At 37.5% G+C, this 280,087-nt stretch overlaps 5 protein-coding genes across 6 annotated transcripts; 1 reads left to right on the top strand and 4 right to left on the bottom strand.

The window, feature by feature from the left end:
* The first annotated feature begins 26,061 nt into the window (after nt 1-26,061).
* Nucleotides 26,062-29,969, top strand: ptger4b (prostaglandin E receptor 4 (subtype EP4) b). The gene is made up of 2 exons (XM_041970868.1): nt 26,062-27,163; nt 28,495-29,969. The coding sequence occupies exons 1-2, from the start codon at nt 26,393-26,395 to the stop codon at nt 29,056-29,058; spliced, it is 1,335 nt and encodes a 444-aa protein (XP_041826802.1). The 5' UTR covers nt 26,062-26,392; the 3' UTR covers nt 29,059-29,969.
* A 7,254-nt stretch (nt 29,970-37,223) lies between these two features.
* On the bottom strand, nt 37,224-48,025 carry ttc33 (tetratricopeptide repeat domain 33). 2 transcript variants are annotated; one of them, XM_041970950.1, is made up of 5 exons: nt 47,914-48,025; nt 47,284-47,511; nt 43,564-43,645; nt 39,809-39,940; nt 37,224-37,893 (listed from the first exon to the last, which is right to left on the bottom strand). In XM_041970950.1, coding segments are annotated over exons 1-5 (822 nt in total). In that variant the 5' UTR covers nt 47,916-48,025; the 3' UTR covers nt 37,224-37,515. The 2 variants fall into 2 exon arrangements, with proteins under 2 accessions (XP_041826884.1, XP_041826885.1); XM_041970951.1 differs by having other exon boundaries at nt 47,924-47,994.
* Nucleotides 48,026-48,795: 770 nt separating this feature from the next.
* Nucleotides 48,796-61,978, bottom strand: prkaa1 (protein kinase, AMP-activated, alpha 1 catalytic subunit). Its single transcript, XM_041969697.1, has 9 exons — nt 61,785-61,978; nt 59,893-60,034; nt 56,949-57,042; nt 56,526-56,670; nt 55,767-55,854; nt 55,386-55,610; nt 54,691-55,210; nt 54,469-54,595; nt 48,796-51,496 (listed from the first exon to the last, which is right to left on the bottom strand). The coding sequence occupies exons 1-9, from the start codon at nt 61,879-61,881 to the stop codon at nt 51,216-51,218; spliced, it is 1,719 nt and encodes a 572-aa protein (XP_041825631.1). The 5' UTR covers nt 61,882-61,978; the 3' UTR covers nt 48,796-51,215.
* Nucleotides 61,979-67,236: 5,258 nt separating this feature from the next.
* Nucleotides 67,237-79,464, bottom strand: aif1l (allograft inflammatory factor 1-like). Its single transcript, XM_041969698.1, has 6 exons — nt 79,327-79,464; nt 79,081-79,142; nt 77,260-77,326; nt 73,689-73,730; nt 71,856-72,018; nt 67,237-68,808 (listed from the first exon to the last, which is right to left on the bottom strand). Exons 1-6 carry the CDS (start codon nt 79,349-79,351, stop codon nt 68,721-68,723), a joined length of 447 nt encoding a protein of 148 aa, XP_041825632.1. The 5' UTR covers nt 79,352-79,464; the 3' UTR covers nt 67,237-68,720.
* Nucleotides 79,465-112,310: 32,846 nt separating this feature from the next.
* On the bottom strand, nt 112,311-247,574 carry lamc3 (laminin, gamma 3). Its single transcript, XM_041970435.1, has 28 exons — nt 246,957-247,574; nt 239,561-239,865; nt 216,971-217,101; nt 210,440-210,606; nt 192,800-192,988; nt 191,669-191,786; nt 186,156-186,254; nt 185,076-185,212; nt 183,242-183,361; nt 168,950-169,148; nt 154,757-154,866; nt 148,527-148,754; nt 135,013-135,201; nt 134,449-134,694; nt 133,358-133,511; nt 133,107-133,249; nt 132,770-132,948; nt 129,741-129,921; nt 128,473-128,717; nt 125,066-125,142; nt 124,554-124,688; nt 122,090-122,294; nt 121,098-121,244; nt 119,748-119,850; nt 118,685-118,887; nt 115,178-115,318; nt 114,238-114,337; nt 112,311-113,687 (listed from the first exon to the last, which is right to left on the bottom strand). Exons 1-28 carry the CDS (start codon nt 247,342-247,344, stop codon nt 113,425-113,427), a joined length of 4,902 nt encoding a protein of 1,633 aa, XP_041826369.1. The 5' UTR covers nt 247,345-247,574; the 3' UTR covers nt 112,311-113,424.
* Nucleotides 247,575-280,087: the final 32,513 nt, after the last annotated feature.

Here is a 280,087-nt window from a genome sequence, read left to right as displayed (position 1 = left end):
AGGTTCCTACCTCATGCCACCCTATATAAACAGAAAATGGATGAATAGACTGCAGTCAGGTGATAAACAGGATGACATCAACTGGAGGTGGGAGATAATTATGTGGTGTGTCTTGGTTATGTTGCATTTATTTGTTTGTTTACCCAAATAATCTAATATGATAGATGTAATAAAAGATTTTTGGATACATTTGAATGATTGAATTTCTGCTCATCTAAAGATATTAAGAGGAAGGGCTGAAAGACTTTAGGATTGTTCAATTGTTCTTATTTCTATTTTTAAAACATAGTTAATCATCAGTATTGGTCCAGAATTTTGCTGCAAATTTGTTGTCATTTCAAGTGTCCAATTTATTTTTGAACATGAAACATTTTAGTGCTTTATTAGGAAGTAAAAAGTAGTTTGTAGTGATAAAAGTTGCTTGATTAATTAGGCCACATCATGTGTTAAACTGGGCTTATTGAAATTAGATTTCTGATCCCACAGGATAGTTCAGTTTCTTTTATTAGTTATGAATAAAAAAAACATGGAAACTTTACTAATTAAAGTGTTTTCTTGTTTGAATTGAATTTGCAACAGCGATGAGAGAGCAGCAAAGCAGCGATAAACTGTAAAAGTGCCACATTGTTGATCTCTCTTGAGGACTTTCAAGCGTTTTCATCTAACATCTTCAGGCCTGGGTTAGTTATTGCCCCTAACACAAATTAAATAACATTATGTAGATTAATAAATGTGCAAATAAATCATTATATTAACATGTTTGTAGCTTTTGAAATTTCAGGCTTATCAATTAATCTCTTTAAAGCCACATTGGGGAGCAGTTCTTTCCATTGTGCTCTTGTTAATAAACAAGAACATTCCTCCAAATTATTCACTGGAAGGGATAACAGTGGGTGGTCATAAAAACAAAGATGCTGAAGTGTGTCAAGAAGAAGATGACTGTCATTCACCTGCCTTTTTACAGATCTGTGACAGATCTTGTCCATCTGTGGAGAAAGCACATTGTAAAATTACTGCCAAGTGTCCTGATGACTGCAAATTTTCATTTATTTCTTGCTTTCCATCACTTTCTTGCTAAGAATTAGATGAAATGACTAAAACTATGTTAATTGAGATTAATGTTATGTGTGGTTAGTTTAACACAAAATGTAAAGGCATGAAAAATATTTGCTTTCTTTTAAACCACCAACACCCATAAAAATTAATTAGTTAACACACTGTATCTGATTTGATATCACATGCACTGCACTGTACATTGTTTATGTTGTAATGTTATCTACTGGAAAATATTCATTAAAGATTGTAAAAATTTACTTTAAATGACTTATGTCACTTAATTGTTACACATGACCTGCTCTTTAACAGGTGCTAGTTAACTGAACCATTTGATAGGAAAAATAAAGAATAAGTGGGGCATATCAGAAACCAAACAGCACAAGCATATCTACATTTTGATCTCTGACCTGAAGACAAATTTTATGTTGTTTTTGACATGCGTTTAGTTCCATTGCAAATTATTAATGAACACTGGATGGGACTTCCAGGTAGTGTCTACTGTGGGAGGAGGACTGGGTGTCATGCACTGTTGCACAAGGTAATGACTTTAAACGTGTTTAGTCAGTCATAATGAACAAACGGTGCACATGCTAGACTTAGGGTCAGGATGTTCTTCATCTCTATACAATTAAAAATAATGATTTCAAGTCCAGGGATTGATTATCATTCAACAAGGTCATCAAGCAGTTGTGACGCTGTGAATTTTCTGTAGTTGCACATTAACCATTAATAGAATGACATTATTTATGTGATGGGTTTTTCTTTTCTATTTTTTAATTTTTTTTTTTTTTTAAGAAAAACAAGTTAGGTCAAAATCTATTCCCACATTAATCTTGCCACACAAAAATACGTCTTGCTGCCCTGGAATTTACCACATCTTTAAACTGCCAGGAAACAAAGTCGACTGTGCTCTTTTAGTGTAGGATTTAGTGGTGAGAAGAAAAGCAGAGCATGGGAAAGTTTGCACAATGGTATCTACCTTATGATGGTCAGGAAGTATCTTGACAGTACGATCACTGTTTAAACTGCAAATGCAGGTAATATATAGTTTAACGATAACCGAAGGCACTGCACAGATAACTAAAAGTGACAGGGCTGGAATATCAAAACTAACAGACAAACAAATACAGCAGCAGACAAATACAAACAAAAACCGCAACTTTGACACTGAAAAAACAGCAATCCCACAGCGAACAAATAAAACCAAGGGGTATATATACACTGAGGTTAACTAAGTAAACGAGGAGCAGGTGAAGCAAATGAAACCAGGTGTGTCGAGAACAGGAAGTAAAACAGACTGTAATACACAAGAGGATGGACTACAAAATAAAACAGGAAACAAGACTCAAAGACCAAGGATAGATACGCAGGAACAGACTAGAACAGGGACTAGAGCAGCCTACATAATAATAATAATAATAATAATAATAATAATAATAATAATAATAATAATAATAATAATAATAATAAATCAGGAGACCAGGTCTGCAACTTAGGGACAGACAGAAATCCAACAAAAACCCAAACCAAAACCCAGATAGCCTGCAGCCTTCATGCAAACTTTAATAAAACATGTGTCTCTAGATTTTTTTTCTACATGTGAGATTCAATATTAATGACTATTAAAGCTTGTTATTCACATATTGGGCAAATTGTGGGTTACACTTGCTTACCCATCATTTAGCCATTCAGTGAAATGAGAGCGCCATATGATTAGCACAAGATTCAACACTGAGCAAAGCGGAGTTTTAATATAACATTCAATATTGCTATAATAATTTATAAATGTATGCCAAACTGACACGGGCCGTGGGAAGCACAGCAGCAGTTTCTGGAAGCAGCTATAAAAAATAGCTTTACAACATGTCAAAGCTTGTTGAGGGTTTAATCACACTACAGTAATAGCATAGCTGTTATGAACGTAGGGAAAACTAGTGTTTATTGCAAGGACACCGTCTCACTGAGAAAAGGGGGCTGGTTAAGGATAAGATGGTTTGAGGAAAAATGACTCAACCATAGTTACCTTTATAAAGTAAACATGAGTCATTTTAATCTCTTTAAGCAATCAAACAATATTTGTTTTTCTTTGGATAATTAATGAGAAAAATGCAGCACTAACATGGAAAACCATCATAAACTGGAACCACTTAATACACTGAATTAAATGATAAATTGGTCATGCACAATTTTTGGCCCAAAACAAAAATTACTCATTGCCCACCTAAACATGCTAAGTTGAAATCAGTCTCAGTTCACACAGCTGCCTTCCATCCCCACATTCAGCTGTCCAACTTACCTGAAAATACAATCTTATCTGTGTTTGACAGTTGTCATGACAAGGACAGGTAATGTTACTGAGTTAAAAAAAATTAAAAGATAAAAGCCTACAATAAATTAATATTTTTTTCCCTTAAAAAAAACAAACAAGAAAAGCCACAAGCATTAATGAAGTATTTGCTACAGTCATGTAAAAGCTACCAGCTGTGTAGAAACTCTAAACAAACTTGACTCATGGGCTTGTCTCAAACTGTTGGATTTAACTACAGTATGATAGGAGTATAAGAACAAGCCGGTGGGCTCTTCGTATATTTACTCCATCAGGATGTTCTTGGAGTTCAGCCAAGTGCCAACGGACCCAGTCTGCTATAAACTGCACAGCTGAAGGATTTGCATGTATGGTTAAATATTTCACAATGTTGCAATGCTTGATATACCATGACAGCACACCGCTCAGATGCCACTCGTGGACACAGATGGATGCCCATCACATAACTGACTTCTTGTAAAACAACAACAACAAAAAAAAAAAAGAAAAAAAACCTGAAAATGAGTTGTTTTTCATTTTCTATCCTTTTCCATGTGTGTTTCTTTCTAATCCTTTTATAGTTCTGTGAAACTATTCAAAGAGCTTTCATTACATTTTGAGTTCATGTCAGTTTTGCGACCAACCTGGCCAACCTGGTTCAGTACTCAGGAAGCTGCCTGTGCAAGCAGCCTGCCTCAATCAGGAAGTGCAAAGTTTTTCTCTGCAAATATTTCATCACTCTGCCTGCATGCCCCAACGGCCGCTTGGCATTCTGCAACGGACAAATGAAAATAGACTTGTACATCTGTTTTGAACAATGAAGCAATCCATCTTTCATCGTCCACAGGTGCTCTGCAATCTCTCATTCTCACACTGTGTAAGAATTATCATTTGGTCTTATATGAAAGTAAATAGCTTATCATTGTGAAGATTAAGTTTGTTTTCTCAAGCTAATGGATTATTCAAATGCAGGGTCACGCTGGAACTGTTCCTAGTCCCCCACTTAACTATGGTTACTACCAAAAAAAACAACCTCTACCACTACTGTATGCAGCTTGTTTAATCAGAAACTGGAATGGGAAACAAAACCAGAAAAAGTGGTCGTTGTATGGACGCTCACAGCACACAGCAAACAATGCTGCTGTCCACGGTGCTGAAGGAAACAGAATGATCACTTGTGTCGTTTGGAAGATTTAATTATTTAAATTAAATAAATGAATAAACACATGCTGACAAACAGGACGGGGCCCACACCACAGCCATTTGGGTTGTGCTGCAGGGCCCTTAGCCATCCAGACCATAGCCATCCCCATGGCAACAATCCTGCAGACCAAGCAGGCAATTGTCCCAGGATGGAGGATCTCCATGAGGAATACACTGGAGCTAAAAATGTTAAAAGTAGAAAAATAAACCTAAAAAAATAAGAACAAATAGGAACGACAAGTATGAAAGTTCAAGTCATAAGAAACAGAATGAAGAAAATTACAAAAATAGGTGGTTTTTAAATAAATAAGTATATGAATAAGTAAAATAAAATAAAAATAATAATAGTCTAAACCGGCCTCTCGGCTTCCATAGATACCAACTTCCATATGTAAGGTACTTTTTTTTGTTTTTTATTTTCTTTTCTTGCAGCATAAACCTGTATGACTGCACAGTCACTGTTGTGTCCTTTTGGTTGATCAAACACCAGTTGCGCTGCCAATTCCTGATAATCATGGCCTGTTCCAGGAGCTGGCAGGCATTTCTAGTCAGACAAGGCCCATTTAAGCTATGCAAGATTTCTCCCTCCTCTCTGACTTTTACTTGTTCTTTTCACTTTTCACTGATAATAGGCACAGGTTTGATGAACTATGCAATAAATTTGAATAACCCCACGTGGATCAGCCTTGTGATAAGTGATGTTAAGAGTTTAATTGGATCAATATTTCAGGGTAGAGAGAGTAAAAAAAAAAAAGGTTTTAAAAGTTGTTTAACCTCTGGTGACTGAAACAACAGTAATTGGCTGATAGAGTGGGTACCCACCTGGCAGCTTTCATAACACAATGTCCTACATGATTTGAACACATCCTTTTCCTGTCAGTTGACAGGGTATAAAAGATGAATGTCTTTCCAGGGAAACATAGTTTGGAAAGATGGACAGGAATCATACATGGCTGTCAGGATGTGAGATCAGAAAGTCGTAGAAAGAAGCCAAACTTTCCCTTTCTTTCCAAAACTCACTATTCAGGCATATCCGGTCCTACTTTTGTAAAAAAAAAAAAAATGTTGATAAAATCTATAAAAACATCACCATGAATACATTTATTTTTGTTTCATGAAAGTAAGTTTGGTGTTATGTAAATTGAATTTAATTAAATAAAATGGTTAAGTTCAATATTTGGTAAAAAACATGTCATCTAATTTTTTTCTGAACTCTGAACTTAAGTAACTTGTAATGCATCAGACATTAGCTCATACCACTTTATTATTTCTCTACTCTCTAAAAGGTATCTATGGCTTCATCAATAGAAATGTAAAAACATGTGGGCATAAAACATGAAAGCTGTTTTTCAGAGTGATTAACAAACACAGAATTATAGTGTTTGATTATATTCTCCAGCCCCGAATGGCACAGAAAGATGGTGGAAGTAAAACCAGAGCTGAAAGAAAAGCACATATTGGAATTATAGATTCCTCTGTTTGAATGTCAATGCTGCTCTGTGTTCTCTAAAGTTTAAATTAGCAACATCTCCCAAATAAGCTTCCTAAATGTATTTAACAATAAACTGAAAAGATTTGTGCCTAAGGAAACACTGATATCATTTTGAGCTTGATTAGTTTGTTCAAATAAAGTTTCCTTTATGTCCCTGCAGGTAGAACCATAGCTTCTTTAGAAACCTGCAAGATGGCCCCAGGAAAAAGAGGTGGCAACAATCATTAACATTGTCATGTGTTAGCAGGTGCTAAACACAGGGACCCCGGGTGCACGTTTCAATCTGCATGTGTGAACACCTGTAGAAGTCAGTATTTATCTTACCTCTTTAAATGAATCTCAACTGTTCGAGAATTAAATAAAAAAACAAACAAACAAACAAAAAAAAGAGACATGCCCAGACATTCACAGATTTAAACAGTCTGCTTTGCATGTTCTGTGCAGTTGGGAAAGCAATCATTACCGTCAGAGCATATTTAATTAGAGGGAATGCAGAAGACAGGTGAGGCAGTGTATTATCAAAACAAATTATCAAGACTAATGATCCATTTTCTTGTTAAATTCTGACAAGACAGAAGCAAGTAAACTGTGCATCTGAAGAAAAACTCTTAGGAATTCACCCTAAAGTTTAACTGTATACTTGTATTCAGATAAATAAGCTGAGAACAGGCTGCATGGCATGAACACTTTTTAAGGAAAGAAATTAAACTGCAGATTCAGAACTGTTGGAGATCACGAAATGAATGGATTCATAAAAAAACAAAAACATTGTGAAGAACTAAATTCTTAAATCCTGTTTCCCAGTCTTCCAGCTTCCTCCCAGTACAGACTGTCAGTTACCTGCAGATAAAGAACACCTTTGGGCTAGTTTTTAAAGTGCTTTCAGTTCAGATCTTATATAAGCGTTAATTGACCAAGTCTAAATGGTTATTAATTCAAACCAAAATAATCGTTACTCTGACAGGAAAATTATCTTGTCTTGAAGCAAGGCGTTAATTTGATTTACTGACTTTGCTGGATATGCAGGGTACTGCAGCTTACCTAATAGCTCCATATGAGGAATGACTACCATGTGCCAACCACCAGGCACAAGTTGGAATCATTTCCTTTTATTTTGATAGCTGTTTCTCTCTGCCCTTCCCAGTTCATTGCAGAGGTGGCCAACTTCATCAACCCACTATTTAGTTCAGCCAGTAATACATGTAATCTGCTTTTACTTTCCTCCACCACTGTTGTGATCTTATACTGCTCATTGGGTCTATGAGCTGCAATAAGCTGCTTAACAGTTGGATTGGTAACAGTATGAATTAGCATATATAGCAAGTTTACTTGAATAAGATCTGTACATTTCAGTTGTTCAATCAATAATTTTATAACTGACATAAACTAAGAAGCTTCTTAACACTAAGAGTTGGAAAAAACAGACTAAGAAATTACTGGCTTTGAAGCTTTTCAGTGCCCTTATGTCATGTCTGTACTAAAAATAAAAACTCATTTGTCCAGTAGAGTTGAGGGTTATTAAAGATAGTCACAGAATAAAGGACACTGATAGGAAAAGTATTTAAACTTAAATAACTTCTTTTCATAACTAGAGAGGTTTTTAGAACTGAACTGAACTGTTTAATTTGTTCAATTTCCTTTACAATAGAAAGAAGTGAGTCAATCAGGGCACAAAATTGATCCCACTCCGGCCCCGTTTGGACATGTCTGACTAAAACATACTTTGCAAACACATTTCTGGTCACTGGAAATTAATATTTAAAAAAAAAATCTTTCCTTTCTCTGATGGATATATTAAATTCCAAAAGAGAGTAAACTGAGATTTTGGGTTTTAATGTCAGCTTTTTCTACAAAGTATGACATGTGTGTCTAAGATAATGCTGATTGATAGATTTTTTTTTTTTTTGGAAAAATTATACAATTAGTTATGTTTGATAATGGAGGGGAACTCCATTTTTATGCCTGTATACATGCAAACTTGCTATTAAATATCCAACAATATTGCAACCACTGGGTGTTACCCTAGAGCAACATAAACAGAACTAAAACTGAAAAAAAAACTTATCTGAAACATTTGCAGCAGCTTGTAGAACTAGTTATTTAAAAAATTACAGAGCAATATGGACAATAGTTTAATCCCTCTCCTTGTGGGAGGCATTGTATTACCAGAGGAATGTAAGTTATTTAACATAGTGTCGAAAAAAACCAAGAAGCTGGCTCATCGTCGAGACTCACATGTGCAAACATGGATGTATGGACTGACTGCCTCAACAAATATCAGTACGGGTTAGATTCCATGTAACAAACTGCTGCTTTGTTACAAATTAAAATAAAAATGATAATACGCACAAAAAACAGATTTTATACTGTTGTGATCACAGTTGCATGTCATGATTAAAATATAGTACTAGTTAAATCAATTTCTGCTGCCTGTGTGGTGCATAAACAGTGTTTTTATGTTGTTTTTTCTTTTGTTTTGTTTTTACAGCAGCACTGTAGAATCTTTGAGTTTCTCTTACATGTGAAGTGTTGCATTTTGCACACTTATCTCAGTTCCAAATTTTAAAAACAAAATTAATAATTAAACTGGTTAACTTGTGCCCTGTCTTGTCTGCTAATGTTTTCTTTTACCGTCAAATAAAAAAAATGTGTATACCACAAACATACAACTCTCCGCATCTGAATTTGCTAAAATCAAATTCTGCTTGGGGCTTTGTAAAAGTTCGGGTTGGCCCTGAACATGACATGACACCAACAAAGGGGATAAAATCAAGCAATTTCTTCCATTTCACACTGCAAAAAAAGGTTTACATCACTTTAATAGCATGAGTTAAGTCAGTTCATTTCTTCATTTCATCACTCATGTGCTTGCCATATGCCATATAATGACTGCACGTTTCAGCAGAGTAAACAACTGGGTCACACAAGGTCAGCTGTTCATGTAGGGAAAGTCTGCTGAGGCTTGTTGGATTGTGGGTAAAGCTGGGTAAGGTAAAAGCTGTTGTGGCCTTGCTTGTCTGTTAAAGGTGCATGAGAGGTTTTGGCATTAATTTAGTAATTGTACAATTTATCTCGGTCTCTCACTCTGTCTCACACACAAATACTTTGAAAGTTGCAGGACATGAAGTACTTGATGTTTGCTCTGCAAGCTGCCAGAGGGAAATACTTTGCTACTGTTGAGACTTGTTCTTGTAAAGCTTATGTTAAACCACACCTAAGAGTAGAACTGATGAAGAGCCATAAGTGTCTGAGATGTTTTACGAACGCACTGATTGAGAGGGAAAACTGGGACTGATTAAAAAAAAAAAACAATGTGTACAAGCAAGCATAGGCAATAAAGTGCACACACAGGAGCAGATGCTGCACAAAACTCAGTAATTCTGTCATAATGTAGGAGGTCAGGAAAGATCCACCATGCTGAAGAAATAAAGTGATGAGAAGATATTTGACAGCTCAGTTTACCTCATGTTTTTTGGGGGAGGGTCTAATCTTTGAACACGCAGTCTCACACAGACACACAAACTATGCTATACTACAGCAGGCAAAGATAAAACACTGCTCTCTCTGTTCTTAGTGTGTGCTATTAGAGTGGTTCAGAGCAGAGGCTGATCTAGAAAATTTCACATGGGAGGCAAAAGAGGGGCAAGAGGTCTAGACAGGGTGGCATTAGTTATGTTTACATGGAGCATTGATCTGACTGAATGTTCAAACAGCATAAAATGTGTCATGTAAATGCCCCAGTTTATCTGATCAGCCTATATCTGAGTTTTTTTTTTTCTTGTTTCAAATTAGCTCATTGTGTCTGAAATGTTATGATCATATTAAATCTTTCCATCATGTAAACACACAGCTGATCGGCTCACTATCCAGCGTCCATGTAAACACGTCAGCTGGAATCTCTGATCAGATTTATTTATATCTGGTAGAAGAAATATTTGTGCATGTAAACGTAGCTATTGATCATTCTGAGTGTAATATGGGAAAAACTCAATTTGTAAATTAAATTAAAAGAAGATCCACCAAAATTGCTTTAAACTAATTTGCTCTATCATCATCCTAAAAAAAAAAAAAAGCCAATATTTATGCTTACATTTAAAAATTCCTCAAAATAAATACAGAAAAATAACTTAAAGTACAGGACAGATATCAGCCAAATCTTTTAGGAGAGATGAAGATGACAGTTATGGTGCTGTGCAACAAAACATCTAAACCTAGCGCTTCTGCACTACAGAGGATAAGTAAATTGTTCAGTTGATCATCTTTGTACATCTAAGAGAAGTGTGGTGAGAATTTCAAAGATCTAATAGAGTTTCGCTGTTTCTCTGTTTTGAGACTTGCATCATATCTAGTTGTTATCATAATCACCAATTAAATAAATAGGTTACGTTAGTACAGATTGCATTTTTAACCTTATAACACACCTGTAGGTTTTTACTGAAAACATGTTATTTCATTGTTAGCTAGTTTGGTTAGCTTGTTTGATTATTGTAAACACAAGAGCAAATAATGAAGAATTTACATGTGAAAAACATTTGGAAAAATGCTGTTTCAGGGGGTGAAGCTTCAGTGACAGTTTTGTGTGATCAATATCAGCAGTGAGGTTACATAAACCAGGTTATAAACCAGGTTACATCCTGACTGAGATGGAAAAAAAATAAAAAAACAGGTTTTGATATTAAGTAGTTTGATCCCTCCTTTATTTCAGCTGGACCACATGGCATGTTTTTATTCTTTGTATAAATTCCAGACCAGTGCAGAGACTTTAGATGTCTCAGTTAACTTGTGTGTGTTTTTAATAAATTAGTTGTACATGTGCATGCTGCAGTTCAGTCTTCAACCTACTGGGCTTTTGTTACAGAAAGGTTGCATTATGTAAAAGAAACACTAAAAGCCGACAGGACAGTTGGCATAATGATTTGTTTTAACTGGTCAGCAGATGTCAATTTATGGTTGTTTTTTAGCCCAGAGCAAACATTTTTATTTGCTCAGTTGATCCCAGCTGCTGGATATATAGCCAGACTGATATCAAGAAAAAATAGTCAGTTTTTTATCCATAGTATCTTCAACATTAATGCCTTCCTTTTCCACTTTAGCTGGCATTAGAATCTTATTCTCTAGTGTCTAGATTCTGCTCTAAGTATAAACCCTAGTGAGAATAGGTTGAGCTATTTTAGGTTAAAATAGACTAGTCAAAGGAAGATTTGGGGCTTTTTGACTGGCGTTTCTTAAATTATTATTTTTATTACAGAAGAAGGCAAAGAATGAGGGAAAAGCAAAGCAGAAAACTTGAAAGGTTGCAGGTTTACTTTTTCTGTTAAAGCAGGTTCATATTAAAAATGGTTGTTTTTATCCGCACAACTGTGGGTAAATTACTAAAAATACTCTTCTGTCCTAAAACAGTTTAAACAAAAGGAATTAAATCCAGACCATATTGTATAGGCTGTACTTTACAGTATATCTTGTAAATTAGTGCTCATAAATACTAAATAGGGAAAAGAGCCACTGTATGTTTTATGGCTCATTGTGTAAACACAAACTGTATTTTTTAAAGGTTATCCATGAACAGGATCTTTCAGGGTAACTGTGTTTCAGCATTCTGTTAAATACGTCGGCAGCAGCTGATTGGCTTTAGATGACTACTCTCAGTTCTTTCTGTGTTTATTGATTTACTTTTGATCGCTGTGAAGCCACTAATCCCACTGCTGATATAAATTTTGGATTGTTTATTGGGGTTAAATGCAGAATACATTCCCGTCTCAAGAACTTAACTTCTAACCCTAGTTGCTTCACAGAACTGGGGGAGTAACCTGACTTCCTGGGTTTTTTTTTTCCTTTCTAACATGGGAAGTTTGTTGGGGGTGTGATTAGCTGGCCTTTCACTGGAGGAAACACATGAACTGACAAAGCCATCTATGGTGCCTGTCTTTGTTGCAGAATTGTACTGTCTTAATAACAAAATGAATTTGATTTAAAGGGTGCAGGAATTGACATGCAAGAACAGACAAATCAGGACTTGCTGTTCTGTGATTTGTTCTCTTATTTACAACAACGAGGATCTTAAAGGTTTAATAAGACTTCTTCTTTTTTGGCACTCTGCTCCATGTTTAAGCAAAACACACATAGTTAAAAACTGCAACAGTAATATAAACAACAAAAGGCAGATCTGCACTTGTAGGAGAAATGGAGAGTGTGATCCACACTGGCACTCACATCAAAAGCAAAGAATGTGCAAACTTCAAGCAATATTTTTACTATTTGGTCTCTAAACATTACTCATGGAATCTAGTTTTACAGGGCTATGGTGCAAGCACACTTCATAAGCCAATATTTTATGGTAATTGTATTTCACTAAGCTCCCTAGGGAAGTCTGCACTTCCAGAGAATCTGAGGTTTGCTTACATGACCTAACGTATATATAATCCTACTCCCCCAAACTGGACCTGTGATGAGATGGGAGGATGGTTGAGTGTGGGGAGTGGTGGTAAGCTTGGTGCTTAAACATCCTCAGGGAGAGAAGACATTTCTCTGTTTTTCCCAGGCTGGGACTGGGTGTGTTTCCTTCTTGGGGACAGGGACCCACGCTAGTTTTGTTTTAAAGTTCAGTGACATTGTTGGGGTTCTACTATACTACTGCTTCTACACTATACTTCACACCGCCTTAATTGCCATGTTTTTTCAGGAAGGTGCAAAGTATTACAGTATTACACCATTTTAGTCATTACAGTAATGAATAAAGAGATCGTAGTAAGAAATTGTAATATGAAGTAGTTCATAAAAGCAAAGAAAAATCTAACTTTGACAAAAAGACTGAATGCAGCAACTCCCTACAATTAACTACCAGTAACTGCATACCAGTAGATAGCAGGTCTCCAGAGAAGCCACGTCCATTAACAGGGATTCTACCAAAAAAAACAAAAAAAAAAAAACAGGAAAAATAATTAGATATTTAGACTGAGCCAGCTCATGAATTAGTGGAGAAAATATTTATAGGTTGCTGTCATTATCATAGTTAAGATAAACATGAAAACTCCTTAACACCATTCAGTCATAACTTATCTAACTGACTGCATGCGTGGACAGGATGGGATTAGATTTGTGCCAAAAAGATTAAGAAAGACGGAGAATCTAACAAAAATTAAGAATTTGAAAGAAAAAATATTAGTAAAAAAAAAAAAAAAGAAAAAAGTTGTTTTAAAAGTAAAACCTACTATCTGCAATCAAATTCTTAGAGCAGTTGTGTAAAATTTTGGTCTTTTCTTTGTTTGACAGTATTTATTTCGTTATAAGTTTCCACTGTTTCATTCTTTCTGATCGGATATTTGCTGTCACCGCCATCTTTGCAGTTAGGCTGGATTTATACTCATGCAGCGTATGCGTAAAGTTGGTTAGGTTGCCAATGCCGTAGGCTCCGCGTAGGTCCACCTGACGTGCACTCCTGCTACGCACCGCAGAAATACACCATTGTAATTGGTCAGTTTCTAATTACATGTTTCTGGATTTTCTCGCCTCATTTGTGTGCCAACCTCCATTTCTTAAAAACATCACACAAAGTATTTATTTCTTCGTTTGCATCTACGAGCTTGTGAGGACACTCCACCACAGCTACCACTGTTCTTAAACAGAAAATGCCTGCCGAGTTTACCAGTTGATACCACCCCTACTGCCACCTTCAGATTCAGAAGAGAAACTGGAACATGACGCTGTCACTATGATCGAGTGCGAGAGCACATTTTACTAGCGTCCACTACTCCGACCATAAGCAGTTCTCTTACACTTCTCTCTCCTTTAGCTCCCTGACTTTTTGTTTGCACTTCTGGCATAAATCAGTGATATTTTTGATTGACAGTTCAGTTACCCAGAACTCAACTTATTGTTGTCATTTCACGCAATTAAAAGGACATGGGTGGGACGAAATTACTCCGATACCAAAATAGGCCCCCAATAATACACCTAAAAGTTAAAATATAACATAACAATAACTAGTATACCATTAAACACTAATATACCATTAAACACTAATATACCATTAAAAACAGACACAACAAATGACGCAATGAAAAGAAATTAACACATTGAGTGTCAATATAGTTAAATAAAATTACATTTTACCATATAGCTTACATATTAGCTTTTACCTGATTGCATTAGCTAACTTTCTATACATATTTATAGCTAAAGTAGCCATACTTTTAGCCTACATGGAGTGTTTTGAGTTAACGGACTGATGCAGAGACCATGTCAGACTCATCCTAGTGGATCATGCTCATTAATGGTTAGATATGCATGTATATCTTGTCATGTTAAATAGACTGAATCAAATTGTGTACACAGCAAAGAAATGCATCTTTACTAATTAGCCTGAGTGGAGTCTGAATAAGCCATTACTTAGCCAACCCATATTTAACCATTATTTCTCTGTAGAGCAATAATACTCAGAGGGATATTAGCAGGTCTCAAACAAACCTAAGATCTTACATTTCCATCAGATAGCCACTGAGTTGCAAACATTGTCATATTAAAAGTTTTATTTAGCCTTGTGATATAAGACACTTTTTTTTATTTGAATTACAAGATGTTAAATACACTTACTTGGCGACTGTAGCTCTCACATTATAAAATAAAAGTTTCATGAAAAATAAATATCTTAATGAGACAGTTGATGGGTTCTTTAAATCTACTAAAATCTGTATACTTGCAGGACAATGGGGTCATATTCATATTTCAAATATAACTGATCTTGTAAGGGGTTGCCAAGACCAGGATGAAGAAATGCTGTCTGAATATAATGCATCGTGTTAAATTATGTTCTATCTGGTGTCTCTTGGAGGAAATCTTGCAGATGACTCAAGCAAGTTTGACCTTGTCTTTAAAAAAATAAAACTCTTGGATTGGACTATCTTTTGGAAGTTTCTCATCTCATCTCATCTAACCAGATCTCACTCACTCTTCCACCAGGGACTGTCTCACCTGGAAGTTGATACTGGTGTTTCTCAGTGTATTTCAATATAATTTACATAATTAATTTACTTGCATTTAACATCTAATGAAAAAACAACAAAAATGAAAAACACATGTTTTATTATTTATTTATTTTTCACATTTAGTGTACATAAAGATAATCTGTAACACATGCAGCATTGGAGATATTCAGATTGAGTGTACTTCTGGGAAATTTGATGGTGTGTACATGTAAACCTTTTGGTTTGGCATCGGTTCTACACACATGGACACCAGAAGGCTGTCACTACTTTCAGGTGCTGCCTGAAAAGTAATAACAGTAATCTAAACAGTAATCTTAAAAAGTCTCTCTCTGAAAGAAGTATGTGTTTGTGTGACTGTCCAGCTGACTCCTGCATCACATCTGGGATGTCCTCATCCTCAGCTCCATCTGGAGAAAATCAAAATGAGACCATGTATAAAAGCTGAAAGTAGTTGCAGAAAATACTATGAAATACTAAAACACATAATCCTGTTAACATTTACAGTTGAAAATTAGAAATGTTATTACTGAAATAAATGTGTGTGCATATATTTAAACATTAATTCATTAGAACGTCTTCAAAATGTTTCAGTCTTTGTTATTTGAAATTAAAAAGAAACATCATTTGGTTTTAGCAGTAGTACTAGTAACAGACTGTGTTTTAATCTAACTTTAGACGGGGACTTCCAGACCATGATTCAGAACATTCAGATGGGGAACAGAAACAGCAAATGTGTTGATAAAACAGTAGAAGGCCCAGTTGGGGAGATGGTTAACACCCAGACTGGGTGAAACTTTTGCAAATATAGACAGATATTTTTTTCTCTCTCTTTTTGTAGCTCTTCTTTCTTTTGCACATTGTTGTAATACTTTAAAATTTTTATGTAAAGCACTTTGAATTGTCTTGTATATGAAATGTGCTATACAAAGAAACCTGCCTAATGTGAAACATTTATAAAAAAGTAAAATTCTTCAGGTACAAGCTGTATACCATGGGAAGTACTTAAAAAAAATCTATAAAAGATAACATAGGAGTGTTTTGGCACAGCACACCATTATCTCTGGACCAAAGTTAAGGTATTGTGTGTCTTTCACTGACTTGTCTTCCTCCAAATTATTATGCAAGCCTCTGAAAAGATATTTTTCAGTTTTGCTGAAGTGTTTTAACATTTACCTTCAAGCTCTTGTAGAAAGTCATGGAAGTTGTGGATTAATGTTTCTGCTGCATGCCTTTATGTACCACTTTCACTCCCTCATTGTTTGGACAAAGTGCCACACAACATGTCCACCTTAAGAAAACACCCAGGAAAAAGAAAATATTTGTCAGTTTATATAACAAAGAATAAAAAATGTTACATGTATGAATGCATTAATCTGCATTTTCTCCATTAATTTAAAATTATATTGTGGTGATAAACTAACTCTTACGTATCAGCTATAGCAGACATTAAACTAGCATGAGTCTTACATTTATTTTGCCAACTGTTACAACACAACAAGTGGTGTTGTAACTTGTTTGACTCCATACTGTCAGATGCTACTTTTTTCTTTTGTTAACATTATTTAGGCTCTAGTTGCCTTTTTTTAACAGTAGCTGGACAGGAAAAGGGTTTAGAGATAGCTGGGAATTACCTGCAGCAAAGGGTTCCAGGCCAGGACCAGCTACACTGAGGAGCTGTAGCCTCTGTACATGGGTCCGCCGCTCAACCGAGCAAAATGCTGCCCCATCTGCTAATATTATAAATTTGTAAATATTTTATATCTGTTGTTGATGCATCATCATTTGCCCATTGTTACTTTCACAAATTTTGTCCATGTTTTGAAAGCAGTGCAAAATCTATATGATTTATTTAGCCTTGCTGCGCCCACCCTGTCATAAAGTCATAACCCTGTCAGAACCCCACTACTAGGGGGCCTCCCCCCCCAGTTTGGGAACCACTGGTCTCAACAGAGATTTGAAAGTTTAAAACACAGACTTCACTGATTCCCATGAGTAATTAGCATACATGTTGATGACAACTGTTAGAACCTGTCAACAGCAGATAAGGTTGGAAAACAAAGGAGAAATAACAGCATGGGAGATCTGGTCTGTGCTTTTCCAATCTCTCTTAGCTTATATTAAACAAATCAATAGCTGACACTCTGAGAGCAAACACGCATGAAGGGAGATGGTGTTGAAAGTGATTTGCGTCTCACCACTGCAACCCAGGCCATCCTCGCCTCAGTTACATCCTCAACCTGCTGTCCAAAGCCTCTTTTAAAAGTGGGAAACTGAAAACAATCTAATGTTGTGGCCTACTTTTCTACCTTTTATCTTGTGTGACTTGGTATGACAGTCTTTCACACAACACGAGACTCCCATTTCATCAAAGATCATAACGCAGCAAAGACGATGCACAGTTGTTTACAACGATGCAACCAGCATGGCGATCGACTGCGGCTATCCCAAGTGTGACATCAGCTGACACAAACCGATTGCAAGTTCATTAGCACTTTGGCCTCCTGGTTTGACAACAGCTTATTAGACCTGAATGTTGCTAATACCAAGGAGGTGTGTTTGAAAGGTAGTAGGAGAGAAGGGGGTACAGGGTCCATCGTCACCTTCATACCAGTCAGCATTAAGGGCCAGGGCATAGAGCAAGTCAGTCATTTCAAATATCTTGGAACGATTATAGATGATCAGCTCTCCTTCCAGGAAAATGTCAGCTATATCCACAAAAAGGGGAGACAGTGCTTCGTTCTTCTCGGGAAACTGAGGAGCTTTAACAGCAGCCAGCACACTCTGACCATGGTTTACAAATCATTAATCGAGAGTGTTTTAACATGTAATTTTGCATCCTGGTTTGGAAACCTTTCAGTTAAACAAAAGAAGAAACAAATCATTAATCAACAAGATCATTGAACAGAAACATCTGTCCCTTTAAGAGCTACATCAACAAACACTAACCAAAAAAGCAAAGCAGACTCATCAAGACCCCACCCATCCTCGACATTCTGCATTTCGTCTACTGCCATCAGGGCGCAGACTGATGGCAGTCCACTGGCCAAGAAAAAGGGTTACAAAACATCCTTTTTTCTGTCAGCCGCGGCCATGTTAAATAAAGAATGTTTTGGGGGGTTTAACGGGATCTGCCACTTTTGGCATAGTTTGGAGAGCTCTGTTATCACAAACTGAATCAAAATGTCTGCAAACAAAGACAGCATGCATAAAACGATTAAACTTACAGAATTTATAATGTTACCTATCATGATTAATTATTAACTAAATTTATCAGCAGTTATAACCATCTATAGAAGTATTAATGATGTTTCTTAAGTATAGCCCATATTTTATTGACTCTTTTTCTTTCATAATAGAAAACTTTTGCATTAAACCTTTAACATTTTTTCAAAAATAATGTCCTGTAACATTTCTTGTATTTTCTCTGCAATATTGTTATTGGCTTTTTTTTTTATTTTTGCATTTCATGGCTCCTCTAATGTAGCACATGTTGCACATTTTGCAGTTTACAATATATTTAAAAAAAAAAAAAGTTTATTGATTTTGCTGTTGGCATCTTTCTACATATTTTTATTTTCTTGCATGGAACTTTACATTTTATTGTGAAATACTCACCTTTAACTTTGCTTTGGATGTTTCTTTAATAAGAAGTTATAAAATTATTACATTCTAAATTTGTGATGAAAGACATTTGCTCTTTAAATGTGATATAAATCGGAATTTTCACTGATGGTAACAGGGAGAAACTAGCAGTAAATTAAAATACATTAACATCCTTGTGAATTCCAAGAACCCTTCTAATTCATGATGATGACCATTTAGTGGAAATGGACCAGAAAGGTGAGTCATGTGACATTTAACAACTCTTCCTCTGTTCCATGTTTAAAGATTATATTTGCCTCTCCAGAAGCCAATTTGTATTCAGCAGGCAGGAAAGGTAAATAGATTAGGCAGGTTATGCATGGACATATAACAGACTCTTCATGAGTTTCACTCATTTACTTTGGTGAAACATCATGCACTTTTCGGGGTTAATTGGTTCACTTAATCTGTCTTCTGACCTCACAGGTGCCAGGTTGTGTTAACAATATGTTTTGTGTTGCGTCAACCTGCTTAACTGGCCAGAACACATCCCCTGTGACCTTTTTCCTTTCCCATTTTTCCTTTCGAAGAAACCTGCTCTGTAGCCGCCCACAGCCACCCACAAGATGCTCTAAATCTTTCCACAAGCTAGGGAATCAACGTCAGAATTTTTATCAAGCAAACACATTTACAAGCTAGTAAATATTAGATTTAAAGTTGGCAGAAAAATCAACTAAATTAACTGATTTGTATGTGTAAAGAAGACTTAATTTCACTTTAAGTGATTATTGTAGTTTTGAAAGTAAAATATTTTTCAGCTTTGCTTGATTTTCTGCGGTTCTGAATCCCTTTATCATACTTTTAGGGTTAAATCTGATGCATGCAGGCCAGTTTAGCATCCAGAATCTCAAGCCTTGATGTTGTGATGCATGAATAATGTGGTTTGACTTTAAAGTAAAACAGTGAAACAATGACTGAAGACATGTTGGATGTGTATGTATCGGTAGTTGTGCAACAGCGTGTTGTTGCATACACCCCATACCATTACAGATGATGGCATAAGAAATGGACTCTGATAACAAGTGAGACAGAGACTTTTCTCATTAGGATTTGATGCGCACTGGTTTAAAAAAGATCAATTTTCAATTGACCGTTCACCTCAGTCCATCTTGAATTAAAATATTATTCATCTGTTCCCAATTAACCTAATTTGCTGAGAGTTTTTCCACCAGACGTTCTTCTGAGCATTACAGAACCTTAACATCCTTTTTTCACTATTTCATTATTAAATGTCTTACATGTATTTCCAGCAAAAACCTGTTTATGGTTTAAAAGATTTGTACTTCATTGCATTCCCAACTATATTGGAAATGCAGTTGCAAAAATATTCTATGAAAAAGTAAAAAAATGGCTTCCTGAGCCAAACTCTTTTTAATATGTCCTGACATTCATTAGATTTCTGAAGCATTGCAAAGTTGTGATGAAAACAAAGACTATGTCATTTATGTGTCTGGAAGATTTTAAATATCCTCCATCTTGTGTTTGGAGCAATAGTCAGAGAGCCAATGATTAATACAGTCCACATGTGCACTGAAAATGATATCTTATTTTTATTTACAGGATCAACGCAGGTACCATGCTTTTGTCATCGTGAGTCATTTGTTGTGATCAGGACGCCTTTGTCATCATAAGAACACCAACAGAAATACAGTTTAAAGAGAACTGTTGACTTGTGGTTGGAAACAGGAAACAAACTGGAAGACTTAACGAGGTCTTTGTGGTTTCAAGGCTTTCCATAGAGCAGTGATGCTAAAATGTGTTTACAGGTGGAGAAAGAACATGTTATTGAGTTGATAACATATTTGCTGTTACTGAAATGCGGTCATGTATATAACACTGGCAGCTCAATAAGCCTAAATATGTAGAAAATTTGTGTATCCCACAATCAAGGTTGGTTTCATATGCTAAAATGAATTGTTATGGAGATGCTGTGAGAAAGCTGTGACTCTAAGATGACAGTAATATATGTCTTTATGTAATTTATGTCAGTTTTGTGCTTTTCTGTCACAGGTTTAACTAAATGAAACTATGAGGTGTAAAAAATTACTAATGTGTAAGTGACTCAATGGCATCCCTTTAATAGACCAATCAAGCCAAAAATAGTGACTTATTTGTAAGAAATAACTACAGATATCACTGTAAGTGTAAATACAGCCCAGACTGCAGCATTGATTACTCACTGATCATTGATCAGGCTGTCACACTACACTCATGCAGTGGTTCTTCTGTATTAAACACCACCTCCTAACTTAAAGCCACCTTCACACACATTTTGCTCATTTACCCCCTCAGTGACTTTATACTACTTTACAACCTGATGGGCTAAAGCAAAAGAATGGAAAAAAGACAAGAAAAGAACAAGTGCACTAAGTAAAACACACAAAACTCAGCACCAAACAGAAAGACCACACCATGACTTGTAAGTCCTCCTTGATTGTCCTGGACTCTAACCACCTGCTTTTGAGCTAGCCTAAATCATCTGGTGATCTCGAGAAAACTACGTATATTTTCTCAAAATAACTTACATCCCATTATGATGAGTCCTTATAATCTTGAGTTAATGACAAAAATCTATCCATGTAATTTGTTTTTATCTGACTTTTCAGCTTCTGCTTAACTGAATCTAAGATGTAGAGCAACGTTACCCTCTATTCTGTGCTATAAATGATGGAACTCACTTCTTCAAAGATACAAAGTTTACCTCACGGTCAGAGGAAGTGTTAAAACTGTGCTGGTTTCGCAAGTGTTTGGGTGGCGTTCATGACACATTCCAGTACACTACGGTTCAGATCAGTGCTTTGTAATGGTGTACAAATGCTAACATCCTGTCTTAGTCTCTTGTTTTTCACTCTCAACAAATTTTCTTCTGACTTTCTAATGAACTTCCTAAGAAACACTTAGATTTTTATCTCCTGCAGCTGGTTTTGGAGATCTGAGTCAAACTGCCTCAGTGTAAAAATAATAGCTTACAAAAAATGATCTTTGATTAAATATAACATAACAATATCACTTCACTAATAGCACTCATGGTATATATTTATGTTACTTTAAATTATCCATATTTGAAAGGTGATCATGTGCTGACTCTGTTTATAAAGTTGTCTTATTTTTTATTGAGGTTTTGTTCTACAGCAAAATCTTAAAGTGACTCAAGGGAAAGTTCAAAGTTAGTGGGCTTCATACCACAAGGTATGAAAATGCAGACAGATGACGCCGGTGCTCACAGGTTTTGCACTTGATGAGCTAAGAGTGAAAATATCACACATGCAAAAAATTGTTTAAAAAGTGATTTTTATCTACTTAGATATTTATAACAGTCCATATGCAGCAAAGCAATCATTTCTTGGAAAAAAAAATAAACCCAAACGTCATCACCTGTTAAAACAATGCATTAGAAAATGAAGGTTTTGTCTTTACTCATGCACATGCTAAATGCTCTGCAAGTTGCAGACTCATGTTTTTTAAATGTCTACCCTTTCTCTCATTAATTATTTATCTTTTATGCATTTCAGTCAGTGGGATGAAAATTGGCCGTGAGTGGGCATCTTGTCTAATTTAAAGAACGGGGGCCATATTCCTAAAGATTCTCAGTGGAAAGAGTTGTTCCTAGTGGCCAAATCCTAAGAAAATTCTAAGATGTTTTCTTAGAATTTCCTCTAAAAGTGAAGAGAAGATCCTAGTAAAGATAAAAGCTATTCCTAAGGAATCCTAGCCCTTAAGAGAGCTCCTAAGGTGAGATCTGTTAAGAGCAGGGAAGAGGACTTTTAAGATGCTTAGGAGTTCAGTACAAAATGGAGTTGAAATGTTCAAAGTTGAAAGTGCAAAAATTACCAGCATGGTAATACATGTAAGAAAATAGAACTATCAGCATGTGAATATTGTGCAAGTTGGTCTGAGTTTCTACCTTTTTTTGTAGGATCATTACCATTTATATAACAGATTTTCTTTTTATGTAAAATATTATTTATACTTACACAGTTTTCGTATAGATCAGATTCTGTGATTAAGTTATTGATTTGAGGGTCCATTCTATGCGCATTCTCACCAAAGGTGTGTCTAGCTTTTAGGCTCAACCAGCTTTTGAAATGATGACTCATACCTAGCAATGGAGGTCAACCACACGTCCTCACTAAGATAGGAGTTTCTGTCCATTCCTTGCTCAGAGTTCTCTGAGAATGTTCTGGGATCACTCTTAAGCTAAGACTCTTTGCTAGGAATTTTATAGGTTAAAGTAGGAGCTCTCTGAGAGGATTCTCAGAATCTTTAGGAGTATGGGCCCTGATCTGTACAACTTACTCTACTTGAAGAAGTAGATGAAGTATCAATAGATTTTAATTCACATAGGTCACATTAAATCATAAGTTGTTGAAGAAGAAAAAAAACTCTGGGCTTCTTTTTTGTTTCTTGATTTTGTTTTTTCTATTCTTCACATCTGTTCCAGTGGCTTCATCATTATTAACTGTGAACTTTCCGACAGTTGAACTAAATGAGGTCATATGTATGTCACTGACTCAACAAACACTTAAATTAAACCACAAATGCCTGGAATGATGAAAAGTAAAACCTCTTCAGAAAGGAAAAGTAAGGTCAGTTGAGTTGTGGGAGGAATAAAGAAGAATAAATTGGAATTCAGAAGAGCCAGCTCATTAGACTTGAAAATGTTACAAAGCTACTTTTGTAGATTTAGGACTGTGTTGATCAACAATAAATCAATAAAGGAGGTACTAAAAAAGCATTGTTTCTTAGTGGTACTGTAGCCAGGGGCAGGGCTATAGGGTGGCCAGGTTGGCACTATCCCCCTATGAAAACAAACTGAACACCCGTGTTACCATTTAACAGCTCAGTGTAGGATGTTTTAATTGTCTTTCCAAACACATATGGATCACGAGTGCCCTACACCAGTTCGGAGTAAATTTAGCAATTCCCTAATTAATAATCCTTTGAACATATTCACATTTGGCTGCACATTTCTAAGACAAGATATTTTGGTACAACTACTAGCTTTATGTAAGACTTTTAACCTGGTGTTAGCATGAAGCCACACATCGGTGCTAATCTATTTATATTACAGCACTAGATTAGTTTTAAAATAATGTGGAGAATCCACGTTATAGTTACTTAGTTTTCAGTTAGTGTATTAAAGGACTTCACATCAACTCAGATAATCAATAGTTTAACATCAGAGCTAAAAAGAAACAACAACAACAACAAAAAAAAAACAATAACATAAAAAACTATAAAGAATGCACAGATCCAACTTACTTAACGCTGATTTAAAGCTACCAATTTCATTTCAACAGGGGGCTAGCAAAGTTGATTTCAAAGTAAGCTATGGCATGTAAATGTGGAGAAATATAAGAAGATAAGAAGATATAAGAATGAAGAGAAATATTTCCAACATTTTTGTAGAGGAGAGACACAACTCAGGCAGACAAATACTGATAAAAGCAAGAAGATCGCTGTTTACTTTGTCACCATGGCAACCAGAAAATTAGCATCCACTAAGGTTATATTGTAAAAAAATTAATGTAATAAGTAAAAAAATATATATATATACATATATATATATATATATATATATATATATATATATATATATAGTCATTAACCAAATAACTCAGCAGTGATAAAATAATAATAAAATGAATAGTGGATGTCAAATAAGGAAATACAAGAGTTGTCCCTTTCCCCTGCAACCTAAGGGAAATCCCTTTACATCACATTTAAGAGTGAATAACAAAGAGAAATTTGGTCATTTTGATTCTTGTTGTCAGTTTGCTGAAATCATGGGAGAAGCCAAAAAACTGTTGGATAAATGTCTTGGGGATGAATGAGACCAAAGTAGATTACTTTTTCATAAAAAAAACAAAACAAAAAAAAAACAAAACAAAAACAAAACAAAACATGTCACTGCAGTATAAAAAAAATTACAATCCCATCTCTGAAACAATGTGATTGTATCACGATTTGGAACTTTTTTGTTCAAATAGACAGAAGAATATTAAATTAAATGGAAAATATCAGGCCTTCTGTCTGACATATGGAGCCCAACAAAAAGGGGTCAGGCAGTTAGACAACAACTCCAATAGATGACAAAGAATGACCACAAACAAAGTGAGTGTTATTGAAGTCCAGTCAAATGTTGTGGAAGGACAGAAGTGAGCAGTTCATGTGAGGACACCCGACAAAATCCCAGAGTTCAAATTACTCAGAGGAATGGGGTTGAAATTACTTTTGAGCTAATCTGCAGGACTGATTAAGTTGATGGAATCAGGTTGTCGTTCTTAATACATTAATTACCTAATATAATAATATGCAAGTCTTCAGGCTGTGAATGGTTTGGTGAAGTATCTGATGACGTCACATTTATAGAGAAATAAATAAGCTGTTCACAAACTTTCAAGTATCATGTAAGCATAATTTCTCTGAAAGCACATAATTACAATGCCGAATTTAATGTAGTTAAAAGTAAGCTTGACTACTGTGGGGCCTATTTAATAATTATTTAGTCTGATATTGTTCTACAAATGACTGAATAATCAAAACGAATATAGGTTCATATTTAAATTCACTTTATTTGAATTATTTTACTACTTAATTTTGTTTTTAATAGCCTTTTATTATTTATGTTTTATTTGTCAGACATATAGTGAGGATGATATTCTTTGATTTCTCACATGCCTTTAATACAATTCAACCTGCACAGTTATATGAGAAGCTCCATCTGAATTAATGTACCAAACAACCAGACCACCGTTTGCTAAACTGAAAGGTTGTGTGTCTGAGAAGCAGCACAGGACACTCATTCATGTATTTGATAACTAAACAAAGTGTCTCCCTTTTGGCTGATTGGGCGCATCTTTTAAGAGAGTAATTTTCGGTCTTGTGCTTTAAAAGAAAAAGCAAGACTTCCCTGTAATACAAAATAATATTCATTGTGTATTCAAAATGTTTTATTTTCATGTTAAAAAAGAAATAGAAGCCCTTCATTCAAAGTCTCATGGGCTCTGCAGGATTCACCATGCAGGCTTTGCAGACAATAACTAGACCTGTTGTTAGATGAAGATTTTGACAACTAGGAAAAAAATGGCTGAAATTCTCCAATCATCACATGGTTTCAGAGAATAACTAAGGACCTGTTGACTACACTATAAACTAAAATGACTAGGCAGTGAGGCGTGACGTCTTTCTTTCCCCCTTTCTTTTTTATAGATTAACTGATCCGGTTTAAGCCGTTGTTAACCTGTTCAGACTTTGCTGATGTCAAGCAACCGATTACGCGAATCATTAAAAAGCTCTAGTCCTTCTAGGGGTGCATCCTGAAATATACACTGATAAAGAAGATCCGAGAGTGTGACCTCAAACGTCTATCAGGCGCGTGTTCGACTGCACAGCTTCTCTAAGCGCACACTAGATAAATGAAAGCAGAGGAGGAGCAACCGCTCGTGGCATAAACTTCCCAGTCAGTTGTGGGTGTGATGACAACGTGAAGAGCAGCCTCGAAGCATCTTTTGGCAAACAAAATGTTTCACCTGCGAATTTGTCTTTTCGTGAAGACTGTGGAGTTTTAACGCTGTGCGTAAAGAGGGAGCATGTGGATGCGATGGATATATTTACTACTGAAGAGGAACGCACATCAATAGGACGCGTTTCTTCAGACCTGAGAGGAAAATCGTTCTTTTGTGTGGGGGAGTGAAGGAATCCCGCGCAGGTATGAACAGTACGGCACCATCCCAGCCACCCACCATCCCGGTTATTATGTTTATTTTCGGGGTGGTGGGAAATGTCATTGCCATTGTGGTTCTGCGAATATCACGAAAGGAACAAAAAGAGACTACTTTTTACACACTTGTCTGCGGCCTGGCCGTGACGGACCTCCTGGGCACCTTGCTGGCCAGTCCTGTCACCATCGCTACCTACATGAAGGGCGCGTGGCCCGGAGGTGAGCCACTGTGCCAGTACTCCGGCTTCATCCTGCTCTTCTTTTTCTTGGTGCAGCTCAGTATTGTATTTGCAATGTCAGTGGAGAGATATTTGGCAATAAACCACGCATATTTTTACAACCAACACATCAACCAAAGACTCGCTGCCTTGACTCTTTTGGCCGTATACTTGACCAACATGTTGTTTTGCGCGCTGCCCAGCGCGGGGATCGGCCAGGTGAAGCTCCAGAAGCCGCCGACCTGGTGCTTCATAGACTGGCAGAGCAATGACACAACAGTAAAAACTTTCAATTTAATGTACGCAGGCGTGAACTCGGCCATCGTGCTGGCTACTGTCATATTCAACTTGATGGTGTGCGGAGCTCTGATCCTGATGCACCGGCGGTTTGTCCGCCGCACGTCTCTGGGCACAGACCAGCGGCGGGTCTCGGAGCTCCGGCGCAGACGGAATTTTGGACGATTAGCTGGAGCGGAGATCCGAATGGTGATATTGCTTATAGCTACCTCCATTGTGGTTCTCATCTGCTCTATACCTTTGCTGGTGAGTAAATGATTGTGTCCTATTTGCTCTGGGCACACCACATAATGTCACCGAGTTATTACAAACAAGTGGAGAAAGGAAATAGCCTACAGCAAATGAATCACTCCAGTAGGAGAGGAAACAGCAGGATAGGTTTTACCTAAGAAATTGTATGAAAACAAACGAGTTAACCCTTTATTGGGCATTCATTAAAACCCTTGGAAAGACACTTGGAAATTTAAAATTTTAACCGTATGAAAGTGCACTATTATAAAACTGGAGGATATTACAAGAGTTAAACTTTTATTTATTTATTTAACCAGGAAAGTCCCATTGAAGTTAAAAACCTTTTTGGAAGGTAGTAATGACCAAGAAGCAGCAAAAAGTATCAATTACAACAAATAACAATTAAAATTGCTAAAAGATGAGGAAATAAAAGTTATATAGTAGTAAGTGGCCAGTACTAACAGTTATTTTAAAAAATTAAGCTGAAGACAGATCTCAGTGTAGCTGGGAGCTGCGATGTAGCCTGACCTTTGATGATTAGTGTGGGAAACTGAGGTTCTTTTTGGACTAGCAGGTACTTTGTATGTCCAATAAAGTGTACAAACATGGTCCTTGGCACAACGAAAGAGTAATGATTAAAATGATAGGCTCCCTGAACTCCGTGTTCTAGTTTAAGATCCATGTGGTCGGGTGGATGACGCATTTCTCTGAGGCACAAATGCGGTTGTTCACACTTTGTTCAGTCAGTACTACTGTTCCCAGTTGGGTAGTTTCCTGTTTGTAGTGCAGGAGAAAAAATGTGGTTTAAGATCTATTGAGCGCCTTAAGCCCTCAGCAAAACTTACTGTATTACTCATTGATTACACACATCCATTTTTTTTTTTTTTTTTTGTCATGCATCGTTTCATCTAGGATCTTTTAATAGCTAAAATGATCTATAGAGCCCATAGAGAAGTTTAAACGTGCACATGGACAGACACTGGAGTGATCATGGAAGAGTTTATGCCTCTGTCTTCCAAAGTATAATTGTTTGGCAAGCAATAGCCAAAAACTCCCTTGTGATAACAGTGAGAACTGTTTTCATCTCTACCCTGCTGTGGTTGCACAAAAGTTTTGAGTAAAGTGTCAATCTAGATTTGACCAATTCCTGGCAATCCTGCAAGACAATGTAAAATACACAAATATTTTATTTTTGCCTTTAAATTAGCTGTAGACAAGCTTGGACTCTCTATTTTAAAAAAATGAAGTCATTTCTGATGTTTTGAATGTTGATCTTTGTTCTTTTCTTTTATGTGATGCTTTTTTTATTTAATCTGTCATTCCTGTTTTCTTTCCTGTGTTGTTAGTTGAGGATCTTTGTCAATCAGCTGTCCCAGAAAGAAAACCAGAAAGAACCTTTTGGGCAAGACCTGCTGGCCATCCGCATGGCTGCAGTCAACCCCATCTTAGACCCCTGGATATACATCCTCATCAGCAAAACGGTGGTTCTCAAGCTAATGGAGAAAATCAAGTGTCTGTTCTGCAAAATGGGTGATCGAGGACGAACAGGTGGTGGCCAGTTTCGCTGTACCGAAGGCTACCTTTCATCCTCTATTATCTCAAGGGACGCACCATCAGTTGTGTACCGTGAGCCACAGCAGACAGTAAGCGCCTCACAGACCATTTTGTACACAAGTGAAGGGAACACAGAGGGGAGGAGGTCTTTTCAATCTGGGTCACGGGGCAGCTCCACGCTACCTGCAGCACAGACGTTACAAGGCATCCAAGAGGTGGAGCAGCTCACTCAGAAGGATTTAGAGGATCAAACACTATGTAAGATGATGAATGAGCTTCCACAGTGTAACAAGGACCCGACTCTAAATGTTACCTTCACTGATGAGTCTGCAAACATGCAGGAGAAATGCATATAGCACTGCATGATCACTGTAAAAAGACTGTCTCAGGACAGGAGATAAGCACTAGTGAGATGACTGCAACAAGACTGAATTGTCATCTGTCAGTCTGATTTCTTGTGAATGCCAAATAACATGACATTTAACAGATTTATTACATAATTAAACATAATATCCATTATCAACATATGACTCCACCACACATTTCAGTAAAATCACAAGTTATCATTACACACAAAGAAATAAAGAAAAACTCCTCTGCTGCACTTTTTTTAAATACGAAACCACTGCCAAGCTTTCAGTGATGCTCATTTTGCAGCATCCTACAACCTGCACAGTGACTGTAAAGAATGTTAAAATGTGAACATGGTGTTAACTTATATCAAGTATGAAAATGTATGGCATTGTCTTCTCTGTGAGAAGGTTTTTCATAGTTTGGTGCCATTTTAAATCACCCCAGCATGAATACGCTTGTAGTGTTATTTTGTATGTAAGGACATTTGTAAAGACTTTGCCCATATATGGTTGGGCGAGCAGCTCCAACATCCAAGCTAGTGTTATATCATTCCCTGGATTTCAAAATGAAAAGGCAGCTATACCGTCATCCCCCACCCCTAACACGGATACTAAATAATAAAAAAATTCCATTAACTTGTTCATTTAGTACTTTTAGCCCATTTAGCTCTTAAGAATCAATCCAGATTTTTCTAATTTTGTCTTAATGTGCAATGCCTCCCATCTAATTAGACTATATGTTAAGACAGAAAATGAATAAAAATGACATTAATTGCCCTAATCATTTAAATCTTTTGTTGTTTTAACTTTGTTTTGACTTAATTCTGCTACATAAAGAATCTTATTATTCAGTCACTTTCTTGTGAACAAACAAATGTACAAAACTCATAAACTGAGAATAAAAGATTCATATAAATCAAGCATATGTCTTTATTATTATAATTATTAATTGCAAGATTGCAAAATATTACTTTAATCAGTCTTTGCTGAGGTTGAACAATTGATCACCCCCTGAATAGAATTACCTAAAATCAATCCTGGTCACACCAGGCTGATGTCAATCAAATCAATTTAACCTGGTGTTCCAAGAATTTATGTAAAGCTTGTTATAAAACTGGAACTTAATGTACAGTGAATTCAGACTCAGACTCAAACAGATCCTCAGAGATTCAACCATGTCCTTTCATAAATGTTCCACAGTAACATTTTCTATAGTCTGTTTCATTTTTTAAATTTCCAGCGCGTTATCCTTCTTACCTACTCTGCCATGGGGTTGATGACTAAAAACTTTATTAATAACAGATTCAGGTGGCATAACCCCGATCACCTGCAGACAGATGGTTTCTTCACCCCTAAGGTTTCCAGGTTCAAAATGGCTGCAGTCCAGTGTCTTCTGAGAGCACTGAAATGTCCCTCTGGGGACATTAAGCCATCAAACAGAGCTCTGACCTCAGACTAAGAAATCTATAAAGGCTGTAGAGTTTCCTTGGAGACAGGAAATTGTGATTGACAAACAGTTGAGAGGGGATTTTTTGCAGTGGAAAAACTATTCTTCTTGGAAACTTGCACCCTTTTCCCCAGTAATACACTACTGTGTGTGACAGGCTGGTTAAGTCATTGAAACCCTTGAAATACAAAGCCTGTGTAAAATAACTGCCATTGAGAAGATGAAACTCAAAAAGCAGTGGCTGAGTCTTTTAGCATTGCAGTGGAGTGAAATTCAGGAAATGAAAAGCTCTGCATCGTCGGGGGTTGGAAACCTCAACATCCCATTTTTCATCTCACTAAATGTAGTCATTTTAATCTACGGCCCTTAAGATAAAAATACAGTCCTCAACTTGAATCACTTGAAGCAACTTAGGTGTGGAAACTACACGTATGTCTGCAAGGAATCATTTTTTAATCTTTCAGAATTTGAATTTATTCAGATTCTACTGAAGCTCTTAGTTAAAAGGGAGAATTAAATAAGTTTCCAGCAGTCACACAAAAGGTTATCTTGGAAAGTTTCATGATCTTTCCATCTGTTCTATTACACTGAAATACTCTCCTCTAAGCCTGGTAACTGCTATATTTGTCACAATGCAAACTGAGGAAATAGCTGTTTAAAATGCTTTGCTCTTTCTTATAATATTCCTCTGCTTAGTGCATCAGTTAGTTTAGTTTTTTAGAGTCCCTGGTGGCTGTTTACTGGAGTCCATAAGGCTTGAGGAGGAATTTATTTTGTGGCACTTACCAGATATGGCAGACCGTAACCCTTACAAGCCAGTCAGAGTAAGACATGAAGCTAGATCAGACATAGCTTTTGTACAAGTCATCTCAGAGCTCAGATCTCATGGGATGCTTAATTTTTTTTAATATTACAAAAATAACCAAACAGATAAAAAAAAAAAAAGAAAATATGAAAATAATCTTACATTTTTTGGCCTTTGGAGATCAGTTCCTCTTCTTCTCTCTACTGCTCACTTTGGATCCTCATGTTTAAAACTAATCTATTGTTCAAAGCATTTTACAGTTAAAGCCACATTAACCCACACATTCACTCAGCGTTAATAAAACATCTGGGGCAACACAGCTACAATTTGACACATGAACTGGAGGAGCTAAGGTTTTCTGCACCAATCTTCTGTTTGCAACCAGCACCTTCTGAGCTAACTTGTACTAAAATATGAACGTTGTTATGCCATATAGCCTAGATCAGAGCAACTTTAAAGAAGATAAGTAGGTTTGGTTGTTTTAGTGTTAAAGACATTTGACATTTGCAAAATCAAGACAACAAAGCATGCAGATAGAAACCACTCCCTGATTATACACCATTATTATTTAAGTTCTTAAAACAATAGCTTCTCTGGTTCAGGGAAGTCAGAAGCAAGAGTGTGTGTACTTGCATAATTCTGTTTTAAGAATTGATTTGTGCAATTCTTTGCTATTTTCATTTATCCTTGTCTTACAGAGACTATTCCTGTGTGTTTCCTGTTTACAGTATTAGACACAAGGTTCAGATAATCCTGACATTTAACTTAATTCACACAAACATTTGGAATTTGCACTCATTGCCGTCTGTTTTACTGCCTGCGCAATGTAGATGCAGTTCCAATTCATCACGCAGAACATGCTGGATCTCAGGATCTTTTATAGAAACTCGATTATTTCTATAATTATACTGCTTCTTTTCCATTAGAATGAATGTCATCTATCACAATACTTGTCTTTAAGTGCATACAAAACCCTGGTTGCCACAGCAGCTTCCCCTTTCCCCTTTTTATCAGTCACTGTACCATGTAAAGTACCAACAAAAGACAACAAAAAACATTAAAGTTGAACACAAAAGGCTGCAACTAAAAAGACACACTTCGTGTTACTATACTAACTACTGTATATACAAATTCAATTACATTTTATCATACTGCATAAAAAAAAGAAAAGCAATGCTGTAAATGTATTAACAAAAAAGTGAGAAAGTTTAATAACCTTTAAGCCATCCATCCATTTTTCAAATGTGCTTTCATCCAGCCCGGGGTCATGGGAGGTCAGAGTCCACCTGACATCTTTGTGATCAATCATGAGCAAATGGAAAGAAAAACACAACCACGCGGTGGATGTCATATCTCTAAACACTGTTATCACTATTAAGTTATCATGCATGTGACTCAAAAACACAGAGGAAAACCCATGCTTTCACAGATAGACATATAACCTCCACACAGAAAAACCTCAGTAGCAGCTGCATAAACCACAACTTTTTTTTAATTGAACAAGATGTCTGTAGCTTCACTGTATCATTTCCATTAAATGAACTTGCATCTTCCTTTGGTACAAATACAACATAAGAAATATAAGCCAACAAATGAAATCAGTAAGCTAAATATATGCATGAGACTAAATATAAGAAATAAAGATGGCAGGAGATTGTCTAGATGAGATTGTTCTGCCAATCTGTCAAAGCTTTTTCAAAGATAATCAATAAGTTTGACCTCTGGAAAAGTAGGAATTTTCTCAAGAAAGATAAAAAGCAGAGCAATCACAGACGTTTTCAGATATCAGTAGTCTATATCACCTCCAGGGAAACCCTTTGGACTGTTCTGCTCGGGGTAAATTCTCCTGCAGAGGATAAATTTCTCTGTGGACAGATAACAGTTTCTCAGCTTATTGCTCAACTTAATTATCCTCATCCAAGTGTTGCATCTACATCAACATGCTCTGGATAGCAGCTTGTATGGTAGACTGTAAAACCCCTGATAACAGGAAGATGAAACTAAAGTTGGACAAAAACCATCTGCAGTGGACTGAGGATTCCTGGGACAGAGTAAATACTGTATGAATCCAAAGTGTGAAAGCCTCATTAAGAAGTATAAAGAAATTTTTATATGTGACATGAATATTACTCCATCCTGCATTCTACTTGTTCGGTAGGCTTAACTTTGTCATCCAGGAAGAAAATGACCCCAAGCATACCTCTTGGATCTGCAAAAACAACATGGAGCACAAACATAAAGATGGCAAGCCATTAGTTATGACATGTTGACCTCACCTGAACTCAACCCCATACATCCTATGTGTGCTAATCTTGACTCATGCATTCCTCTAACATTTGTGTTGTTTCAGTCCCTCCTGACTGCCAGTGGCAGTAAGCAAAGTGGATGTTTCCTCAGATTTACACTGGTCATCCTGATAGGGTTCCTTTAAAAACCAAACAACAATAAAACATTTCTTTGAAGCAGTTCAGTCAGACACCAAAGTTCATGTTTTTGTACACATTCGTCATTCCTACAAAACCCTTCATGTCACAAATGACAAGTTTTGGTTAGCTGCACTTGCAAGCGTCCTTTAAAATGAATATAAATATTCCTCCAAGACCATAGAGTATCTTTACCATTTAGTTCGCTGCAGTTTAAAACTGAGACATAGTGCTGTACATCTAAGAGTAAGAAAATAAAAATAAAAATTTGGGGGCCTATATAATAAAACAGACCTCAGTCTGGTTTAAAAGCAAAAGAGTAAAAATAAGTCTTTAAATGAGATTTAAAAATGTCCACAGTTGGTGAGATCCTAACATGAATGAGGATGCTGTTCCACAATTTGGGGGCGATAACAGAAAAAGCTTTGTCTCCTCTAAATTTCAGCCTGGACTTCGGGACAAGAAGAAGTGACTGGTTAGCAGACCTCAGCAACCTAGAGGAAGATCGGGGAGATAAAAAGGGGACAGCCCATTTAAATACTTACAAACTCTTAAACTCAACTCTAAAACTAACAGGTAGCGAGCGCAAAGAAGCTAAAATTGGTGTGATGTGGTCTCTCTTCCGAGTGCCAGTTAACATGCGGGCAGCTGCATTTTGGACCAGCTGCGAACAACGCATGATGGACTGGCCCAGACCTGAATAGAGGCTGTTGGAATAACCAAGTCTAGATGAAATAAAAGCATGAATGACTTTTGCAAGAATTCTGAGTTGATATAAACTGGCTCAGACCATGGCACATACATGTTTGTCAAATAATAAAGCACTATCAAAAATGACTCCCAGGTGTTTTTATGGAGGTTTTGCTATATTGGTGCTAGGGACCAAGATCATCTTAGATGTCCGACCTGATGGTCCCCACCCGCCGGGGGGCAGATTTTCACTGCAGCAACAGGACTACTGGGCAGCCCACTTAACAGCCGGCCCCCATTGGCCTCAGGGGTCAAATCGACCTCGGTCACAGATCTGTGAAGGCTCAGATTTGACACAGGAGATAAACACATTCTTGAACAAAAGCACCATCTTAGTGGTTCCCCCTTCTTCACAGAGTGATGGGTTTTATTCCACATACTTTCTAAAACCAAAAAAGGGCAGTCCTCCCAGGCCTGTCCTGGATTTAAAAGGACTGAACAGGTTTCAGAAGGTCTCGTCGTTCCAAATGCTTCGTACAAGAGATGTATTTCTGGCCATCTCTCCAGGGGAGTGGTTCACTTCGACAGACCTAAAGGATGCTTACATCCATGTTCTGATTCACCTGGAATACAGAAAGTACTTCTGCTGTGCTTTTCAGGGCCAGATCTACTAGATCACTGTCATTCCATAGGGACTGTCATTGGCCCCTCATGTGTTCACAAGGTGCATGAGGGCATCTCTGACACCACTGTGCTTGGTGGGACCAAGTGACTGGCTCATCTGTGCCCCTCTCCCCTGGGAGGCAGGGGCAGTGATGGCCAGGGTTCTCAAGCACGTTGCGGGGCTGGGCATAAGGGTAAACTGGGGGAAAAGCTCTTTGCTTCCCACACAGCAGGCCTCCTTCATAGGCCTGACCCTGGACTCCTTGGATGCCTACATGTGTCGATGTAGGTGTTACTGAAGCTGGACAGGGTGAACAGGATCCAGCACCTGCTCTGGTCATTCCGCCTTAAAGAAAGTCCGACGGTCAAGACGTGGCTCCAATTGCTAGACATGCTGACGGCAGCTTCTGCCATAACACCTCTTTGGTTGTTACACCTGATGCCTCTTCAGAGCTGGTTCAACAGTCTACACAATGACTCGCAGCTCCACAGGTGAGTCAGGGCCAGGGATACCCAGTACTGCCTCACTCTTCTCTGGCAGTGAGAGAGATCACATTCCTGTTGCATGGGGTTCCACTAGGTTTGCTTCCAGCAAGACGAGAGGTGGTGACCCTGAACACCTCCTCCCATGATTGCTGACGGGGGCAGACCAGTCCAGGGGATCTAGACCCCCTCAGTAGTGTAGGCAGCATCAGTGTGTTGGAGCTTCAGATGATTTTCTTTGCACTGATGCACTTCTCGCCCTTTCTCGAGGGTGGCCCAGAAGCTGTGGATGTGGGCTCATCCCTAACTTTACCAGTACGTGGAACAGCATAGCACATGGTCTCTCACCGTCAGCTGAACCTGGGGGAATGGTGCCTGCACCACAGGTGATCCAGATTATTTCGGACCGGGTTGGGAGAGCCTAGGTAAATCTTTTCACCTTGAGGCACATGACTCAGTGTCCCTACTTCCCTCGACATGGACGCCCTTGCTTACCCCTGGCCGAGGGAACTGCTCTATGCATTACCTCCATTCCCCTTACTGATGCCCATCCTACACAGGGTGAGGTCGAGAGAGAGGGTGTGGTTGTCTCTGACAGGCCTGGAGACCTCGGTGTAGGACACCTTGCGGAGGGTAAGGGCATTCTCTACACAGGGGGTGTATCAGAACTGTTGGGCTGCCTTTTCTTCCCCCCAAGACACACCACCATACTTGCAGCATCTGTTAGATGCTGAACATAATGTTCCTTCCCAAGGTTCTGTCCAAAGCTGCTATCACTCTGGAGCCATTCCATCCTCCCCCATTTTGATCTAGGGAGGAGGAGAGGGCCAACATGTTTCATCTGGGTGTCTCAGCCACAACACATTGCTGTTTGTGTGCTATGGGGGCAGAAACAGGGAGCTTGCACTATCCAAACACAAACCAGTGGGTCACTGAGGTAATCAGACTGCAGGCCACACCCCAGTTCGAATGGCAGACTACACTGGAAGAGGGAGGTGCGCCTGCAGTGTTGTAGGCACATTTGATCACCTCAGCGACCCAGTGGGAAAGCCTGTGTTTGGACAGTGCAAGCCGGCAGGTGGCCTACACATCAGTAACTTTGTTATCATAAGAGCTTGACATGCACGGAGCGCAAGGAGACATATCCCCTTTGTTTACTGCCACTGGTTACAGTTAAATGTACTCAAACTAAAGCTGTTCTGCAAAACTCAGTTTTCTCTTTTAAAAATGTTTTTCAGCATTTGGTTTTGTCTTTACACCACTTTCAACACAATTCAAATGCATCTCGCCCGAAATGTTTGTTTTCTAACATTCTTGGATCAAGGTTGTAAGTCACTACACATAAAACACCTCTCATAAGGTCGCTGAGGAGAGAAAACTGTGAAACTTCATTATCAGAGCATGACTCCTCTGTTTATTCGCTTGTTGACATACTGGTGAGTGTGATGGCTCTTCTTTAAACAACAACCTATTTCACACATTAATGCACAACAACTAACAGCTCATTATGAGCAAGAAACTGTTCATATGTATTTATTATACTAAATACACAAGAGATATTTTCAACCAGCCATTGTTTGATGTCCTGCTGTAAACAAAATGAAAACTAAATTAATTTGAAAGCATCCTTAAGTAGATAGTAAACTAACCACATAGCTGTTATCTGAAAGTTTTATTCCAAGGAAACGGTTGGGTAAATTTACACAAGTATCCAGGTGGATTGTCACTAAATAGGAGATGTAGCCTCTTTCTGAGCAAAGAACAGACTTTACTGAATGGCTACTTTCTGAACAGATATAGAAGTATAACATGCAGATTAACAACCAATGTTAAAAGATGGAAAACATACATGACTTCAGGAGAATGATTCAGTTCTCATCTTTTTTTTTATATGAAGGATTTATGCTAAAGCTTTGTACATTCAGTTTTATAAATAATACCATTAATTCCTAAAAAAGTCCTCTTGCTTTGACAAATTGCTCTTTTGAGGGTGTTGCTGTGTCCTCTGATTCATTTTCCCCGGTCACCACATTTTTTATATTCCCCTCAGCATCTATGACCACAGTTGTCCTCTTCAGCTCCTCATAGTGTGTCTGTCGCTTGGCAACAGCCTCACAGGCTGCTAGCACCTCATCCGACTCAAAATCATAGTCCTGCTGGAGCTCAGGAGCATTTAGGATCTGTTCTTTGGTCTCCTCCTCTTGTCTTATCTTCTCCTTGGTTGCTAGATGCTGCTTCTGTAACGTCCACGCCCAGTTCAGGTCCTCCTGCCACAAGACGCGCTCTGATGGACACAGGTGGACAGCAATTTGGAAGGACCTTACAGCCTGCAGGGACAGTTAATGACATGACTTTACATATAAACAGGTAGAGACTTTACTCTTTTTGTGCTGTAATGCAAGCAGATGTGTGTTTTCATTAAGAGGAAAACGATATTTCCTTGCTTACTGTGGACATGCAGATGGGTTTTAAAATTATAATCACCTGGACAATAACACAAATGGCCTTTGGTTGTTTATGCAACCAGCTGTCAGACCTGACACGAGACTATTTTGAGGCCTGTGGAACAGTGAAATTCAGTTGGACAACTATTGATCTAAGAAATCACTTCTGTTAAAAGTCTGAAACCCGTCACACAACTTCAAAAGTTAAGGGACTGGAAAATAAGGTGCAGCTTTATTGTATGGCCGAGGACAGATCAGGCTGTAAAATCAACTGTGTGATGTGAAATGGGGCTCTGTAGATATCTCGTGTTTTCTAAGCTCAATCCTAAGAAATTAACCAAATGCTGTGGCTCTTGGCAGCATATAAACTATCTGTGGCTGAGTGAAGACAGATAACAGACGTTTTATAGGCCACAGCTAAAAATAAGAAGGTGTAACCTAAAAGTTATGCAAACCTCTGTTTTCTAAGGTGGTGAATGTTTTAACTTACACTGGTGAGCATGAATAATCTGTCATACTTCACTCAGAAGAAAACTGTACAAAGCAGGACAGCAGAGTAAAGAGTACTGGGGTGTGGTGAATCATTACAAAGTCAGTGTAATCTCATACTTGTTCAAGGTTCTTTAAAAGACACTACAGACAGATGATCTTTGGTGAAAATCTGAGCATAGCTTAAAATCCTGATGGAAATCACATATTGCTAACAACCTGAAGTTAAACATTCCCCACCTGTTATATAAATAACCTGCGATGTCTATGATAGCTTAACTCACAGATTCCTGACTAATTACACTGCCTGTGCCCAAACACCACATCAAGTTTAATCTTGACAAAAGTAAAGCTTTAAAAACCCGACTGAACAAGTAATGCTAAAAATAGAGTTTTGTTTCTTTCATTTCCAACAACTTGCTTGTCTAATTAGGCGTGTCTGTATTTGAATTAGTTTACAGCTCAGGTATCTTTCAACGCTTCCCATTGTTGGATTTGGCTCTGTTGGACAGGTCTCCATCTCTAGGGCATGCATGAGCGACATTAGCCGGAAGGGTTTCTGACTTAAGGTTGTTTGGCTTCTCAGGGGGGGTGAACAATGTAACCGAGAACTGCAAGTTTCGCACATCCACAAGTCCCAGCATGTTCTGGTGTAATTTAAGCAATCGGCTGAGTCTCAGGCACCTGGATGTACTTTGAAAGAAGCGCTTTATCTTAGAGGCCGGGAGCTCAAAAGCTGTGGTAAAGACTTACGTAAAGTATCCCAAGGGCTTTTTAAAAACTGATAACTTATTTACAGGGAAAAATATAAAAATATGTGGTAAATATAACATACCAGTAGTATGTGATCATCAGTAGGTGTCTGTAAGCATATCGACTGTGCCAATAAGCTAGCTTGAGTGTTAGCTCCAACATAATGACTTCATCCAATGCCTATGTTTTAATTCACTTAAATAAACACATTCATCTTCTGCTGTGACTTAAAAAAAATCTCCAATTACTGGAACCATCAGCGGCCTTGAACCTCTCTAAACTGGACGTGGATTTGTGGATCAAGCAGATCCTTCTCACTCAATTTATTGACCGGCTCCACGTCTAATGCTTTGTTGATTTCTTTGGTTGAATTTAACTTTTAACGAGGATCAATTATTCATCCAAGTATCTTTAGAACTTCATTCTTGTTCCAAACTGTGTCTATAGACAACTTACTAGAAAGTGCATTAAATTAACCACTGCTGCCAGTTTCCCCAACCCTTGCGGACATTCTCTATTTGCTTTTATTTGCAATGGTTTTGCTGATCATACTCACCAGGTCCACTTCTCCTAAGTTGAGCTGTGCCCGTCCCAGAGTCCGCCAGCCTTCCCACCAGGAAGACCGGAACTTCACCGCCATCTCTGCTGCCTTCACAGCAGGAAACACTTCGTGCAGAATACTCAGCACCTGCACACACAAAAACATGCTGACAATGTAAATAAGGGTGTTCATATGTGTGTATGTCATACATAAATCAGGAGACCACTTATAACAGAAAATGTTCTAACAAAACCTTTTATAAAATGTTAGATTTATGCATGATAAGCATTGTAGGTGACTAAAATCGAAAACTAAACTACTGAGATATATGTTTTTGTTATTTCTCTTTGACTTTTTTAAGTCTTGAGCTGCTGGTAGATTGCCAGATTCCTGGAACTGATGATCAACCAGCAGCTCCAGTTTGGTGACCTATATTTCATTAGAACATCAAGTACACCATGTCAAACAGTAGTAACGGGCTTTAGATTTCTCACTGTAATTAATTAACTGAACATTGACCTGCTTTCATGATCAAGTGTTATTCTGAATTTGTTCGCCTCCTCAACCTTGCAGATTATTAGTCGATTCTGTGGTTATCGGCTTTGTTACCATCCCAGAAACATACTGTCAAAAGCTGATTTCATTAATATATTTGCATAACAAAGTGTAAAAAGGTTTCAAAAGGGTTTACTAATCACTGGCAGGTTTTACTTGTCCACCACAGTGTAGCTTTGTGCAGCTGACAAGTCTGTTGTATTTGAATAAATGTGCACCTTAACCTCTTCTTCACAAGACCTATTTGTCTCTGCCTCCTGTCTGAAATAGCATACCCCAAAATAAAAGTATATCTACATATAGCTACAAGGGCTGTATGTATAATCTTGGTTTCAAAGAAAAGTTGAGATAAGTAAGATTACGACAGACGTGTCAGAATGAAAGTAAGTGTCACTGTGTCAAGAGTAAATTCACCTGAAATGCAGTAGAAAATTTTAATGGCCATTACTTTCAGTAAAAACCAGAGGATAGCAGCCCAATTCATCTAGGAATTTGTAAAGTAAATGTCTGATGAGGAGCTGTGAAAAATAGGTTTAAAAATGAACCAGAGCAGTTTTACCGATGTTTTAATCGAGGTGTTCCGCATGTTAATATCTCAAGAACCCACCCGCCGATGTTGTTGATAGACGCCTCTATTAATCGTTATACTTGAGGGACAGCCCCCAAATTCACCTTAGAAAAACCATGAAGATCAAGAAAGCCCCCAAGACAGTATAACATAGGAATGGGGAATACTTCAGTATAAAAATCAATTTATCTTTTATGGAAAGTACCAGAACCTTCAAGAATAATTTTAAACCAAGGCAGTCATAGCAGAACACATTAAACTTTTAACCACAAAACAGCAAAAGTGATGAGACAATTAGCAGGAGAAATGAGCAGAACTCTCTGTGTGGATGGGGTTGTTTTCATGTTACATTTACATATAACTACTTAGGGTTTGAAATTGGTTTTCTTTGGATGCTAATGCTTGGTAGAGTCTATTAGCTGAGTTTCTCTTTATGAAGAGGTTAAAAGAGTAACTCTGACTACAACTGTTAGCCCGTGTTTCAACCCATGTCGCAATTCTAAAGCATCTTGGAAGTAACTGTATTAATATGATCATAATTCTGGCAGAAACCGGAGCACATCTTCTAATAAGTCACCAGCAAGATTTCCTGAACACTGAATTCATTAATGAGGATGTAGTAAAAGCTGAACAAATCATGCCAGTGTCAGACATGCACTGAGCCGGATGTGTTCGGCACAATACTGATTGAATTAAATAGGAAGAAAGCACTGAGATGGAGCAAATGACCAGTATCAGCTTAACCACAGTCGTCATCTGAGCCAGTAATGCAGATCAGATGAATGCTGGCTTATTTTCAGTCTAATGATTGTGAAAATATTAAGACTGATAATTGGAAGTAACCACTGAGATGGGACAAACACTTGAGACTTAGATCTAAGCATAAACTTAGATGTATAGTGCTCATGTTGGTCATTGCATAAGAAATGAAAAATAAACAAACAAAAAAACAATTATTATGTAGTTGAGTTTCTCTGGGTCTGGTCTTCTAACGATTTCCTTCTCAAATATCCTGCTATGGACAATATTATATTAGGCATATGATACTCGGTGTTATGAGAATGACTTTGGCTACAGACACAGAAAGATACAAAAACAAAGAAAAAAAGAAAAGCCGAAACACAGACTGATGCTGCAGACTGTGTAAAAATGCACCATAGTGGCTGCAGGGGGGGAAAAAAAAGACAAACTGCACGCCACCTTCACAACTGATACATAATCTTGAACATTTATTACTGCTTCCAATTGCACATGGAATACAAAACAGAGGTGCACTGTGCAAACACACATCAACATATCCAAAACCAAACTATTTACCTGAACACAAAACCCAAGTCAGATTCCCTGCATCACCCACATGCAAAAGTCTACACTCGTAAGGGATCAGCTTCCAGACACACTTTACCCGAACCAGAAAAACAATTAATCATTACCTTTCTTACAGCAAAGACCCACATTCCTTCAACTCTTTTTCTTACTACAACTCTGGTGGTTTGATACGTTACCACTCCATGAATAAAAGTGTCCTGGCACAAGATGCTGAACCCTACCTTCACCTCGATGTGCTCATGTCATTGTAGAGCCAAAAATCAGTCAAACCACCACATTATGAAAACCTATCTGCACTGCCCACCTACCACACCTCTAATTGAATAGCCTTAATGGGTACCTTAATAAATTATGCTAAATAGACCTTTGCAATCTCAGATTTTGATGGCTTTTAGTTATATATAAGATATACATCATCTGCTTGCTACACTCTTCGGGCTTATAATTCACAATAATCAATAAATCTGTTTCTACTTCAAGCACAAAACCAGAGGAACTTGAACTATGATGTTGGAAAACACCAGATAGTTGTTGGAAAACACCAGACAGTTCAGTTAAGAGGGAAAAGGAGGAGATATCAGGTACAGCAATCCATCCACCTGGCACTCACTGAGTGAAGTACGTCTGTAGATAACGCTTCATTTCATTTGGCTCAATTATGTCTGTGGTGTCATAAACTAATGGGGAGTTTTATCTGACTATAGCAATGCAGAATGAGTGAAAGCCAGGGTCGGCTCTGGTGCAAGCCTGAGACTGTGCTTTTGAAAAAGAAGGAAAGAGAAAAGGGGAGAAGTGAAAGTGGGAAGTATGCTGCTTCCCATAATGTTTATTGAGGCTAATTTAGGGGTCAGTCCACACCTCACTAGTATGAGTGAGAAACATATTTCAAAATGTTTATGAATCTAGAAAATGTAAGCGATTACCACTGTATTTAAGTGTTTATAATTCCTTTTTTTATTAATCTTCATAAAAAATGTGAATACATTAACATTTATGTAAACATAGAATCATTAAGGTGCAGTTTAGAAGGAATAATAAAAACACTGGAGCTGCATGTTGAATGCTGAATCTCCAACTGTTCCAGATGCATGGTCACTCGAGTTTAATGGCAAAGTGTGCAAGGAATTAAGGGGGAAAAAAAGGTTAATATTTCTGCTCCTTGTGCATCAGTTTTGATTCCATTTATTCAAACTTTTCTATCTTGTTTCTGATTCAGTTTTACGATATTTTATTACAGCATGTTTAGTTTTTGTCTCAAGGGGAATAAAGGTAAGTCTATGAAGAAAATAATTATGATAGAATGTCATTTGTAATATACCTGAGACTTCATTTCATACAGTAGTGGGTTGTCTGGAGTCAGCTGAATGGCCTCGTCCCACTTCTTAATGGCCTCCCAGTGCCTAAAGAAAACACACACTGTAATTCAGATCTGGTTGGGAAAACTGAGATACTTCTCACATGTTACTTAGTTACTCTGGATTCTACAGGTGCACTGTATATCAGAAAATTTGCACAGTGCAATGCACCACTAAACCGCTGTCTTAATGATAAAGCATGAATAGGTGTAATCTCAGTCTAATCAGATCTATTCCTTCCCTACACTGAGAAGGTGCTCTACATGAACATAAACATGGCTTTATGTTCTCTTTGGCTAATGCAGTGCTAAAACACAACCAAGTCAAACAGTAAATCACACAGAGCAGCTGTGAAACTGGACACCTCGTTTCCATGTCTCCACCTCAAGATTTGATGCATGTTATGTAAGCTAAAGGCTTTGCTCACTGATTATCATGTGGCCATTTTTCCTAATCACTTCTGCAAATAGACTTTTGTGAAATATGTCTGAGTCATACTTTAAAGTAATCTTTGCCCTACTGAAGGTTTTGTTTGCCTCGGTTTTGTTTTATTTCAGTGCCAGATCTAACAGTTTATCTGGCTTTTAAATAAAAAGGCCAAAGGTTCCTAGAACAATGTGTAACGTGGCCTTTTTTAAACTAAAAAGCCACAAGTGCACTCCACAGCACCTGTCTGACAGAATGGCTGTACAAACAAAAGGAGCAATATGTTGAATAAACACAGGCAGGTGCACATAGTTGAATAAACCAGTTGGAAATCCAACTCCCTTCTCCTCCCAGAGCTTATGAGGCACTGGGATTTTCCACTGATTCCCTCACAGATAAAGAAACACGATTTGCATAGGTTCACTATTTTGCATACAATTATCTCTAATAGTAGATTATTCACTTTTTGGCCACACTAGGTTGATAAATTAGTTTATTCCATCTCAAGTCACTATTTAATAAAGTATGGTTTTCTGACCAGGACAAAGACCGAAAGGAGGAATCTTGTTGACAGTATCTCCGCCACCTTTTATTTGACTTTATGGAGACGGATATCCTGGACGATTTTAAAGCAATTACAACCACACAAGGAGGCAATTTACACGGACCACTTTTACAAAATGAGTTTGGATTATAGTCAGAAAATTTGCCGGCGCTACTTAGCAGGAAGAAAGAAGACAGGAAATGGAACTAGAGCAATGTGGAAATCATACCATCACATGAAGCAAAGGACACTGCAAAATCATAGGAGGAAATTGAGCAATAGGCCATGTGAGCTCTAGGAGCTAAAAAAAAGTTTCTTCTGGTATCTGGCAAACTGAAACATTAGGACCATTTATCAAACTCAACTGCAACAAGAAGGCAAAGCAAACATTGTGCTTATCATATCAGAGGGAAACCAGTAACCAAAATATTGAATTTACACATGAAAATATTAGGAGAACAACAGCTGTGTAATAAGGGATTACATCTGATTATCTCTGCCTCAGTGGGAAAAAACTGACTCAGGATCTCAGAATGACAGCTGCAGGCCGCACAAATCAGTAAACTATGTAAAATATTTGGATGATGCTGTGACTCAGAAAACCCCCAAAGCCAAAACACCAGCATTTGACTAAAATAAATAATCCTACCATAAGTTTTTCCTCCTCAGTCTTCTTGAGGAGATTTAAATTCCCATTTATGCTAAAACTGATTATTCTCTGCATGGAAGAAATTGCTGAATTCGCAGAAAATGATTTGGTGTGCTGAGTCAGCAAAAAGTTTGTGGAGTAAGATTATACATTTACACCAAATCAAACTAGATATTAACTATGTTATGTAAAACATTGGTGATGAATATAGGATAAAATAATCACAGGTAGGAAAAAAGAAAACAAAAGTTACAAACATCCACCTTCTCAGTCGTCCTAATCTACACCGACTGTTAGTGAACAGGAAGCTCTGGTCACAAACAGCTACTAAAGGAGCAGCTCGATCACCTCAGAAACATCTAAACCAGGGCTACTCAATTCGGTCCTACAATGCTTCAAACCACCTGAATGAAATTAAATGGATCTAACATCCTATCAAGCTCTGCACAATGACCCCTTAATTTGAGTCAGGTGTGTTGGGGCAGCAAAACATGAAAACCTGTTCAACTGCACCCTTCGTAGGACCGAAGTGAGTAGCCCTGATCTAAACCTCGGCAATGAGACTAACATAAGAGATCAATGATAAAAGAAAGCCTCCTCACTAACATCTTTCACCAGACGTCACCTCAAACCTCCAAACAACTGTTATGGAGTACTAGGACATCATTTCCCGTCTTACAAATTAAATTACAGGCAGGCAGTCCAGGCAACAGCACTGCATCCATTGCACAAAGAGGTTTTCATATTGTTATTTAGGTAAAAATGATTATTGGCCATGAAAGTGCTAGATTTTGTTTTCTTGTGTGTTAAAGTAAAAAAACAAAAACATAAAAAAAACACAAAGAATACTAATAATTAAAAAAAAACTACCTCTGTTATATAAAGCATCACACTGCCAGATGTTTGGTTAAGATCAGAAAGCAGCAAATTATTCCTTAAATAATAAAACCAATTAAAGTGATGCAGTCTAGCCAAAACTTACTGCTGTTTACTTCTAAGAAAATTCAAAAATCATTTTCAGTTTAATTTCCATTAGACTGAAATACACATCATCAGAGCAAATGTTTATCAAAGTGATAGATCTTAAATTATAGACAATAACACGATTCCTCCATATGTCTTTGTACAGAAATATTTAAAGTCCATCCCACCCCAGTAACGGGAGAAGAAATCTTTGTGCAATGGCGCCTTCATGTGGAGGATTTGTAAAACTACATTTGCAGATTTTCATATAGGGACAAAATCTTTGACAAGATAATCAATGAAATATGTCAAGAGATTTTTTTTTTTACCCCCAGCAAATTCATGTTTTCTAATCCCTGATTTTTAATATGTTGGTTTACTACACCTTGTATGTGGGTGTAGGTCAGACATCTTTTTGTCTGCAGCTGGTCAGAAAAAAGAAAATACAATCATGTAACACCTGTGCTGGCCTTTCACTTTGGTTTCCTGTTCACTTCTGAATTAATTTAAAGGATATGCTGCTGTTTTTATGTTCTTAAGGGTTTGGCGGCACCTTATCTAAAGGTAGTTCTGCATCATTACACTCAAGCTAAAACACTGAGGACCAAAATTCTGACATTTTTACATATTCCAAGATCAAAATACAAAAACAGGTGACTGTGCCATTGCAATGACTGTAATAACTTATCTTTCTATATAAGAATTGCTCAGACCTTACACATTTTTAAGATGTGCTTCTTCTCTTCAGCTCTACTTCAAGTGAAGCTTGACACCTTGTTTCTATCCTTTTTTTTTACTGTATTTTTTAATGGACCTTTTTTATTTTTAGTCTTTTATTGATCATTTAACTTTGTTTATGTGGATGCTTTATGTTATTGTTCTGAGCTTTTGTTTAAAAATGCTTTAGCATGCTTAGACTGATTTATTAGAGCATTTATTTAAATAAAACATTGTGAGAAAATAAAAGGGAGAAAAAGTCCCGAATTTGGAGTTACAGAAAAATAGAAGCACTTTGATAGTTAAGTAAAAAAAAGCCCCCCTCTCTCTTCTATCACTTTTTCTTTTTAATGCTGTCAACGTGCATGCAGAAAGTGGTCTTACCTGCCCTGCTCAGCCAGCATTGCACCCTCATCCTTCAGCATCTTGCTTTTTGCAGCACAATCCTCCAAAAGAATCTCCCGGCGTCTTTTAATGGCGTGCAGCCAATCCACCTCCTCACCCGGACTGTGCCCATCATCTTCAGCTTTCTCAGCCGCAGCCTCAAACTGCTGCACCGATGACTTTGACACCCTCTCACCAATTTTCCTCTTCCACCCAAATGATGCCATCCTGTAGAAAGAAAAAAAGCGAGGAAAAGAAACAGGTGTTACACGTGTTGGTTACATATAAACTAAAAAACAATAGTTTAAAAAAACACATTTTAATTGCTAATGAAGTATGCAGATGCCGTTAGAAAATGGTGCTTTACAAACTAACTTAAAATGATCCTGCTGCTATATTGTTTCTACTTTATATTTAGCTACATGTGTGGCGAGAAAATTAATAAAAACTTGGTAAACAACCCTATTTTGCTAAGCTAGCTGACGTTAGCTGTTGTTGCTTAGCTATCAATTGCATTAAAATGTTGACACTTTAGCAGGTTTCCCCAACAAGCCTACAATTTATTTATTTTCACTGTACATTTAAATACACAATATTGTTATTTAAAAGTTTGCAGAACCGTATACGCACATGTACCTACGGCTGTTCGTGAGCAAAACTAGATAAGCTGACGGAAGCTAGTAGCTACAAGCCATATTTTATGAGCCTGAATGGTGCGTTCAAGTTCTGTCATTTTTGCTTTAAACAACATCGGAGACAAACCAACAGATGGCAGAATGACCACAACCGGACCACTGCAGGCAGTTATAAAATTAGAATAAAACTGAATCAAAACGCTAACTTATTCAGCTACGTTTATATAATGAACAAAAAAATTTATTTGTAACTACCATCGCGGGGTTTGTTATTAACTATTCTGAATGGATACATGAAAACCAAGAAACTGAGAATGATATCTATTTTCCTCATTCTTTTGAACTTCATGAATGCAGCATAACCCGGAAGCTATTATGTTTACATATGTCTAGTCTTTGACCATTTTCTACCGTACACAGAAAAAAATCTTTAAATTAAATGGATAAATTCAGCTATAAATCTATGCTACATTTAGCAATTTAAACACCTGTCACTTAATTTATATATATATATATATATATATACATATATATATATATATATTAAATATATTATATATTTTAAAGCCTTTCTTCTACTTAAAATTATGACAGCTTTCCAGTACCTTTATTTTTGCAGCACCTGTACTGTAGACTGTCCTGAATAACATTTAAATCATCTGTGAAGAAGAAAAAAACAAAACCAAAAACCATCAGTTGAATAATTCTGGCTATTAGTGAAAAAAATGTGATTACGTTTCCTTGAAATGATTTATTGCATGTGATGCTAATATTAATTTTGTACTCCACTTCAGGTAACAGAAGCAATTTTTTAATAAGTAAAAAAAAAAAAAAAGAGGGGGGGGGGGTATAAGTAGACAGAGGCTTGAAGACAGTGTGCAATTTAGCAGTTTATTAGGCAGTTGTGTATACAAATGATTCAACACTATGCATTCAGATTTACAGTGATCATCTTGGTAGGGTCCCCTTTAACACCAAACAAAAATAAAACATTTCTTTGAAGCAGTTCAGTCATCACACTGAACAGTCTTCCAAGACACTTATCAGCTGGCAAAAAGTAAATGTTTTTGCACACATTCGTCTTTCCTACAAAACCCATCATATAAGCAATGACAAGTTTTGGTTATCAATACTTGCAACTGCCCTTTATAATGAATATAAATGTAAAATTTTACAATATCTCTCCAAGACCATTTTGTTCACTGCAGTTTAAAACTGAGACATAAAGGTCAAATATCAACTAAATATTTCAGTTCAAACCAGTTGTGCAGGAAAAGAGAAACATGATCACAATTATTGTCACTGAACAGTTTTTGTAGTTATACCTCCTAAATGTAAATTGTTTATAAATTAAATCTTATTCAATTTTAAAGCTGTGAAGAGCTTAACACTGGAAAACACATTTTAACATCTAACAGGCACACACACAAAAGAAAAAAAACCTCAGGTGTTTGACTTTCGGTAAGAATGTTCCAAATAAATGAGTATAACAAAATGAGAATCCAGTTTAATTTATACTGTAACTTTGCTTTGGTATTCCTATTGCCATTTTTAATGATGATAGCAGTTACTGATGTTTTCAGTAGTTTGGACACAATATGTTCAGATGTCAAATTTTTGCATTCACGATTTTCCCTCTTTTCCCTTTAATGCCAAATGCTTTGAGAAATCAGTTTATGTTTAACAGTACTTCCGAGTGAACACTGACAATATAAATTGTGGATTTCAAACCTTAAAATTACAATAGATGCCAATAACCAGGACTAAATTCAAACTTCTACTGACATTAAAACTGATGAACAGTACTGATAATGGTAAGGCAGCCGGAAAGACTCCACTTAAAAGTTTAAGACTGTGGACAGGAAATGGAATGACACATTAAACAATATAAATCTGCCGCTCATTTAGGATCTTAATGTTTTTGCTTTTCTTTTTTTTCTGTCAACATTTACAGTACCCGATAATTCCATGTATACAAGTCTGGTTCAGGTTTAAACATATGTAAAGCTTCGATTAAGGTCACCTTCAAATGTGTAAGCAATCAAAAAAAAAAAAAAGAAGAAACAGACCCAGAGGTGACTATATTATGGGTGTATCTACCTTCCAACAAACACTGTCAATGCACTGCATATAACTGCTACTGCTCATTTTCAAATTGGACCGCAGAGGCCTCTACACATGATGGATTGGCATTTATGAAATGAATGTAGGCGAAAGGCATTTCACTCAGTAATCATACTTGAATCCTATTCATTAATAATAATATAAAAAAAACAGACACTGAAAATGATATTTTAACATTTTGACTATCGTGACAAAATTCTTAAATGGTAAAAGCAGGCTATAGTTATTTGAAAAACAATCAAGTATCAGAATAATTGTGATTGATGGAAACAAAACTGTGACATTGGCTTAAAACAGTTTAAAAAAGAAAGGAATATATACCATCCAGCAATACAGCTTAATGCAAAAAAAGAAAAAAAAAAGAGAATTGAATTCTGTTAGAACCAACACTCTGTCCACTTAATGCATTGATAAATATAGCCATGTCTTTATATATATATAAAATGTAGGGGACAGACAAATTCAAACAAGTTACAATAAGGACAAAACCATGTACATTTAGACTTTTGTCATGAGATTAACAAAACGGAAAACCAAACATAAATCTAATGAAGTATTCTTTAGTCCCTGACACATGGCAGGAATACAGGGGTCACTGTACTCCTTTAGAGTCCATTAAATGTGATGGGCACAGGCCAATGCAGCACCCCAGTACACCTGCACCACTTTTCTGATACCCACTGAGAGAAAAAGATAAGCAGCAGGAAATAAAAGAAATTTGTGCAAAAGTGCTTCCTGCATTCCATGACTGCCATTTGATTGTGAAACACAACCTGTGGCTTCCTTCTCTGCAGGTATAAACGTGATGTTTTTCTCTGTACGGAATAGCAGGCTCACTGGCTGCAGTACAGAACGTTCAGTGTAATCACTTCCGCATGTGCTAATAGGTGGGATATGGACATTAAATTGATCAGGAAACTGTAAGACCCCTTCCTAAATGTTGTTCTGTCCTAGCTAGTTATGTAGCTTGCCATTCTTCTTTCCCTATAACCCTTCCAAACCCAGTCAGCTCAGTATACATCCCTTCAGCTTAGGGAACACCAACCTGCATCAGTGCCATGGAACAATCACTTCATCCTCAGCCAGGATGAACTGAGCCATGAATCGGTTGCATGTTTATTGCTATAAAGACACTCAGAGAGGAGAAAAGGCTAGCTATGATTGTTTTGCAAGCTATCGTGCAAGTAGTTTAATAAGATTTGCGCACATCTCAAAGAACTCGATGGTGTGGCTTCCAGGTCGAGGGACAGACAGGCTGTCCACCCCTCCCGTTGAGTCGATGGATGAGGTCAAGGATGAAGCTAAAGAGCCTTCAGCGGTCTTGGTGGGCTGCACAGTGCTAGACGTGGCTGAATCTGCTCCATCTACATCGTTCTTAATAGTGGTACGGTAGTTGCCCACAGATCCAGAGCGGAGAGGGGTAGCAGTTCCAGATTTTGTCTCCAACATATCATCTGAAAACACAAAAAAAAAGTTTTTTTTTCATAACAATTGATATATAAACATAGAAAATATATAAGTAGATAAATAAATAAATTGATTAAAAATGTACTGTGTTCATTTCCTGCACAGGAAATTAAGCATGACGAATTAAAAGAATAATTTTATAATGATAAATATCTGCGAGTGATGCAAATGACTGTCGAAGTTGAAGCACATTTTCTAAATTATTACACTAACATAATTTCAGACATTATTGTCTTTGCTGGTTTTATGTCATTCTTTGGCAGGTTATCGTTATGAAAAAGAAAAGGTTTAAAATTGCCCTACAAAGTGCCATTAAAAAGCTCTTAAACTGCTGCATTTCAACTGGCACACCCTGCAGAAACAGTGCAACTCTTCACTACCATCAGAAAAGCATTTTATATATTTCAGATCTTTTGGTTTCAATGTCAAATTAAATCAGTGATCCACTCCTAAAACACTTCAGTTGCAACTTTAGCAAAACATAATTATCAGAGGTGAATTGACTGTAGCCTACCGACAAATTTGAGCCTTTTACTGTTTACACAGCATGCTTGTGCTACATCAAAAGCTGACAACACCACTCCTATCTAACAATTTCTTTGAGGTGCCGTCAACCACCCACACAGATTTCCTGAGCTCAAAACTGAGTCAATCATTTATGGAGTCTACACAGAGCCAGCAGACTATAGCAAAGAAACATAAAAATAAACACTACATACATACATACAGGGAGCTAAATTATCTTGATTAACATCAACATGCTCCTACAACTACATTGCTCCACCTTATATAATAATTCTAGTAAAGACAATATATTTAAAATATCATTGATCCAACACCTTGAGCAATAAAGAAGCAAATCTTCCATCAGACTTTTAATTATTTTCAAGATATAGAGCATTTAAAAAAATCAAAATAAGAGCAAAGTCATCGATTTATAATAGAAGAAAAATGTTTAAGTTTATTCAGAAGCAGAGAAATAAAAGTTCTCGCAGACCTTAACAATCTCTCAGGTTTTTGAGAAAACACTTCAGTTCAGGTAATTAGTGAAGAAACATGTCTGTTACACACTGTTTTCATTAAAAGAAAAGGGCATTGATTATAAAATAACTTTTGACTTGGAAGTTAGCTCGGAAACATTTACTCAGTTCAGGCCTGCATGCTGAATAATTCACTCCTGTTTGTTGGTCCTAAACAATCATTAATTTTTATCACTAACTTTTACCCCTCCTGCCACTGACATCTTAACAAACACCACCACCGAGAAGCACATTAATAAGCGGTTATTGCAATAATTAGGAGTTGGATAGCACAGATGTTAGTATAACCTGTGCAATAGTAAATTTAGATTTTCTGTTAACAGATGAACTTGCAGTCTCAGTAAAACAAAGAAGTAGTAGGAGTTACTTCATATAGTTCTGTTACGTTTATAAAATTAATATAATGGATGTTGTGCTAGAATATGTAAGTTATTAGAAAGAGATATATAAAAAAAATAAAATAAAATAAAGAAAAAAAAGAACTAGGGACTTTCTTAACTTTTCGGAAAGCACAAACTAAATCGATTGTGTTCAATTTCATTTAAAAAATCTTAAATACTTTGGTCAAACAAATAAGTCTGGAACTAAATCAGCCACGTTCACACTGTCATATTATCTGAGACCACAACTAGAAAACAAATCCAGCCAGAATTCATGTGTCAAATCTACAATATTTAAAAAACACCACCACCCTGCTTCGAGTGCAATGGGAACTACGGTGTTTTAAATCAACTCCAACCCCACATGGAAAGGAATGCACCACCTCTGAGCTAATTTTACTCCGAATATTACAGTAACAAAAATGAACCGTTTAATATTTCCGTTAGGGAAACAATCATTTACCAAGCAAACTATCCCACACTGAAACTATGAAACTGAAAGCAGCAACTTGCAGATAGAGTCAAGATGTATGAATGTAACTTGCATCCTGCTGATAGCTCATTCCTAACCCCCCTGTGTGATCTGAGGTCTTTGGTCCAGTTAAAAATAATAAACTAGCTTAATAAAAAGTATTAAACTGGGACTAGGCAATAAAACTATTTAAAAGTTACTGACTCCAGTCCATTAATTAGTCGTAATGTACCTCAAGTCGATTGCTTTAAAGTTTAACTATCTGTTTTATCTTTCAGTCATCAATAATGTCCTTTTGAAACTGACAGTATTAATAAACTATAAAATTAACAAGACTGAGATTGATCAATATTGAAGCTATATCATAACAATATTCTTTTGTTATATTACCCAGCCCCAGTTTAAACATGTTTATGGTGTGAAGTCACCAGAGTAAGCTTCCATAGCCAAGGATCCTCAGGTTTATTCGGATATGGAAAACCCCCCAGTTTAACCAGCTGATCGCCTTCCTGGAGCCACAGGAAGCTGCCATTACAAACTTCCCTTTAAAGAAACTGCAATGCTCTCTCTCTGCAGTCAAAAAAATAAACTTTAAAGCACTACATAAAAAGAAACGGAGGTGGATCCGTCTGATTGTATTTATTCATGAAAATGTAGCTATTATCACACAAATAACTCTAATATATTTACAATTGAAATAAATAAAAATAAAAAAAAATAAAATAAAAATAAAGCTGAATATACTTGCAGCTTCTTAAATTCAATCATGGACCTTTATGTGCAACTGATTTCCACAATAATTTAATCCAGGACTCCTGGAAGAAGAGATCTAACATTTAACTGGGAGCTTACCGGCTAAATAAAAAGGCAAATAAATTCAATAAAATATAAATTTCTTTATTTTATTTGGACCATCAAGCCTTTTAGAGACTGTTAGTTTGTGTATTTCCACAATCGGTCTGTTTTTTTTTTTTTTTAAGCTGACACAGTGACTTTAAAAATGAAGTACAACCCAAATGCAGATTATTTTACTGTCTGCTCCTGCAGAGCAGTGTTAGCAAACTTACCGTCTATGCTACGGAAGTCAAGGAGGTAGGTTCTACTGTCCACCTGGTAGAGTTGAAGGCTCATCTTGGTTTGCATCCCAGTGATGGGATTCTTCCTTCTTACACGTAGATAATATGGATTCACAACCTGGAGGGGTAATAAAAAGATAACGACTGTAAAAAAAAATGGCTCTTAAAAATACTTGCATTCTATAAAAGTCTCTCATGAACTTTCTTCCTCACCTTCCACTCATAACCAAGCTGTTTCATGGCACGACACACTTCTGACATGATATCATTGGGTCTGCTCTGACTGCGGATACCCAGGTGCCACTTGGCTCTTCTCACACCCTGGTGCTTGGACTTCTGGGGGTTTAGTTCATCCAGTGTGTGGCGAGGCCGAGGAGGAGTCTCCGCCACGAGAAAGGGTACACGCTCGGGGTGGGGCTTGATAATACCGGCCACAGCTCCACCAGATGAAGTCAGGTGCTGGTCGTCTAGAAAAGAGTCGGGAGGGCTGGACGCCAGGTAGAAGTCCTTGGCTTCGCTCATGATGCGACGATTGTCAATGATGAGATGGTAGGCGACGGCTAATGGATCTTGATGATTGCGGCTATATATGCAGGTCAAAACCTCCTCTTCTGTGCACTCAAACTTCTCACATACCTCTTTCAGGGCCTCATCATCAATCATGTTGTTGCTATAGGAGGGGTCTTCGGGAAACAAGTACTTGGGTAGGTCTTGTTTGAACCACTCATCTTCTCTGTGAGGGAGATATGATAATTTAAGAAACCACAAACCATGAATGCAACAGGGGAAATAAGCCTTTACTTACATACCAGCATTCTTATCAAACGATGCTCTGACTTATGATCTTGACAAGACAGACTAGAAAGTCATTGCGTTTTTGGCTTAGTAAATAATCTCACTGGGCTTACCGGATCTCTTTGATGGTGGCTCTTTTCATTGGGTCCACTTGCAGCATGTGTTTGAGGAGGCTTATTACTGAAGGATTCAGATACTGCGGGGTGAAAAAGATCCCATCACAGATCTTTTTAAAGAGTGTTGGCACATGATCGTCATCGAAGGGGAGTGTCCCACACAATAAGGCATAGAGAATGACACCACTACTCCATATATCCACCTCTGGACCAGCATATAATCTGAAGACAGAAATACATAATCAACCATGAAGCAATGTTTGACTCAATTTAGTTTATCTCTCCAACATGCAAGACATTTAATAATGGGAGAATTGTTTTAGTTCTACGTCAATGTCAGACTGATAAATGAGGGTAAAGAACAACCAAACTAGTTACCTTCCTGAAATGACCTCAGGAGCAGCATAATTTGGAGAACCACAACTTGTTCTCAGAAACTCTCCATCTGACATCATGTTTGACAAACCTGCAAGGCATTTTACACTGTTATACAGCCTGTAGATGCTTGTAGATTAACCACATAATACATTTCCTATTACAAACATTAGGATGGAGTTTAAGATAAACTTTTTAAATACTTAGCTGAACAAAATCTGGACATTTTCATGACAAATGCTGCACCTCCTTTCTCCTTTTTGTGATTAGTATTGAATAATGATTTGGTGCAGGTAACGACAGTAAGGGTTTTAGTTACAGCTAAGAGGAATCAAAGTAAAAATGTTTGAGTTTCTACAGTCACCACAGCTCAAGCTCAGCCTCCCAGTAAGGAAACAAATGCCTTCTTTTCTGGCAGCCAGGGAAACAAGTCATTGCAACAACATAGTAAAAAACACATTATGCTGTAGAATACCACTGAGTTACTAATGCAGGGGTGGCCAACATCCCTGCACCAACACACCCTCAAATTAAATGGATCCAACAGCCTATAAGGATCTTCACAATGACTCATTAGTTTAAGTCAGGTGTGTCGGTGCAGGGATGCATGTAAAACCTGCAGGATTGTGGCTCTCAAGGACCAACGTTGGCCACCCTTGTACTAACGCAAACAGAAACTTAATTAGATTTGTGTCTATAACTATCATATTAACAAACTGCCTCTTATTTGGACACTAAGGTTTAGGACTTAGGGAAACCTACCAAAATCTGCAATCTTGGCATTCATGTGCGCATCGAGCAGGACATTTTCAGGCTTGAGGTCTCGGTGTACCACCATGTGCCTGTGGCAATAGTCTACCGCTGAAATAATCTGCTGAAACAGTCGACGACTCTCCTTTTCATCCAACTGTCAAAGCAGAAATTACCCATTAGGTGTGATCTTCACTGTGACTCAGTTAACACATCACTGCTGAGTAAGCTTCACTTTATGTCATGTTATTGCTGTTGGCTTGTGTTTCATGCAGTTTAAAGATAACATTTTGATAATTACAGCAAGCACAGGAAGCCAGTGTTCTGTGTTCTAAACATCTTGTTTAAAATGAAATATGTCATATGTAAGAAGTGTTGTAGAAAATACAGGATATCTACATACATAAGACCATTTTCAGGATCATAGTGCGTTACCTTTCCATTTTTGCAGATGTAGTCGAAAAGCTCACCACCTGAGACATATTCCATTACCATGAAGATATCTGTGGGGGTGCTAATAACCTGATACCTACAGCAATGAAAACAAAGTTGACACGCATCAAAAACGGTTTGCAAATGTAACAATCACAACTACTCAGATGGCCACCGGCCATCAGTTTTCATGTTTAAAAAATGAGAGGAGGATGCATTTATAAGCTGAGATTTGACTGTGGAATAGAAAAACATTAGAACTTAAGGGAAATACATTTGTTTTGTTATATATATATATGACTCACCAAAATGAGTACAAGATCCAGAGTGAGAAATAGTATATCAGTGACTAATCCAAACCAGTGTTTAAAAAAAAAAAAAGCCTTAAAAAAAAATCAATCCGTCATTTTAAATATTTTATCAGCCCATGTTTAATTGCATCCCATTATGTCCCTTTCTCTCCTTTGCTTTCAAATACTGTTCTATAGTGTAAATATTTTATAGGATTAGATTTGTTTAACATAAAGCAGTCCAAAAAGTAAAGTCAATTTCCGTGTATGCCCTGTCACATCAAGGCCTAGATGTGTTTATCAACTCACACTTCTCTCTGCTTCTTCTCTGATCAGTGGCACATAAGAGTGAACAACAGCATTTGTGAATAAGCTGTTTGCACATGCAGTGTGATGCTAGTAGCTTATTACCCAGATGGATGCTATGTACTTCAAATCATGCATATTGATTTTGTCAGACATTAATAATGACTAAACCGACGCTGTCCAAAAGACCCAGATCTCAAAAGAAATAACGTGATTTTATCAGCAGTTCCAGTTATTCAGATTCACATGTAATGCTGACATCAGACACATTACAGAAATATGTATAAATAAAAACAACTTTACTGTTAAGCAAATGTAGCATGGGGGTTGACAAAGGTCTGAAGAAAGCTGTGTCATTTTCTTCTTATTCTACTACAAAACAAATGTATTTTTGCTCAGTATTTTAAATACCCACTCTATAACTTTTCAACCTTAAAACTCTGCATTCCTGACTCATTTAATGGCACAGTGACACCTATTATGTGCATTTCAGAAGCCACGTTTAGCAGCATCCTGCTGCAACTTTTGTCATCCCGGGGGCTGCGTGAGGTTGCAACCGAGTTTCACTTTGCGCAAGCGTCACATGCTAGCAAGCAGATGTAAACAAACTGGCTGTTTTGAATGTGCATCGTGGCTGATTCAGCAAAGAAACGTTAGAAAACATTATTGGAGGCTAAGAGGAAACAAAACAGAGCCAGAGACAGAGCAAGAGATAAGACAAGAGTCAACATATGACTGTTTTTTTTACTGTCTGGAGAGAGCTCACAGTACGGGTAGGATGTAAGATGGATGCACAATTAGCAGTCGATAGGAGGCATGTCACTTAGAAAATGGCAAAAGTAGTGTAGAGCTAAAATTAAAGAAATAGTCACCTGACCCGAACTATGGTCGCTGATGAAGAAGTTTTTGAACAAAGAAAGGGACATAACCCGGAATAACATTGGCCTTGTATTTTAAGGTGGCGAGCACAGCGAGAGCTAAAGAGGCTACAATTTGACTCGAAGCTAGCTCTTCTCCTGGACAGTCAGTAACAACACAAATGTTATAAGTTACTTCGACATGTTCCACAAAATCGTGATATTGTTTTGCTTAGTGTGTTTGCACTTTGCATATTCGTTAGAAGACGATGCAAGTTGGGGGTAAGCAGAAGAGGTAGAGGGAGGTGTGGCACATGACACCTTGTTTTGGTCTACAGGCATTGCACAACAGCAAACCTTGTGGTGAAACAGTTTCACTTTTTGCCCCTTTAAGCTGCAGAGTTCAAGTTTTTGAGCTCAAACGTGTAACAGTTGAACTATGGACACTGATGCATAGAGCAAAGCTGTTGAGCATAAATGCTTCACAAAGAACAACGATGCAGGTTTATCTGACACTTCACAGGGCAAATATTAAGACTGGCCAATGTGCAACAGACTACAAACTAATTTGGAAACCAAAGTGAAGAATTTCCTGGGATGATTTTTATCATCAAATAAAACATCAAACTGTCCTAGTTTAAGGTTAACTTTTATAAGGCAATTAGTTAAAAAAAAAAAAAAAAAAAAAAAGTATAAGAAGTTGTATTGCTCCATTTGTTATTAAACTCAACAAGCAATGCTTTGCACTTTGCTCCAGTGGTCTGTGAACCCTGTTAAAGATGGGATCTCTCTCTGACACTCACACAAAGTTTACATTCTTGAGCCACATGCATGACATGGAGTTGGTATTTGAGTTGTTAGCAACGCCTTCCGGTCCATTTAGTAGCCTTATAACAGTGGCACGGTGCTTGTGGACATTCACATGAGACAGGATGTACCACAATAACTTTCTGACTAAATATTAACATCAGTGCTTTTTATATCACCAGTGTGCCACTACAGAATACAATGATATGTTAAAAATACAGTATGTTCTTCACCATAATAGTGGCTAGAGTCATTACTGTGCCAAACCAAGCCAGGCAGTTTAGTTTCACAGTCAGATCACATGTTCAATAATGACTCAAACTGTCTGTTATCCTCCAGCTTTAAGGGGTTCAGATGTTAAGAGCAATGTCACGAACATTTGGCAATTCTTATGAGTGCACATTTAGCTAGGCTTAAATCCAAGACTGAGGTCAACAGTGAGGAACGGCATTCATTCTGATGTACTTTTGTACAAAATTAAAGGCTAACAGTGGGGATAAACAAACTAAGCAATTCTGAAAAACAAGAAGAGGACTGATGGAAGAGGAGACTGGGTCAGACAGATATCATCCTAGATGGATGTATTCTCAAACACACTATTAACGTTTGGAAATAGCTTAGTGGGTGGCATTAATGTGACAGTAGGGGGATTATGGGGCAGTGAGCAGTGTGTAATCTAGGACTTACAGTTTAATTATGTGGGGGTGTCTGAAAAGCTTGAGGTTCTGGATCTCTCTGCGAATCTTTCCCACCACATCCAAGCTGCGGATCTTCTGCCTGTTCAAGATCTTCACCGCCACTTGGTGTCTGGTAAGCTCATGTTGGCCCACTGAAGGAGAAGAATATGAGAGTGCATGGACATGAAAAAACATGTAAACAATGAAAACGTATTAACAGAGCAAACATAAAATAATAATAACAATACAAACAAAAAAAACTTATCATAAAAATACTAATTTTACCCGATTAAAAAAAGTAATATCACATTAAAACCAGTTTAACAGGTTACGTCTGAATACCCAGCACTGAGCAGGACAGTGTAAACAAAACCCTTCACAATTACTTCACATCTTTATAAAGATGTCATTGCAGTTGCTTATTTACATGTAGTAGACAGAGATAAACAACTGTGTTTGTTTAAAGTCATGTTACTGTCCCCTTGATAAATTCAAGTCCAATGTTCACAGTGTTTTTAGCTTCATTCCTGGCTTAAAACCAACTCCAGAGGGAAACCGTCTGTCGTCTGGTGCTAGAAAATCACTGTATGGAAAATTTGTACTGGGTTTTTGGTCAAATCATTTGCCTACTTTCCCGACCTACATTTATTACTAGCTAAAGAAGAAGAAGAGAAAAAAAAAAAACACTTTTAGGTACAAAATAAGGCTAATGTTCAAACTGATATGTTGATTGAAATATGTGGTTGTAACATAACTTTTACTGGAGAACTTAAGATAAAAACAATTTCTTTTTTGTGGTCTCCAAACTAAAGATATGTAGAAGATTTAACTTAAAACCAAAACTGAATGAGGAAATTGGATGTAAACAAATTCTTATCAGAACAGATTTTCCAACCACAAAGTCATTACAGCTGAGCAGATCATGGGAAAACAGATCATTTAAACACTGAACTTAGTGAACAGCAGTTTTTGATTTACCAGTTGTGTCAGCAGTAAAACATTAAATCTTCAGCACTCAAAACCATAATCACAGAGCACCACCTTGAATGCACTGAAGGTCGTCCGTTCCCATTGGAAATTAACTGGCTGTTGTCAGCGCCGGTGTTTTTTTTTTAACCTTTGTTTAAGAGTGGGTCAGACTGCTCCAGCACTTAAGAAATTTAAGGGCAAGGTTAAATGTTTATGTTGGACTGAATTCACGAAAAGCTTAAAAGCTAGTAATAATTATCTTTATGGAATCCAACAGTGCATTAGAGTGCAAGACAAGTTGGTACAAATCAAGCTAAATAGTACTGACGTAGGTAGGTAGGTTACTACTCCTGCCACCCTGAATGCTGAAAACACTGGGCGTAAATTTGGCTGGATTTTTCCTCAGTTCCCTCTCTCTCTTTACACACACATACCTTCCATGCATAAACATTCTTTAGCACCATGTCAGATGCAACACATGAAGAGAGTAGCTGAGACAAATTATTCAGCAATGCGATAAAATAACTTTTAGTATGTTTCAAGATAGGGGAGGAAAGGACATAAACATCTTATTACTATTTAACGAGCTATCGCTAACACTAATCCGGAAGGTTTACTTCCCGGTATCCGTCTTGACAGCGACTTGTGGCTCACTGGCTAGCTTCCAGCGCTACAAAAGCTAAGTGAAACAAATGTGTAAAAAATTATTCTCAGATATTGCGAATAGTGCTGTAATGTGCAGCTACATCCCACAATCCGCAATACTAAACACAAACGAGTTGAACTAACTGCATGACAACATATGTGATACCTTACGGATGTGGCGACAAGTTAGCATCCATAGCAGGCTAAATTAGCACCAAAGCTAAAAGCGCTCCCTGCTACCATCTTTCAGTTTGAAGGATGCACAGACACCGAGAGAGTCAGACATACCTTTAACCTTTCCAAACGTCCCCACTCCAAGTGTATCCCCGAGAATGTAATGTCCAATTTTAACTCTTCCTTCATGTTTTTGTTTTTCCGTCGCCATCTTCCCGCACTGGCCTTCCTGCGGGGTTTGCTAACTGCTGCCTGAGACGCACCGAACTCCGCTGTGTGCGTCTGTCTAGCGGCTCCGCTTCGCACGGAGGGTGGGCGGTGTTCCCACTCCTGCTCGATTCGTCAAAACCTTGATATGACGTAAAATGTTGCCTTCACTTCTTTACACAGAGCTCCGAAATCGCATACATAATTAACATTCTTTTTATTGTGCAAATCAGTTATATATCAGTTATATATATATATATGTTTGTATAAAAGATTTAAATTTTTCTTTAAAAAACAAGGCAACAGACCATGCACTGCAGATAGAGAAAAGTTCCAGGTTATCATTTCTACTGAGCTGAATGAACAATAAAACAAATCATTTATTGCAAGGGCAGGGTAAGATTATTTGCATTATAATGATGTTTTCAATAAGTAACAAGGTCACACTGTACAATGTGATGTGAAATCAATTTCTACCACTGCTTTAGTACAATTTAATTAAAACATAGTGTATCTTGTGTTGAAATTCTGTGTAAATCACCAAGCACACAGTTCCATATATGTACGCAATTCTTTTTTTTTTTTTTTTTTTTTTTTTTGTCTTCATACTGTGGGTATAATGTCATACAAGTTAGAAAACAGTTACATTTCTTGACAGTAGTTGATGGATCCATGACGTGCATTCATTTCTATGAAAAATAAATTTGTGGTTACATAAAATCTTGTTTGCAAAGTTAAAATGTTAAAAATGAAATTTTACCTAAAGAAAATATGTGCTCCACCGCACATTTGACTCATCTGAACATGCACATGTTTCTTTTAATCTGACATTCAAGAGTCACAGGATATACATCAAAGACACACATGGAGGGAAGTTTTTAAAAAAAATTTATTAATCTTTGTTTACATAGATAGGGTGCAGGCAGTTTTCAAGCAAAAGCGTAGTTCCGCGTCAATAATGAACCAAGCACACTGCTGACACTTGAGTCCATAATTCATGCTTAACAAGATGACCAAGATATATCATCGGAACAGAAAATTTCAGTTTTTGAAATTATAAGCCATTTGAGTTTTAAAATAAATGTCTTTCAGGATTTATAGATCAGATCCTTCCAGACATGCAAGACAGATGTGAATCATCCATAATCCTGCTCTTTGTGTTGATACCCAAAGCTGGCCTGTGTTATCAGCTTCTGAGTCATGAGAATCTGGACAGTTCGGTGACCTGCTCATAGAGACGTTGAACAGTTATGTTCAATTACACTTTTTACTCTGCAAAACATGGTTCATTTTGAACACAGCCTCGTCTGCTACACCTCATGACCTAGAAGATGGAGAATTCTCATAACTTACACCATGAAAAGCTCAAGAGAAGAACTGTTTACACCAATAACGATGATGAGCAGCAATGATCAAAACCGTGAATGGACTGGAATGAATCATGGTCCATACTCTCTTGCAGTTAATGATAACAAACATGACAAGTCATAATAAACCTTGAAGGATATATTTAATTATGTTACTATAACACTTCTATTTATACTTTTGTAAACACAAAACATAACCCAAAGCACAGACTGAACAGAGTTTTCTTTCAGTCAGTGAGTGATTATTAGAGGAAGAGGGGTCAGCTGAAAAGTTATCATGACTCTCTTAAGCAGTCAGAGAAGAATTAACAGTGAATACCAAAAGTCCTCATTAGTGACACTTGGTGTATGTTTGTATGTGTGGGGGGAAAAAAAGATTAATAGGTTTTATGGACTTTTTCACTTTAGAACATAACACTGCTGGAAAAGTTGGGTAAAGCCCACAAGATTGTATTTATCTCTGTCTTCTCTCCAATTTGTCTGCATTGCATGTGATAATGAGACTTGATTACAAACAAAGCAAAAAAATGATCAAGAGCTTTAGACCAATGAAGGTATAAGATGCTCGCAGTTTATTATATACCACTGCCAAGTAACAAATTAGATTTATTACTAATCTCAGGGTGGTCTCCCTTTGGCTTTGTCTTGAATAGCCGCTCTATTTATTTCTTCAAATGTGCTGCTGCAATTTCTAGGCAAGTAATGACCACCCAGAAAACCTAGAAAGAAAAGTTACAAGGCTATCTCAACATAAGAAGGAGTCCTATCAGGCCTTTTTTGCCTGTGGGACTCTGGAGGCAGCTGCTGGATATCTGCAGTCACAGAGGCAGTGAGAAGGTTCCACATCTGCACTTTTCCCACAGTCTTTTTAAACTTGTGACAGTCCAGCTGTGTTTTGCACCAACGTGGCTGCTCTAGTGACACTCTGGTCGTCTCTGTTTGTGCAGCGAAAGCTGTTGGTAATCAGCTGATCGGGTTTTCTCTCATTGCGATTGTTTATCATTCAACTGAGAAGAAAAGTGGTTCATGGTTCATACCATCACATATTTACCCCAAACTACTGTGTTTGGCAGGACCTTCTTCAACCCAGTGGCTGACGAAAGGGTGTAGACGTAGAAAATATTTATATTTCAGCTATGCAGGGGCGAGTCTACAAAAGTGCTGATGGGTGCCAAGCAGGAGCGCTGACCAGGAAAAAAGTGTAAAAAAGTAAAGAAAAATGTGTAAAACAAATAGCCAATGATCTATTTTATCAACAGTCGTCACATCTGGTGGTTTTAGAATTTATCACCATGGAGACAGTAGGTGAGATTATGATATATGAATTCTGCCTTATGATCTAGAACATGGTAGAGATAATTTAGAACAACATAGCAGTACATTACATGCTGCATTTACTGACCCTTGGACATCTGACGTTTACCCAAGGGAAGGTCAGTAAACAGTAAATATCTGTAGCATCGGCTCTTTCTGTTGATACGATACAGTAAAAACGGGCAAATTTCAGGCATAGCATGGTAATTAACCATTTTGAAATTATTTGAAATTTGTGATTAATTTGAAAGCTATGATTAATCATGATTCATTTATTTGAAAGCTGTGATTAAAAATTTCCATTGTTTGATAGCCCTAATATATGGAGATTTTGTGTGTGTGTGTGTGTGTGTGTATGTGTACGACCAAAAAGAAAGACTGTACCCCAAAACACATGGCACTGTAAAGACTGCAAAAAAGAAAAAAAATGTAGCTTGCGCTATCAATCTGAAAAAAAAAAATGTAGTTAACTACACCAAATATATTGTTATGCCTTTTTCTAAATTTATGATAATACTACATTTCTGGTAAAATATAAATGTCTATTTTCTTATTTGACTTTTTTAAATAACAGGATACATTCTTTTTAAATTAGAAATTACGGGGGCGTGGCTCAGTGGGTAGAGTAGTCGTCATGTAGCCTGAGGGTTGCCGGTTTGATCACTGGCCTGTCATGTCGAGGTGTCCCTGAGCAAGACACCTAACCCCAAATTGCTTCTTATGGGTCGTAGTTGAGCACCTTGCGTGGCAGCTTCCGCCATGATGCGTGAATGTGTGTATGAAAGGATGAATGTGATGTATAATGTAAAGCGCTTTGGGTATCATTCCAGGTACAGTAAAAGCTCTATATAAATACAGACCATTTACCTATCCTACTTTCTTAATTCGCTTCATATTCATAACTACAATGTGATTTTCATGCAGTCACAAGTTTTCAAAGGAGGTTTCTATATCTGTTTATTTTCTTAATCAGAATATTAAAAAGGTAGGAATACAAAAAGAGGTAATGGAAAGTATAGTGTATTAATTTCTTAATAATAATAATTATAAAAAATAAGATAAATTAAGGATGAACACTAATAAAATATACTGGATTTTAATTAGTGTGTTTGTGGTCTACTGGCAGAATCACGGACCTCCTCCAAGCGCTGCTTGGAGCAACAGTCTGGCTCTGAAGGAGCTCTGCAGAGCTGTCAGTGCTCGTGGGGGAACAGAGCTGATCTGTACTGAGATGCTTCAGTGCAGCAAGGGACTCAAACTGACGTCGGATCGTGCAAGTTACCAAGTCTGACAAAGGCTGAAATTGCGACGTGTTTGATAGGTAAGTTTTACCAATCACTCATTGACATAGTTACACATACAGCATGATTGTAGCCCTTCCATCAGCAGTCATGGGATCTCTTTTGATCATTAAAATTAGGAGCCACACTAACTAATTATCTCGTTGAGATGATGTTATCCCGTTATCGCGAGAAAACGGTCCTCGTTATCTCGAGATAATGTTAAAAAGAAGAAGAAGAAGAAGAAGAAGAAGAAGAAGAAGAAGAAGAAAAAGAAATATAGCCGATGACGGCCGCTCTCGGCTTCCGTAATCGAGGGAACGAGAGAGAAAAGGGTAATATTTTTGTATGACACTGACACATTGGCTTTGAGTGTCCAGTAGATGGCAATGTATGTGAATTAAAGAAGTTACAGATAAGCAGGGTAAACGTCTGCTTATGTGATTATGTGTTGATAGTCAAGAGCGAAAAATATAAAGTAAAAAAAAAGAAGAAAAAACTAACATATATAACAAATTAGCTTAATCTAATGAATGCATGAAGATATAGTGGTTACAGAAGAAAAGTGTGAGTGAAGTGTGAATAACACAAAAAGCTGTACACACTTTAAGTCCTGGAAATGGTAAAATAAATGCAACAAAATGTATAAAACGGATTACATTTTAATAGAAGAAACCCTAACATGGACTGAGAGTTAGTGTTACCTTTTACACATTTTCCTTTTTTCTCAGAGAATCATAGCACTGTCCCAGTCTTTTCCCTCTACTGTGGCTACGTAAGCTGCTGGCAGTTCATTACATGCAGCAGTGGTTATCATTTTAATTACAGAGGTGCTTATTATAATCCTACTGGGTCCGCCTGTTAGCATGCTTGTTAAAGTCTTGCTTATTATCCTCTCTGGTGTTCCACACCAAGCAGCTGCTATCTTAAATTAGAAGTAATATGCAAGACACTTTCAAACCCATTTAAAGGACTGTTTGCTATTTACTTTTTATTGGAAACATTTTATTGCTCAAGTGCATACATTCACTCATACACATCAAATGAAAGCTCAAAAGAATGGAAGCAACAGAACATTAAAAGAATGACTTGATGAGAAGTGGGAACTAAAGACTCACTGTATCTTGTATGTGAGGGAAATAGATGATGGTAATTTATTATACAGCTTGTGATTTGCTAAACAGATAACATCACTTACTGGCACAAAACGCCCAAGATGTTGTTGTTATGCGATATGGAAACTGAATCAAAAACTTCAGGGTCAAATGAGATATGGTTTTAGACTGTGGGGCCCATTGTAAATGGATGATATTTTAGCAAATTGTATTTATACTTTAAATCTCTTACTGTTAAAGCCTACAATGTGTTAAGATAGAGCAATGCACATGTTTAACAGGCCAGTGGAAGAAGAACTTTAATTCCTTTGGTGTTTGCAAACAATGTATATCTTAACACTAAAACATGTCATGACTTAAAACAATGGTGTAAAACATGTAAAAGTATCAATATCACAATAGTTAGTAGTGCGAGTTACAAGAAATTTTACAATGGACATAAACAGAGAGGCACAAATTACAGAAATTATGGGATAAAAAAAACCCAAAAAACAAACAAAAAACAAAACCAATAAATCAAAATCAATTTACAGGAAAATGGTTGAAAAGACCAGACAGATGAGACAACAAAAGGGGAAAAAGAAAAATCAAAGACAATTTTCTGATAGATTGAATACTTTTAGTGAAATACAAAATAATTAGAAAATGGATGAGAAAAAAACCCCAAAAAAAACAAAAAAAAAAAAAAAACCCCCCAAACTACATAAAATTGAAGAAACATTTGTGAATTTCATTCAGAAAAATGATGGAAAACAAACAAAAACAAAAAAATCCTCACAAATAGAAATAAATGATCATTACACCTATTTTACCAATTATGAAAGTTTATTAACTGCAGAAATAAAATACCTTAGAACTTATAACGAATACTATTGTGCTCTTCCTCCTCCAAACCGTGTTTAATCTCTACAGTATTTGCAAGTTGAGGCACTTGGAAAGAACATGATTGTACTTTGTGTAGCATGCTATGTACATTTTCTTTTGCTTCTGTGCCAGTAAATCACACTCCTTCCAAAAGCAGGTGCTTGTCCTCACAGATCTAAAACCAGGTCCATTTTTCTGGTCATCAAGCCTCATACTGGAACCCAAAGTCCAACAGTAAAAGCAAGCTCCTTCTCTTCGGTCAATTAGCATGAGTAAAAATTTAAAACTCATACAGTAGCAATGCACCCATTTCCAAATGTTTATCATTTCATGATACCTAAATGACTGATTCCAGATCTGTATTTGGGCTCCAGGGACCGGTGATCTGGAGGAAATGGGCTGGTCCGGTATTCTCTGGCACCTGATCTAAGCATTTGCTGACCAAGATTAGCCTGGCAGCTGTCCATGCAAGACTACTGCGGATAGTTTAAAAAAAATGTGCTGGAAAGAGAAAAAAAAAAAAAGAAAAAAAAAAAGCTTTTTGTCTTGTGCTTGTCTAAAAGCATTCTACCCTCTACTCTCATGCTATTACCTAAATGAAATCTGAATTTTCCCTTAAAAGATATCCATGAAATGCTTAGTAAAAAAGTAACAATCTGATTACATGTACGACTAATGCTATGTTTGGTTTAAAAGAAAAAAAAAAAAACATGAATAATATTCACAGTCAAACATCATTTAGTGAGTTTTAGGCTCCGTCTTCCAAATGACAGGAACCACACACATATATTCACAAAATAACATCCTCGATCACTGGTCCCACATTAATACAACACTCCACGTTATTCCAAGGAAATCACAGATGGTCCCTCGGCTCCGCAGTCTGGAGCCTGACGTCTACACTTAAGGCAGGCTAGCAATGTCCCGTTTTGGAGGGGGTCCTTCTGGCTTGCAGGGGGTGCCGTTTGCTTTGTCCTCAAAAACCAAAACTCTGACGAGAGAAAAGAGGCATAAAATAGTTTAAATATTACTTTTCATGTTATTTTTTCTTTAAATAAATAAATAAATTACTTGCTTGAGAGGTAAGATAATGCATGCAGGTTTTTTTTTTTTAAACTGATGGGGCATTTTCTGTTTACCATGTGGAAGATGACTGCTGGAGATCCATTTGTGGGGTGGGTTGTTTAAGTTGATTATAGTTTAATACCAACGTAATCTTCAGTTACTCCAGTGTAAAGTAGTAGGTCTGTGGTAATGACGTAAGGCGATGTTAACTATGACATCACTGAGTGTGATGACAAAACACCACATGCCATCCACTGTGATGTTTATAAATGTACACCTCCAAGTAAGCACATTAATTTTGCAAAATATGATTTTTTTTCAATTAATACCAATTTTCTTGGAAAGTACCATTTCAGGTTTTGTAAAGGCTAGAAAATATCTATCCTGGAACCAAAATACAATTTATGTTTTTTTTATTAGTTCACTTATTTATTTACTTACCATTGTTACCTTTTGGGGATTAATGAAGTCCCCCCAATTTAAGACACAAAAAATATCTCCATGTTAGAAACTAGAAAAACCTTGTGTTTAAAACAAAATGGTAAATAAATATGAATAATTTTCTAGTGTAATAACCAATTAATTCATGAAAATAAATTTAAAACAACTTAACAAGGACTTTCAGCACCACGGAGAGAGGCGTGAAGACAGGAAAATGTAAATATGAGACACAGATGGTTTAAGGGTATAAACTCTGTGCACAAAGAGATATTAACTGCATTATACATAAAGCCACAGTTATAGCCAGTATAAAGAATCTGAGTTGTAAGTGGGGAAGAGGAGGACGAGAAACCACAAAAGAACTGAGGGGGATAGTGGTTTATGTCTTACACAGCAGAGTGAGTGAACTGACGGGAGCTATTCAGAGCGAATGCCTGTCTTAAATTTCCTTTTTTGGAAAACTCTGCAAAGCTGCACTAAGCCCATAAGGACCAATGATCCCAACGAGGAAACCAGCACTCAGCAACTCAAATGCTGGCACGTCACTGATAACCACTTTCACTTCTGCTTTTCCTTCACATTTACTGATAACTTCTCTGCTCCCTTGCAGCTTGAGGTCACTCCAATAACCACTGATGAAGACTGATTTGTTACACAGTGTACATAACACTGACAGCACTGATAAAAATGCCATTATGCACCATGATGCACGCACAGCTCTTACTTTCTCAAAGGATAACCACAGTTTATGTCCTGATCACTTTCCCCTATTGCTACTTGTTAACTAGTTGCTACATGCCTTACATGTCTTTTAAAACCATACCAGATCAAGTTACAATAATTGCTTCTCCTTTTGTATTTGTGTGTTGCCCTCATACTATGCATGTGCAATTGTGGAGCCTGGCCTAAACTAATTTCCTGTAGTTGGAACAAAATCAATTGTTGTCCTACCAAACTCTTTCAATAACACGATTAATGTGCAGTTTTCTGCCCTTTACTTCTCCCGCCCATTTCCTCTCTTTTTAATAAGACAAAAGCAGAACCACACAAAGTAGATTTTGCAGAGCATGGCTGTTATCAGCAGGGCCAGCGGGCTGCAAGCTCTTAAAAAAAACAAAAAACAAACTCAACCACCTAGACTAGGGCTGGGCCTAAAAATAAAATCTCAGATTTTTTATAACCAAATCCGATTTCAATCGATTTTTTTTCTTTTCTTTTACAAAACATAAATAAACTTAATAAAAACATTTGTTTATATAAATGAATGCCAGCAAAAATAAAGCATATAATGTCATAGCTTTTCCACCATATAAACGACTTCATATCTTACATTGAAATATGCGACACAATGCTTCCGTGATCTCTTTCCACTGCAGGAATAATTCCCCTGATGAAGGTTGTCTCTTAACTAGGGTTTGTGTGTTAAGTTGACTTCTACATCTCATAGAGAGCAGCATTTCTCACTGCAGTTATACGCACAGCTAAATCCCAGGCGTGAGTGAAGGGTCACTTCACTGAAAATCTGTCAGACAACCACCGTTCTGGTGTGGAGGGAGGGCTGATTTTCATAAAAATAAATCTCCAGAAAAGGAAAATTCGATTTATCGATTTTATTGATTAACCACCCAGCCCTAACCTACACTATGTCAAAAACTGTTGCAAGTAAATTGATCTTAATGAAGCTGAGATTTCACCTGCTGCGTAAATTTGGTGGTCTGTAATTTGCTAAACAAAATGTGATCACTGGTATACCATTCTTGTGGTGGACACATAACTAACATTTCTGGAAAGCAGAGATTATCTTACTAGAATGCTAGCAGGTGGGGAGGATGCACAGCAGGGGATGAGACATTTATAAATAGCAGGCTGTGGGATTATGGAATACACTTTCAAAAAACTGTTAGGGGCTAAAGAGGAAACATTATGCATTTTCTCCTCTGGGTGGTTTTGGGATTATGAGATTTGTCTTCTGAGGGGTCCAGCCAGCTTAGTCTAGTAAAGCTGACATGCAGCAGCCATGCTGACTCTGGCTTCTCCAAGCTGACCCAGTGCAAGGTTGCTTTAAAAGGCCTACAGACTACATTACCCAATTTCAAACCAGACAAAAATATATGACCTTATCCAACATTAAATATCAACAGAAACCTAATAATAGGTTCTAAAGACCTAATTGCTATTGAGAAAGATGAAATTGTAGAAAAGGATCATATTGGTTTTAGGAATTCTGTCAGCTCTATGTGGCTGTTGGTGGTTAATCAGCCTATAATCAGATACTTAAGCGCATGATCCCAGCTAAAGATAAGGGCGTTGACTATGGATAGGCTTCATAGGTTGGTTTTGTTGCCATGGCAACCAATATCAGTAGTGACATCATCGCACGTCATCCCTATGCCCCCTGCTGATAGATGAAGCAGCTGACTGACAACAGTAACCTCCTTTCCAGAGATACAAATATACACACAATGAACCAGCAGATGTTTTACATATAATTTCACTTTTTTTTTTTTCTATCTGAAACAAAGGCTTACTTACAATTTCAGGACAGCAGAGCGCTTGCCGAGCATCATCTTGACAAAGTCCCTGTAGTTGATGGTATTGCTGCTGCCACCCGTCACCTCAACAATCATTTTTTTCAACTCCAAGTGTGTCTTGGGTACTCCGAGCTTCTCCATCATTCGCTTCAAACCCATCAGATCTGAGAAAAGGTGAAGCACACAGTTACATCCACAATCAGGGTGGAGAATATGAGTTAGCATCAAAATCGACACTATAATAAGGACAACTTTGAGAAATTTAAGGTTTAGTTTTGTTAGTTGAATGGGCAACAGTGTGCATAACAGTGTAATAAACATTGTGTCCCCCAGGTTTATGGCCTTAAACCTGATGGGTTCCCCCTAATAAAATGGTTGGAGTAATAGTTGATGACAAATAAATTGTCACAATATTACTCAGAACCAAAAACCCCATCAGTTCAACCTTGTTTTATACTTTGTACTGTTCCCATACCTGACTTATTGTGTGGAAGTTTGGGGGAGCATATACAAAACAAAAACAAAACCCATAAACATCATCCAGAAAAGAGCACTAAGGACTGTATGCAATGCTCAGTACAGACAACCCACAAACCAACTTTTTGTCAATTTGGGAGCACTCAAATTCAGAGATCTAGTCGATTTAAAATAACACAATTTATGTACTCAGTAATTCGTCAAAAAGTACCACAAAGTATGCAGGGGTTATTTCAGATGAGGGTGAGGTACAAGCATGTTTTGGTTTCTCAATGTTTTATTTTATGATGTTTGATAGTTCATCCTTGATAGTTGTCACTGGATGGAGAGAGAGCAATTCATAAGATGTGGCTCACCCTCCTCCACCTTCTGCTGTGTTAATTAAGTGGCTCAGAAGAGGAAAAATAAAACTTACTGTGCCTCCAGAGAGGTTCAAGACTTTGCAGTTACTGTGGTTTTAGAGGCAGATGGGGGTATTGAATTTGTTTTAAGTTGCAGTTTGTGTGACTACATCTCTCTACAACCCACACCACAGACCTTGGCTAATTTGTTCTTTTATGTCACAGAAGAAGAAAGATAAAAAGGTTCAAGGTTTAAATGTCTTTAATCCCTAAGAGAGCAATTTGGTTTACAACTGCAGTGATAAATAAACATAAAACACTAAAATGAATCCACACTAGACTGGGTTTACATTAGATAATAGTGACAAACATGATAACAGCAGGAATAAATGACTTTTGAAATGGCAGGTTTGTCATCATAGCAGGGAATGATGGCTCAGATCAATCAAGATAGATCAAGCTTTTATTAAAGAATTGACCTTCAAGGGACTTTATTTCTGCTCCCATGTTAACAAGCTAAAATATCTATACTGGTTGCATGATACACACACCTCAATCATGGCATGAGTTGCACAGAAGTAGCATACCTTGAGTAGTTTGGTAAGAAAAGTGTAACCAATGTGGCTCTCAGCAAAATATAAAGTAAAAATATTTGTTGGTCCTGAAGACAAACAAACAAATAAATAAATAACACTGGCAAAATTGATCTAGATGACATTCAGCAAGTTTTAGGACTTGCAAACAGGCTTTATATCCACTGTGACACCAGAGTTCACCTCACACCTGCTGAAAGCCAGTTTAACATGCTTCACTGTAGTGTATAGACTCCCTTCACACCCAGTACACAACCATGACACACGAGCCTGTTCAGGTCCTGTGCTCACAGAGGCCAGACGGTCAGACAATACACACAGTATTAATTACCGCTCCCTACTGTCAATGATGCACATGGGTCAGATGTGCTGACAGTTGTTATCTGAGGTGCATCTGGTGTTTTAATGCTGGTTATTACTCACCGATGTCTCCTTGGTCATTCAGGTCAAACTCAGCATATTTATCTGCAAAACAAACACACAGAGGATTGTTATCAACTGTGGTAATTCACTCCCACCTCACACACCACATTCTCTAATACAGCAAAACACTCAGCTGGCATCTGCCACATAGGCTAAACAGTTAACACACACTGTCTACATCAGTTTTACACTTTGCTGACAGCAGCAAACGGAGCCATAAGCAGCTGATACAGACAGGTGGGTGTGTTTTGCATGTCTGTCAGCAAGGAGGCAAAGCACAGCTGGGCCAACATTTGGAGAAGGTTAAAGAAAATGGTCTAAAAGCTGAAAGAGACATTTACGTTCAAATAACAGTTCAAGATGTAAGCAATAAATTTAAGTTTGAAGACATTATAAAGGCAATTATCCTGCATCTACGTAGCAACTTTGTTTTTAATTTCAACAGAAGCCTGTATTTAATACTGAAATCATTTGACAAATAAAACATTAAGTTACATGTGATTGCCTGCCAACAGACTGCTAAACTATTAAGTTAAACTATTACGTTTAACTTAAACTACTTAAACAGAGTAGTTTAGACTTAAACTATTCTGTTTCAGCTCAAGTTGTCAGACAGCTAAAACTTAATAATTCTGTAGGGCAAGTTAAGTAAAAAACAAAACCTCGCACAATGTGAAAATTACCAGTAGAAACGTGTTAAATAAAACCAGATTTGTAACTTCAGAGAACCTTAAAATTAAATTTTAAAACACTTACAATTGCATTTGCATCGACTTATAAGAAATTACTGAAGTGCCTGTTTACATGCAATAGTAAACAGACATTTTTGTGTTTCATCAGAAATGTCCCTCATTTCTCTTTTCCTTAGAAGACCACTTTAGTCAGATTACACTTGCTATTTCTGTCCCACAATGGGAGCTCTGTGTGTGTGTGTTAGGAGTAAGAGAGAGAGGGAGCTTTGTTAACTGTGAGAACCCATGGGAGAGGGACAGGACAATGCCAGTCCTGTTCATAAACTCTGAGGAGTGGGCCTCCACACACACAGACACACACACACCACATTTTGAGAGGACCACTTGTGTAGTGCAGCCTGTTGATCATCTGCAGCTACAGAAAAAAGCTCAGCTGAACAAAACTCAAATCCTCAGTGTTTCCTCCTGACCTAGTTTCCTTTGGAAAGTTCTGTAACTAAACGACTGAGACACCACATTTTAAACTTATGGTTTCTCTGACATTCACAATATTTTGATTTAATCAGAGTGTTTTGTTGGTGAGTTTATCCTCTGTCCCAACAACTTCAGCAGGTTTCAACTTAAGGGGCTGTTTGCGTAAGACAATCTGATAAAATAGCAGATGATGACTTCAGCGATTTCCTCTGCCACTCCAGCCACAGATAAGAAGTTTTTCCTTGCTTTTAAAAGACAGTGACCCCCCACAGTAGAAAAGAGCTTCAACACAGACAACTTAAGAGTTAAAAACAGTAGCTGTGACTCAGATAAAGATAACAGTGTGTAAGAGGAAAAATTAGGACGGCACTAGAAATCACAAGTCTATTATGAGGTGCATCAGGTGGCTGAGTGCACAGTGATGACGGATGGTTGTTTCCTTGGCAGATAATATTTTTTCCCCAAGGTTTCACCTGCAGAATCACTTTTGTATTTTTTTTTTCCTTCTTTTTTTTTTTTTTTTTTTTTTTAACTGTTTGGCTTCATTCATTTTACTCCGAAATTTAACAGCAGGTCACCAAACAGTCTCAAATCTCAACATAAAGTGCTACAGATTACAGGACAGAAGAATATGTACAAGTAAAATCCATCTGGGAAGGAATGTGAAAAATGTGTTATTTTGGGACTGGCTTTCAGCAGGTTGACTTTGTGGAATGAAGAGAGATTAAACAATCATGCATTGCCAAGAACTTCATGATTTTCCTTGCAAGGGTTTTACTCCCTCGTTGCTGATTCCAGTGAAAGATAGCAGACACTGCTACCAGTTTTAAGTTGTGCAACTCTTGAGCTGTCATTGTAAAATTGGGCATGTTAAGTGGCGTGATGCTGTTGTGTTAGTTGTCTCAAACATTTTTGTGGTTGTTCTTCTACAACTTTTTATTTTTTTATAAATAAGACCAATGTTATAAATGCACTTATTCATTGTAAAAAAACAAAGCGATAAAAAGGAAACAGCCTATAAACTTCAGTTTTATTGAGCATAAAGTTAACAGGTGTGGCACTTTATGGCGACAAAGTTCAAACTGGAGATTAATGGCTTGCACACTGCAGTAGTGCAGGAAATTAGGCCGAACACGAATGGATCTATGAAACTATTTAACAGCGGTCTCCACAGTCCTGATTGAGCCCTATAGTTTCTACTGAGTCACACTAGAATGACAATGAGAACCAGGCCTGTTGTCTTAGTTAACAATGCATGTAGGTTTCCAAAACAAAGGAAAACAAAGAACTGTTAGTTTCATGTTTCTTCATCCAGCATTTCATTGCTTTCATTTTGCAAAAATATAAAAATTTCTAGGCAGATATCCAAATCAAAATGTGGTACTTGTAATTGTGTCAACATTAATGGATAAAATCCTCCTCTTAAAATAAATAAACTAACTGATTAAAAAATGTATGATAGAAAATAATAAAAGGCTATATACACTATATATTCATCATGTTAACAAAAGCAGTTACAAGGCAAAAAATTAGATACATTTTGAAAATTTACCAGTTGTTTATTTTGTCCATCTACTGGTCTGTCTATGCTGCGTAAAAATCGTAATATTACATTTTTTTAAACTCGTAATCAATTCTACTTTTATTGGAGATTTTAATGGATATTCAAATGTAAAATTTCTTAACATGTTATTTTAGAAGTGTATCAATACATTTATACAATTATCCATGATTAGAAGATTTGTTTTGATTTGATAGGTGGTTCAAAGCTGCATTAGGATGCTGACTTTTGGGTCACTGGGCCAGTATAGGAAAATATAGAAAATAAAAACAGCAAATCTCCTGGGATTTCAGTGCTTGGTCCTCTTTCTGTTTAAAAATTACTGCTCTATTTCCTCCAGCAGGCTTGAACTCAAAAATAGGACATGGAAATATATTTCCCATTTCAAGGGCCTGCACCCCTTATTAGAACAAACAGCCATATGTTGCTCTGTTATAAAAATTACTTATAAAATGTCCATATTACGTTGATTGAGAAAGTGGACAAAGTACTTTTAAAGTATTTTAAATACCAATGAATTTTTTTTGTAAATAATGCAGTTTTATTCTCATAAAAACTAGTAGTAATGTTTTTTTTCCCTTCCCAGAAGCTATGAGTATACTCAGCAAAGTTCGGCATATTGAAACAACAAGCAAAGGAATGCCCCAGCACATTCCTCCCAGGCCACGGAGGAACTTGGCCTTTCAAATGTTTTAGAAATCACAGCAGTTGGTCTTTTCCCACAGAGAAAAACAAAATGCTCAAGACTCAAAGGGCTACTATGAGTATGTAGACTGTGAACAAATAAACAAATGTTGATGGTAGGATGGATACTAACACTGAGAAGAGGACTGGATTAACTTACTTTTGAGTCCTTCCAATTTTTCAGCCAAATCCTCTTCATCCCTGTATTTCTGGTCTTCCATGTATTCCTGAAAGGGGACAGGGTGGTGAATGAAACTGGTGCAAAAACAAAAAGTGGTTTCTATAGTTTTGATGAAACTCCTTTAATCTGTTCCAACATCACCCAAAGTTTCTTATAGGATTCAAGCAGTTACTTAACACACAATGGAGGGAGGAAGTATATTAGCATCAAGCACGTTAATCTAGTTGTGTCCTGTCAGAAATTTCACTTCATAAATGATCTTTCATATAATTCATAGTCTTAATATGTTCTTTACCTGGATTTTTGTAACCGTGTGAGGTTGCCCTCTAAATAGAACAGCTCACAAGGGGATGAAGAAGCCTGATGGGAGCTATTCTAATTAATTTATAATGATGCAATATGCCATGTGGGAGTCATCCTCCATCTCACAAAAAGAGCAAGAAACACAGAGATGGAGTTTGTTCTCTGTGTTGACCTCTGTGTGTCTGTCAAACTTGTAATTAAAGAGGATGACCGCCACAACTTGATGTTTATCAGAGAAGCCTGACTCAGCGGAGCTGAATCACTCCTGCAGACTCCCACAGGAATGTCCTCTCATAGCCGTATCTGAACAAGTGGAATGCCAATATTATCAAAGTATGTCTTTCTGTACAGAAAACGTGCCTTTTCGATTGACACTACCTTTGCATTTGTTCTACCTTTTCTTGCCTGATTTGAGCAGGATTTAGATGATCTTATAATTTAAAAACAAGAAAACATTAACAAGATTGGTTTATTATGCTTAATGCTTGCCAACTGAGGTATTTAAAGTTACTGAACACAGACTGTTCTGTGAAATTTATTAAAATATAATGTTCGAAGGGTGTTTTCAAGCACTTGGAATACAAGGGTCAGGAGTATTTGAGCTTTTAGGAATGAGTGAAGATACATCAGTGCAAGTAAAGGGATGAATTTGAAAGCAAAAGGAGAACCATGTTGTGAAACAAAATTAACTGTATGATTTGTTGACGAAAAACATAAACACAAACAGGATTTTCATGACCACAGAACGCTCTGATTCAAATCAATGGGTGTCACCCTGCAAAAACCCTGGGTTTAATCGTAGTACTGCTGTTAATTTTAGACCAATCTTTAGGAAGTAGAGGCCATTTACCTCCAATTTCTCCAATGAACGCAAAACACCAGATAACAGAAACAGGGAATGCTCTGCACTGAAATGTCTAGGAGCTCCCTCCTGAAGCGACTTGCTTTCTACAGGGTGAGCTAATGACAGGCAGTCAGTCACAGTAAAGGAGGGAAACGAGAGATTATGCAGACATCCAGTTAATCTGTGAGGACAGCCATAGTTATCTGCCTACACAAGGCTCCGTGTTAAACAAAGAGCTCAGTCAAACACCTGTTTTCTGCCTGAGGAAAAGGGCGGAGAAGACTGAGAATGGCCACAAAAGAACATGCTTCAAATGCTTTTTCTAGCAGTGACCAGGAGATCGATACTATTAGGTCAAAGGGAAATAGTTCCAAAACACATTAATGTGTGGGAGCATGCAGCCATTCATTCAACAAGTGCCATGAGACTGCAGGGGTCGGGTAAAAATCAATAAAATGCCACACCGAGGTCAGCTACAATAAACTATAAATGCTATGCGGGGAAATCATTAGTCGCATCCATTCTAAAGGAGCTTTAGTGCCTTGAAGCCTGTGGTGCACGTTCAAAAACAAGGCCAATGCCAAGTCAAGTGCACGCGACCTCAAAAAGATGAAATGCCGTTAGAGACGCTCCAATAAAGACAACAACCTTACCTTGTTTATTTCCTCCAGTTTTTGCCTTTGCTGCTCCTTCAACAACCCAAAGGCCTTCCCACCTAAAAAAGAAATTATATTAACTTGAATTGAAAGATAATAACGATGTAAGCTAAGCTTGGACTGTAGCCAGTCGGCCTTTGATGCTCTATTGTAAAGACTCAAAGCTTTTAGCTAGCCCCAGACATAAAGCAGACGCGGGGTGAAAAAAGATACAAGACATCTCAGTATCCCGATATTAATTACCTTGGACATTTTTACTTGAAGGCATCCTGGAATTTATCTGTGTGATTTAAATCCAGAAAAATAAAAAAATATTCGCGCCGCGAGGCTACCGCAACCGTCCGCCAGGGTATTACTCCTATTTAAAGATTGGGCTCAATTGGCCAGGCAGCACCGGTTTCAAGATAAACACAATTGCGATGTTAACTTCCGGTTGGACCTTTAAAAACAAAAGTTAGCTTTCGCTTCGATTTATTATGAATTTGCAAATAATACAAGGCTTCTCGTATACTACAACTACCAAATCTTTACATAGCGTAATAAAAAAAAATTCATTTAAGGAAGCAAAAAGAAAACAGAAAATAAAAGTTTACTCGTGTTCAGATATTGATGCCCAGTCTATACACATACATATATTATACAAAACCTTGTTCTTACACAGATGCAGCGGAGCAGCAAATAATAAATCAGCGAATGTGTAAGTTAAATAAATTATGGGGAGGAGGTGGGGTTACTAAGAGCTGCAGTTTTTAAATAATTAAATTCTTAATATAATAAGTTCTTAATAATGCCATAGCCTGCGGTCTAAGCTACATTAAGTCGTTTATTTTTCTATTTTCCCCTCTACATTTTAGTGCATTTTATAACAATAAATGACTTCCACGTTGATGGCATTTTTCAATGAAGAAACAGCCCTCTTATTTTGAAGGCGTAAATATCCAACGTCCGGTCTTGTTTTGCAAAAACCTGTCTGTGAGCAATGCTCTTGAAGGGAACAGGGCTATCTTGTGTCGCGATTGCCATCATGTGGCGTATTTTATAAACTGATATTAAAGGAGTGACACATAAAAAAAGCAATTATAATAAATCAAGATGATCTAATGTTTGTTAGCAGAAATGGGGTACAATGAAGATCAAACAGCAAATAGCTTCTTATGCACAGTTAAAAAAAATGTCAGTTTGCTGTTACAAATGCGATATAATTTATGCAACATGTTTATTTTTGTTTGCTTTAATTTTTAACACCTAAAAATGGATGTGCTTTCTCACCCACCACCAAACCTTAAATGATTCTGCCTAAAAATACTTATATTATAAAAGACTTATGTATGTGTTAAAAAAAATAAGGGTAAACAATATGATCATCCATTTGCCTTTAAAATGTTGAAGCCGTGTATTTACTGCTATTTGTCGCCACCCTGTGGTGGAAAGCGCTTTGACGTCAATTGAATGACGGCTTGCGTGAGTTATCGGTTTCTCTGCTTGGTTTGACATTACAAAAGACAAACAAACAGGTTGTTAGAAAACTTGATTGTAATTGAACAGCAGGAAAATGTCACATGCTGCTCATAATAAAAGCCACATTCTTGTGTTTTTTAATAGTAATGACTAAAACCTGTTTTTTCCTTTGACTGTGGTTAATACTGAAAAACAGTGTTACAAGGGGTTTTGGTGAAAAGAGAAATCAAATGTTTGTGTCATTACACAAAGTTTTATACAGATAATTTGGTATTTATCTACAGAAACAGAATTATCTGTGCATCTAAAATATTTAACTGTATAGTGCAAAAAGCTATATCTTTGCAGAACTTTGGACTTCAGATGAGAAATAGGTTTGTAGATTAACAAATCAAGACTTCTATGAGGGCTCTGCAAATGTTTGCCTTTGTGCAAAAATTAGAGCCATAACCTCATGGAAAATCAAATTCATTGGACAAAACTACTCATAGTCTGACAGATGATGTGGGAAAGACAATATGTTTCATTCGCTTATTAAGTATAAACAGGATTCTAATTACAGATCAAAGCACATTATTTTGATCTATGATGTTTTACATGGTAGTTGCACATTTCCCTTAGCAGCTGCTTCAAAGAGTTGCTTAGTTTTTTTTTTTAACTAACTAAACTTATCTTTAAAGACAGTTAAGTGTCTTTAGAAGTGTCATGCTCATTAAAGTAAAGTAGATATTGAGTGTTTTAGACTTTAATTGTGGGCCATTCTGCCCTTTTAATCCTTTTCAGATAAGCTTGACTTGTACTGCTAATTTACTACTTCGGGGCATTCTTGTTATTTTCGTCTTTATTTAGTTTTTATTCAAAAGAAAGATTTTTAAGTGAGACAGTGCCAGCAGCTTTATTAATTAGCAGTGTTGTGTGTATGACAGTTTATAATATTATTAATTCTTTCCAAACTTGCTTTAGTGAGCTTGCACGTGCATCAGTAATTTGGCTGTGGGCAAGGCCTTTACAACAACTCAGTACAAATTTGTTTTTTTTTCTTCTTCTTTTGTTGGAAAAAAAACAAAACAAAAAACAACCATTTCTGTTAGTGTGGGTAGTTAAATAAGCCCAAATACAGCTCAAAAGCCCACAACCTTAGGACTACCTTAAAAGGTGTGAAGTGAAATATTTTACCTCCACTTCCACAGTCTCCACAAAACTGAAAGCTGCTGACAAAAAAAGATGGGTGTCCAAACTTTTTAAGCCCCCCCCTCACTTCTTAGTTATCTTCAACAAAAGATAAAAATGCAAAAGCAATATTCTTAAAAAATATATGAAATATTTAATGAAATTAATCAGCTCATCTTTACATGGATGATATTTTAAAGAAACAAAAAAATTCAACCAGGGGTGTCCAAACATTTGGATGTAACTGTACCCAGAAATCTAACACATGTAGCTGTCAGAACAATGCCACAGCAGTGATCATGCCCTCCAGATACAGTGACGACATTTATAGTCTCATAATGGTACAATTTAGTCTCTGTCTGCAATAGTTGTTTTTGCTGTCACTTTATCTGTACAACCAAAGCCGAAATTTACATAAATGACTAAATGTATGAGCCTTTTATGGAGGCATACTTGAAAGTCGGTTTATGCAGTTTACTACACTGCCTTGTGTTTTATTGGAGGAGACACTCTCTACACTCAACACTGATTTAAATAAAAAGGTCCAGTGGACTTCCTCTGTAATAGTTCCAGAGAATAGACTGCACTGTACCCTTCTGTGAGCTTGCATCTACTGTTTTCTACCTTCATTAATTCAGTGTTAGATTATGGAGCTGCTTGGGTTGAAAGGTATTTTGACCTTGGGAAGATCATGGACTGGGTATAAATTGAACAGACAGCAAGTACTTTTAAATCATAAGAATTTGCCCTCCAAGATTTTTTAAACTTTCTCATTTAGCTTTTTGTTGTTGATCAGATATGTATGGCTCACATATGTTGTTTTTACATGCTGCCAACAGGTTCAAAAGGTTCAAATGTTTTTATTTGTCATTCCTACATGTCAAAAACCTGAAGAGAATGAGATTTGTCAAAAGACGCCTGGAGACTTCACAAAATATGCCAAAGAAAAATAAACACCACTATGAATAAACAAATAGGTTAAAACAAAGTGTCCAGTTAAAAAAAAAAGTTGAATACTTAAAAACTAAAGTGTATACGTTAAAACATAGTGTCAGTTAAAAGATTTGCACTGATTTGCTTAAAAGTCTGACAGCCTCAATGGAAAAAAACTGGATCTTAGCGAGGAGGTTCTGACCTTAATGCTCCTCAGTCTCCTGCCTGATGGCAAAGGGGTAAACAGTCTATGAGAAGAATGGGCAGAGTCACCCCTGCTCATGGAGGCCTGTGATCTTGCCAGCTGTTTTAACAAGCCGCTGCAGTACTTTCTTGTCCATTGCTGTGCAGCTGCCAAACCACACTGAGATGGACTGCATCAGGATGCTCTTCAACCCACACACGTAGAAGTCCAGCAGCATTGAGCTTCCTCAGGAGGTAGAGATGTTGGTGTGCTGTTTTCACTATGCTGGTGATGTTAGTGGTCCAGGTGAGGTTGTCTGAGATGTGCAAGCCCAGGTACCTGTAGCTGGACACTGCCTGAACTGCTGTGCCTGCTATGCAGAGGGGAGGAGAGGGTGGTGGTGGCTCCTCTCCCTGAAGCCCACAATCAGCTCCTTGGTCTTTGTGACATTTAAGCAGAGGTTGTTTGTTCTTTACCAGTTCAACAGTAGGAGGATTTCCTGTCTGTATGATGACTCATCGTTGTGGGATATTAGTCCCACCATGGCAGTGCCATCTGCATATTTGACATATATTGAATATTATTGAATATTACAACTCAGGCTTGTGGCTGTGCAGTCACATGTCAGCAGCGGCTCTAAACACATATCTGTGAGGAGCCTGTGTTGAGTGTGATTGGTGAAGAGAGGTGATTGTGGATCATTACAGTCTGTGATATGTTTGTAAGAAAATCCAGCACCCAGTTACACAGAGACGATTTAAACCCAAGCACTACTAGTTTGTTCACTGGGGTCTGAGGGATGATTGTGTTAAAAGCTGAGCTGAAATCCAGGAAGAGGAGCCTGACATACACATCCCTCTCCTCCAGATGAGTAAGAGTCTGGTGGACGACAGCTGCCACCGTGTGTGCACCGTTCTTCCTGTATGCATCCTGGTGAGGTTCCACACTGATGTTTATGATGTTCCTCGTGTGGGCCATCACCAGCCTCTCAGAGCACTTCATGATGACAGATGCTCTGTGGGTTGCCACAAAGACTGCTCTGCACTTTAAAAACAGCTGGATTTAGCTATGTTTATACCAACATAACTTAAAAATATATCGTTAAAGCTGTTACATAATAACAGCTTGAAGCAATGCATCCTAGAGAGATGTAGCTGGATACTTTGATGTCATTGCAGTAAGACAACATTATGATGAAACTTGGTTCAGCAGCATTCCACATTGCAGCATGGCATGAAATAAACAGTTGTCTTATGATGCCAAACAGATATGATATAAATGATTGTAGTTAGTCAGCAGAGGTTGAAAAGACTGCACAGCAACCAAGGGAGGCAACCCTTTTTCCGTCTGTTGGTCTGCCTGAGGGAAGGGTGGAGAAAAGTGCACGAGTAGGTGGGCTCTGGAAATGCACCTGGCACTTCTGATCTGATTATCCACTATGATCTTTTAGCAACCCACTGCAGAATGTTCCTGTCTGTCAGTGTGCAGCAGTATGTTAACACAACCTTTGTGTGGTTATTTTCTTTTTCCACAACTTAATGACTATTTCCTCACTTGTTTTTGTTTTTTGGATCATGTTAATATTCTGAAGTGGTTTGAGTGATCTAAAACTCTAGTTGTGACATGCAGAAAGCTTGTTAGTAAATTTGTTTTAAAGAAAGGCTTTTACTGTGATGAAAGAGAAGGGATGTGAATAATTTTGGACATTATTAGTGGAAAAGTATAAAATAATCTCTTAAGGCAATGGTCACATGCTATTTCCAGTCAAAAACAATTCTTTAATAGTGTAAAAATCAGTTTATGTAATTGGAGTGTGTTTAACTTGACTTCAGTGCTTCAAAATGATAAGCATGGCAAGTTGGTGTGGCATTTAGTTCTATTGCCTCATGACTAGAAGGCTCTTGAATCTTGCCAGGTGCCTCTGTGTGTCTCCCAGTGCCACTTTAAAAGGACTAGTGGTTTTAAAGTGCATGTGCACAGTTTTCCTCATTGGCTCTGCCCTGGATTGGTGATCTGTCCAGTTCTCTTTGCTGTAGATCGCCTGCAGCCCTCCATGACCTTGAATAGGATTAAGTAGGTATAGAAAATGGATTGTATACTGAATTTATTAGGAAGACTTAAGCATTCACACCAGCTCTGTAAGACTACTAGACTTGCCACTAACATCTGTAAGATAAGGTGCTTCCAGTGGCAACATTTTTAGCACATCACCTTTGATATGTTTCTACCACTTGCACTCCAGCTGTGTTACATTTAGCCGATTTGACATAATTAGGAAAGGCACACAAGGTCTCACAGCAGGAAATTTACATCAGAGCCATTTAGTCTGCATTATTATATTACATTGACTTAACATCCACTTGTATCCAATGTGACTTACAAGTTGAAAACACACAGGGGGGTCAAATGCAGGGTTCAGTATTAAGCAGCCCTTCAATTCAAGGACAATCACTTTACCTCCTGAGCTACCACCATGAGCCTAAAGGTACTGCCAGCATGCAAGCTCGCAGAGCTCACAGGCAGCTTCTGTCAAGTTTCAGATATGTATAAACAGTGGACCTTGTCTGTCTTATTCCAGCACCAAGTAAACATAGTAAAAAACAGTTTGACAGATTAACTTAAAAAAAAGTTAACACTATGAAATATATATATATATATATATATATATATATATATATATATATCCCATCCATCCATTATCTTGACCGCTTATTCCATATGGGTCGCAGGTGAGCTGGAGCCTATCCCAGCAACTGTATAATGATGAACTAGAACCAGAACTAACAGCTAGTGATAGAGTTAGGGAAACTGCAAAACTGAATGAAAGGAAAATAACAAAGGATAATGGGCCCAGTTTGGTTTTGAATATGGGACATATGTTAATTCCATGACTGACCAACATATTCCTTCCAGCTCTCTTATGAAAACTTTGTTCATATGCAAACACTTCAGGATGATGTTTGCTGTGTTTTCCATCTGCATCTGATACTACTATGGCTGCTGCTTCAGGAAACTGATGAACAGCTAGAGCTCCCGACCAGTCAGTCTGCTTACTGTAAAAATAGCACCTATACAGTAAAGGAGTCTGAAATTACATCCCCTTATTTTCTAAAACAACAACAAAAAAAATTTGTTTGACTTGTCGAGGTTGAGAGAAACTGAACAGAGCAAAGTACAATGATATCATTAATGAAAAGTAATACTCTGCTCCATCAGACCTTTGACTGGGTTTAAGGCTCAAATTCCAACTGGACAAGGACCCAAAACGTGAAGCATTGGCAGTACATGAGGTGACTTAAGAGAAACAATGTGAAAACATGGCTCAACCCAATCGAACATTTCTGAATAAATTTAAACACTGCTGTGCACCGCTGCCCTTCCATCTAACACAGCAACGCTTGAGAGGATCTGCAGAGAAGAATGTCAGAAAATCCCCAAATCCCTGTGTCATATCCAAGCGGGTGACTCAACTATGAACTTCTTAAAAGATTGGAATGCTACATCTTTTTTCTTTCCTTTTAAACAAATACACAGAAAAAAATCAGAAGTTTTGTTTTTGTTTTGTCATGTTGATGAAAAAAAAAAGATTTAAGACAGTTTTAGCATCAGTTGGCAATATTTCTAAGTGTCAAGAAAGAGAAAGGGGATGATTTCTCTCTGAATGTAAGACAACTTTTGCTACTAGCAATGTTCACAGGCTCATTGTTTTTCTTTCTCCCGAGATCACCAGGTCAACAATGCACATCTGCTGGGTCAAAGTATCAAACTAACAGAGTGAGAGCTGTAGAAAATGGAAGTACTTCTGAGCAGATAGCAGAGCATTTATGTGGAACAAACATATTGAATCTGACAGGCTTTTTGTTAGAAGTAATGGAAAACTTTATTTTCTGGGTGCATTCTGAAAAAACAAGCAAACAAACAAACAAAAAAGTAAATTTTCTGCTGTTTGATGTCATGCAACTTAAAGATAAACAGATAGTGGGTATCAGAGCAGAAAAATTCTTAGTTGCCTTTACAAAATTCAGACTTTTTGGATGAGAGGGAGGTTGTAAGTGAATTAGGTCAGGGGTTAAAGGGTAATTGCTTCCTTTTTAGGACAGCTGCTGGCAACAGAGGTAAAAAAAAAAAAGTTTCAGAAAGATCTAGAAAGCAAAATAGATAGAATATTAAGAAAAAAATGAGCGATTTGACAGGAGGGATAGGGAGAGTACTGAGTGAGCCTACGGCAAGTGAGGACAGTACAAGCGCAGATTTTTGATGGAAATAATACTTTTTAAATCACTGCTGATTAAAAGTGCAGAACCAAACTGTTATGCCAGTATTAGAGCACAAATAAACAAGTCACCCAAATGGCACATCAAGTCCCAGAGACCCAAGGGCAGATGGAAACAATATGACACAAAGCCAATGATTTTTAAAGTGCCATCATTAAAAAACACCACAGGAGGGCAGCATAGATTCATACTGCCACTGCTTTACAGAGGAGCAGTCTTTACTGAACATGTCTGCAGCATACAAACCACCCCCCAAATAAACAGATGGTGAAGAAAATCCATCTAAAACATGCTAAACTTACTAGCACAAACATTATTGACCTTCATCCTCAGATCTATCACAGCAGATAGTCAGCCAGATTAATGTGTAGTTATGTTGATGGTAAGTCCCAGGAAAGTTCAAACGTTCAAGGAGGTTCAAATGTTCAAATAAAAGTCAGCGATTCTGCTGCAAAGACAGTTTGTCATGGCGACTTTATAAAGGCCAGCTATTGCTGCACTATTCAGTTAATAGCCTGCTAAGAATATATGCTTGATTGATTCAGACACTTACTGTAGCTTCATGCTGAGCTTTTGAGCTTACACAGAGGAATGTCAGCGAACACAGCCATGGTCCTGTCTAAACCAGAACTGATTATCCACATCCGTTTAATCATAATGTTAAAGCACTAAGCAGAGGAAAAAATATTCAGATATTACTCTTCACCCACTGAACCTGTGTATATAAAAGATTAGTTCCAACTGTGCTTCAAGGACGTCTGTGATAATCTGAGCCTATTTAAGCTTTATAGCTCTTTACAAATCTATTTTCTAATATATAGCAGACAGTAGGAGAAAATAGTCATGTGGTTTAATTTAAGCTAGGGTAGAAATATTACCAACAACTGTTATTTATTTATTATATGGCTCTTATATTTTCACCCAATTAATCACTAGATTTATTTACTGATTATAACTGTTTATTGTTATATCCAACTTGTAATTAGGCAGACTGACTTGTGTTATTGTCATTACTAAAATTAAACAGTTCAATGTCTATAAACAACTATGGAAATGAGTTAATAGGCGTTTCAATTATTTTCATTATGTTGATTACCTAAACAATATCTGATGCAGTAACTGGAAGCAACAATTACAAGACCAATTGCTAATATTCATTAACTGGATTATAGGATCTCTTTCTAGCATGAAAAATAGTTGTTTTAATTTGGTTATTGATGCTTATTAGAATAACCTTGAAAATGTGTAATTTTTTTTAGCCTCTTACTTGATCCACCCATCCACCCATCCATCCGTCCATCCATTCTTTTTGCAGTTGCCAAGGCTGCAACAACAGTGACAACAGCAGACAAGACCTGAAAACCCCATTATGTCAGATGCTAAATAATAATTGTTTATTCTGGTTCAACATCATTATTTATGTCTCAATTTCTGCCTCAGAGAACTAATTTTTCTGCCTCTGTGACTGGATTTCACTTGGGAAATATCTGTGTGGGTGTTCTCCACGCACAGGCATGATGGAAACATCATAGCATATGACAAATGCAAAGCCATTGTGACCATATCCCATTACACTTACACATTTACTCCGCACATTTGTGAATGCGCTGACAAATGAGCACAATCATGAAGGAGCAGCAGGTGGAACTATGGGTTGAGGAGTGAAATTTGTCATCTTCTGGAAGGATCTCATTTTATCTGCTTTTTTTTGGTCACTTTTAAAAGCTTCAGACTAAAGACTGAACTCTAAATTGAGTTTCACTTTGAACCCCATCACCCTGTGGGTCGGTATTTCTGTGCCCAATCCAATTACATGATGTCAATCTTGTGATCCTTCTTACCATCACTTGTGAATAAACAACCTTTTTTGTGAAGTTATTTCCTGAATTGCAGTCTTATCATGTTGGTGCAGGTGTGTATTCCTCAATGACCCCATGAGCAACATGAGCTCCTCTTGGGCACACCTGAGGGAAAGTGGAATCAGATGAGGAGTCAGTAAACTGAGTCGTGCTCAGAATAATGACATAAGGCCCACGTTTGATGTCTACCAAAGCAGTCATGCTCATAACCAGAGCTAATGACCCCTGTAGTGTGATAGGACAGATGATCTGCACCAGTTGTAAACACATTTTTCTGAATTGCCTTTAGAATCAGATTAAGGTATTTATCTTTTTTTGTGACAAATACTTTATGTGTGATGATGTAATACACCACCCAGGAATCAGTTAAGCTGACCTTCTATGTACCCTGTACTTAGCCGTTTCAGAAATGACAGCATCTGAAGCACAGAATGCAGGAACCAGACATGTAACCACCAATGACTATTCTTTTACTTGTAGGATTGTGAGGGTGATTTTTTGTCTTTGATTCTCGGTCATTATTGTTGTACACTGCTTTTGTATTTCCTTGATCTGCCAGAGACTACAGATGGAAAGTAGCCACAGGCTAATTCAAGCATATTTACATTTTTTATGTCCATTAATATGCATGGTCCCTTTTAAATAAATAAATAAATAAATAAATAAATAAATAAATAAAATGTGTAATGCACTGAAAACAGGAAAACTTTATGGTAGAAGTTAAGCCCAAGGTGAATTCTTGTTGTGGTTCTTGTGGTTTGTGTAATTGTTTGTGTGAAAGCGTGCAGTCTGTATGAGCTCTGCGCTCCGAAATGTCATTTTATGGAGATTGTCAAGCATTGGCATAAAGAGACTGAATAGGAGCTCAAGCATGCTTCACTGTTTATTTCCCGTCACTGCATTATTCTCAGATGACAAAACTTATTTGTTTAGTTCTTTTTTTATATAACTTTGGGTCCTGTTCTCTTCTCAGAAAAACGGAGAACTAATCTACTAGCAGACAATTAAAGTTTCCACATATTATTGAAAAATAGACCCTAAATGCTCAGTTTAAAATGAACTTACAAAGGTGCCCTGAGGCAAATATTTTCTGCTAATTGGCTATCAACCGATGCATAGATGCATTCACTTTGATGTTTTGCTGTGCAGTGCCCACTTGATGCTGGAAGGTCTTAAAACAATGGTAAGAAATCTTGACCAACTCTTGCTGGTATAGAAGAGAGGTGAGAGGTTAAGGTTCAGTGCACGAACAAGTTCAAAAGAACGTGTTCATTAAACATGTTTGTTTTCTGTGAATGTTGAACTGAATGAAACATATTTGCAAACAAATGACTTGAGATGAACTTGTTTAGAATTTGAGAGGTTCAGCTGCAGCCACTGCCTATGTACGTCACACAACCATACCCATAATGCACTGCACACCCAAGCATAACAAACCAGCAAAGCCCCTCCAGTGCTTTAAAATGGCAAGCACAGGTGAAAAGAAATGTTTTACTGGAATATATGTCCTGTCGGAAAATGAACTCTAACATATTTGCCCAAATTGTGTCTGACTGCACCTAAAAAAACAAGTCATCTTCATCAACTACTAATTTGAAAATATGTGGTGTGAGAAGACATCTTATTATATTTCTACATTTTACAGCTTTTTTTTCTTGCTTTAAGGGAAGAGGTGAGCTGATAATAGCCAATTAATAAAAAATGAAAGGCTGTTAGTTTGAAGAGGTTTTTTTTGCTTTTTTCCATCTTTTTTAGATACATATCTATTTCAGCATGATAGAATTTAAGGTCTAGCATATTTGATTTCATTGCAAGACACTACACTTTAATTTCTTTTCTGGCTCAAGTCCAGTCTTTCACTCTCACTTCTAACCTCCAAAAAACAGAATTGAACTTCAAACTAGTTTAAAATTAAAATGGTGAACTATGAACGTGAACTATTAATTTTAACTTGTGAGAACTGAACTCTGAACTAGCTGATGAGAAGCATGAATTTGCATGACACTGGAGAGGTTGCTACAGTCAGGTCAGGTCAGCTGCTACAGTTTCTCTCTGGCTGCAGCGGCTCTCACATCTTCAAATCTGGTCTCTCTGGTTTTGAATTTCAGACAAGATATGATGTATCTGTTCTAAGCCTTTCTATTCAATATGTTGCTCATTGTTTGAAAGCAAATAAATTGGCAAAAGCTAATAAGCTATTTGGTCATCAAAGAAACTGCCAATGAAAGATTATTACAATTTTATCTACAAGCAATCAAAGCATGAATCCTGTCCTTGGTTCCTTTTTGTTTAGCCTTCTTCAACCCATCTGGTGTGACCAGTGTTTGTTTTTAGTCTCAAGTTTGTCTCTCTGAAAGTGCTTTTGGTTCCCAGTTTGCCCACCTGCATCCAACTTCCCGATTCTCCTTTGCAGAACTTTCCATTTTTCTCCTCTCCTTGCCAAAGCTTTTGGTAGGTTTCCTGGTCAGTGTCCAGTGTTATTTCCAAGCTGGTTGTGTTGCATTTATTAGGACCCAGACATTTGTTGAGTTTTTATTTTTTATCTTTATACTGTCACAGTCGGTCCTGCCTCTCCTCCAGCACTCCCCTGATCCTCCACACCTGTCCCTGATCCCAGCTCTCCAATCAACCCAACCAGTCACACCTGTTCCCCATTGACTCACCAGTCCTTATATACACCAGCACCACAGTCATTCCCTGTCGGACCTTAATCCTGAATACTTCATAGACTCACCCCTTCGCTGTTCCTGGTTCCAGTCCCTCCAACCGTCTCCTTCGGTTCGGTTCGAGTAAGACCTTTCCCTTGTGTTCTGTCTGTATAATAAAGTATAGTTAACCTGCCCTTGTCTCCATGGAGTCCATATGTAACATATACTCAATAACAGTGGAGGAGCTAGACTTTTTATCAGGTGGCTCATATACTAAGCAAGGAAATGATTGACTTTCTCTCTCTAACACACACACACACACTCACACTCATATACACTGCTGTGATAACTGGTTACATGAGCAAAACATGAGAAATTAAACATTTTTACATTAATAATTTGGATCAACCAACCTGATCTCACAGAAATATTCGAAATAACCACGAGGTCTCAGCAGTTATCTACATGTTTGCCACAAATATCAGGGTAATGTTAAGTCATAATGGCCAGATGAAATATATTTTTTCTCTGTTTCATTTAACTAACTTTAACCATCTGTAAAATTATGTGCATGCATTTAGTCCTATTGTTACAGTTTTTGAGGTCTGTTGAATTCAGTTGTCCAGATAGAGCGATGACAGTGGCATCCTCACAAATCGAGATTTCAAGGAATCCATCAATTCTAAATATGTCATGAGTGGTCATTGGAGAAGAGCTAAAATACTAAAATAAGGTTTAACTGTTTTGTCTGCATATTTCTTGGTGTCAAACTATTGTTCATGATAATGTTGATGAATTTCTGATAGTAATTAATATGTGCTATTCCAGCTCAGCCCTAATAATGAGCCACCCAGGATAAATGTGAGGCCTGGGGAGGCCTTTGAATCATAGTGGAGAACCCAGGCTTTTAAAGCGGGCCACAGGTAATAGCAAAGGTACACACAGGTGATTCAACTTGAGAGCAATATAATATAGTGATGCATCTTACCAAGACAGAAAGAGCTCAAGCTGGCTCTTACCTATTTCAAAATGTCACCACCACCAGCTGTTTGTCTGGTAACACAAACAACAACTTCTTCCTGCCATACTATCACATTAATAGCCTTACATTAGGCTGTTGTACTTGCACAGGGACAAAAATCTCTTCTAGAAATGTGAAACAAAATATCAATATTTCTAGAAGATGGCTTATCAGGAAAATATTTTAAAATGAAACTGGTGTAATCATACTTGTGATCCCTGCAGGTCTGGGCAGATATTTCTGTCCTCCAGTGGCCTGTCAATCATGTGAGATGGCACCTGAGAATTTAGAGGTGGCCACTGCCCCCTTGGCTACCCCTCTGACTCCGCCTCTGCTCAACAACGCCAGAACCAGATTGGTTTATTCATAAAGGCAACAGTTAATTAATCTGAATATTTACCTTTAAAAAAAATAAGCAAACAGTGATGAATAATAAGTGATTATGGGGAGAAAAGCTATAACATTAATTTGTAGAGAACAACCTGCTTCTAAATGTCAAGCCAAGGAGCTGATTGTTGATTTTCAACAAAAGGAGATAAAAATACAGTGTTGTCTACATGGAGCAGAGGTGGAGCAGATGAACATCTTTATGTTTCTGGCAATCAGTATCACAGAGGACCTATTGTCATCATCAAAACACCTCCACTCTGTTAAAAAAAAGTTTAAAAGCAACTAAAGAAAGTCAAAATACCTAAATTACCCCACCAAGTTATTATTATTATTATTATTATTATTATTATTATTATTATTATTTTTAACTTGTCCTGTTTAGCAGTGTGGCAGCAGAATGATGGTCTGGCTGTTGTGTTGCTCTGAACAAATTTGCTTTGCCAAGGGGCGCATTATGGGTATAAGGCAGACATTTTTATATATCATTATTTTTTTTCATTCATTTATTATTTATGTATTTAATATTATTTTTAAATCTTATTTATGTATTTTGAATTATGGAATTTACATAATCTTGCAGGTCCTGACCGGAAGGGACAGAAAAAAGGAGGATAGTTAACAGACGTTAAAAGAAAAGTAGAAAAAAGAAAGAGGAAACAAAGATAAAACAGATGGAAGGCAACGATCCCTCAATCCAACCTAACGCCAGACAACACACTGCTACACCTGTACAGAAAGACAACAGAGAATCTCCCATGACTTTTACAGAAAAGCAAAGCTGACAATCATCAGGAGTTCCTAAAATAAGTAAATAAAAAAAATAACTCCCCCACCTCCTCAAAAGAAAAGACAGAGCCCAGGAGGACCAAGTCTTCCCCAGACAGCCAGCACCATCGACCACTCACCCCATCCCCACCTTTCCCACCCCCACTCTCTTTCACCCTCCCCCTTTCCTCCTCTCCTCCAACCACCCTATACCCCACCAAGATATAAAAGTGATCTTTTAGAGTAACTTCCTAACTACAGGAGCATCACAGTCAAAGACATGAGTAGCAGCTGATTTTAAAACTCTACAAAAGGCCCTAAAACACAATGCCTGTTAACCTTGTTGTTTACTGGAAAGCAACACGAGTATCTCCTTCAGCACCACCAAATTATAATTTTGACTCTTTGATAGTAAACTCATCATGGGTGTCTGTCACTGACTTGAACATGTTTCTATGAATTTCTGTAAATAACTGCATTAAAACATATATTCCATGTAAAAAAGTACATATCTAAGAAAATACATATTAAACTTTATATTTTTTCAGAAGTAAATCACAGACAAACCAAGATACTTTGATAACTAAATAAAAACAAAGATACAACAAATGACCCCAAATATAAACTAGATTTTGACACAAACTTTAAAAAAAAAAAAACAAGACCAAAAGATGAAGGGCCTGTCATAGTTCACGTGTCTCAGCAGGGGGAAATTTCTAAAATCACTGTTGTAAAACAAGTTAGGTTCAATGCACCTGAGCCTTCTGTATCCCATGGGATTGTTTTTCACTTTGTCCACTCAGAAATCTCTTTGGGATACTGCCAAAAATGGTTTCTTTAATGGAAAAGTGATAGCTTCAGTCACAAAATCATCACCCACGTGTTGAGCAACCACACAGACCTCCTATTTTACAACTGAGGGTTGTTGGATCTTTTGTGGCCAAAATTCAGTAGCTGACAGCTGCAAGCAAAAATGCTACCTGTCTGAGCAGGAGGCCTGTCTTTTAAAACACAGAACAATGGAACAGAGAACAACACGCAAAGCAAAAGTGCAGACAAATATATAGTTTTTCCTCTTTTTTTTTTGAGTGAATAATCTCCTCTCTCCAATCCGTTGTTACTACTCTGTGGTGAAGTCTGTCCCAGAAAGGCTGGCTGAGTGGGTAGTCTAAGCATCCAGGTGTCAGCAGTACACTTTCACTGTGTGAAAGTTGAAAGCATGAAGGGATTAGTTAGAAGAGAAGTTTGAAGTGGGTATTACCCTTTTGTATTCACCTCATAGGTACCTTTTCTTTTGTTGCCCAATGCATCCAAGCAATTGGAGAGAGTGGCACTTTGGGGAACAGCAGTGTGGGAGTGAGGAAGACCAAGTTAGAGTTATTCATTCTAGTCCTTCATTTCAAATGAAACAGTCAGACAATTCAGATTTTTTTTCATAGATGGATTTTCATGCGCTGTACAGAAATGCTACTTTGCAAAGGGTATATTCTGAATAAAATGATCCAAGATGTGCAGAGTTAAAAGGGTGCAACTAACATGCAGATAAATGCCACTTTGTTTTATTTACTCAACTTTTTTTAAATTTTGTTTTGGTATGAAAATTATGCTAATGCTTACATAAAATGGGGACTGTGACTTTGGAGAAGCAGAAACTAGCTGTAAACACAACAACCATAGTCTGCTAACCTCCTGTAGATCCACTGGTATATCAGCATCAAATGGAAGATTTGTGTCAGGTGACTGCAGGTCCAGCTTGGGCTCCATGTCATACTCCATGTTCATCAGGCAACTGTGTTTTGGTGGTGGAGTTATGCTGCTTTAAATAAAAGTAAAACTATCCGAAGCTTCTGAACCACTTTGACCATATCCACATACGGCATGAAAAAACATCCTCCAAGGTCTCTCACAAAAGTGTCACAAAAACCTGGAAGTGACACAGAGCAGTGAGCCTTTGAAGTCAGCACAAATGTAAGATTTTTACTGACTTCAAAGGCCAAAATGCACTGACTTGAAAATATTTTTCAATTTAAATAACTGTCAGTGGGTTTATCTATAAGTGAAAAATACACTATGAAACAGTGAGCACTGAAAGCAACAGTTTTTCCCCTTTACATTTTGAAACATTTAATCAGCTAAAGCTAAAATAAAAATTTTATCCTATCCTATTTAGAATAAAACATAACCACATACAAGTTCACATAACTGGTAATGTGCTATGCAAAATATACCTTTGACTTTACTAGTAATCCATCTGACCTCCTCTAACTTTCACTACAGCAGTGACGTACAGCACTTAATATTATTTTTAACAGCTGTAAGAAGTGAAGAGAAATCTGTGGTATATTTGCATTAAATCCCAGAGTCTTGCGAGTCAAACTATATGTGTGTTTCTGGACATAGTGTGTGGGTAAAGTGTAAGTGAAGGAACTCTGAGGGTGATTATGGAGTCAGTAAAACTTAATTCTTGTGTTCAACCTTGTCCTATAAGCTGGTTTTGCACATAGACAGCAGTTATTTTTTTACACATACTAGTCAAGTGGAGATGAATACAGGAATGCAGAAGAAACAGGGCAGGATGCAAAAAGTTAAGTCTGCAAATTACAATATTTTGTTTATAACTTATTTCCGAAGGTAAGCCAGACTTATTTGTGATAACAGCAAAAAGTCAGAGAAGTTTGTGGAGCTGCCATGAAACATAATAATTTGGTTTGCAAACTGGGGCATAGTTTTTACTCTTTTGTGTAAATAACCATGTAGTCTCGCAGTATGTCAACAAACTGTTGCAAAATTAAACTTTACAGCATGAAATAATTGTAGCAGGTGCTGTGTAGGTGGAGTTAAACAGATACTTTGACTGTCCTCCATACTTACCAATGCTCTCAAACTTAACTTTTGTTTTAAACTTTAAATTTGTTTTCAGTTTCTCCATGTTGTTACCGTCACTCACTGTCTGGTTGTGTTTGGACATATACAGTGCCAGTCAAAAGATTGGAGGCAATTTCCCACTGGATTTAATGGGAAAGTGTGTCCAAATCTTTGACTGGTGCTATATGTCACCTGGTTAAATTTAGGCATTAAAAGTACTTGGCAAAAAACATCATGGTTTGTTATAACATAGATTCGGTCTGAAAATCTACTGCAGAAATCTTTAGTTTCTGTCTATCCACTCTATCTGCAAGACACATAAATGTTTTAAAGGCCCAGAATAAACATGCACACACAATATTTATCTATATTTTTACCATGTGAATGGCTCGGTTATCTGACAGTTGATAGTAGTACATACATGTAAATGCATAAATGTATGTATTTATTTACTTAAATCTAGAAGAGTTCAAATGCATGAAAAAAAATGACAAGAAAAATTAGGAGGGAATTTAAAGACAAAATGCTTCATGTAAAAAAAACAACGGCCTGCTTGGTGCACTAATTGGACTTGAGATAACAGAGCTGACTGAGGAGCTGCACAATATCCCGACTGGACTAAACATTAGCATTCTTACATGCAGCCCCTCTGAATAATGTCTTGGAAATTTCAGGCTGCAGTGCATATGTAAAATAGCTATAAATAGATCCTTTGGTGAAATCTTTTTGCTCTTCTCCAAATCCTGAATAAGTGTAATCTTTGCACTTGCAATATTTCCTGAATTAACGGTCACACACTGAAAGCCATTAGTTGTTCAGCACAGCTGCAAATAAACCTGCTAGTTGTATTGAACTAGAAGCATACTGCATTTAATGTTGCTGATGGACAACGAGACAAAATCGACACTGAAAGCAAACATTCTTTGGCTCTCTCTTTGTTGGAGGACTCTGAAGGCTTTTCATCTCTTTAAGCCTCAAACCTTCACAGCTCTGGCTGGACTTTTATATTTACTGAGAGGTGGAGTATTCAGGACCTACAAGATCCCCTGACAGCAATAGTCCAGGTAATAAATGCTGGATAACATAAAGTGCACTTACCTGTCCCAAAGAAAAACAACTCAGCTTTCATTCCTCTCAGTTTCCTCCTTTACTTTAATAAAAATGACACCATATTGTTGTTTATAAGCTAACTCAATCTTTGCCAATTTCCACAAGTATACTGCAAATATTTGATGACTCAGGCTTGAATGCGCCTCCATTATATTTTGCATTGCCTACTTGTCCTTGTAGTGGTTTGCTGAGCCTTTCTAATACTGAAACTTTAAAGAGTCAAAAAAAAAAAAAAAGTCTTCTAATGCAGAAACAGTTCGAGTGAAAAATGGTCAAGGACACGTCTGTAATATCCCTCAAGTGCTATTTTTCATTATTGGAAAACTGAAAAATTCCTTTTACCTTATCTGAATAGAAAGCAAGTGAGAAACAAAGATTCATACTTTGAGCAAATCCTTCTTATGGGCCAGTCAGCAATAACACAATGAACCAACTCTACTCAGGGTGTCTAATGACCCTCTGATGGCTCTGGAACCCGTGTTTGTGAGTGTGTGCCATATTGTAGTGTTTGACTTCCTTTGGACTTATGATTCATTGCAATATGCTTTCCTCATGCAGTTTCACAAGCATGCAATGAGATTTGTATCCTATTTATAAAGATAATCTGTTCAAACTCAGAACTTTTCTCATTACTCTCTGTTTACATCCTGCGGAGCAGCACTTCATTTTAGGGCAGAGTCATTATTTCATACACCCCTCCCCCATGTCTATGCTACAAGTGTTACATTTTCTTATTATTTTTTCCCTGATGATATTCAGCTATGTTGGTACATGAAAATGGGCAAGACTTTTTAGATAATCAGCTGAGAGGAGCTATAAAAGGAAGACAGACGTCTTCATCTTGTAAGAAGCTGTTGTTGTGTTATTTGTTTGCATGCAATTATAAAAATCTTACATCCTATTCAAACCCTTTTAATAGAAATATCTTTTAAAACACAGCTCATTACTCAGGTTTCTTTCTTGCTGCAGAAGTATCTTCCTCCTACCTGCTCCCTTCATTCATTATTCCATCAGTTCTGCTGCTGGAGCCGTTGGTGCCCGATCTTGTGATTAAAAAGTAACATGTTCTAAGAAAGCAGGTTTTAAAGAAGTGGGTTGTTAAAAGAAAACATCATCTGGCAGCTCTGAAGATGATGGAATGTGCCATAAAGCAACAGTGTGTGTCATTAGATGCTGTCAAAACTTCAGTAGGATGTAGTATCGTGTAACAGATGGAAACAAAATTCTTTATGCTTAATTCTGTTGTTGCTTACCATGAATATGACCTTATTTGAGTTAAAGTGTTTATATGGCTGTGTATTATTCAGAGTTTGGTCATAATTGCATTCAATGTTTCTCTTTGTTCTTGTTTGGTAAATAAACATTTGTTTTCAGGCGCTGGCAGAAATAAGAAATGAAGTGGCTCATTGAATGTCTAACTCATAGTTTCTCTGACTGACATGACCCTTCACAAGACCCGCACTTCCTCTCAAATCTATTCTACAGTCACACACACACACACAAAAAACCCTGAAACAAAACAAAAAGAAAGCCATGAATCAGTAAATCCACATTTTCCTAGTTCAGGGGTCTCCAACCTTTACAAACCAAAGAGCCATTTTTTCCTTCAGCCCAGCTAAATAAAACTTGTTAAGAGGCGCAAATGTTACGAGACCTTTTGAGAAAAGACAACTCATAATTTTTTAATAATATCTACGAAAGGAAATTTGTTGTTACTTTGAGGACCACATTTTTATTTCTGTTTTTAATTTTAAAATTAAAGAATAGCATAAAACTTTTGCAAAAAGACGATAGACAGATTTTCTTCTATGGGATGTAGATGTTTCTGGAAAATTTTGTTAAAAAAAGCCCATTGTTTCCAACCTAATGACAAATATATATATATATATATATATATATATATATATACATGTATATATATTACTGGTACTTTATGTGTCATTATGTTGTGGAAATTCAATACAATTATTCTATGAAAAACAGAAACATTGCTAAAATCCTGCCTTTCTTAATATATCTTAATTTATAAACATTAGTTAGTTCTTTAGCATTTTTAGCCATGTATTAAGAGCAATTATGGAAGATCCAGAGAGCCACTTGTGGCTCCAAAGCTACAGGTTGCAGACCACTGTCCTAATTAGTTTTCATCACTAACAGCTGGAATCTCTTAATGAGCTACAAGTAGTTTCACAAGAAAATTGGTAGCTGCCATCTTGAGTTGTTCAGGAAGAATGTTCACAATTCATCAACAGGTACATCTTTCCCATCATTATCTTCCCTTTATAACATGAACACCAAATTGGATTGAACCATCTGCTCAGGTAAGCATGGGATGATCCAAACAGGTGATGCCACCTGCTAAAAACATAACAGACACCATCTAATCTTACAAATACAAAAAAGTACATGACAGTGCATAAATTGTTAAAGATAGATAGATAGATAGATAGATAGATAGATAGATAGATAGATAGATAGATACTTTATTGATCCCGAGGGAAATTCAAGCATCCAGTAGCATATACATACATTAAAGGTTAGTACTTGACATTAGGGGTTAGTACTTAAGCATAACTAGACTAATTTAAAATTAAATAGAGGCAACGGTAGATAAAGAAGACCATTATTATGGTCTATGTACATATATACTGTACAGGTGATCAAGTATGTACATATGTTGACGGTGGTAGCCAAACAAGGTGCATGAGTGAAAAAGTGCAGGATGTGCAAAAACTGCTGAGACAGTGTTAACAGAATGGGATAAGAGCAAATGTGCTTCCAAATGAGAAAAAGGCACATGTCCATAAAAACTATTCAGACTATGGTTGTGGTTGTGACCCCTGCGCCCTCAGCGAGATGTTGTACAGCCGGATGGCCCGGGGTACGAAAGAGTTTTTGAGTCTGTTGGTGGAGCAGGTCAGGGACAGTAGTCTGGGGCTGAACACACTCCTCTGCCTGCTCAGAGTTCTATGCAGAGGGTGAGAGGAGGAGTCCAGGATGGTCAGGATCTTGTCCAAGGTCCTTTTTTCTGCCACTGAGACCAAAGAGTCCAGCTCTGTGCCCACCACAGATCCTGCCCTTCGGATCACTCTATCCAGCCGTGCTGCGTCCCTTTTCTTTATGCTGCCTCCCCAACACACCACAGCATAGAAAAGGACACTGGCCACCACAGTCTGGTAGAACATCAGCAGCAGTTTCTTGCAGATGTTGAAGGACCTCAGCCTCCTTAGAAAGTACAGACGGCTCTGTCCTTTCTTGTGGATGGCGTTGATGGTCTCTGACCAGTCCAGTCTGTCATCAAGCTGCAGTCCCAGGTACTTATATGAACTGACCGACTCCACCTCCACACCCTCTATGGAGACGGGCCTCAGGTCTGATCTGTTCCTCCTGAAGTCCACCACCAGCTCCTTGGTTTTGGAAGTGTTCAGCTTCAGGTGGTTCGCCCTGCACCAGCCAACAAAGTCTTCCACCAAACTCCTGTACTCCTCCTCCTGTCCATCCTTAATACATCCAACTATGGCAGTGTCGTCTGAGTACTTCTGCATGTGGCAGAGCTCAGACTCATACTGGAAGTCTGATGTGTAGATTGTGAACAGGACAGGGGAGAGCACAGTGCCCTGTGGTGCTCCGGTGCTGCTGACCACAGTGTCAGATGTGCAGCCACCCAGCCTAACGTACTGTGGTCTCTCTGAGAGGTAGTCCACAATCCAGGAGACCAGATGTGAGTCCGCTCCCATGTTATGCAGCTTGTCTCTCAGAAGAGTGGGCTGGATGGTGTTGAAGGCGCTGGAGAAGTCGAAGAACATGACCCTCACAGCGCCGCTGCCACTGTCCAAGTGAGTGTGTGCCCGGTGAAGGAGGTACAGGATGGCGTCATCCACCCCCACCTTTGCCTGGTAGGCAAACTGCAGGGGGTCCTGGGCGTGTTGAACCTGGGGTCTGAGGTGGTGGAGCATCAGCCGTTCCAGGGTCTTCATCACATGTGATGTTAGAGCCACCGGCCTGAAGTCTTCTGGTTGACTCGCGTGTGGCTTCTTGGGGACTGGGACGAGACAGGATGTCTTCCACAGGGTTGGAACTTTCCCCAGACTGATGCTCATGTTGAAGACCCGCTGGAGGGGATCCCCCAGCTCAGCAGCACAGGCCTTGAGTAATCTCGGGCACACCTTGTCCGGACCTGCTGCCTTACCAGGGCGAAGCCGCTTCATCTCTCTGCTGACTTGCTGACCCGTGATGGTGATGGGTGCTGTGGCGCTGCCTGTGTCCTCCTGCTGGCTGATGATGATAGGTGGTGGGCGGGTTGGGAGAGAGGGGGCGTTGTTGAAGAACTGGTTGAACTGATTTGCTCTCTCTGTGTCCCCTTCTGCTGTGCTGCGGTTCTTCTTGCAGCCTGTGATGGTCTTCATCCCTTCCCAGACCTCCCTCATGTTGTTCTGCTGCAGCTTCTGCTCCACCTTCCTGCTGTAGGACTCCTTGGCCTCCCGCAGGCGAATCTTGAGCTCCCTCTGTACCTGCTTCATCTCCTCCCTGTTTCCATCTTTGAACGCCCTCTTCTTTCTGTTGAGGACCTCCTTGATGTCGCTGGTAATCCAGGGCTTGTTGTTGGGGAAACAGCGCACAGTCTTAATAGGGAGAACAGTATCCCTGCAGAAGTTCACATAGTCTGTGAAACAGTGAGTAACCCCCTCAATGTCCTCACTGTGTGGCTCAATGAGTACATTCCAATCTGTGGAGTTGAAACAGTCCCTCAGAGCCTCCTCTGCCTCAGGGGTCCACTTCCTGAAGGAGCGGGTGGTTGTAGGCTGCCTCTGTACTTTTGGCTTGTACTGAGACTGGAGATAGACCAAGTTGTGGTCGGACTTTCCCAGTGGGGGGAGGGGTATGGCGGTGTATGCATCCTTAGTGTTTGCATACAGGAGGTCTATTGTCCGGTTCTGCCTGGTGGGGCAGTTTACAAACTGATAAAAGTCCTGCAATGTATTGTCCAGTGTGACATGGTTAAAGTCCCCAGATATTAGGACGAACGCGTCTGGATGTTGTGTTTGCAGCCTGGCAACGACGGATTGAATGACGTCACACGCGGTGTCAGCGTGTGCCCGTGGAGGAACGTAAACAACAATGGCGATGGTGTGGGAGAACTCCCGTGGCATGTAGTATGGTCGGAGACTCACCGCTAAAAGCTCCGTGTCCTGGTTGCAGACAGTCTCCTTCACCGTAACATGCCCAGGGTGGCACCATCTGTTGTTCACATACAGTGCGAGTCCCCCTCCTTTCCTCTTGCCACTGAGCTTACAGTCCCGGTCCGCTCTCACCAGGTAAAATCCAGGTAGTTCCACGGTGGTATCGGGCGTGCTGCTGCTCAGCCATGTTTCAGAGAAACACACTACACTGCACTCTCTGTAGGTCCTCTGGGTCTTAACGAGGGCGGCCAGCTCGTCGATCTTGTTTGACACAGAGTTTACGTTCCCCATAACTATCGAAGGAACTGCGGGCTTGTATTTCCACCGCTTTGCCTGTAGCTTGGCCTTTAGCTTCGCTCCAGCTCGGCAGCCGCGATACGGGCGGCGCAGCTCTGCAGGTATGGGGTGAACAATGCCGGCTCGCCCTATTGTCCATAGTTCGAGTAGCTTCTCCTTAGAATAAACAAGGATTCTACTACAACTTTGCCTCTCCAAATACTCCATATCCTTAGGATATAATATAAATACACAGCAGACGCGTGTAGAAAGAAAAGGAAAGGGTAGAAAAGTGCAAAAAACACTTAAATAAGGAGAAAGAAGACGGAGCTACTGGCGAGGCCGCCGACTTCCGTCAGCGCCATTTTAATACTATGAGAAGTCAACATCTTACCATTTAAAGGACAAGAAAAGTAGTAGTCCTTAATGATCAGTCATTTAGAAAACTGCCATTCTTGTTTTATAAAGAAATGACTATTTAATGTGCCAGATCAACAGCAGTAGTAACTGATTAAATTTTAAGATAGTAATACTGAGTAACAGGGTGTAATAACCAACTTTTAAACTTTTATAAAGCCTATTGTCATACCTAGAACTTATGCTTTAGATTGGTTAGATTAAGCTAAAAACAAACAAACAAGAAAATAACAGAAAAAAGTCTGTCTAACTTGACAAATGAATATATCCATAACCATTATCCTCTATGTGATGTATGTTTGTTGCCTCTGGCTGTGAAGAGGATTGTTGTTACTAGTGACTCTTTCCAAAGTGCAATTTTATTCTTTGTCACTGTTTTCATGAAAGACGAAAAAGCAAATTTTTTCTTCAAGTGATTTCCTCATATCCAGTAACTCATCAGAGCTAAAAATGAATTGTTTTCAAACAATTTAAAAATGAAATTAAATTGATGAAACAAGACAAAACAGCAGGTACAACTATGTGCTTTTTCATTTTCAGTTTACTTTTTTGAATAAATAATATTGAAAGCCAAATCATTTTATATATATATATATATATATATATATATATATATATATATATATATATATATGTATGTATATATGCTTCCTCCCACCATCCAAAGCTACACATGTTAGGTTAATTGATCACTCTAAATTCTCCCTAGAAGTGAGTGTGAGCATCGATGGTTGTTTGTCTGTGTTGGCTCTGCGATAGACTGTCCAGGGTGTACCCTGCCTCTCGCCTGCAAATTGCTGGGTTAGGCTCCAGCCCACCCGCAACCCTGAATTGGACCAAGTGGTATAAAAAATGAATGCATGAATGATTTGGAAATAAGAAAGCATCACTGTATATATCTGTAGAAGTACAACATTGTATCTGAAAAACGTGTGACCCATGTGGGATGAAAGGGTTAAAGTATGCTTTTGCTTATAAGACACAAAACCATCTGGCTGATTCTGCATAAGTTTTTGTGTTATTGTTGCTTATTTTTCTTTACAACCCACATGAGACTCATATCAGGGCAAGAAGTAGAAGAAAAAGCTTCTACTAGCGGATCTGAGCAATGGATTGAAAAGATAAAGGACAAAAAAAAAGAGATGGCAGAAAGTTGTAATGAATGAAGCATAAAATGTAAAATTTTAATGAAAACTTCAAATTTGGGGATTAATGTTCATATATTAAAACATTTCTTTTTCTAATTCTCATATTCCAGCCAGAAACATCCACTCCAGTAGTGATTACATGCACCATTTTGTCTCAGTTTTTTCATCTTTTGATAAATGGATTATTTTTCACAGTTTCTTTGTTGCTCGTTTTAAAACATTTTAATTTCTTTTCTGTGATTTATTGGGATAAAAACAGATACGGTATATTTCCTTATAATTCCTTCCACCAACACCTCTGACTGTTTAGATTTCTGTTGCAGATATTCATGCAAATTGCAGCATTTTAATTTCTAACAATACCTCATCCCAAGACACTCTCAGTATGAATAATAGTTATGTTGATCTAAATAAAGCAGTTTCCCAAAAAAAGCTGAACAACTGCAAAATTAGTACATTATTTTCTCTTTAAAACAGTTACAAGCTTTGTATATTCATGACATGCTATTGTGCATAACATCAAACTTTCACTGTCCTCAGAAAACAAACAAAACAAAACAACAACAAAAAAAAAAAAAAAAAAAAAACACAAAACAAAACAAAAACCAAAGAAAATAAATAAAAACTTTAGGCCTAAAAAATTACAGACATAATCATAGAAAAATAATAAAGTAGGACAGTTGTGTTTATTTTGAAGTGTTCCTCAAAGTTTAGATTTTTAATGTTCACAAAACAAGACCAAAAGTGTATTTTAATGCAAATATTAAAGTTAGGAAATGGTTTTGCTGCTGATGGTGATCAAATGGCATCTTTATTATTATCATTATCATGTTGTTATCTCCTGTCAAATAGGGGGAAAACTGACAACTATTTAGAAATTTCACATTTATCCCATATTCTATTGGAATATAAACTGGCATGGTAACAGACACAAAATGTTCAACACTTATTATACATTCTTTGAGTTCCCTAGACACCATAAAATAAAAATGTACCTTATTATTGTGGTTAATGAGTCATAAACCACAGAGCAGCAGATTTCCCAGACACAACTATAACATGATCAAATTTTGTTTATGCTGAATAAACCTGCTCTTGAATGTGTTAAACCACACGTCTGGAGATGACAATCAAACCAGATCTTGAATAGAAAAGCTGAGGAGTTGGAGATTATGCCAAATTTGTGTGTGATATTAATAAAACATAAAACAAACCTCTAGGTAATTTATTGCCCCAGGTACATAATCCAAGTCCAACATTTTTTTTTTTTCGTGTCTTACACGCAACAAAGTACAAGCCAACTTTATCATTCATCCCTCTTCTTGGCTTTAGGCAGCCTCTGGTTTTTAGATTCCCCTGTGCAATGTTTTTGGCACAATATGGGTCTTGTTTACTACAATACACTTGTACTTGTTTTTTGATATGCTGATCTACATAAACCCCTCATCTGCCAGCTCTCTTTACCATGTTCATTCTCTGTGGAACACAATCTTAGTCACATCAACAAAGTTCATCTGGGTTCTCTTAAAGCTTAACAATTCCCAACAGGACTGAAAGCATCCTCTGCTTCAGTTTGAAATACGGGGAACTTATTGGCATGTGCTGTGATTGTAAATGAGGTTGCAATTATTTCATCATTTCACCCTTTTCTTCAGTTTTAACTTGAATGATTCCACTTGTTGCAACTAGTCTGTTTTTCAGTCTTGGCACGCTTCAGTTTGGGCAACTGGTGCACACAAAATTATTATACTTATTAGTCTAAAAATAATCACATTTATGCAAACTGTAGCTTCAATCAGGTTTTACACAAACATCTGGCACATATTTTGTGCAGCAGATGATAATTAAATGTGGGTTGTTAGTGTGTGCATGTGTGGTGTTGTGTAATGGAAAACAAGACATGATGTAGTGTTTTTATTAAATTAAGAATATAAAAAGGCAATGCAAGAATCATAGAAATTCATATAAACAAAAATAACACATTAATGCCAAGTGAAGTATTTGCACATGTTTTCATGATCCCAAAAGCTACGTCAGACATGCTGCACCAACCCCCCTGCATTAATATGTGCATTCATTTTTTTTATAAACCTTTGGTCTGTGACATGTCTGACATTTATTTTGCTCCTTGTTATGAGCCTGTTTAATCTGTGCACCCTGCTTACGGCAAGCTCACGTCCAGAGCCACTGTGTGATTGCTGGATAGCAAAGCAAATAAAAGGAATGAGGAGGACGACTCTTGAATTCTATTTTTCTGACAGTCCACGAGGCATTGCAGGGCTTAGTGTTTAAAAGTGGAGATGTTTTGGTTTGTGGTGATACTCTCATTTGCTGTCCTTGAAGTGGGAAGAGAGGCATAGCAGGGTTTATGTCAGAAAACATCTTTGATGTTAAGGTTTTGCACTTGTCTTGCCTGCTCATACCATGTCAGGCTCTGTGCCTTTTCTTGTGGATTTACTTACTTTTTTGTCAATTTAAAACAGCTTTTTTAGACAGTAATTTTTGTTAATGACTTAGTAAGGTAAATTGTTTTTCATGCTAGTAATCTTTGCTCCACACATGGATGACATGTGATCGACTGCCAACACGATCCCTGACATACAAAGAGGAGTGTGAATGAAGATGCAGGCTTCAGTGTGTGTCAAAGAGCAGCTGGTAATTACCCCCTCCTCCACTACTAACTGATCACTGCCAGTTTCTGCTTGGCACTTGACTTATGAGCTCTGAACCAACTCCCACACTGGGCAGCACTTTTACTTGGATCAGAACAACTTCTTAATGAATGTATTACAACCTCTCCAACCAATTTAACACTCCCTGGCATCTGTTTTTGGCAATTTCCTTTTATGTTCATGGCTTTTCCTCTGATTTTGAACTTGGATTGTTTTGAACACCAACATTGTTCTGATGACTGAAAATGTAGCTTTTATGTTTAAACATAAGCCATAAATTAACAATGTATATTCTGTCGTCAAAAATGAGCCATATGCTTACACGCTAAAGTTTTAACCTTTATCTGCCTGTGGAGAAACTTTTAGGGATACATGTGAAAATGCTATGGGAGACTCAGTTATTGGAAAAAAAAGGAGAAAAAAAGTGAGATTGCAGTGAAATAAGTCTTCCCCTTGATGCTGTCTCTCTGCTTGAACTTTCACAGAATGGCAGCAAACTCTGAAGTCTGTATGATTCTCTGTGACAAAAAGCAGCTCCTTGTTCTTTGGCTCATTTCTTCTCCTCGTCCTCTCAAACTAAAAACTCCAAGAAATAAATCTTGGTGTATAAAGTTTTTAATAATTCAAGTTCATGCAGATTTGCTTCTTTTCATTACTGCAAGCAGAAAAAAAAATTAACCAAGTGTCCCCCACAGATTTTAAACCTGATTAAGGCTGGCTGACATGGGCTGATACACGCAATGTTCACTAAAATATCAATTATTGAATGAATATTAAGATAATGTAATGACTTTAATGACTCAGTCTGTGCTGTGTCCTGTTATCTCTCAGCAGTCATGAATTTCATTTTCATATGGTAATGACACTCATCTCTACTTAGCTGCTAAACTGACTGAAATGATTCCTAAACTACAGCTGCATTTATCCCTGTGATGGATTTTCTTCTTTCGCCATGAAAGCAAAACTGGAATATTATTCTACATTTGTAATTGTAATTGTGGGATTTAGCTGGAGTTTAAATAAATCAACATTTAAAAGTGATTATACAGATATACAAAGATCTCTCTCACCAATAAAATACAACCCCATTTCCAGATTTTTAGTGGTGCAATAATTTGAAGATTTGAAAAAACAACAGAAAATGCACAACTGAACATAAAACATGTATCTGATGTGAAAAGTTAGACTTTTTCCTGAAAATTACAACCTGATCTTGAATTTGATGGCAGCATCATGTCTCAAAAAGGTTGCCATGTTTTCCACTGTGGAGCATCCCTTGTACAGTTGTTGGACCTTTGGGAGAAGGAGAATGTGCTATTATTGTGTGCTTTTAAATTCTAGGTACTCAATAATCCAATAGTTTCTGTTAGTAAAATGTCTGAATTGCAGGCATTCCAGCATTAAAATTTTTCTAGTATGAACTGTAATAGATGCAGTATGCAGTTCAGCAATGTCTTGCTGAAATATTCAAGGTCTTCCCTGAAAATGATGTTGTCTGGATGAAAAAATTGTTGATCTAAAACTTGTAAATGGCTATTATCATTGATTGAGCTTTTAAGGTGGCATTTATGGACCATGTTTATTTCTTTGCATGATAGGGATTTAACCTACATTTGTGGCTGGCATGGTGAACTGTGTTTTAATGCAATACTTCCTGCAGGTCTGAAGATCCAATATTCATTTTCCACCATGTCTCTCGCACAAAGAAATGCCTCCAGCTTCTCCAAATCTCATGATGACATTATAAACTGCAGATGACGGCCTTCACAATTTTAGGCTGAAAAACATTATTCAAAAAATGCTACATAATTTGAAGATGCAGTTTTTTTTGTATTTTGCTGAACCTCTACCCACCTTTACGTGCTTTCATTGCTACGCTGATGACACCCAACTATACATCATATCAGACCATATCCCCCTGCAGCTGCACCAGCACTGGCATCATCATCCATATTTACCACCTGCCTGGAGGAGATAAATGTATGGATTACACTAAACAGAGGCCATCTTAGTTGGCACCCTCACCAGGTTCAGGCATCAACCATCACCAGCATCACCTTTTCTAGCCAAGACATCTCCCTCTCCTTATCGGTCACCAACCTCGGCATCCGATTTGACCCTCACTTGACCTCTGAGCTCCACATAAAACATCCATGCAAAACCTTCTTCTTTTATCTCAAAAACATTGAAAAACTCTGTTCATCTCTCTCCCTGACTGAAGATGTAGTTTTTATGTTTAAACATTAGCCATTAATTAACAATGTATGTTCTGTTGTCAAAAATGAGCCATATGCTTACACGTTAAAGTTTTAACCTTTATTTGCCTGTGGAGAAACTTTTAGGGATACATGTGAAAATGCTATGGGAGAGTCATTGGGAAAAAAAAGGAGAAAAAAGTGAGATTGCAGTGAAGTAAGTCTTTCCCTTGATGCTGTCTCTCTGCTTGAACTTTTACAGAATGGCAGCAAACTCTGAAGTCTGTATGATTCTCTGTGACAAAAAGCAGCTGCTAACAGAGCTGCTAGGATCCCGATGAGGGGGGAAAAAAACAGAACCATATGACTCTCATCTTTAACCAACGACACTGGCTTCCCGTCATCCACAGAATCATATACAAAATCATACTTCTAACACATCAGTGTATTCATAGCAACACCACAGTCCTCCATATTAAACCTCTGCTCCAATAACACTTACCTTCTCCAACCACCCAGGACAAAGCTGCGAAACATTGGATACTGATCTTTATGTGCATGTCACCTGAGGGCACTACAGAGCTTGAAACATTAAAAAAGAAACTCAAAACCCCTCTTTGCTGGAGCTTTCCACTAGTTCTTGAGTGCTTACTCTTTTAATCTGTGAATAACATATTGACTCGTGAGATTTGCAGATTGTTGCATTTCATAATTGTTTATATTTTACACAGCTTCCCGACTATTTTGGACTTTGTATTGTAGAAAAATCTGTTGACATCAACAATAAATGTAATGTTTCAAAAATGAAAAGCTGACTTTAATTACAAAATTCTAATGTAAGCATTCCAGTCAATAGGTAAATCAATATATAACATTGTGCCTTGTTGCAGCAGAACAGGAAGAAAACACTGGCTTCATAATAATTTAACAGGATTATAGACTTAATGACAGATTTTGGGGGATGCCATTTTATTTTCTTGTTAGTAGATAAGAAAACTGATACCTCAATCAAATGATCAAGCTTGTTTCGGGAGTCAGTTTAAGCTACTCTGGTGTTAAAAACATAAAGGGAATGCTTAAACAACACATCTTAGATCTTTATGAATGAAATATTCTAGTTGAAAATCTTTATTCATTATATAGTGGAATGTGTTGAAAACAATATAACATAAGAATGATCCATGGAAATCAAAATCATTAAACCATAGAGGTCTTGATTCAGGAGGATGTTGCAGGCAGAAGAATTTTCTCAATGGCATCTGCAGACTCTCTCATGAATGGTGCGCTGGACGGGTTGTACTGGAAAAAAAATGTTGCATCTGTTGCAATGACAGTAAAGTTCATTCATTCATTCATTCATTCATTCATTCATTCATTCATTCATTCATTCATTCATTCATCTGTCAAATTTGGTCAAGGTGAACCTGCTCTCATCCGTTAGGAGCACAGGGTGCCAGTGGCAAATCTTTGTGTTCTCTAGCAAATGCCAAATCAGGCTGCATGGTGGTGGACTGTAAGTAAAGGCTACACCCTCATATTTCTGCACAGTTTGAGCAGAAACAGGCACGTTAGTGGTCTGCTGAAGCTAATTTCATAGGGCTCTGGTAGTGCTCCTTCTGCTCCTTCTTGCACAAAGGAGCAGATAACGGTTCTGCTTCTGGGTTATTGTTTTCCCACGGCTCCCTCCACGTCTCCTAGCATACTGGCCTATCTCTTGGTATCATGTGCGGCATGACATACCCCATACATCCGTCATTTCTTTGTTATGGTATCGTTCTGTTGATACAATACAGTAAAAACAGGAAATTTCATGAAAATTTACACTTGCAAATGATGATTAATCATGATTTATTTGTTAGCTGTAATTAATCATGAGCAATTGAAAAGCTGTGATTAATCTGATTAAAATTTTTAATCATTTATTTGATATATATATATATATATATATATATATATATATATATGAATAAATAGTATGGATAAATAGTGATTTAGCTCCATAAGCCAAGAAGGATTTACTACATCTTTCAAGGACAGAGAGAGAGAAAAAAAGGCTTCAAGCAAAGAAACCAAAAAGTTCACAGTTGCTGCCATTCTTATACATTTTGGTTTTATCACTAAAAAAGCCCTCAGTGTTCAGTTCCCACTGTTGTTTTGACAAAGATGTCTGAGCGAGTGACTCTGACATCAGACCTTGACTCACTCCAGGTCTCCACCCGATATATAATTTAGTAAAACAGCCTTTTAACCCTAGGCCAGCTCTGATTCCTGGAGTTTTAGCAGATGAATACTCAGAACTCACACTCACTATGGAGCATGTTCAAGAAATGAATCACTGAAGTGACAGTATGTCAGCGAGTGTCATCCTCCAATCCCATCTGCAGCAGCACCCAAGCGTCTCTACATTTTCTTCTACAAAAGGCCTGCCTAAAGTAATACATTTGTGGGGGAGGCCTTGTTAAAACAATGTTAAAGTCTAAGATATGATTTAAATTCATGACTTTCTTAGTGTTCAAACATATGAAACAGGTTACCTTCATCTTGTAGAGAAACACACAGTAAGACAAGACTGTCATTGAGATTGTGAGCTCAGTTTTCTAGAGGCTATATGTAGTGACAATTTGATTAAAAAAAAAGACAAAACAAAAATACAAATAGCAAATACATTTTCCAGACAGATTTTATTTTTCTCCTTGATCCATTTACAGTTTTATACATTTCTTTTTTATAAGCACCTCTTCCATTTCCATTGTGCATTGTTGTACACCATTACATTGTTGTCCACTAATATTGTGATATACTGAGCAGGATTATCATTTCAAGTGTATCTTATGGAGTAATGTTTTCTGTGCAAAGGCCTAAGATACTCAAAACATATCATGAATAACTATAAGTAGGTGTAGATATGTGACAGGGACTTCTTTGATTCTTGATCAGATTCAGCATTTTTTAATACAGTACAAAATGACTCTTTTGATGACTATCACTGAGAAGACTTATAAAGTGATATATATTCAAAGACAATCTCTCCATCAATTGGATCTCTAGGAGATAGGCTGTGCGACCATCCATGACCCGCAGACAACAGGTGCAGTGGCACAGCGAGACTGCAAAACAGACAGACCACAAAAAAAACAACAAAAAACAAAAAACAACAACAACAAAAAAACAAAACAAAACAAAACAAAAAAAAAAAAATCAAACAAAAAAAACAGAGGAGGTAGGTACAGTAATAATCCCCAAAACAGGTTGTGTGCTGTTGAAGCCTGACCTGAACCCCACTGAGGCCAAAATGACTAATTGTTAATTAAGCTGTACTGATGGAAAAAGAGCTCAAGTGTAAATGAAGGTATCAGTCTGAAGGAGCACTCAAACACACCGTTTAACCTCACCAAGAAAAATCAGCATTATTCTAAACTTGACAGTTTGCTCTAGCAGTAAAAAAAAGCAGTGGTGAAGCAGAAGTCTGGATGTTAGTTAAAAAGAAAGAGAGTGGAACAAAAGAAAAACACTGAGGTGGAAGAGGAGGATCAGGTATAAATCACAGGAGACAGAAGAGAGCTCTGAGGTTTTTGGCTAAATTGTGTGTGTGTCATGGTGGTAAAAAGAATTGTAGCTGAGGGCATAAGGTAGTTAGAGGGAATATATAAAAGATACCTCTAACTTTCTGAAGTTGAACGAAATAATGACCACTGCTTTATTAAAAAAAAATCCTCCTGGACTTTTCTGATGTTGGGTTGTTTTATCAGAGGGGTAATCTTCATCATCTCCAGTTTCTAGGCGTTCCCTGCTCCTGTGGCCTGTGGGCAGGACTGAGGCAGGTTTGAGGCAATGTCCCTGAGACTGTCTCTCTCCTCCCTGATCTCCTGTATGTCCTGCTCAATGAGGGATAGACGGCTCTGCTGGTCTTTAGCAGCCAAACGCAGCTTCTGGATCTTTGAGCCCAGTGTTGGGCTTTCCACACTCCCTCGCAGCATGCTCAGACGGCGTGCTGTCTCGTTTAGGATTCGATCAAATCGCTCCAGTGGCACGCTCCCATCTGGTCACAACATGCAAGAGAGAAGACAGATGGAGAAAGAAGAAACCACAGAAAGAGAGGGACTTAAAAGGTCTGGTTTTCAAACTGTTGTTCAGTCCTTCCTGTTCTGCATTTGTGATTTAAACAGTGTTTCAGCCTGCACAATGACCTCATTACAATGATTTGGTCATTATGCTTCCAGACATATTAATACATTAACCATAAAGTGCAAAGTCCTGGCCTAGCTAATACTACTGTACAAGTTATACAGTACATTACATTATACATAAAATAGTTTCAATTAGAGAGATGTACAACTCCATGCCAGTAATACATAGCTAACCTATTTTCATTCTCCTAAATCTATCCACATTTGGTTTTGTGACCGACTGTTATTCTTGTTTTACTGTCTGGATAAAACCTGGGAAATATTTCCAGGTTAAATGAGGCATTAAAAAGCCCCAAACTCTTTAACGATCTGACATTTAAGGTAAAATGAAGACTAATTGCTTTTAAAGACTGGGAAGACTAAAACGTAGCTATGGTGACAATCATCCAGAGACGGACTTACCAATCTTGCTGATTAGTTCAGTTAGTGTAAGAGAATAGGCCTCTAGTTGGAGCTTAGCTGCTTCCATGACTTCCTTTATGCTGGTCAGGGATACTTCAGGCTGGAAGTTAGAAAAAAACAAAAAATACTGTAACTCAGTCTTTTAAGCTGCACAGAGGGAGGACAGATCAACATGCATAGATTTTACTTTTCAGAAGTAGCTGTGCTGAAGAGCAGTTGAAGGTAATACATTTCCACTAAATAAATACTTAATATTTCGTTGGAAATGATGAACTGAAAATTTGCTGAGAAGGAAAATCTGAAAGTCAGATGAGAAAGAAGGCATTTTAAATCATGCTTTTAAAAATATTATTTCAAAATTTGTCATGTTTCTTCTTCAGTGCTCTGTGCAGTGTTTGATCTTTCCTTGCTAAATGTTTGCATAGATTTAAGTCAATCAAGTCACATTGACCCAAAAAACTGAATGCAAATGTACTTCTTTTGGGTTCTATTAGATGTTTCACCACTCTTCCATGAGGTTTTTTCAGTCCTTAATGTTACATGTGGGCTGTTTATTCTTCAAGGACCATGGGATTTGTAAATGTTTTCAACTCTTGAGTTGTTTATGAAGGGTGGTGGTGCTTAGCCCTGATGGAGGAGACAGCTTTTTTCAGGGATATCTGATTGCATGAAGTGATGTCCCTGTTTTGCAACAATGTTGGGATCGGTTCTACATATCATAGTAAGATCCACATACATTTCAGGACCCATGTGTAATTAGCAGAAAGCGGCATTTGATCAAGATTATCAATATTTCTTAGTTAAATTTACTAAACCTACTGGTGCTTAGTTACTCCCCATTTAGTGACAGATCTCTGTGTTATTGTAGTGTGCAGATAGACATCTCTTTCAAACACATGAATACACTGGGTTCACCATCTATATGTAACTTAAAAAGTACCTCTGAGGTGATCTGGGCATGTGCTTCCTCAGTTAGCAACTCCTGCTCAGACAGCTGCTGTAAAGCAGAGTCTATATTGGTGTTGAGATGAGCAGATGCAGTCATGGTATATTTGGCCTGGGTCAGAAAGGCTTTGGATTCCTGCACACACACACACACACACACACACACAAAGGAGGATAAGCACAGTCATGAAAAGCTGAAAAACAAATGGCTATAGACTGCTGGACATAAGCTGATTATTTACAGACCAAGACCAAGAGCTGACAGCAATGCTAGCAGATTTTTCCTGTAAGCTACAGTGTATCTGAGCTCTCAAACATGCTCACAGTGATAATGCTAACATGATAATAGTGTTTACTATGCTTGCTTCTTCTCTAATTAGCACTGATGCACAGTGGCGGCTGAGTGAAGTGTGCAAGAATCAGTGCTTGAGCTTTGGTTCTGAAGAAAGCAAGAATTTTGGCAGATGGTGACAGTGGGAGAAAATTTAGAGGTTCACAGATTTTACCACATATTAATTATAAACCCGTTTTCATACATGCTAAATAAGGAACAAAATCTGTTGTGTTTGAAAAAAAAAATACATTTATTAACACAAAATTTGAAACCTTATTTATTGATTTAATTGTCCACCCTCTGATCTCACAATACAGATAAAGGTGCCATGAATGAAGGTTTGCAGTGCTGTCGTTCTGTGTAGTCCTACAATGCCTAACAAAAGAATTCATGCCTCTTTGCTTTTTACCTATTATCACCTTGTGTAAGCGTTGATGGTGTTCTGTCAGACACCCTCACCTCTTTCACTGGATCACCCCAGGGCTGCGTCCTTTCACCTTTATTATTCTTTTTATACAGTGTTGGGAGTAACGTGTTACAAAGTCATGTGTTACAGTAACAATATTACTTTTCTGGGTAATGAAGTAAAGTAATGCATTACACTTAAAATATCAGTAACGAAATTACTTTACTGGACTACAATAACATGCTTTTTCTGCTTTACTCGAGCCGTGTTTGCCTATGTGCAAAGTTCTGATCTAATTTAAGTGGTACACGTATGCTGCACGCCTGTGTGTGTGCTTGCCTGAGCAATGTTGCCATAGAGATCGATTTGCATAGCTGACTATGCGCCAACCAAGGAAAAAAGAAAATGGAGCTGGGCTTTTGGTCAGTGGCAATATTGCATTATTTTCAGTTCAGTCCATTTTCAGTCCAAAAAAAAAAAAAAAAAAGAAAAAAAGGACAATGGCTTGGTAGAGGGCTGTGCTTCCTGAATGCATTTAATGTTACATTTTAGCTTCTAATTTAAAAGATTTTTTAATTGGAATTTCATTTGATGGAACTGCACAAAGTAGTCTAAGTTTTGAATTGAAATGAGAAACTAGAAGCATTCAGAGAGGACACACTTCTGCCAAGCCATTGTCATTGTGTTTTGCCAATGACTGTAATGATTATTTTTGAGTTAAAAGCGCTAAATTATATTGTCCACATGTATCCACTTCCTTTGTTTTGAAGCTGCTGAAAAGCTCTGGTGCAACCAATTACAAACAGAGGTCACATAATTAGTGACATGAAGTCCACCTGTGTGTAATGTATATGTCACATGATCTGTCAGTATATAAACACATTTTATAAAAGACCCCAGAGGCTGCAACACCTAAACATGAGGCACTGATAACCAAACACGGCCATTAAGACCAAAGAACTCTCCAAACAAGTCAGCGACAAAGTTCTTGAGAAGTACAAGTCACGGTTGGGTTATAAAAAATATCCAAATCTTTAATAATCCCTAGGAGCACCATCAAATCCATCATTATCAAATAGAAAACACATGGTGCCACAACAAACCTGCCAAAAGAGAGAGACACCCATAAAAATGAACAGACTGGGCAAGGACGGCATTAATCAGAGAGGCAGCACAGAGACCAAAGGTAACCCTGGAGGAGCTGCAGAGGCCCACAGCAGACGCCAGAGTATCTGTTGACCCACAATAAGCCGTACGCTCCATAGAGCTGCTTTATGGAAGAGTGGCCTGACTTTACTCACTTTCAGCTAAAAATAAGAACATTTTGAATTTGCAAAAAGGCATGTGGGAGACTCAACATGTATGGAAAATGGTGCCCTGCAGATCAAGGAAAATTGTATGTCTGGAGCACACCCAACACATCTCTTCACCCCAAGAACACCATCCCCACAGTAAAACATGGTGGTGGCAGCATCATGCTGTGAGGATGTTTTTTTTAGCAGCAGGGAATGGGAAACTGGTCCGAATCAAGGGAAAGATGGATGGTGCTAGATAAAGGGATATTCTTGAGCAAAACCTGTACCAGACTCTAAATGATTTGAGACCATGATGGAGGTTCACCTTCCAGCAGGCACAATGACCCCTAGCATACTGCTAAAGCAACACTTGAGTGGTTTAAGGGGAAACATATAAATGTGTTGGCATGGCCTTGTCAAAACCCAGACCACAATTAAGCTGAGAATCTGTGGTCAGACTTAAAGATTGCTGTTGACCATGGGCGTAGAATTGGGTAGGGACGATAGGGACATGTCCATACTAATATCCAGCAACTCCTTGGTTGTCTCCACCATTTTTCATGGCATAGGAAAGCTGAGAGTTCCTGCAGTCTTTCAGCAGCAGCAGCGCTGCTTTAAGTCCCGCCTTATAAACTATTTAAACTGATCTGATTGGCTCCGGCTTGTGTTTCTTGTTACATGATTGGCTGTCACTGCTGTCAGTCACTGTTTAAAAAAAAAAGAAAGCTAGCGCTTCCATCAGCCACTAAGGCAAAAACTTGTTTCCTTATCATGAATCAATGTGTTATTTTGTCAAGTGACAGAATTAAAGCTGAAGAGGAGAGAAGGTGACGAGGAAGGTGAAGAGGAAGGTGAGCTTTAGTTCTAAGAGATGTTACTTGATTTACATAATTGAGGCAAATCTGATGAAAGTCATGATGCCACATACTGAAGTGTTTATTGTGTTTTTATTGAGATATAAGGATGATAATGTGCTGTGTAACAATGGTTTATCAGTTTATAATTCTGCTAACGTTCACAGTTTTTTCAAGGTTTAATTACATTGATTAATATAAGTAGTGAATTTCTTGTACTGCGTGATTAAAGAACATTTCAACATTTCTTTTGCAAGGCGCTGTATACTAATTTAACCACAAGCACTTTTTGCAGTTAAATCACATCTTAAGGATTTCCTCTAATTTTTCTTGCAACTAAACCCAAACAATGCATTAAATAAATAGTTTGAGCATCTTTACATTACAGATGCTTAAACTACTGCTTCATCGTGACTTAGAAACATTGCTCCTCCTCTGTGAGTTGTCAAAGAACACCAACATGGAGGTAATAGATGAAAACCAGGCATTAAAATAAGAATTCATTGTGAGTGGCATAAACATAAATGTTGGAAATTCAAGTTAATCTGGTTGATATAGTTTAGTCTAGACTGTCCAGTCAGATAAATAAGTAATAATCTAAAGAAGTAAATACCTTTGCAACATCATGTGCAACTTGCTCTGCTTCCTTTGTGGTGTTGCTTGATAGGCTGGAGTTTTCCACAGCTGGCTGTAGTAGCCTTTCAATCTGTGAGACCCTCTTCCTGATTTCAGGCAGGACCTTTTCCTGTAGGGGTCTCTCCTTCTTCATTGCAACCATAGTCTGGACTTGCTGATGGGGCCTCTCTGCCACCATGTCTGAAATGAAGATATTAGAATAAAGATAGGGTCAAAGTTATAACAAACCATAAGATAAGATAAAACGTTATTATTCCCACAACGGGGAAATTTCTGTGTTACTACACTTGCAGAAAAACAAAGTTATTAAAGCAGATTAACAAAATATAAAATACAAATATTAAATGCAAATGTAATAGAATAAAAACTATATACCAGAGTAGCTGGAGTTCTGTGTACAAGCATACATAGTGTGCATTATGGAGGAAGGGTTATGGAAATATACAATTAGGTATTATCTAATTATATGTATGGACACACATAAATATTACATTATATTATATATATATTGAATGAATATAGTATATACATACATTTATACCTTTATACATTTTCACATATATACACATACAAACACACATGTGTCCGAGTGACTGGTAACATCATGATGCTTTGTAGAGTAACTGCTCTTCATAGGTGTGATGCAAACAGCACATTATCTAATGGTTAAATTTTACTATTATTATCGATCCCCTGCACTTTCTGATTTACTGCAATATACTATCAATGACAGTCCAAGCATAAACAGTTAATATTTCCATTATGAAACTAGAAAATTTAAATTCTCTAAACATTCTACATCATTACAGTTTCTGAACTGCTACCACTTTCAGTATATGCCAAATAGGTCAAATGATTATAATAGTGTAGACATATTTATTATAGTAATACTAGAGTCTGCAGCTCTTTTGACTTTTTCATTTCGGCACTTGACATTTCAATTTAAGTGAAAAAATAGTTGGACATTAAATAAAAAATATAAACTAAAAAAGAAGAAGAAGAAAAAAAAAACTAAGCCAGAAAGATAGATGAAGGTTTACTTTTAAGTTGTCTGTGCAGGGCAATGGCTTCTGATTCCACCTCTTTCCCCATCACCACAGATGACAAAGCCCCAACCTTTGCCTCCTGAACTTGAGCTTGCAGCTTCAGAAAGGATGAATGAAATATATTACTGGTAGGACCAAATTCAGCCAAGGCATGCAATGATCCTAATCAAAAGCTTTAATGTAGCGTAAATTGTTGAGAGGACAGCACAAAGTCAATTATAGACTTTATAGCCACACCACTGAATCTGTAACACTGTAGTTGTAAACTTTAGCAGTGCTAAGAGCAATGCCACCCATGATAGTGCAAGCATGCTTGATAGCAGGTTCTATGTAGCAAGTTGTACATTATCAATGACAGGGATAAAATATAATCTATTACTTATTAGACTGTTTGCAAGGAAGAATAAATACATTTTACAACCAATAATATCTTTCTAAACTTGAGAAATATCAGTGTTATAGCAAGTAATCTCAAAGGGGAAACATATGTTTTTTATTAAAAAAAAAAAAAAAAGACCTACAGGAAATATTAGAAATGCACACAGTGAAATTAATGTCAAACTCTACTTCCAAATCTAATTTTGTCACTATTGTTTTCTTTTTTTTGAAGAACTGGAATTGAAGTTGTGCAAAAACATTTGTGTAAACTTTTTAAAATGGAAAATTTGATTGTTTCTCTATGCTGAAAGATTGATAAATAACTTTGGAAAACTATACAAGATTAGGTTACTCTACATTTCAATAAAACAAATGTCAAAAAAAGTGTTGTAAATTACTTGGGGGAGTTTTTTTTTTACTTTTTTCCTTAGCCCAAATTCAATTCAAAATGGATTGCAGTATATCCCACTGCATCTAAGATGACATATAACACACAGCAGAGCCTGCTGCTTTTATCTGTTTTTCTATGGTCCTTGTGCATTTGTCTCATAGTCGGCATGAGGACCATTGTGTCTGGAGGTTGGAGGTTTTTTCTACCTCATTACAGGAAGAAAGAGGCACTGGTTGTATTTTATAAATATCTTGCTCGTGGATTATTTATGCAAGAAGTTCAAATTTGTGAATATCTTGAAGCAGGTAAATTGCAGTTCATGCCTCAAGGAGAAAGGCTGCTATACTTTGCCATCTTCCTGCATGTAAATTTATCTTGTGCAAGTATATCATCTAAACCTGAGGCAAGAAGTTTGAGCATTGTTTCCTCAATTTACAATGAACATCTTTACAAGAACTGTGGCAAGCACTCATTTTTCAGTCAATTAATCATTAGTCTAGTCTTAATGACACAGACCTAAAGAATACTGCTAGCATGTCTAATAGCTGTTGCATAAAACAATAAAAGGGCATTACCTTACTGATGTTATCCACTTTCTCCAAGTTTTCATTGACTGTATGTATCACAGGCTCCATTTCCTCACTGATCTTACTGATGAGATTTTCTTTGGTGTGGATTTGCTGGTCCAGCTCCTCTGTCTGTTTCAGAAGGTTCTCACTCCACTGAACAAGAAGCAGCAATACACAGAGGTAGAGATTTAATTGGAACAAGCTTTCAGTGCCTTCTGTCACTTTTGTAAATCTTCATGTGGCCACTCACATAGGGCATGTTAGCCTATAAGAGTGTCCTTTTTGGTATATTATCTGCTTAGAGATGCAGCAGCGTTTAATCACCCCCCTTCTGGAACAACATCCATCCTATGAGTGGCAGACTGTGCCAAAATCTCCACTCCTGTGCCTACGCAGTGAGCATTTCTGCTTGACAAATGCTAAATCAAGAGGAAAACTTGAATTACTGTCATGTGGTAGTATGCCTCCACCACCCAGACAAGTTGCACTTCACGTCCAACCCTCTGTCTGTTGCTGAGTTATTGGCCAGATCATCACCATATTCTTGTATGATATTCGTAGGACTTGTTACAATAAATACCAAAAATTCTGTAGTTGAATTAAATAAAAAAATATAGTATTTTTACTTCATTAAGATAAAAACGAGATATATGTTTCACCAAATGTGAAGCAATTTATTACTACATTCAAAGAGAAATTTTTATCAGATGTAATGAAATTAGCTCCAGGTGCTCCTACAATATCAGACAGATGTAGACAACCTCATTATGTCCAAAGCTATCACTGGCATAAAGACATAATGAAATACAGATAAGTTACCCCCTTTAAAAAAATAAATTAAACTTTTTTTCCCTCTGTATGAGCCAAGTTATATGAACCGGAGTGGTTTTCATGTACAGCTCAATGTGTGCAGCTATGACATGTTATTGGAAGAACTGGTCACTCATCGGTCAACTGTGTAATGCTTCAAATCATACTTATAGGCTGTGTAGACTGACCTCCATTGTATGATTGTTCTGCAGTGTTTGGTCAGCCCCTGATGATGTTCTGACATCTGTCAGAGTCAGTTGATGTAAGGATGATGTGATGTTACTCAGGGCAAGCTTTAAACCAGCATTTTCTTCCTCCAAAGCCAGTTGTTGAGCAACAGTATCATTCAGCTGCACTGTTAGATTCTTCTTCTGCTCCTGCATTTCTGTTATCCTGGCATGAAAGAAGAAGAAAGAAGGAAAAGAAAATGCTGTAAAACATTAAAAAAGCCACTCAATAAAATGTCCCTGGCAAAATCAGGATGTCTTGTATTTATCTAATTTATTGGAATTTAGTATCTATGAGAAATGTTAGACCGCAGAATAATTAGTGCCTCACATATACTGGAGGTTATTTAGCAATTTTATGGCAATATTGTGGGTTTGACACAGTTAAAATGGATTACACTGTGCAACACTGACATCAATATAAGTCTTGGAATATGGTAATATAGCCGGTAATGCATGAGCAAAGTGCAGTAAAAAGATAGTGACACTGCAAAAAAGTATGATGGATTCATAAAAGGTGTTAGACTTGGTTCAGTATATTAGATTGCCATTTTGATAAACTCCAAAGCTGTAATGATACCCAATCTGTTTTCATCAACGGACCAGATGCTTCAAAGAAGGAAAAAAAAAAAGAAAATCACATAGTGTGTCACTTTTTTTTATTGTAAGTGCACTATAGGGCTTACAGCTTCTCTTGGCAGCATATACTTCATGTAGGCAATATTTTAACTTGTTTTGTCAAGTAAATAAAATGTTAAATTTTGGGTTTCAAAGCTATTTTGTGACTGCACATGGCAAGCAGTAAATAATTACATACTTTGCTGATAGATTGTCAAAGCTTGATAAAATATATGACAAAAACTCAATTTTTTTATAGGATTTTTATGGGCCTAAAGAGTTCAAAACCACTATGTTAACATGTTTGCTCTTGAAAATCACGTTTTTGTTGATGTCGAGTTATTGAAGAGTCATCCCGGCTGTAGTGTATATGAGTGATATCAAGAAGGAACAGCTATAGAGAAAACTGCTCAACTTGGTGCTAATTATTCATCAATTATATGTTATGTTTAATTATTTTCTTGTGTCTAAAATCAATCCATCCATCCATTTTCTTCCATCAGGTTCAGGCAACAGGTCCAGGAAACATAGTTATCCTTTGCCCCAGTGACACTCCATGTTCAATGTGTTTCCAGGCCAGAACGGATTTATAAACCCTCCAATGTGTTCTGGACTTTCTTCAGGACTTTCATCCCAGTTGTTTGTGCCAGAAAAACCTCTAAAGGGAGATGACCAGGGGGCATCATAATCAGGAGCTTGAACCACCTCAGCTGCTTCCTTTCAATCTGGAGAAGCAATTGTTCCTCTTGAAGCTTTCCTTGAAGGCTCAAGCTCCTCACCTGATCTGTAAAGCTGAGCAAGCCTATGAAAGAAACTCATTTTTACCACTTGTATTCAGGATCTCAATCTTTTCATCAAAACCCAAATCTCCTAACCATAAGTGAGGGTAGAAATAAAGACCGATGGGTAAAAATTATCAATGTTCTAATATTATATATCAACACAGTCTTAATATTCTGTATATAAATCTATATTTTTACTCAAAAATTGATGGACTGATTTCATGAAGTGAAACAGAAAGGCCTCAGAACTGATAAAGCAGTGGCTCTTTACTAGATGTATTGTGCTAGTTTCTTTTACTGTTACAGAATATAAACCCAGAGATAGAAAGTATAAAGGTTAACTATGTCCATTTAAAAGGCTGATGAAGCCTAGTGATACAGGCCAATTGTCAGAAACAGGTTACTTTAGTTATTTTCTGATTGAACGATTTCCTTCCTATAAAATGCCTCTGATCTGCTTAAGTACCAACACATGGGGAAATATGAGTGGGAAATGCAATTTAATGCTACCCATCTGTGCATAAACTGCTCACTTTGCATCCTATAAAGTGGCTCACACACACACTGATGTGCAGCAGTCCTCCAAAGATGAACAGAACTCTTCTGAATCAAGCTGACTACTGTTAGAGGGGGGTAATCAATTTTGAGCTCCTCGCCTCTTGCTCTCATCATGGCCACCGGAGGGCTTTTTGCATCACTCTGTCTTGCATTCAGGATAATCCTCAGAGCAATCACACGCTAGGAGATGCAGGGAGCGTGCTGCAAATCCAAGACAGCAATAGGCTTACAGCAGAGAGAAGCTGTCCCCCTGTGGCTAAATGTCTTACTCCCTAACTCCAACAGGCTTTAAAAAGCAGAAATGAAGAGGAGGACCTTGATACAGGGGCAGGTGCATTGTTTGTCAAATAATAAAGGGGGTTTTTGCAACATGTTGGGACTTTGCAACAACAGTGTCTTATGTGAATAACATTTGCATAAGAATTCTCTCTGCTAAGTATGTGTTTGGGTTCATTTTATTGTCTTACCGCTCAGTTAGATTCCTGATGTACTCCTCTGTGGAGTTGTCCTGAAGCAGATCCATCAGGAAGCTGAAAGCCTTCTTTGATGCCTGTACCGCCCTGCTGGCCACAGCCTCAATGTGCTCTGCCATTTCTCTCTGACTGCGAAGGAAGAAAAAAAAAAAAAGAAAAAAAGAAAAAAAGAAAAAAGGTAGACAAAGTGGAAAGAGGAGAATAGCACATAACATAGAATAATAGACCATTACAACTGCCTGAGGAGAGGTGAAATAGATTTCAGCATTGATGCCTTTCCCTGTCTGGATATGCTGGCCAGGTTTCTGGAACTGCCACATAATAGAGCTGCGTACTCTGAGCAGCCAAGAGCATTGATTCACAATGGTCTAACCACATAGTAAGTGACAAGTCAAAACAAATAAACAAACAAAAAACAAAACAAAAGAAAGACCAGCAGAGATCACGATTTTTGAAGCAGTCTTTGCTTTTTAATTGACCGATGAAAGCCTATTGACTTGACTTACCTTTTCATCAGGACCTGTGACTCATTGACCATAATGTTCCATTTGTTGGGTGCTGACAGTGCCACAAAAGGAATCATCTGTGAAAAACGGTAGAAAGGGAAAGAAACATATTGAACAGGTCTATGAAATGTTTCAATTAAATATCATAAATTTAAGTCTTTAAAAAAATCCCAAGATTTTTCACGCTCTAGCTGACTGGTTAGTTGGCTGTTTGCTGTCAAAGATTTTCTTTTTTTTTATGTTAAAAAAGGCATGGATTTACTCCTAAAAAGCATATATGGTTGTACATGGAATAAAATAACATGTGTATGTATGTGTATCTTCTAAAGTTTTTTCCCAGTAATTCTCATATGCGTAGAGATGAATGCAGAATTCTTCTGTGAGTGACATTTAATTTAAGAAATGCCGAATAAAATGTAAAAGCTGAATTAACAAATTATTCTTCTGCATTATTTCTTCATTTTGGGGTCCTGCCCTGCTTATTAATTTGGAATTAGAAATTGCTGCTGCTTTAAGCTTATTCAAGTGATAAGAGTACAGATGTACAGTGTTTCTGCGTGCACACGCAGACAGTCAAAAAGACAGAGCTGTGCATTGGCAACACAAGCTAACTCATCATCCCAACCTAAATAACATGGCAGGAGTATCCATAATAGAATCCTGCAAGCCTCGTGCCTCCTGGTGTGTGAAGAACAAGTTGTTAATTTAAGCTCCCATCAAACAACAATTTGCCACTCAGAAAGAGGATGGAGGTGGTGTGAGAGCAGGAAAATAATATGCTGTTTTGCTTTGGGGGGTGTTTGTCGATCTATACAAAGAGGCAACACCAAGTGTAGTAACCTGCACCATCCCATAATAAGGACAAAAAATCAATTATGTTACATACAATATCAGTATGTCTGTTGGTGAACAGGGAGAAAAATGCTTTAGCTATATGGAGTATTTTATACAGTGAAAAACTTGTCAGAGACTGTGGTCTGAAAAATTGAGACCATTGTTTACAATTTAGTCCCAAAAATTCTGGATCACAACTTGAAACATCACATTTACAGTCTGAGTGTGGAATTAAAGCTAAAAGATGTTGTTTTCCCACATTTTTGTTCTGATAACAGCCTGAGCTTGAAATACTTGGACTCCTTGGTGCATGTTTTTTCTAGACATGAACTAACATTTCTAGAGCGCTTCTTAAAATGTTAAGAATATGATGCTTTCTCAGCATTTAAGAGATGCCTAAATGTCCACTGGAGCTTTAATCATATGACTATGAAGTCATATGACCAACCCAAAACCAAGACATGTTGTTAACAATCATTTTACTTTTCAGCTTCTATCCCTTTCACTGTGCATTACTCCTCTGCAGTGTTCTGACCATTAAATGGTTAGCCTGTAAGTACCTGGTTAGCATTATAATGTTGGTTAGATCTGCATGTTACAAAGTACATGATTAACACTTACAAAAATCTGCATGGTTATGGCTCACAAATCTTAAATATTTATGTGTAACCATTTTGCATTTACAGTAGTTTTTGCACTCATTACACAATTTCTGATGGGACTGGGCCATGACAGTCAGCACTTTGGCTGTCTTTGGTTTCTAATTACTCTGGCAAAGCTTTAAAGTGTGTTGGGGCTTTTTGCTTTATCCTGACACAGTATACAGTAGATCCCACACCTATGTCTCAAAAGATTAGAAATCTACTCCACCTTGTTCAGTGTGTAGTTATAAGTTGTATTTGTAACAGTTGTATTTGTTGTAGTGTCCAAGATTTAGCCCTACCCACTAAATGTTCCACTGTATAAAATGTAGTACTGGTCCCTGCCATGCTCATCTCCTACACATCTCTGTTTCTGCCATTAAGCCTCTAAGTAGGAATCATTCAGCTGCTGTGAAATACTGGTCTGTATTACCAAGTATTTGGCCTCATTTTGCCTCCTGAGAAGTGGTTTAGAAACTATTACTTTTCTTATGAGATATTCACCTTCTTTTGACAAGGCTTTTGCTGTTTGGAGTCTTGTGGTCCTTATTTAAAAAATTATGAAGTTACTTCCCTGTCAGTGAAAAAAATTTGATGTATTGATTTACTGATGCCGTGCTCACTTTTAGTCTGCCTGATCGTGCTTTGGTGTTTTGGAGTGGCATGCAGCCCTTAGAAGCCCTCGATACAGCTTTGATGCCACTGAGAAAAGCTGTCTTTTTTTCAGAATAACTTGTTCAGGCACTTTCACTTAACTCTAATGCTATGCTTCCCTCATATTGGAATAGTATCAATGTCCTCCTTACATGAAAATAAGCACCTATGTGTATATTTTTTATTTTAACATAATTAAAGCAGATACAAAGAAGCTATTTTTTTTCTTCATTATTTGATCAGTTTATGCTTCACATCACAAATCTGTAATTAATCAGGGTTTATATACAGATGAAAATATAATCCCTGTACATTGTAACATTAGATTTGATAGAAATTTTCAGTTCATCTAACATAATTTGAATTAGTTTGTCATTAACATGCATCTTAAAGCTCCACTACTGAAATGTTTTGCATTCTTTTTCCGTCTGAGATCTCTTAAGCCAGTACACAATGCTCTAGACCTCTTTGAGACAAAAAATGAGAAGTTATCCATTGTAAGCAACTTTATATTTTTACTCTTGGTTTGAAAGCTTAATTATAGCTAAGGTTACCCAAGAGGTTTTGCAGGTACAATTTAGTTGACTGGCTGATCAATAATTCATACGACCCATGAACATTTTATAATAATCTCAGTAAAATCTAAAAGATTAAAAAAAAATACAATGTTATGTCCATTTTTCAATCATAATAGCATAAAAAATACATGTTATGTCCCTTTCAATGATCTCTACCTCCATAGTCTGAGCCCGCTTGTATAAAGAAAGCAGTTTTCAGTAAAACAGGTCATCATATTGACCTTATATCGGCAATAATACACCTTTTACCATAGTTTCAGTGTACATGCAACATATTACAAACATTGCATGCAGACACGCAGCCATGGCACCAGATTTTTAGCAAAGAAGACACCCACATAAAGTTCCTGGTGCAAAGCAAGTGAAAGAAGTTAATTTACTTTTAGTATGGTCAACTGGAAATCTTGCCAATTTAAAATAAAAAGAAAAGAAATTTACACGGATTTAATTACGTCAAGGGTGAATAAACACAGACTGACTAATATCTGCAACTACTGCAGAGCCATTTGATCCTGAAGTGAACCCAGATGCAAATCTGATATTTTGTGCAAAGATGTTAACTTTGTATATGCCACACATTTGCCTGTATTTTGTTGTTGATGCAGAAATCAAAGTAAAAGTACAACAGATTTTCAAAGCCGGCCTTCTGTACAGCTACACAAACACAATGTTTATGATAAAGAACATCCAAGTCACCTACCATGTTGTCCAGGTCCAGTGTTGCCTGCTTTAGCTGTTCATCAGATGCTCTGATCACGAGGAGTGTGTCTGTAAAAGTTTGACACACACCTCTACTTCTTTCATCCTTCCTCCTGTCCTTCCCTTCTTCCTTTGTCGTGCTGATGCTGCAGTTCAAAGTGAACGTAATGCCATGCAGCTGGGCTAAAAGTTTGCCGGTGGAATCTCCCAGCAAGGAAAATTGTTTTATGAAGGCCTTGCGTGCCTCTAAAAGAACAAAGCAAATAAAGCCACATTAAGCCTTTCATGGATTATTTCACTAAGAATGTTATTCCTCCAACTCTTTGTAGCTTGTAAGCATCTCTCATTCTCAACACATTTGTTGTGTTAATTCATGCGAGGACTATCATCCTTCCTGCCTCTGCAGTCAGAGAAAACACACACAATATGGCGTCCGCTGAAATGCTAGCACTTTTGTCAGACCTACTTTGCATTTTTAGATATTTCTAATCTAACTGGTTGCATTGGAAATCTGGAGGTGAGTACAATAAGTACAAAAGTCACATATTTTTCTCTTTGTCTTGTAAAATGATGTTAAAAATGTGTATCCATACAGTGAGCCAGTGGCTCTTAAATGCTTATTAAATGAACAAGCCACCCTGTGTTTTAAGGAAAATGGCTAAAATGTGTGTATGGATTGTGGGTGTTGAGAGGCAGATTGTTAGACAACTGTTATCATGATTGCAACTATAATCATAATAAACCAGGGATTAGAGATGCACTGCCTGTCACATAAATAGGGATTAAGTTGGTCACACAGCGCCTTGTTCTATATTGTTATGATTTGTCTCCATTTGGCCTGTGCAGCTGAGCCTGTAAGCCTGTTCCCCTCCAAAGATAATGAGGATATATCTGCATTGTGTTAAAGTAATTGGGAGAGGTTGGTATTGTTGCCTGCTTCCTGATTTAATCGTTTTGTTGCGTCGTTTATGTTACAGCGTCACACTGAGGAGACACAGACAGCGCAACAGCCCATTTCCAGACAGCTGGGGGTGGCTTCACGTCAATTTCTTGGCCATGCTTGTGGGTCTTTTATGTACTGATGTGGCACGTTATCATCTCGCAGCCAGAATGTGACATAACAGTAATGATAGCAAATAAGCTAGCTACATGTTTCACTCAGGAAAAACTGCCAAAGGCTGTGTTTCTCTGAAGATGTCATGACCAAATAGGACACATTAAAAAGAGTGACAAGCCGAGTGGAATTATCTTGGCTTTTTGATGCTGTACCTTGGAAAGCCAGAAAATCCTCCAGAGCATTGGGAAGAGTATCCTCCCTCTGGTGCTCATGCTCATAAAGCCAGGCCATGTGATACTTCAGCAGGTGGTTCTGCTGTCCAGATCTACCTCGGCAATCAAAGTGAGCCAGGAGCTTCTCCAAATCTTGTAGGCGAGTCCGAAGCTTTTCTGCCTGTAACAGCACCATGATTTGAAGGTGTCAATAAGAATGCAATTTGTAGAAGACCAAAGCAGATGATAAAAAATAAAAAGAGAAAAAAATCTGCTTTTATCTATTCATATGCAGGAATTGAGATAGGACTTCAATTCTTGGTAACCATAACATCAAAATGTAGTATTTCAACAAAAGCAATGAATAAATGAATATCAACAATGTGATAAGGACAGAATACAGTTTTCATATCCGGATCCACTCACTTTTCTCTGTGTAGTATGCAGTGGAGGAAAGCATTGGAGGAGACAACTAGATTACATTTTGAAGAGAATGGAAGTCATGTCTGTAAATGGAATGGAAATGATTGGCTCCAATTTGTCGGCCGAGGCAGTTAAATGGCCTAGATTCATAAAAAGGTGGTGTGATCTGGCTGTAATCGCACCCCTTTTAAAGAGGCATCTCACGTGAGTTACATGCGTGTTTCCTATTTGCAGACTCTTAACAACCAGTGTGTTAATAAGACAACTTCAGTCTATTGATTTTAAAACCAGTAGCAACAAAAAGTAAAAATATTCTTCTATTCTTGCCTCAGCTACAATTCTCTTTTTATTTTCCGTTGCACTAGTCCTGATAATCATAGTTTTTTTTTATTTTTATTTTTTATTATGTCTTTGTGCTTGTGTTTCCTATGCTTAAGCTTAAGGAAAATGTGAGAAGTGAGATAAAGCGAGTGTGTGACACTGAGAAGGAGAGCTGAGGGAAACTGGGGACAGTGAGAGTAATTGCAGGTGTGCAGAGCAGACAAGGTTTGGGATGTTCACTGAATTGCTAACACTGAAAAAATCACAGCATGCATTGACACAGGTTCAAGCTGGACTGGGAAGAACACAAAGTCACTTTTACGGGGACAAGAACATGTGCAGAAAAAAAAAGACAGAACATGTCAGAGGTATTGGATTGTCCTCAGAAGGCAAATCCGGAGACACTGCACCTTGGCATACAAACGTGGGTTGCAGTGAATCTAAAGGGACAGAAAGAAGCAGCTCAGAAGATCATTAGGCCAAGTGTCTCTTTCTGTTTCACTGCACAACCACTGTTGGCGTGCAATCTGCAAATACAAAGGAGCCATATGGCTGTCATGGGGATCTACAAAGAAAAGCTCTGGGGTACTGTGCTATTTCAAGAGCAAATTGCATCTCATAATCACAAGAGCCAAGAAACACTATGTAGGTGTGGAAAATATTTATATAAATTAGTGCAGCAACCAAATAATCAACACAGAAATGTGTTAAAAGCTAAATGAGACTAAAAAGACAAATGGAGAAAGATTTAGAGAGTAAAGATTCAGTGAGGGAGAATGAATATGTTTACTCAAGTAATTTAAAGTCAATGTTGGAGACTGGTACTTAACTTAAATGTATATTCCTTTATAGAATGCTACATCTTTTCCATTTCATTTCATCCCATTCCTCTGATTCAACAAGTTAATAGTTTTGATGTAGATCTCATTTTCATCCGTCTTCTCTGGCATTTCAAAGACTTTAAAGTCATTATACACAGTCTGAAGTGAGGTTGCTGAGGTAATTCTGTTTCATCAGCTTTATTTCATTTGTTAATTTATATCTGTTTTTACCTTTTAGACCTGCAATATATTCCAAAAAATGCTGGAAAAGTGTAGTTTTCACCAGTTAACAATGTCACCACTCATTATTACAGATTACAGATTTCCTGATGTTGATGATACAGAGAGACCAAACATTTCTGATGTGAGTTTTGTTCCATTGCTGTGCAGCTGTATACAACATGGTTGTAGTTACTGCATTTGTTTAAAAATTCTCAACATATTTTCTAAAGGAGACAGGTTAGGACTGCAGCAATGCCAGTCCATGACATGTGTGTTCCTTTGTAATTTGTGTCAAATGTGGGTTTGCATTGTCTTGTTTAAAAATGAATGGATGTTCACGAAAAAGCTTTCATCTTAGAAGCAGCATATGTTCTAAAATCTCAATGAAATTTGCCCCAGGCACTGAGACAATGCTATACCATCACAGACCATGGTTTTTGAACTTGCTGCTGATCCGTATCATCCTTTTTGTCTTTTGAAGTGGACAGCTTCAGGTTCTTCCATATAAATTTGGACTACTGATCCAAAATGAACTCGTATTAATCACTGAAATATTAACACAATTATCTAGAGTTCAATGCAAAATAATTGCAAGAATGAAAGCAATTTTCTTTTAGTTTTATTTGCTTTACCACTCTATCCAACCTTTTCTGATTTCAGGCTGCAGAGCTAAACAGCAGAGATGAAAGCAGGTTAGAGTTCTATGAGATAAAAAGCTTAAACTATACAGTATGATCTAAGGCAACCTATAAAACATCAGCCATGAGCAGGTTATATCAGCATTTCCATGTGAATTTTATATTATATTTACTCTTTTATATTATATTTTCTCTAAAAGATTTTCCAAAGTTGCTTTCAACAACAGAGTGCTTCAAAGCAAGCAGTTTACCTGTCCAACATCCAAAAGTAGGCACTTTCTGTTGCTTTTGAAAGCAACAGAGGCATCAAATGACTCAACAAGTAGTTGAGGAGCTGAAGGAGCAGGAGAAATGTGTACGAAAGCTGGTTGAAACACAATCTGTTCTTTTCAAATTCTGCATGTGTTCAACACAGAAGGCATGATGTATGGCTTTGGAAAGTTGGAACTAAAAGTAAGGAATCTGAAATTATGAGGGCAGTGCACATACTTTTGCTTTTGTTATATACACTTTGTTTTTAATCTACTTTTTCTCGCATTCCTGATACTTTTGCAACAAATACCGATATTGACACACTTAACAATCTGAAACCATTAAAACGCACCTGTGTCTTTACAAGGCCATAGCAAACTGGGCATTCCTCACACTGGTGAGTGGCTCTGTTGTGGAAATAATTCAGCTCACACTTGTCGCACTTGTAACCCACAAAGCCTTGGCGGCATTGGCAGGTACCGTTACTGTGACACTGCATGGACACGGAGCCCATTGGGTCACAGTTACATGCTGGATGAGGCAAGATGGGGCCATAAGGAGATGGGAGATAAGCAGAAAAAAACAGATAAACATTTTTAGAGTTAGAAACGCTTTCGTGTGTGATCTGTTTTAGAGGATTAGGGGATGGCACATAGTGCAAATATAAAGCCTGAAGTAAAGTACTGTACCTCTGCAACCTCGTGAGGAGAATCCAAAGAAGCCCACACGACAAGTACCACACAGTCTCCCATCCACACCTGCACGGCACACACACTCTCCTGTGGCTGGATGGCATGCCATTGAAGATGAGCCAATTGGATTACATTTGCACCTAAGGGAGGCATGAAAATAAAATCTTAATGATAGATTCACCTTCTAAACCATGCTATTATATATTTTCATGTAGATCAACTTGGAATTGCACTGGAAATCTGTTTACCTTTCACATCCAATTCCTGCTTGGAGGTTGAAAAAGCCAACTTCACAGTAACTGCAATCCCGTCCCGTCACATGACTGAGACAATTACAATTTCCTGTCTGAGGGGAGCATTCATTTACGTGCCCGGAGGTTCCAGCAGGACTGCAGTTGCATGCTATAGAAAAACAAATAAAGCAATCTGTTTAAAAAAAGATAATATTATAAAGATGACGGCTTAAATTTCCATGTATCATCTTATCATTTGGAACATTTTATTAGTTTTATCTCATTTGGTAGATTGCAGGAAAAATGGGAGGGGATGACAGACACAAGAAGGGAAACTCAAAGATCCCTCTGCAACAGAGTTCTGCACATAAAATAAACTGGGGGTTACACGGTAAGCTGAGGTATCAGAAAAAGATATGAAAATCAAAGGATGAACACATCACAGCTATGTCTCTTTGGGTCTCTGTAACTTTATTTGAGCTTTATACACTCCAATGTTTTTAAATTTGCCCTATCCATTGACTCATATTTTTTTCATTTATCTGACCTAGTACTATTTGTTTGTCTTATTTTCACTCTTTACCTTTCAGAAATGAAGAAAACTACACCTTTTGAACTGAAACCCCTAAATAGAAGATTCAAAAGGACTATCTCTGTTGTAATTTAATAAACTCAGCTCAATGCCACCTAATTTTTTATGTGCAATACTTTTCTTTATTATTTCTGCTGCACACAGAAACGTCTCAGGAATTCTAACAACTAGTACATCCTAGAATTATTGATGAGATGCCTGAGACATGCTGCAATGTAAACAAAGCTGACGGATACGTTTTTTTTTTTTTTTTTGTGTCATGATCTGCTTGTTAAAATTTCAGCTTCTGCTTTACTTTAACTGAAACAGTCACTTATATTTATGTTTTCATTGATTAACAAGTAACACATCATCTAAGAATGTAATGTATTGTTTACTGGAGGTTTCAAATTTGTGCATTTCTCTCATTTCTTGAGGATCAAACAATTAAAGTAACAACAAGCCAAATGACACACACACACACACACACACACACACACACACACAAATAATTCAGTCCCCTTTCAGTACTCACGCTTGCATTTTGGGTAAGCTGTCTGATTCAGGGCGTTGCCGTAGAAACCCCGCGAGCAGTGTTGGCAGTAGTCACCCTCTGTGTGCCCCAGGCACTTCAGACATCTCCCAGTGATGTGATCACATATTCCCACTGCGTTGAAATCCACATTGCCATTACAGTTGCATCTCACACATGGCTGAGCTGTCCCGAACTGTCCCAGGGGGTCGCCATAGTAACCATCCTCACACTTCTGACACCGCATCCCTACACACAAGGAAAGGTAAAACAGTCGGGCAGAAATTTGAAGAGTGACTGAGCTAGAACATCGTCCGAGGCATTTTTTTGTGCTGCCTTGGAGTGTGTCATAATTAAATTAAAAACTCATCTTTAATATTCTTATTCACAGCTGGCAATCTGTGGATGGACAACAGCTGCAAATGAGCAGCTTTGAGGTTATGGTCTTTTCAGCATCAAGCTGTCATGTAGAATAATTCTCATTGTTTTGATCTTGACAAAATGTTCATTATTTACTTTGTTCACTGGGCATATGAATCATTTTAAATTGCTAGAAGCTCATGTCACCTGTTTGTCCTGCAGGGCAGTTGGTACAAACCACCTGTCCTGTTTCTGCAATTTTGGCACAGCTGCTCTGGTCCGGGCAAGGGCAAGGCTGACAATCTCCAGGCATGCCAATCAAAGCATTGCCATAGTAACCATCAAGGCAATGCTCACAGGTCATCCCTGTGGTGAAGTCTGAGCACTCGCACACACCTGAAAGACACAGAGGTGTAACAACAGATTTTGTAACACATGTGTGCACCTGCTTATAAATGTTTGTGTCAGAAAATAAGATCAGGGTTTTCCCTCATCACCAGAAGAGGGCGCTGTGTTTCTGGCCATAAGATGTATTACTGTAGGGAGAAAAAAATTAAATAAATAAAAGAAAAAAATCCCTACAGCCCACCATAGAGAGCAGAAGACAACTAAATTCACCCTGACTATAATTGCTTTGAGAAATATGTGAGCCAAATGCAGTCGGAAGGACCTTCAAGAAGTAAAGCAATTCCCCCACCAAGTGGGAGAGATTAGCAATTCTATGATGTCCTGAAACCAACTGTTGTTTTGAAAGCCACAGAAATATAAGTTGCCGCTTTGAACTACTCTAACTGTGTGACATGCGCTGATATACATACATACACCATACCCCTGATGAATTCTGCTCAACTTACTGGGTAAATTTCCAGTCATCGTGCTACATTTTATATCCATCAAGCTACAAGCAGTATTGAGTAATATGACAAAAAATTCAGATAAAATATCCAGAGCAGGGAGAAAGTGGCATTATGTGGGAGTGCTTACAGCAAAGCAGAGAGCACATCAACTCCTGCTGCAGTTCAGTGACCCGCAGTGGCCCTAACATCACCATTACTATATCTTTATGTACAGATATTTATGAAGCCCTAATGATATTTAAGTATTTACACTACAACAAATAACATATTTACATGCTTAAATATGCTTAATTCTTACTGCACAAGCTGCTTTTCTGTTATCATTCAGTCAGTGTTTGGATGGAACACACATTCATTTAAATAATTTCTCAAATTTAAAAGTTTCTCAAATGACTTTGCTGCAGATTGATAAGAGTAATTGAGTTTTGATTTTCTAGAAAACACCCCAATAAGATCTCCATGCATTGCAAATAATCTGCAGGCATGCAATTTCACAGAGACCTCATTAAAATTTCCCATCGCTCCCTCATAGCCCACGGTGTGATTCAGTGAGAAGCTTTTTGCTGTGCATTTTTAAATCAGCTCACACCACTAGAGAAACTCTTTGCTTCTTTGATTTAAGGTCACAGCAACCAGTGTCTCACATTGCTAAATTAAGCCCTGTTAAATCCAGATCTTTAAAACAAACATATGTGATAGAGCAACTGTTGCAAAGCTAAATTGATCGCATATCCATCAGGAGGGATGATTATCTTTTTGCCTGATGAAGTGTACACTTCTCAGAGGAGATTATTGGGTATTTGGTGAGGTGAGGTGAATAATACACAACTTTCAAGCGTGAATTGAACAGTCATTTAAACACAGTATTTAGCAATAATGATTGTTTCCAGCATAAAGAAGTGAATCTTTCTGGAATTTCACAAAGCATACAATGACACTGATGGTGTGCACTGTCAATCCCCAATGAGCCATAGTAAATTTAATGGCAGCAGAAATGTGCTGACTTTACTGAGTGTGAAGATGACTGAGCGTGATATGAGGCAGTAGAGCCACTGAGAGCCTCCTCGACACTATTATCATTCCACCGACTCCTCAGAAAAGCTAACGCCATGCATCACAAAGTGTCACTGAATGGCCAGATCGCTTCTCAGACGGTTTTTCATATCGTCATGCTAATCACCCTTCCTGCATAACGTCTCTGAAGAATAATTTTATTAATGAATCAATGAGCGTACATTCAGCCGTAATGAACTGGGATTTCTGTAAATCTCCCCTTGGAGCTGTGCATTATGAATCCTTTAACAAATCCACACAATCCCACTATTCGGCTCTCAGGCTCTCTCGTACTCCTCTTTCTTCAGCTGTGCTGCTCTGCACTTCAGCGCTCTGCTCTCTGCTTGAACTCTGCTTGTCTGTTTTGTGATGGGAGAGCAATATTTCTGTATAGAAAACAAGCAAGCTGGAGTTGTTGAGGAGCCCCCCTCAAATACATATCACACCCCAAAGAGCTCCTTTCTAGCAGAGCTTACACTCCCTGCACTCCATCCCTCCATTGTGCTCCTCAGTGTAAGTACTCAACAGGAAAACATGCACATTCAGAACTAATGCACTTCATTAATAAAGCCACTTGTGGGAGATAGGAATAAAATGGAAACAGTGACTGCTGAAGACAGACACCTTCAGCAGCTATGCCCCTTTTTCAGATTTCTCTCAGCTGACTGAGTTGGTTTATGCTTGAGCATCACTCAGTGTTCCTCTCATACAAAGTGCCACGAGTACCTTGCAGAAGATAGTGGTTATCACTGTTTACAGTGGCTTGTAATGGCTTTAACACCGGGTGGAGACAGCAAAGTGAGAGAGAAAATCCAAAGAGAAATCTGTTTTTGTTTAGGAGAAGATCTGAACTCACCCCTCCTCTGCTACCACTTTCTTGCCTCCCAAGTCTCCAGATTTATTTTCTGAACAAATCATTGGATGTCACACTGAACCATCTTGGGAGGTCTTTGTGGGAAAGAAGGGCAGCATGTGAGGGCCTTTGATAAACAAGTCACATGGGTTCAAAGCAACACATGGCTGTGTGAGTTATGTGAGTGTCTAGGCTACTTTTCATTTTGCCCCAGCGGCAAAAATGCTCGGAAGAAAAATGGTAACAAAAGAAAATCTGAATTATTGTGTTTTGTTTTATTCTCTATATAGTCTAAGCAAAATGACAGCATGGATGTAATGTCTAAACATGAGATATTCAAGAAATGCACAGTAAAAAGCTTCATCCCAAGAAAATCTGTTTAGTAATGCATGGAAAGACCCTGTTTTAATGGAGAGGAGGAAGTAAAACAGAAACAGAGACAGAGGGAAAAGAAAATTTTCCATGCCCCCCACTAAAGGCCTCGAGGATGGAGGCTGGTTTAAATCTGCTGCAGGACTGTTTCATGGCAACATTGTTGTCTAATTTAACACAGACATGCTGCGAGTGCTGCAGATGTGGCTTGTCACTGAGGTCTAAATGGAGTGCTGCAGAGGAGAAAGGGAGGGATGCTGAGGGAGAAAAGGAGGGGCAGTATGTTCTCCCCTACCCCATACATAATGTGTGCAATAGGGATGGCAGGGGAAATGCGTTTTGTCATGGTGTGACTGTGGAAAATAAATGCATCAATTCTTGTTTTGTGTATATAGGCTGTCAGCCAAATTGTTATAGCCAAGGCCCCTGGCTATCAGCGTTGGGAACCCTCACAGCAGTGGCTGTAGCTCTTGTTGTCTCACCAAAGCTCTGGGTCACCTAGTTATTATAGAGGAGTGAGATCAAAGATTTACTGTGTATTTGCTACCTTATTAGACTTTAATTCGTCTGTGAAACTGGATAAATGAGTTATTCAATTATTATCTTGATTCTCTATATTTGAATATTCTGTTTCATTATTCAGTCTATACCAAAATTCACAACAATGGTGAGACCGTTATGGAATCTGGGTCTAATGATGCAGCATTAGGTGGATGCAAAATTACCTTTTCCTGTCTGCTACTTTTAGCCTAGACAACACACTTTGTGAGATATTGTCGTGTCATGCAACTGCTCCAACTTTACAAAGGTTAGTATCAGTTTGTTCGATACCAGTGTGATGAGATAGATATTTTTCTTTGATGTCTTTGCAAATTAGCAAATTATCTTTAGTCTTGCTAATTTGTACTGTTGACTTTATTTCTCTTAAACAATTGTGTGTGTAAAAGGGAATAACAGGGTTATTTTATTATTTTGTTACATTGTTGATGTTATTGTATATTGTTTAAAATCAAAACAAGCTTAATTTTAAATTTCTCAGTTCTGCAATTCAGTCTGTTAATAAAAAAAATGTTTTATTTGACAAAACATCTTGTGTGTTATATTGTGATTATAATCATGATAAATAATTAAAGGCAAAATCATTAAATATCGGTATGCCAACGGTATCGGCGATACTTGCCCTGGATTCCCACTGGTATCGGATTGATATCAAAATTTGCAGTATTGCCCAGCCCTATTTTTCTAACCAAACATCAACAGATTTATTAACTTGCAAGCTAAAATAAATTAACTATACCTGACAAACATTGAAACATTTAAACTAATTTGCCAGTTACCTGGAAGCATAAAGCTCCATGCTTTTACTTATTAAAACAAGGTTTCATACAATCTCATTTCATTTAGGCTGATGAAGAGGAGGATTGTGCAATGGAGGGATACATGAAATGTTGATGCATATTTGAGTTGCTTTCTATTAAAGTGCAAGACTGGGAATTGCTCTGGGCAGAGGACAGCCCTTTAAATGGATGTCTGGTTCAGTACGTTTTGATATGTGTTTACATTATTCATTTAGATTACGTTCATTTAGCAGACACTTTCATAAGAAGTGACTTACAATTGAGGACGACATTGGTTGGGCAATTTGAGGTGCAGTATATTATCTAAAGATACTTTGCCATGCATATTGGGAAGCTGTGGCTCAAAGTAGAGACCTTCCAAATAAAAGGCTACCATCCTACCTTCCAGAGGGTGACCTAACTGGTGGGGGATGTGTCACCATTGGGACATCAAAAATGCAGAAGAAGCCTTCAGGAAATAAGATGGTTTACATCAAGGCCCTCACATGACTTCTTTTCTTGCCTAAACCACCATATCCAACAGCAAATGCTAACCATTAAGCAAATGGAAGCAAGACTAAAAAAATGAAAAGATGTACACTGAAAACTCTACATCAAAATATCCTGACCAAGTGTGAAAGTGAGAATAAAATTTCTACTTCTATGCCTTACAAAAAAGGCACAAACATGCAACCATTTAACACTGACCCCAATTAACTACTAAAAAGTATTAACATGCAAAGCACATATTCAGTTGGTACATGACTGCAGTGAAAGTTTTAAATAGCACAAAAAGCAGTATTGTAAGGAATTTTCCATTTTCAGATTATTAATAATTAAAGCATATTAATTGCAAAACCCAGCTTTACCATCTCATCCACAAATGGTGTTTTGCAAGCTTATGTTGTGTGATGGGTTTGCGTGTCTCATTTATTAGGTTTGGTGGAAGCAGATCAATTAGAGAGGTAAATTTTATTTATGTCTTTAAATCCACGCTGTGCATTCACAGACTGCTTTCAACTGGATCATTGGCCACTTTATAAACTAAATAAGACCATGTCTGCAGCACATACTTCAGATGTTGCTCTAATCTGATGACTATAAAGAAAACTAGCTATAGATAGTTGTATTTGAGTGATCACAGGCACCTGGATGCAGCATGTGCAACTGTTCTTTAATCCCCAAATAATAAAGAAAAAAGGAGATCTTTCTGTTCCTTGTTCTGTTTCATAACAGCGTATGCTTGTTTCTCACTCTGACATTTGTGTGGGGCCACATCTTTGAATAATGTAGAGAGGTTTTGCATAGCTAAATGTCACGCCCACTGCATTAGGTTAGAGGAGGTAAAGAAACCGAAGCTTGTTCTTTATTTTTTGCTCTGGGTTTGTAAAAAAGAATGAACGACCAGGGGCTCATGCAGCCAAATACATTCACGTCTGGTAGTAAAGGCCATCAGCCACAGTTCTTGTCTCACTGCAGAATACAGATGAATAAATGACCAAACATTCTGCTTATTGCAAAACTAATTTGAATGCTAAGTTAAAATGGAAGCTACTGTGAGTCAGTGCTTACCAAAAAAAGGGCCACTTTGGATTTAGACAGAAGGAGGCAGGGCCTGCATTTCCCAAATGCCTGCTTAAATGCCATCTTCAAACCTCTGAGGTCATTATTTAGAAAAATCTTAGGGAGAAAGTTGAGGGAAAAGGACTGATGTAGAGTAGAGCTGGCTCTAATGCTGGCTTATTCAGCCTTTAATCTCTCTGGTGGGCCGTGTTTGTCGCAGGCTAAGCCCTGCGATGCCTGGTCTGTACCAGTGTGATGGGATATGAGGAGCCACAGTGAGAGGAAGTGAGAAAAAAAAAATATTAATAAAAAAAACACAGATGAAGTCAGTCTGCAATGAATCTTTCCGTGTAATTTCTATTGCTGATCCTATTTGCCACGGTTTGCTTATCTCCTCTCAGCCAGCGCACTTATTTTACACAAAAATAAACAGAGAGATAAACAATGTACACACTCTGTCTGCCTGTCTTGGCTTCCAGTCACACTGTCAAGGATTGCTGATTTGAAAAGGTTTTGACCTTTTTCTTGATGAAATAAGTTTAGACAAGGAAAACTTTGCACAACAAAGAAGATACGTTGTTAAAATGAATGAAAATCTGTCCATGTTCAAAACTAAAAATAGCTGACATAAAAATCTAACTAGACATAAATTTCACCACATATTGTTTTAAATGTTGAAGCTTCTTCCAGGAAGTTAACAAATATTAATTGGACTTTGAGGAGCACCCTCCAAAAGTAGTCTTACATTCACATCAGATGGATGTGAATATATTAGTTTTCAGATAACAATGCCCTCTGACGGAAGTTTTGTGTTTAAAGGTGGTGCACCACAGATGACTAACAAAACGCTATTAGGAAGTGGCACAAACAGTGGTGCTCTAATACAGCACTGTAACTCTCAATATCCAGCAGTGTCAAGAATATCATGCCTTTCATTTGTTATGGTGATTAATGAGCACTCCTCTGCAGGATAGGCTGCAAGGAAAATTGAGTGTCTCCATTCTATCTATACATTACAATCATCTCTTCCCCTCTTTTACACCACTCTTTCTTCAGTTTATGAATTATGGCCTCTACCCAATTTTATGGATGGTATATATGCAATTACCATGGCGTACATGGTGTATAGAAACATGTACAGTCTGCATTAAAATTGAAAGTACGCCCAGAACTTGTGGATACACGTGCAATACATTGTTTTCTTTTTTATCTGAAGGGCATATGTTTGACTTCATCAGCCCTGCAGCACCAGTGCTCTGTGGAGATTGCAATTTGCTTGTTCCACCACAAATATTAACATTTCCAATCTGTTGTGTTATGCTACAGCAAATAGAACCGACACGATTCGGAGAGTGTTAATAAATCATGATTATAAAGCACCATTGGCTGCAGCTTCCCTCAGCAGCCGGTGAATAAACTCCATTCTACTTTTGTCTACGGGCGCACCCTGCATGATGATACAAGTCATTAGGTAATTATACAGCAATTAATATTCTGAAAGAAGAAACAGCAGGTTGGTCCGCCTGCCTGGTGACAAATGATGAACAGTGTGTCTATCAACTTAATTTGATAGTTCTCCTTGACCCAAACTTATAGATTCACGGAGAGCTTCTGCTGTCTATTTGCTTCCTTTTCATTTTCTTATAAGAAAGCCAGCAGGCTGTCAGAGCATGACACGCCACCGTAATCATCCGTTTGAAAATTAAAGCCTAATTTTAACTGGTTTCCTTTAATGATAGATAGCTAATGCTATTCAACAAAGGACACAGCACACAAGGCTTGTTTGATCCATGACTCAGAGGACACCATGTTCCATATTCAACATTCATTCATCATTTGCATGGCGCTTGTGGCATATAAATATTTTTAAAGTACACTGACAAGGGAAGGTGAATAAATACTCAGAAAAAAAATGTCCTCATAATGCTCACTTATGACCACATTGGATGATACTGACTTATAATAACATGAGCAGTATAACTTATTTTACCTACCAGTGGTTTTATTGCTGTAGCTGTGCTGTGTCAGTTTTCATATTCTTGTATGAAAGAAAAGTGTTCTGACAATTCAACCCAGTCACATGGCAAAATGTGAAACTGTCACCAGCCCTTAAAATATTCATTCATGTCCACATACATGTCGTTTTTTTTTTCATGCCACTGGAAGTGAAACTATCTCAGTGTCAGTATAACACAGTAAAATACAATTCCAGTAAAATAAAAACAAATTTGTTGTTGCTTTTCAATTACATCTTCAAGTAACTCTGAGATATATTCTGTTGCTGTTTCCTTGAGCTTATAATTAAGGTTAGGAAATCCTTATGGCTTAGATTACCAGCTGCTCAGTACAATGGGCTAAATACAGTACATGAACTAGAAGAACATGAAAATTATCCTTTTTTGCGTTTTTTTTATGTTTCCCATGAAGGCCAACAACTATAAGAGATTTTTCTCAGCATTGGCTCAATTACTGAATGAGATGTTTTTCAAAATAGAAAATGCACATGGCTGAGCCACTGCTGATCGTTCATGTAGCAGGTTGAGAAATGGCTACAGGTTTTCTTTTTGCTTGTTTTTTTCTTTACTTATTTTATCTGTGAAGTCTTTTGGTTTCATTATTTGTGAGAAATGAGCACATAAAACAATGTATTTGTTTGATAAGTTTGTTAAGTATTGAGGATGAAGCTCACAATAAACAAGCTCTGGCCTGAGTAAGATGCTAAAACCAGTCTCGTATCTACAGTGATCCACAGTTCAGCGTACTGGCTGCACAGATCTGTGTGCCACTTGCTGCCTGTCCAGATTTCTCCTGGATATGGCTCTGTTAACCTGATTTATGTCTTGATCATTCAGACCAACTGTTTTGACTTTCAGATTGTACAATTATGACTCGCACATTTTGTTATTATGCCAGTCTCTGTGTTTTGTACTGAATTTTAACAGGTTTTCTGGCATGAATGTCAAATTATGTCAAATATAACACATTTATACAAAGGCATATTTCTATAAATGTTTAAATAATTTATGCCTTTTCAAATTTATGCTTAGATACATAACTTAAGCACCATCTTATTTTAATAGCTTTACATTTTTGTGGAACTGTTTTGAAACTGCATGTTTTGCACCATGGAAACAAATCCAATGAAAAGACTGTGAGTTTCTTCATCATGTCAGACACTATTTATGCTACTCACTTCAGATAAAAGCACAAAAACTTCTACGACAACAAGACTATTACAAAAACAAGCCAAATCAATGGAGAAAAGATGAGAAAAGCTGTTGTACCAAGGTAATACACGTTTTATAGAAAGATAGGCTGACATACGGCCTGTGGAAACTCATGAGAACTCTGCAAAAAAGGGAGTCAAGGACTCAAAAAACAAAGTCAAGGTGACTGGGGAGAGCAGGTGCAGCAAGAAAGAGGCAGAAATCAGCAAGAGGTAGACTACAGGGAGTCTGGTGAATGACAAGAGGCAGAGAAAACAAGTGTGTTTGAAGGAGAGGGAGACATCCAGATTTAGGAGAGACATTAGAGACATGGGAAATCTGTAAGCAAATTAGACATCGTCAGCCAAGAGGCAGTTAACATGTCTAATTAGGGGAGAGGCAGGCAGGCAGTGATACCAGACTTGCTTCCGGACCTCAGACACACAAAACCGCAGCCATATAAAACCAAACACAAAGTTGACATGCACTCTCAGCCGAAGCCATAGGAATCCCTTAACTGGGTCAGATCTCTGAGACTTTAAGTTGGAGGGTAGGAGGGGAGATGGCTACAAAAGAAAATAGGAGATTGAGGAAAGATAAAAGATGGAGGGTGGGACCTCAGATGGGCTAGTTGTCTGCTCAAGTGAGATGGAGAGAGTTGTTGAAAGCTGTGAGAGTCTGATAATGTGGAAAAGACTCAGGGAGAAAAGGAAGCAGTGCATATAGGACACACTCTGAGACACACATATAAATAACTGCACGGAAGTTGACTTGTTTACACAGCAGATGTTGTTTTACTTCTATCATTTACGGGACATTGCATTTGGTGTGTGGATCCGAGAGAATATTACAGTTGTTACCACATAAATATCTCAGTTACATAAAATTCTATTGCTGCTAGAGAGATTAGTTTTCAAATCAGATTGTTGGTGTATTAGTACAGCCATCCAGGTCACACTTTGAGTGATAGCTTGCCAATGCACCTAAGGGATGACTGAGCTGCGTTCCCTTGAAGTGATGAAGACTGACTGTCAGCTCTAGAAAGCCGTAGAAAAATACTTCAGTCAAACAGCCTGCATCTCTTTCTGTTCACTGTGCTCTCTCAGAGGCACAGTGACAGAAAATATTGTCTCAACAACTTTTGACGATCCCTCATCTTGTGTAATGCTCATTTTAGAATGGCTTCATCTCATAACACTGGTCTCAGCTGTTCTATTAAACAGCAGGCACAGTTTCACCAAAGCCAGCAACAAAAGTGGTCAGTAATCAGCTTGATGAAAGGGTGAACTTTTCTATCAATCTGTAAAAGTGTTTTTTTTTTTTATCAAGCTCTAGGTATATTGCATGGCAATTTAAAGGACAGAAGAGTTCATGCTACAAAAATGCCAGTTCTGGTTCACATTTCCTTTCAAAAGACCCCTTCAGCGATATAATGTAAAATTAAGCAGTTAATGGAGTAGGCTAGCATATCTTAACTTCTAGTTCCTTATATGAACCACACCCCAAAATATACCGAAAACTATACTTCTTATAATGCACAACAATCATCTATGACCTTAAAGCCACATGCTTCATAGTGTAGGCCATCTTTACCAGTCAAGGTATGGACAGTAAAGTTGTGACGTTCATGATCAAATCAAATGTATTTAACAGAACAAAATGAACAAAAAAAAGTCACAGCCATTTTTTCTTTGCTTTTCTTTTTTTTTATACACAGCAATGCTGCTTGCAGTGCTTAGGCCCTGGGGCTGGTGGCTGACCAGTTTGCAATGACAGTGGTTGGCTGGTGCAGAACTCCCCAAAGGGGCCCCATCCCTACCTCTGGCAGCAACCGGTGTCTTATGCAAAGAAACAAATGAGAGCAGGTTTATCAAAATGAAGACAAGTTATCTGTCTGGCAGAGACAAAAGAAAGAAGAAAAAACAAGAAGAGCAATAAATACATAAAACAGTGGTACGTAGTACAGATAATACTGAAGATAATTAGTAGCTAGAGCAGCTAAGCCTGTCCTGCTCCTGTCGAGCCGCCGACCTGAGTGTCAAAGGCTGAAAATAAAAACAGCTAACACAGACAATATTATCCAACTGAAACTGCATCCTGCAAAACTGAACTGAACTGTCAAGTTAGGAATGTTAAGTTACAGAATTCATTGGCAGGAAATGTGGATAATATACTACAAAAGTGTATGGATGGATGTGGTACATATATTTTATTCTGTTTTCCACATGTCTCAAGTAGGCTTTATGTTCCTGAAAACATATGTATTCATTTATGTGGTGTATTATGCAGTAAACACAATCATATTGCAGGGATCAGCACAATATACTCTATTCATTGGACCCATGTTAAATCATTTAGCCCTTGTATCATGAAATTAAAATAAACTAAATATTCTTCTTCTTACTGCTTAAGATTATTATATGAGGGTGATGAACAACAGTTGGAGGTCCCAAAAAGACCCTAGAATCATATCAGGACATAAGGTACTTTATTTAACATGAGTGGTAGGCGATTAAAAAAGACAAAATGACTAGTCTGAGCCACAGAACACATTTGGCACACATGCCAAATAAAATTATCATGGAGGTGTGCTTGGTCCTTAACAACATAAAGATGGGTGATAGCCTACATATATCAAAGCCAGGCGTGAGCTTCCTAGCAGAACATCCTGTTTGAACAAAATGATTGATCTTAGCCATTTTAACTGTTGGTGATTTTTATGTTTTAGCTGGTTTATGTATCAGATCAGCTGATCATCTTGTTAAAAAAATCTACATATATAGGTCACTCCAAACGTCACACCCTATCTTTGCAACGCATGCTTTTTGGTACATGTTGGGAAGGGATATGAAGATAAAACATTAAACCTAACCTAACCAACATGCTCAGAGGACATTATTCAGCTGCTCTGACAGGCCTTGAAGCCTACCTCATAACTACTGACAGTGTATTGGGAAATTGATGGAGTTTGCTTTTAAATAAAAAATGATCTGCACTTGATTTATGAATTTAATATTTCAGGTTTTTTTAAGCTTTTCTACTTTAGCTGGAATCACTGAAACAGAAATGTTGTTGATTAGTTGTCAGTGAAGTGGTAACACAGTAATTATGTTTTCCTCACATTTATCAGATTTCTCATTTGAATATTTAAGACTATAGAAAAGATGGCTGTAGCCACCAGACCTGCGATATGAAGCCAGAGACGAAGAGCCTTAAAATACAAATCCACTCCTTAACTACAATGTTCTCCATCAGATTGACCTCACTCCTCAAAAGTTGCACAGTTTTTGTATAAACCTCCAAGTTAAAATAAGTGTTTTATATTGGGTATTACAGTGCACACAGTGTAATACTGCACATGGCGATGTGCTAAAGTTCCACTATTTTGCATATTGACCAGTAATTTTCACAAACTTGAAACAAGGACAGAATCCCTAGAAAATAACTGGTAACTTTTTCTGTTTCCATAAAGTATAATTCATTTATCTGGAAGCAAGATTCTTCATTTCCTTTATTTAAGTTAATATTAGAAATGTCTAATTGTATGGTGACTGTATAAGAAAATCATGGATCTCCTGAAAAATATATGTGATGCAGAAACCTTTATAGATTAACATGGAGATGTTTCCTTAACTGGGGCCTCAAAATCTTTGAACTAGTTCCCTACCACAGCTAGTGACATTGCATGTGTTTATTCGAAAGGGTAAATACTACATTAATTACAAATTAAATTTTTTTTCCAATATGCTCTCAGTAAGTGCATTTCTATTACCCCTAGAATTGCGCAAAACCTAAATATCGCATAAAAAATTGTAATGGAAACACCCACATTTTGAAAAACCTCTCAAATATCAGCAAAAGGTTTTTACACTCTCATAAGGTGGTTTTCCTCATGGTAATGGAATCACTTTTTTAGCATTTACACATCCCTGGACGTGACGTAGAGGATCACGGGACCAGTTCATTTCAAGTAAAGACGGTGCGGTATGAGTAGACGCAGGATAACACGGAAATCTTTTTACAAAAAATTAAAGAATACTATTTAACTGCCATCCTTGAGTGCAAACAACAGCAAAATGCAGAGTTTTACAAAGAATTACAAATCCCCTTCCTTCTCAAAGTAGAGTTTCATGGGACGAGATTTTACAAGAATAACAGTTAATGAGCAAAACACCATTCAATGGAAACACCTGCGAATCGCAACTGCACTTTGTCAAAATTTCAGAAACGTTGCCTTTGTTTTTCAAAAAACTGTAACACAGCTACAGTTTTATTGCTGTGTAGGATCTGTTTCCTGCTCATCCTTCAAAAATAATCAAACAATTAAGAAGCTATCAGGGTCTAAACAGACATATTTATGTGGAATCAGGTTATTATTCAATGACACCCTCTTCTCCAAACCTTGATGACATTGCAGTGGTCACATTTTTACATCGATAAAGTCTGTATTTAAAACAGTTATAAACATGTCACTAGTTACCTGTCTCTGGATGACATGGTCCATGCTGGTGGCAGTTGCATGGCACGCAAGTTGAAAGAAGACCTCTGAGAGGGTTTTCCCGAGTAAATCCTGGGGCACACCGCTCACAAAACTGTCCTTCGAAGCCCAAAGGACAGGAGCAAGATTCCACCCATAAAGCAGGAGGACTAGCTGGACTGGAAGAGATGGAAGCTGAGGTGAGGGTAACTGCTGCAAGCTGTGATGTGTCTGGGGAGGAAGGAGGAGGAGGAAGATAGGATAATTTAAATCATAAAACTGACACTTAAGGTCATTTAAGACATTTTTAAAAAAAAAATCATTTTAGAACCCATTAAAGGTTTTTGGGTACCTGCGTATTTCTGTGGCACTTTGTAGCTTGGCAGGCAGCTGTTTGCATTTATTACAGAGCAATCCCTCCCTCCCTGTCTCATTAAAGGTTTTGGCTTTTGTTAACAAGTTTGATGAATACACACCCATGCACACATATCCAGACAATTGCAGATTCCTCCACCCTCATCCTCTTAAATGTCAAATTTAATGCTCACTTGAACCCACACATTTACCTGTATGTGACCACACACATACACCAATTACCCAGGGACTCTTTGATATAACAAATGGATAAAGAAAAACAGCAGAGCAAGATGCAGGGAAAAAAGAAGATGGGAGACCCTGTGGAGGTGTGTCAAACATACAGTTCCTGTGGGGTTTCAATATCCCTCACTCCTCTCATGAATAGTGATGGGGGTGAGCCATCCTGAACCAAATATCTTTACCCTGTAGTCTCTGAGCTGCAGTCAAAACTGACTTTGGGTCCTTTTGTGCTCATCTACTTATACTAAAGACACGATTAGCTACTAGCTATAGATAGAAGGGTAACAAGTGTAAATGAGGTATAATGATCTAAGTGGAAAACACAGTAAAAGGTGAGAAAGAAGAACAAAAAGAGAGAATAAACCTTGATTTCCAACACGTCACGATCCTGTCATTCCTTGAATGATTAAATTCACTTCATTTGCACCTCTGAAGCATAAGTACGCAAGCCTGTCCTCCCTCTTTATGATGTGCCTTGACCTCCACCTCCTACTATCCACTTACTCCTGATGTTTTTTGTAGCTCATTCAAGTGGATATATGTGCATTTTGAAGTCTTTAGAAACTAAATTCTGTATTTCCTTTATTAAAAGCATTTCAATTGAAGCCACGCTGTGCAAGTTCTCTCCATCAATTCTTTTTTTCCAAGAAACCTTGTCACACCAGTCGAAATTTCACTCAGTATAAATGGATTACTGCAGCTCAGCAGACTGTTAAGGTGCCTGTACATTAAACTATTAAACCATTGATTTCTCATAAAGGCAGTATGGTCATGCACTAAGTTCAAGACTCAATCTAAATGGCTAAGAAAATGAAAGTGACTGCTCTCAAAACCTACCTTTACAGCCTAAAAACAACAATAAACTGTGGTTGAAAGAGAATTTTAAAGAAAAAAAGTAAAACTTAAAGGGACAATAGCAAAAGGATTTTTTAGGATAAAGTTTGCTGCACCACCTGAAACAATATGACACTTCTAACTGTTTGAGAATGAGTTGGAGACCTAACACAACCCATTAAGTGAGTTTTTCCTCTGTAATGTGCTGTAGATGCACATGACTTTAGTAGCGTGTTCATGTGGGTGGGTGGATGAAGACAATAGTTTGATGGAATATGCATGACCGTGGCTTTGTTTGTGTCTGCAAAAAAACGTCTGTGCCAGTGTTTCTGCAACAACACAAGAGGTGTCACAGCGTCTGCACTGTGCAACTAATTAAAATGATGCAAGTATGTGTGAGAAAGCTGGCAATTTCGACCAGCTGTTCTGTCTTTTCAGTGCTATAATCTGTCCTCGTGTTTCTCAGATCCTGCTTGTACGCAAGACTAGAGAAGAAAAGAAGAAAAGAAGAAAATATGTGATGAAAAACAAGACAGGAACAATTGCAAACAATTTGGAATAAATGCATTACTTTGTGCAGATATGGAATAATTGAACTACTCTGAACAGAAAGGCATAGCAAGTAACCTTAACAAACAAAGGCCCTGATCTATTAACGCTTTGCGTGTACTAAAACAGGTGCAGACGGCTTTGCTCCGCTAAAATCGGCCCAAGCTTATCTATCAAAGCCGCAAACATGGAACTGCGTCAGTTATCCTGGCAAAACTGCGCCGCTCTCCACTTTGCGTTTCTGAAGCTACTGCATATGCATTATGGGCGTTCCGGCCAGAAAGTGCACATTAGTGGGAGGAGACTATGCAAATAAATCTGGTTTGCGCAGCAGTGGGATTCATGTAGCCCGCAAATAGTTTGCGGTGTTTATGTTTGCTCTAAAAATAGCGTTTCTGAAAAGCAGGTGCTAATTGGCACAACAGTATACGCGCAATGGCTGCAGTAATAATTTTAAGGAGGAGGCACAGACACCATGAAAGGCGACTAAGATAATGCATTTTTTTCTATTATATTAATATATTTAGAATGCCAGAGAAGAGGATTGTGGAGACGATCCAGCGTTGCAATATTAGAATTGCTGGATAAGTTTAAAGACTTTATCATGCCTGTCTTTTATTATTATTATTATTATTATTATTATTATTATTATTATTATTATTTCTTTATAGCTTTTAAACCTTTATTATTTCTTATTTGTTCCTTGCATGTTTTTATATGTACAATACCTTGGTTCCTAAAGGTTGTTGTTAGTGTGCCTTATAAATAAATTGAACTTGAATATGAAACTATATTGCAGCATTTCTGGTGACATTTAGATTTTTTTCCTCGACTTCCGCAATATTTTTATTTGTCTCCTTTATTTGTCTCAACTTCTATTGGATAAAAGTTAATTTTGCGTTTGCGGTTTCCTTGCTCTCCAGAACCTTACATGACAGAGCAAACAGCGCCGCTAAATCCTTATTTAAATACTGCTGTTTGCTCCGCAAATGATAACAGGAGCAGTCTTAATAGATCAGGCGCTAATCGTAGAAACATAACCAGAGCAAAACTGCGCAGCAAATGTTAAATAGCGCAGCAGTTTTGCCCTCGTCATAACTCAGCCCCAAAGTGTACAAGTTCTGGAAATAATGTAGATACAACTTCATATGAACTATAACAGCTGACTTTACTTTGTGTCATTTGTGCAAAAGGGCAATGTGGAAAGCTAAGTACACCCCATGATATAATAGCTTGTAGAACAGTTTTAGCAGCAATAATTTGAAGTAATAATTTTTTGATACAACAATAACAGTTGCATGCATCATTGAGGATGAATTTAGACCCACTCTTCTTTAAAAACTTGCTCCAGATCATAGAGCTTTGTGGGCATTTGTTTATCCACAGCTCTCCTAACATCTGGGTTTTTCTTTTTGAACCATCATGTTGTAGATTAGCTAATATCTTTGGGATCATTGTCCAGTTTGATAATTTGAGATTTAGCCAAGCTTTATCTGTTGGACAGATAGCCTCAACAATCCTCATCTAGTCATGCCAATTCTGCTGTTTCTAGTCTCAACAATCTTCCAGACAATATCACCCTAACTGGTAAAAAAACAAGAAGTTATATAGGATTTTTACCTTAGTTGTGATGCTCTTGTTAAAATTTAGTCAGTCTTCTTATTTCCAGTTTAAGACAATTGCTAAAATCAGGTATTCATTCTCTGTACCGCTTGGTCCATTACGGGTCGCGGGTAAGCGTAAAAGGTAAGGTAAAATCAGGTAATTTCTTTCAAATACTGACTTAAATAAAAATTACTCATGCTTTGGTCTATTATTGCATTGAGTATTGTAATTTATTGTACTAAGGTATCAGTCAGGGCTCCCTCTGTCGCCTCCAATTAATCAAAATGCTGCAACAAGACTTATTACCAGTACAAAAACGTATGAGCACATCACCCCTGTATTTGCTTCCCTTCACTGACTTCCTGTTAGGTTTGTATAGATTTCAAAATCTTACGGCTCACCTTCAAAGACTTACATGCCTTGGCAGGGAGAAAGGACACAATGGAAGACTTAATGACCTTGTATGTGCCCTCCTGATCACTGAATTTTACAGTTAGTGCCATTCTAACTATCCTCAGACCACAGTTTGTGGCAAAGGGGGATCAGGCTATTTCCATTGGAGCCATTTCCAATAAAACTCTTTAGGAATCTGCACTAGACACACATCTCTTTGACAGGCCTTTGGTATTGTCTAATGAATCTATTTCTTATTCTGTTGCTAATAATCTGGCAGCTTGGTCTCCTCTTTTGTGTGTCTAGAAATAAATGACATTTTATGATTATTATTATATTATTTTTAGTGAAGTTCACAAAGAGCTGAATAACTGTGATATGCCCTGATGCTGTGGCTCAAAAACACCAACAAGCCTTCACCACTGCCTCTGACAGCTGATATGAGGTGTTTGTGCTGATATGAGGTTTTCTTTGTTTCTCCAGTCATGTCTTCTTTGACCTTATTTATCAACAGAATATTGTTCCAGGAATCTTGCAGCTTGCTCAGACGAAACTATGCAAACCTAAGCTCTTGTTGCCAGATTTTTTTTTTAGGGAAAAGACGTTTCCTTCTTGCAGCCATTCCAGACAAACTGTGCTCTTCAGTCTATTTTTAATTGTACTGTCACAAAGTTAACATTAAACATTCAAACTAAGGACTGTTGAGTCTGAGATACAAGTCTTTTTATTTTTTTATTTATTTGTTTTTGCAGTTTCTCTGTTGAAATGTGTGATGTTGGAGTAGATTTTTTGGGATGCTTAAATTTTCGAAGATTGACAATTGTCAAATGTTTTCTGCTTGTAGATAATCTTTCTCACTGCAGAATGGCAGAATGATGAACACCAAACTGGTTGGAAATGGCTTTAAAATACTTCCAAGATATTTGATGAAATCTGATTAGCACCACCTGGATATTACTTACGATAATTCCTAAGGATAGCAGTAAGGATGAAGTACACACTGCTTCCACTGCTTGTTGAATAAATAAAGATTGAGTTTGATATGTCATGCATTATTTTTTCTAGGTTGCATTTATTTAATTTTAAGAGTTAAGGACCAGATTATTTTTAAAAAGCCCTGAAATGTAAAACCTTATTATTTCAAAAGGGTGTACTCTCTTTTTCACGACTTTTTGCGTGTATACAACAGTGTCTTAAGGTATGACAGAATACATGCAAAACTAAAATGCATAGGATCTGTTTCTCAATTATCATTACAGACGAACATATAAAAATGAGATAAGTAAGGGATAATCCCTGACAAGGTGTCCATTATCATAAATTATACCATGGTCTGGGTGAATACTCGATTTTGATTGGCTGTAGGGTGTCCATTAAAATGTGATAATGGAGACGTATAAAAGAAGTTCTGGTCAAACAACCTTATTGTTGTAAATTATTGTACTGTCTAAACGATATAGGGCGTAAGGTCAACCCTTTCATTGTTTCATCTCGCTCCACAGTCTGAGGACCACACAATTCTTCCTCGAACAAAAAGACCGGTTCGCCTTTAGCTTAACTCCGAAAGTTCGGAGCTGATTATCCCGCACTAGTCTCGTGATCACAGACATAAATCAGCACTAGCTACTACTCAGCATGACAACATTTTACTTCGAAAGTGGTGGTACAGCTGTTTCATGATTGCTCGACATCAATCAGAGGCCAGCTTCTGGTAAACAGAAAAGAAAGATTGCTGCTTCCTTGGATTCACTGAGCAGCACTGATAGAGAAGAAAATGTCCCAAAAATCATCAAAATTGGGCAGACAGGAGCTGAAACCGGGTTATATACATAGACATGTTCATGAGGAACGAGGTAAATAGATTGGAAAGCGAAAGTGTCTTAAACTACATTTGATTACATACTGTACTTGCTAACTTGCCTGTGCTTTTTTTTTAGAGAACAGAACCTCTAGTCTGCATTTGTTAAATGGCCGTCACAGACATGATCTGGCATGTCCCCAGTCAGCCGTCTGAGTTTCTGTTGCCATCGTTACCAACTTGCGTTTAGTCAGTGCAATAATTTACAACAATAAGGCTATTTGACCGGAACTTCTTTTATATGTGTCCATTTTCACTTTTTAATTGACACCCTACAGCCAATCAGAATGGAGTATTCACCCAGACAATGATATAATGAAGATTAAAGATAAGCAAGAAAAGCATCCTTAAAATAAAAGCCATAATAAAATCTAAATTTGAAACAATGCACACTTACAGTTGTGCCCTCCAGCATTGCTGATTTTCAGAGCTGTCAAGTTATAAAGGAGACGTTGGAATTCATAGGCAGACAGAGAAGGTTTGAATCTCCTTTCATGTTCATGAAGTCTGTGAAATGAGAAGAGAAGATACATTATTTACAATATATTTGTGCAGCACTCGCACAAATTGTGATTAAACACCAGAAATATAGCATTTTAACAGTACAAGTACTGAGCACAACAGAGTTAATTTGTATGTGTGACAGATTTATTAACAACTAGAGGGGTTTTAAAGCTGTTTTATTGCACTCTACATCTACAAAGATAAGAAACTCATTGCCATCCATGTGTGCTTCAGTTTTAATGGCAGTCTATATAAAGCACAGCAAGTAGACATACAAAGTGCAAAGAAAAAATGTAAATGTGCTGACTTCAATATATATTCACGGTCTTGATCACGGAGCTTTGCCATCTGGTGAAGGATGTTTTACAAAGCCATGTGACACAGCTGACATCTGCCTGTTTTACGCATGTCTCACATTTTTTAGATGCTGTGTCAGCACCACACAGCATCTATTGTATTGCAAAAAGTCTCTTATTTAATCTTCATATAAGCGTTAGAGGTAAATCTTTTTGAGATATTATTCCCACTGTATAACTAAAAAAAAAGGGGAGGACCATTAAAAAAAATAAAAAAATAAAAAAAAATCCAGCCCCCTTAAACTGTTATATAGTACAAATAGTAGTAACATATAAAACCTGCTAAACATTAAAATAATAGCATTGTAGGCTAAAAATTGTAGCTGAATCTTACAGTCTGCGCTACTAATGTTAGCATGGTGACACAGTTGTTCATGACTGTGCAATGATTAGTCAGCATAAATTATTTGACATAGAGCAATCAAAAATTCATCAAATGCTGATCTTTCAGCTGTTATTTAACAAATTTGACAGTAAATTGCATCCACCATCAGACTGAAAGGGATGAAAGTTCAGAGTGTTATATCTGCTAGGTCAGCATATTTAGGCATTGCTTAGGAAATGGACATTCTGATCATTTTCATATACATATATCCTAATATGAAAGCAATGATACAGCATTCATATCATGTGTTTGTGAAGACTCTGGAGAACCCAGTCGACTCCAGGTGAAGGTTAGTTTAAGCTGAAGTCCAACTCAATCTGTAGTCTTATTGAGGTGAGAGTTTTGTTTAAACTGTTGCAAACAGTTTTTTAATGCATACACTGCCTATGTAGTCTACACCTGCAGGGATTGGCTGAGAAAGGTGTGTGCCAAGGCCTTGGCAGAGTAAGAAAAGCTCTTTGAGGAATGAATAAATTGTAATAACCTCTGTAAACTCTTGCTCTGTGTTGAATCTGATGTCCTGCTGCAGTATAATAAAAGACACAAAAGACATCTGGAACTTTGCAAATATATTTCCCACCGATTAATTAATGAGGAATTTCCACATTAGTATATTTCTTTCTTTATTTTGTTAAACTTTTTGAGTTGTATGAAATACTTATGAGCAATATGTGTCTTACCTGCAGTAGAGAGCTGTAGTATTATCTGACAGAGTGCTCTCATTTTAGAGAATCAGAAGGTTTCCTAAAGAAGGTGCTAAAGCTAAAAGCTATGCTGATGTGGGTTGTGAGAATTTTTTTTAAACTCATCTGAATAAGAAGAAGAAGAAGAAAGAATAAAAAAAACTCAAATCCCGAAAATTAAAAAGTATTCTTTTGTAAACCACATTGCTTCTGCATCAGACAGTAACAACTAGGGCAGCTTACAATGGCCTTTGGATCGAAGTGCAACAGGGGTGTTCGGCAGATTGCGAGAATGTAGTGACATGGTCAATAACTATCTGATGCATAATATAACTCTTATGTTAGGTTTTTTAGGTTTCAGCTTTTCACATAAATTTGTTCTTCTCATGAAATCACTTTGCACAGCTTTTGACGTGGCTCATCAATCAGAATTAGTCTCTGAATCTCCAAACTGACAGCTGACTTCTGCTGTTACAGGTAAAACACTGACAAAACACACCAATTTACACAAACAAACCCCTTTACCTTTAATAAATATTGAATTCATTTGGTAAGTCTATGATTTATTCACATGCTGAGTGATTTACCGTCTGAAATGTTGTTGAAATATTTATGGATCATGCTACAACTTAAAGTATAGTTAGTATGCTTTATATTGTTTAAATATTAATAGACTACAGGTATTTGTTAAAACTGGCAAACCATGTTTAAAAAGTAGGATTTTATTTGGATGACAAGCCCAAACATAAAAACAGAACCTTGTCATTACAGACAAGGATAAAGTATAAAACCTTAAGTTTGTAAACCATATCAGCCTAAGTCAGGCCTTTCATATGTGAACATTCAATGGCTGCTATTTTATTAGGTCAATTGTTCTCAGCGTGACAGTAACTCACTTTTAAAATGCTTTATTTTGTGCAGGGCTTTAGTCTTAGTATTTGCATTAACACTTTGTGTATGTGTGTTTTTTTTTGCGAGCATTTACGGCTTCCCACACATACTCTTTTGCTGTGGCGGGTCCCTGTTCCGTGGCCTGACATGTAGGCACGGTAATAAAGAGAGGCAATTACAAACTGGGCCTCAAAGCCATGGTAATGGAGCTGGTCAGACAGCGATAAGCAGAGTGTGCATGAAAGTGAACAAACTCCCAATCGTGCTTTCCCTATGGAGTGTCAGTGTCCTTTTTAATCAGCACCAAGCAGAGCACAGAGAGCCACACTGTAATTAAGCCTGTTCTGCAGAGGATGAGAGGCGATCATCAGGAGAGAAAAACCCAAAACAATGCTGGACACTCTCACACAGCCACACAAACACAGGCTCACCCAAGCACTCTAGGAAAGATAGGATAGATAGAGATACTGGATGAGAAAGACAAACAGTGTGTGAAACAGAGAAATTATAAAGTCCAAGAAGTAACATGTAATTGACTTTGAAGTAAAAACACATTTAAATTTAACATCTGTGGGAACATGTTATTAGCATAATCTGTGCAAGTCTGCCTTTGAATAAAAACACACAATTACCATCACTGTTAAATTATGTAAAAGGATGAACATTAATGCTATATAGTCTACTGACAACATGGATGTAAATGAATAGAAACATATATTATCTATAGGTTACCATGCTTTTTATTGAATGCTAGATTGTTATCATTGAGGATTATACAGCAATGTAAAAGCAAGTAAGTTTAAATATTACTATTTTTCTTGTAGTTTGAGGTTGAAATACAACCACTGTAGATGAAGGTAACACAAAAACCTTGATAGATTTTAAATGGGTTTATTTTATTTCTTCTGAATTCTGATGGAATCCACTTTCAAGGCAATTTGAAGGTACATTGTAAACGGGTCTCAGTGTACCCTCAGGTGGACCACTTAGTTCCACTGGGCTACAATATCATTTACAGTATATAATTATCATATTTGGATTGCAAGGCGATTCTATATTACTGCATAATGCTGTAAACGTAAAAAGCAAACTAACACCCTTTTTGGAGCAGAACTGTAGGCCATACCGTATGAATAAATCAGTTGTTTACTCAGGCACACATTTCCATGCCTCTCCTTCATAAACTCAGCCACCCACAACGAAGATTTTCTTTTTGTGTATCTTTTTGGCAGCAAATTCTGCTTTCCTTTCATTTAGTAGGTCATGATCTGTGATCAAAGTCATGAATTTTCAAAACATGAATGAGCAGAGTGCCAGATGGACCTGTTTATTGTTTGTTATTGTGGATCTCCATTAGCTACAGCTTATTGCTGCTGCTATTCTTCCTGGGGTCCAAAAGTCTCTGGTGCAAAAAGCCTTGCACATTTTATCTGTTTCCTGTAAGATCTTTTTAGGCAGCTGAAACAGTGAATACCTGATTAACACTGACTTAATGTATGTGGAGCATCTACCAGTTGAATGTGAAGAGGGGGTTTTTAATTTCTTCTTTTCACTATTATTTTACTTTCCCTTAGCATAATTTTTATGTTGGCATGCTACAAATGTACACATAGCTAAAGTCAGGAAATAAAATTTCCCTGCCTACTCATTTCTAGGGAAGAAAAATGAAAGAGAGGAAATATATAAGAGAGAAGTGGATGCAACCTCTTATAAAGTCTGCACCACCTTCTCTAATCAATTCTCACAGCATGAATACCTAAGCCTCCATATATTTTTCCTTCATTGGATTCTAAAATGATCTCTATAACAGGTGGGAACACAAAGCAACTGAACAGGTTATCATATTTACCATCTGTGAATGCAGAGGCTGTCAGTCAAGAGAAATGCAAAGATTGTGTGTATGTGTGTGTGTGTGTGTTTATACTCGTGATTATTTATGGTGCCACATGATTTTATCAAAACACTCAGAAACACATATTTCCATTTTTGAAATGCAGTTCATTTTAATGCCTGTGCTGTATCTGATTGCTATAAATCAGAAATGCTAAATTCTTTGGGTTTTGCTTTTTATGATAGCCAGACAGAGGGAAACAGAAAAAGCTTTATGATACAAATGTATCTGCACATATACAGGTGCATGAGAAATCTGTGTGAAAAACTTTTCCAGAAAAAAAATTAAAATGGTGAACCCCCTCTTGTAGCCAGAGCTCTTGGTGCAAAGGGGAGAGTCATTAGCCATGCAGAGACAATACAAAAAGGCAAGAAAGCATTGGAGGTGACAGAACGCCACAAGCTATGACCCTTTAGAGGGGTTGGATCATTTGATGGTGCAGACAAAGAAGATATGCTTTTCTTGGATGAAGACCAAGCAACCTGTGCTTCTGCTCCTTAATAGGATCACACAGTAGATAGATTCATAAGCTCTCTGTCAATGTCCAAAGTCACAATTTTACAAGAATAACCTATAAAATCTGACCTTAAGTTGTAGCGGTAATGAACGATTACAAGCCCACGATAAATGTGTGGCATATTCAATGATTAGTGATAACACATTTTGCTCAACAAAAAAGCTGAGAGGCAAGTTAGCATCTAAGAAAGTTTAAATTTGTCAAAAAAAAAAAAAGTATAAAGACAAGACACATTATTCCAAATCAGCCATAAACTTATTTTCTGTCTGCTCCAGTTTCCACTGATACAATGTGGCTAACAGTGAAGTTGTTCATATTGTTTTTCCATGTTTTTCGAGCATAATCTACAATTAAATCATGCACATTAAATAATTTCCCTTTGCCAGTGTTACGCCCTCTCCTGGTCTGCCCAAGCCTTTCCTGCCTTTCCTCAGTGATCACTCCCTGATTGCTCACACCTGTCCCAGATCAGCCACACCTGTTTCCCTTTCACCTGTCAGTCCTTATATACATCAGAGCCACAGTCATTCCTTGTCGGACATAACCTACACACCATATGGACGCTCTCCCTCTTCCTTCCAGGCTCCTTGGTGTCCCACGTCTGCTCTGTCTTTATCAGCTCCAGTAAGATCCTTTATCTGTGTTCTTTCCAATAAAGATCTGTTAACCTGCTCTTGTCTCTGAGGGGTCCATGCATTACAGCCAGGATTAGCATGTTTACTGGGGAGACTTTTCTTCTCCTCAGCCTAAAGCCAACTAACTGGGCTATAACTGTTTCATTATGATGTTATCCATAGTGCTGACAGTCAGACTAATCATGTTCTTTTTCTAATCCAACCAAGTACTTCTCATTTCTCATCCTAATGAAATGATACCGTAGCTATGAGGCAACCAAACTTCTACGTTTTGCTGTAACATGTTGTATTTACATGTAACCATGGCAACCTGTAAAATGTCATCATGATTGTGTTGTAAAAATAACCTATTTTAGATATTTTTGCAGCTCTACCAATAAATGTTTTTGACAACACTTAACCAGAAGTCAAGAAAAGTGTTTTGGTAAAGTGTTGCTGAACTACTGAGGGATCAGTCTCAATCTCACATTATCACAATGGTTGAAGTTGCAGCACTTAGCTGCTCAGATGACTAAGAAAGTAAAGCCAATTTTTATGGACAAAACGCATCCTCTGAAACACAAATACAAGCTATTTCTCTCTGGTCTACTCCTGTCTGTTCCCCCAGCTACTAAAGATCCAAGTTTTTCTTTTGCGCCTCTCTCTACCCGGGCTCTGAACGCTATGAAGAGGAAGAGGTAACATATTTTATTATGCACTTCTTTTAAAAATATGGTTTTAGACCAAGTATGTGGCACATCAGTTAATTAGCTGCTCATAGCTTATATTGTATATGTTTTATTTCTTCTTATGTTTTATGTTTTACCTGATATGACTGATGACATGTATGTCTGCTGCAAACCAAATTATCCTTTCAAGGGACAAATCAATAAAGTGAAGTTAGCAGGAGTTAGTGGGTTTGTGACCAATGCAAAGTTTAAAAGACAAACATAGCCTAGATGCATCTGTGTTGCAGGCATGTTAAGTATAATATACAAATTCTCTAAATGCTTAGATAAGCTACTTTAATTCTTCTTCATTTTAATTTCTGTCAGCAATTGCTGTACTATCATTTTCAAAGAAAAGGAGGTAATGCCAAACCACAATTACTTCCATCCATCCATTTCCTATACTGCTTTGTCCAATTCAGGGTCACAGGGAAGCTGGAGCCTACCTCAGCAATTAGCAGGTGAGAGACAGGGTGCACCCTGAGCAGGTCGCCATTCCATCGCAGACCCCACAATTACTTAGAGTTACAAAATTCAATGTAATGCATAAAATTTGTCATACATTACTAATTAAGATTTATATACATTAAAACAGAGGGTGGGCAACTGGCTTTGAGTCAGGTGCCAGCAAAGAGGGTTTGACCTTTTCAGGTTAAAGATGGATTGAACACTGATATAAATTCTTTGAAGATTTTTCAAGATCCTATTTTCTAAGAAAATAGGAGCAAATGACAAACTAACCAGTGCATACTGATTAACTTGTAACCAGGGTTTTTTAGGAGACTTGCGATTAGTTGATGGTCAGTTAGATTTTCATAACTTGCTGATTACAGAATTACTGTTTATTAGTTACTTTTTTAGTGTACTGTTAGGTACATCAAATTCCCAAGTGGCGCACTGATTAGTTATTTATTAGTAGTCCCTCATAAATTTAACAATACTTACAGTTTCTGTGTACCTTATTATTACTCAGTAATTTACACACTAGTATGGAGTTATCTTTCGTCTCACACTCGTGCAACCCCACTAGCAATACACTGCAACTCTCTTCCATCACCTGGTGTAAGGTTAGGTGAGTTTCTCAACCTTTTCCAAACAATTTCAACAAGACTGACCTTTCCTTTGTCAAGCTCCGTTTTCCACGACCACAGATGATATTGCAAGTGTTCTGACTCTTGCTCAAACTGCTCAGACAATCATCATGAGATTCTTGACAACCAACTACTGCTCAGACTTCAAATCAGACATTTCCTAGCTGAAGATTGAGGACAGCTCTTTGCTCATGCTTTAATCATCCCCAACCAGAGACAGTGCAGTTACCTTTCATGGCAAATTACAACTTACTTGCCAGGCTGTAATACCTGTACCTTTTCTTCAGGTCCTTTAAAATGGAACATATTTCAGTATGTCTTTGCAGGAGCTAGCAGGACTTCCCCCGCGCACACACCATTATTATAGAAACTGTAAGAGTGTGATCCCAGAGGTTTATGGAAGCTCTACCAAACTCTTTTGAGCTGATAGACTGAAACATGGTCTGTGGAGCACAAAGAGAGGATAATGAAGCTGCATAACATGTCCATTTCCATGTGGACTCTTCTGTTCTTTGAATAGTTTGCTGTTTTCTCTGCTTCACTTAAAGCAAGCCCTGGGAAACAAAAACAATTAAATCCCTTCTCAAGGAAGAAGAAGGGTGGATACACAGAGAAAGTTAAGTTGTTTTGTGGGTGCTGGGAAGAAGAATTAAAGACAACACACAGGAAGAATTGAAGACAAATTGCAACAAAACAGTCTGAAGGAGGTGCTGAGTGGGATGAGAAGGATTAGAGGCAACAAGACTTCAGTCTAAGTGGGGGAAAGGAAGAAAATAGAGTGAAAATCTTAAGCTTGTTTTTGAGCTTTCAGGCTTATTGTGAAGAACAGGACACCTGTCCCACTACACCAGGTTGACAAACCTAATGAGATCTCTCTGTGACTGATTAGCCTGCAGTTTCCCTATAGGCCGTCACACCAGAGTTCACATCTTTAGCACCAGTCTGCCTCTCTCTGCCAGTCACTGCTGCCTCAGGTCTGACCACTTTTTCCTGACAGGGGTGAGACTAAGTTTTGGTAGATGACAAGATTCAGAGAGGAACTGTAAGACATCTAATCTTAAGGTGAAAGATTCAGTAAGACAGCACAAAATATATGATGAGGGAGAGGTTTAAACCTGGGGGACAGTACTCTTTCTGTGTGGAGTTTGCATGTTCTCATGGGTTCTCGCCAGGTTAAGATATGCATGTTAGGTTAATTGGTCACTCTAAATCTGGGATCACCAACCACAGACCTCTTGAGCCCGTGTCCTGCAGGTTTTCACTGCGTCCCTGCTGCAACACACCTGGTTCAAGTTAAATTGTTCTCCAATAGCTTGTTGTCAAGGTCTGCACCAGCCTCTTAAGGACCCATTATTTGAGTCATGTGTGCATGGACATATTGAAACTGGCTCAAGAAGTCCAGAGTTGCTGCGATGGACTGGTGACCTGTCCAGGGTGTACCCTGCCTCTCACTTGGGAGACTCCAGCTTACCTGCGACACGTAATGGACAAAGCAGTACAGATAATGAATAAATTTCACACTACTGCTGCACTGAAGCTTTTGCTTATTTGTTGTTGAATGTTTTTATATTTTGAATGATTGGTTTTGAAGATAGTTATTGTTGTATGAACTGAGGACTTTTAAACTTAATTACGCTGTAGGGATAAATAGTATCTGGGGTTATCTGGGGGGTTATCTACTTACAAAAAGGAATCTGGGGTTTGCATGATTGTCCTTTGCGTCGGATGGTTCATGCCTCTGCGCCATCCATTAATTTATGATAATTGCCACCTCGTCAGGCATTATTCTTTACTTGTACAATGTAGATGGCAAATTTCCCCAATTCTTTCTTTTCAAAGAAAAAAAATGCTTTATCTATGGTTATTGAATAGTGAAAACTTCATTTTTTTACCTCTTGAAAAGCTATTAAATGCTCTTTTTATTCCCAGTCATGTTACTTATTTCACCAGTAGATGTAAAGTTTTTAGTTACAAGATGTTCCATTAAGTGTTTTTAAATGTCTGACTACTTATTGTAATCAGCAAATCATTAAATTTTTTAACGTATTTATTGTATGCATTTCATGTACATAGTCTATCGCCATTTCAAATTTGTACTACAATCTCTGTCTTTAGTATGCCGGTGAGACAAGCTATTTCAACAACCCAGAACCAGAGACAATAGCTCAGCAAAGGTTCACACATATTTTTTCCAAGTTTGTATTAATACATTGGTCACATACACATATGCTTTCAGGACTGCTACTGCTGCAAAACAGTTTTTCTTTCTTTTTTAGTCTCCACTGGCTGTGAAGAGACAATTTCCTTACTATGTTATAGTGTGATTCAAGTGATGAAGGTCAGATATGCTTCATCTTGGCATCGGTTTTGAAGTCTTTAAAAAAAAAGGCTACAAGTGTGATTAAAATGTACATGATTTCTCCAAGTCAGACTGTAAATTCTTCAAGCAATTCGCAGCCTACTTGATCGTACAGAACACTATTTAAGTGATATTATTGTAAGCAAAAGTTTCATAGAACTGATTTTGAAAAAGAAAAACACAACTAAGCAGAGTTTCAAGATATACAAGATAACAGGACAAATAGGTTAAATTTATATGTCAACCATAATAAAACTATATATCAGACTGATGTTAATGCTGTCACTGTGCTGAGAATTGTGTCTCAGCTTGATCTTTAATGTTGTTGCCTTTTCCTACAGTAAAGTGTTCTTTCATATTATTTCAGGGTTAAATTACATTGAGATTTATCAAAAGGCATTGGCACAAAATTAAAAACTATGTGAAAATTCTCACAGAATCTATGTATATGTTTTTCTCCTCATAAATATTGTCTGATAGCTAAAAGATCAAATATCCATCAACATCCAGGTGTGGGAGGGTTACTACTACTACATTATGCATTATACCTTATCTGAGTGAGTGAAACTGCTCAGATATTTAAAACTGTTGCCGTTAGAAGCAAAGTGCTGCAGTGGGCCAAATATGTTTTAACTCAGACACTCATAAAATACCAACCAAATATAAAATTCAAACTTCACTCTGCCATTAAGATAGAAAAGCATTGATTCAAATCTCTGCACGCAAACTGCATCTATCCACATGCAGTGCACGTTTCAGGGGAACTGCAGCTCTAAGAGCACACAAACACACTATAATCCCTCCCAGTAGCATCCAGCTGACAAACACTTCCTAATGATGAGAACAGAACTGATTTCATACTTATCTGTACCTTCTCAGCACATTTGGGGCATGTTATTAAGAGTTATACCTAGCTTAAAAATGACATTTGGCATTTCATACTTTGTTAGACAGCAGGGATGACCTGCAGGAGTTTATTGGGTTTCTCTTAAGGTAAAATACTTTAGATAAATGTTTATTGTCAATAGAAGATATAAAAAAAACAAACTGAAGTGAACTTATAGTTATAAGCAGTATGTTTAATAATAATAAAGTGGGTAGCAGAAATTCACATCTTCAATGAAATTCATGTTTGTAATAATTTAACATAACATTTGTTACCTTAAAATAAGTTTCATATAAGTGCGGATGATATGACTTGTACATTTTCTTTTGGAGGAAAGACCAGAAGCTCTGTACATTTTCTTTTGGAGGAAAGTCCAGAACCTCTTTAATAGCCATGAGTAAAGTACAATCTGATTGGTTGCTAAAATGGCCAAAAAAAAACTCAGATTAGTTAGAAAGTCAAAATCAGGATCTAATGTCTTTGCAAAAAAAAAAAAAGATTCCGAATATAAAACAAGAAAATCTGTGCACAGGTTCTCCCAGAGAAGATTATCATGTTGCACCACCAGAATGGAGAAAACCAATCCCTGATCCTTTCATGTTTTTAGCAAGCCATGCTGCTTTTGCTACTAATTTTGGAAGGTAGGGTGAAGTAGGGGGTGTTCAGTTATTAGCAGTCAGCAACTTGCTGCTAGATTTAGTTACACTACATCCTTTAAACCTGCCTCTGTAAAGATTTAAAATGCAGTTCATGGTTTTCAAGTCCACTAAGACAAGGACTGTGTGACATAAATTTTGTCATCCTTACCATTGTGCAAGGGTCCTCGAGGTCGTTCAGTGTGCAGAATGAGTGTCCTGGCTACGCATGCGCTTGGATTAGTCTCCATTTAGGAATACAATTCACTTTAAAAAGAAGATGGGGACCAGAAGCACTACTATATAAATGTTTGCAGGAAGAGACACAATGCAGGAGAATTATTTTTACTTACCGTATTGTGCTTACGTGCCTATGCATGGGAAGCATTAACACATTTGATTTAGAAAAGATTATATTAGGAACGTCACACAGATACAAAAGCATGAATTAACTAACAGAAAGATAGCAACTGTATCAAAGAAAAAAGAAAAATAAAACTTGTTCTTGTACCAAAACTTGTACCAAAAAGTGTTTGCTGAAGCTGCATCATGCCATCATGTGCCAATTCAAAAATGATACTTACAGAAGAGTCTGAGGTCATCAGCATTCATAGTGCCTGGTGATTTGTGAATAAATGGTCCTCTGAACTGTTTTTACTTAAGTTTCACGATGCAAACATTTCCATACCCTGGACATCACATCAGCTACAAAAACCCTTACATGCCCTCTGTTTATGTCCTTGGTGTCTGTCTTTTGTATTAAATGTGAGTGTGTAACAAAATTAAAGGTCAGTGACCAAAAAAAAAAAAAAAAAAAAAAATCATTGGAGCTTTGGAACAGTGTTTCTATTGGTATCTAATCCCTTTACTGAAAAAAATGTTAGATTTTTATTCTCTTAGAACGACTTATTTATATCTGCTTGCCATGAATCCACATACACGGTAGCTGCCATATTTGGGCCACCATTTATACCACAGAGTCTCTGAATGGACAAACAACTTTGTATGAGAAGTGAGACCCCCTGAGCCTTAAAGGCACATAGAAAAAGATGGTGCACATGTCACAATGTTGAGGTAGTTACTTGTAGTGCAGTCACTGCTGCACCTGAGGTTAATGGATCGTCTTGCATATTATAACATGATCTGGAAGAATTTTGGCCCCTGATAGCCACCATCCACTCACAACAAATATTTAAAGATATTTCTATGGCCATTTTTACCACTAGATACCAGTTATTCTTACACACTGTGCCTTTAAGTGTTTTTATAGAGAGTTGGAAGTGACCAATTTGCTGGTTTGACTGTACAACTCCTCCTCCAAAAATGGTAGCGTGTTCCAGGCTCCTTCCTCTCACTTACTGTCTGCGCTGTGGTTTACTGGTCTTTTCTCTGTTCCACTTATAATTGAAAATGGCTAGTTTTGATGTCGAGTCATCACATTGTTTGTTATATAAAATGAACTTGTGCTTTAACTGGCACTGCCCAAGAAATTTGCTGATAATCTGATTACACAAGTCACACTCAAAAAAAATTAAGTATGGCGTTTCTATCACCTCATGTACAGTATTAATATCTGTTCATCCACACTTAGACTTCATATTTGTTCAGATTTTTAATGTTAACATTATTATTCTTTGTATGCCATCTAGCCTCTAAGTTTCCTTCTAGGAGATCGATAATGATTTCACTTAGTCTGCGGTCTGTGACGCCTTGTATCTAATTTCAGCCCTGGTGTTGGGGTATCAGACTGCAGAGGGACCACTTATTGCATATTCTACCTCCAGGCCAACTCTACACACTGTCTAGCACCCTGCATGCTGTCACTATAATCCACTTAGCTCCTCTTTCCGTGCTATGACCTGGTGAACCTTAACAGCCAGACTCCCCGTTGTCCACTTCCTCAAGTTTCGTAGCAGAGTGATGCTCCAGTCCAGACACAACAACAGGTAATCACAAGTTGTATTACATCATCTGATTTAAAATGACCACAATCACCATTTAATGGTCACTCCCATAATCACATCCAGGAAGATAAATAACTTGTGCAGACCCTTTTCCTCTAAACCATTGATTTCAAAACAAAGAGAACCAATGTTAGTTGAGAAAAATGCATCTTTTCACCTTAATTGAGTCACGTCTTTGATAGATATTTTGTAGCAATGTCTTATGTCTACATCTCAAAGTATTTTTCTTCCTCTGACGACAATGGAGAAAACAGTGCAGTGGGTGTATCGATGATGTCGCCTGTCAGCTGAATTAATTTAATTTCTCAGTCACATGTTAATCCTGGTGTTTAATCTGAATTGTAATCATATTTACATTTTTCTTTATCTATCCTGCTATTCCTTTCTACATATGGGTAAAATCATACACCTAACTCATTTGTCCATTCACCTACCAGCAGCACATAAATTCCTGGATCCTGTATTTAAATGTGGACACCACATAAGATGTCCTAAGAGCCAGCTGCTCTACCAAATGCTCGGTAGTTTTATTCAACATGTGACAAGCTTCTTCTGTTTATTCATACTGCCTCTTTTACCCTCTCAGTATATTTTGGATGCCTGCCTGTATTTGTGGATTAATTCCCTCTTTTTATCCTAAGAATTGTTTTGATAATATATTTCACAGTTTTTGTATTTGCAGTCCTTATTTACCCCTGTTTCTCAATCAGTTCTCAGTTAAATTTGATGGTTTTCCTACCTCTTTCTCAAACTGTTGATGTTTCATCACTCCTGTACTTATGTATTACATAAACTGAATGTAATGCTGCTCTGCACCTTCCATATCTACATGACATCCAGTACATGAAGGAGCAGGCTCATCACTATGTTCATATCCTGTGATTCTGCTCGCCCCATGACAGTAGAGTTGATGTGAGTGAGCACTAATCACAGATATCTTGGATAGTACTCTTCAGACTCTTAATATAATGTAGTAACAAGCAACCCATGCAACAGAGAAGTCTACAGATGCAGAAAATAAACAAAACACCATGACATCCAAGCTAACAATCCTAAAGCTAATTAAAAAACAACATGTGCACACACCTGACAATGAAGGAGTGCCGGGGGGTTAAGGCAGGGTTGTGGTCCAACAGAGGCTGGGAGGAAAGGTCAGCTAACAGCGTGAGTCCAGAGCCTTGGAGTAGCAGGGTGACATGATCAGGGAGCAGCTCGGGGGTCTCAGAGGTGAAGGTGATGTAGAGAAGCTGCCCATAACTGTGGACTTGGTAACCCAGGAATTTCTCTAGCAGAGAGGTAGAGGTCGGATGTTAGAGATGTGGTTAGAGTCATCATTATAATTTAGGACTGGGCCATCTTTCTGCCAGTAATGTAAATACAGATGTTTGTGCAAGTGTGGTGAAAGTTGAAATAGTATCTATTTTTGTGCAAATTTGAATAAAATATTTTCTATCTTAGTCTGTATTTGTGTATATATTAAGTCAGAGTTAATGGCTTGTTGAGCTCACATGGAGCACTGCAGGAGTCTGTGCATAATTACCCTCTCATCTTTCGCTCCTTATAGTACATTAACAAGACTTCAAAGATTTTAACTATCACAAGACACCCACTCTCCACCCTCAAAACTGTTTAAAACAGGAATACACTAAAGTTGCTTCCAATATATGAAAATAGATTAAATTCTTTCCCTCCCACATTATGGAAATATGAAAGATGCAAACACAACAAGACAGTGTGGAAGGTCTTGCATTACATAGAATGGCACATAAAAGTACCTAATATGGAATATAACATTTTATCCAAGAATACTTCTTCTCCTCTTTTACAATTTAAAATGAAAGAAAAAGTTAAAAGTCACAAAGCATCCACTGGTCAGTACAAACTTACACTGCCTTTGGTAAATATTACAGCTTGTAAATAAATTTTCTATCAGCTAATGGTCTTTTAGAGAGTGTTTAAGGGTCTTCATTCATTCTTGGTGCCATGAGCCATCCACTCAAAGTTTGTTTTCCCTTGTGTATCTCATTTTCCCTCCTCCCTTGTGTGTTTCCCAGTTTTAGCTTGTGTGCAGGTGTGGGTTCAGCACTTGTCACGAGGGTTCCTGGCACAGTCCACTCATCAACCCAGCAGCATTTCTTCACTGGTCTAATCACCATTCAGCACCAAATCATTGTTACAACTCAGTGGGGAATCCTTCCCAATCATTGCAGCTCTAACCACCCCTCTTCCTTTTTTGTCTGTTTGTCTTCCCATCTGCTTGTCACCTCAATCACACCCTTCAACAAAACTGTCAGAAGATTGTTCACCTATTTGGATTGGCTTCTGGTACTGGTTTTTCCCCCCTCCAGTAACTGGACCCTGGTCATACAAACTGTGCAGAATTACTGGGATATTTTCTTATGAATCAACCTGCTTCCAGGTTCTACTCACAAATCCTGACACTTGCTGCAAAATGCATCAAATTCTATGTGATTCTTGGTGCATCATCATTGAATCCTCCAGATTTGAGATATTTAGAAGGGTGATGGCAAAACTTCCAGTTTTCATTGCTTGAGGTAGTCCATTGTGTGATCATTAGCCAACCTCTTTTTATCTTCAGCTTTTTCACAAATTATGTGACGCTCGCCTCCAGTAATTGCTAATCCATCTTTCCTCTATAAGTGAAACATTTCCCTTGCAGCTGGCTACAGCCCAAATCCAAAGCATGACTGATCCAACTCAATGCCTAACAGTTGGGAAGCTGCTCTTTAAATCTGGTCTGCTTTCAAACTATATTTATGATTATTGTGGCTTAAATTCTATACTTTAGCATATGTCTACAATTTTACAAATTTCCCTGGCATGTTTAGATGTTCTTTTTGATCTTATAAAGATGATTTTTGTGGTGGAAAGAGACAGGAAAGCCTCCATTATGTACTCCACCGTATATATATATATATATATATATATATATATATATATATATATATAATTATATATATGTATGTATAAAAATTATGTATATTATTACAGTCCTGCCTAGAAATATACTTTACTTTGTCCTTGTTGCCAATTTCTGCTTTGTGGGCATAGCTAATCTACCTGTCAGGCTGCTATAAAGCTGTTAAAGATGACCATGAATGGTGATTGTTTAAGGTCAAAGGTTACCTATAAAGTCTTGAAATCTTCATCACCTGAACGATGGATAACTTTTAGAAAGCCAAAGCAATAACTATTCATTTATGGCCTGAGAAAAGGATATCAGACAACATCCAATTTATGGGATACCCAGGCTTTTGAAAGATCCTGTTTTTCCACTCAAAAAGAAGGAAAAAAAAAAACCCCCAAAACATGTATTTCTGAAATCATGGGAAACAGGTCATCTCTATTATGAAAATTTATATCAAGGAAAATAAAACAAACAAAACCAAAACAATGATGTTGCCATTCTCTCTAAGATGTGGTTGATGTGGTTGAGTAAGCGGGGGGAAAGTGACAGGTTGCACGCTTGGTTGCCATCTTGTTTCTGAGCGTAATCGTGTGTGAAGTACATCCTGAGCTCCTCTGGGGCTTAAGAGGGCCGTGGAATTGAGTGGGTGATTTTGCTTGCGAGGGGTCTTTGGCATCATTCAGAGCAATTCTGCTGTCTGATCATCCAATATCTCCTCAACCAGGAGCCGGCTTTTGTTATTTGCGTGGTGCCCTTACACAGCCCACTCTTGTCCGCTGCTACAATGATGAATGTTTTTATATCTCACCTGCGTTTGAATTGACTTTTTGACACCCTGAAATGAGGTACTTTGTGCTATGGCTAATGTATTAGTCACCGATCTGTATAAACAGCTAGTTAAAAAAAAGCTCATATTTTTTGTAAGAAATGTCAGATGAGTATGAAATTATAGCAATAGCTGTTTTTATTCTTCAAAACACACCATGCATTTCATGGTAACCTAAATAATGCATGTTCTTCAAATATCACTCTCAGTTGCTTTACTATAAATTATATTGTTACACTGGCAGTCCTGTTCCATCTTTTAGTAATTTATCCATCTTTTGTTGAGCAGCTCAAATGTGCTTTTTACACCCCACCCCTCCCCTTGAAATTACTAGTGTGAGGAAACATGAATGACTGTGGTTCTACATTTGGATGCATCATTTAACTTTTGAACAAAGACTGGAAGGAAATGGCAAATGGGCATCAATTAAACAAGAGACGATTAAAATAAATTAGTATTGAGTAGCATTTTATGTACACCCCAACAGGATGTCATTCATCTCCTAGAGAATTTAAAATCATAGGAAATTGATAAATATTGACAACCAGGAGCATGTCATGTGGCCTAACAATCAACTGCCATGAGCACTGAGTTTAATAATCACATTCTTGTTTCAAAGGAGCTCTCAGGCCTTTCACTGTAGTTTCTGAATCAATATATATTGCAGAAAAGACATTAAAAAATAGTTCTGAACAAACAGAGCTTTAAATTAAATGTCCAAGTAGCAGGAGTTCTTTTATTAGGCCCTCACATTTAAGGATCTGAACTAGTAGAAAAACAAATAATGAAATAACAATACGCTCTTTTAGTCTCACCCAACACTCAGGTCTGAGCAAATCTAAAGCTCAGACATATTGTATGTGACATGGTGTACATGATACGGTGATAGGAGCTAAACTATGTCCACTTTTCACTTTTGCTCATTGTTAATTTTCATGAGGAGTATTTCTCTGTATTTCCATTGTAAAACATTTGGCATCGGTCTGATGTCAAAGTCACTGACTTGGCTTTTTGATATTAAGTTGCTCATTAAGATGCTTTTGCAAAGTTTGAAACAGGAAACAGATGAAAGTAAAAAATACAGCACAAGCTGCTAGAAGAATGCTCAGATCATCTACGTTATAAGACGTGGTGTTATTATAGTCGAGACCCTTCAGGCTTTAATTGATTTTGATTGGGTTTCCATATTTCTGCAGGAAATTTTGTCAAAGTGGAACCTCCCAAAGGCATCTGACATTGTATATCTGTCATTTTATGAAATTTGGTATCTCCAGTCACTCACTAACATAAACACGACTCAATCGGCACTCAAAAGAGAAGCATTTGCCAGCAGATGATTATTGTTGCATTAGAGAACAGCCCCAGTAGAGCCACAATTTTGGGGGAGCAGACAAGAGGTAATTACCTCAATTTGGGGAATGATGCACTGTAATAATGAGTAATGTACAAACCTCATGTTCACAGAAAATGAAAGTCAATGTATATTACTTTTGAAATGATTAATAGGGAATATTTTCCACACATACCTTGCATAACTGTAGTTAATGAGCCCAGTAAAGCTATTTTGTGACTAAGCTAATGTTCTCCCATAGTGCTCCCTTACGGCTGTGAGCAGTAATGTTTTAGATTTAGCTTGGTGGCCATTATTCTGCAATAGTTTCTTCTGCATCACACGGTTTGTTTTCTGTGTTGGTGAGGATGGAAGAACCAAAACACAGTTATTAATGGGCCACTGACAAGTTGCATGGCCTTATCTAAAGTAATTATTTTAAAAACCCTACAAGGGAATTGATCATCATTCGTATGATCTGCTGTCTACATTGTCATGGATTTATATTCTTAATTTGAAGTAAATTATCTAATTGGAAAAAAGTATCTTCTTCTGCACATTTTCACCATAACATTTAATGTACATTTCAGCTATTACATGACAAATTGGTTACTATATCAATTTGGATAACTTAGAAATCTGTTTTTTTCTTGTCATTGATTTAATATGAAGAGCCACAAAATAATTCACTTAATGTAGCATAAAAAAATATTAAGAGCAGACAGAAACGGCCTGCATGGCTCTGTCCAAAAGGTGTCCACACCAATACATTTAAACCTTTCAGAGATCCACACCAATGTCCTCTAATATTCACCATTAAAGCTGTTGCTTTTACACAAGTAAAACAAGTATGACACAAGCAATTAGTAAGAAAAGTTTAAAGATTTTGGTGGGCACTTTTTGGGATAATAACAACAACAACAATAATAATAATAATAATAATAATAATAAAACAACTCTGCCTTTAACAGCATATTAAATAACACATTAAAGTGGACATTATTTCTACCAGTTTTTTCCTTCCTATAACATCAGTTTAGACAGAATCAAATACCATCAAGGTCCACCTAGTCCTTATGTTAAACTAGAGATTTCTATTTCCTTCTTTACTTTAATCATGCCAAAACTCTGTGTTGCAGATGTATAAAGAGTAAGACCATATTCAGTCCTTATTTCAGGGCTTACATTGTTCTGAATTTCTGTTTTCTTTCAGAGTCAATCTGGCCATTCCGTAGATGGGTATTTTAAGTACCTGTAAGCATTTAAATTGCAATTATTGATCTTTCACTATTCATTTAAATTAAATCTGGTCTTGTTCACTTGAAATAATGACCTGGAAACGTTTATAGGATGTTGACCAAGTGGTGAAATGTGTCTCAAAGGACTTTGACTAAGGTTAACCAATCAGCTGTCAATGAAACAAGAGCAATTTCAAATTTCTCACCTAATTCTTAGAAAGTAAACAATTATTTTCTAAAATGTCAGGACATTGCTCGAGGAAAGGTTTTACTGCAAGCTGGGGTTGTCAAAATTTAAAGATAAAGCTATTAAAAGAAGATCTTATTAACATTAGATGCTGCCTGTATTTCATGAAAACAGCTTCATGTTATGTGTTTTTTTTTGTTTGTTTTTTTCAATTTGTTTCTATGACTCTGTCAGAATGATCTGAAGTCCATTGACTGTACCACTGCCAGAAGCACTTAAAGCTGCCATCACAACAAGTGAAATATGCCCGCATAACTTGTGGTGTATAGTGAAGGAGTCCCCAATCAATCAGAGGGTTTAGACTTCTCTCCAACCAAATTAAATCAACTCACTTTCGATTAAATCACTGTGCAAGTCCCACTGAGGCTTTAACATAGACCATCAGGCTGATAGTCTGAGAGCACAAGCTGGATGGATAAACTCTGAACTTTTAGACAAGTCCAACATTGTGATTAATCCAACTCCACCACTGCATGCAGGTGCAAAACGTGACTTGAAACATGAGCTACATGAACAATTTAATATGACAGACTAAAACTGCTGCAAGGATCACATCTCTGTGATGTTTTCAAAGAGGTAAAAGGGGAGAAAGTGGAGTATGGAGCAGAGTGGTAGCCTGTCAACAAAGAGCAGAGATTATTCAAGAGATTATTTCAGCTCTTAAAACTCTTTAGCAGTCCACACAAATAGTTGTGCATTTCTTAAAATATATCTACACGAAAATAGAATGAAATCTAAAGTAAGATTTGACAACTTGGCCCGACTTAAAAAAAAAAAAAAAAGATTTTGTTAGCTTAAGTGACTAAATGATTTGAGTTTGTAGAAGTTTTATGAACGTGTGTTGTAAGGACATGCGGTTGGAAAAGAAACTTGATGTGACACGTGATGATTTAAAGTTCACCTTACTTAACTGATTAGCAGAAAATTGTTCTAACATTCTAACAACATGTTGCCTATACACTGAAACTCAGGTGAGAGGTGGATTATTGCTGACATGAGGTGACCAAAAAGGTTTTGGTGTCTATTTTGCTGAAAACTGGTTTCTTCATGAGGTGCTCTGTAAGTAGAGATGATCAAGGCTGACGTTTTTGCATTTTTTACATTTTATTATGTCTAAATAACTTATTATTATTCATCATAACAGCGAGAACACAAAGACAACAGGAAACTAACCAAGAGGAACTTTGAGATGTTTTAGTTTGCATGATTGAACATCACATTTAAAATTTTTACATCCTACTGAAATCATTAGAAATATTTTGTTATCTGAATCTGAATCAACCAAATAAATAAAACATACAACTTTTAAAAAGTTTTGGATAACGTTAACTATTACTAAAAGTGCAAGTACAAAGTTATATACAAGGAATTATTCCTAATTTATTAATAGAAGTGAATAACATTGTTGGAAACACTTCCTGTCCATCATACCATGTACCCATCTTAATTACATTGATTCAACTTAATTTATTTGACCCTTTATACACTGAAGTTTCTATGACTTAGTTAAGATTAGTAATAATAGTTGAATTAAAATAAAATTAGATCCACTCAATCAATTCTACTAAAACCAATGCTACATTTTACAGTGCAGGATCTTTGGGTGAACAGTAATCCAGTAAGTCAATTGTGAATGACAGAGTTGGTTATAAACATGCAGAGATCATGAAACAGAGCCTGGAGCTCACGCTTCTGATAAACACCAGTCAGACTGAGAGAAACGCACCACAAACCATACTATTCCAATTTGTGGTTGTTGTCTCCAAATGAGTAAATTCCAGGGGTTAGGGTTAGGGCAATATGGTCCTTTTATCTACCATATTTTTAATTATGTGTCTTCTGCTGATAATTATGCATTTCTACATGGTTGCTTTCTATTTATTAGAAGGCATTCTAGTTCACTTTTTTATCACACTTATTATACTTTTTCTATCAGTTTGTGAATCGCTCTCTCTCTCTCTCTCTCTCTCTCACACACACACACACACACACACACACACACACACACACACACACAAATATGTATACATATATTGAGCTACACTGAGGGGTTACATTCTCTGCATGTAACCCCTCTGTTCTCGCCTCTCGCCCTTGTCTCTCATCATATGAGGTAGGTAGGTAGGCAGAAGTCATATATATATATATATATATATATATATATATATATATATACACACGGGATCCACCTGGATGGGAAGTTAACAACAACTCCCCATCCAGTACAGCCAGATGCCCACACCACATCTGGTACAGCCAGATGCCCTTACCTGAAGTGACTCAAACAACGACTCCAAGCCTTGGCCACCTGCCTAAAGGGGTACACGAGAGAAATTGAAGCAAGGCGAATAAACCGGCTCTTCTCAACTTAACCAGCTCAACCAGGGTAATAACAACAGGGCAGACCCGCCAAGGCTCGAGACTGAACAATACTGGAAAAGCATATGGGAGGAGGAAGCATCGCACAGCTGCGGTGTGCAGTGGCTGATGGATCTAAGAGCAGACCACAGCAACCACTGGCAGACATCCAACAAAGAGTCTCAGGTATGAAAGACTGGACAGCACCAGGGCCTGACATGGTTCACACCTACTGGCTGAAGAAGCTAACTACACTCCATGAGTGCCTGGCAGCACAAATGACCCAGCTGCTAAAGAATGGGACCCACCCTGAACCTAACTAAAGGCCAGACAATCCTGATCCAGAAGGATCCCCTGAAGAGAACAGTTCCATCCAACTATCGGCCAATAACCTGTCTCCCCACCACATGGAAGCTCTTGTCTTACAGCTCAACCAGGACAAGACTGAGGTTTTAACTATCGGTCCTGAAGACAAGAGAGGGAGCATCTCATGCAAACTACAAGACTTTAAACTTTCTCAGTGTGTGAGAAATCTGGGTGTTCTTTTTGACTCTGAGCTGAACTTTACTCCACACATTAGAAATGTCACAAAGACAGGCTTTTATCATCTTAAAAACATCGCCAGAGTCCGCCCGTTTCTCTCTCTTGCCAGCACGGAGGTGCTGATGCATGCTTTTATTTTTAGTAAATTAGATTACTGTAATGCCCTGCTCTCTGGTCTTCCCAAAAAGAGTACTTCTAGCTTGCAGTTACTCCAGAACTCAGCGGCACGAGTTCTGACGAGGACCAGGGGGCGGGAACACATTACACCAGTTTTAAAATCGCTGCATTGGCTCCCCGTGCGTTTCAGGATTGATTTTAAGGTTCTCTTACTTGTTTATAAATGTCTTAATGGTCTTGGGCCTTCTTATTTATCTGACCTGCTTTTAGACTATAAACCCTCGCGGACCCTGAGGTCCTCTGGTACCGGCCTTTTGGTCATTCCTAAGGCGAGGACCAAAACACATGGCGAGGCCACGTTCCAATATCGTGGCCCTCGCCTGTGGAACGGCCTGCCAGAGGGCCTCAGGTCTGCAGAGACTGTAGATGCTTTTAAAAAGAGGCTCAAGACACATCTTTTTAGTTTAGCTTTTACTTGAACTTCTTAATCATTTAGTTATTTGACTAACAATATTATTAGTTTATTTATTCAGTTATTTTAATTAATCTATTTATCCATTTTGTCTATTTTTATCACTTATCATTTGTATCTTGGTCTTAAATTGACTTTTTAATATATATTAATTTTCTTTTATTGTTCTTATTACGTTGATTTATTTATGCTCTTTTAAGTATCTTATACTGTGTTTTATTTTCAGCTTTTATCTTTTTTATCTTTTATCCTCTAGCTCCGGTGTTCCCTCATGGGGATCCTCCACATCGTGGGCTGTCTCTCCGGCCTGCAGGGTTGTCGCTGCGGGGGTCGACCTGGACGGGATGGCTGACGGGCCCTGCATTGCAGTCCTGTGGCTGTGGTGGGGGCCCCCGCCTGCCCCGATCCTGTCGGCTCCTGTGGCGATGGCCTCTGTGGTTGCTGGTGGGGCGCTCATGGTGTGGATGGGTCCCCAAGGTATTGCTTCCTCACAGTGGTGTCAAGCCAATCGTCTTTTATCTTGTCTTTTAGATCTCTCTCTCAAACTTTGTTCTTAAACCGTTTCAGTTAAAGAGACAGGAACTAGAAGGAATAGTTTTAATTCTATGAAAGAAGAGTGGCATCATCTGTTTGTGTTGTGTGTTTGCGCGCTTGGGTGTGTGTGTGTGTGTGTGTGTGTGTGTGTGTGTGTGCGTGTGTGAATGTGTGTGATTCAAAATGTAAAGTAGATAGCATTTGTGTTATTCTACTCTTACATTTTTAATATATGTTTTTACATTGTAAAGCACTTTGTATTGCATGATAATGTATGAAAAGGGCTATACAAATAAAGTTTGAATTGAATTGAAATTGTCAGGCACCATAGCGGCTAAGATAAGTGGGCACATGGATCAATACATGAGCACAGCACAGAAGGACATTGGTAAAAATACCAGAGGAGCAAAACACCAGCAGTTGGTAGACAGAACAGTTGCTCGGGACTGCAGAACCAGGAATACCAATCTGTGCACTGCCTGGATTGATTACAAGAAAGCCTATGACTTAATGCCACACACATGGATCATGGAATGCTTGCAGATGTATAACATCAACAGGACTCTAAGAGTCTTCATTGCAAACTCAATGCGGCAGTGGAAGACCACTTTTGAGGCCAACTGCAAGCCAATTGCACAAGTGTCCATCAAATGTGGCATATACCAAGGAGATGCCCTGTCCCCTGTGCTGTTCTGCATAGGTTGGAACCCCCTCAGCCATATAATCACCAAGACTGGCTATGGATACCGACTCAGAAATGGGTCTACCATCAGTCACCTCCTCTACATGGATGACATCAAGCTGTACACCAAGAGCGAGCGAGACATTGACTCACTGATCCAAACAACCAGGATCTACAGCAATGAGTACAGACTGGAAGCCCCGAGGTCAAGGTGGGAAACTCCTCTGAAGGTGGTAGAGAATAACCGAGCTGAGAGCCTGTGGGACTTCCAGATCCAGACCCACAAAATGGTAATGGCAAATCAGCCGGACATTGTGGTAATGGACAAACAGCAGCGGAAAGCCGTTGTGGTGGACATCGCAATACCAAGCGATTGCAACATCAGGAAAAAGGAACATGAGAAACTGGAGAAAGACCAAGGCCTGAAAGAAGAACTTGAGAAGGCCTGGAAAGTGAAGGCAACAGTGGTGCCTGTGGTCATCGGCGCACTCAGGGCAGTAACCCCCAAACTGGAAGAGTGGCTACAGCAGATCTCAGGACAAACCTCAGACATCTTGGTCCAGAAGAGTGCAGTCCTAGGAACAGCCAAGATATTGCGCAGAACCCTCAAGCTCACAGGCCTCTGGTAGAGGACCCCAGCTTGGATGGATGAGAGACCGTCCACGGAGGGCGAAGGGACAATTTATATATATATATATATATATATATATATATGTATATATAAATATATGCATCTCTGTTTTGAACATTTTGAGGAAAGTTTGCATCCACCTTTTCACTGTGTTTCCAGCTAGTCATCTTTGCATCTAATTTTTCTGCATGATCATTCTGTCTCTCTTATGTCTGTCCTATGTTTTAATAAGATCATTTTGTTTCATATTTAGGGACATTTGTAGGCTCATTAATTATGATAAAGAAATTTATAAGGAAATAGGTCACTGCTCCTATAATACAATAGTAATTATTATTCTGCATATTTGCACACACAACCTAGTGAGCATAGAGAACAGTTTTCTAAATCAACTTCAATAAAAAAAAAACAATCAAAAATTAGTTGGCTTTTCATTTGCTCTCTTTCTTTATACCTTATATTATCCACTTTTTACTGTATTTCTTCCCAGTTTTCTCATTTTCCTTTGCTACATCGCTTTTCTGTTTTGCATATTTCTAGACCTTAGTGCCACCAGACTGAGTTATGTGTAAGTTCAGTCGCAGGTAACACTGTTGTGTGAGGCCCTTAACTGCAGCAATACATTCAGTATAAATGATGGGTCACCTGTCCAGGATCTTCTTTCTCTCTTTCATTTCTTAGCTGCACACAAGGGCAACCATATGATACTACCTTTCCTTCTACTAGTGGGATATTTCATTAAAATTCTTTCCATCTTTACCTCTTCTTTCCATTCAGTTTTGTTTTCTTTTAGACTCAATGGCGCTGCAGGCTTAGCCGGTTGGCCTGTGCTATAGATATGAAAACGATCACCATTGCAGGTTTTTCAACAGATGGATGTACCAACTTCAGCTTGATGGTGTCCCCTTCAGCATGAAACACTGCCATGCCAAGAAAGCTGCCATTACCATCCAGACTCAAGTGGTGACCACAGTTTTTGGATGCAGGTCAAAGCAACTGTTTTGGGGGTAACTTTGTGTTTGTTGATGACAGTTCCTGTCAGCAGCTCTCCAGTCTCACGTCGCCAGGGGGACTTGAACTCCGTCTGTGTCAAGTGACAACCAGATGTCCAGGATAAGGCAGAGAAATAGTGGCAATGCTTAGGAGTTAGAGTATCTGCAAGTGCATGCACTCATACACACTCATGTATTTATTTATTAATATGTTTGAACCGAAAGGAAATTGAAGGAAAGACAATTTAAGATGTTTACTAAAATTAAACAAATTCATGTGATGTGAAAAAGCGGGCCCGATTCTCACATCCCAGCTGGTATAAGCACCATGTTGGCCTTACTGCCATGGGGAATTCATAAAACTAAACTGCAATTCTGTTTTCAATTTCCTTTCATAATGTCTGAAATACTCCCTTCCTGGTTAACCCCCCACTTCTTGTCAAGAACTGCTGAGAATAATATCTGTGAAGTATTGTCCATGGCTTGGCAATGGCTGATATTTTTGGAACTGGGTGAGCTATGCATATCCTAAACACCCCTCGTCTTGCTACCAATTCAATAAAATTACAGATGATTGAATTCTCTCCCGTATGTGACAGCTCAAGCCCAAGGCAAACTAGGCACACTATGATGACAAATACATTCAAGGCAATCACACAAACTGCATTCTGCATGATACACGGCGTGGTGTTGCCACTCAGAATTATCTCTTACCATGGTGAAGAAACAGTGGAGGGATTTCAGCACAAAATACAAATTAAAATTAAAAAGGCAGGGGCAGGGGCAGTGGCTGGGAGGGAGAAAAGACAGAGACCAGAGCTGCCTCCAAAGCTGCTGCCACTCTGGTCTAATCTTTAAAGTGACTCTACACATGCACTACTATGAAAAAGGCGAGAGAAAATGAGATCATTAATAGGGATGGCATGGCAATAGATGTGTGTATTTATTATGTGGAGAAACAACATAAACAAGCACTGCACAAAGCAGATAAGCAGGCTGTCACAAAGCTGTTCTCGGCTAGTTGGGCCACTAATCTGTGTGCTGTGGCCTACAGAGACATCACTGAAGACTGTGTGAACAAGAAGGCACATTTAAAAATAACTTTAACTGCATATTTATAATTTCATATCAACATGTATATATACATGACAGATAATTATAAATTGTGTGTGCACATACAGACACACACACACATCAAAACTTGCCGGTCAATGACTCTCTAATGAACTTATAATGACATTTGACAAATTATGCCTGACCACCATGCTTTGTCATATCTTACTTCAGTTGGGTGCTTTTCATCTTTCTAAGAAACAGGCCCCCAGATGGAGTTGTTCTCTGTGATCGTGCTTTCTGGGTATTAAACCTCCAGAATAGAGAGTTAATGGGATTGCTCCTGTTTTGCTTCTGGCTGCAGACTGCAAAATGACTGGAGGGGCTGTGAGTTGATGCCTAGAACTGACTTAGTGGAGAAAAGAAGAAACCAAGCCAATTTTCACTTTGTTGCTTCTCCAGCATAGCCAAGACATCCAATTCCATCAGGTCTTAGCTGCTGGGGTGGCTGATAGAAATGGGCTCTAAGTCCTGCAATTGGGCCAACTTGCTTCCTTATCTTCTAATGGCTCTGATAAGGGATTTTCAAGAAAAGGTATCAGAATGATCATCACAAAACCTGCTGCCAAAATAGTTGGATTAATCTCACAGAGGAACAAAAAGAACAAGCTATGGATGTTACAGAGGTTAAAATATTAATGTGATTTACAATTAACCTTCATGGGTTTTTTCACTAACTTACAGCGACTGTCCACAATACTCAAGTAGTTTCCTTAGAAATGTGAACAGCTTTTCATTTTCTTGCAAACAAATAAGTTGTATTTCATTATTAGAAAAAAATGTCAGCAAAACTGTAAGGAATTATACATTTTCCCCTGTAGACAAAGTGTTTTTGTATTATCTGATTAAAATAAAGCTTGAACTTCTAACAACCAAAACTACTTTTCAACCTTAACCATTTTCTGGTTCTGCTTGATGTGGTTTTCACAGTGAGAGGGATGCTCTGCAGTCTGATGCGCCTAACTCAATCCAACAAATAATGGCAGACTAGCAATGTCTCCCTTGAATCCAATCTAACTTTGGCCTCTTTTACCTAAGCATGTCTTCACAGCAGTCAGGATTTGGGTTCAATTACAGAAGCAACTATTAGATGTTTTTAAAATAGTTCCTTTTCTTTTATAGTCATGTTCTTTATAGTTTCTGTAGCCTAATTAAATACTTAAACATGGTGTAAATGTAATTAAATTACTTGACACTCAATGCAAATTTGAACTGCAAACAAGCTACAGCAAAATCTATTTAAACAGTAAGTTTAATGAAAGCTAAATAAACATTCCAAACAGTGAATGTAGCCCACCCACAGTTTCAGGTAGCAATCTGCTTCTATAAATGAGGTAAATCCCTTCCAATTTGCTTTCTGACTCACCGGGGGCTTTGTAAAAGCCAGTGTCTTCCTCGGTGAGCGGCAGCAGGTAGACTTCACCTTCCTTCCACAGCAGAGGGTATAACTGGCCTCCAGAGAACTCTCCCAGCCAACCATCCTGATCTGACAACAAGACAAGTTGAAAAGGGAAATCAGAGCTATCCTCTGCATCACTGATAGTCAGGTTCTAAACATAAACGTTCACAGTAAGGGTTGATGTCTGGATTATTTTGTGTGCTTCTGTGATTCAGTCTGTGAATCAATTTGTCAAAGACAGACATACAGACAGAACACAGAATATTTCCTATTGAAACCTCAAAGCACATACATATTAAGTAAACTAAGCTTAAAAGTTCACTGCCATGACAGTGACTAGGGACTGCCTGCAAAATTTCTATTGCTTCCATCAAAAAGTGCCAATTCACATGTTTTTATTCATTACTTACATTCAAAATATTAATATTATGGTTAGTGTGCTAAGGGTATTCAAAAACTACACTATATATATATATATATATATATATATATATATATATATATATATATTTATAATTTTCTTTTTCTTTTTGCATTTTGACTATAGGATCCTTAACCTTTTATGCCTACATTTATTTACAAAAAAAAAAGGAAAAAATTTAAATAAAAAGAATAAAAGGAAAATGCATTCAAATATTAAATATAAAGCGATAAAATAAGCATAAATAACAAATAAATAATATAAACAAATTATAAAATAGTATAATAATAATAACAATGATAAAATAGTAGATAAAATAGATACGTAAGAACAAACGATTATATAAAAATAAATTAATTTAAAAAAATGACAGGAATATTTTGTAGCAAATTTGTAACAATAGGTGTCAAGTAGTCATGAAGCTAATAGGTTCTTTTAAAGAATTGATTCTTTCTTCAATCCCTTCCCCAAATCAGGGTTCTGTAGGAAATGTTGTATAACCCAAAAAACAGCCCTGGTAGTGAAGCAAAACAGAAGTTAACAGATCTGAAGCAAACGTCCTGCCTCTGTGTGACCTACTACAAATAGCAAGGTGTCCCTGACAATGCAAAAAAGTCCCACTCTTAAAGCTTATAGAAATGAAAATGACTGAAGGGCTAAAACAATCTAGCACCTTAAAAAATGTCCTTGGCTAATTAAATTTTCTTTTTAATAAAATGCACCTTTGGTTTCATTTCTCTTTATATCTTCTTCTGCAAAACTGATGATGTTTTTCCACTTTTGTTGCAATGTTACCACATTAATGTTCATGCTGTAAAGGTATTAAAAGCTGCTATTCTTTAATAATCCCATCCAATCTTTATTTCAAACTCAGGGTCTGAGATAAAAAAGATAAATAAGACTAAATAAGACAAGATACGCAAGATAATAAGGCAAAAATGCTGCGTAAAACAGAAGGTGGGGAGTTGGGCAGTGTTAAACCTCTTGGTCTTTAAGTGAGAAATTACTGGTTTAAATTCCAACATGTACAACTTTTTCACAGTGCTTTGACTTTCTACTTCACTCCCACGTGGTTACTGTTAGGAGTTTAATGTACATGGTTAGGTTAAAAACAATGCACTGTCATAGAGCACTGCACACCTAAGTGCTAACTTGATGTTTCTGTCACATGATGCAACACTAGTAGATGTAGAATCCTTGCTGTCATCCAAATCGCCCAATTTTCAAGCCTGAATTATGGAACTACCATGTACTGCACATGCAAACTTTTTCCTTTTTTTTTTTTTTACATTTTCAGAAGAGACTGGGTTGACCATCCTCAGCAATTCTCTCACAGTAATAAGCGAACATCGTTAATGGTTGGGGAGCCTTAGAAAATACCTTCAGTGAAGTGTGAAGTGATGTTGACAGCAGTGTAGTGATTGGATGAGGAGCAGGCCACTGAATGGCCAAAACAGAAGCACGGCTGACAGCCTGTTGGGTTTATTCCTTGCAAATTGAAGAATCCTGGCTTGCATCTGTGGGTACACACACACATATACACACTCATGCATAAGAAGTTATTAATATGCAGATACTGTACACACACCTAATTTGCAGCAATTCACCACATGCCTGCTGTGGTGTTGTTCTTACTGTCACTTTACACTTAGCTGTAGAGGTGCTGGCTGCTTCATATTGCAGTGTTGAAAAAGGAGGAAATAATAGAGCTCAGCTGTGAGAACACTGAGCTCTGACCTATACACATTTACTGGCATATGGGTGGGACAGACACACTACTAAAAATCATCCACAACACTAGTCACATTACACAGGAGAGGGACTTGTTCAATGAGCTGTGAAATCAGTGAAAAAAGTCAACAAACAGGGAGCAGAGAATTATTCAGTAGCAGACCTGGAGCTGTGGGTAGTTTTAATGACAAAGAGAGTTTATCAGTTTGATCCTGTGTCCTAGAGGAATGTGGCAGAGAGGGTCACAGTTAGGGGTGGGTGATAGCAAATTTTTTTCCTGTCAATATGATATCATTAGTTTATGGTATTTTTATTTCTATACTGATACAGATATCGATACTTCTTACCCTATAAAAAAAAATCATGATCATTCAGTATGCATTAATGTCTTTATTTCAAGGCCAATATGGAATACAATGAGTACTAAAAAAAGCTTCAGTAGTTGTTTTGCATGGGACTTAAAAAGTCACCTTGGCAACCACAGGTTATCAAATCAAAGCAAAATGTATTTACATAGCACTTTTCATTCCAAAGAGCAACACTGAGTGCTTTACACAAAAACAATGATTAAATATCAAATTAAAATAATTTCACCAACAAATTAAATAATGAAAAATAAGCCTTTGCATGCCCAGGCATGTAACCTAACCAAATTAAAAAGATGCATAATCATTCATTATCTCTCAGGCAAGTTACGTGTGAACAGAAAACAACAAGCTTATGACCCACCTGCCACAGCTTTGCCCCTCCACATTTGGCTTGCAGTAACAACGTCCATCCAGGGGAGAGCAGTCATTTGCACTCCCGCTGGGGTTGCAGTCACATGGCCTGCAGACACAAATGATGTAAGGGTGACACATTTAACATGAACAGATAGGAGGGAAATTCTTTACAGGTTTACGATGCAACTTTTCTGTATGGAAAAAAAGGTTAAATTATAAGTAATCAGTCAATCACTACTTACAAAGAATAACACAAGGTGAAATAGTGTGGTGGTGTATCTGTCTCCAGTAATCCTGCCTTCTTTCTATGTTTTCCCTGTTTCTGTACTATATCTTTAAACAGCAACCTTTACATATGAAGCTCTTGTCCTGAAAGGAGCGTTTTCACATTCTTTACTGACACTCAGATGCTTCAGCTTAGAAGACACATATGGCACACTGAAATGTTGAGTTCAGCATCAAAAATTCCAGGTTTCCAAAAAAATTAGTCAGCCGTGACGGTTTTTGCCACTACAACAAGGCCATACAAATGTTTTTATATAAAATCAACAATAGGAACACACAATGCTTGACTTAGCACAAAGTACATTATACAAAAAAATGAGGACTACATAGACAACCTTGATGAAATCAAGTTATTAGGTGCATGGGTGAGCAGTCCCTTGAATGATATCAGAATCTGTTTGATCATGTTTACTGATTGATTACTTTTGTTTCAGACTTTAACACAGAATCTATTTTTAATGAGGTGCTATTACAAATAATTCAATTATCCCAAGGCAAGCTGCCTCTACTTGTTTCTGCTCTAGTGATCTGAGTAATTCACACCTCTGCTCAACGGACTGAGTTTCCAGCATGAATGACAGAAAACAGTGTGTGTGTGCATGCAGGTTGGCATTTGTGCAAGAGTGTATCAATAAAATATTGACTGACAGTCTCACTTAGAAAATAATATTTGTTATTGAGGTAAATATTTGTTTTGCACATTTAGTATGTCCAAAATTTGACAAAATAAAATTACTTATAAGGTTTAAAAATGTATCCATCCAGTTGGGTACAGCAAAAAAAAAAAAAAAAAAAAAAAAAAAAAAAAAAAAAACAAGGTGTATCACCTGCAAAGAGTTGCTTATTCCATATTAAGTATTTACAAAACTAAACTAGAGTTCATGCAGAGTTGGGCTTTGCACAGAATGATTGACAGTTATAATTGTTTTTACCAAACCCTTGTTTAAAGCAGCTCGGAGCGATGGGAGAAACAAGCACGGCTTAAAACCAAAAAATAAGACTATGGAAGCTAAAATGAAACTAAGAAACGTGACACCTTTGCTAAGGTTGGATCACTATATTATAGTTTTAGGTCACAAAGTATGCTCCACATATATTTCTATTTGTAATTGCAGCTTTAATGGTAAATTAATAAAGCCAAAATTTACTTTCCTGTTCTTCTATTAAACAGTAAGACTTTCTGTTTTCATTGTGTACAGTCATAAATGTAAAAGTAGCATTAAACAATCATTGATATGCGATTCAACACCATAAAAACTTAGCATTCCCCTGGTAGCTAGAGAGGGTCAGGGGAAGCTAAGACAGACTTCTTGGGAATATAAATCTGAGAATATACTCCTCTGGTACACATTTACCTCTCAAACATTCACATGCAGGCTTAGATGCCTGCTTGTTTCGTATCAGATCTTTGAGGTTAATCAAAGTTGAAACATGCCTTTTATCATCAAAATGCATGCAAAGGGTCAATGCATCTTATAGTTGCAAAAAAGGGTGCAAAAAAAAGAAAAAAAGAAAAGAAAGTGTGCAGTCTCATATCTCAGGAATGAATGCAGCTTTACCCATCTCAAAATCTATTTAACCCCCTGAGCTTTTTCTTCTGGCATACCAAAATTATCAATATAAGAACCGAGTACAAATATGGAGACAATATTTCAGTAAATGCATCACTTGTGTGCATGTTCAGGGTGTGCACCACCAGAGTACATTAGCAATCAGCCATCAGTCAGAGAAGCAAGATATTTCTTTTCCTGCATTTAAAAAATAAACATTGTTTTCATTAAAAATTGATTGGAAATATTAAACTATGATTAGGTTTACTTTTATAAGATCAATAAATAACCAGAATAATAGCTCACTAATGGTTGCTGCCAGTAGAAATATATGTCTCTATACATTTAAATCCTTATAAATGTATCAGTGGAAAACAGAAAAGTGTAATTGACCAAGTTTCTTCTGGGGTTTACTGCAGATAAAACTGTTCTCTGAAATTTTGAAAGGCTGCTAGGCTGGATATGGTCACCATGGTAACAGATGGAGAAAACTGCATGGTCTTGTGACCGATTCAAAAAGTTCAAACACCAAATCTGTTGTCCTGTTGGTCAAGACGGCTGTGAAACCAACTAACACAGTCCTTATGGAGTAAAACAAAATTCAAACACAAACTTGTGGTGACTTGACAACGAATAACAGCAGACAAACTCAGTTTAATAACGAACAATAAACATCACTAACCAAAATAATGAGTCGTTTAAGATGATAAAATGAGTTTGTAATTGCAATAAAAGTTGATACAAAACTGTACAAATTACAAACATATACGTTTCATTCAATAGATGCATAATAATAATGGATAATCCATTTGCTCTTAGTTTTTGAAGCTGTTTGAGAGTGTGATGAAACGAGTGTGTTTATTCTCACATTTGTAAATGTCTGTAGGCAACAGAGTGAATAATACACTGATCATATAAAAGCTCCACTGATGAAATGGAAAATGATCAATCAGGATATTTATTTGTTTCTTTTTATCGTTCTTATTATTTCCAATTTTTGGCAAATAATATTAGATAAAAAAAACCTTTTTATCATTTTATTCCCAACATGAAATTCAACATGCCTCAAAATGTTGAAAGTGCAATTGTGTAAAGTATGAAATTGTGAAAGTTTAACTTTTTCCTGAAAAACAAAAATTCTACCTGAATATTATATATATAGTATGTCTCAAAAAAAGTTAGGACAGGGTCTACTTTGTTATATTTTGTATTTTGTAATGCAGTATCTGCATTGCAAATATTTTCAGGACTGCAGGCAGGTTGGTTCACTACCAGAACTCTTCTATATTGAAGCCATGCCAATAGAAGCAACGTGTAGATAAGAAATGTGCAATGTCTTCCCCGGGAAAAGATTTTCACTGAATAGGTGCATCTGTTGCTTATGAACCTTTGTATAACTTTCAGCACTGATAGAGCCTTTCCATAAGTGCAAGTTGCCAATTTCATGCTGCTAATGCACTGCCATGTGATCATTAATGAAGGCTTTTGAACATTGCATTGATAACATCATGATAGTCCTCCTCATGGCTTCTGTCCTCTTCTAGTCAAGAGAATAATTTCCAAAAAAGATTTAAGATTTTGACTTTTCCACTTTGACTCAGTCCATTTAAATGAGCTAACTGGTGGTTTTCCTGGATAATATTTAATTTAAGTGCTTCCTGATGACCTGAGGATCACAGGCATCCAGTATCCATCCCCAGCACACAGAGATCTCTTTTCAGATTTTTTTTTTTTGTTATGTACTGTAGATGATGGAATATTCAAACTCTTTGCAATTTTATATTGAAAATTATTCTGAAATTGCTCTGCAATTTGCAGAAGTAGTTTTTTTTTTGCAGCTAGTTGAATCTCTTCTCGTCCTCCTGAGACTCTGCTTCTTTAAGTTTCTCTTTTTAAAACAAATCACTTTACTGACCTGTTGCCAGTTAACTGAATTAGTTTTAATATGTTTCAAAAGGGTTTTTTATTTAGTGCCAGACAACAGAGACACTCAGTGGCTGATGCTAACTTCCTTAAAGACATGATACTTCTTCCGCAACACAAACAATCTGCAATAGACAAGTTTTATTTTTGTCTGTCATCACGTTTTCCATGGGATAACTGATTTGCATCAGCTGATAAACTACCACTGGCAACTTTGGTCATTGTGAAAAGCCAGAACCAGTTAAAATGAAAGCAGACTAATCTTTTTTAATAAAAAAAAAAAAAAAAAATGGAGGTGACTTAACGTATTTGGTAAACTGTGGATTACAAATTAATAGGAAAACAAATATAAATATTAATGTACACAGGCAAAATTGACTGTCTTGTTTTGTTTCTACTCTTTCTGCTTCAGTTAATTGTTTTTTTGCTAATAAATTTTTATCAAAACATTTATCTAACTGGCTTTGTCTGCCCACTGTTTGGTGCTGGTTAAGAAAACTGCAATGTGTTTATGAGCGCTTATGCAGCACAAAATCTCTTAAAATGACACAGAAAGTTGACTTGAGAGAGAGCAAAATCTGGCCCATTACTATCAACAATCCTGCAATAAAACAAGCGTAATTTCATCCATTGGTAATTTAAAAAGAACTGATTGTTGATTAACTCCAACCATTAACTTAAAGTTACATAAGACTAGATTACAATGTTGTAAAGTAGCAGTATTTGTAAACTACTGGAAACCTGTGCATTCTGCTGATCTTTAAACATATTACAAGTAAATTATAACTAGAAGAAAACAATGCAGATCATGTTTTCTTTACATGTAAATTTAAAGTGTATAAAAAGTGTAGACAACACAATGCCATCACTTACCACCTAATATGGTAAATGGACTTGTACTTATATCATGTTTTTCCAGTAAGTCTCACCCCTCAAAGCGCTTTACACTACGTATCACATTCACCCACTCACACCCCGATAGGCACATCAGGGGTTAAGTGTCTTGCCCAAGGACACTTAGTCATTTAGGGAAAGCCTGGAATCAGTCCACCTACCTTCCAGTTGGAAGGCAACTGCTCTTCCTCCTGAGCTAGAGCTGCCCTAATTTATCACCAAACTATGATGCTACCACCGCCATGTTTCACACTTGTGATACAGTTCTTATGCTGAAATGCAGGATTTTTATTTAAATCTGCAAAACCACGTTTCTTTTATTTTAGAAAAATGCAGAAATGTTCATTTTGCTGTGCAGTGACCTTCTCCTTGCAAAGTTCCCATCATGTACATGGCTGGGCAGTTAAAGCATCAATATTATGCTATATAAGAAAACTAGAAGTCATTCTGGCTTTTTTTCTTTCTTTTTTTTTTTGAACACTAAATACTGCATGTCATGCTCTCATCATTGTGTTAATTTTTCTGTATAAAATTCTTCTGATAAATGGATTTTGTCCAAACTTCACTGATTTATGGGATCATCAGAAGTCTGCTTGTATAGTCTGTGAAAACTAGATCTTAACAGATTCCAGTTCAGCTATCTACTCACAATTGATTATCTTCCCAGAGAATCAAAAAGACAAACAAACAAACAAACAAACAAACAAACAAACAAACAAACAAACAAACAAAGGCCTCATTATTTTCTGGTATCTTATAAATTTTATCCTCCTCCCAGTCTTAAATCCCTTATATATCCAGTTTATCCAAAGATTCAAATTTGTCTGTCTTTTGTTTGTACATCTGTGTTTTTGACTGTGTTGCTCACCTGCAGCCAGCAGGGCCAAGTGAGTGGAAGCCAGCCTGACACGTGTCACACTTCTCCCCCATCACACCGACTCGGCACACACACCGTCCTTCTACATCACACTGCAGACTCACTGAGCCTGATAGGAACAGTAGATGCATCGTGTAGGAACAACAACAACAAAAAAAAAAAAAAGAAAAAAAAAAGAAGAAAAGATAGATTATAAAAAGAACGAGGACACAGGGAGAATGAGGAGTATTTTAAAGATAAGAAACCAGACAAAATTATTAGCATTTAAATGAAATGGATCAATGCATTATTAATAATTTTTTATAATGAGGATAACAGAATACCTTGCTATGAGCTTGAGAAGGGTGTAATATTGCAGTAACATTTTATCAGATATAGTAAAGCTTTAGTTAATGAGGAAAAAAAAACTGGGATAGAGAGAAAAGATAAAAAAGGAGTCTGGTAAAATCATCTCTAACCTTTGATCAATATAACGAACTCCAACAGCTCTGTGCGATCACCTTACGATATTGATATGCAGAGTCAAAGACAGCAGATATTCTGTTCATTCCTCATAGGCTCTTTCTCATTATCCCGATGCTCATGGCCAAACATTTAATTTCCTTACACCTACAATTACACATTGCTTAATGAACTACGAGTCCCTTCACAGATAATGTTCAGTGAGTCAACCAGATCAATTCACAACAGCACGGTTAAGTGAAGTCATGGATTTCTTTAATGATCTAGCTATTATAAATCTGATGAGAAGTTTGAGACATCTTCAAGACATTCAATGAACAAAATCACATAAATAATAAATTAAAAAAAAAAAAAAAAGATTTCAGTCTTAGGCAAGGTTTGGCAGCTGAGAAGCTTGTGGGTTAAAGAAAATACTAATGCAATGGTATTAATATTTTAAAAACACTGTCCATAAAATTGGTAGAAATTAATCTTTTGAGTCCTGTAGCTAAATCCCTAGATAAGGGTTTCTTATTGTACCAGGACAGCATCCCAATTTTACCATTAAAAATCTTCTCATGCGTGAGAAAACAAAAGAAGTGGGTAATGATGTCGTCATGGATTATAATTAGGATTTAAGTTATTATCAAAACAATTAAGGGTGTTATGTCTTGAGCTTACCATTGATATTACAGTTGCAGGGTAGGCAGGACTCTTCTGGAGCTTTCCTGTAGTGGTTATCTCTGCAGCGCTCACAATGGGGCCCGTCGGTGTTGTCTCTGCAGCTCACGCAGCGCCCCCCACTGCCAGTGCTCCTGTACTGCTCCGTGTCAAACACGCACTCTCCTGATCTCCCACTGCAGTTACACCCTGAGAGTGAGAGAAAGAGGGCAAGAAGGAGAACAGACAGGAGGTCAAGTAAGGAGAGATACAGAGAGCAAGGGAAGAGCAGCCACAGGGGAAAAAGACAGAGAAAGAAACAAGGTAAAAAGAGTCAACAGAAATAGATGAAATGCCAAGACACACAGAGGGTATATGTGTGTGAGATTATGTGTTCTGGGATTGGATCATAATTTAGAGGCTCGTTACTAATCTCATTTCACACAGGCCTAATGAGGAGCCAATCGGCTGTCAGGGGGCACTTAGATAACAGTAATTCATGTTTATACAAGAGCAAATTACTCAGCTGATAACGCACCATCACAGCCTTCATACCCCTCATATCAAATCCCTTCTTAGTTTACCAGTTACCCTAAGGGGGGACTTAGGTGAAATTGCCCATTTTATTATGAATCAAGCTCTCTGTTGTGCTGAAAATACCCATAAGATTATGCTTTCCTTTTAATAAGAAGTCCCATCTGTATTCACCTTACTCAATCAATTGGTTAAATACAGTATGAAATTTGGATTAAAAGTGCAGAACTTGAATGTGGATTCTTCACTTCAAATTTTGCAAAATTATTATACGTAAAAACTTACAACATGCTAACATCACCCCAAATAGTGGTGATGAACTTTATAGTTTAGTCAAAGGACAGGCTAGTCATGATAACTGACTAAACCCACTTTAATATATATTTTTTATCAATAATATTTTATTCAAAAATATCTGCCCCCCTCACTGTTACCATTGCAATATAACTCATTTTGCTCCTTTTCTGGTCTACAGAGAGTAATTTATAGACTGACAACGGAAGATGTATGCAGTAGAACCATGCAAACTTGTGGTTCTGTAAAACAAACTCTCATTCTTTGCAATATCATATTTGTTCACTGTCTACAGTCTGCAGATGTTGATAAATCAAATCCATTATGGAAGCTCCTGACACAACAGCAGCAACTATTTTTTTCCAAAAACACACATCCACGTGTTTCTGGACCAATAATAATAATAATAATAATAATAATAATAATAATAATAATAATAATAATAATAATAATAATCATCATCATCATCAAAATCAAAAGTAAGTAAGTGACAGAAAAATGTAATATATTATTGAAAACTGTGTGACGTAAGAACTCTGAGCTTTAAAACTGCAGTACTGGCTTTGTTTGATGGATGCTAAATCACCGTTTGGGATAAGTAATGCCTTAAAAGATACATCAAAGAAGATAGTACATATGTACACAATGTTGAAGTAATTATCTGTAGTGCAGCCATCACTGTACCTGAGGCCAACGGTTCCATTAACAGATGAAAACATGTTCATGTCTGCAAGAATTTTGGCCCCTGACAACCACCATCCATTTACAACTGTGCTTGGCTTTTGAAGTCATTGTGATTCTCATCTTCACCATTAGTAATTCTGACACACTGTACCTTTAAGGAGAAAGACAATTACCTCTATTCATAAATACATTATCACCTTAAGGTCTTAATAAAACATCGGTAACATTTTTTGGTGAAAATTTGACAGGGACACATTATAACTCCTTAAGATGACTCTATAGCTCTTTTTTTTTTCTTTTCCTTAAAGATTTCTGTGGGGTTTGTCTTTATTGAAATGTGCCTTAGAACTGCAAGCTATAATGTAAATAATTTGCTTTAAACTGCACTCAAAAAAATCTGAAACACAATAACAGTGTAGAATTTACAGTACCTAGCCTGAAATCTAAGCTGATACTGTTACAAACAGCTAATTGAGTTCACACGCAGGCTGTAAATACATAGCGCCACAGATAGGAAAGCTGAGGTAATCTAAGTGTTGGCAGCTAGCCTGATACTCCATTCAAAACATGTAGTAATTCCTTCATCACATACTGGGCTTTTCTGTTAGAACATTCTTTGAATTTGAAGTTTTTAGTAGCTAAGGTTAAGCTCTGCTGCTTAACTGTGCCAGTGCAACATTCAGTGGCAAACCAGAAATGAGAACTTTCAACTAAGAAAAGAAATGCCACAGATATACTAGTGTGGTTATAAAACAGCAAACAAACTACTGGTTTAACATGATTAGCTTTTTTCTATAGGCTGATAATAAGAATTTACACTTGATAGCAAAACAAAAAGAAAAAGCAAGAACTTATACTTCCCATCTCAGAGATGCAGTGAATGCAGGATGTTTTGAACTGGAACTTGATATGAATTAAAGCCACAGGGCTGCAGAACAATACTTTAATAGTTGGGAGTTGTGAAATACTTCATAGCTGCAAATCTGAATGGTTCACTGAAAGACATTTTGTCAGTTCTAGAGGACCCATATAGAAGTAATAGTCCTTTTTCTTGTTAGTATTGAATCTCATCCTGTGAAAGACTGGCAACCTGTCCAGGGTGTACACCTATTCTATTCTATTCTATTCTATTCTATTCTATTCTATTCTAGTCTAGTCTAAAGCCATTTAGCAGAGGCTTTTACACCTCCTCTGACAGTTGGGATAGGCTTCAGCCCCTTCTGAACCTGGATTGGTTAAAGCTGTAATTAAAATAATAAATGAATGAATGTTGGGTTAAGGCACCCAAATATATGCTTTTAAGCATGTATCCTTCATTCGTTCATGGGTACAATGACACTTTAACTGCCAAGTTTCTTCTTTAAGGTTGACACCAGCTTTTTCTATCTATTGTTTGGGCAGCTGTCTGCAGTACTTACCATGTTACTAACAGGCCAATTTGCATTTTCAGTGCTGGCTTGTTAACTGTCATAGGAGCTGACATTAATTTGCTGTCTGTGAGTTCAGTGAACAAACTGATCTGGGACATATTAGTCTGGCTCATGGGTTGGAGGTGAGAAAATCTGCCTCAAGCACAAGAAGAAAAATACCTACTAAGAAGAACTAGTCTGAACCACCAATTTGTATCATTTACATGTGGTGTTCTCTTATTTCACCAGTTAGTCACTGGTAAGGAACATGCAATCATGCTGGTTTTGGGTGGGACGGCGTATAAACCCACGTCTTCACAGTTAAGATGGGACTTCTTCATTTCTTTATTGCTCCGAACAGAAGGGAGGCTGCTAATTAAACCACCATTCCTTGTTTACTGTTCCTCCAAGTGTAAAATGCAAAGAATGAGACATGTAGGTGTGAAACCTAAGACAAAGGAGACTTTGGTCGAGTTGAGCAGAATATAACAAGTAATCACTTTTGCTGCTGAATTCTTGATATTAAAATTTATTTTTAAGACATTAATGATGGAAAAAATGGAACTAAGGAACTGAAGAGTAATAATACGCCTATTAAGCTAAATGTATGAATAACACAATGAAAAAAAAAAAAAAAAAAAAAAACTACTAAAAGTAGACTTTTAAACACAATTTACATCTTCTGACAGATGCTGAGTCCTTTTGCTATCACATCCACAGTCTTTCTGGTTATGGACCAACAGAATCTGACAAAACTGTCCTCCCCCAAAGAAAAAGTTCCTGCATGATTCAGTTCTGATTGGCACTGGTGGGCTTCTCGCCTAAATTTCAGCAGCCAACTCTACTTGTCACCTCCCATCCACTCTGTCTTTATCATGGCAGCTAGAGGTGCTGCTGCCGGTGCCGGTCAGGCATGCTGACAGCCAGGCGGCAGCACTGTCAACATCAGCCTGAGTCTCTGTCGCATTTCTCTTAGTGGTGCAGATCCATGTGGACTCTGATGTCTCATAAAGTTTGCAGTAATTTAAGATGTCTACTTTTATACCATGGGGGAACTTGTCATAGTCAAAGGAAATTAATTAAATGTTACACTTTTCTATGTTTCATCAAAAGCCACTTCATGTGCGAAAGTAATTTACATAAATATGAAATCCTCTACTGCTTTTTAATAAATTTACGCAAGTAAATAATTATATCTGCTAATGTTTAGTGTTAGTGTTGTTTGATGTTAATTTAGTTTGGTTACTGAGTATATATATAGAACATATTTATATGAATGTAGTTATTCTGGACTAATCCTGATATTTTAAAATGTGGTTGTGTGTTTGTTATCTAAGAAATGGTATGAGAAAAAATATGTATTAGAGCCTTAAAATATATATAACACACACAGTAATATATGAATAATAATAAATGAGTGGACAAACAAAGCCACGACCTTCCATGCTGGTATAATTAATAGTATTCCCTGTGGCATGTATAGATATGCAGAGAAGCCTCATTTGATTCTGATTTCATACCCAGAGGGGCGACTCTTCATTGTTAGTGTTTGTGCTTCATTTGGTAAGATGAAGAATGACATCTGCTACTTGATGACCTCTGGTAAACTGGGTTAGAAAATATGGTTGACAGACACTTAGTGACTGCATAATGTGTGCAACAGGCGAACATTTAAAGAAAATACAAATGCTAAACCTCTAAAGGTAACTGGAGTGTCTGTCCAGACAATGAGTCACACAGTCGGAAAGGACAGTAGGTTCACACTTAAATGGTGAGGAATAATAAATTCCTCACCATGTAAGTGGTGAGGAATTTAACTTTTGTTCTACAGGTGACAGTTCTGCAGAACAAAAGCAATGAGTGCTAGTCTTCATAGATTTAAGAAATAAGTGCCGTGGTCAGATGGATGAATTTCGAATATTTTTATTCCTTTTGATTTTTCTACTTTCATTTTAACAAATTGGAATCTGGTAGGGAGCATTTTACTGGTAAAATCTAAGAAAAAGTGTTGATGCCAAGCAATACAAAGCAGCTCTGAATCATCTTTATCTGTGATGAAACATTTCTGTCCTTCTGTGCTACATGCAGATGTGATTACCCTGCAGCTTCATAAATTTAGCTGCTTTTTTTTCCTGCTTTTTGATGGAAGCATCTCCTTTTTACATATTCCCGCACTTATAATTTATTATGACACACATACAGTCAACAATGTTAAAGACAAAGAACCACATTTAGCAACAATGGAGCAGGCCCTGAGACAGTCCAGACTTAAAGGGACATTGTGTAACATTTTCTGTTGTTTACTGGCCAAAAGTGATGTCTGCATATATGTGTGGTGTATTATGTCCTCCACTAATGACCTCCACTAATGATCTGACACATTTTCTGAAGTGAAAAATCTTAGATTTGTTTATACAAATGACAGGTAAGCTAGCAGGGTAGCGCCATGACAGTCTGCCATCTTGAAACTACAGCTGACGGCAAGGGACAAATAGCACCAATGTGAAATCCCTGCAAGCTAGCGTACAGTGATTGAGAAGATAAGTGAGAGAGGCTTACTACCCCAGCAAGTTGGAAAATCTGTTAAACTGTTGTTCACAAAAATGCAGGACCATGCATATGCAGCAGCAGCAGCAGCACGGGAGCTGTTTTTACCATCGGCAAGAAAGTGAAAAAGGACACTTAAAAGTCAGTGTGACCAGAGGATCAACATCAACGTAGCCTTCCCCAGGTGGAAGGAGCTCAAGAAGAAGAAAAGGGATGCAGAAGCTGTCATCTTTCTCCTCAACGAGTAAGTCAACGGTACTGTCTAAATCAGCCTAAAGCTAACTTTTTTTTTTGGTTTTGTTAAACAGTTTAGCTTGTTGGACAGTATAACAGTAGATCCTGCTAAAATACATCAGCCTCGATGGTACAGAAGGGTATGCTTATGTGGTTATGTGGTCACTTTCATAGTCACGGCATGGCTTTGAGCGGTAAAGCTGGACTAAGAACCGGTGGGAAGGCTTTATAAGCTGACTTTTACTGTGACAAAAAGGCAGTGCTGTGTCGAGGCCAGTTTCACTGTCGAGATCCGTTTCCCAGACTAACTTGTAAAAACCATTCTGCTTTCCATACGATATCTGACAGTTTAATGGGATGCAGTTTGCAATATTTATGAAATCACAAACCTCTCGACCTGAGTGAACGCTCCATTAACTATCGGATGACATGCTTTCATCGGTGTTGTCAAGGCGTTTTGTATCGCGCCAGCTACAATTTGTGTTTGAGAAAGTAAGGCGCTAGAATGCCCTCCACGGTAGAATGCAATACACGATTCCAGCGTTAGATGGAAGCAGTTCTTACACAATGTCCATTTAAAGCTATTCCTTATGTTGGGATTCCTTGTTTAATTGTTTTTCTGTCAGCTTTTGTCATAGTTAATTTTGCTTTCGGCTGGGTTATTCACACATGTTTTGAATTAGCTGATTTCCCCACACCTGCAGTCTTTAAGTCATTATCCTCCTTAAAAACTCTCCAGTTTTCAATATTTATTCACTAGGTTGTCTTTTCACTCTGTTAAACACACCATGCTGCATACTTTCTTTTTTTGCATTTTATGACCACTTCCTGTCTCTGGTGTCTTCTTCCCATCCCTGGATAGTCATTTTTCTGTGGTGAGTTAGGAAGTTTGGGCTACTTTAAACTGCTTTTTGCCTGCCTCTCAGTTGCTTTGTTTTGTTTAGCTGACTGCCTGTAATGTATATGCTAAGCTGTGTTTATTAAACGGCAGATTTTGGATTTTAATCAGCTCTTTCCTGCATTTGAGTTCTATTTACATCTGACAAAAAGGATGAAGCCCTCAGTAAAAGCTGTTTTCGGTGTAGACATATAAAGCCGCAGCAGATCTCCAGAACTGTTCTAAGCACACACAGTAACAAAGAATCTGACATTAGTAAAGTAAGGTCCCTAACAAGACCTCATAGCAGTCTTTTTCCCAGACTGTGAGTGAACTGGATTCTGTACTTCAGTAGCAGAATGCTTTCTTTTTATCTCTGTAACTTTATCATTTTGTCTGACTGAACCTTTATTCCATATAATATGAGAAGTCATAAGGCTCGGTGAGTATTACAGCGACATGAATCAAACTAAATCCCCTGTAAACACAGATTTCAACCCAGCTGTAGACTTGTGTATGGAAGCTCTTGGCCAGTGTTTGTGTAACTCAAGTAGACTTTCAGACATGTAAAGCATCAGGATCACGTTGCTCCAAAGTCACACGGTAGCTCTCTGTGTTGGATTTGCCCTTAATTTTTCTTCACTTGCTATGTGGGATGAAGACTGCTTCAAGCAGTGAACTGAGACAAAACAATTTGGTAAACACTGTTTTTCAACATTTTTAACACAACCCCCCCCCACCCACACACAGTTTTCCATCGACTGTGCTTGGCCATCTTGACCACATTTACAGGTCTGCCCACCCACAGCCTCCTACTGGACAAGTTGTTTTCCTTAATCCTGTCCTGGGGACCACACAGTCTGTGCATCCCTGAGTATGAGCAAGTGACATAGAAGCGCAGTGTGAGAAAATAGTTCTCAAACCTTCTTGTGACTATATTTGTACAGAACAGGAGAGAAGATATTATGCATAAATTAATAGTATATTAGAAACACAATAATACTGGATTAAATTACTTGTGTAATTATGTCCCACTGTTTTTGAACAACAGTTTGGGACATCTGATGTTAATTAGCATGGTCAACAAACTAAATGAAAAGCCCTTCAACACACTGAAAAAGAGACTTTATTCAAATGGCTGCCTTGTTACTCTATTACAAAGTACCTTTGAAGATAATTCTTCAGTGAATCTGCAATAACTATTCATTAAGGTCACAAATATCTGTGCTGGGTTTAAATAAAGAATGCTTTTTCAGGGGATACTTTCAATGCTTACTCAGCAACTTGCTCCAGTGTTTAGTGGTGCTGTATTTTCAGGAGCAGCTAATCCAGTGAGGATGTCCTCTGTTTGTTCCATCAAAGCATTTCTTAATACAGTGGCTCCCAAGTGGTTTCATACTGTCAGATGCTAATATTTTGAGACATACGGCACACTGTGGTCTCTCTTTATTACCCATCATGGTACTGGTCAAGCCTGGAGCAAGATATGTCCTGTCATGTTGTCTTAGTTTTCTTCTTTCTTTTTTTTTCGGGGTGGGGGGGTGGGGTATGTTTCTTAAAATGTCTGCTGTTTCTTCGTCATTGTACATTAGTACTTCCTCAAATCTGTCCTTGATTTGAGAAGTGTAAAAATTGCATTTTACCAAGCATAGCTGCCAACCCCCCCCCAGTGTTTGGAACCACTGTCTTAATGTGTTTAGTCATTAATTGTTTGTGTTGCTGTAAATCCAACACTGCAGACAGTTAATTTGTTTGGCAGGACACAGTTCCTCAGTTCAGAGAACATGCAATCATGACAATGAGCAAAGCCAAAATTTCAGGCAACCTTTTTTCATGTGTGCCTGTAACATATGTACAAAAAGTCTTAACAGTTGATTATTTGGGAGCTGGCATTTATGGAAGAGCTCTGGTTTCTGTAATTGCTCTGTTAAGACAAAGTAAGTTGGAGTGCAAGACAGAATATGAGGTGGCAGTTGATAACTGAAGTCAGTAATATGACAAAGTGAAGGCCAATTTCTGCTTACATTATAACATGTCTGAATCACCCCTCCAAGTGCAATTTTACTCTAATTGGATGCTTTCCCTACAGGAAACCCATTTTATCCCTGTGAGGAAAAATGGATGGTCCAGTGGCTTCAGTAAAACTGTGAGTCTGTGACATTAACTTTCCTCAAGAGACTAGTCCTGCAGCACTTCAGAGTCCTTGCTGAGCATTTCCAAGGACTCTTTAATTTGCATATCATGTGAATATAGACATATGCATTGCCTTCATTTTGCTGCTTGGGGCTTTGTCTCAGAGATTTGTCTGGACACACAGCATGAGCCATGTTCTTCTTTACCTCCTGTGGTTCCAACAGTTTGTGGCTCCTTTAAGCTCTGAATATGCTGCTAAATTACTGTATAGCAAAGCGATAGCATGAAAAATCATTGCAATCAAAGCTTAGTGAAAAGATCTTATGGGGTTTTTTTTTATACTAATTTATTGTGCTATTTTTCCCCAAACTACACAACCTTTAAAAGCACCAGTGTGGGTGTTAGAAGCATAGGCTTTGCTTTTTAATACAAAAGAGACGGTGATGTGAATAAATACTTGCAAATGACACATAATGCATGAAAATAGCCAATGGAAGAGCATAATGAGTTTAAAACCTCAGTCATGTAAAATGAAATGATGCAAAGGAAAAAGAAAGAATAATGAGACTAGATTAGAAGATTGCCTTTTAACATTAGTTAAGATTGTAGCAGCTGTGACCTTATCAGTATTGGATGAGTACAGTATATGGACGTTAAAAAAAAAAAAAAAAAAAAAAAAAAAAGAAGGTTTCAAATCCAACCAAACCTTTTCAGAAAAATGATTTAGAAATTAGTCCATAGCTAGTTTCTATTGCTAACATTTTGTGATATTCAATTCAAGCTAATATAATCACAGGCTTCAATCAACATGTAGACCTTTATATTATGTCATCATTAAACAGCAGGGAAGGGTGTTGGGAGGTTAAAAAAGGTTGCTGCCTCACCTTACCTGCAAGAGAAGTAAGGCAAACCACAGTCTTATTGTCTTCTGCCCTTTATATGAATAATTTCACAGTACTCTTGCAGAATACATTGCAGAGGGACCATGATCCCCGGAGGCAAAATGATTTCTCATTTTTACATTTAATTTGCTGGATGAATGAGATGTCAGACTGGCCAAGAAACCCACAGTGATAAAGCCTTGGAGGTGTTGTGTTGCTCATACTGTATATTCTTATGACCTTTAGTGTACTGTTGTAGACAAATTGGACTTTGACCTGACCCCACACATTTCTCAGGCATTTAGGAGAAGTGGATTTTGTCTTTTTTTTAACAGAGAATTTCCTAACCTAAAGATTTGCAAAAAAGAATCTGTAAGAAAGAAAAAAAAAGGTCTGTAGTAGTTCATACAAAACTTTGACAGGTCATTTTAAATGTGCTTCAATTTTTAAGAACTTTACCTTTATTACAGCAAAGAGTTATAAATGCAATTCATAACACATTTACATTAGCAGGGACAACTGCCATTATTAAATAAAAGAGACACTTTCAGGAAATATGCTTATTCACTTTCATGCTGAGAGTTGAATGAAACATTGATAACTCTCTCATGTCTCTAAGCTGAATATGAAGCTATAGCTCAGTTTATAGGCCAAAAAACAGCCGACCAATAAATTGCTGAAGTGTTTATAGCATTTGATTTGTGTATTGAACAAACTTGGCTTTCTAATTAGTCTGGTGATGGATTGGCAACCAGGTGAAGCCCCCCTTTGACCATGACCCCTCTGCCAAACTGAACAGGGTAAAGATAATAGAGAATATGAAGGTACCTTTTATAACTTGGAAATAAATTCAGTACAAGAGTATATACAAATGTTAATTTTCTTGTGGCATAAACTGCAATAACTATTGTCAGAAAGATAAGGTGGGGAATGTAATCTATTACAAACCCCGCGCAAAGTGTTTCTTTAATTAGGACTGCGTAATAAATATTGACAAGAAGAGGGCACCTTGCACACAACTTGCTAAATCTATTTTGTGGTGCAGAGAATTGCCCTCAAATGACCAATTTAGGGAAAAAAGTCAATTCAATCACACACTTCTACCCTCTGCATTGACTGATGTAGTAAAACAGCTGACATTTTTTATTCTGAGGAAAAAGGATCTTTTTTGTAAATTAGATGCAAGGTGAGAGGCATGTGTAGGAATTGACAGTTTTTATTGAACTTGATCAATCATAAAGGGATTTAATCTTGAGGTTCAACGCACTAACTGGTAACAGGTGAAGAGGAGATGAAGACAATATTTTGCATCAACATACCGGCATCGCTGACCCTTTTATAGAAAAATGCTTAAACCCTGTACTGAGTGAGTCAGTGAATGAACCTTTAATGTGTGTGAGCTTTTTTAACTAATTAAACCACAGTTCCAAGAAGATATTAATTCAATCGTTTAGTAAAATGTACATTTCTATGCAATAAATAAATAAATAAATAAATATGTTCACTGCTGAGATTAATTGCTGAAACTGCAAGTAATTTCTTTTAATCACCTCACTTGGCAGAAGATAGAGCTTGCAATTAAATTTGTTGTTTGCAAAGAGGCTACTGTGAAGTTCTCACCACCCTTCCAGGCAGAGCACTTTAACACACTTAAGAGAGCTGCACAGCTGCAAAAACTTGATTTCCACTCCCATTTTTGTCCATGAATGGATTCAGACACTCCTTGTATTAGTCTTTTGCATATAAAAATATCATTTGCACCTTAACTATACACATGATGATGAAAGCACCAGCAAACAAGTGCAATTTAACCAAATGTGAACCTGAGAAGCTCATGAATGAATCAGAGAAAACGAAATCTCTTTTAGCTGGTGGTCTCAGTTCCGTAATCATGAATGAAACAAAGCTTATTGAATAAAAAAATGCTACAGAATCCAACAAAATGGTGGGATTATAACAGGTATAAACCTGCAGGTTGTACAAGGAGAACATTGAGGTTACATAGAGAATACCATCAATGTCTACAACAGATGAACACAAAGTCTGTACAAGTTTACAACCTCGTGTGGAAACAATCAGGAGGAAAAAAGACAGAATCAGCTGTTTTCTTAAAACGTCTTTGGGAACCTAAAGCGGTGCATGAACCACTTATTTACCAAATAATTGGAGCAACGTCTAAAAACATGCTTTCCTCAGTTGTTTATACTATTAAATAAAACTAATCTAATAAGAGTATAAGAAACACTAATGATAAGAAACAAATTATAACAAAGTCAATGCTTTTCTGTTGAAATGATGTTTTATTTTAAATTCCATCATATTTTTATTCATCTGTTTTCTATTAAATCATTTTATATTTCCCCTTCATCATATCAAGGTTACAATTTGTTAAAAAAAAGATGCTGAAGAAGGCTTTGGAACACAAAGTCTCACCACATCCTCATTCCTTTATATTTACCACTTTGAGTACAGGAAAAGGAGTACACCTCACAACGCATCTCCAAAGTGAGTCTGGCTCCTCTATGTTGATGCATGTTGATCTTGAGGATGAGGTTACAGAGATTTTTCTTGTAGACTGCAAATAATTTATAAAACCACTTCAGTGAGATAGTGTGCAATCACTCCTGAGTCAGTTACACCATTTTGCAGCTGCCTTGCAGTTGTATAAGGATTTCCCTTAACCCCTCTCTTTGGCAAGCAGCTGCATCGTCTGAAAGCTTTTATCATCTTACAGACCTTCTCTTGACATCTGCACTTCTTTTTCTTTATGACATTTTGAACAATTTTAGAAATGGCAAACTGAAAGCCCATAAATTTTAAAGGCTACCACTTAAATTTCTTTTTTTTTTTTTTTGCCCCCTTTTTTTCCAAATAAGTCCCATTCTCAATTAGGCTTTATTCGACAAGTTTACACAGATTTATAGAAAGATGTTGAGAACATACCAAAATTATAATTATTTAAGTTCATATACCATTATATTGAAATTTAGAAACAGCATTCACATTAATGAACACTTGTTGCTCAAGGACAAACTCCTTTATGATTAATTTAATTTAATCAGAGATTTTAACGAGTCAAGGCTAAGTCAAATCTTAATTCAAATCATTTCAACTGACCTTTATTTGCATAGTTCCAGTTCAAAACAAAGTTATCTCAGGGAACTTCACAGACATAATTTTAAAGTTTATTTTGATTCAGTCTGTATTCATACAAACCAATTCAAAAGAAAAATATTGGCCCAGCAAAGGAAAGGGCTTAAGTCTTTGAGTTGCAAGTTCAAGTCAAGTCTCAAGTCTTGAGGTTCAACTCCAAGTCAAATTGCTGTAATCTGCTATGTGACACCTGCCCCCTGTGTGTGCTTCGATTATTGCACTGCAATATCCAAAGAATATTAAATCCATACTCATCCTTTATATATCAGAATTTTGTAACGTCATTTATCATTAGTTTAAAGTGATAAGCCTTGAAGATGCTAAAATGCTACACACTAGAGTATCAGAAAAAATCTTAATAATGAAAAAAATAAAACAACTGTACAACTGTAATCTGTTTTCCTAAAAAACAGACCCAGTAAAACCAATTGTTTCCAGTGGGTCTGATGATGGTTTATTGGTCCTAGTTTAACTTTATCTTCGGCAGGTCATGGCAAAGATAGCAGTTTATGGAAACAGCTCACTGTGTTTAAGTAACAAGGTAATGTTTATGCCGCTGTGGTGCTGAACTCTTTGCCAGCATAGATGCTAACATTAAGCTTTCATATTACAGTAACCAAACTCTTCAGGTGTGTTTTTAAGAAGATGAAGGTGGATCCAACGTCTTCATTGTTGTGCAACAGATGTTAAAGTTTGCTGCTCTTTTATTTGTCCCTTGTATGAAGTTTTTATACCTAAAAGTATCTCTGGAGTTAATCCTTCCATTGTTAATTTAATACTGAAGGAGGCTCCTGTGTAATTATCTTGACAAGTTACATCAGCTCTACAGCTCTAAATTCAGTTGAATGAAAATATGAGTTCACATGAAAAGTAAAAGATAAAGGAGACTTTAAACTCAAACCTTCCTCTTTATATTTCATAAGTAGCCGTATAATAAGTATTCATTTACATCATGTAACTCATGAATCATCATGCACCTCAAAAAGATTCAGTCTCCCAGAATTGACTGCAGTTGTCAGCCTCAGTTAAAAGTATTCAAATTTGAAAAGAACAATGTTCATCATATAATAACTTCATTCTAAACTAATTACATTTTCAAGAAAACACCAAAAATCAGCGACTTATAAACACCTGTCAAGACTTTCATATGTTCATACCCACACCTATTTCACTTGTTTAGAACCCAAAGAAAAAGAGTTATAAAAAGACATCTGGAGGAGTTTTCATATTAAGTGCACTCACATATAGTTACATAACATTGACACAGCTTTTTTTCATTCAATAATAAGGTATAATAATCACAAAAATGCTGCTATTTTCTTTATTTCTTAAAGTTAGATGCTTAAAATCCAAAGCAAATCTAAATGTCTAATATCTTTAATTGCTTTATTAGTGTAATTACTGCAATATGAATGTTTTACCAGTAAAAACAAAACATAAACTGTAAAAATGGTATGTTCATATGACAGAAGTATAGTTTACTTTATCAACTAAAAAGTAACATGGTTATTTTTGTCTAAACACATTTTCTTTCATTCATATAATTTGCATGCCTGCAAACACTTGCTGATAGACTGGAATAATTCAAATTCAATAAGTGTATTCAGATTGATGTTTTTAGAATACCATATGTCTTGTACTGACTAAAATAATAGGTTTTAAATCCTGGCAACACAATTTTCTACATGAAGGGGCACAAAAAAAAAATGAGAATTTATATTTAATAAGCTAAAGAGGAAACAGGATCGACCACGATACAGAGAAGTGGTTCATCAGCTGTGCGTCAGTTTGTTCTTATTTTGCAAAGTTCAGGATTTATCTTAATTATTGTTTTATTGATGGCCTCCATGGTTTTCTGACCCTCAAAAGGTCACAAATCTGTTTTGGTTTAGTCTCACTACTTCTAAATGATTACTTGTAAAAAATTATATTTGAAAGAAAAAAGTTTTTGTTTGTTACTACCTACCACTTTTCAGCAAGTCCTTTATTCCATTCAAGTTAAAGTGTCATCCTATTTAAGTGAACCACACAGAATGTTTCAGCAGTATTTTGTAGTAAAAGTTGTGCCAGCACAGTGTTTATATTTCTGTAAAAAATATTTTAATACACTAATAATTTACATTTTGATCATCTGTGAGCATTTAACTATTGAGTTAGATTATATCCATACTATTGAAGATGAACAAAATAAGCACATTAGCTTTATATATCTAAAATAAAAAGATCAGCATCTTTGGAATAAACATGTAATGAAAGAAGACAATACATGCCAATCTCCAGTTTATATGTTTAATGCAAATCAAATGCTAGTATTTAATTAAATAAATTAAATTAAATAATTTCCAACATGTGCAGTAGCCTTTGCTAAAGCTGGTGTTGCATCACTGAGAAGATAATGGGAAAAGAAAAGGTGATATGTTCTGTTCAAGGCAATGCCTTGAAGAGGTGTAGCATAGAAAGCATAAAAATACTTTTATGATAGGGAAAGTGAGATATAATCCAACAGAACCTCTACCAAAGCACTGATTTGAGATTCACCTTTATATTTTGATGTAAAAACAAAGTCTGGGGGACCTCAAAACATCCAACCCAGGTTTGAGTCCCAGCCTGTGGTCCTTTACCACAAGTCATCCTGCTCTGTTAACTAATATATGCTCTGTTAGTTTTCCTGCCCAAGAACCTTTTTTAAAGAAATGCCCCCTTTTCCATTATCTAGCTGAAAGTTAAGGAACTTTAAAAGTTGGCTACAGTGATTGAGAAAACTGAATGATACGAGTTATTTTAAATTTGTACTTTTGTTTTCTTTAAAGCTGCATTAGTTCCGCTTTTATAAAAGCTGCAACTAAGTCATGTCACTGCAGTCTAATGAAGCTTTACAAATGGGAAAATGTTGCTACAAATTTTTATCTTGCACCATTAAATTGTACAAAAAGAAAATTGTCTGTTTTCCATGATAGAAAACACATGTCTAAAGAATGCTGATGGATATTGCATCAGAGAGTTTAATAAACATCAAGAACGACTTGAATTGTCTGACTTTGATCTGTTGCTGGGTTACATAGCTCATCATTTTACATAACATGTTTTTTTTTCTTTTATGAATAGCACTGAGATTGTTTCAAGGCCAAAAGTGAATCAGAACAAACCACGCACATCATCCCAGGTAACCATCATCAGGACGCATGCTTTCATGGTACAGTAAAAACATAGTAAATGACGTTAAAAGGAGGCTTCAAAAGACACGTTATTTTCTTCAACCTGATGTAAAGACATTTGTTAAAGCTGAATGTTGGAAAGACCAAAGAACTGGTGATTGATCTTTGAAAGGAAAAGAGGGAAGTACTCCCAGTGACAATTACCGATTAGCAGATAGAAATTATTAGGTTAATAATGCTTTTAACCATTATTGGACTTTTATTGTATTCTTATTACCTTCTGTAGTAGAGCTGTTTATTTACTATCGTCCTTGTGTTCTCCGTTGGCTGTATGGTCTGATCTAGTAGTAAAACAGTTTCCCTTAGTGAGATAATAAAGTACTATGTCAAAATGACCTTTTTAACAGACCAAACCACTTAAAAATTGGATAACAAGCAAATTTTAAAAACCTTTATTATGAGTGGACCCAGTTGCACAGACAGTAATTTATTAAAATGTAAGTAATCTAATGTCGTGCAGTAGAAAACTAGAATGTTTTAGTGGTAGAAGTGAAGAAGTCCTATGCATTTTATGTCAGGTTTTGAAGACATTGCTGTCTTCGTGTGCAAGGGTTCAGTGATGGCAGTGAGATAACTTTCAAATAATTTTTAAATTCTCAAGAAAATTCTCCATTTCAACGTTCACTTGCCAGAAAAGTGAGTTTAATGTCTATTCTTCCCAGTGATTTTTGCAAAAGCACATGAAATGTAATTAGATCATTATATTTAGTTTAAAAACATAAATCTCTATACTTCTTTTTTAAATAAACCTTTAATTTCAGTTATAATTCATCTTGTTTAATATTATATTTAAAATTTCTTTATTCAGTTTTGCTGATTGCTGTCATTAGCATAAAATAGGCTTTTTCCCAGCTACAGGAGGAAAATTACAATGGCTGTTTTCTCTCACATCTGACAAAAAATGTGATCAGACAAATTGAAAATGAATTCTGTAACAGATAGATCTGTGCAATTACACCAACGATTGAAGTTTCCACCTAAACATTTTGTCCTGTTTTTGCATGCCATTTTATAATAAACAGCATTGATGGTTGGGTGCAGTTGTCTATTTAAGAAGCCATCTGCTTGGAACTTAGAGTAATTAAAACAAGCTTGCTGCTCAATAGAATTCAGAAAAAAAGGAGCTACTCTCATTTATGGTTTTAACCCTGAGCCAATTACATTTTATCCTTGGCAGCACTCTGTAAAAGCACAGGGCGCAGTGAGCCAAACTGGATAATATTCAAACTCATGTATATAGAAGCACAGATGGAAGCACACCTGCAAACATGTATGCAGAGGACCTAACTCAAACATACAAAAAAAAGGTAAAGGGAACCGTTATTGGCAATACTCATGAACATAGTTAAATACTTAAATGGAGCCATAAAACAATATTTATTGCATTTGTTTTTGTTCAATAAATGATAATTCAGTTGTGGTGGCAGATAAATGAAACTCTGTACAGAGCTAAATTCTAAATGAAATATTCAGTTTACAGTATAATGAAAATCAGTGGAGCTCAGTCGCTATTGGGACATGACGGCCATACTGATTTTTAGAATTTTTTCCCCACAGTGACGAAGGGCAGCCACACTGATGGATTTTATACAACCTTAGACAGCCTGAGCTTGTCACTTAAATTTAACACTGCCCTGTGGATTTTCCAGATGGCTGAACCCAGTGGGTTCATGACAGCACCCCGGAATCAAGCTACTCACTCAAACACTCGTTGGCGGAGTCCCCAGTGGCCCTGGCCCAGGGTCTGTCCTGGTAAAAGGGGTGACATCTCTGGCAGTCGGCTCCCACTGTGTGATGTTGGCAAGCACAAACCAGGCCACCCTGTTCCCCTTCAACGCACTCGCTGGCATGACCGTTACACTTACATCTATGGGAAACACGAATGAATTGTTAAGCGAAGTCTGCAAGTACAGTCTTTCCTTTACTCCTCTTTCTCTTTTTCTCTGCTGTTCCTCACTGAGACAGTGTAGACACAATTTTACACACCATGAAAGAAGTCGAGGGTGGGAAGAAAGTGAGAGGGTATTTCCACCATAAGGAGATGCCACTTCCTATTATCTCTCACATGCATAATAGTGGTCTGAGCTTGAGTCAGGTTTTCCCCTTCAGTCTTTCCACATTAGAATTGTGTTAATATGTAACTACTAATGCACTCAGAGCACAAGGGAAAGCAACAGGCATGTGCTGTACAATCTCATCTGTTTCAGTATGTGCTTATTCACAAACTCACATTTGTTTATAAAGGCATGCAAGAGTGCACACACCTCTGGTCAAAATGTCTGTTACAATTAACAGTTAAAGGTGCAATACATTTATTTAGATAACCATTTGGTGCTGCAACAGAGACAAATGGACCCAAAGCTGAAAGCAAAACCTACTTGTAAGTTTAAGCCTTTCAAGCTCTAGATCTCTTCATCTTGGGAAAACCAGAGTTTCTGTCTGATTTAATTTCTTCCCCAATATATTTTTGGGCTTTTGTAAGCCCTCATTTGATGGGAACGACATGTCCAAGTACGTTGATTGCCAAAACCCAACCAGACAGTGACAAAAGTTTGTGTTTTGTTAAACTGTGAATGAACATAGCTTAGATGTGGAGAAAAAAATATAAATATATATTGGTTCAGGTCCCATTCCCATCCTTCCCCCTTATGGGGACTTCTGACTTAGCAATGACTTTTACTCATATGAGCTGTATTTCTCCCTGCTACTTGTACGGTCAGTAGTTTATATAATGTCATGATGGGTCATTTGTAAGGGGCTGAAAAAAAATAAATAAATAAACTTCCTGAAACGTTGTTCGCTGCAGACTACATGTCAGGGACCCACATGCGCTAATAAGAGCAAATTATAATATGTTTCTACAGCTTAAAAAAATGAATTAAAAAAATAAATACTTGGATACAACACTCATAAAGAGAGTAACTTTTTAACTTCTGGTGAAAATGCCAATAGCTATAACTGTACAGAGCAAATAAATGTTATTTGTTTTATCAATATAGTACAATATATTGTATGTTTAACCCTTATAATAAGAATTTCTTATTATAATGGTTACTTATTAAGAAAACTACCTACACATGTGTTTTATTTCTTCACAAAGGTCACAGATAACTTGGTATCTCTTTCTTTTTAAAAAAAGGAAAGAAAAATTCTTAAGGTTCAAAATATCAAAGCAAGAGCTTTGGTACATGTAGGACAACCCCTTTTGGCTAGTTTCTAAGATTGATATTACATTTTGCAGGCTAAGCTTGTTTGCCAGCTATCAACATAATTTTGATGTCGTGATAGCTCATGGAACTATGGGCCATGTAGACATGGAAAAACATTCAGCTTGCACCTTTTGAATTTTGAGGTGTGTTTAAGATCACTTTGATATAAAAAAAAAAACAATCTTCTTTTTTTCATCTTAAAGAAATAAAAGAACAACTTCATTTTTATTCCTTAAACACAACTTTATGCTTTGTTGTGCATCTGTTTTAACTGATCTTTCTAAAAGGCCTGTTCCAAAATGCTCTTGGTTTGTTTAAATCAGGAGTGTTAACTAGTCCTCGATGGCTGCTATCCTGCAGGTTTTTGTTGTTTACCTGTTCCAACACAACTGATTTAAATAAAATCGAATCAACAGCTTGTAGACAACTTCTTCACATTGACCCATTAATTTCAGTCAGTGTTTTTGTTGCTGGAGCAGGGAAACAACAGGAAAATGCTGGATAGCGACCCTCAAGGGCCAGAGTTTGATACCTGTGGTTTAGATCACTGTTTCTCAATCCAGGCCCTCACAACCCAACGGTTTAAGAGGTGCTCCTAGTCCAACACACCTGATTCAGATTAATAAACTCCCTCATCAAGTTATTTGCAAGCCTGTTAACGAGCCATTAATTTCATACAGGTGTGTTAAAGTAGGGCTACCTATAAAGCATACAGGGCAGTGGGACTGGAGACCTGGGTTTAGAAGCACTGGTTTAGATGTTTATTTCTCACATGGATGAAGGCACTAGGCACTAGGAAATGAAGCAGTAGGATACAAATGCAAGAATGACGAAACCCAGAGGCAGATGAAGGAAGTGAGGGTTCAATCTAACAAAAGACATGACTGCCGACTAACAAACAATGAACTGACAATGAAAAAAGGAAAACCTGGAGCATATATACAGAGGGATTGATTATAAAACAAGATTGCAGGTGTGACTATTAACGACAAGAAGCAAGGAACAGGAAGTAAAGCAAGGGAGGGAGGAACTCTGCAAAATAGACAGAAAACAGGACAGAACTCAAAAACTGATCACAGACTAGAAACTAATGGTCCTTTCCCACTACTACCCACTTAAGCCTGGAAGACACATAACGATTTTTGGGCTGTTTTTGTCCCGATTTAGCCTCTTTTCGACCTCGGATGGCAAACGCCCGATCATTGTGAGATTTCCCTGTCCAATTATCATTTGGTCTGAGGTGTGTTACAAGCCAATTTTCCCCCGATACTCCGCTCCAAAACAGGTCGTAGCGGACAATTGGGAATATTGGACATGTTCAATATTTCAGAGCCGATTTCTGAGGAACGCCGACGACTCGTGCATTCTAACTGTGCCACTCATTACCGACAGCTGGGGCTTGTTGTTCATGCGAATCCCTTGTCTTGGCGTCCGTTCTGAGTGGCTGGATCAACTGCACCCCAGTCTCCTCCCCGTTGATTGGTTCCACACTCGGCCAATCAAACTGGGGGAAAGCAGGAAATAAAGAGCTGCTGCAGTGTTCAGTCGTGAGGGAGAAGCAGACGGCACAGGCTGCTTCCCCTCTCTTTAGATGAGAGAGGCTGATTAGCGCAGGTGGCCTCTTCTCTTTGTGTTTGGCAGAGGCACGGTGGCAGGGCTTTTCTGCGTGTTCGCTGTGCTATATGGTGGTCCTTTTGGGTGCAAGACTATTTTGTATTTACAGTGGGGACACCTCGCTGTTTGTGTTCCTTTAGGGGGCTTGGTTATAGTCTTGGTTAGTTTGGATTCACCTTCGTTATACACACAGTTTCGGTTTAAGCTTTGCTGCACCTTAGTTTGTGTTCTGCCATTTTGCTTTTCTTTGTATTATAGGTTTTGTTGTATTGGGCTAGATCAGGCTTTTGTTTGTGACGGATGTCACATAATTTATTGGAACTGCTGTTCTTTTTGTCTGTTTAGTTATCACCCCGAGTTAGGGACACGTCTTTGTTTTACTCTGTGGTTTTTGTATATGGTTTACGGTTAAACCTTTTGTATTTATTTTCAGCAGTTTCACTAACCCCAACACTTGTTTACCTTTTGTTCCAGGTTTTATTCTGTATTTATGTTTATGTCAATAAAATGTGTTGTGTTTTAACTTTTACATCTGTCCCGACATACTTTTGTGTTGCGCCCAGTTGTGCCCCTGATATGGGTCGTAACAATGGTGATGTGGTAGGGAATGTAGCCAATCAGAGAGCGAGCTGGCTGGGAACAAGGAAGTAAATAAAGTCCGTGTTCACGCTGTCTCCAGTTCCATTTTCAGTTCTAGCTTTTTCTGTTAACAATAGTCCCAAGACCACCATCATTCCCTCGTCCTATATATCCCCTTCCATGCTGTGTGTTGTGTTTTCCGATTGTTTCTTCTTCTTTGTTTTTTGCCGGTTGTTGCTATGGTTCTTCTTCTATGTTTCGATGTTTGCCCGGTTTGGAGGACTAGACTGTAGATGAGTTGCGGGACAGCATTGTTATGTGTGTGTTGTTCTGTGATTAGATTATCGGCGCACACTACACACATTATGATCAAAACTGTTAAATGCCTGATTTTTTTATCTTCATGTGTGAGGTCTCAAACCGATAAAAAAAATCCCATAAGATTAAAAACCGACACCACCCCTCCCGATCTGTAGGAGTTCCCATCAGGATTTTCCCTGGGCGAGTAGATACATTTTTAGCACCTACTCTGTCGGGGTTCTGCTGGTGCGCCCAAATATCTTTACCCTGCCATCTTTAAAACCCACTGGCAGAGATGATGTTTCAGTCACTGTTGTCCAACACAGAGATGAAGACCTTTTTTTTGCTTGTTGGCCGTAAATCACAAATTCAACATCCTCCATTGTTGTGTTTTGTAAACAAATAACATCACGATACTTACCAGCCGTCTTGTTAAGATGACTGCGCACACTGAACACAGCCTCAGTTGCCCTCTAATATAATGGGAACAATCAAGACCAGGGTGGTATGGTGTTAGCTGAATTTAAAGTGGGGCTAAGTGGGTACTAGTGGGAAAGACCTATAAGAAATTGCAATGGAACATAAAACCCGCAGAAATTCTCTGGTTTCATCCCACAGCTTATTTTAATTCCCATTTCTTAATAACATAGTAAATTGAGGATAGGACTACCTGAAAATATTTCACTATCTAGTAGTCGTTTCCTGGTATGCTTGCATATATGTCAGTATTTTGATCTTTAGAGATTCAATCAGCTGCTTAGAGAAGCACGTCACTGCAGATTTTGTTGGGACAAAATTTCTTAAGTCATAGTTTTTCTAAACCTTTTGAATTTACATCATCTGACCTTTCCATATCATGACTGTGCATTAGCCTTAGCTCTAAAAATATTGTTAAGCTATGACTCCTTGGTAATTATCTGAAGGCTCAAATCTCTTTGAGTGCCCAAAGTTTTACATGACTCACAAGCATTTTTTTTTCCATAACTTTCAAAAGCACAAGTCAGTACTTGTGAGATAAACCAGCTTTGCTGAGTCAGATTTTACAAGATTATTATGTGGTAATTTCCGCTCCCTTCACATGTGGAAAGCAGATCATTTCCTCTGAAGCCTGGTGGCAGCTCTCCTCTGTGTGTGTATTATTTCCTGGTAGTGTAGCTGATTTTGTCAAGTGGCTGTGATATAGGACAGAGACTTGTCGCTGAGTGGCAAGCTCTGTCAGATTCAGTCAGCTGTCCAACAACCACATGTATGTTTGCCTGAGGCTCAGGCCCAGTTATTTCTGTTGTCACTGCGATAACAACAACTCGAAATCACCTCCAATCCATGTGTTAGACTTGATTCTAAATGTTTAGAGAGGGTTGATCTGGATTGTACGTGCAACATATAGACAAAAATCTATATACAAAATATGTCCTCATATAGAGTGAGGATGAAGAAACATTTCTTATTTCTACAATTCTTGCAAATTTTCATGCTTTATTTATTGAAGTCACTCCAGGTAACCTCTTTTTTCTGATTACATTCTTTCTAATAACGATTTACGCCCTGAAGCAAACTTATATAACCATAATCTGACTTGCCAGCTAATGAGCAGCTCCCTGCAGCAGTTGAGGTTAAGAGTCAGGGTGTGGAAAACACTCTTTAACTCTCTGGTCCAAGACTGAGCTGATGACCTTCCAGTAACGAACTTGTTCCCTCAACCTTTAGGCCAACACAGCTGCTCTTGTAGCTGTCTACCTAAAGATCATTATGAATTTTTTCACAGCATCCAACAAGCAGACTTGTCGTGAAGCAGTGTGGTGTAAAGGTACGTGAATGCCCCGGTATAAGGCTAAGATGTTGCTGCGTGGGTCTGTCCCTCAGGTATTGTGACATTGGTGGATAATTTGTCATGCCACTGCAGTGATACTAAGTGTTTATGACAGGTGTCAGATCAAGTTTATACTCTCTCTGAAGGCTTCATCTAAACTACTTAATCGTCCACTTCTATCTGCTACACCTCGGTACAGCATAGTCCATGGTGCCATGTCCTTTCTCATTACTGTGAGTAGCAAACCAAAAGAAGTGGGTAGATGGGGGCTACCGCGGTTTACTTTCATCAGATTGCAACTTGATTTATGGTAAACAGCCCTGGATAAGGAGCAGACTGCTTATCCTGCCTTGCAAACATGCTCTGTTCATCAGTTTTGCAAACCTCTGCCTTGAAAATCAGACCTGCAAAACAAATGTGTATCATTTTTTTTCTTAATTAGCAACTTGACTAGATGTATTAATAATCATAATCTCTGGAAAACTACTACAATGGCAAAGACCTTGCTTTAAAAAAAAGTTTTTGGTTTCAAGTTACTTTGAAAGCATGCAGAGCTATTTGACTGTGTAAGAGCTGTCAATTGTTCCAAGAAGAGTTTGAACATTAAATATTATGCCTAGATATTTTTTTGCGTTTCTGTTTATAGGTCCGCCTATGAAATGAAGGGAGTTTCTAAGCAAAAGTAAGCAGTGTTAAATATTTAGAAAACCGATTCTTACCTGCCACCCACAGAGAAATCAGAGATGGCGTAGAAGTATGACCGCAAGACTTTCGCATCCTTAAAAAATTCGTCCCCAAAGGTGTTCAGCCTGTTCAAAGTGATGAGTAGGTCTGTGGCTGTCACCCATTCCTGGGAATAAAAAGACAGAAAAGAAAAGGAGACCCACAAAGTTAGACAAAAAGATTAATCAAAACTAAAAACCAAAAAAAAACAAAAAAACAAACCAAAAAACAAAACATTAAAACAATGCCGCAGACTGAAGAGGAATAGGAAAAAAACCAGAGGAACCAAGTGCTGGCAGCTGCATTTATCTAGAAACACAAGCTGGAAATAAGATGGACAGGGATGTAAAATGGGCTTTAGCTGAGAGTGGTAAAACAGACAGGGAATGAAAAAAAGATTAAGCTGGAATAGAGATTTGGTGGCTCAAGAAACAGGGATGATGATGCAACTGCAGGGGGGACAGCAGTTGTAATGAGAAAATAATGAGGATGGCAACGGAAACTGAATTGATGTTAGAGTGAGAGGGGTGCAAAAACAAGAGGAATTAATGAAGACAAATGCTGAAATATGAAAAAAAAAAGAAATAATCTCTTTTTTTCTCTGAAAAGTGAAAACACATTGCAGCACTGCTTTGGTGTGAAGAATTGCAGTTGGAAAAGCTCCCAAACCTGATATGATTTAAGCTCTTCTGTGTAAGCCAGCTGCAAAGGTAAAGACAGGATGAAGCAACAGTAGAAAAAAGTGAATGGGGAAAACAAACAGAAACGGAAAGTACAATAGTGGGGTGGAAGATAAAACTAAGGATAAGTAAATGGAGAACAAATGACATCCAATAGAACTAACTTTAAAACAAACAACTGGAGAGAAACTTTCTGTTTCTTGGCTGGTTTGGGACTCTGTGGCAGTCCCGAAAAAGCCTCTAATACTGTTATGTTTTGAAGCAACTCTCCAGAGATGTCTTTGAAGTGTGCCAGTGGGAGACAAGAAGATTGGAGCGGATGGGCCGCAGACTAAAACCGTATGATGAATTCATTCATTCATTTGCGTATTTCTCATCTTTAAGTTGCTGAGGAACATCAGATAATATCTTTAAATTGTTGCACGCTTTAGAAATTATGATTGATAACAATATCATTTTCTGAAGTTTCCCATGTTCTTTGCCGTGCTGGCAACGTGGCTCTAAATGGTAGAAAATGTTTTCAGATTTTTATGGTCTGTGCAGGATGAGTCCACCTCAAAGCCGCCAGCATGTTGACAACATAGATTTTTAATGAAGTGAGGATGTAAGCCAATGAACTTTGTGATCACAAACAATTTTTACAGTTTGTATGAGGTCAAATTGAACTTCCAAGCTGTAAATTGTCAACACTGATTAAAGAGCTTTCATATGTCAAGATAGTTAAGTCTGGAATTTCATCATTTTCACATTGATTTGAAATAAAAATTATTGGTGTGAAACATTTTCTTTAAAGAACTGCTATGTCAGAACAGTATGTGCAGCTTGCACAAATATGAGACAGCCGTTGCTGTCAGAGAAACAAAGCTGGCTTCATATACATCTACATTACAATTACCATCTACTGATTAGTCAGTTAGAGCCAATTAGTTAGACTGATTACTTTCTTAAAAAAAAAAAAAAAAATCAACACTAATCACCAAATGTTTTAGAAGCTCAATGCAAAGAATTAAATCCTGATATAACTGCAGTACAGGCAGCTTTGTTACGCTGGCACGGTGTTTGTGCTTCCACTTGTGCCAACTTTGCAGTTCAAAGTCACTACAAAGTTAGAAAAAAAAGTCAAATGATTGGATGTAGCATATTTTAAACAATAAAATTACATTTGCAAATTAAATACAATGTTAAATGTCTTTTTGCCCTCAGAGCACTGATGACAAAAATGAACTGTTTTAACTGGCTTGTTTTAGCAGCATGCATTTAAAAGGGTTTACCACTTTTTTATTAGGCAATTATAAAGATGATAAGGTTCTTCATAGCATTTAGGAGCACTGGACTCAATTTCACTGCTACTCTCTAAAGCTGCTTCCTAATTAAGTCAACAGTTGTTTAATAGTGTTTAATGGAGGAAGAGGGGAATGGGCTAATTGACTAAAAACTAGCATTTTCCTGCTCAAAAATATTGTTATGATTGTTAAAAATTTACCATCAGATGACCTCTGCCTTGGAAAACCACTTTTCAAACCTTTGTTGCGTTTTAGCATCACTGGTTTTGCAGGATTATACATAAAAGCATTGTACCTACACAGTCATTTTGCAGATATAGAATAAAAAGCATAGAGACATTTAGTAGTACATTTTTATAGCTACAGAGGTTATCCCTATCTCAATTACATGGAATGAGCATTGAGCAAACTTCTGCTGATCAGCCTTCTAATTGTTTCCATGTAAAACAGTAGTATTACTTTTTGTCCAGCAGCTGAAGCAAATGCTTAATTGGTATAGTAAGAAATGAAACAAAGATGACATATCTGAGCCCTCTGAGACTCTTCTCAGTACCTACTGTGATCTTTCTCAGCTTAAAATATTCTATGCAGCACCCAAGAAAAAGTGTTGAAACAAGTACTCTTTTAAAGAGCTGCTTTTTGCAGGCTTTGGTCTGAGAGCGTGATGTATGAGATTTATTTATTTATTTTTTTTTTTTTATCAGACCACATATAAGGTTTGTGTCTGTTGTTGTAAGAGACATACCTGTGGGGCCTCGAAAGGCCTTAACCTAATTAAAAACATCTGGTGAGAATTTAGTGCACATGTGTGCCTGATTAGTTTAACCCTTGCACGGATGGGGTCGTAATTACTACTGGAATTCAGTGCCATCTGTGGTTAGCTTTGCCAGTAATTTATATTAAGAAGGCTATTAAGACTGAAGTCGGTAGTTAGTGGGTGGTGACAAAGTTTATAAAACTCTCTGTTTAACAGGACTTCTTTAACTGGGGAAGATTTCAGATGGACCACATGGTTTAAACAGCAGTCTGACTCCTTTGCAGTTTTGCTTGTAGCTGTCCCATTCAAAATGACTTCTCAGCATTTACCTTTACTTTTCTTTCTCTTAGTCTTATCTCTTTTAAGCAAACCTTATTCCTACCTGGAGTGCACCCCTGGTGTTTCAGTAGTCCATTGAGGGCTATAAAGCAGCTAGTTAATGGTAACTGTAAAACAGTGCTACAGAATTGAGTGCAGGCAGGTATTTTTTCCAGCAGTAACTTATCAACTTTGCCCTTCTTTGACATGGCTTCACTGGCTAATAGGATTTGGACAGCACCTATGATCTTAGTGCACTGGGGAAACAGATGCTCATTCTTCATTTTTTGTTTCATTGCCTGGATATGGCCCTATTTTTAGCCAATGCTTATGAGAGGGGCTGTGAAACACAGAGGATCAGGTAATATTCTTCCTAAACGTCTTCTTTGACATATTTTATTTGGGTTTATTTTATTTGGAAGTCTCACTGACTTCTTTTAAGCAACCAAATCAATGCTTAAGTTAAAAAAAAGGTTGTTGTTTGGAAAAACTTACAAGTTTCAATATCCCCTATGTTCCATACAAGGCATCTCTTTATGATGATGTGGGTGTGAGAGATGGCTATAAAGGTAGAAAAACCTTGGAAGCACAAAACTGTTTACTGTGGCAATTATTCAAAGTGGGGAATGGGTTGATTTATAGTGCGTTAGAGCAGTTCTACAGTAAGAAACAGCTTACTTAGCAATTTGGTATTCAGTAGATCTCTATTGTGTATAATTTATCCTTAGATGAGTAATTTAAAATCTCATTCAAAGTCTGATCAAGCTTATCAGGGAGTTTAAATGATGACATTAAACATTGTTTCACCATTTTCTTTTACCTACAATATTAACGTAGATGTAAATGAGGCAAAAACAGTTAAAAATTATCAAGCGTTTGTCTCCAGAAATAGAGAAACTTCTTGTTCATCTTTGACCAGAAGCACAGAGGCAATGTTAAAATAATGTCTTAGTCACAAAAAATGCCCAGTGGAATATTTCCTAATCATAACTTCACCTTTTAAAAAAATCCTATCATTTTAGTTACTAAAAACTAAAGTTTTGACACTACAAAATATGTCTACCACTGGTATATTTATTTTGTGTTTACTACTTGTATTGAGAAACCTTACTTTTCTTTCCCATTTATATGTGCAATAAAAGCTCTTAAGGACGTGACATGCTTACTTGTAACACTATTAAATAAATTAGTAGCTGAAAAGTGATGATTATTAATCGTAAACTACATGAGATTCATCTCATTTCTAATAAGGGGGCTTTCTAGATCCTCGTATTTCATTGCTGTTAACTTTGACCTCCAACCCAACATAAGCATTGAAATATTTAAAATATATTCTTAATTCTAGCACACAATAAGAGCAATACTATGCTTCATTTATCATCAAGTGTGGGACGATTATCATACAGAAGAGTTATTAGTTATGCTTGGTATAACAGTGCTAATTGTATAATATTTCCAAATATCACTTACTGCGCTGAAAGGAAGCAGTTTTTTCGGGTTAATTAGTAGTCAGCCCATTACTTATTATTTGTGCAAACCACAGCAAAAGCTTAATTAACTTTGATTCTTACTCCCTTGGAATTTGGACTCACAATGCTACAATGATGCTGACATAGGAATAGGCATCACGGGCAGCAGTGAGCCAGTTCTTTGCTTAAGGCGATAGCTGTCTAATGATCACTGGAGCAGGTTTATACAAATAGAAATAAATCATACCGTACACTGCAAGGATTTTTGGCAATACTGCACACCCCTGCAGAGGACATCTCTGGGCATCTCTGGGCTCACCTCTAAAACATCTCATATTCTTTGTCTTTTCCTCCATCTTTTTTCCTGCATGTCTTTCCCATCCTGTTTCAGTGTGTTACCTTGAACTCTATAAGGCTGCAGGCAGTAACAGGGAAGAGAGCAGTGTCCCTCATTCTAAAGTTAATAAGTTTTTAATTTAATTGCTTAAGTTCACTGTGCCCTCAATATGTATTTTTATTTTTTTTTTTCTCGTTCCTCTCATTGTCATTCAATGCTGGAGTTCTAATTTACCACAGAGCTTTCCAGAGTGAGAGGGAGGGTGTGAGGGAGAGGATGGACTGGTGGCAGGAGCAACAGACAAACTATTTTAATGGATGACTGAACAAATTAAATTTGAATTCAAAAAGCAGCTTTCATCTTTTCCCCGATTATTGAAAAAAAAGCAAACTTTACAAACTTGACAACAGTGCTGCCTTTGAAGTGAGCCATTACTTTAGAGAAAACAACTAAATGCCACATTACAAGGTATGCATTTTTATTTTAAATGAAATTCTGATTTTACACTTTAGGTTGCTGATATAACAAACACATTCACTCTTTCACCTGCAGATTTAAGGGTTTTTAAGTAATTCTGCTTAAACCTCTCAAAATGGTAACAAGATATGGTTTAAAAGCAGCATATGAAGCATGTGAAGTCTTTATATTGAAACTGCATCCTCCCCTGACTGAGGCACGAGTTGCAAATCTGCAGTGGGATTAAAATGCTAATAAAACAGGCAGAATGAAATTCCTGTTTTAAGCTTCATGAAATATGTATAGCTCTGCGTGAGCTATATACAGAGGAAATGGCACACTGACATGGCACAAAGAGGAACAAGGATCTTCTCATGTTCTGTTGACAATCAGTATAAAGGGTGGTTTTAACCCTTGGACAAAACTGTCCTAGTATTATTCATGGCAAAAGAAAAAAAAACAAAAAAAAAACAAAGAGGATCGGTGCGGCGTCTGCAGTGATGCGGACTCTGCATCAGTCTGTTGTGGTGAAGAAGGAGCTGAGCCAAAAGGCAAAGCTCTCGATTTACTGGTCGACCTACGTTCCTACCCTCATCTAGGGTCATGAGCTGTTGGTAGTGACAGAAAGAACAAGATCACGAATACAAGCGGCAGAAATGAGTCTTCTCTGCAGGGTGGCCGGGCTCTCCCTTAGAGATAGGGTGAGAAGCTTGGTGATCCGTGAGGGCCTCAGAGTAGAGCCGCTGCTCCTCCACATTGAGAGGAGCCAGATGAGGTGGCTCGGGCATCTGGTTAGGATGCCTCCTGGACGCCTCCTTGGTAAGGTGTTCCGGGCATGTCCCACCGGAAAGAGGCCCTGCGAATACCTAGGACGTGCTGGACAGACTACATCTCTCGGCTGGCCTGGAAACGCCTCGGGATCCCTCCGGATGAGCTGGTGAATGTGGCCGGGGAGAGGGAAGTCTGGGTTTCCCTGCTTAGGCAGCTGCCCCCGCAACCCGAAAACAAAAAAAACTATCTATTCTAATATTATCTATCAGAAAAACATTAGGGGGAACATATCAAAGGCAGACATATAATGCCACCGTGCACATGTGATGCACTCTAAGTGCATACACCCTTTTTATTAAAAACTGTCTTTAATCAAAACGTTTTGATGGTCATTTAAAAAGAAAAAAAAGAATTAGTAAAAGGGAGAAAGAACGTGGAAGGACTTGTTCATTTTTGGTATTACATTGGCTGGAAATGTCAAGAGAAATCCAATATAACACCAAGCAATTATTCACAAAGCCTGTTATATTTGCTGTGATTACATTCACATTAAGTAAATCCCCACTCTGTCTGAGCAATAGCATTCACAAAATTAGAAACTGGGGCTGGTGTGATTGATATGTTTTCATGAAGGCTAATCACAAATTACAATCATGAGATTACATTCCCCCCCCCCCCCCCCCCCCCCCCCCTCAACTTCTACTCCCTTTGTGCAACAGCACTTTAGGGTTTTCTTCATGAGGAAGGGAAAGAGCTCAATCAAAGTCTTGTAACCTCCAGCTCTTCATTTCTGTGCAACATCAGAAAAGGTCAACTTACAAAAAGGACAAGTAGAAAGCATTCATGCAGGTCTTACTTCTTAACCTTTTGAAACCTGAGGTCCTCCATTTGGGGGACACAGAGAACAGATAGCCAAACTGTGCTAAACTGAGCAAAAATGCCCACTTTGGAGACCCCGCCTGAGATTTTGGTGCTAAAACCTCTCTAACATTGTTCTGCTTCACTTTGTTAGAACTGACCTTTGAAGAGATAATGTTCCTATCTTGTTTTATGATTTCATAGTGGTTTAGACCTTCAACTGCATTAGCAATATTTATCTTCTTCTTGAAAGTTTTTTTTAGGCATGCTTGAAATTTTTTTTCATTTCTGCTATGTGCCATATTCATTTATTTTTCACCAGTCACTCCAAAAATTTTCAAATAGATCTTGCAGAGGTAAACTAATTTCATTTAGGTTGTGTAAGTTTTAAACAGAGGCCTAAAAGTAGTCATAAGGCTTAAACAGTTAATATTTGCATTTCAAATTAAGTGTTTTGTTGTCTACAATTACAAACACATGAAGGTCATCAAGGATTATGTGGTGGCTTGGTGTATTACATTTAAAAGGACTGGTTATTTTCAAAATGGTGACAGGTATGTTAAAACATTTCTAGTTACAATCAGTTGAAATGGAACTAAAAAACATCTAGTGTATTTATTGGCAATAACTACAATAAACAGGAGCAATCAAAGATGTAACTTGTTAAAAAAAAGGAAAAGAAGAAGAAGAAGAAGAAGAAGGAAAAAAAAAAACGACATGATTTTATTGCCTTGTCTGAAAATGGTAAAATCCTTAATGTAACAAAAATTTATGTGCTGTAATTTTTTCCTAATTAAAATAAATAAAGAGGAATTAATAGTATCCAGCTGTTCTTACACTGTTAAACTGGAGAAGGAGCACCTTGTCAAATGTTCTCATCCCGTCAGTATCCCCTTTCTTTTGAAAGGCATATTCTCATAGATGCAACAGAAGTGCACTTGATATGTTAACTTAAAAAAGACAGAAATGAAAAAGGTTTTATTACTCCAAAGCCCAGCAAGCAGTTGCAGTTCAGCCTTTAAACAAATATTTTCTAATTCTCATTAAACAGAGAATAGCAGATATTGACTCATTAGTTCCACAAGTATTTTCCACAAGTATAATCCAAAAAACACAGGAAAAACCCTTGGTTGGAGCTGATGAATCCACAATAGGACATATGCGAAGGAACAAAGGAATGAAGGAACGAACGAAAGAACAAAGGAACGAAGACATTGCTTTGTTCTGGAGGGTAATAGCTGCTGGCAGGAATGACCTGTCTTGCGTTGGACTTTACAAAGTCTCTCACTAAACACGCTTTATTGTTTCTCCACAGTGTTGTGTAGAGGATGTGAGGAGTTGTCCATAAAGTTCAGCAGCTTGTGCAGCAGTTGTTCCCAGCACAGAACCAGTCTTCTGGATCATTTTGTTCAGCTTCTTAAAGTCTCTGGCTTGATGCTGCTGCCCCAATAGATGCTACAAATCTGATTGCACTTTCCATAATCAAAATCAGAATATTTCACTAATCCTGGAGGAAATTCTGTAGGATCGTTCTCACCTCCTCTTTGTCGCCAAACCTGAAAGTTCTCTTCTTGTCGTTAAGGAGGACTTTGATGTTTTTTCGTCACCCATAGCTTGTTATTTGGATAGCAATAGACTGTCTGTGTTTGGACAATGCTATCAGTACAGAAATCCATGTAGTGTGAAATACACTCAGTGAGCCCATCAATGTCCTCACCGTGGGGGTCACAGAGTGCTTGCCAATCTGTCGCTTCAAAGCATCCTTGTAATTTCTCCAAGGCCTTCTCCGACCACCTCCTTACAACTCTTGTGGTACAACTCTTCACAACAGGCACATAACAGACTTATAGAAGAAATGCAAAATTGTGGTCCATAAATTGAAAGATCTTAGCTTTCATAAGAAGTAAAGTCTAGTCTGTTTAGCTGAACTTCAATGTACTTGTATTCCTCCACCACCTCCACCTCTTCTTCCAGGATGTAAACAGTGTTTTGTTTACTATTGTTCCTTCTGAAGTCAACAATCATCTCTTTTGTGTGTGTTCAAGATGAAATGATTGTTACCACACCATCTCACAAACTGACTGACCAGTTCTCTGTACTGAACTTCTTGTCCATCACTGATACACCCCACAACTACAGAGTAATCAGAGTATTTCTGCAGATGACAGGACTCAGAGTTGTACTGGAAGTCTGAGGTGTACAGTGTGAAGAGAAATGGTGAGAGTACAGTCCCTTGTGGTGCTCCAGCGCTGTTAACCATCATCTCAGATGCACAACCTTTCAGTATCCCAAACGGTGGTCTGTTTGTTAAATATTCATAAATTGAGGTGGTTGTGGAGGTGTCCATCTGAAATTTATGGAACTTTTTACATAACAGAGCAGCTGAATTGTATTAAAAGCATTTGAGAAATCAAAGAATATGATCCTGAAAGTGCTGCCTGAGAATGGGCTCTAAGAAGCGGGTAGATGAAGGTATCTTCAATCTCAAGCTCATTACGATAAGCAAACTGTTATGGGTCCTGAAAGGTGTTCACTTGCTTATTGAATAGAATAGAATAGAATGCCTTTTATTGTCATTATACACATGTACAACGAGATTAAGCCATCCCCAGTGTCAGTGCAAAGAGAGCAGTATAGAAATAAATAATAAATGAAAGATCTAAGGTATAAAATATTTACAGAAATAAAACAGATGTGCACACTCTAGTTATTTGCAGATATAAGTATGATGTCTATGTCTGAAAAAAAAAAAATATATATTGCACGTTCAAAGTATTATTGCACGGATCATGATATGTTGTACATGTCATGTGACAGAATGTATTGCACATATGTTGTTAGTGTCCAGCGTATTTCAGATTTGAAGTCCTACAGGAGTTCAGGGCAGTTATTGCTTTTGGAAAGAAACTGTTTTTGAGTCTGTTTGTTTTAGTCCTGATGCACCTGTAGCGCCTCCCAGAGGGCAGCAGGGCAAACAGATCAGAGCCAGGGTGGGAGCTGTCATTTATGATGTTTCTAGCTCTGCTGAGGCAGCGGGAGGTGTAAATGTCCGTCAGGGAGGGGAGAGGGCAGCCAATGATCTTCTGTGCTGTCTTTACCACTCTCTGTAGCCTCTCCTTGTCTGCTACAGTGCAGCTGCCGTACCATACTGTGATGCAGTATGTCAGCAGGCTCTCAATGGATGAGCGGTAGAAGGTCAGCAGCAGGTTGGAGTTCAGTTGGTGCCTCCTGAGGACTCTCAGGAAGTGTAGCCGCTGCTGAGCCTTCTTGGTGATTGACGTGATGTTCTCTGACCAGGAGATGTCGGCCGAGATGATGACGCCAAGAAACCTGATGGTGTGGACCCTCTCCACACACTCGCCATTTATGTAGAGGGGGGCTGGGTCTGTGCTGAACCTCCTGAAGTCGATGATGATCTCCCTGGTTTTCTTGGTATTGAGAGCGAGGTTGTTCTCAGAACACCAAGCAGCCAGCTTCAGGATCTCCTCCCTGTAGGCAGCCTCATCACCCCCGGAGATGAGTCCGACCACTGTAGTGTCGTCAGCGAACTTGACGATGAGGTTGTCATTGTGGGCCGGCCTGCAGTCATGGGTGTAGAGGCAGTACAGGAGGGGGCTCAGCACACAGCCCTGTGGGGAGCCGATGCTCAGCATGCGGGTGGAGGAGACGTGGGGACCTAGTCTCACAGTCTGGGGTCGGTCTGTTAGGAAGTCCTTTATCCAGGCACATGTGAGAGGGGGGAGGCCAACAGTGTCCAGTTTTGTGCATAATCTGTCCGGGATTATTGTGTTGAACGCAGAACTGTAATCCACAAAGAGCATCCGGACGTAGCTCTGCTGCTGCTCCAGGTGGTTCAGCGCAGAGTGAAGAGCTACAGCTATGGCGTCCTCAGTGGATCTGTTCGCGCGGTATGCGAACTGGTGGGAGTCGAAGTCTGGGGGGAGATGGTCCTTGATGTGCTGAAGAACAAGTCTCTCAAAGCACTTCATGATTACCGGAGTGAGGGCCACCGGTCGGTAATCGTTCAGGCTGGTGATGGGAGATTTCTTCGGCACCGGGACAATTGTGGAGGATTTGAGGCAGTGTGGGATGACTGCCTGAGCCAGGGAGAGGTTGAAGATCCTGGTAAAGGTGGGGGCGAGCTGGTGGGCGCACGCTCTGAGCACCTTGCCAGGTACTCCGTCTGGGCCAGTAGCCTTCTTGGTGTTCACCGCCAGGAGCACCCGTCTGACATCGTGCTCCTGGATGGTGAGTGGGGTGGTGCGGGAGCCAGATGGGGGTGTCGGTGTGGGTGGGGGTGGGGGCATGGTTGGAGCAGATGCATGCTGCTGAGAGTCGAACCGGGCAAAGAAGCAGTTTAGCTCCTCTGCCAGTGTTGCGCTCTGATCTGCTGTCGACACATCACAACCTCTGAAGTTAGTGATGTCCTGTATGCCCCGCCACACCTCCCGAGTGTTGTTGCTGGACAGGTGGGACTCTATGCGCATCCTGTGGTCCGCCTTGGCTCTTTTTATGCCTCTTTTCAGGTCAGCACGAGCAGCACTATACAGTGCTCTGTCCCCTGACCTGAAGGCAGCGTCCCGGGCTCTGAGGAGTGCGCGGACCTGGCTGGTCATCCAGGGTTTCTGGTTAGGGAAAGCCCTGATGGTTTTGTCCACAGTCACATTCCCGATACAGAACTGAATATAGTCCAGTACCGTTCCTGTGAGTGTCTCCAGCTCCTGTTGTTCAAAGATGTCCCAGTCTGTCTGTTGGAAACAGTCTTGGAGTTCGGCGAGGGCATCTTCAGGCCAGGTTGTTACAGTTTTTGTGGTGGGCCTGTTCCTACGTCTGAGGTGAGCTGTTAACAGTCTCTCTTCATGTTGTGAAATGTATTCATTTGGTTCATGTAGTTGGGTTTTTTAGGTTCTGGAACAAGGGAGGACGTTCTTAACAGTATAGAAACTCTTTTCTGACTCTGGCTGGTATTAAAAAGGTGCTGAATAATCCAACATAGTTGTTCTGCACATGTTTTCAGAACCTTGGGACTGACAGCATCTGGACCTGCAGCTTTGTTCCAGTTCAGTTTTTTCAGTTGATTCTTCACCTGACTGCAGTAGATAGACAGATGGAGGCAGAGGGGGTCTCAGTATGTTCAGATGTGGAAGGAGATGAGGCTATGTTAAGGTCCATGGCTGAGCTGCAGGGTGAAAGAGTGGAGACATGACAGAAAAGCAGACTGTTTCACTAGTTACATAGTGACATGTAACTTGAAGCCAGTGATCTTTTTCATTCCTGACCACACATCCCTCACGTTGTTCTGTTGGAGCGGATTTTCTACATTTTTCCTGTAGTCCTTCTTGTTTGTCTGGTGTCTTCAATATCCTGGTCTTCATCCCTGAAGGCTTTAATTTTTATGTTTAGCAGCTTTTGCATGCCACTGGTGATCCAGGGTTTGTTGTTGGGAAAGCATCTCACTGTTTTTGTTGGCACAGTTCTGTCCACACAGAAGTTGATATAATCATCATGACTAAGGGGATTATGACCTTAAAGCACCCTCTCAGAGCATCTTTAGCTTCCATAGACCAGGTTTTAATAGTTTGTGTGATGACTGGTTGCTGCTGAACGATGGGCTTGTAGGTGGAGGTGAGAAGAACCAGATTATGCTCTGATATTCCTAAAGGAGGCAGAAGAGCTGTATGCATTTTTAAATGTTTGCATAAATAAGTCCAATATCATATTTTCTCTGGTGGAGCAGCTGACAAATTGTTGGAATGGAAAGAAGAAATGGTTTGAATCTTCACCATTTTTCTTTCTGTCTTACTCCTGCCCTGCATCCTCTTTGCTTCCTCTTCAACATCTGTAGGAATTGGTGTATTATTTTGCTGGTATATTTGGTTTTCAAAAGCTTCATCAGTTGATCCTGCTGGTAAACAACTCTTCCATTACCATGGAAACTTATAATAACAAGTCTTGAAAAAGTCTAAAGTATGCAGAGTTATCATTTGAGAAGCACAGCCTCCAAACCAGCATGAAAATGCCTTCATAAATTAACTTGACAATTATTTTTTTTCTTGAAAAAGAAAGTCAACTGTATCTAAAAAATGAAAACAGCATGGTTGGACCAATTACGGATTGCTGCCATTATGTGGCACATTCTAGAGTGGAAAGTTTAATGTTGTTTCCAAATCGATGTTCAGATTTTGTCACAGTTTAGTTGAAAATCTTAACCTACTGATTTTGCATGCTTGTCAAACTCAGACTGTTTATACCAGATAATAATACAGTGCTAGAATTTAAGTGATGCACCTGCTCAAATCCTGCTATAACACATCTGTTTAGGTTTGCTTCACAAGCCATTTAACTATTTTAAAAAAATTAAAAGCATCTAGGACTTACTAGAAAGCAATAATAATGAGATGTTTTTGCTGGTAAAATAAAGAACAGTTTAAATGCTGGATGTGGTTGTACCTCATATTGAAAAGAAGTGCATCATATACTTTATATATTCTCCTCTTTCCTCCCTCTTTTTACTGGGTCCTTGATTCATTAAAAAGAGCTGTTGTGTGAAGGATTTTTTTTTAAGTGTTGTTGCTTGTATTAGCAGCTCAAGCAGAAACCAATATGTCACCAGTACAAAAGGCTATGCCCCCCCATCTTTATTTTGATGATTTATGGTGTGGAAAATAAGACTCTTTTTACATTTTACCAGCTCTGGTTTTGCATCAGAGGTGTGGCTGATGTGTTTTTGTCTCTGCTCACACCTATCTGTCCCGTCACCCTTAAAATAGGGGAGGAATGAGAGATTTATTGAAACAAATGGTGCAATTGATCCATCTTATATTCTAATGGGAAAAAAGATCACAGTCAATTACAGGTTTTCTCACCTTGTTGTTTAAAAAGAAGGCAGAGACGAGGAGAGGTAGAATGAAGGAGAGAGGTGTTTGGCAGGTCTGTTGAGAGGTTTGCTGCCCAATCCATGTATTCTTAGCTTTTATTGATCCCCCCACAGCCTTATAATCAGAGGTTGGATGTCTTCCAAATGATATTGAAGTACAGCCAGCTACGCCATTAGTAATCGGGTTTTAATGTGACTAAGGCCTCTGTACTGATCAACCACCCACCAAAGGCCATATGTCCCTAATGGCCTCGCCCCATAAACAAATAAATTAATAAGGTTCAATAAAGAGAACTCCAAGCTTTTAGAAAGGTTTTTCACACTGTTTTTAATAGTATATCAATTAAGATTTAACTTACAAAACTAGCACAAGTCAACACTTAAGTATTTAATTATGTATTCAACAAAACTAGATAAATATCTGTAATTATAATAATAGTAATTATATTAATGCAGCTCTTTAAATTAGTGGGCACAAAGGGGAAAAAAATATTGATGTGTTCCATGGTTTGATATTAAATAAGATTTGATATTAATTGAAAATATATGCAACATATATCCTATGCAAAATCTAGTTTTTATTTTTGAATAATGCATCTAATGTATGCACTGAATACCATTATATGTTCTGTCTGTGTACACTAGATAGGTGTGAAGCACTTAGTTTTTTTTGTTTGTTTATTTTTTTGAGGGGGGGGGGGGTGCATATTTCTGTTTGCAGTCCCTTTTATATTTATCTATCCATCTACATGCCATCTACATTACATGCCAGCATTTTCCTTTCCTTTGACTGGGTACAAAAGCAACCTTTTAGAGAGCCAGAGCCTCTCAGATGTAAAGATGAGCAAAGGTTCACCAAACTGCAACAAACTGTCCAGAAATTGTGGATTTTTTTTAATAATAAATGTATGTAAATGTGAAATTGCAAATACTTTGAAGATCCCACTATTTATAGTGAATAATTTAATAAAAAAAAAAAAAAATGAATAAGAGACTCAGGAGGAATCTCTGTGTGCATGGCACAAGGCTGAATTGGATGATCATGATTTTCAGGCCCTCAAGCAGCACTGTATCAGATTTCCTCCTGCATGGACTCAGGAACACTTCCAGAAATAACTGTCCTCTTGAGATTGACAGGTGGATCGGTGCACTGTCTCCATTGATGGAGACTCTGCATTGGTGGTGTCATGGTGAAGAAGGAACTGAGCCAAAAGGCAAAGCTCTAAATTTACCAGTCGATCTACGTTCCTGTAATCACATATGTTCACGAGCAGTGGGTAGTGAACGAAAGAACAAGATCTTCAGTACAAGCAGCTGAAATGATTTTCCTCCACAGGGTGACCGAGCTCTCCCATAAAGACAGGGTGAGAAGCTCGGCCAGCTTGGAGGGGCTCAGAGTAGAGCCGCTGCTCCTCTGCATAGAGAGGAGCCAGATGAGGTAGTTCGAGCATTTGGTTAGGATGACGCCAGGTGCCTGGTGAGGTTTTCCTGGCATGTCCCACTAGGAGACCCAGGGGAAGACCCATGACACACTGGAGGGACAACACCTCTTGTTTGGCCTGGTAACATCTCGGGATACCTCTGGATGAGCTGAAGGAAGTGACCAGAGGATGGAAGGTTCTGGGCTTCTCTCCTTAGACTGCTATCCCTACAACCCAACCCCAGACAAGTGGCAGTAAATGGACAGAAAGATAATGCTAAAGCACACACAGCATCCATCACAACAGTATGGTGTCTGGGTGCTGAGCTGGCCTGACTGCAGTCCAGAATTTTCACCAACAGAAAACATTTAGTGCATCAGGAACCAAAATATGCATTAACAAAGGTTCAGAGCCTTTGAGCAGCTAGAAATCTGCATCAGAAAAAAAAAGTAATCATTCCTCTCTTAAAACCCCAGCAACTGGTTTCCTCACTTCCCAGATGTTTACAGACAGTTGCTAAAAGAAAAGGGGATGCTACACAATGGTAAACATGACCCTGTTTCAATGTTTTTGAGATGTGTTGCTTCAAACAAAACATTCAAAATATGCTAACATTTTCCACGAAACAGTAAAAAGTCTCAGTTTCCACATCTGATATGTTGTTTTACTGTGAATAAAATATGGGTTCATGACTTTTGTAGCTGATAGCATTCTGGTTTCATTTATGTTTTTGATAACATCCCATTTTTTGTTAATTGTGAATGTAATAAATACAAGGTTACAGATTTTAAGCCTGCTAACATGCAAAACACGAGTCGCTGAAAACCTTTACCATCATACAGTTTCTAAGCCTTGGGACAAACAAATGTAACGTGTTATCTTGTAAAACTGGGATCTTTAGCTGACTTTCTTTTGAGGAGCATTTTTAAACTAGTGGTTGTCCCTGTCCCCTTGCTGAGCCAAACTCTTTTAGCACACCATTAGTAATTTAAATATTCAGACAGTTAAAAGCACTGACAGAATATGTGAGTAAATTTGCTCATTATGATATTATGCATTTTTTTATTTGTAACATCTGAATCCTGACATCCTACATGGATGTTCATTTGGCACTTGCCACCCACCTAAACATTTTTGCTGCTCATTGTTTGTCATGGATTGTATAATCACACAACAGGAAGCATTTTTAAATCTCTAAGATAAAAACTGTGATAACATCTAAAAAATTCTTAACGAGGCTATCTGTACAATTCTGAACTCAAGATGCAAATTCTAAAAATCTCTTACATTTTTTTAAGGCTGACAGCAACTAATGAGTTTAACTCAGTGATATGGACACAGAGGATTTACACCTTGCTTTCATTGAACTATTTAACAGCAGTACAATTCAACATGTCTCTTCTAATTGAGCATTAACAGGTAAAAAACGTCAGATTAGGGTTTCTGTACAAATCAGACCATGTGAGGTTTGGGTTTTCTCATAAAAAAACCCCTAAAAATTCCCACTTCACCTACAATATGAATTCATTCAATCATTTTCTTTCTGGGACTTCTACCTGAGCCTGGTTCATGAAAGATTAAAGCAAAGGTCCACCACCCTCACCACAATGCCTTTTCCTCCCATAGCACTGCTGTTGATTTTCAGACTACCTGCTTTTCAATTCCTCCTTTTCCTTAATTCCTTAATCCAACAGAATCATTTCTTGTAATAAATTTCGTAGCAAGCAAAAGATATTTCTCTGTGTGTCAATGCGTGGCGTATACTTTTTTCAGCTGAAGGCATGATGCTTACTTCGCAAAACTTCAGAGGAGCAGACTCAGTCGTCTGTCCTACAAACCTAGACTCTAGCTTGCTATTGTCCCAGGGTGCCACAGTCCGGGCTTATATAACAAATAGATAGGGGCTGAAATAGCACAGTGGTAGATGGATAGTGCAAAGGGATTAATCAGAAAAGGACAATTTAATAATCTCTTAGCTAGAAAACCAGGCGGCCAGGCTGCAGCTATGTTTTCTTGTAAGACTTTTAGAAGTGCTCTCATGCAAAAAATTGTAGGAGCACCAGCGCGAGAGGTGAAGCAAAGTAATCCACACTGGGCGGAGAGAGAAAAAAGAAGAGATGAGGCAGGGAATAATGGGGTGGAGAAGGAAGATTCTTGTGCTTGTTGAAACATCCAGAGAGGTCTTTTCGGACTGTGGGTTAAGAGGCTCTTGCTAAGCCACAGACATATTTATTTTTCATTCACTCTCCTTTCATTGTTGTCCCAGCAGGACAGAAGGAGTCGAATCTTTGAAGCCAAATCCACTCCTTCCTCTTTCATGCAGCTGTTTGTCATCTTACTGACAAGTAGCCTGCCACACAATGTGGAAAACCCGTAACAGCACTAATGCTAATCCAATAGTGCCTTTAATTCCTGTTTTCACTTGCTGCCGATGCAGGGGAACCTCACATTGCAGAGATGAGTAGAAAGCATTCTGCTAATCCTGCCACTTTGTGCAGTTTAGCATACGCTTGAAAGCTGATGTGACTTTACCCCTGCTGTCTACCCTTCGTATTTTTGCAAGTTAAAAAAAAAAAATGGATCAATCTCAAGGAAAACTCCTTTTCCCCTACTCTACTTTAGGTTGCAGAGGCATCATGAGGTTTTACAAGGAGACAACATCTGGCTATCCAAAAAAACGTGTATATTTTAGTTGAGTAAGGAGTGGAGTTTAGTTGTCCTAATTTTTTTTGATTGAATCATAAACCTAAATGACCTTTTTTATACCTTACAAATAATTGCAATTACATTTAATGCAACATACTGGGTAAAATCCATCTCAGACTCTCAAAAAATATAAAATTCTCACATATTTCATTCACATTTATATAATATTTAAGCTAAATCATCTTTAAATTAATTTATAATTATCATATATTATAAAGAGAGTGAAATGGCAGGATATTCACAAAACTCCCTCTTCTCAGGTTTTGGAAGACAAATATTTTTACTAGGTTGAAGCAGGTTTCATTGCAGATCCTCCAGATATCCCCACTTACGCTTCTTATTTTAAGATGTGGAGGAGGACAGCTTTCTTCAAACATGTGCTATAGCTTTACCAGACATATTTTCACAATAATCATTATGAGAAGCGTCAGGAAAAAGTTATCATCACATGTTTTGATGGGGGCGTTGCACATGCAAGGTTTAAAACGTGACTGCCCAATGCAACCTTCTTGTTCTGTAATTAACCTAAAACAGTGTTTATGATATGTTCACTGCAAGGGAGGAATATTTGTTCCTGTGTGGATGAGGAATGAAAATAGCAGCCTGCAGTAAGGAACTGGGGAAAAAGCAAAATGGCCAGTGGGAGGCTGATATGTTGTCCACATCCCCCGAGTCAGATTTTGACAGAGGTAGAAGACTAAAAAGGTTCTCTTGTCATTTTACTCAAGCTGGGGTCATTTATTCTTGTTGCACCTTCTGTTAGTGAGCTGCTTCACTGTCTTATTGCTGCTGCCTGATTGATAAAAACGTGATAACTGTAACATTTCTTCGAAATACAGCAATCCACTTTCTTGGGGTTCCGATCCAATTCTGATATCTGAAATACGATTATTTTCCGATACCAAATGAGTTTATGTTTCATTAGGCTGTAGTAAACCCCACATCGCTTGTTAATAAAAGAGCAACTGATGAAAAAAATTACCCCAATTTAAATGTTTTCCAAAATAATTTTAAAGGAAAAACCTAAAGTAAATCAAAGAACATGTCTGTTGCAGCTTTTGTTCATATTTAAGGTCCAAGAGAATGTGTTGAAAGGGAACCTGGATGAATATAAATAAATGTCTATAAATAATAAGGGAACACTAGACAGTCTGACAGCGCTGCAGACAGATTGTGGTCCGCAGTATCAGCTCAGAGGGCTCTTTTCTGCTGAAGGAGACTTCTGATCATAGAATCTGCTGTTTAATCTGGCCTTCATGTAGCTGATTTGCAAGAACTTTATTTCAGTTTGAGGATCCTACAAATAGTTTTGCTCAAGTTGTGAATGTAAATAATCCACAGGTTTACAACGTATGAGCAAAGCAACCCAAGTTGAATATTTTTACGTCTGCCTTCACCTTTTTTATGTAAGTCGCATCGTCCAGCAGGATTACAGCTTTTTAGCTTGTGGATTTTTCTAGAATTTTCCTTAAAAGATGAATGACAAATTGGAGCGACTTTGCTGGACTAATGTCTTCAGTTTTCATGTTGTCCGCTCCATTGGAACGCTTCATGAGTGTCTGCAGCACTATTTTCTTTACTCTTCTGAGCTGAACAATGCTTTACCCTGGAAACCTTGACTGTACACTCATTTTAAGTTGCGTCTTGCTTTTGTATGTTTTCAGGCATGCTGTTTTAAGGCAAATTAGTAACATGCTACAAGTAGCAAAGGCAACACGTTCCTCATCGGACTTGAATGAACGGTAACACTGGGTCTAAACTAGAAACAAGGAGTAAATAACTAAATCATATATAATTATTTACCTGTTCTAATGGAAATATTTCATGAGTTGTTTCTGCATCAACATATTTAGTTTGGATTAAACCTGAATAATACTTATAATTTGTACACACAAGACCACAAAGGTCATTTGTGGATCGATGAGGTGGACCAGAGGAATTCAGCCTGAGATCAGATTCATCAGTCACTTAAAATAATGGATACCAATATTGGATCAGATTGGTCCCAACTCTGGTATTCTATGGGGGACCCAGCTTTTTGCTTAACCTGTTGAATGCTCTCTCACACATCCTGTGGGCTTCACAGACTGGAAAGTTTTAAAAAGGGACTCAAAACCTTCCTTTTTAAGATACATTTTAATTCTTAAACTGTTTTACTGCCTGTGTGTTGATGTATGTTGATGTGTGTGTTTATATAATTCTTAAAATTGATTTTCTTGAGCTTGTCCTTTAATGTAAGTGCTTTACAAATAAAATACATTATTATTATTATTATTACTATTATTATTATTATTATTACAGACAATTATAAGTTGCTGCAAGTTTTCAAACATAATTAAACATATTCTGCTTTTTTGCAAAAGCAAACCTTTCCCTCTATTTTCCATGACATCGCCTGCTATTGAAGATACAATTTACCCTCCTAGTGGAAAAAAAAACCCAAACAAACAAACAAAAAACAAAACAAAACAAACAAAAAACAAAAAAACTTATGAATGATGTTTTTAAATTTAGGTGGGAAACAGTTAAAGAAAGGGGTTTGTTATTAAATACTGACCACTGGATTGCATTACAGACTCTTCGTTTTATTAGCTAAACTCAAAATGTATATATATATAAAAAACTGACATACACTACCGTTCAAAAGTTTGGGGTCACTTCCCTATTGAATCCCATGGCAAAGTGAATCCAAAGTTTTGAACGGTAGTGTATGTTTGTCTTAAACACATGAAATACATGTCATGAACACATAAATGATTTCAGGCAATGTGCATTTTGGATTTTGCTCTGTTTGTTCTGGAGTGGAAATAATTTTACAAGTCATATTTATCTGAGAATGCAAACTCCTGCTTATTCTCTTGCAAAGATGGTTCTTTACAAGATGCTGTTTTGGGTCGTATTTGAGGCCATGAACAAATCACCATATCACCATTTCAAGTGGAGGGCTTGTTGCATATAACAGCTTATAAATCTTTACACAATCTTTTGTTTTTTATGTCACTGAGTTGATTTTTTTTCCCAAAGAAAAGTTTGAGCATCCTTTGTTATCATCCTGAAAAGTTATTTCGTCACCAAACCTTCTTTTGATTGGTGGAATTAAAAAAGTATAAACGATTTTTATGTTCACTCAAACAGTCTTACATTTACTGTCTAAGTGAGGCATCCCCTGGTCCTTTACCTGACATCAGCCTCATTTCATCAATAATTGTGGAAATGTGTTTGTTTTTTAAGGCTTCCATCTTGATATAAGTATCAGAGCTCCTTCCCTTTGTATTTTATACAGTTGTAACAGCTCCTTTAGCTGCTACTTAGATATTTCTGGGTCATTTCACTCAGTTAGAAAGGTTCCTAAGTAAAATAGGACCAGACCCTGCATTTCACTTTCATCCAAACATTCACAGTCCATGAATATTTCTCTTTAGCCTGCTGAAACTTTGTCTATTATTTAGGTGTTAATGGTGGTTTTTATTTTGCTGCAGGAAATTGTTTTCCTCCAGTTGATTTTTATAGTTTGGTCACAAACATTGACTCTTGTTTCTGTCCATTTATTTTTTCCTTCCTTCTGTTGTGCATTTCTGCAAGCCATATTGCTTTGAGTTTTCTGTCATGATGCTTTGACATCTTCCTTGGTTTATCGCTGTATGTACTACCTTTATTGCATATTTACGTTTTTATCTTACTTCATGTTTTCTCCAAACTGTAGGCAAGTTTGCATCTTAGACTTATGAGGGTAGATTTGAGGTAAAAATGCACATTAAAGGTAAGTGTATACTTACTTTTTCTTTCCTTCTCCTTATCTCTAGACTTGCTTATCATGTTGCATTAAATAATTTTTCCTTATGGCATTCTCAGTAATTAATAATAAGAAGTCTCTTAAAGTTCTTCAATTTACATAGTGATGCACTTCACATGCATGGGCAGATGAATGCATACTTACAGCCTCATCAAACAGAAAGGAGTGGCTGCATTAAGTGCTTTATTTAGTCACTTTTAGCCACACTTTCCTGTACCCATCCCTCCAAAACTTGCACTCAAGAGGCTGCCATTAATTCAGCACAGCCCTCTCAAGGCTTCATCAATGTTAATCAGAGCTAAACATAACATTAGATTTACTTTGACTGCTTTGAAAAAGGCCTAAAGGCATACACATACATGGCTGTGGGATGTTTATTTGTGTAAAAGTGTGAGCAGTGGAGGGGTTTTAATGTTGAAGTCAAAAGCTTGGTGTATTGCCCGGGAGCATTACATGCAGTTCTAAACTTTACAGCCAGTCATATAGTGTTGTTAACAAGGCATGCCACAATAGCAGCCCTGGCATCTATAGGACAATAATAGATTTTAGGATAAAGGTGGTCACATTCTCAAATGCAAATGTATTCAGTTATTTTCTTTTAAAGGTCAACAGCAGTAACTTCTATTATCCATTACAGATTGTCTGCGAGGTTTTCAAATGTAATACATTGAAGAGATGTGAGCATTTGAATACTTTTTATGGTCAACATGAATCTCATCTTGGAAACATTTGGATAAATGGTCTTTGTTCAGTTTCTGACACTGCATGATTGAGTGGGAGAAATTGCTCCTTATTAACTTGCAAATTTATATATAATATAAAGAATAATGTTTATAAGACATAACATAATGCATGCTTACCTGTAACACCAGGCTCTGGTCAAAGTTATATGCACCGGGTCGACCTTCCAGGGTGGAAAAAGCCACATTTCCTCCAGTGAGGGGAGAGATGTCACTGAACTCATCTGTACATAAAGCTGTCCTTTCATCATCTCCTGGTCGAATATAACCTTTAGCATCCTTCCCATATGTCTTCCTACATGAGGCGCTGTAATATTGGTAAGGTAACCAGGGCCCATCCTCTTCTGTACGCTTGTAAATGGCGAAGCTCTCCGGCCGACTGGTGTAGAACTTCAGTCGTACATAGGTTATCTCAAAGGCTTTCCCTAGTGAGGAGAAATAGCATTAGTTTTTGAAAGAAATCATTATAACTATTTGTAATGTAACTATATTCATTGTTTTTTATAGTCACATCAACTCTGTTATATAAGATGCTGTCTGGTTACAGTTTAAGGCCCAGGAGCACTGAAAAACTGAAATATGTACATTAGGAGAACTTAATTTCCTGTTCCTGTACGCAGGATAAATGAATGTCATTCCTGTAGGGGCAGAAGAATATCAAGGATTATTGCCAACAATATTGAGATTATAAATTGGCCCAAAGTGAAACAAAGTCAAAAGGAAAGAGACAAAAGTATTGTTTTGCATAACAAAAATAGCACAGAATGGATTGATAGACGCAAAAATTAAGGACAGAAAAATGTGCCTGACTGGATCAGCAGATAGCATAACTTGATATAACATTTGAGAATGTGCAGGGAAGCAATCAGCTTGATTGATGTAACATGAGTGAACAAACAGTTGAGTATGCAACAGAATCAAACACAGCAGATAGAGGAATAAATACATTTTTTTCTTGCAGGAATTTCTTTGGGATGGCATTTCGCTTCCTCATCAAACTTTTAAATGACTACTCAAACACCTACCTTTAGCTGGCTGGTTCTGTTTTGTTGTGATATTCAAAAGAAAAGGAAAGATTATGTCATGTAATCAGGAATTTACCTTACACAGGCTTGTTGTGGCAGTTTAACTCTGAATGTAAACATGCACTTTTCTGAGTGCGGAGTCATAAAGGTCTGCATTGGATTTGTCTGAAAAATCCGAAACTGAGAACACAGTCACTCATTGGGGAAATGGTCAAGTTTAACAATCTGCAGCTGCATTTTTAATGAGTTCTTATTCAAGTTTAGATGGTACTGGGATGGACCTCAAGTTCTTATTTTTGCCACGAGGTTGTGATTTATTTGGGAAGAAATTATGTTTATTTGTTCTAACTGCTTTGTTTGTGAAAGCCAGTCTGATCATTTAAATACTTAATCTGATTATGCTAATATACTGACTTTCAATCATTAAAAAGTAGCTGTTACACACAAGAAACACAACTTACGACCTGAAGAGCTGTAAAGATTTTTGTAGTATTGTCTGTAAAACATAGAGGAGAACATGAGGATAAGAGGGCTTTTCAAAGCTATGAATTCCCTTGAATAAGTTCCAGTTTGTGAAATCATAATAAGTGTTTCAGTGCACATTTTCTGGTGGACCGAACACATGAGAAGAGAGATTCCTCAAATTTGTTTTAGGGTTGGTTCTCAGGGATTTAGCAACACTAACTAGGCTATGCCGTAATTGCTGTTGCATGAAGTGCAACGTCTTTTTTGAAGGAGTAAAATTAGTCAGGAAATGAGTCTACAAGGTAAATTCTTAATCAAGACAAGAAAGACTTTGAATGTGTAGTAGGCTTAATTAATGGCTTAATTACTTTTATTATGTTTTCTAGCTGGAAAACTGCAATCGGAAATTAATAAATCAATACCAAGGCTGTTTTGCTCATTTGGTTTTATAAGAAAGCTGATCTACACAAATCTTAAAGCAAACAGAGAATCAATGTGTTTTTTGTTTTTTGTTTTTTTTAATGAGGTAGTGCCACTTCCTTTCATTGTTTACTCTCTTGTCTGTCTGGCAGTAGACAGTAATACTTCCTGAATATGAGCACATACCCAGAAATTTGCCAACTGTTTTATACTTGAAGGGGATTAACTAGGCAGAAACAAAGTGGAGTCATACTGAGACCAGGACAAGGAGCAACATGTTGAAACTCTCTTAACTGAATTCTTCAGGGCACTCCAGGGTGTTTTCAACTCCATCATTAGATACTAAGCCTCAGCCACTCTGCACATTCATACAGGGATTCCCTCCACTGGTACGGCCGTAATGGCATCTGTTGCTTCACTCTGCCAAGTCAGAACCAGGCATCTTTGTGTCTTGTCTCCCCAGAAATTTTTAATGATTTCTTTCGTGTAGGAGCTCTAAGATCATTTAGTTTTCATTTACTCCCTGCATGAGGTGAGCACAGTCCTGCTGAGGCAAAAAACATAAAAGACACAGAAGATGAAACATTTGCTGAATATACCCCATGATGAATTGCCAACTAATTGCAAAGGATATTTGTATGTTTCAATGGTTAATGTTTAATGATTTGTGAATCATGCTTGATCTTTAATGTATTCATTGGTTGATACGAGCACAACAGTGTGCATTCATTAGTGTATAGGGTTGCTGCAGAGGGGAGGCTGTAGCTATTAAACAAAAGTAAAATTTAACAAAAAAAATACCAGATTAGTTTGGACAGTTCATTTTGAAGCAACACCATCTGTGTGGAGCAAAGGGAAGGTCTGAGCACTGAAAATGAAGTTTGAAAACCCAGTAAATCTGCCTTTTGTGTTTTGCACAGTTGATTTAAAATGTTGATCTTAGATTACGCTTGCGTTATTTGTGCATAAAACTGCCCATTTTGAATGTGATTACTAAGAATGCAGGCTATACACTTCAGACGTGGCTCACTGTCTGATCTGTTTTGAGTCATCCATGTCATCATAACACAGCTGCTTCTCTCTGCCCAGACTGAGACTAAACTCTCCACAAGTACTATACACTATTTATATTCTGTTTACTCCACAAGCTGAGTGCATTGATCACCAAACATACAGATGGATGCAATTATGTTGTAGTCATGCAACATCACAAAGTTCAGAAATGAATTCTCTGTTACTTACAAAGGGTGTTTCCTACATTTGAGCCAATAAGCTTGCTGTGAAAGCGCCATGCCAGCTGAGGCAGACTTTTATCGTTATTTTACATCAGAGACAGGATGTTGCTTTGCTTTGACAGCACTGAATGAGAACCAGCTGTAGACATCAATGTGTGCTGGGGCATGTGTGTGTGTTGCCTTTTCACCAAGTCTTTGTGGGAAAAACCTGACCCCAATTCCTTACCAGCAAACCAGCATTTTCTTTTTTTTTCCCTCCCACCCTTCCTTCCTCATTTTTGTTTTGTTTACTCCCCTTGAAGCAGCCTGACTCAACCTTTTCTTTCTACTCTTCCACAGACTCACACTGACCTAGCTATAGTGTGTGTCCCTGCATCCTACTGCCATGTTTATCATCCCAGCATTTTGCCTTGATTCCCTTTGGAGAAGCCTGTTTTGTTTGGAGAGACGAAAGAAAACAGTAATGCAGACTGCACCCCCGCTAGCTTCCCAGATGGACCGGAGAACTTTCATGTGCCACACAAACAGAATTTAGGGAAAATTTGTTAAATTACGTATAACTGAAACTTAATCAGTCATCTGAGAATGCAAAGTTAGGACAGAAACATAAAAAGCATTAAATATAGCAACATACATGTTTTCTGGGAGCAAATGTCAATTTAGTCTAGGTAAGACAGACGTGTGGGTGTTGGGATTGCTTCAAAAAACAAACCCTCACACTTTTGTTGCTAGAGCAATGCTAGCTCTCTCCAGGAAAAGCACTAGATGGAGAATATAAACAACAAAGCCTCAAAACACAGCCTGACATCTACTTGCAATCGGAAATCAATATTCTCCATCTGGTGGAGGCACTTCCTGCGTTCAGACCACGTGATTGATGGAACCGTTCTACAGTCAGAGCTCTGACATTTTCAGATTCTGTCGTCATTGTGTCCCTGTGCCTTATTCCTTTGAAGCACAGTTTTTTTGACAGGGATCATACATTTTTCCCCCTTGCAGAGAAGGCAGGAGGAGACCTGACATAGAAAGTGGCTACAGGTACAGCGTAGTATAAACTGGTTGATGCAACTCATCATTCGGAGAATATTATGTACATCTTCTCAGATGCAGATGTTGAAGTGGCACACAAGAGGCACTGTGTCCAGACACAGTTCATTATTGGAAACAAAACAGTATCTGGATGGAGACATGGATGGCGCTCTGCTGTATCTGGACTTGAAAAATCCCAATCGCTGTCATTCTGCTGTCAGGAAGGAAACAGTGCTGTAATTTGACATGTCTGCACTCATCAGATCACAGCACTGCAACACTCATCGGAAGTTTTCAGTACCTGACAGAGCAGAACACACTCCCATTTTCTTCCACAGTATGGTTTGTTTGTGATGGTGAATAGAGATTTCACATATCCATATACTTACATTGTCACCCAGTAGAGGGAGGGATAAAGAAAGAAGAAAAAAACTGCCTATTTATTTATTTATTTTTTGGGCTCAAAGTTTTTTTTTATTTTCAGTGTGCATATCTGCTCGGTTTGTTTGCAAGTTGTTCCTGTTCTATCCTTTTTTTGTTTTTTTTCTGTGTTTCAGATTCATCTCAAAGACATGCAGGACAAGTGTGTTGGGGATTAGATGGTCATGAGCTGACATGGATGTCTCTCTCTCTCTGGAGAGGAGACCAGGTGGAGAGCGGTGACAAAAGCAGTATGGTCTTCAGGAGCTCACTGGTCTTTTATATCGCCACTACACCGATATACCTGATTTGTTTTGATGATTATGTCCAAGTCAAATGATTTTGCTTCCAAAGTCTATCCAATTTAGCCCTGTACCCATATGTTACTTTTTTCTGCTTTTGCTTGAATGTTCAAGCTGTGCTCCTCTACACGTGTATTTAATCAGATAGTAATATACAACTTCCTGTTCACATTTCAGGTCAGATCTTTGAATATTTCAGTCAAGCTTTCTCTATTTCCTTGTGTTCCTGCAGGGACAGGTCTCACATGTAACTCACATGCAACTAGACAGTGGTGTTGTTTTCACTTTGCTTCGGGGTAAAACCCGCTGTGACCCCAGTTAATGTGTATTAGCTCAATTTATTAGCCAGTCAAAGATTTACAGTTTTGTTACCATATGAACAAGCAACGCTTGGTTTATAATTGGTTCTTTTTTGAAGCCTGTTGTCACGCAATACTGACCCAGACAGAAGTGAAAAAACAGATTTTGACTGGTAACCCGCAGATTTCAGAAACTGCCAATTCTCCCAAAGTTGGTTTTTGTGATTATGAGATTCTCAAACACTGTAGGTGGTGATTTCAATAAAAAATTTAGATGAAGGCATTACTCAGAACCATTTTCATTCTCTGGATCACTCTTGGCTGTGCAGGTTAATTTGAGGTGAGTTTTCTGTTTTGGTTGCAACCTGCCTGTGGCAGAAATGCCACAGCGGACATCTATTGATTTCTCAGCCAAGCCAGGGCCAAGGTGGAGCCATGTTTTCAGTCCTGTTTGTTTGTCTGTGAGTTTGTATGTTTGTCTGACTGTCTGACAGCAAGATTAAGCAAATACTGCCAAGTAAAATGAATGAGACTGAGATGTAGAGCATTCCAAGAGAAGAAATGATTTATCTTTAGGCTTGATTCCAAACAGCTCTCTTCATGGGCTAGACATGGGCTTTGTGTCATTCATGCCCCCATTTAGTTTGGAAGAGTAAATCTGAAAATGCTGTTTTGCTTCATATTTACCTCTAAATTCATATTCTTATTATATATATAGGGAAGTAAATGTAAATTTAAAGGGTGCTCCAAGTTCCTCTGTGGGGTCTTTAGTAAAGAAGAAACTTCATTTCCAAACAAATTGCATAAATGGAAGTGTATAGGATGATTTTTATTAACATTTTACAACATAAATAGCTACAATTAGGTTAAAGTAGTAACTGTGTTTTGCTGCTTATTTTAGAAATTTGGCACAGCATGGTGCATACAAATGATTTTAAAGGCTAAAATTGGTCTGATAATTATTGTTTTTTTTTTTGTACACAAAGGAAGTAAGTCAAATGCTCTCTTTTCAAAGAAAATGGGTGCACGAGACAGTTTTTTTATTTAAGGTACTTAAAATACTACCATAGAAATAATAGAGCAGTAAAGAGGGACATGATAACATATTTTTAATCATAATTAAACCATTATGCCAAAAGTAAATCTGGTGACAAACCAGTTTATAATAGCCTAAGCTTTTACATATCCACACCATAGCATTGCTGGCCCAGATGTTTCTCCCCACCTCCTTTACAACTTTCAGGGATGCCAAACTATGTTGCCAGTTTAAACTATGTAGCCAAAACAAACATTTCTCTAGAAATTCAACTGGAATAATTAAGTTAAAATACTTCCTCGATTGCCTCCCAAAAGTTCTGACCGCTACATTAAGCTCAGTGTCCATCAGATATTTTTCTAAAAGTTCTGAGAAAACTTTGCTCAAAGTGAGAATAAAATCAACATATGACTGTAGAAAAATGACTCCAATTGAGGGAGTTAATGAAATATACTTCCCTGAAAAGAAGGTGCATCTTTTGAATTCTATATATATTTTTATGGAAATGCCTGACTAACTTCAGTCTGTCCTTCACCACCTTACTTCTGTCAAACTCAGGGCTTCTCTGCAGGACACAAGTGAAAACGCTGAATTTGGCCTGTTACAGAGGACTTATGTTGAATTTCTTATATCACAGCATTAAAATGAGGATAGGAAGTTATAATGGTTGCATAACAGGTGATAAATTGTGGCCAAAGCCTGACCCAAATCCTGCTTGAGTCATATTTAGGGTTGTTTCATGAAAGTAATCTTGTTGAGTTCAGTAGTAAATCTTAAATTAAAAGAAAAGATTTTTTGGTCATGTCAGATGCAACTGCATATTTCTGTTGTCTCATTCTCATTAATTCCTTAGTGACACTCTAACCTTTATCCCTGTCTAGGAAAGTGTGTTTTATGAAGATGAGTCTAGACTGAGTGATGCAAATCATGAGCCATTCACAACATCTGTTTGGAATTAACAGCCCCCCCCTCCCCAATCCCCTATGGACCGGCAGAACACAAAACAATGCATCAAGATACTTGCTGCAAGGAAAAGTGAAAAATTAATGACACGTCAAATTGAGAGGAGAAAAAATTACATGCATTCCTGTGAGATTCCATCTCCAGATTCCAGATTGCCCGAACATAACAAATTCAAGGACTACAAAAGGCTTTCTAGCAGAAACATTATAGATTAAAGCAGAACCTCAAGCATTATATAACTGCCTGTCCACAAATTGTACAAGTTGAGGAAACTCTGTCTTAATTCAGGGATCAAACATGATACAGAGTGTGCTGCTCTTACCGAGGTGGAGAGTAAGGTTGATAGAATTGGGGTACTGGATACCATAGAACATGGATTGACTCTGCCACCACGTGGGCTCCTCATTCCTGTGAAAGTCTGTCAGGAGGCTGGCGTTGTGGCTCAGGTTTGGGTCTGATGCATCACAGTAGTGACATGAGCGTGTTGAGCCTGTCTGCATGCAGTAATCCTCAGGTGGGGAACCGCACACGTTTGATACCACCACAGTACGATCAAAGGCAACATTTTCAAACTTGGGCATACAACGGCTTGGGACGCCCTCTTCATCATAGCAGGAGTCCATTGCAGCCCACACAAGAAGGTTGAGGTGCAGATGAAGAGAGAGTGCAAAGGCCAGGAGAGGAGAGCTTACAACATAAGATGTATCCATGTTTGTAATCCCATATACTCCTCAAACTTTAACTTTCACACTCAAACACCTTAACTTAAAGTTCCATATATACAAGGAGCCTAGCTTGAGATAAATAATCCAACAGCAGAAAAAAGAAGTCCAGTCCAAAATCTTCTTTGTCTATACTCTCCCTGCTCTGACTCTGCCGGGTCTCCAGCATATGTTCTCCTTCTGTGAAATGGAATGAAGTTTATGCAGGAACTCTTTACTCCTGGAGCAGCATGAGGCAGAGGAGGGACAGGGGTGGGGGCTGGAGGATCAAAAGACCCTTAAAGTTTCTCCCCCTCCTGGTAAACACAAGCACTGCATTGCTGATCGTTTCAGCTGCAGAGCAGACCTGGTTAAAAAAAAAAAAAGAAAACTCTATTAGATGTGCAGATTTGAGGCTGTTACACCTAGGGGCTTTGAGGAAATGTGTAACAACGCACCTGCATTTACCACAAAATCTTATCAGTACAGGGAAAAATGTATCTGGAAGCAGGACATACTGGGAAATGCTGACTGTAATGATTCAGTAGGGGTGCTAAAACTGTCTGGTATATTTCATCTGGCGTGAATCATCTCCATAAAGGCATGTCACTTCTGTGACTTAAAGTCGCATATTATTTACTAAAACAGAGTTGTAAAAGCACCACATTATGTTTTCAGCTAGATCTGTGGAAGTTTGCATATTATAGTGATTCAAGCTAACTGCTTGGAGTCTTTTGTTGCCCATCCATCAGTATTTGTGACCAATGAATCAATATATACAGAAAACCATAAAAAAACACTGAATTTAATATCACAGACTTTATTTAACAGGGTCTGGGGGTTGAATGCCAGCATCCAGACTGACTACTACGATTCATTTTAATATTCCAAACTGATCTGAATTAAATTATCATCATCATAATGTAGTTTATTTATTTATTTACATAACCATAAGTGCCTAGCTTCGGACAGTTTATGGGCACCTCCATTAAAAAGACTGAGAGATCTTTGAGGATGGAAAGGAATTCTGAAAGCTCGTACAAGCAAAATGTCTGGATTGACATTTCCTGCCATTCACTGATAATAAAACCATTATTCATAGTGAATAAGACGCTACTAAACCTGAGTGAGCGGAAATCAGGCATCTGGCCATTATATCAGTGGCTGCTCTGGGGCTAAACATTAGTGACTGGAGCTTAATGCAAGCAGCAAAAGGGAGGCAGATCTGCAAGGCCCTGAGAGAAGGGTTTTGCTGTAGAAAAGGCCAGAGATGACCTTGACTGGAAGTTGAACAGCATACTCTAATCTCAACCCGAGAAGTGTGTAAAGGCCAGTGCATGAGCTTTGTGCCAGATGATGTGCTCCTGTGTGCAAGTGCAGCCCTCTACAAATACCTTGTTGCAGCTAAGACATGAAATGAATTACAATCCATGGAAGTGTTATCTGCTTGGCCATGACTGTCTCTGGCCTGTGTAACCATCAGTTCAAGTTGTCCTTCTTCAGTCGATATTGTGCAGTCTAAATTTCAACATTGGTTTCTTTACATAGTATAAGATGATATTATAGGGAAACAATATAGATAAAAAAAAAAAATAGAGCATGTGGGGCACTGGCTAAATTGTGACAATATAGCAATTATTTTTCCACAGACCTGACACACCTACACGTTCATTTAGAATCTGCGTAAAAGAAAGTTTTACTGATACAATTTCAATTAACTCTGTTGTGAACCATTTTTGTTTATAGTTTAAGTACACAGAAGCAACAACAGTGTAAAAGTAGGATGAGCATGTCCCACAAACAATAGGTGCATCAAGTGGTTGTGGAGAGCCTCAATTAAATGTGATTTTCCAACAAATTTTTAAAGTCTCCGCATAATAACTCCTTAGATATGTCAGCTGTAAAGTAACTTGTAACATCTTCTTCCTGACCCCCAGGATTTTACAAAAGTATAAGTAAAAACATGCACCACATAGTAAATATAAGAAAAAGGTTGTGGTGTTGCTTGCTTCGTATGTGTGTGACAGCTGCTCCAAAGGAGCAACTGTGGCTTTAAAAGCAAATGTTTTCAATTTGTTGTTTGTTTTAACACATCTAACTGATTTCCATAGGAGATATTAATTTATAATTAGTATAGATGAGATTATTTTATAGTTACAGCTGAACAATCCTCAATTTAGTTTCTTGTCCTTACTTTCTCTTATCAACTCTTAATCCTTCCCACTTTAGTTTGATTATGAAAACAAAGCATAGACGTAAAAAGAGGAAAAATTGAGGCAACATGTATTGAAACAAAAAGTGACATCCTTTCTTCAGAGCAATTTTAAATCAATATCAGTTAAATATGACATGTGGCTGTTGATCATTATTCTGTCTCAGCCTGCAGCTGTCAGCTGATCATCTATAAATCATCATTAACTCTGTTTAAAAGAATTTACAGAGCCAGTGAAAAGTTTGGACACACCTACAAATTACAAGTAGGCCATTCATTTATCATGGAGCTTCTCTGGACAGTCTCTATCCTGGCTCTTGCTTTCCAGAGATCAGTTTCCTTATAACAGACAAAAAGTATGGAGAAGAAGAGAAAACCGAAATGAGCCTTTAATGTCTGTCCAAAAAGAGTATTGTCAAAATACCTTCCCACCTAATTTAAATGACCCGCAATCAGCTATGACAAGAGCTAGTTGAATTCATTCAAAGCAAAGAAAGACGTTTTAATGATTCTCTTCTTATCTACTTAAGTAAAATCATCCATTACTGGACAGTTATACAAAAGCGCTTGATAACACTAATTCACTGAAGTAGCAACATTCAAAGTAATGCTATTTTCATATGTTCAAATGAAGTAAGTACAAATGGGTGTAAGTATCTGTTGCACATTTTGCTGTCCATCTTTGGACAGTTGTAGCTTTATCATGGAAAAAAGAAAAAACAACTACATTTACTGTATGTTGGTTCTTTTTGCACAATGTTGTCTTTCCCTACATTTTTCTCCATTCTACCTCTTCAATATCACAGCAATTTTTTTTTATCATACTCAAGACAAGGTGTTTAGGTTCAAATTTCCATCATTTATTGTTATCTGATTATACCCACCACACACTAACAGCATGGCTTTGTGTTTACACATGTTAAAAGCTTTTGCAACACAGCTGTCTTTTTGCAGCTTGCAAAGTAGTCATGTATTTACGAGTATTATGTGTAAGGGCAGTGCTTGTGTTGTCAAATCAAAAGGATAAATTCTCAATATGCCTTTTGGCTTGTCTACTCTGTTGTTTTCTCACGTTGCAATGGATTGAGTTCTGCAGATGGTAGAAGAGACAGGTAATGTGCACAGATGCATTTAGATGCTGTACATTTATGATCCCTTTGGGATTTACGGCAAAGTCTTTCCAATATCTCCTTGTGATTGCTCTGATTTATTGGGACTCTGTTAGTACTCAGGCGAGGTCGTTGTAAAAAAGACCACATCAATTTGCAATGAAATCCTCTCCTGGATTTAGGCAAGAGCAGGTCTGACTTAGAATTTGTTTGGTTGGAAGTGGATCAACCATCATGATGAAGAATCTAATCCCTGCAGAAATAATCTTTTATTCATGGAGTGCAGGACTTGAAAACATAACTGTTGCATAGAATAACAACATATTTGGACTTAATGCAAATAGAGAATTGGATGCATCGCACAAGGAATAAAATTGTGGGAACATGTCATTACTGAAAAGAGATCAAAAGTGAAGCTTTTCTTGAGATTAGCTCCAGACACGTTTTCCAGTGTAGGGCTTTCAAATCAGGATGATGCCTTCAATGAATTTGTTGGGATTGATGTTTTTGACCTTATACTCAAGCTTTGCTCAAGAGTCAAAGTCTTCCTAAAGAAATCTTGTCAGCTGGCAATGTCCTATTTTCAACTTCAATAGTGGATAGTATTTGAGTTGGTTAAATGAAATCAGCATGTGGTCTGCTGTAACTTGAGGGAAAGTCTGCAGAACACTCAAGAGTATACTATTGCAGGGACTGCCTGCTGTCTTGTAACCATTCATACAAGTCATACCCTGCTTGTGATACAAGGGATGAAAACAGACCGCACACTTAAAACATGAAATCCAACATGTCAAAGTCATTCTGCAAATTTGATTCAAGCTGGCTTTATGCGATGGCTAGTCATCAAACACAAGCAACAAGACACACTGGAATCTTATAAGCACATTTTGTATAAATCGTCACTTTTAATGAATCTGACAGTTTATGTTTTTTTTATTTTGACCAAGGAATTTAAGGTTTTTTCTTTGGAAACATACTAATGTAATTTCCTTTTCAGTGATAGACATTTCAATGTCATGATGTGAACTAGTACATCTTTGTTAAAAGCATTTAACCTAACTGTTATCATTTGCAGCCATCTGGCTGTTCTGGATGAAATTTGGATTTGGTGTGATCTGTGTTTATCAGAGCACAGCCAGCTCCCTTTGAATTCCTGCCTAAGCTGCTAATCAGACAGTGTTTGACTATCATACTGTGGAGGCCCCATTCTTCTCTAAATTAAAATTGCATATGGACAGACTATTAATTTCAAATGGAGCCCGTTTTAAATGAAATTATTGTTCATGCTATTTATTCAGACAGGTTTCTTCTCATTCATCTTTCTCTGTTCCATGTAATACTTCAAACTCCCCTTTGCTTTACTACATTCCCTGCTCCTTATCCCTTGTGCATCTCCCCTTTCATTCTCCTCTCTCTCTTTCTCAATGCCACAGATCCTTTAGCCCCCATCTGTCACCTACCTCTTTCATGCTGCAGATTGGTGCAACTGGCTGTCACCGTGTGGGGCTTGTTGCACAGACACTAGCAGGTATGGCCCCCTTTTTATGATGACACAGTGTCGTAGCGATGAGCTATGCTTTCAAATAGTGATTTGATGTCACAGCTGTCAGTGCTTCACTTAGCAATGCAGGCGGCGGCTGCCATATCCCTGCAGGGAATGCAGTATCTGACAGACTAATGAGTGCTGCACAACCGCCGCGTCGTCACAAAAATCTCTGGCATTACACACCTCTTTGAAAGTCTGACAAAACGGCTTTGCATATCCTTGCAAGAGATCTGTTTATACAGTACCATGTTTTGTTCCCTACAAACCTATATGTATGAAATATATGTGATAAGAATAAGTGTGGGTCAAAATATTTTTGTTTGCTTATTATATGTAATAAGATATTTTTTTTTTCTTGCTATATTTTTTTATAATTTTACCATTTGCGGCAACATTGTCTGTTTTTAAGTCACACAGTGAGTCTCTGCTTCACCTAGTATTTTCAGTGATTCTCTTTTCTTAAAAAACAAACTGATAAATAGAAAAAAAGAAAAAAAAAATGTCAAAGTTTACCAAAAAAAAAAAAAAAACAAAATACAAAAGCAGGAAAAAATGAATCTGATCTTTATAAGTTCAGTTTTTTTACATCTGTGTAATGTTCCAAGTGGAATTACACCATTTTTTTTTGCAAATTTCCCCTTTGCAGGACAAATGAAGGATTATCCCATCATATTCTATTGTAATGTTTTACACTGTCACTCATTTTACACTATCACTCACACTCTTTGTATTAACCACAAATAAGAAGGTTTGCATATGAAATGGGTAAAACAGTACTCTAAGATTTAAAAGCAGTTATAAATTTGGATTAATTTCAACAAAGAACAAAATAACATTTTTTTCCATTCACTTTGCATTTAATCATGATTAATTGCACAAAGCCAAATGCCTTAAATGTTTAAACTGTTCTGACTTTACCACATAAAAAGTGCCTAGATCAGCACCAGTTTATAGTAGTTATTTTCCAGTTTTAGTGAGTCATAAACAAGTGACACAAATGTGCCTACAACACAAAACATGATACTCGAAAGTGCATATTAACAGACTTCCAAAACACTATACATACGCTATACATTCCCTTTTAAATGAAATACAAGTGTTTTAAATTATTTGGACAAATACTTTGTGATATATCTTTGGATACTCCACATTTTCAGAGATTTTTACCTTAAATATATCTCCAGGGACTTGTGATAGACTGCCAACATCTCTCCCTGCCCCTGACCTGATCAGAATAGGAAAAAGTGGGAATAGATGATGCATGGGTTGATAGAAGGATGAATAGTCATATCTCTAGTCAGCACCCTCACTATATGCATCACAGTGAACCTGCAGTTCATTAGCATAACTCAAACAAGAAATATGTGGTGCACTCACCATGAATTTGGCTCTTGATGATGCTCACCTTTTTTGGTCTACATGTTGAAGTATCCTTAGGCAAAATGCAAAACCCCAAGCCAGTGTGTGTAGGTTACAAAGACTATTTTGTATAGTGAATAAAATTGCAGTGTAAATATATATGGCCTGACGTATGAAGGTTTTATGGTCCACCGTTTGAAAGATAGCCTTGGCTTCTGAAAAAAAGAAGAAAACCCTTGTAAATTATACTGTAAAAATGTCAAAATATTTAGCTTTTCAGGACAGAAAGAACAAATAAAGACTGACAAAAAAGGTAAGGGGGATGGTGTAAAATGAAATCCAACTATTTAAAGATGTTCAGAATAAAGCTTTTGCTCCACTCTCTCGAAAATCTTTCTTGTTAAGTCCTGAACTCTTAAAAATAAGTCTGGTTTTATCAACAAAATTATCAGAACTGTTATTTAGATTGAAAAGTCATAACATTTCCCTGTAGTGTGCTAATTGCCACAATCTGCAACATCCTCCACTTACAGGCAATGATGGTGTACATTGCAGTGTTATAGCATCCATAATTATTGGCTTTTAAAACTGACCTTAAAATGACTTTTCATTTCAAAAATCCAAAAATGAGCAGTAACATATTGCTTCAGGTGCAGGTCATTACCTTCCTCCAATGTGTGCAGCTTGCCAAATGGAGCATAACTTCATTAGCAAAGAAGAGGTGTAATGTTTGAGCAACAATACCCAAAAACAACCTTCTCACATGTAGGTGTCATGGAAGCACTAACAAGTTAATGATTAAAGTTATAACCACTGTATGATTAGACAGTAATTACAGGGATGATGTCTTTGGCATTTAAAATAATGACCCACGTTTCTGTTACCTAGTCAATTAAAAATTAGGCAGAGTTGGAATCATCTGTTATGTTCTCTTTCTTACAGTGGTGAAAAAATAAAGTCATTTTTTTTTGACTAGTGAAGATGTTTTAGTGTAAGCACCACTTGCAAGGACAGCTTTCATAAAATGTGCAGTGATTTAAATCACCATATTTGACAGCATTATTCTTGACACGTGACACGAAAGGACAAATTAAGAATGAAAAAAAAAAAAAGTTAAGGTTTTGGTGTTATGCATTAGAGATGTTTGCATCGTCAGTAGTATAATGCTGTTCACATAGCTGATAGCTGTTGATGACCTACCCACATGTTGAGCTGTGTTACTCATTCCACAGAAGCACGATCTCTACAAGATATTGCTCATTATTAAGGTGGGTAATCTGGATTTTCAGGAATGTACAGTATAATAATTTCGTATTATTAAAGGGGAGAAATAATCAAACACACACAAATTCCCTTTGCTTGTATGTTAAGTTCATAGAGTAGTGTCTCTATGAAATCACATTAGCTGCAAAACGAGGGCGTGCAGCTCAGTTTCACAACAGTCAGTTTATTTTAATAACACAATGTCACATTTTGTTAAATGATTGTTTTTACCATTTAGAGGTTGGAGTGGTACACCACTAGTAGAGCCAAGATTGAGGTCCCAAGGTCTCTCTCATCTGTTGTTTTGCACTTTGACTCAGTGGTCTGTCTTTGTTTTATACATTAAAAACTAATAGCTTATACTTAGTTGTTAAAAGCAATATGGTTAAGGTTGGGAAAGCATTATGGCTCATATTGAAACTGATTTTGTATCACATCAAAATATCCTTTTCATGTATTACTGGGAGCTGAATCCCATCCCCTTGGTTAAATGTAGAAATGTGTTGTACATACAAATCTATCTTAAAAGGAATGCTGACTGGGACAAAAAAAGAAATGCACTATCCCGACTTCCCGATTTTTCCAGCTGGAACAAAGAGAGACCTTGCATATGGACATGATCACATAGTTTTACGTGGCTTTGTACTTACACATCATGGTGACATAGCATTGCAGCAATCTTTAGGCTGCTTCTATAAGGGAAACAAACTGGGAAAACATACATCATACAATTATTAAGACTTCATTGTGAAACAGTAATGCGCTGCAGTGTACACCAATTTATCATACTTTCTACTGTGACGTTAGATTGGGCTGAAGAACGTTTGGAACAACAGGCCTTAATATGGTGAGTCCTAAAATAAACTATGAGTGCTACAAGGTATTGCCTGAAACTATAAACCACAAGTTGAAGATAATCATAATTATTTCTCACCTTATTTGTACTATGTACTGGGTATTTCTTAAAGATTACTGACCTTTTTGACTCCAGTGGATCTTGTCTTTGGCTGATTGTATTTCATGGGCTCTGCCAAGCCTTAAATCTTTTAAACTCCAAATCCTCAATTAGTGAAACATGTGACACACCTTTTAACCTGGTCAAAAGATGTTCATTGCTGCTTGGTGGAGCTTGCATTTTTAAACACTGCTGATAAATTATAGTAAATGTATTACAGAGCATATTGGAGTATCCAAACATTGCTAAAGTCTTGTTTGTGGAAGGTAATGCCTTAAGATCCAGCTCCAGTGGATACTATTAATTCACTAAACAATATCCTACAAGTGTATGTGGTTTCTGTTACAGCATATGGAAAATTACATTAATTAAGAAAATGTTATTAAAACTGTTCCAGTTTCATGAGATCCTAAAACATGATAGTATGTTTCTGTGTTCGCACTGCAGCAAAAAGTCTTCTTAATGATTTAGGAAGCCCAGAGGTGAACAGAAGTCCTGAAACAAACCAGGGATTGTAGATATTTATTGTGTCTGAGCTGTTGTTTAGCTGCTGTCAGAGGCCAAGAATTTGCAGTTTCCTTCTTGCTCTTTATCTTGTTGAGATTTCTCCTGTTATTGTAACATCAAAACATATTTCTTCAGGCTGAACTGTAGGGAGCAGTTTTCTTATCTCTCGGTCCACCCTTCTTCTTATCCAAAACTGTTCCAACAGCTTTTCATTCATAACATCCCAAGGTTTAGTAATTAGTTGACTGTTGATTAAAAAGGGCTTTATAGAGAAAGAAGAGAGCCAGCAATTACCCAGCATATTAATCCCTTTCAATGGCTTCATTAGAATGCTCCACGCACCCTGCCTTCAAGTTTTACATTTAAATTTGACTCTGAATTTTTTACACTGCAATTTGCACGTTTAATTCACTCCTCCCATAATTGGACATAGCTGCTTTTTGCTTCAGTTGTGTTTTGAGAGGAATCGATGTTCTGCCCTCAGGTTTATGTGACTGACTTAGGGACCTAAAGGTTTGGAAACAAAGTGGAAGCACCAACATTTTTTTTTTACCTCTTTACAATTTTCATTAACAGTGAACTACCACAGAGGTGGTATAGAGGAACTTTTAAGTATTTTTGACATCCAACCAAAGCAATTCAGTTTTCCACATCACATATTTTCAACTTACTGTTTTGCATGCTTGCAATTATCGTAATCATTCAGGCAGTGCTTGTAAGAGGAGGAGATCAAATCTCTCCTGCATGCAGACGCTCAAGTGGACATTAACAGGCCTAAATTTGTGACAGAAAAAAAACAACTCTTATTTTGCAATAGAATAACATGATGAAATATGTGGTTCTGTTCAGTTATAAGTCAGACAGGCTTGTTTTCACATGAATTTCCAACGTTAAAAAGAATGTCACGCTGGTGGCTAGGTAAGTCCCACAATGCACTGCCAGTTCGTCAGTCACGGCTGTGATCTATCTATCTATCTATCTATCTATCTATCTATCTATCTATCTATCTATCTATCTATCTATCTATCTATCTATCTATCTATCTATCTATCTGAAAAAAATGTTTTTGCCTGTAGAAAATGTTTTCACTTGACATTACTCTGAAAAAAAACAAATAAATAAAAAAAAAATAATAATGCATAGAGTCATAACAAATAAATGCAACAGAGCTGAACAGATTTTTCTTTTAATTTATTTAATGATTAATGTTGTTTGATAGGCAATAACTAAAAGGCTCTGTTAGTTCCAGGTTAAATGTGTGCAATAAGGTATTTTAAAAACAGATTTTAATAAACATTGAACCAGGCCAGCCCTCAACTTGCTCCATTTTTTTTTTATTTTTCCCAACTATATATTTGAGTTTGACACCCCTGCCTTGCAGGATTGAACTGTACCGAGCAGACTTACCTACTGAGTCAGACTGAGTCATGCCACTGCATGGCATACACACGGAAGGGGAACACAGGCTGGTATACCTTTGTTACTGATGTTATTTGTTCATTAATATACTTTATTTAAAGCTGATTTTCAAATAAAATTATAGCAGTGTATTCATAATAAAATTGAAATATTTAGCCCAGCTGATACTATTACAGTAGCCTTATTGTTATAATATAAACATGGCATGATATCATATGATTGTACATTTGCTAGTAATTGGATCACATTTTTTTCTTTTTTTACACTACAACAACCAAGGTGGATATTTTGACTGTTTTTAAATTTTTCACAATTTCTTATTTATTTATTTTCTGTCCCGGAACATCATGGTACAGCTGGATTTTGCTTTACAGCACTGTCACCTGCTAGCACCTTGATATTAACACAGACCATTTTGACCGTGTGCCATGGTTAATTCAGAAAAGAAATGCAAGAAGACATTATCAAGACAAACTAACAGAGCAAAAGATAAGACAAGAGTCAACATTAGACTGACTTTTACTGGCTGGAGAGAGTTCAGGAAAGAGACGGGATGCAATATGAAGGCTGAATTAGCTGCCATTTGGTAATGCCACAGTGCAAAGCTCACATTAAAGGCAGTGGTGGAAACAAAGGAAGAAGCTGCAGGGCCACCAACAGATGTGGGTGGTGCTTGAGCTTGAGCATCCAGCTCAAGCTGTTGTAGGTTCACGGCCTTTTTTGCCTCAATCTCCAGCTTTCTAATTTCAAGTTCAGTTCTGGTCTGTGCCTGTGCTTTTTCCTCAGCCTCATCTCAAGGCGTGCCAAAGGAAATGCAGTCGGAGTGAGAGATTGTGCCTCATCATCTTTGAGGAAGAAATGTGCTCAGAAAAACATTTGGAATGATGGTGAGCGGTGATTAATAAAAAATTTGGTGAAATCTGAAAGTAAAAAAAAAAAAAATAAATAAAAAAAAAACTAGTAGAACTCAGGACTATGTTTAATAGTGAAAGTATTAAATTCACATTAAAAATTTCAAGGAAACTCAAGGGATTAGAACTAAACATATTTTTTGCCTAATTAAAACCACTACATATAGAGGCTAACTGGAGAAAAAGGCTTAAATTTGCCATAAGCATAGAGATTGGACTCTGGAGCAATGGAAGAAGGTCATGTGGTCTGATGAACTCAGATTTACCCCGTTTCACAGTGATGGGCGCATCAGGGTAAAAAGAGAGGCAGTAGAAGTGATGCACCCATCATGCCTAGAGCTCACTGTACAAGCCTGTGGGGGCAGTGCTATGATATGGGGTTGCTGTAGTTGGTCAGGTCTGAGTTCAGCAGCAATATGGGTCCAAAGAATGAGGTCAGCTGACTACCTGAATATACAGAATGACCAGGTTACTCCATCAGTGGAATATTATTGAAACAATGCCACAGCAAATGTGTGCCATTATCAAAGTGGCAACTTTTTTAAAAAGAATCATGGGTATACAAATTGCTAAATTTTCTATGATGCTTCCCCAAAGTTGTTTTCTCTGTTGTTACAGAGCATCATAATTAGTAGCAACAAATCAATTTTGTCTATCATGAATATAAATGTTTGCTATTTTGGAGATACAAACAAAGCTTGTAAAGAATCTAGCAGTGGGATTTACTTAGATTTCAAAGAAGACAGCAAAAACAGATAAAACTGATTACAGTCCAGTTCTGCACACATAACTAATGGGGTGTGTCTGTGCTAACAGATAAACAAGAGTTATTCATGCTTAAAAAACCAGACCCAGTGTTGTCAGGAAGTCTTCTATAAATCACATATTGCCTTTGAGATGATGTTATTTATTTATTTATTTATTTTCCTTCTTTATGCACATTCAGAAATTAATTCATATCATTTGAGGATTTTGATTTTATGTTTTCTTACCCATTATTTACATACACACACTTTCAGGAAAGCACACACATGCACATACAGGCAGGAGTCTGGAGTCATGAATTAATGGTTATTTTACACCAGAGGAATAAAACAATAGTAATGTGAATGCTAACCATCAATCTTTGGAAATTTGACCTCTTTGAATGTGGCAGCAGCCTTTAAATACTCACCAACACACACATACACACAATGCACCATTGTGCTTTCCCTATCCTCTCTTATTTGCCATTATCCTCCTTTTCTCCATTTCTTTTTCTACATGCACATATCATATATCCTTCTGCACAAGGTTGCATGCATGCATATGCATACAAACTCACATGGTATGTCTTGCACCAGGCTGCACCTTAAGGGTAATAGTTTGTCTTTTAAGAGAGTTGGTGATATATTTATTGGGTGCTCTGTTCATATAAAAGTCAATGAAAGGATGGAAGGAGGCAGGTTGTGAGGACATGAAAGTGCTGAAGGGGAAGCCTATAGAAATAATAATAAAATAAATAAAACACCAACACAAGAAGACAGGACATATGGGTGAAGCAGTAGAGCTGAGGAGGGGGGTAGTGTGACAAATAGGTGCAAATAACAACATTAATCCTAGATCAGGGCTATCACTGAAAAGGTTGTATGTGTAAACAAGGCCACGCAGGTGCCCTGAATAATGTCAGGATTCCTCAGGGCCTATCCAGGACATAGATGTTCTTTTTTAGTATTTTACCTCTTTTTAACACTTCTGAAGTTATTAGGATAAAATAATAATTAAAAAAAATATAATATATGATAACAAAAGAAAGTGAAACCATTAAAAGAAAGATTTATCCAAACCGTTTCTTTTGAGTAAAACTACCTGAGCTCTTAGCTTGAATATGTTACGGGTGCTGCTCATTGCAGACAGCTGTGGCTCATCCTGCATGCAAATGCCTGGCCCGGAGGTCTATTCGGAGTGGCTGGACCTGACGCACCCCCCAGTATCTTCCACGATGATTGGTTCATCCTTCAGCAATCATACTGCAGCTTGGTGGAGTCCAGGAAATAAAGGGAGGCTGCAGAGATCATTCAGGAGGGAGAAGCTGGACAGCACAGACTGCTTCCCCTCACTTTGGCAGAGTTATGGCGGCGTTGCTTTACTGTGTGTTCGTTGGGCTCAAGTGTAGCCTTTTGTGTTATAGACTGTTTCGCATTTACAGCAGGGTTAAACCTGGCTGATTGTGTTTCCCATGAAGAAGTAATTGTAATCTTGTTCGGTTGGGCTTTACCCTCCTATACAGATAAGCCCAGAGCACTGAGAAATGCAACCAATTTGCCAACTTTTTTAGCCAAAAAATTAAAACAATTAGGCAAAATATTAATTCCACACAGTCACACAAGAAAAGAAGTCTGTGTCTGAAACCCGGAAATAATTCTGATGTTATGTTGCAATTTAAAATGGCTGATTTAAAAATCCTACAAGAAACAGTTTGGCATTTGAAATCAACAACATGCACTCTGGACATGATACCATCTGACTTTTTAAAAACAGTTTTTACCTCAGTAGAAAGGGATCTCCTACTCTCCTACTGATAGTTAACAGCTCACTGGCATCAGGCATTTTTCCCAAGTCACTAAAGATAGCTGCTATTAAGCCACTCCTAAAGAAAAGGACTCTAGACGCCTCTATAATGAACAACTATAGACCTGTCTCTAACCTCTCTTTTATTTCCAAGATTATTGAAAAAGTTGTATTTCACCAGCTTAATGACTTTTTAAATGAAAGTGGAAATCTTGATAAATTTCAGTCCGGCTTCCGACCTCATCACAGCACTGAAACAGCTCTGGTCAAAGTGTTAAATGACATTAGGTTGAATACTGAATCTGGTCAAATATCAGTCCTGGTTCTGTTGGATCTCAGTGCTGCGTTTGATACTGTAGATCCCAGAATTCTGTTGCACAGGCTGGAAAACTGGGTTGGACTTTCTGGAGCTATGAATCTGAGCAAGTGGCCATGACTTGTGGAGTCCCCCAGGGGTCAGTCCTTGGACCTCTTCTGTTCAACTTGTATATGCTCCCTTTGGGTAAAATATTACAGAACTATAGCATTAATTATCAAAGTTATGCTGATGATACACAACTTTATGTGTCTCTGTCACCAGATGACTGCAGTCCAATAGACTTATTGTGTCAGTGTCTGGAGCAAATAAACACCTTGATGAGGGAGAATTTTCTACAATTAAATGAAGACAAAACTGAGATTATTCTGTCTGGTAGCAAAGAGAAGAGGGTCAGCATTGGCAAACACCTGGAGACTCAGGCTCTTAAAATCACCGACCAAGTTCGTAACCTTGGAGTGTTGATAGACTCAGACCTGACTTTCAGCAGCCACATCAAAGCTGTCACTAAGACAGCTTTTTACCAGCTCAGAAACATCAACAGAATTAAAAGTTTAGTTTCCCAGAAAGACCAAGAGAAACTCATCCATGCATTCATCTCCAGTAGGCTGGATTACTGTAATGGTCTTTTAACAGGACTTCCTAAAAAGAGCATCAAACATCTGCAGCTCATCCAAAACGCTGCTGCTAGAGTTTTAACCAGGACTAAAAAATCTGAACACATCACACCAGTTTTAAAATCTTTACACTGGCTTCCAGTCAGTCACAGAATAGATTTTAAAACCCTTCTGATTGTTTACAAATCCCAGAATAGTTTAGGCCCACAATACATCTGTGATATGTTCAGAGAATATAAACCTAGCAGAGCTCTTAGATCCAAAGACTCTGGTCAACTAGTCCAAACCAGAGTCCAGACTAAACATGGAGAAGCAGCATTTAGCTGTTATGCTGCAAACAAGTGGAACAAACTGCCAGTGGAGATTAAACTTTCCCCAAATGTAGACATTTTTAAATCCAGGTTAAAAACATTTCTTTTCTCATGTGCCTATGCATGAAATCTGCACGTTAACTTTTTTTTAAACTTATCTTGCTTTTAATCATTTTAATGTAATTTATTATTTTATTGTGATTATGTGCTGATGCCTTTTACTATTTCTAAATATCTGTAATGCCTTTGTTTTATGTAAAACACTTTGAATTGTCCTGCACATGAAATGTGCTATACAAATAAACTGCCTTGCCTTGCCTTGCCTCTGTATTGCACACAGTTTGGGTTTGAGCTGCGCTTCATATTAGTATGTGTTCTGCCATTTCATTATCCTTTGTGTCTAAACCTTCATCACATGTGTTGGGCTAGCATAGGCTATTCTTTTGTTACTATAGTCACATAGCTTATTGGGACTGCTGCACCTTTTGTAGGTTAGCTAACACGCCGAGTTATGTGCACTCCTGTGTTAGTATAATTTTTTTATGTATTATTAGGCGGGTTTTGTGTATGGTTTTAGATTTAACCTTTTGTATTTCTTTCAGCAGTTTTACTAACCCCAACACTTGTTTATGTTTTCAGGTTTTATTCTTTATTTATGCTTCCGACAATAAAAAGTGCTGTGTTTTATGTATACATCCGTCCACGACGTACTTTTGTGTTGTGCCCACTCATATTCCTGAATCGAGACTTAACAAATAATATTGAAGACTAGAACTAAGAGGCAACATTGAAACCTCTGCAAGACCTAAATGTCTCATTTACTAAGTAGAGCTTCTCAATGACAATTTCAAAGAAAGGACAAGTGGATTTTGTAATCACGGCTGTTGGTAATTTTTTTTTTTTTTTTGGTCATGTTTTGCTAAGCACACTCTGATTCCTCAAGGCTTTCATATAGTAGAATTATAGTGGCGGTAATTTGTCAGCTAATAGTTTTGCTTATTGACCTCTCCAAAACTTGTCTCAGTATGGTGGCTATTATCACTCCTGAGACAAAAAGCTGGGGTGTCCAAGTGTAACACCTTAGGGCTAAGGATCTGACTACTACCGATGTTGAGAGATGTCAAGTATAGTGCAACCAGAAATAAGTCCAACCACGGAGCCAAGATATGTGAATAAAGACGCAACATGAAGTAGATCCAAAAATGTGTATATTTATATATATATATATATATATATATATATATATATATATATATATATAGAATAGTACAGAACAAAACATACGCACAACCAGTGTATATATATATATATATGTATATATATATATATAGTGTGTGTGTGTATCATTATTTATGTTAATATTTGCTATAAATAATCAGGTATACTCAGTAAAGATAAACACAACAAACAAAACAAAAAATGAATCCTGTTTCCTCAAGATATTTTCAGGTTGAGGGTTTTTTTTTCCCACAGTCCACGTGAGGGGAAACAGATAGTTCAGGAATCCAAAAATTAAACTACAAATCAAAATGGGTTCTGTGAGTACTACCACAATGAAGTGTGGGCTGTTGGGTAGCTCGCCATCCAACGTCATGAGGTATTTCAAATCCACAAAAAAAACGGAGAGTTGAAAGTTACGACCGGACACAGTCCGAGTTACCAACGCCTGTCATTAATGGGGTTCTGACTTAAATCCAAAATGCCGAGCCACAGCAGGAGCAGCAATCAGGAAGCAGCTAGGTGAGGAGCAGAAGGAAGTGACGCAGAGCGTCCGCTCCTAAAAAGAACTCAGCCCGCGAAAGTAAAAGCACGGTACGTGGGTTAGACAAGCACAAATTTTTTTCTTTCCCTCATAACTCTGATAACTGCTCCATTTCTCCTATTTTCTCCTCTGAAAATTTTGTCCTACACAGTTCATCTGCTAGGATTTGGTCTGCACACAGCAATCTTTCCCTGCCTAATATGTATACATCTATGTAGTAGTGTGTCTGTGATTCTTTGAGAATGTGTTAAAATGAGGTGTATTTTAGGAGTGCTTTGTGTCTTATGAATAGCTCTGATGTTCCTGCATGCTGATATAATTACAGTACATCAAACTATGTATGTTTGTGTGTGCGCGCTTGTGTGTGTGTGACTGTGTGAAAGAGAGGCTAAAATCAGATGTTTGTTTTCAAATTTCTATGTTACATACTTTGGCATGTGAAGGCATGTTTTATTATAACATGCATAAATTATTATGTAAAGCACTTTGCTTTCAGCTTGAAAAGCGCTTTATAAATACAATGTTATAGATTGATTGACATGTTTCGACACCTCATCTTAGCAGTTGAACTTGTGTGTGTGTGTGTGTGAATAGAAATTTGCAAGTAAATATTTGTTGTGTTTGTTAATAAATAATAACCTTTGCAAATTTGAATTTGCAGATGTCTTAGGGTTAATTTGAACATAAAAATGTTTCCATATAGAGATAAAAGCTATTTTACAATGTGCCTCTATCTAAATAAATGTTTTGGCACCATTTCAGCAATTGTTAAAAATGAGTTCATTCATAATAATATATGTATGGAAAAACTTAATGTACTGTATCACATCACTATGAAAGCACATTGCATAATGTGTAAACAGAAAACAGGAGGTTGCATATAGACACCCACAAATGGCATCATAAATTGGTAAAGGACACACAATAACTGGCTAGCTAGCTAATTCTGGTAATAATGCTAGCATCTGTTTAGCTGTTCAACTATTTTTATGATGCTACTACATCCAAGGCAAGGCAGTGTTTTATTGAGTAATTTGCAGCACTTACTTCCTCCTATTGTTAAATGATCATGTTATTTTTAAGTGTACCATTAAAAAATCCTACAAAAGTTTCTGTCTTTAAAGCTATGTGCTTCTGACTTTTTTCAATGGCACAACCACATTCATTTTGCAAGACAGATGGTGAATTAGCCTTGTTGCTGTTGTATTGGTAAGTACTGAATGATTAGCTAGCCTGACCTGATTTTTTATATTCACAAAAAACAAACAAACAAAAAACAAACAAAAAAAAAAAAAAAAAAAACAGTTTTGGGGGCATTTAACTTCTAGAATACCTAGGCTGTGTCCGAATGTCCACCCTACTCCCTAACTCCTCGTTCACTACATAGGGCTGCAGCTGCACTAAGCACACTACATAGTGCACTCATTCTTTTGCCAATTCAAACACAAAGCTGCCTATTTTTTAGTCGCTGTAAAACACGTGACTACCAGCCATCACCACGGCAACCACAACGCACGTCATTCCAAATCAAATCCAAAGTTGTGTGTAAATATTTTTATTTATGTTGTATTTTTTTTTTCTTTGTTGCATATCTATTCAATAAAAATGTTTCGATGCTCACTACTTTTCAGGTAGTTTTTCTCTCTGGACATTCGGACACCCCTACCAAATGGCGTGACCCCTATATAGGGCACTATGTAGGGAGTAGAGTGCACAATCGGACACAGCTTGTGTGATAATACTTATTCTAACTTCATCCTGCAGTCTGTTAGAATTTTCATTGCAGTCTGCTACAAAGACACGTTGTGGCATTGTATCAAGGACTGACAAGTATATTGACGAGTATGAATTTTATTAATAAAAAAAATCTAGCTGATGATCCATTTGAAGAAAACTGTGTACAAATCTTGTTTATAAATTATGGGAAAAGTTAAGAAGGTGGTGGATTGATTTATGCAAAAAAAAACTGCATTGATGCACGTCTGCTTAACTCCTCTACTGTGAAAAAAATCAATGCAACTATGTGTCCTGGAAGCTTGTGGTGGGTGGCATGCTCACATTCTGAAACTAGTATTAAGCCTCTCCCTAACACTGTAATTTATCACTCTTTTGTCTGGATTTCTCCTTTGTATCAATGAACAGTTATTAAATAGACACAATATACTGTCATAATCAATGGAGATTAAGTATCCTGACATTAGATGTGGGCACAGCTCTGAACAATTCTTAAGCTGTATGCTTATTATTTGAGTATTGGTATTTTAATATGCATCGTGACTGTTTTATGTCAATGACTTATAAACAACGTGACCTCACATGTAATGAGTTCACAGGCCCTCCATGTAAAATATGTCGATCGCAAGCTGAGCTCCTGAATAAATACAGCTTAACAAAGAATTAACTGAGAGTGACCTTTAATCTGAAAAAGTGCAGAAAAGCTAAATTTACATATTCTCTGAGATGACCTCTGAAACACCTCAGCTGTTTTTTTTTCAGGAAATAAAACAAAACTGTACCGATTAGTAAAAGCTCAGTTGGTGTAATAGTGAGCAGCATCTACAGTCAAAAGAAGAAGAAGAAAAAAAAAAGTATAGATTTTTGAAAAAAAAGGCAATGTACAGTACCTGCAAGTAAAGGCAGGTCATAAAATAGTATAGATGAAAATACAAATTGAAGGTGTTCTGGTTAGGTGTTCACAAAGACAATACTGGTTTCTGATTCTACTGGACCATGTAATAAAAAACATGAATTTCCATACTTTCCTACACAAGCCGATTGTATGGTGTTTCTAACAGTATTTATACAGTATATTATTAATCAGGAATTTTTGCATCAAATACCATCATTTCACACAACAAGGGCTTTTCAAAGATGACCTTTTTTTAAACCCTCATGTCAGTATAGTGTCGACTCATGTCGTCTGTGGGTGTCGTGGGTGTTTTTAGCTGGAGCAAACTTTGGAGCACACTTGTGATGAACTAAGCACTTCTGTTGTTTGAATCATTAAGGATGCTGCAGTGTGCCATAGGAAAAAGTCATGCAGCACAACTGGAGGACATTACATGCCTCAGCATATATCAGCGTGCATCCTCATACTTGGCCATCTAACTCATTAGCATTTCATCCCTCTCCTCTGTATTTCTTCACCTCATCAGTCTCTTTCCTACTAATCAGGTTGTATCTCTTCACCTTGTCTTTCATTCATATCTTAACCTCCTATGTAAATTTTATACCAAATTGTGTGTTTTATACCAATTTAGGTCTGGCATAGTGAAAGTCCTGGACCTATTAATGCATTTCCAGAATTTCTTTACATACACAATGATTAAAGGAAGCGTAAAGTTATTGCTATTGTCTGAAGCTGACAATGGACATTAAAAGTGAACTCTGCACTGCCTCCAAGTAGATATATAGCAAAAAGTCATTCTAATGCTGACTCCTGTCTTGTCTTTTGCTCCGTCACTTTCTTTCTTGTCTTCTCTTCCTCTGATTACGTCCTGTTGCATTTCTTTGCATCAGCAACGGTGCACGTTTAAAATGGCAGGCGGGTTTAGATCTAATTGCTAATGTGTGACGTTGTAAATCAAGCACAACTTAGCTGAAAAGTCATATGGTTTCTCAGAACCAAAAATTCAGTTCAGTGACAGCTCCAGAAATATGTATAATAAATGTCACTGTCAACCCAGTCAGAAATGCTGAGTTTTAAGTTTTTAAGTTACAAAGCGCATTGTTAACATTCACAAAAATACATATAAGCATGTAGGAGACGATGGAAAGACAAGACTTGTTGTGGGGTACCAATAAACCCTACATTTATTTTTAAGTTTTCACAATTACATACAAGTGGTAAGGCTGCGGTAGTGAAAATCCATCATGAAGGTTGAGCTTGAAGAAATTCACGATTGGGCTTCACCTATTTGATTTTTCTATTACTATAATGAATCTTATTAAAAATTGTGAAAGCAAACCTACCTGAGCCATCGCTACCACTCGGTTTGGCTATAATGTCAAAAGTAAGTATGTTTTCCAATAACTGTTTCAAGTTTTAATCATTTAACAGTTTCAACTATATTATTACCCTTTATCTCAACCATTTGTTGCAAAACATTGATTCTTTCTATTACTATTCCAAGGAAATAAAGGAAACAAAAACAGTTTCCTTTTGCTTTTGTCCTTAGTGTGAAAATGAAAAGGTTTGATATTTCTGTACGAGGTAATATTAAAAGCTGACATTTTTTTTGTTTTAGCTGTTGCGCTGTGAACAAATATTACAATACTCTGGAGTGAGATCAGGCTTAAAGAAAGTGATGATGTTTGTGCAAGGTATATAAGAACCAGGGCCAACTCACTTGGGTCATTTATGATACAATAATGCGAATATCATCCATTAAGCAAACACACCAGCTTTACTTACTACACATTTTTCTCCAGAGGCAGTATAATCGTAAGAGGAAAAAATAGTAAAATGAAAAACTATATTGGTAGCAACAGTACAAGTATACCTCTTCTAGATAAAACACATAATAAATTAACAAATAAATAAATTAAGCACATTTAGATATCAAAATTCCATATCTGCAAGATTTTACCTAGAATATCATCTTTTGATTCACACAGTTTTAGAGCTTGATGAAAAAGGCTATCATCATCTGAAGTAGCCATGTACTCTCAAATATGTGATGAACGATGAATCAACTGATAACCAGGCACAATTCTCTCTGGAGGGGCAGAGGAACAAAAGCACTTGAAGCTAGCTGAATCAAAGCAGGCTTGTTCAGCATGGCATTTTAAATGGCCACAGCAAACACTGCGAGAACTTCACACTTACCTAAAATTGATGTCATACTTGACAGCAAATGGAAGATATGGTAATCCTCCAACCTTTCAATGACATTTTTCATATTTACCTACTAATGTTTGGCAAACGTTTGTGTTAAAGCTGATGGTTCTTTGTCAAATGTAATGTGTTTTATCTTCTGTCGATGTGAACAGTAGAACGTTGCATCTGAAATACCACCTGCTGTGTGAGCAAACAGCTGATTCAGAGAGCCCTCCCCCTCCTTTAAAAACAGCCCTCAGTGGAGCTTCCCGTGGAGACGATAATTCTACAAGCAGCAACTTTTCAACAGCTGATCTGGATAAACTAAAGAAGTTAAAAACGGTGCTAGTCCTGCAGGCAATTCACTCCTGTTTATAGTGTGTTTGTTTTCGGATGAAGGTGAAGCTGTCAGAAGAGGTTTGAGATATAGCGTGTGTGCAAAGGGGGTTATGTATGCGTGTTTGTGTGTGTAAAGTCATTTAACCTCAGTTGAGTAAATGTGAGCTAAATGTAACTGAAGTACCTTATTCTATAACTGCAGGTACATAACTGCATACATTTTTAAAAAACATGATTAAAAATCCTCCTATGGTACATAAAAAAAGAAAGAAAAGAAAAAATCTGCGATTAATTATAATGAAATATTTCAAATCACAGCCCTAGTGTTATCCTTTTTTTCTGCAATTTATGCTATATATTATTTCTGGAGACAGGGAGCAAGCTCAAGTTTGGTCTAAATTTAATGAAAGATCCTTAGATTTATTATTTGCATTAAATACTGAGCAGTGTCGATTTGGACCGAGTTGAATTAAACCCAGCTTGCATAAATAAGATCTCAGGACTCAACCAGTCTACATAGGCCTTTATCTAATAAACTGACACTAAGGACTTTTTGGATTTACTGTAATTTGATGCCAGTCAGAGATATCCCCTAAAGGAAAGAAGTTTGATAGGTGATGTTGTTTTTCAACACAGACTGCATTGAAACTAGAATCTTAAAAACATTTTGTAAAGATTTCTCAAGATCTGTTGCTGAATTTATTTCCAGACTTTGACAGTGCTGATGACATACTGATTTAATACTGATGCTTGCTGGATTACCTACTGCTCATTATCACAAGTGCTGTTTTTGATGTTGATGATGAAAGTATTTCTCAGTGACTTGTGCTGCAAAGTAATGTTAGAGGTAAGATCTTGCATTTAACATATATTTTCACAATCTGGCTTCAATCAAATTCTCTCCATCTGCCTCTTCAATATTTCCTAGATTTAAAAAATGTTTTCAGGCCAAAGGTCTGAGTTTCTATGTGCACATCCTCCTGTCAGGTTTGTGTTTATACATTCCAGCTTTTGCGTAGGATGGCCCTTTGAGCATGGATATAAATAAGACCCCAGAGCAGCAATAGGCTTGATTTCTGTTTTTTTTTTTTTTTTTTCTCCACTAGTAAAACCATTTCAGGTGTGAAAATGCATGCTTTAATGATGGATAAGGGATCTGTTCAGTGATATGCAACAGCGCTTTAAATCTACCACAAATAAAAACAGTTTTTCAAACTTTTTCATTTCTTTTCTTTATGTAGTGTGTTTATATTATATATTTTATTTGACATCAGATATTTTATGTGTATGAAAAGTCTTGGATCTTGAAGCAATGCAGGTCTCCAAATCATGAATTCAGAAAGCCAACATTTCATACATAATAAATTTAAGGATCCCATCCATTCAGATGGCGAGGTGAGATCTGCCAGTGCTATGATCAGGAATATGATTTATATATCAATAGCAATGCATTATTCAAAACTGTGTAAAAACAAAATCTGAAATAGCCAAAAAGTAATTCATGTGTACTAAATGTTCTGTGTATTTTGCAAAAAGGGCACAAGATAGTGACTGCTAAGTCAGAAAGTCTAGATTTATTTTAAGAAAAATCATCTTTTCCTAGCCCTCACACAGTTTCTTTTCCATGAGAATGTGTTGTATTATTGGCTGTTCAATCAAGATGAAACAAAGTCAAGAGTGTTTGAGCAGAGCCTAGAGTAAGCATGCAAATAGTGGAAATGTAGCTCATTCACTCATCTATGCATGTTAGATAATGAACCAAAAAATATTTTTATTTGTATGCCACCGCTTATTTTTTTTTTTCCATTTTGCTGAATATTTGCCAACAGCAGCATTGCACTTGATGTAAAAACCTTGCATTTTGATATGCATGTCATGTCTCAGAGGCTTGACTTGTGAGTTAAAGTTACCACAAACAGAATGCAAAACTGACTTTCTCTTGCTTCAAACTAAGAGGCGACGCACATAAGCTCACTGCGTTGTGGGAGGTGTGTTGTTCAGCCTCACAGTTTGCATGAGTGGTCATGGTAAGAAGGTAAGAATTGCTGGCAAGAATTGTGGAATTTCAGTGTGGAGGTAATGAAGGAAAACCTTCCACAATATTTGTTACCTGCACTGTGTTTTGCAGCACCATGGATGACTTGAGACAAACAGCTTAAGTGGGCACTAAAATTAATGATAGACGTTTCTCCCCTTTACTCAGTCATCCTAGATTTGCCTGGGTGAATTCAAGACTCACTTGGCTGTTTTTGCTTTAAATGTGGTGGCTTTTTAAGTACAAATGGGATTTTTTTCTAAATCTAAGTACTCCAGGTTGGTGTGGATATTGGCTGAAGCTTTTCTATGTGGAGTTAGCATTTTTGTGGCTTTCTCTCACAGTCTAAATACAAACATGTTAGGTTAACTGGAGAGTTTACATTTTAAGATTTACTGTATTTAAATGAGTAACTTCATTCCTCCTCCACATGTATACAGGAACAAGGACATTCGCACAGTTAAATGATCAGATCAATTTCTAACTGCAGCTCAATTCAACCATGCAGATAATAGGATATATGAACAACTGAAGCTAAAGACTCCCAATTGTAATGGTTGTGAAACCTGACAAAAACAACTTATAACAGCTATGGTAATTGTGTGGTCATTATGATCATGTAATCATAAACCGACCAATCACAACAGAGTACTTCCATTTAACAGCTTGAGGCTTAATTAAGACATGGCAGTACTTTGAGTCTGACTTCGTCAGTGGTTTGTCTTTCATGAGTGGCTTTCATGAAATACCTTCCTGCTGATATTGATCTGTATCTGGAACTCTGTTTGGAGAACATTAAGAAAACACTAAACCTTTGTGAAGCCTGGTTATTTTTTTTGTTATTTACGCCACATTTTCCGACACACGCGCTCTGCCTAACTGCTGTTTGGAGTGTACACACGCAGGTGTTTCAACTCCTTTTACAATGGATTTTAAATTCCTAAATCATTCCTGAACCATTTCAAAAAGATTTATTTACATATTTTTATTCATTCAGTTTCAGCAGTTTATTATTTTAAACTGGATGTTATACTCCTACTTGATCTGACTGAACTAGATTAAGTCTTATTTATATTGTTATATTTTTACATGTTTGACCAGGCTTGTGAAGCTTATTTAAGATTGTTAAACCTGATTTAAGATTGCTGTACTGATGCACGGTCATTATCCCTTTAACAGCATGCTTTACCTTTTGGTAGATCAAACTTGTCAATGTTTTTTAACTAATTTTATAATGTTTTGTGGAAATAAACAATCCTGAGCCATCTCTACCATTGAAATGTTCCTTTCTGTCCCTGTTACAACCCCTTTTTTAAAAGCTAGGGGAAATGGGGTCAATAACAAAACAAACCAGACCAACTTAAAGATTTTTAACAATTTATTACAAACCCAGGTTCTAACAAAAGATCTTCAATAATAAACAGCAAAGGGTGTCTTTATCAAGTAATATGTTGTCCGGTAAAAGTAAAAAGAAAACAATTAACAAATGGTGTCCTTACTATGAGGTAACAATTAACACTTACCAATTGACAATTAAATATACGGAAATAAACAATCCTTCTTACTTATTCAATATCAAAATACAAACTAAATCACAGTCCTACAATTATCCTTAATGCTACAAATTAAAGCTTTCTGTATAAACCAAAATCAAATACTAAAATGTCTCCTAATGAGATAAACCAAAAATCCTATACAAACTCAACACAAATGGCTACTCATAAAAGATGAGAGCATCTCTTCTCAATTAAACAAAACAAAAAGCACAATCGTGCACCAACTACAGGGAATTACTAAATGCTCTTAAACCACAAAGGTATTCTCACAGACCAGCATCTCAACCACAATCCCAAGTTGGCAAACTGAGCACCTAATAGAACACAGCTACCCCGATTGTTGGCGCTTCCTCCTTTTGAAAGACCCGGAGTCCTGCTGATTGATCCTTGGAGAGGAAGTGCGGAACGACAGCCGTCCAATCACTGAAGAGCAGAGGTTGGTCCCACCAAAGATGAGGCTGAACAGGCGGCGACCAAAGACCTGGGGATGTGACAGTGCCAGTAATGTAATGTACCCCTTTGTCTGACATAAAACTGGGACCAGTTTCTCTTCTGGTAGCATGCAAAATCTTAGACTTTTCTCCCTTTTTCAATTTAGTTTACAACAAAAAACTTTACTTTGGCAGAATCATAAAACAATCATAATTTTGGAGAATTTTTTTTTTTTTTGGGGAAATCATCAACTACTTGAATACTATGGTTGCCACGGTTACATGTAAACTTGACACATTACTGTATGATGAGATTTTGTCATTTCTTTGTTGGCTTTAGTATCACTTGGTCTACTCTAGAAAGATTTTCAGTAACTATAATGAATTTTATAAAAAAAAAATAAATAAAAAAAAAAAAAGGGTGGAAATAAACACGCCTTGGTTTGGGTATTTACCACCAAAATTCCTTTTTTTTCACTATTTCTCTATTGTTACTAACATTTTAGCTGTTATCATTTAAACAAATTATCCATTTGTTAATAAAGCATTGATTCTTATTTGTATTGTCAAAAGGAGGAAAAAAAAGCAAAGAAACTTTTTTCTTGCTTTTTTTCTTAGTGTGACTTTTAAAGGGTAAAAATAAGTAATTCAGCACCATTATTTCTGTTTGTTAAAAAAAATAATAATAATAGGAAAGACATTTTTAAGTCAAGTCTGATGTTGCCTTACACAAAAGAAAGATTTCAGTCTTTTCCACACAATGAGGCATACTTTGTTAGGTAATTCAGCACGTTTGTTATGTTTCGATATTGGCTGATACTTAATCTCAGATATCGGTATCAGTATCGGAAGTGAAAAAAGGGGCTCGTTGCTTCCCTTGTTATGTTATACACACCTTTGCACCACACTTTAATTCTTATTTGAATAATGTTTTCAAATGGCATCACCTAGCTCTTAAAACACTTAAATATCACTCAACATGCAAATCAAGAGAGTCAGCACAATTTTCTACATGAACTGTGTTCCATTTGCTGGCCCAGGTGTTCTGTGTTTAGATGCAGACCATGTTCTCCAATGCATCAGCTGTGATTGAAATGCAAAGCACATGGACATTAAAAGTTGAGCAGAAACTGTGTAGAACATTAATTGCATATTGGGTCTTTAAAACATAGCACATTTTTATGGTCTTATAGTTCAGCTGTCTCAAAGTTCAAGTGGAACAATTATGTGCCATATGTTCCTGAATGATATATCGCAGGATAAAGACAATCATTCCTCCCGTGGTCTTCCCTCCCAGTTCCTGCTGACTATGAAGGGGTAAAGCAGCGGAAGGACAGAACACTTAGCCAGTATTAAAGGAGCTCTCTGTGTCTTCCCTGATATTTCTCTCTTTCACACACTAAGGCTTTATGGAACATTTTTTTAAGCTCTCGCTCCACTCTGCCTCTAATGATTCCAATCCTATCATCTCACTCTGCTCCACCAAGGCCTTATACTGCCTTGGTTCAACAATCTCTGCCTTCTATTTTAGCACATATCTCTGTATCCTTAAAGTTTTCCCTTTCTCTCTCCTTTTTCTAGATAATTCCTTTCTTCCTTCCCTCATCATTTCACTCCTCTCTCATCTCCCACTGTGGTCCCCTACTGCTTCTCTGCTCCTAGGTTGTCAGATAAAGGTGAAGATCTTCTTAAGAATGCTTGGCTCATCTTTTCTCCTTTTTATGGGATTTTTTTTCTTCTATTTTTATTTTCACCCCATCTCCTAACTATAGAATTTTCTTTTTGAGCTCTGGTGGCATTTCTGATTGGGTTGGAGTGAGGAGGGGGATCTTTACAGTGAGTGACCTTTGTGGATTTCTAAAGCTCATTATTCCTCATTGGGCTCAGTCGCAGCACTGCAGGGAGTGGCACAAGTCTAGTGGCAGCTGCTGCTGAGCCTGTGCAAATCCTGGTGAATCTTTTTTTTTTTTTTTTCCCCCTCTCTCATTCACTTTTGTTTTCATTCCCTCTGCTTCTCCTTCTGACCTTTTTTATTCATTCCACTAACTTTCTCTGTATTTCCATTCCACTAAACAATTTGTGCCTTTGCTACGCTCCTTCCTTTTTCTTGGTTAGCTCAAACTAAGTCTGCTGGAAATGTCATAATCAATTAATTCACTGTATACGTTCACACAAAAACACTGCAGGCCAAGTTTGCATCTCTAAAGGCCACAATTAAAACCATCACATTGTTGCATTAGATATTTTCAATTCATTATACAGCTTTTATTTTGTTTACACCCCCAAAAAGCAAAAACAAATAAAAAATTGCTTGAGAACTTCATCTCTACACTTTTTAAAAATAACAAACTAGAAAACATAGTGTATCGCATAAAGTAAATATGATTTATTGAATTCAAACAAGCATAACAACTTCAACCAAGTTTGTGTACATCACTGATAAATTACATCTTACAAAGAAGTCTCAGTTTGTTTTGGCTGAATATTATTCTCTGCAAAGGAAGACAGTTATAAGAACAGAGGACATATTCGTGAGCAGAGTGGTGTATACATGTGCACTAAACCCATCAACTTGCCAAGCTAAGACAATAATCTCATGCATGTCACTTGTGGCTCCAAAAAGGCTGAAGGCTGAATTCAAGACTTCAGCTTCTCAGTCCAGAAACAAATGAGTGATGCGTTGGTGACTGTGACAGTCTTTTACAAATACACTCCTTTCCTGTAACAGTTGCTTTAACAGAGGGTGCAAACCCACTGAATTCTCTGAAAAATTATTGTGTCCTTTTGCTACAAATACAAAAGCAGCAAGAGGATGACAAATTACAGACGATACATTTGTGAACGTACGTTGATATGTTAAGATATGGATGGAGCATCGTTATTTTAAAGTTTTGTTTTTTGATGATAAAAATTCCATTACCTACAGTGCTTCAGTGCAGCTGTAAAAGTTAACAGTTTCAGCTGCATCATGACTGTAGTTTTGTGATAAAGCAACATCCTCTGGTATTAGAAAATGTGTGATTACCAGATGTGTGTCTGTCGATTTGTCTGCATTTTTGACTCAGCAACTTTCATAAATTATTAAATGATCTTATATCTTTAGAAAAAATAATAAGCAAGGTTGTGCAAAAAAAGATCATTTTACAAGTAAAGTGAATGATTTGAATAACCAGCTTAGTCTGTAGTCTTCTAGTCTTAGCAACGTCTTTAGGAGAGACTAATTAAACTTCAGATGACCATTTAAAGAGTCCAGGTCCTTCTAACACATTCTTTTTCTAAGTTTATGAGTTAAGCATAATTCTGAGAGAGGATATTTTAGAAGTGGTAGACATTAATGGGCAAGCAGTCACTGTACAGTAGTGGGATACAATACTTTATCATATAAAGCAATGTTCCCAAAGCAAAAAGATTAAGTTTACATATTGTTATCTGAAAGCAGCAAAAACCCACAATCCTCTGTGCATTAAGAAGTTTAAAGACTTTCAGAAAGAACACACTTTATTTGGTTGACATGTGTAATATTATACTACAACACTGATTAATGAAACCAATAAGTCATTTAAAGTGGTGGTACATATCTGCAGTTATATGTATAAACAACAAACATTAGAAATGCACTTCAAAGTTTATAATTCTACCAATTTAAAGTCCCAAAAGCAGACTTAAAGTATTAAACAGGCACATAAAATATACTAATATGAAGAAAGTTGCAGGTAAAGTATAAAGACTTTGATGGATGGTAGATACCTCTGCTTATGTCTACTATTAAAGGGAGACCTGACCAATCTCAAAGATACTCATCTTACAAAGCAGTTAGACCAAGCACAATAAATATTGAAAAAAAAACAAACAACATTTACCTTCTGTTAGGAATGATTTACTTCTGTAAATATTTTACACATAACTATTTAAAATCTACAATATTATGTAGCAATAATATTTTCATACTGACCTGAATAAAATCAAAGGGCTACTAATGCGAAAGTCAACAGGAACACTGAGGTACATGAATTTATTTATTTAATAAATAAAATGGATATTTATTGCAGCTGCAGCTTTTATTAAATATTATTTTAGTATAATCTTTATCACACTCTTAATGAAACACAGCCCATCACCTGAGAATGGCATCCCATGCATGTGACAGCATCTTGCCTTGTGGATGGCAGTTTCTGGCAAGTAAATACAGCAGCTGTAACTGCAAGTCATTGAGATTCATTAGCCTCTTTCCTTCCATAATAGCATAAAATCCATACACAAGTGCCCTTTTCGTGAGTGTGCCTTTCTGCTGCAAGTGACTTTGATGGATGAATATGTTTGGATAGAGTTCACACACAACATAGCCTACTGAATGGTCATGCACATCCTATAACACAGCATGGTCATTTGACACCTTCTTGAATATGACATGTTGTCAGCATCAATCATGATGGAAGCATCATGAAATAAATTACAATTAAGTATAACACAATGATTGATCCAATATAGTTAAAAGGAAATATCATAAACTTAAAGGAGGTGATTGTAGAAAGGATTATTCTCTCCCACAGCCAGTTGATGCTGTCATTTTGGCTCAGACCAGCCCACATATGATCATGCATGCCACAAATCTGTGCACTATGTAAATAACAACTGTGTAACTCCTGAAACCTGCTAAAACCATGCATGTACTTAGCAGAAAACAGTAGGAGTAGACATGTTAAAGACATCCAAAAAGAGTCATTTGTTAATAAAATAAAAATCTGTTCTCTGAAAAAAACAGAACAGATATGAGACATGATGGATCACATGAAAACTGTTCCTGGACATAGTCTAGAAACTATTTATTTAGAAAGATTTATTTATTTTTTAATTGTACAGTTTTTTCTGCGCCTCCTCTCTGTTTCCTCTTCTCACTTCTTGCAGGTATGTGCATGCACTGGCACAGAGCCATGAAGGGTCTAACGTATCTGATTGGTTCAGTCTGGTGTCGGTTAAGTAAAGAACCAATGGGCCACAAATCAACTTCTGTCATGGACTGGTGATCATGAAAGAAAGTTCATTGCTGACTATTTGGATGAATAAACTCCTCAGGCACAGGAACTACAGTGAAAGAGGGTGATGTCTAAAAATCTGTATGGGCCAGCCCAGTGTTAGTTGGGCCACCAATCTATGGAGTTTCATGGACCAGTCGTTCATAATAACATGTCAGCCCACCGGGAAAATGTTCGCTTTGGCCAGTCCATCCCTGTCCCCAGCTATATGCTTCACCTATAAATGGGCTCCATGAGCAAATGACTTGTACTTAGTAGGAATTTAACACTGGACAGAAAAAGCTAACACACTTGCAAAAGGTGGTAAGCTTTGTAGCTAAGCAGTGGATATAATGGAAACTGATTTTAAAAAATCTTGCTGCATGATTTTAATTGTAAACATTAATTATTTATTGCATGTTAGCACCAAAGACACTACACAATTAGGTTTCAGTTACAATTACTCCATCTATTTGTGTTTGAAAAATTCAATTTGTGTCACTAATTTGACCTTTAAGACTGACTGTCCATATTGCAAGCAATCAAGCTTAATTGTGTATGGAGGCTTCATTTGCATTTGTTTCTGTGGAAACAAGAGGCTCAAGCATCACTTGTGTTTCTAAAGTAAAAAAAAAAAATGGTGGGCAGCTGGCCACTGCAGAGAAACAAAGAAATAATCCTTTGCAAAAATCATTAGAAATAGTAATATCATGAACAAAGGAGATGCAGCCCTGCTGTCACAGCTAACTGCACTTTAAATGACACAAGGTTGCAAATTAGTTTTATAGTACTGTTAAAACACAGTGCAAATTATATATATATATATATATATATATATATATATATATATATATATATATATATATATATATATATATATATTATAGATTTTAACATCCCAAGAACTGAAGGGATTGCTGTGGATTTTGGAACACATCACTCACATCTCATTGTAAAAACCTTGATTACACTTTGACTTTACCTCTAGTGTGATCATCAGAAGGATGTGCCACGAAACAAAGGTTTTAGCAAGATTTTTTAAGTCTACATTTCACTGCAGCTTTTGTTAAATATATAACCTGTTTCAGAGAAAGTCCACATTTTATCATAAAAAAAAAAAAAAATAAACAAATAAAATAAATAAATAAATAAACAATAGGCTGGAAAAGTAAGTAATTTTAAAAAGAAACATGTTTGCAACTAATTGGGGTTGATTGGCAACAACATGCATTGGTGCAATTTTTGGTTCGGCAAACCTCAATTCATGATGCTTTTCCATGGCAAACCATACATTTATCCGGCACGCACCGTATTGGCTGGATAGCACTAGTTGTGTCAGCTACATTAAGGTGTGACATCAGTGGCGCAACGCCTTTCTTTGAGCATAACAAAGAAGAATGAATCAAAGGACAAGTATCGCGAACATCTCGCGGTTTGTGTTCTCTTATTTTCGTAAGTGGTTTTAAACAACAACAACAACAACAACAACAAAAAGAAAAAAATCCACAGTATATTTAAACATGGCGCTTTTGCCACCTTAATGCCCTTAGAGCTGTTAGCTTGGCTATAGATTCCAAATTGTTTTGTTTTTTTTATTTATTTTTTTAAATTTTTTTCCTCACCTTTGCAGATAAGAATAAGTAATCCTTATGCTACTGTTAATATACGACACAGATTGTGTTTAATAATCTAAAAAATACAAAGAAGTTGTAATACTCTTGCT

Source organism: Melanotaenia boesemani, chromosome 19 (genome assembly GCF_017639745.1).
Source record: "Melanotaenia boesemani isolate fMelBoe1 chromosome 19, fMelBoe1.pri, whole genome shotgun sequence".
NCBI classification, from domain to species: domain Eukaryota; kingdom Metazoa; phylum Chordata; class Actinopteri; order Atheriniformes; family Melanotaeniidae; genus Melanotaenia; species Melanotaenia boesemani.
This window is presented reverse-complemented; position numbering and strand designations above follow the sequence as displayed.

Bases quoted from the DNA above. Each gene is read 5' to 3' on its own strand.
- ptger4b (XM_041970868.1), top strand. From the start codon at position 26,393: ATGAACAGTACGGCACCATCCCAGCCACCCACCATCCCGGTTATTATG. The intron at 27,164-28,494 runs GTGAGTAAATGA...CTGTGTTGTTAG, and splicing joins TCTGCTCTATACCTTTGCTG to TTGAGGATCTTTGTCAATCA.
- ttc33 (XM_041970950.1), bottom strand. The intron at 43,646-47,283 runs GTAAGACCACTT...TGTTTTCTTTAG, and splicing joins ATGCTGGCTGAGCAGGGCAG to GCACTGGGAGGCCATTAAGA. The intron at 37,894-39,808 runs GTGAGTATGATC...CTGTCCCTGCAG, and splicing joins ACTTAGGAGAAGTGGACCTG to GCTGTAAGGTCCTTCCAAAT.
- lamc3 (XM_041970435.1), bottom strand. From the start codon at position 247,344: ATGGATACATCTTATGTTGTAAGCTCTCCTCTCCTGGCCTTTGCACTC. The intron at 186,255-191,668 runs GTGAGCAACACA...TTGTGTCTGCAG, and splicing joins CTTGGCCCTGCTGGCTGCAG to GCCATGTGACTGCAACCCCA. The intron at 124,689-125,065 runs GTAAGTCAAGTC...CTTCCTTCGCAG, and splicing joins TCACAGGTCCTGATGAAAAG to TCAGAGAGAAATGGCAGAGC.
- aif1l (XM_041969698.1), bottom strand. From the start codon at position 79,351: ATGCCTTCAAGTAAAAATGTCCAAG. The intron at 73,731-77,259 runs GTAAGTTAATCC...TTTGTTTTGCAG, and splicing joins AAAATTGGAAGGACTCAAAA to ATAAATATGCTGAGTTTGAC. The intron at 72,019-73,688 runs GTGAGTAATAAC...ACCTTTTCTCAG, and splicing joins GAATGACCAAGGAGACATCG to ATCTGATGGGTTTGAAGCGA.
- prkaa1 (XM_041969697.1), bottom strand. From the start codon at position 61,881: ATGGCGACGGAAAAACAAAAACATGAAGGAAGAGTTAAAATTGGACAT. The intron at 57,043-59,892 runs GTAAGTCCTAGA...TCATTGCTGTAG, and splicing joins CACCCCCACATAATTAAACT to GTATCAGGTTATTAGCACCC. The intron at 55,855-56,525 runs GTAGGTTTCCCT...AATGCCTTGCAG, and splicing joins TGCCAAGATTGCAGATTTTG to GTTTGTCAAACATGATGTCA.